This window comes from Poeciliopsis prolifica, unplaced genomic scaffold, assembly GCF_027474105.1.
Source record: "Poeciliopsis prolifica strain line A6 unplaced genomic scaffold, Auburn_PproV2 SCAFFOLD004, whole genome shotgun sequence".
In the NCBI taxonomy this organism is placed as follows: Eukaryota; Metazoa; Chordata; class Actinopteri; order Cyprinodontiformes; family Poeciliidae; genus Poeciliopsis; species Poeciliopsis prolifica.
Genome location: NW_026562379.1, coordinates 2975093 through 3263450, shown reverse-complemented (window position 1 = coordinate 3263450; position 288358 = coordinate 2975093). Strand labels below are relative to the sequence as shown.

General features: G+C 36.5%; 1 protein-coding gene across 4 annotated transcripts; it reads right to left on the bottom strand.

Moving 5' to 3' along the window:
- Window positions 1-96707: 96707 nt before the first annotated feature.
- On the bottom strand, window positions 96708-263712 carry zgc:172282 (leucine-rich repeat and fibronectin type III domain-containing protein 1-like protein). Of its 4 annotated transcripts, none has more exons than XM_055028631.1 (12): window positions 263287-263712; window positions 188125-188237; window positions 157649-157865; window positions 153952-154103; window positions 153599-153852; window positions 153273-153516; window positions 153010-153167; window positions 152463-152843; window positions 113295-113941; window positions 106689-106790; window positions 104715-105684; window positions 96708-97527 (listed from the first exon to the last, which is right to left on the bottom strand). In XM_055028631.1, the coding sequence occupies exons 3-10, from the start codon at window positions 157839-157841 to the stop codon at window positions 106738-106740; spliced, it is 2082 nt and encodes a 693-aa protein (XP_054884606.1). In that variant the 5' UTR covers window positions 157842-157865; window positions 188125-188237; window positions 263287-263712; the 3' UTR covers window positions 96708-97527; window positions 104715-105684; window positions 106689-106737. The 4 variants fall into 4 exon arrangements, with proteins under 4 accessions (XP_054884606.1, XP_054884608.1, XP_054884609.1 ...); XM_055028633.1 differs by having other exon boundaries at window positions 106689-106787; XM_055028634.1 differs by lacking the exon at window positions 106689-106790.
- Between the last annotated feature and the right edge of the window lie 24646 nt (window positions 263713-288358).

The window sequence follows — 288358 nt, the reverse complement described above, 5'->3', positions numbered from 1 at the left end:
TTGTGTTTGTTTATTAAGCCTAGAAACATGTTCCAGGGTGTGACCTAAGATTGCTTAAGTTTGAAAAAAGGTGAGGTCGAATGACATAAGCAGGTGAAACAGGTTTTCTGTTGCTGTCGGGAAGTGATGCAGGTACAGGCATTGTGTTTGTTATGTGGGCACAGAGTCAAAACAATCCCTTTTATGTACATGCAAGCTATGCAGGATAAAACAGGGAACCTACTAGCTGACATACACTGCATTTCACAACAATAATAATCATAATGAAAAATAGTCAATTTGATTGCCGGGCTAAACTGAGTGACACTGTCTTTTCCACTTTAGAGACACCAGAGGTGTTTTGACTGGCAGTTGGAGATCAGGTCATCCTTATATAACACTGAGTCAGTCACTTGTTTATAACGCAGGCAACGCACAATTGTGCTTGCCCACACTGCGAGAGCCAGCGAGAGTAAGGGAGCTAGACCAGAAGTTGTGAAGATACACATAATACACAAACACACATGCACACACAAGCGCACTCTCTCAAAGCTGGTGAGTCAGTGAGGAATGTGAGCTATGTGGGCCAGAGCAGAGCGGGGAGCATGCAGACAGCTGTTGGGACCCTTCAAGCTGGTGCTTGACAAGCTGTAAAGAATCTTCAATTCCTCACCAATGGAAACTTGAATTCAAACCCTTTCATACGTAATGAGGAGCTAACGGGGAATTAACCAATTTTGTTTTAGCTTTAAAATTTCCCCTCTGATATAATCAACATGACACTTGCACATGTCAAATTGAATGATTTTATGAGTTTGGCTTATTAATAGTTTAACAGACAGTAATTCTAATCACAAGCCAGCTGAATTTATTTGAATGAAATCTTGGTTATTGAAGAGGTGAGGAACATAACAAAAGAAAATCATAAAAACCCCTATGTACAGAACAAACCAAGCATTTTAGGGCAACATTTTACTGGAAAATGCCACGTGACATTTCTTACTTTTCATGTCTTTTTATTGACACAATTTCCTTACGTTTCAGTGTTTGAATGGATTCAGTTTTGTTCAGAAAAAGCTGTGATATTCAAACTGCCCAGGATCATTATTTGTGTTTATACACCACAGATGGTACTGATTTCCAGATATTAATGAAGAGTTTATGAATTGATTTGAACATATAAGTTAAATATGACAATCTTCATCAAATTATTTGTGTGTGCGTGTGAGCAGGGGTGTGCATGTGTGTGTGTGTGTGTGGTTGTGGGAAGTTTTTTTTTTTTAATTTCCTAAACACCATTTTGCAGTATCTTACACATATTGCTTCCATTTCACATTATGTTATATCACAACTACAAAATTTAGAAATATTTGTAGGGATTTAATGTCATACAAAAAGATGTGAATTATCAGGCAGTGAACGTATAAGGAATGTTAAGTCTTTTCTTTTTATTTATTTTTATATACATTGCGAATAATGTGGTTCTACCCCCTTTTTAGAACCACATTTTGCAGCATGAACATGAAGAGCTTGCTACTTAGGTGACTTTTGAAGGCAGATGAATCCCTGTATGGTACTTTTAATGGTTTATTTTAAATTTTTTTGTTTTAAAATTGCATTAGAAGGACAATAATTTTTATGGGTAAAGCACAGACAACCTTTACATTTTCTTCAACATTTAGGACCTTCTAATGGAACAGGAGATCATGGCCTGAAATGGTGGTGCAGGAAAAGTGAGCCACGCCATGGAAATGTTTGTCGACGCATCTCATTGAGAGCTGATTATCTGACCGTGAGCAAAATTACCAATTTTGTTCACAGGTCAACTTTTATGAAGTTTCTGATTTTAAGCAGCTTTCCAGCCATCACAAATTCTTCTTTGTTGGTGTTTTCTGTCATTTCCTGTAATGCTACACAATAAAACATATTTAATTTTTGAATTTTGATAGCTGAAGCAAAAATCAAACTTCATTTGACAGACTTTATTGATTTAGTTACAGATTAATTAGATTTAACATTTTCAAAAAACATGTTTATTTAGACTTTGCAATTTTGTTTTGAAATGGAAGTCAGAGAACAAACTGCAAGGATTCATGATGTTGCAATTGTATTGTTTACTTTCCGTTTTGCATTTTTTATTCTGTGAAAAATATAAAAAGCTACATACTTTTATACTTTTGATTTTGCTCACATTTATGCTTTGCTTTGTATTGGTTTATCAATGATAAAAGAAAAATAATGCTTTTGAAACTGAAAAAAAAAGAAAAATGTGAAAGAATTCAAAAGTTATTGCATTTCGTAGCAAGTCAAGTTACCCATCACAGTATTCTATAAATAAGACAAAACCTTGTGACATACTGGTGACTGAACCTTACTGACAGAAATAAGACTTATTCATAATGTTATTAGAGTTTAAACCCAGAAGTTGAGTACTTCGTCAGAATTAACCCATGGTGAGTAATTTTCTCAAACTGCTGCCTGGACCAGTTTGTAGAACTTGTTGACAAATCTGCAGAGGAGAAAATAGCTAATCTCTGACTCAAGCTTTCTTGAATGCAATGTCCTTGCAGATGGTGAATCATCAAAAGCTATGACAGATAATCAGATAAACCTGAGTAAAAAATGAGTACTTGTCATTAGTTTCAGCAAATTACCTCCTGAGTTAAAAAACAAACAAACAATAGAACACGGTGACTATTAACTGCTCCCTTTGCTGTTCTGCATCTGTTTCTGTATATGTTTGGGGAACATGTTATGTCACACTTCATTACCGCCTCAGTGGAAATATCTAAGTTTGAGTCTTCAAAGAGGAAAGAGTCACAAATACTTCAGAATAAAAACGCAGCCCAACCAATTAATTGTTTTCCTTTCCTTTTCTATTCTATTCTATTCTATTTCAAATACATTTCAAACATACAGTGGATTAAGTGCCTGATTGTGGCCACGCAAGCGACAATTGCAGTCAGTCTCTTGCATCGCAGTGGAGAAATTTTGAACAACTATTTTTGCTGAATATTTAAATTGAGGCAAAATGACAACTACATTCAGCACTGCTAACTCCGCCAAGTCTTAAAGCATATGCAGTGTTTTGAAAATATATAAAAAATAGATTACCAAGAAATTCAGTCGCTAAGAATTTACAGCCTTTGCAGATTTACCTCATAACTGAACTGTTGCGATTGATCAATCTTGTGACGTTTCCTCAGCTTAACAGGATGTTCATCATTAAAGAGGAAGATCAATATAATTATCTACAATTCAAAGATCTCAAAGGAGTGGCTTCAGACAAACTATCTACCGAATGAAAGTCCTGGAGTGACCACGCCGGAGTCCAGACTTGATTCTGGTTGATTTCTGAGGAGCTCTGAAAATGGTTGCACAGATGACTCCCATCCAACCTGATGTAGCTTGAGACTTTCTGCAAAGAAGAGTGGGTCAAACTGCCCAGAGACAGGATCTCTAAACTGGTGTCATTATATTCATAAAGACTTAAGGCTATAATTACTGCCAAGAGTGAATCAACAAAGACTTAAGCAAAGCAAAGTACTTTCATAAATCTGATTTCTTGGTTTTCTATTTTTCATAAATATGCATAAATCTCCAGACAAATTTCCACATTGTCACAATGAGGTCGTTGTATGTAGAATTTTGAAGAACAAGGTTAAAATTGAATGCAATCTGGAAATGTCAAAATGTGAAAAAGGTGAAGTGCTGGAAATACTTTTCAGATGTAGCCATTATGACATGGCTTTTGAAGGAGCAAAAATGTTTGCTACATTGTGACTGTGAAATGATGTCTTAATGACATGTTGTTTTGGAGCCCCCCTAAAAACCTTCTCAGTTAATTTGACGTCACAAGCACCAGTTTCCACCCTGACTTTCTTCTTTCATGTCATAATAGCACCCATCTTAGACGTACATTGTTACCCGCTTAATTCCAGCTCAAACTCTATATAACAAGCTAGGAAATTACAGAAAAGTTTCCCACCACTTCATGGTTTATTTCCCCCCCACACTTGTTGTGATTATACAAAGAGGCAGTGCGCAAACTCTAAAGCGACAAACCACAGCGAAACAGGCTCACATGACGGGTGCCATCAAAGAACTAAGTACAATGAGTCATAACCACGAACTTTTCATTTGAGTCTTAATCACATGAGACGGTGTAGCTTCTCACGTATTCTTCAGCAAATGTGTATTCATTAAAAAAGGTAACAGTAAGAGTTTACTGTAAGTCACAGTTACTTATTGTCTTTTCTTAAATATACTGTCTGTTAGAGAACATAAAACACTCTATGTACAATATAAGGTAATTGGTTGGAAAAAAACCCATAAGTTGGACATTTTTTAAGCTAAGAAAAAATACTGTAGCTCAAGAAAGCAGGCAAAACATTTGTATCAAATCACTCATAATAATAGCTAAGTCACACTAATCTTCTAAAATAGATTGAAAATATGTTATGTAAGGAAAGAAGCTGCAGGTGGTAGGAGGAGTTCAGAGAGAATTGGAGGGGGTGTGATGGGCACCAAGAAAAAAAAAATCCAGATTTACAGAACCATGCACACACATCAGAAAGATTTTGTATTTACCAGCATTCTGCATGCATAATGGAAGGAACATCCCCAAACAAGATAGCAGTAAATTACTGCGTTAACTGTATGCAAAGACACAAAACCAAACTATTCCTACATGTGCACTCCCAAAGTTTAACTTTACCACCCCTAGTTAGGTATCTGTTTAGCCACCTTGTGTGAAAATCCCTTGACTTCCCAGTATCAAAACACCTTAGAGAATCAGAATTGGAAATCAGGAAGTCAGCAAGTTGTTTGTGTACATACTTGTATCGTTATTTTCTGTTTTAGGACTGATGCCATCACCTGACTCAGCCTCACATGACCACACGCTCATGGAAAAGATGACAGGACAGATTTTAATAAAAACAATACCACAGATTAGAACAGTAAAATGCACACTAATGTAAGTCACGATGACTTTGTCTATAAACTGACTAGTATTGTTTTTCTTTTTCCATTATGGAAACAATGTGATTAGTTCTTTCTTGATTTGTACCTTTATTAGCAAGTGATGTGTTTTATGATGTTTGACATCTTTCTGAGCCCTTTCCATTAGCCCTTGCCAAGGATAGTGTTATTGTAACAGTAAAAACTAACTTTATATTCTGACTTCAACAAGATGACCTCATACCAACCTTAACAAACTTCAGTCAGTGGCTGAATGTAGCTCAGGTTCATAAGGATTTCAAAGTAATGACAGTGAAACAAAAAAAATATATATATATTTTTTTATTATTGAAAAGTATGTTTTCTAAATATTTATCAAAATTATCATTATGTTGTGACAATATGTAAGACAAACTGAAAAAATTGAGCTCTCCTGCCTGCTTCCAGTACTCTCTGCACTAACTTCCTGTTTCTGACCACTCAGTCAGAAACAACCGATCAGAGCCAGGAGGTTGGTTTTAGTGATGACAATCATCCTCATGCTCACCCCTCCTGTTTGCTCTTTGCTAAGCTACAGCTGGTTCACCACAACACAGCACCGCACCAATGCTAAGGCTAGTAAGCAGAGTCACAAGTTGTTTTTCTACCATTGGCATATTGAGCAGCATAAAGTAGACTGACTGACAGCACTGAGACGTTCCTCCTGGCTCTGATTGCAAGCACCGGTGCATCTTTGCAAACAGTACTGGAAGGAGGTGGAGGAGCTTGATTTTTTTTTCACAGGACATTTTGTCTGTTAACACACAGTCACAACATGGTTTCACTTTTAACAAATATGGAAAACACATATTTTTGTAAATCTGACACACTACTGCTTTAAGTGTGTATTCACAAAGTCCTTTGGTCCACTTGTTTGGGCCGGACCAAAAGCCTTTTTTTTCTTTGGTGCAGTTTACTTTAACAAAGTTTTTTTTTTTTTTTTTTTTTTTTTTTGCAAGCGGAGGATAATAATTTATAAGCAAACTTGTTCCTATTTGACATGAATAATGGCATCAGGAGAGAACATAGACAAAGAAAAAACAAACCTTGAAAACCCTACTGACTGCATTTCTGTTGTGCACATTTGTGCTTTTACCGCATCTCCAGCTTCATTTTAAATGTCAAGAGCAGCTAGTTCAATGCTGGCTTCCCATTGGGAGTTCTAATTTTGGAACAGTGCAAATGGGTGTTGCAAGCTGAATGAGATGCTCTTTGTATCCTGACCAACAGCAACATTGCTAAACCAAACATTTCCATATTTCCAAGCAACAGTGGTATGTGAAATCCAAAAAGACATATATTTTCTGCAGTTGGTTTGGACTGTATGCATACCAAAAACAAATCGCACAACAGTTAGTTTGGAAGGAGTGTGAGACCACCTCAAAAAGTGGGTTTCGGTCTGATGTTTTGGTCCGCACCAGGGTTCAGCTGAATGTATTCTCGCCTGCACAAAAGGCCTGGAGCAACGAGGAAAACCAACTCTAGTCAATTTACTGGCTACGTAATTTTTGTTATTTTGAGCAGTGTTTTTCAAAGTGAGGGTTGTAGCCCTCTGGAGTGCCGACAGGGGGAGCTGTGGAGGCCTAAGAAAGTTGGAGGAAACATTAGAAAAAAGAGAAAAATAAAGAAAAATAAAAGAATCCAAAACATTTTTAATCTTGAATTTTTCTTCTTTTTTTTTCCAAATTTTTTTTTTCAAAACTTAAAATCTCATTGAAAATAGATCTCTTAACATTTAGGTGGAAAACAAAATGTTATTCATTTACTTTAATTTTCTGATTGGCTGCCAGTCAACTTTGTCAAGTTGCTTTTCTCCTCAATTTAGCTGAGCTAACAAAAAGTTTATGAGCAGAAAAAGAGCAAAGAACCATCCAGCAGCCCTGCTGTAGAGGACACTGCTACACACACGCACACGCATGACAAACTGTGGGATTAAAAAACAATATTTGATATATATTGTTGTATATTACATACATCTACGTAATGTAATACATGTACATGATAATATTTGTCATCAGTAAATAAAGTCACTTCATATGATAATAACATTTTTCACCACAAAGCTAAACTAAAATTCAAAGACATGAGGCAGCATTTATGCTAAATAGATGCAATAATTATAGACTGGTGAATATAAAACATTCTAAAAGTTGATGTTTCTTTGCATATTTTGTATGTATGTATGTATGTATGTATGTATGGATGGATGGATGGATGGATGGATGGATAGATAGATAATATAATAAAAAAACTAACTAATGATAAAACAAAGATAAAAAGATGAAACAATCCAAACAAGACGCCTTTTGTGATAAAATATCATTATAATATTAGTAGCACCAAAAAACTGATGAGCAGAAGGGTTTTGCTGTAATGCTAAACCATTGATTATTCAGAAGGACATAGACTATTTTCAATTTGCTCCTTTTTGCTTTAACATTAATAAAACTGATACTCCATTTGCATGGTTTTATTTATTTATTTTTTGTTAGAAACTTTTCTCTTGATTCCTCTCTAATGCTTTGTAGCATGAAAATAATTTTAAAACAAAAGGTTCCAGAGACATGGATAATTTTGCACTTGACTGGAAGACATTTTCAACCCCAATTTTCTGAGTCACTAAGAACCAACAGGACATGTATCGTATATGAAATGATTACAACCGAACTGGCTGAGGCTGATCAATATGCTGTACGCTTTAAGTGGATGATTACAAAAAGAAAAAAAAAAAAAAACATCACATCATTCTGTAGAATAAAAGACCAAGTAGTAAGTTTTAAATGGTTGGTGTAAATGATGTAAATGCAAGTCAAAAGTTAAATTCTTTGCCCTTCAGCAATGACAGGTAATACTTTGGCCGTTGGAAATGCTCTCAAAAATGAGGTTTTATGCATCTTTAAAAAAAGAAAACACACTGTAACTAGAAAAAGTGTGGGTGTGAGAGCCAACGTGTGGTCCTGTTCCGTGTTTGAAAGGAACATTTTTACAGTCGAATAGCAGAACTGCTGTAATGGAAGCTTGGTAAAAGGTTAACTTCCTCCTGGCTGTATTCATTTTTAACCCATTGGTCAAGGTCATGCTGTGTGTGCAATTCAGTGTTGAAATGTCTGTTCAAGTGTCATGTGTAGGAAACAAGGAAGCAAATTTATTTTAATCTTGCACATACAGCTTGTTAGAATCGTCTTTGAAAATGTTGTTATAGCTATGAGCAGCAGCGAAAATAATGTAATTGTATTAGCATGTCACTGTCACATCAGATTTCCTTGTTGTGTTTGAATTTAACTTTGTTTTTTGATCAAACAACTACTTTACTAATTTATGAGCTTCAGCTGATTCCTCTTAGCACATACAGTACCTAATAATTACATTTGAATATTTTTAAAAAACATACTCATGTGGAACCGGAAGAGGCTGCGTGGGTGGAAACAATCATCTAGCTTCTTTTTGATAATTATAGGTCACAAGCTGTTCCTCTGTTCTCTGGAAATAAATGACATTAACAACCTGCCGTCAAAGAGAAAAATAAAAATGATTTTTTTTTTTTTTTGCACAGATAATCCATTAAAACATTAAAAGGTTATTATAAGAATATGTAAATTTAAAACAGAGATATGACATACAGTAGTTCTCATATGTGCACACACAGCTGTTAAATCTGTTTATGTGATGTAAAAAATAGACCAATATAGATTATATTAAAATCTATATTGGTCATTTTTCTCTATAATGCAGAAAACAATATATATCTGCTGAAGCTCATCTCTGAATGCTTGCATGTTCACTCCAAAACATTTAGTCTCATCAAGCAATTCCCTTCTTGATTTGGATGTAACGTTTGGGTCACGCTGCTGCTGACTAGCACAACCCTTTTTCATCCTCGTCTATTTTGGTAATAGAAGATTTAATTCCATCCACTTTGATGTAACACATTTCTGTCTGAAGGAGCCCAAGAGCATGATGCTCTCTCCATATGTCATGGGAGGTACTATGTTTTTTTTTTTCTATGACGTACAGTGAACTTTTCTGAGCCAAACTTATCTTACAGAACAGAGGCCCAAAGGTTCAAGCTGGTTTCAGGTAATTCTTCCATGACATTTTCTGAGGCCTGGATGTTTTTCTGGAAGAAAATATTGTTTTTAATCCTACTTCTTATCTCGCTCTGTCCCTGTTGCCATTTTGCTTTCCAATCTGACAGGTTTTTGTGGGCACCTTCACTGGTACAAATATAATTACCACAACTATAAAAAGCAACATTTCAAGCTGAATTAAAAGCCAGTGAGAAAAATTGAGCTATAAGAGAAGCTTACACGTGACAAAGGTTTGAAATTATTGTTTAAAAAGAGTCTCCTGTTTTAAATCACAGGGTGTGAGATCCACTGTATGTTGTTAACCAATTACTTAAACAAAGAAAAGAAAAAATCTTTTTTGTCAATAATTATTGCAACAACATGTTAGCGATTTTTTACCCTACAGGTTTTATCTTCATGAAACTGGTTGAGGATGTGCAGTAAATGTCAGCTGACGTAAGTGTCTTTCATGAGCTGTGTGCATGTGCGTGCGTGTGCATGTGTATGTCTGTGTTCATGAGTGGGTAAAGTCCATAGGGTTTATTGCTTTCTTCCATCCACGTTAAACTGTTTTATGATCTGAAAAGTCAGACAGAGATGTCTGACGAAGCCTGAATCACCTCTTAATTTATAACCATTTGTCTGAAGAGATTAGGTCAAAATAGGAGTGGTAAAGCACACAGAAGCTTTATTTTAAACAAAACTCTTGCCTTTATAAAATGCTTTTAGCAGATTTAGCTATAAAAATATTTACTGCCACAGGGATGGGACATCTTTAAATGTTCAGACAATAGTCAGTATTTTCAGCATTTGTCCTCTAACGTGTTGTGTGGATGATCTTTATTTTTTACATTCTACTTGACATACTTGTCAAGGTATGCTTGACAAGTGTCAAGTATGTCGTATGTCTTGATATACTTGTACAAGACATACTTGTACATGTCTTAAAGTACAATACTTTTCCTGCTTATTAATGTCAGCATTGGGAAATCTGATCCCACTTCTCAGTCCTCATCAGATTTCCCACTGAAGAGTGCAGACTACGACATGAGGGGATTAAAATTTGATGAAGATGTTTGTAAAGACAGAGCAGGTGTCCTAACTGTATCTTGTAAAAAAGTCAGATTGAAAACACCTACTCAGATAAGTAGTAGGAAGGTGGCATGGGTTGAACCTGGTTTTTCACTATGAATCACTATGATTAGTTTTCTATTCATCTGTTGACTGCATCTGTTTTAGTGTAAAAGAATGATTAATGTAAAGTTATTCACTTATTCATATCTTTGCTCATTGAGGTATTCTCTACATAGCTGTTACATCTTTTTCACACACCCTTTGCAGCATGACGTACTCGGATGGGTCTTTTGGGCTTACAAAACAGCGTGATGTTTGAATTTGACCAAGAAAATGAGGAAAGATCTGAGTGTAAAAACTCAAACTCTCATCTGGTTGGTTAGTGTTGATAAGAAGCCAGGTGTCTATTTAATACCGTTGGCTACCTGTTGGCTATTACCAACATATAGCCTTCTTCTCAAATAATCAGTGAACAAGTACCACTACCAAAGTACTGTATGTAAAGCTGTTTTGGAGGTATCCACACATATTAAGATGTATTTTCTTACCTTGTTCTCCAGGTTTTCAACATATTAGCTGAACTTTAAATTAAGTTAATTTAAATTCTTATTTGAGTTCTTGAGCAGTACTTATTACTTTTATGAGAAAGTAAAGTTTTAGCCTCACATATTTTGGAAGCTACAGTCGCTTAAGTTGTCCACACAGCTCCACAGTCTAATTTACCCAACTTTACGGAGGCATTAGATGCTGATCAGTTATTTTTACCACGGCACAGAAACCCTCTAAGATGGGTTCACTCTTATTTTCTCAAATCACTTTATGGTTAAAACAATAACTTGTGTAAATTACTGCAAATAATCAACTGTATCTGTCTATCGACTTGCTTACAATCAGGCCTACACAGTTAAAATAATAGTAAAGTTCTGATTCCATCAGAGTGCTTAGTCTGGCTTGAGTATGGATCCTGCAGCTCATGACATTATCTTAATATTTCTGAAAAAATAATGTCCATTGTGCATTGCAAATGTGATTAAGACCCTTGTAAGTGCTCTGCTTTTACTTTTGTTTGGCATATCACGCACTGAAATACCACAGCAAGAGGACTTTTTTTGTTTACTGATAACATCACAGAAAAAGGAAGTCTGCCAAATAAGGAGGAAGTGTTCCCATCAAAGTGGCAAATTCAAGGTGCTTTGTAATTTATACCACATTTTCCAGACTGGTCACTTTTGGCCTTTCTATCCTGATTAGTCATGAACAAAAAAAAATGTGTTTCATGGTGATTAGGACATAAATTATAGTCTCCAAGGTCAAAGTCCTGCAGTATGGTTAAGCTCAGAAGGCACCACAAATTGTTGAGCTGAATGTATTTTCCTAAACGCAACCAGCTTTCCTCATGACTAATAGTGAGATGGCCATGGTGTTCATCTTCAAGATCGTACTGTAAAACTATTTGCAATCATTTTCTCGAACTAAAAATATAAATAGGAGACAGACATATCCAAAACCAGAAAATGTAAAAAAACAACAACACAACAAAATTACCAGTTCTTATTTATATTTTAAAAAGGTTTTTTATGTTTTAATTTTTATTTTGACAATTTATCTCTGAAATGCCTTCTTGATATCACCCCAACATTTTAGCTTTCTCGCAGATTCACGTCATTACTTGCAGTCACAACACACATTTTGGTAGAACTAAAATCTTCTTAAAGTTGAATTTCCCAGCAGTGTGAGTAATTTTGCGCTTAACCACAAACTCTTTAAGATTTGGCTTTGAGACCTACAATATGTCAGTCACATCCAGGGAATAATTGTAACACATTATTTATAAAGTTTTTGATATCCTATAAAGGCATTTTCACAAATGTCTCAAATTCTTTAATGCATATTTGAGATTTATGTAAATTCAAGTTTTTCTTTTCTTCTTTTTTCTTCTGATAGGAAATGAGAAAACTATTTCTCAAAAGACAAACGTGGAGTCTCAACTAAGAACTCACAGTTGACTCATCCTTCAAAAATGTGTGTGGAAGTCCAGTTCTCAGAGAAACAGTATTACTTTACATCTCCACAAAACACAACAATGTGGTTTCAGAATAATTCAGTGAAGAGTTACAGTGCTGGTCACATTTTTTGGGAGTCTGGGGGTGGGAGTAATGTGTTCTAAAAAATAGTCAGTTTTTAAAGGTTGTGCATGATAGGAGTCAGCCATCTGTTTGTGTTTAAGTATTTAAATATATTTATTGCTGCTGTAAAAGCAAGTTTAGTGTTTGTAGGTTTTTTTCACAGGAATTTAGAGGGTTTCTTCTTAAACTGGCCTCCAAGTGTCATTAAATTTTGTTTATTAGTTTTTATATAATCTTGCAAAGAGCAAGGCAAGCAGACCAAGAAAGATGAAATAATTCCAAGTTGACGTTTGACTAAAAAAATGGAGCAAAGGTGTCACGCACAAATTAGTACAAAAAAATAAAACAAAATCCTAGGACAGAAGGTTTGACATGAGCAAATATGGGTGGTATTATTCTGACATTAAATTTTCATCTACTTAACTGTCACAATATTTTGTGAGACAGAGTTTCACTATATTAAGAATATTATAAAAATCTCTCAGAAAACAATGAATGGTAAGTTTGGGTTCAAAAACAAAACTGTCAACTTTAATCTTAATACTCTAAATTTTACTTTTCTTTTCAAAACCTTTTCACTTTGTATCATCTTGCTGTAAGGCCAGATCTCAGCAGCTAAAGCACAACTTTAAGGTCTGGGCAGGGTAAGGCCACATTTTGAAAGCTGATTACATTGCAGCAATGTGACAATGACTATCAATGACATGGCCTCTCCAAATGCAACAGACTGGGTTTGAAGGACAATGGTGAACAAAGTGAAAGACAAAGCAGGTATAATGACTGGTGGAACAAAAGATAAAAGGTAGAAGATAAAAGAGAGTGTGTTATTTGGCATTTGTCTTTTGTGTAGATAAGTTCTTGAATTAACTTATTAAAGATAATAAAGTTAATTACTAATGTTAATAAGTCAGCTTATTAAAGTGAACTTAACTTTAATAAGTATTTAAGGCATTTACTTAATTACATTAATTAAAAACTTAATTAATGTAATTCATAGCCATTCACTTTCAGTATTCGAAGTCGATGAAGGACCTACGTTGACTGGGTAGGCCAGTTCCTTTAAAAGATATAGACACACCCAACATTTATTCTATTAGACATATTTTCTTCAGTATTTTACAAATGAACAGTTCCCTTCCCTGTCCCAGAGACAGAGGAATCCAGCTGGAATCAAACGCCAAACAGCAGTGCCACGGACTGATAGCCTTCGTTCATGGCGCACCATGTTCCAACCCCAACAAATACTTAACTAAACAAGCTAGTTAGTAAATACACAAAAGAAAGGAAGTGAGTACAAAATCATTAGAAAAGATTCCTCATTGTTCCAATAGGGACAGCATACTCAGTGAGTGAATGTGTGACAGCGGCCATGTGTAACATTGATATGATGGGTATTGGAAAATATACGGAGCTGTCACAAAAACAAGAAAAAAAAAAAGACACCATCTCCATCAAATCACTTTTAACCAAAGAAAATGTAAAGAGAATCAATGACAACATCTTTTATAGCTCCTGACATCCGTTCTTACTATTTTAAACATGTTCCCATCTAGTCACACAGACCATTCGGATTGCCTTACACTCCAACCACATTCACCGAAACACAAGTGTGCATTGAACAATATGTAAATTGGTAGACAGCTTAAAGTTAAGTACCTTGCTCAGGGTCACAACAACTTGTGACAGGAGGAAGCTGGAATCAAATCCAACTACTCTTCTGCAAGTACTCTTCTGAGCAACAGTCACCCCACGTAGGTTTAAGTAAGTAACAAGTAACTGACAATGAAAAAAAGTAAGCAAGCAAGAAACTAGGTAAACAAGTGAATAAGTATCAAATTGAGTAACTAAGTAGGTAACGTAGTACATTTATGAGTCACTACGCAAGCAAGTACATAAATCAGTAGGCAAGAAAGTGAGTTGTAAATGAGTGACTAAAATAATCTTAAGTAAGTGAATAATCAAAGACTTGAAGTCCAAGGTCAGTAAAGTAAGTAACGACTACTGGACAAAATTGTTGATCATGTTTTACTATTGACAGAAAATCCCACAAAGGTTATAAATAACTTGAAACTAACAAAAGTTAAAATAATTAATGAAAACCCACCAATCTGAAATAGATTTAATTCAGAATCATTTCAAAATAAACAAACTAATAAAACAAACCCCTTCAAAAAGGATTCAACCATTTTGTTGTGCAACCTTTTGAGGCAATCAGTGCAATCAAACTATTTCTGTACCTCTCCATGAGACTTTTGCACTTGTCCACAGGTATTGTGGTGTACTCTTTTTGAAGAAGCTGCTCAGGTGCGAAGGATACCTTTTCTAGATGGCTTGTTTCAGCTTCTTCCCCAGAAGAACAGGAATTAGATGAGGGCTCATTGAAAGTCACATCAGAATAGTCCAACGTTTTGCTCTTGAGTGTTTTTATCTCTGTGTTTGGCTATTTATCTTGTTGGAAGACTAATGACCTCTGACTGAATCCAAGTTTTCTAACATTAGGCAGCACATTTCTCTCCAGAATGGCTGGATACTCATGAGATTTCATTGAACCCTGCAAAGATTCAACACACGCTAAGCAAGATGCAACAAAGCAGCTCCATGATATGACTGGATATTCTTTATGTTTTACAGTGTTCTTTCCTTGGTATAATTCATTTTTGTATGTGAACATAAATGTGATGAGCCTATCTAAAAAGTTCCAATTTTATTTCCTCTGTCATTCCTTCCAGAAACCTTTCAATTTGTCAAGGTACATTGTGGCAAATTCAAATTTCCCTTTGTATGCTTGGCTTTCCAACTGGGTCATCTCCCATGGAGTCATCTTTGGCTCTGACAATGACGGGCGGCGCTATGTGATATTGATGTACCTTGAACTTAGAGTTCATTTTTTATTTCTTTTGAGGTTGTTGTAGGCTCTTTGGTTACCAGTCATATTATAATTTTCTTCAATTTGTCATTAGTTTTCCTCCTGTGACCATCGCAGTGGAGGTTAGCTGAAGTCCAAACCAGGAAAAAATGTAAGCAAGTAACCTACTATGACTCATAGTGTCCAAGTAGGTAGATAAATAAGTAAGCAATTAAGTTAGTATGTAATAAAAAAGTAATCTAGTACAAAACAAAGTGGTATAATAATAAAGTATACAAGCAGAAAACTATATTGCATTTGCAGTTGTGATTGGTTGATTTTTACTGATATACTTCTGTAATTGTTTTTAATTATAAAACAGAAATATTAATCTAATACAGTTTTCTAGAAATAAATGGCTACTGACTCCAATTAAAACTCCTATAATGTAAAGCACAACTATTTCTAATGACAGTACAACAAATAACAGCATCTTTCAGGGTTGGAGGTAGATCAGTAAAGAAAACAGTTTCTCAGCTTGTTGGCTCAGAAAGGGAGCGAGGGAGGGTGTGGGAGCTTAACTGTCTTAATGTACAGTACGCTATGTACCAGACGGGCTTTTGCTTTCATTTGAACAGCATTCTTCACCCCCACTGGAACGTCTCCTAAGCAGTAAGAGGCCTCCCTTCCTTTTTCTTAAAGCTTTTCCATTTCCTCTGTCTGAGGCGGAGTTCTGCCTTTAAAGAAAAAAACTTGTTCCACTTGTCTTAACTAAGAGTGCTCAGAGCGTAGTCGAAGCAGTTCTCCGTCCCTGTCATTTATTAATGCTGATTAAAATCATACAGTCTTTAAGGGTGATTATTTTAATTAACAACACTTTTTTTTTCTTTTTTGAAACAGAGCATTGTGGAAAAATACAACTAAAAAGCCGCATATTAATACAGTTAATGACCTTTAATAAGCATGTACATTCTAATTTCAGTGGACTGTAAATGTCCTAAATTGTCTAGAAGGCCACCATACACAAGTACGACTTTGCACAAACTGACTTCGTGGAAATATTTTCTCTCAAAATGGGCTTTAATGTCAGCTGAGTTTACCTCATAACACTTCTCAATTCACAGTCACTCGCCCACAACAACTCAGGCTTGTGTGGAGGGAAAACAAGATCACGTGAGGCAAAGCAGAAGTCCTTGCCATCTTAATCAAGTATAATCTAATTATATTTGATTAAGATGGTATGGCAAATAATACATATTTCAAGAAGGGTGAGTGATAAAGCAGAAATGCAGAAACTTCTGACATTTATGGCCTCAAAATATTTCCTGTTATGCTTAAATTTTATCTGTCACATCTACAGAATCTCTACAAAAGCTGCTTAATCATCACATAATTGTTCTCTCAATAATGTGGGTCTAACTATGTATAAGTCACCTGTCATCAGGAAATTCTGGATACTACAACACTCAGGATTCACTCATTTACAACTCACTTTCTTGACCAGCTTCAGCTCTACGTGAATCTACACAGTGTTTACTATTCATAATTTCTTGCCACAGTGCAGATTGTTTTTACTGTTATCAAAACATACTTTAAGAAATGCTTGTATTGAGATTAAATTGATGCTTCGCTACTTGCATGTAATGTCTTGTTTGCTAATGCACTGCTGCCCCCTGCTGCCTGAAAGCGATCAAGCAGCAGCTGGAGGAGTGGAGTGACTCACACTACTTTGAGCATTCATCAAATCAAAAAATCAAATCAAATTTTATTTGTATAGCCCATTTCAGCACCAAGGCATTTCAAAGTGCTTTACATCATGAACACAAAAACACAAAGTCATGCATCATGGAATAAAATGCAATTCTAAAAATCATGCAGCCCATAATGATAACACGCCATTTACAAACTCTGCATTTAGTCATGTATGTGAAGGTTTCAGAAATTTCTCTCTTATTTGTGATTTCTGAAATCTTCATCACATATTTGTAAGTCATGAACACAAAACTCCACTAAGAACTTCAAAGACAGAGAATTAAATGTTTGATGTATCAAAAAAACAAAACAAAAAACAAACAAAAGACCTGCAAATAAGGATATACCTTTAATTTTCAGATGTACAAGGTTGGTAATTTTTTATGTGTCCTGTCTCTGGTATTTCAGAAATACCACATAGAGAAGATGTTTATTTACAGATGCCAAAGCAAATTTACTCAACAAACTTATATCTAAAATTGGTAATCAAATGACTGATTTTATTAAATTAAGACAGCATCCTTCATCAAAGTAGTCAGGGTACATTGAAGTAATAACTTGACCTTCCAACATTTTGATTATATATGTGTTGATATGAACGTATTTAAAAATATATATATAATTAGTTTTGTGTCTCATTAATTTACACAGTAGAATCCTTTTACTTCAGGTTTAAGAAACACCCATATTGATGTCTGCCACATCTCCAGGAATACCTGCATTTTTTGAAACTGTGACAGTTTACTGTAAACTTGTGACATCGTTTTGGTCAGTGGAAACAAAAACAACTTTTCCCAGTTCCTCTTGAACACATGCATTTGCGCAGAAGAACAACCACTGAAATACAAAAAAAGGAATGATTTCTTTGTAGGTCCATCAGAGTGTCAGCTCAAAAAAAATGCATTTAGGTATTATTTTTTAAAAATCAGTTTTGCTTTGCATGAATATATCACCCGTCTTGACTATTAAAAATATAATTTTCTATTTTAAACCAATATTTTATCCGAAGGGCAAATGATGGTACATGTCAAACTATCATTGGGCTTTAGTACCATGCATATGTCAACTTTTTGACTTAACTTAATATTAGCATCCATGTTTACTTGTCCAAACTATTTCTTTCACCCAATATTGGAATACACTTTTCCATGTGTATGACATTTAGGGTTACCAGAGTTATTTTTCTTTCTTGAATAGCAAGTCAATACATTCAACAGAAATTTATTGTCAAACTCAGCCCAGTCTTTATGATTTAGTTACTATTGCGTCCATTGGGACTACTATGATGAGCTCTTCTGGCTCAGTATGAACTGAAGTCAAATGAAGAACTCAGACCTCACTTCATCTGTCAGCTAACTTCTTAGAATAGTTTAGTTTGTTTGCTTCTACTAAAAATATATTTATTCAGCTAAAAGAAAAAAAAAACTGAAGTAGAATGATGGCAGCTGGACAGAGGGTAACCTGAGTGTGTGTTCAGAATGGCAATTAGCTCCCCTACATAAAGGGTTTGAAAGGCAAATGTGTTTCCTTACGTTGGGGAACTGAGTCATTTCTACAACACGCACGTCTGTGTTCTGACCTTCTTAGTGAAACTGAAATGGCTCATACAGTTCTGCAGGTGTGGATGTGCATGTGGCTCTGTGGGTGTGCAGTTCTCAGGCTTCACATCCTGCCCACTCTCTTGGCCTCGCCACTGTTTCTCCAAGACTTTGATTGTTGGCGGTGTGTGTATTTGTGCTGGGGGGCACAGAGAGGTGTCTCAACTCCACATGGTGCACCTCCCCTTTCTGAGTGAGCTCACCAAAAACACCCAGGAACATCTGAGAACACATGAATCAGATGTGAGAGATGCTCTTACAAAACCTCCTCACCACATATTGACTTATGAACTGTTACACAATCTCGTCCGTGTACTCTAAAAGAAAAGGAAAAATCCTGGACCCAATTGGAAACCTCCTGAGTCTGTTTCCTGTAATCAGTTATTTGGTAGTGGGCCAGTGTGTAAATAAGGGCCGAAAACAGAGAAGAAATTACTTGTGTCAAGAATCATGGCCTTATTTGACACTGAAACACAGAAACTTTTACAGAATGATTTGGAATAAGTGTTATCTTGAGGAAAATGAAGTTAAATGTTCAATTCAAAGAGAATCTGAATATTACTAGGCACAAAAAAGAAAAAAAAAATCACTTTTCTTGACTGCAATTAAGCTTTTGAACAATTAAACCCCAAATTAAATGATGCTTTACAGAAGTATTAATAAGCTTTAAGCCCAGTCAGACTGTCTATGTAATGTCTGTGAGGAGCCATTTTATCACATATATGTGATTTAATCTAAATCATTCTATTGTTGCTCTGGATGTAGTTGCTTAAGAGTTGTTTATCAGCTCAAGTCTCTTTCAGCTTCTTACATGGATACCTGTAACAAGACATGGCTGGACTTAGAGCGGATAAGATCAATGGACACAGAATATATAACTGGCATGTATAATCAATTTTTTTGCACTCACTTTTACCTTCAGATTTTACACACACATTTACCTAAGTGTTATTACACAGTTTAACTTATTTGCTCGAAGTAGCAATTCTTATCACCCGTCTTAATGAGAAGCAGTAGTGGAGGGCCTGGAACAAAAGGTTATATGCTAAATATTAAATACTCCTTAAACAACAAATGGCTAAAACTTATAATAGGCTTGTAATACCTTTCAGGAATTTATTTGTAAGAATTTCATTAGCATTGTAATGTGGTATTAAGCTCTTCTTAGTATTGGTCTATTCCATAAAATCCCCAAACTACATGGCTATCACATGACAAAATACTTTTACAAGGTACTGTAATCAAATTTCATGTAGAGCTTTGCATCTTTGTTCAACCATATCAGTCATCTTTCATTTTTAGTCCATGATATAAAGACTGTTGTGAAAAACTAGCAAAGAGATCAAATACAAACTTTGTCTTTGTATGTAAAAATAATTCCACACCTTCAACTTCTGATCATTTCCATAAAGAAATTATCTACTCTGTTCTTGATCTCTTTGTTGAATCATGTTTGTGGCTTTGTTAGGGAAATTCTTTCATTCAGACATCCATGCTGTGCTGGATGACTGCACTTAACAAAATAGATCCCAAGAGAGTTTAGAAGCATGAAGCAGGATGGTTGTGATCATGAATAAATAAATTCATCAAGGGAACCTGAGCGCTTTGCTTGTTTGGCTGCTCAGCAGGGAGCTGTGTAGCAGAGCTGAGCAGCTCACTCTCAGGAGTTCGGAGTGGTTCGTCCAGTCAAGAGTTATACATAATTGACGTCACCTTTCATGTATCTGTGTTGCAGAAACTGAACAAAGAGAAGAAGCTCTTACCATGAAGTGACAGGCAATCAAGTTCTATAAAGATGAGAAGGGACACTTTCTGTTAAAATGCGTTAACTTGTACTTCACCACAGGCATGACCTCACACCATCCTTCTAGCTCTGATGAGCTACACTGTTGTTGCACCTTCTTTTAAGCTCCTCCAGCTGAAATCACCTGTCATTCTTACAGGTTCTGTTTGAGTCAGAGTTTTAGATGTTTTGGGCCATTATTACACTATTCACCTCTGTCATATTCAATAACTATTAAAAGACAAACATAAATGAAAAACCCAGAAGAAATTGTGGAATAATCTGATTTGAAGGGAATTTAGTACAATTAGCACTGGAGTATGAATGATTCAATTTGAAAGGTGCTGACATCTGTAAAACAAACACCAGAGGACATATTGTGGTGCCATCACCAGCAGGGAGAGTTTGCAATTAGGCAGTTGCCAAAATCCCTAACAGTCAGTCAAAATAGTGAGAAAAATATGTCTGGCTGGGGGCATTATGCAATCCTTCTGCACATGTTCATCCCACTTCCCTGGCCGATGCACAACAAAGTCTCATGGAAAAACAAATAACACTACATTACATAGTGGTAATGTGTTTACAAGGCATCCTATGGGTGAGATTCACATACTGTTTTGATTGAGTTTAGGATGCTCTTGCTACTTTCTGAAAGCCCAGCTCATGGTGCCCGACTTAGATGCGATTATGCTAGTTTCAGACATGCCAGACTTATACTAGATGTGCATGTGCATCAGTTATTCCATGTTAAGTATGTGTAAATGCTCAGAAGAGTCAGATTTGGAAAAAAGTTCAATTTAACAGTTGCACTAGACAAAACACTGGTACATAATGTTTTGCAAAAAAAGGAAAACATGAAGTATCTTTTTTTATATTTGAAAAGAAAGTTCTAATTATAAATGATTAAATAGAAAGGTTTGCTTACCTTTGCTAATATTCCAAATTTCACAAGATTGCACAAAAAGAATATGTGATCTACCAATAACTTGTTTGTCTGTGAACAGCCAAAAAGTTTAAAAAGATTCATGATTAGTTGAACATGTTGAACAAAATATGTTGTGATTTTCCTACTAGGCAAAATGTCAACACACAGAGGTTGACATGTTTTCACCTGGGACGATGATGCGGCTGAGTCAGTTCTATACTGGGATCTACAAAATAAATGCAAAACAGCTAACATTACTAGAGTTGTTTATTCTATCTGACCGGTATAAATTTAAGTAATGGCACACTATACTGCTGTTGACTGTAATTTAAACAAAGTCTGGATCATTTCCCACATGAAAAAAAGAAGACTGCAGTGGGAAAGAGTTGACCACAACTTCTGAAGAACCCATGTTTGAACTCTCAACATTTATCTCCAGCAGTCATTTGTACAAGCAAAACTGATGAAGGCTCTAACTGGTGGACATTACCTATTAGAGGTGGCTAAAACAAAATGCTGTACTGACAAAGTGCCTAAACCCCACTGCTGGTTAGTGAGCAAAAATAAAACACTAGAAAAACATCAGAGACAAGCAACGCTGCAAGCTCTTCTTAATGATAACAGAGCTATTGCTATTGCTATTGTTACTGCCACTGGAAAGTGAAACCACAGTCCCAACACTGGGCCGAAGACCGGATCCTCAAAGGGTGTTACCGGACCAAAGACAGAAACAGAAACAGAGCATGTCAGCTACTTACTGGATCCCTTTAAGGTTTTACCAGCCTCAGAACCACAAGTATGTAAGACATCAACATTTATCAACCAATAGAACTTAGGTTGTCCCCTAAACACAGCTACTTCTATTTTCAATTCACTGGAAGACAAAGGTGTGTTGTAGTGGTTCAAGATAAAAGCTTTGAGATGGCAAGATTTTGTGTTAAAAAAGAAAAAAGGAATACAGTGTTTTACATTTCTAAATGTGTCCAATTAGGCATCATATGAATTGTATTTATTTTCAAGTTATGTTGTTTTAAATCAGTTTCTATAGAGAGGTTATGACCATTTCGTATTTTCTCTGCAGGTATTATTGATCTTAAACATCTTCAATCTTCTCTCAGTTATGCTCAATGCAATGTTCATATGTGCTGGGGTAAAACAAAAGCAAAGCATTTCTTGTAAATCCTCCTTTACTGACACAATAAAGGTATGCAATTGAAACAAAATGACACCAAAAAAAAAAATTTATTTGCAATTGTGGTTCATGTTTTTGTTTTTTCTCATTTTCACTATTGTAATAAACTTTTTACATCTTAGTAAGGGTGCTTTAGATTGTCTTCAAACTCTACAAAATGCAGTGGGAAGACTCTTGAGGGAAAAAAAGAGAGCAGGTTCTCGCCTCCTTCCACCGGCTCCTTGTACAATAGAGGAAACAATTAGAATATTGATCCTGATGATCAGCACTCTCACCCGACAGAGTGTGAGAAATGTTATAATGTTCTTAGAAGACACAAGGCAATATAAAATGAAAAAAATAAAACTGAAGGTAATGCAGTTACATGATTGTGTTATGAAATGGTACTATGAGCCTTGAAAATACATAACACAGCCCTTCCACTTTTGCAAAACAACTGTTCTTCTGCAAAAGTGGAAGGGCCACAGTGGAAAAGTGGAAGACTGGTTACAGTTTCTGTCTTCCAACAACAAATTCAGAGCTTCTACCCTATCATCAAAAATCACTTATTTTTAAAATTGGCAGCCTCAGTTCCGAATATGCTTTCATTGCGTTTGTCGCTTATTTAATAAAAGAGATGATGCAATGTCTAACTGTCTCTTTCCTCAGCTTACTTAGAAAGTGCTTCATGCGTTGTGGAACAGCTAATTCAAAATATTTTTTTTTTTTTTTTGTTTTTTTTTTTTACATTGAAAGTTTACCTTCCTGTTTCCAGGAAGGTAAACTGAAAGAGCAAAACAAAAGATTTTCAAGTTGTTTTGGGTTGAACTTGTTACACTGAACAAGCTGAACATAAATTTGTCATACTCTGAAACACCACTGGGCACCATGACATGATGTGTGACTGAAAAAGCAGCATGCTCCAGAACCAAGAAGAAATAAAAGTTGTTCACACCTGTCTGAGTCTACGTGCCTTAATTGGTATGCAAGCACAGCTTACACAAACTGACATGGCTAAACCCTCTGAAATGCCTTGATCTCTCCAACACAGACACGCTGAGAGGCAGCAGCATGTGCTCTGAATTCTGTTATTTGTTCTGCTTTCATGTCAGCAAGGTTTAAAAGACAACTTTTCTGAAATTGTCAAACCCTTTTTGATTCACTGTTGTAAAGAATATATTGTTTTTGATCATACTGTACTCCTTCCAGAGTAAACTCTGGTAGCTATTGCTTTAGTCCTAATCAAAAGAATTTACATTGAAGAAAAGGTTTAACTGCAGACACAGGAGAACTGCAAACACACTACTCAACAGAAACATAGTATTATGTTTACAAATAAACATAATATTTATATACTATATACTAATGCTCTTGCTTTAAATAAAAACAAAAAATCATTAGAATTTTGTGGTCATGATTTGAGATATTTTTCCCCATTTCCAGGCTTATACACACCACTTTATGAAGTACACCTGGGCTGAATCGCTCTTTTTCTTCCATAACTGCCCACATTTTTGATAATATGGACTCAAGATGGCATCAGAAATATTTAAGACATTTTGGTCCATAGACCTATTGACATGACAGTATCTCACATTTGCAAACTATAGATATGCCAAGCCATACATCTCTGGTATGAATCTTTCATTCCACCATGTCACAAATGTGCTCTAATGGAATAGGATCCGGTGAATGTCATTGCAGTCAACTGATCTCTTTGTTCAATAAACCAGTTTGAGATGATTTAAGCTATATGACATGGTGCATTATCCTGCTAGAAGCAGCCATTAGAAAATGGGTCCACTGTGGTCACAAAGGATGGACACACTCAGTCGAAATACCTGATTTGGACTGTGAAGCTTAAAAAGTGCTCTATTGGTACTAATGAATATTTTCCACACCATTACCCTACTATCTATGATCACTAGGCTGAATCACTGATACTACCATTTATCTGGCTCTAGTGGCTTTTATTTGATAGTGGTCAGACAGGAAAGTTTGTTCTGAGAGAGGAGGAAAGACATGCAGCAAAGACTGAACCTGGCCAAGGACTCAGGCCTCCATATGTGGGTCACACATTTTACTCCTGCACCAGTGCAGCACCCAGGAGCTGTTAAATTTGACACCTTTTCCAAAAGTGTTTAAAACATTACTCTTCAAACACCTAATGTAAATTGCAAGGGAAAAAATATGGTTCAAAACAAACCTAATGTCTAAAACTGAAAGAGCCTTGTCATAGTTCACCATCCATCTGAACCTGCATTCTGCTCATTAAGAATCTCTGTTTCATCTTTCTCAAAGTTTTATGACAAACCTGAGGGGCTTTTCTGAGTTGTTCCTCCCTGAATTCCTTCAGGTCAACTCTGTAATATCCTCCTACTCGTGGCTCCCTATGGCCACTACTTAAAAATCCCTGATTCTTGTAGCTCCACACCTTCAGACTGACAAATGAATCCACCTTCACTCACTTTTCCCTCATGAGATCAATCTCCCCCCCCCCCCCCCACCTCTCTGGCGATCAATGCACCAGAAATCTCTCCTACAGTGGAATAATCTTCCTAATTCATTTAGATAAAGAGAGCTCATAAATAAAATCAAATTGATCCTCAAGCACTCTCTTCTGAAGTCTTTCTGTTTTGTTAGTTACATCTGCAATCCAGAAGCCATTTAAACTGGTATTTTGTGAAGAGGATATGTTTTGCAATTTTGTGTTATCCTAAGTAGGTGTAAATTGAAAAGTCTCAGGAATTACTAAGTGAAACAATTCCTTAGCTTAAATAATAATAATAATAATAATAAAAAAAACACACAAATAGCTGTGAAATGTTTGAGGTGTTGCACAAATCCAACAAGATTGTTATTTTAACAAAATGTACAATTGGTTGGCTGTGTGTTGGCCAGAACAGAGTGTTCAGACATATTTCCGTTCAACGTCATCAGGACATGCCTGGAGCAAAAACACACACACAAAAAAAACCCTGGAAAAAAAACTAAACTGGAATGATTAAGAAGTTTGGCTGGAAAATATGTCATAATATTACATCCATCATGTTTGTTTTTTTCAGGTATGGGAACAGATGTGTAGAACTAGGTGCAGCCGAGGGTTAACTGTTGACTCGTAAAACATTTGCTTGCAGTTTTGGATGACTGATTATTCTATGGTTTTCTAGGAGTTGACTTTTCCAAAACAACGCTTACGTGAAGCCAACACGTAATAAAAAAAATAATTGATGTTAGCAGAGGAATATATACTATCTTATTGCAGTGTGACGGAGCCCCTGTTTCTAATTAAACATATTCACAACTTGAACTGTTTTGCGTTTTGCTAGGTTACAACCTCTAAATTATTGGGACTGCTAGCATAATTTTGGTGGATTTTATGAGATGGACCGACCTCAAGCATTTTGAAATCTGTTACCAGTTTTGTTATCGGTTTTTGCAGTAAATCTCAACTGGACTCACACTATCTCTGATCAACAATTTAAGTATTTCCACATTTTGTTTTTTTTCTTTTATATTACTTGAAAACCATTTTAGGATCACTTTTTCTTTATCTCTAGTCATAATTTTATATGAATATTTTTTCCAAGTCCCTTTTAAATATGTTTTGGAGACAACATCAGATGTTCCCAGAAAAGTCCTAAGATTGCCAGTTATAGAAAAAAATAACTATAATCGTACAGCTTTTGAAAACAGCCTATGTAGAAATAATTTATAAAAATAAAGTGCCTTACTTTTTTTCTACTAAAACCCAGAGTTCATTGATGATGTTCATTTTTTCAACAATAGAGGGCAGTAATACATTTCAAAGAGTAAGATGAAATGCAGAAACCAGCCACTAGGAAAGATGGCTAAAGAAACAGGGACAAGGTAGCAAATTAGAAAAAGTGAGATTTGAAGAAACCAAAGTTTTAAACAGTGGTCAAAAATAGCAATGGTGACAGAAAGGAGAGCAGAAAACTGAAGATTAAAGGCAACACAGAAGACTGACAAGAAGACAAGGAGGGGGAAAAAAAAAAGCAAACTGAAGGGAGAATCAAGTAAGATCAGAGACACAGAGAGGGGTGGATAAGAAACAATCTGTGTGGGATGTTAAAAAAAAAAAAACTTAGCAGATTGGGAGATAAATGAATGCAGAGACATAAGGGGATGTCCATGGCAAGGGCAGAGATAGGGAACATATCTGATTTGAAAGTGTTTCTTTTTTAAAATCAAAATCTGGGTGTTATGCTGTCAGCAAAGAAATAAATTATCTTCAGTCCCCCTCTGATCTGATTCATTTTTAGTTTTTCATGTTTGCCGTTCCCCCTTTTTGCTTCCCTCCCTTTGGTAATCTTTCTGCAATGCCTTTATCTTTTTTTCTCTTACAGGAAGAATTTTTAGGAAATTACAGTCATTCTTTAAAACACTGCTCATAAATCAAAGCTATAATCTCAAAATTGGAAAAATAAGGCATTGGTATGCAGGGAAGTTTTAGGCATCCCCAAAAAGGTTTAAGGCTTTGTTTCACCATATCTGGGATGCTCAGGAGTTAAACAACCAGGAGCTGACACTGCAACACCTGTCAGGGCTTTAACAGAGACTGACACATCATGCAGCCCCACAAGGTTAAGTCGAGCAGAAGTTTTCCACCATGCTTTTCTGCTAAAAAAATATATTTCAAAATTTTGCAAAGTGTACATAAAATGCAAAGATGTTCCATGCATTTTCTAACAACTTGGTCTCTAGTGGAGTTGGGATGGGTGCTGGTGCCTATCTCCGGCTAACATTCTGGGCGAGAGGCAGGGTACACCCAGTCTGTCGCAGGGCAACACAGACAACAACCATGCACACATACACTCACATCAATGGATAATTTAGAGAGACCAATGAATAACACTGTGCGAGGAAGCCAGAACCCGGAGAGAACCCAAACATGCAGAGGGAGAGCATGCAAACTTTGTGCAGAATGACGCTGCACAAGGTAACAGTGCTACTAACTGCGTCACTGTGCAGCCTGAAGCAAAGAATATGTTCCAAAGAGCAAAACAGTATGTCCTTCTGACTTTGTTTACTTTATTTAACTTCATTTACCAAGAATACCAACATCTCTTTTCTGTTTCAAAATTGAGGAGCTATTCTTAAAACCAATTTTGTAAATGTGGCAGGCTATACTTTTCACTTCTTTACTGTTACACTGACATAAAACATGTGTAAGATGTTGGTGTAACAACAGGTACTGTTCTGCATACATTTTGACCTGAAATCAATCATATTCCTGTCGTAAATGATGTTTATTGGAAAAATCCTGAAACTACAGGCTCGTAATAAACAAATCAAACTGTAACTTTCTACACACATATTTAGTCCTCCAAATTAAACAAAAAAGTCACTGCTGTTATTGAATTATTTAACTCCATTCAACTGCAGTAGTTATTATAGTTGTCTGCTTAGACAATTCATAGCCAAACATCAACTTTTGCCAGCATTCTTAAAGGGATATTAGCCCACCCCTCATAGGCAAAGGCCTCCAGCTTTTAATATCCTCAGGGCTCCCTTTTTAAATCACAGCAAACACAGTTAATAAAGCTCAAATCAGAGAACTAAGATGGCCACTATGGTATCTTCTAGGATTTTGTCTGAAAACAAGCCTCGGTGGACTTTGAGATTTGCTTGATATTACTGTTCTGTTATAATTAATTGCACCCTTTAGATGATTTGTACAAGAAATCATGTAAGCTCATGTTAGCTCCTACAAAACATTTTCTTTTTCCAGAGGCACATCGCCCAACACCTGGAGGTGGAATTCCTCATCCATTTTTCGGAAAGGAGGGGATGTGTCTCTTAAAAAGGCAGTGAGATGTCCCAAAGCCAACTGGCCTCAAAACTGCTGCCAGTGCTCATCAGACCTGAGGTGAGGCAGTGCCACACTTCGCTTTACCTCCAGCACGCCAGCAAGTAATATTAAACCCTGCTGATCATTTATCTCCACAGAAAAAAGGCTGATGGGACAATTGACCTTGCTGATAGTCATCTGACAACTTGGCTGTCCATCAAGTGATGTCAGCTTGTTTGAGGGAAATGCAATACAAGCCTCGACTTGAACGATTTTTGATGTGAGAATTGTGGGAACAGAACCACCAAGCACATGCTCAGCATGCTGTCACCGACACACGGTGTGTCAGTGACACTATGTTTGACCTTTTTTAAAATCTACATCTTTACTCACTAGTATATTGTAAACACTATGTGGAGTGATCATTTTGAAGGTGTAATAACAGGTCACTGCATGGTGACCCATTAGCTTTGAATATTTACCCAAATGTGTTCACCTTGGTCACAAAATAGCAATGTAAAAATACTCTAGAATGAAAACTTAGCTGACAAAAAGCTATATAATTTCAAAATTAATGACTTACTTTTACAAAAACATAATTTCCTCTAAATTTAATGTGTGTGTTAACTTTCAGCAACTCCTAAGTCGAAAAATCCCTTCCTGTTTTGATTGTCAGTTATTAAAAATACATTTTATGTGTATCAAACCTGTCAGAACCACAAATTGCATTTAAGAAATGAGAAAGAAGAATGACCCTGCCTTCATTATGGTATTACTGTCTGTCTAATATGTCAAATACTGCTTATTTGTTAGTAAGGATTGGAAACCTGTCTCAACTTTCGTAGCTCATTTGATTCGTGATTAATTTGTAACTCCAAAGTGACAAAAAATATTTCTATGTGATTGAGCTGGGGAGACAACCGTTATGGTTTCAGCAAGTTTTCTGACCCAGAATGGAGGGAGAGGTGGATTCATGGAGGTAACTGACTGTGATTTGATGGATGGTTGAATGAGTGAGTTTCTTTCATCCTGAACAGAGTGGCTGGAGAGCGGGCTGGCTGATGAGAGCTGAGGATGGTGGAGCTGCAGGGGACAACCATAGATGATGCAGGATTGGAGCAAGGTGAGGATTGAAAAGAGGAGTGAGTGGAGCGAGGACCACCAATAAACCAACCTAGGAGGGACAGAGAGCACAAATATAAGGCTGTGCCAGGAAGGCATGAAGCCCAGGAGGATTGATTTCTACAAACACCAAATGGTTGTCTCACAGCTCCTTAAAACACACATGAAGGAGTTGATTATATGCAGCTGCAGCAGGATTTGCACAGTTTATCTGGCCAGGAGAGAATTATTGATCTGACAGAATATCATAAACAATAAATGCTAGAAATAACATTTATAATAAAAGACAAAGAGCAGATTTTAATTATGCTCAGGAAGCCCTGAAAGTTATCCTAAAGAAATAGACAATGTTAAGTTGAACTGCACACAATTATTACTTATAGTAGGAAATTATGTCATCCTTGTGTGATTTCTTTTTTTCTCATCGTGTTTTATTTCTGATTATAAACACAACCACATCGGTTGATTTGACCATGTTTTGCAGTTGTCACAATGGTTATTCAAACACACTAATCTGAACTACAGCGTTCTTTCTCCCTTTATGGATTTCCACATTATTTAAAGCAAATCAAATAGTTCACTTTGCCTCAGAGACGTCTGCCACATCAAATGAATCAGAATGATTTGATCCATATTTTTGAAAAAAGCAGTTAAAATAGCAGATAAAGGCTCAGTCATCCTTTGAAAAACAGCCAAGGAATTTATGTTTTCCCATGTTCACAGTGCATATTAGAACATATGAAAAATATTTTTCAGCACCAGCTTGATCTCTCTGGTGGAATATTCTGAGTCTCTATGGTGGACCACAGTAGCTGACATTATACACACAGATTATAGGATTTGTATGGTTCTCTCAGTGTTTGTGAACACTTTGTACAAGGCCAACATTTCCAGCCTCTGATTTATATTCATATTTGTCTTGCTTCCCTCAGGATACTGAAATGTCAGCCTGGATAGACAGTTAAGTTGAAAGTCATTCAAATCCCTGGTCAATTTAGGTTTAAAGTAATCATTTAATTTAATCCAATATGTTTCTTCTGACTGGAAGTGATAACATTTTTTGGAATAATAACTTATTAGTCCAATAATCTAATGAAAAATTTAAGATTAAGGTGAAGTGTCAAATTGAACACAAAGGTTTTCACTCAGTTTATATTGCCATTAACATTATTTAATTTTCCTTCTGGATCAATAAAGTATGTTTGTTCACAGATTCATGAGCTTCTGATGCTCATGATGTGTCAATATATTGCTGATAGTCATCAAGTTGTCAGATGACTATCAGCAATATATTGACACATCATGAGCATCAGAAGCTCATGAATTTGTGAAGATCGTAAATGTCGTATTTCTTAAACTGCTTACAGAAATGGTCATCTTGGAATATATAATCTTCTGAATTTGAAGGAAAAAAATACCTCATTGTTTTGGTATTTAGCTAATCAAATTATAGAAAAATTGTAGTTTGAATTAATGTTACCCAGTAAGAATGAATATGTTTTCCCCTGTATCAAACTGAAAGCTATATAAAGCTTTCTAAAGTGAGACATTGCCATGTCATAAAATAACCAGAGCATGGGAAAAAAGAATAAAGCCAACTCTGCTATGAAATCTATTATGTGGACCACATGTTTGGAGCACTTTGCTCAGTTGATGTTGATGCCAAAAACATATAGATTTATGAATAACATTTATTTTGCAGAGCTTCACAACACACATCATGTGGAATATGGGAATCTGGAGAAACATGTCCACAAAAATACCCTGTGTGATCATTCATGGTCAGTCTGCCCTGCCCACGCTAAACATCAGCTTCCAGCAGCAAAATGGGTCTAAATTGTTTGCTGCATGATCACTTTATGCTATGTCTTATGCTAAGCTTGTTTTGTGATGATGTCTTTCATAGCTCATTTTATTGGTTATGACTAAGATCAGGTTCTGCATATCGTATTGTTTAGTAATCCTCCTAATCCCACCCTGTAGTATACAATTATACAAGTTACTGCAGGAAGCAAAACTACAAAATTAGGTGATGCAGGGTTGGATTAGTGATCATTTTCTCCTTAAAATTATCATATGCCGGCTGGCATGTATTAATTTATTTATCTTCTTCCTTGCTGTTAATGTTCACAAATACAAGTTATTGTTCCGTGTGTGTTTATTTGATAGATGACCTTTCATCATGATGAAACATGAGGCAGGATGCACACAAGCATGCTCATACAGTTGTTCTTTATGAGCCGCATAATTTTTAATAACTATTTGAAAAGAATTTGCTTGTTCTTTTATACAAATCTTGAAGTGCTTATGCAAATATATGCAGCCCAACAACTTTCTTCCAGGGACAGAATTTATTTAATTCACTCTAATAAGTGCTTTTAAATGAAGGCATTAAAAAAAGTGAAGATAAAATTAAGAAAGTGTTTTATGCCTCATCTCGCCTTTCATCACCGGCAGCAGCATTTCAACCAACTCTGACTTTCAACCACTCATGTTATTTTGTTTAATTCTTATGGCTTAAACAAACAAATGTTTTTTATAATGGAAGTAGCAATGGAAGGTGGATGTATCAGGCTAAAAAAGCAGACTGGTGTAATTATCTATCTGAGTTTGTCAATCCAATCCTATTGGGATTTAATTGGCAGAGACTGTTCCCTTTCATACTAAATTATCTAATATTTATTATAATGACTGTCATGATTCTAACCCAGGACATTTTGCAGCAAGGCAGCACTGCCATCAGCTGCTCCACCATACAACACATGCTGGCATTAATAAAAATGCAATAATTTAATAAACCTAACCTAAATCAGAAAAATTTTAATGCTGTATACCAAAAAATGTTTGATGTATACAAAGACATAATTAATTAAATTTAGAGTGTGTGTGCGTGTGTGTGATGGGTTTTCTAGAAGTTTCTGGCAGTCCCCCAAGCTGCAGGGCATATGTGAGACTAAGACACTGCATGGACCAAGGGCAGATAAGGGCCTTCCCTTTTGTGTCCCCACAGCGTATGGCATATTGACAACTCAAACAACCGCCATGCCCAACTGACTGCAGCCAAACAAAGTATCCCGTCACCACCTGTCAGCTAACTCAGCGCCTGCCACCCAAAATCCCCCCACAAGCTCCAGAGCACAACCTCAACCAAATAACACAAACATCATCTGCCAACTACACCCTTGCAGGTCCTGCTGCAGCAAGTGATTGGGTGACCCATTCTGAACTCATGCCTTGTAGAGACCCACAAGCAGCTGACATTCTAACCCAAAACACGAGACAACCCATCCCTCCACCACTTTCATCACAAATCCCACAACTCTGCAAGGCTGGCACCCACCAGGCATTACCTCAAGACTCAGGACTTTTTGTGGGATTTAAGGGAAACATCCAATTTCAAAAGACAAAAGAGAAACTGTTGAGTAGGCAAATATAATGTCAAAGGGACAACCCCTATAATCAAATAAATAACCCGGAAGAACCAGGTCAATTTCACATTTTACAATGACATCTTGGAACACACCGGGGAAATTATGATTACTTCTCAACGTAACCATAATTACTTCAAAGAATCATATTTGAAGAGTGATCACATTTTTCTTTTTTAAACAAAAAAAAATGGTTCACCCAAATTTGTTGTGAAGTTAAGATGAATTGCTTGCTAATGCATTTATAGCAAAATCTGCCTAAATAATTATTGCACCTACATACTTTTTTACATTGTTCATCTTTCTAAAAGACTGTGCTTCAATGGAGGTATTTACGTTTGAACCAAAATCCTCTGTGGGTGGTTGATGCTATAAGAAACAAATAAAGACAGAAGGGAAAAAAAAGAGCTTTTTTAAAGCTTTAAAATGGATGGCAGCCGGACAAAAGCCATGTTTAGGTATAAGCAAACAGAGAAAAGCTGCATGTGAAATGAAAGGAGGCTCGTTTTAGGAGAAAAAAATGCAAGAACAACATAGAAAAGAAACATGGAAAAAATAGATAATCTGAGAGAATGTGAGATCAGAAATCCAAAGGACATGCTGAAAGCTAGATCTGAAGTAAAACAAGAATAACGGATACACAACATGTCCCAATGTAGTCTACAAATGGCTTTGTGGGTTTGCATGTCTGTATTTGTAAGTTTGTGACATATTCTTGTGATAACTTTTGTCCCTCTGCCAGAATGTTTCCCCCCCCCCCCAAGGAAAAGGCAGAGGTGTTAGTAGAGGTGTTGGTGACAAAGGGAAGTGGGAAAAATGTTTGAAAATGGAAAATAGAAGGCAAAAAGTCACTCCAGTGTCCGGCTTTAGAATGTCACTGTATCGGTGTCTCCAACTGCTCCAATCTGCGCCTGCTTGCCCACATTATGATAAGTGATATTATTGTTGAGCATATACCCAGTTGAGACACAGCTCTACATTACGATGTCACCAGGAGACCTATCCAAACACAAAACAGATGCTTGGAACAAATCAATGTGTCTTAACTTTCTCCAGCGGAACAGAAACAAAACTGAAGTTATTATTGGTCTTCTATCCCCTAAGAACAGTTCCACGATTAAAGGATTAATGTCCGATCAGGATCTAGAGAAACTTCATGAATTTGTCTTTGGTCACATTGATTAGTGCAACAGTGTCTTCACAGGTCTGGCTAAAAAAAAACAATCAGACAGCAGCAGTTGATCCATATATTTATCTATCAATATATATATATATATATATATATATATATATATATATATATATATATATATATATATATATATATATATATATATATACCTATCTATATATCTAGATATATAGATAGATAGATAGATAGATAGATAGATAGATAGATAGATAGATAGATAGATAGATAGATAGATAGATAGATAGATAGATAGATAGATAGATAGATTCAAACATACTTATCTTAATTTTCTCTCTTCACTTTTTATTTTACCTTCTGCACTCCAGTTAACTTATTTCAGTTTATTCGCTTTCTGTCAGCTTCATTTTCTCAAAAAAAGGCATTAAGAATGATTGTTAGGCGTTTACTCATAAATGATGACCAACAATGTCAATATATAAATGGAGAAAGATTTAGTTGATTTAGATCTCTAGAAGCCTCTTTTCAGAAATGCATGCATTAATTAGTCTAGATCAAGTCATGCCTCACATCATCTTTTTCCTTGTCTACATTTCCACCCCACTAAGCAAATCTAGTTGCCTCAACCTGCACTTCCCCACCTTTCAATTATTCACTGTTTGCATCAATAATATAAAAGTTCTGTACTTTGTGACCCGACATCTTGGGTTATTCACCTGCAATTCCAATTTGCTTGGGGAGAAACCTCTACTTCTTCTATGCAGAATAAAGATGCATTCCAAGAAAAGAAGTCAAATATCTAAACATGTTTGGTTTGGAAGACCAATGTAAGTAATCTCAAATAATATCAGCACACAATTCGTTTTGATGGAAAACCAAAATAAACTTAAAAACAATTTAATCTGGAGAGAAGTGAAAATTTATGCCAACTAATTATCTTACACAAATCCCTAGTGATGTTGCAAGGGGTGCAGGCACCTATCTCTGGTGGTCCAACCATCTTTACATCTTATTTAAATCTTTAAATTAAAATGTTATCTTTTCATTTAAAATTTGTGGACATAATCAAGCTCTAAAGTCATGGAGAGTCCTTAGCATATATAATTTTAAAATAGGGATTTTAGATATATTTCAGATTCAAACAATACCAAGGCTTTAATTAATCCTTTGAAAATATTTACACCACAGTCATCACATTATGCATTGCACTTGCATGTAGTCCTTTTTGTCTGCTTTGTAAAAACTTGTTAAAATAGGAATTTAAATGAGCAGTTCTTTATTAATGATTGCTGTAAAGGAGGGGTGGGAAACTCCAGGCCTTGAGGGCCGGTCTCCTGCAACTTTTAGATGTATCTCTACTTCAACACACCGGAGTCAAATGATGAGATCATTAGCAGGACTCTGGAGAACTTGACTTCAGTAGGAGGGGATTCAGCTATTGGATTCAAGTGTGTTGGACAGGGGAGATATCTAAGAGTTGCAGGACAGCAGCCCTCGAGGACCAGGATTGCCCACCCCTGCTAAAGAATGTTGAAAGCCTAGTCAGTGTATTCTAACCAGGTATTAAATGACTAAAGCCCAATGCAGTCAAAGCTCTTTCTAATTTTCTAACTTCTAACTCTAACTTTCCTCTAAGAGTTTTAGAGGATAAAATATTTTCCATCTGCTAATGCCAAGCCTTTGACATAGCATAACAGATGAAAAGCATCTGAAAATCACATCCTTTAATGAAAAGAATAAATCTAGAGTAAATTTGACCCAAAGGATGAAACATCCTTCAACTGACCCGTCAACTCTACCACATACCAGATGTTGAGCGACTGTGCTTTTGGTCCTTTGACTGCTAATAAAAACACTGCTTTGGGCCTGAAAAATCTTATAATTTTTGCATTTTGCATAATATTGCTTTAGAAAAGAACAGTTACAATTTCATTTGAAAAGAGATTAGCCAATCAGAATGTTGTAACTTTTTTACAGGTTTTTGTTCAACTTTGACTACCAAAACCAACTTTGGCTAATTTAGATTCTTGTCAAGAGCTTCAGTCCAAGAAGATACAAAAGCACTTTTCAAAACATATTTTTCTGTCATGTCTGCAGGTTTATGTTTAATAATTGTTTATGTTGTAAGCAGAGGTGGCATGAAGTCACATTTTCTGCAGTTTAGTTTAGTAATGAATGCACTTAATATTTCTCAGTGCAACTTCCAGTTATTTGCTTTCAGTGTCATTTCATCTGCTAGAAAGAACTGCAGATATGTTTTGACATATTGTAAAATCTTATTTTGAAACAAGCTTCTCTGTGGTCTATTAAATGTCACCTAATTCAGAAAATACCTAATGTTGTGTGAAGAAAATTCACTCAGTAACTGTGTTAAAATTACCTCACATATGATAAGTTTGGTTTTTATGACTAGTCACAGTCAATCGTGCTAAAAATTTTATTTTTGTGAAAGTCATTGGCACGTATAATCACCAGTCACTGAAGTCGACTGAACGTTACTTTATTAAAATGCTTGCATGTTTTTGTACTGAACATTCTACCAAATACTATGTGCCACACATTATCTGCTTAACAACAACAAGGGAGCATCTTTATAGCTTAAACCTTTTAGAATGATTTTAGTGATATGGCAGAATATTTTTCAACTGCTGTGAACAATTTTATAAAAGAAAAAAAAATTCCCTTCTCACCCACCGCAGGTGGTTCTTATCCTCTGAGCTCGGGTCCTCTACCAGAGGCCTGGGAGCTTGAGGGTCCTGCGCAGTATCTTGGAAAGCCAAGAGGATAAGAACCACTCGCGGTGGGTGAGAAGGGAATTATATATATATATATATATATGAATAAAATGCTATAATGGAAACTTTTCACATCAATCCTTCTGATCAATTTTTTCCAACTATAAGCTAATGAATCACTTTGGCATTTATACTTTAAACCTTTGGTTCAGGTACAGTGCCCTAAAAGTCAAAGTTAAATGCAGCATAATGGCAAAAAAAACATATTTGCTACAAAAGTCCAAAAAGCATGAGAGATACACAAGTAAATGCTTTAAGGTAAGATGACATTTTCTTGTTATTTTACAGGGTTCATGTCAAGTCAACGAGCTGTTGACCTCCATCTGATTAAGTCAGACTACAACTAAAGTACTGTGCAGAAACCAGAAAGGACTTATTGATTTACTATTGACTGAGCTGGCAGAACATACAAATATGAAAGGGAGACTTAATAGAAATGGATAAAATCAACAAACTGTATTAGAATGAAAGCTCAACATGTTTTGTTTCTAAAGGTTTTGGCTTTGATTTCACACAGACACATATGATATTCCTACTTTGCATTCACAAATCGTGTGAACCAACATCTGAGTAAATGTCACCATGTGCCAGTTATATGGTTCAGTCTAAACAGATACTAGATTATTAAAATGACATCTGGGATAATGTGTATTTGCATTTTAGACATTTTTTTATAAAGTGACCTTTTCTCACTGTCAAAACATCCTCTCTTAGTTTGACATGGATGAATAAAACAGGTTGGAAGTTATTAGACCAATAACACAAGACGTTAATGATGTTTCTTTACTCTACACATATAGAGGAACAAATGGGAGGTTTTTAATTGACCCTCTGGAAGAAGAAAAAAACCTTCATAATCAGGTGAATGTTCATGTTTGGTCTGATAATGTTCTTTTTGTCCCCTGTGCCACTAAGGTCTTAAATTTCTTATTAAGAGGAGGAGCAAGTGAAGCACAAAGAGCCAGAGGTCTCTGTCTGTCTAAGTTTTTTAGGCCTTTAAGTGTTATTCTGCCCTTTTTTATTTTTGTACATGAATGTCTAACAGTGTTATGTGTGATAGAGGTGTCAATTTTCCTGAGGGAACATCACAAGGGGTTGATAACGTCATCCCTTTCTCTGTGTTTATTATACCTATGGTGCTATTTCAAGGCTTTTTTAAAATGAATATAAACAATGGAAAAAATATATAAAAAAGACAAATAAAAAACAACAGCACAAGCACACCTTCTTCAGGACAAAAGACGTCAGCAAGGGAAGAAGTGAGAGAATGACAAAAAATAGAAGCCAGAAAAAAGGACAGTATGAGCAAGCATCACATAGAACGGATAGCCGGTGGCCTTAAGAGGAGAATGTAGGGAACACTTTGCCACAACAGCAGCCAAAGGTGCATGACTGCTGAACAAATACCAAGCTGTAAGACGGCGAGAGAATATCATGTGAGAAAGGGGTGAAAAGATAAGAGACAATGAAGATAAGGTAGGCACATTTTGATATGTGACACTGAGAAAGAGAAAACCCGAAAGACTCTGTGAGGCAAATGTGTTGGCAGTGGCCAACCAGTTTCCAGACCACAAAGAGGTGTATAAAAATATCTGAGTGAAACTCACGCAAAGTCCACAGTGAGACAAGAGACAAGGATCTTGCTGTTTCAGAAACAAACTGTCTATAGATTTTGTTCAAATTATGTGACAGACAAAAAAACTCAGTGTTAAATAAAAAATGCATTAAAAATAACTATGATGTTCCTTATTGTATCAAATACTATAAGTTCAAATTCAACAAACAATACATTTGTGCATAAAATTCTGTAACTTAAATAACTGGGTTAGTATTAGTTGCCTGGCTTTTTTGTAAATAAAACAAAATCTTAAAGAATTACCAAAAATATTCTTTTATAGAACTGGCAATTGCAATTCTTCATGCAATCAATTTTTACTGCATCACTAACAGTAATGAGCACATAGTGAGAATAAAAATAATCAGTACATACATACTCATTATTTTTCTCAAGTTAATTAAAGAGTAGCTTGAACAAGCATTTTTCATTCTCAGAATGAGAACATAAATAATAGCTGCTAACCCTTCAAAGTCAGCAATGCAAAAAAGAGTTAATTCTCTTCTTCTTGTCTTTTCTTTGTATCGTTAGTATGACAATCAAAATAAAGGCTTAAATCTTGAAAGATTAAAGCAAAAATCATGATAATTTTAAGAAGCTGTGTTTTATTCATGTGGAGATGAAAATTATCACCAGAGAGGGCAGCACTAATGAGGCAGTCTGTCCATCAACAGCAGTCTTGCTAAAATGACATCATTATATTTAAAAACACCTATTGAAATTGTCTATAGTTTGAATTTATGTTTTATTTATGTAAGTAATATTTTTTAAACAGAGGATTAAACTCCTAGATTAAAAATAGACAAAGTCTGACTTCGAGCAGCAAGGGGCCATGCTGTCTGCACCTGTGGATGTGAAAGTGGTCTCTAAATGTTTCACAATCCTAGAAATACATCTGTGTTGGAATTAAAAAGGTCCCATCTCTGAAAAAAAGGCTAAAAAAAAGAGCAGAACCAAAATTAGAATTATTAATTCAAATTTATATTGCTAATCTATTTTTAAACAAAGCTTAGAAATTTTTTTATGACCTTCATATATTAAAGAGCTGGGTATGTCCTTTTCCCTGTCAGTCTAGAAATATAAATTCCTTTATTGTCACACAACTTGGAAATTCTGGTGCAACAGCTGCAAAGTGACAGACAATCAAAGCAATAGGTTCACACAGATTTGTAACCCAGTGGAAGAAATGCTGACATTTTAATAACATATTGTTCTTTTTAGGTAACAAATCTGTCAGTAAAACTTTTTTTTTTACCAAGGTTTTTTTCTGTTGTCTTAATAATGTGTCCTTCAGTCATTTAGCATTGATATTGTAAAAAAAAAAAAAAAAAAACAACTGTCCCATGTGGAGCACTCGATGTCATGAGAACAAGATTGTTTACACCACCACATTGGCAGGAAACGGAGTTTGGGATGCAAAAAACTCACTGGGATGAAACGGTCACAAAAATTAAATAACCCTTCCCTGAAATCATGGGCAGAGGTGTGTATTGTAATTGCACAGCTGGACTAGGGGAGTGCTGTGCTCATGTGAGTGCCGTGCTGTTCAGATTACGATAGCTTGACCAAGACAAGAAGGAAGGGACGAGATTTAATTTCCCTCTGGGATTAATAAAGTACTTTTGAATTTACTAATAAAAGCAAGAGAAGTAGATGTACAAAAACTGGATGACGAAATGAGGTAAAAACCTGTTGCGGGTTACATCAAATTTACCACTTGAGGGAACAGTAATCTCAGTGTCTAAAGTGATAAATCCCACATCAGAAACATCTAATTAACTGTTCAATGACTTCATCAGACAAGGTTTTAATAGAGCATCCGTGTTGGCATTATGTGAGAGGAGTAATAAGGAACTGTTATCTTTAATAAATTGTGCAGTATGAAGATAAGGTTGAGATGCAGGAGCTTTTTTATGATTACATTTATTTAATTAACTGTGAAGTAGCCTATTCTCTTGAATGTTGCTGCGAGTGCTGTGAAAGAACAATTTGCCTCATTAGAACATTCCTCTGTTTTTAATTTTTGCCACTCTTAAATGTTTCAAGATATCAAGTGAGTTTTAATATCTGAGAAATATAACCAGAGTAAATACAAAAAGCTAAATGTTTTAATTTATTGATTTAATGTGTCAAGGGAAAAAAAAAAAACTCTCAAAATCAACCTAGCCCCATTTGAAAATGTGATTAACACTCATGTCAAATTCATGAGTTTATGTACTCTAGCAGTCAGAAGTTTAAACAGATTCCCACTGATTTGAATAGATGAATCCAAACTTTTGACTGGTTGAACATAAGGACAGTGTTTAAAATAAACTTTTTAAATAGTTTTTAATTATTTTTAACATAGTTCACATTACTGAATTTACAAACTGAATGAGTTTAGGCAATATTTCTTATTTCACAACCAAGAGTAAAACACTTTGGCATTGAGCTTCTTCATTATGATCCCTTAGTAAAGGTATTAAAACACCTGTTGAGTAAAAGGCTGCTGTGCCTCGGGGCCTCTTCGCTTGCAAGTCACATGTAATTGACACTTTGACCAAACTATTGTTTTATCAAAAGAGGAAAAAAGGTAGTTTTTTTTTGTAATGACAGCATTGCAGAAGGCAATCTGTATCACAAGGACAATGTGACCTTTGTGTCCTCAAAATTGCACAGCTCAAGAAAGAGATAAGAGGTTTCTGAGTTTTAGGCTCTTTGACATGTACAGATTCAACACAACTTTTGAAAACACACTTAGGAAGTCACAGCAAGTCTGCTGTGACTGCACTGCACAGCACTCCACACCTTTAAATTTGCACATTCATTGACGTCAGGAGGTCAGCATTTTTTTGAGGGGGCCATAGCCCCCCTTATCCACCCCATGAGAGTTCGTCATGTGATTCATGCAGATCTCAGTCATGTGCAGCCCGGTTTAGTAGGACCTGTGCCACGGCATGCTCAGCAAGTCAATAATGATGCAATTCTTACACTTTTAAAAGATTCAGCTTCTACTTAGATACATATGCAGTTCTCACAGCAGATCTTCAATCTTACATTAATAAATAAGGGAAGAGCTGAACCACTTATGTTATGATGAGAATGAAACATGAATTGAAAACTTGCTTCCCACAGCTCTTCCTCCAGTAGTTTGTGTTGCTTGTCCTGCTTCTGCAAAAGATTCTGTACCAATGATAATGCATACTGTTTCCTGTCTGAAAAGATGTGCACCACATTCATTCTGGCTAAATTAAATGCATCAGTAAGCAAAATTATGAAAGCAACATCTTAATTTGGAGGGCAATGTGAAGAAATGTACTTGCATGCAAGCAGTGGACCGTATTATGCAGAGAAAAACATAAATGGTGTTAATTAATTCTTAATTATTTGGGTTAGAGTCACCATATACTGCTTTATGGCTTATCACTTGATGTGAGGATCAACTGTGAAGAAGCAGTTTCTCTCTTAGGCACTGCTGCTGGAGGAAGACCTGTGGGAAGCAAGTTTTTGATTCATGTTTCATTGAAGTGTGAAGACACAAGTACCATGTTTCTTACATGGCACTCCTTTATGAATGTGAGCTAGCATAAATTGAATCTGTTCTTTTTCCCAAGGTAATTTCTGTTAACTTAGACGTGATGTTTGACTTTATTGCAACAGGAGAATATAGCTTTGGATCGTTGTCAGCAAAATTCAGCCCAATGTGCAGCTAAAAACCACAATTGCTTTGAAATTTTGGGGCTCTGGGGGACAAGACGCAGAGCATATATGTATAAAACAAAAATAAACATGCTACAGCTGAAAACTCTAATAATGCCAGATTCTAAGTTTATTCGACAGAATATTGTAGTTACGTCTGGTAGGATTTACGGTTATCAGGGTTATTGTATTGTAATTGTTTCATGCTCTCTTAAGTAACATTACAGTAAGCACCAATTTAATTGTTAAAGGAGAACCTCAGTTAGAATGTATTAAGTTCTAACGTGTATAGTATGTACTCTCCAAACAATTTCAAAAGCCCAGAAAAATAATGCAACTTCTAGGTAGCACACATAAAACTTTACCATCAGGTTAATTAATCTCCCATTCGCCGATATATCCAAGAATGTCATCCAAATGTTTTCAGCTCACTGGCCTTCATCAGAGCATGAACCAAGTTATTGGAGACCAACTTACTTCATTTAGTCAGAAATGCCAGATATTAAAAACTAAAAATAAATAAAAAAGATAAGGTTAGATAAACATACAGAGCAGTGCAGTGTGGAGACCTGCATCTATTTTTATTATCCAAAATAAACTCAAGACGAAAAATAACAATTTTTTTTGTTTGTTTTTTTTTGTAATCAGAATCTCCCTGATAACATTTGTTTTAAATATTTTTGTTCAAGTTTCTGAACTTAGGAAAATAAATAACTAGCTGATTTTTAGTAACATCAGGAAGGCAAATGTTACATGACCTATTGGTGTTTACTGTAATCTTTTTCATTACTGTGACAGATTTCTGTCATAATAAGAATTTTGAGTTATTGTGATGATAAACTGAAATGAAGTTTGAAAACTCCTAAAGCTCACTGTGTAATCTATTTTTTTTTCTATTTCCTCCACCGTTTATGAGAGGGTCAAGAAATATCAATTGGCAATAATTGCCAATCATTTCTGTCAATAATTAATGCGAATGATTATTGATCATTTATGATTGTGCATTTAATCATAAATATGTTTATGATTATGTATTTGATTATAAAGTCAACATTATGATTAAATTCAGGTGCAGTTTATTGATACAAATCACACTTGTTTATGGAAATGGTGTCTTCAAGAAATCAATTTCAAATTAATACGTATTTCAAGAGCAATATTTGTGTTTTTGGGCTATGATTACTGTGCAATCAATCATACAGCTATGTAAAAGACTGCAAAGTAGTAATATTTTAACATCACTTTTATTTTTGTCACAGCAGTAACACTTCTAATGTGACTTTTGTCAATCACTTAACCCCATTTGTTTTTAATATGAACTCATCTGAAATTTTGTTCCTGCTCTAATGAAGTTAATTAAATAACATATTTAACTGATACATTATGTATGAAACATTGATACTTTGAATGGAACGGGAGAGCTGTTTCTGTTTTTTGGCTTTGCTAAGTTTCATCATATTTTCAATGAAGTTAATGTGGGCACCAGAAACACTGCTGCTGTTTGCCTTGGGGACCAATGCAAGGATTTAAGACCACATACAGGATTTAACATATTGCCCAGCACCAAGAACAGAGTGCCTCAAGAAACAGCTAAGCGAGCTCAGAGAAGATAAATAACAAAGTGAAGCTTAAGAATCTTTTAGTTAAAGGCAACAAACTAAATTTACTTGAATTTAATTATATGAGCTACAAATAAAAAATAACCCAAACTATTTTTTACTTTATGTCCTCTGCAGAAGAAAGACTAATCTTTCTTAAACCTCATGGGTCATGCAACTCGAAGGTGTACAAAAAGTGATTTACTCTTATTTAGGTGTACAAGCTTCCTTTGTGTTACTGTACCTGTTCAACCTAAAGTTGCACTTTTAGTTTGTGTGTTTTATTAACAAGGCAGCTTATTGTTATATTTTTTTCTATTAGATGCTTTACAATTTTAGGACAGTACATGAAAGTTCAAAATATTCAACTCTTATTGCTGTCACTTGTCACTTAACTAGTAGTATTTTTAGTAATCGCTGTTATGTTAATGCATTAAAATGTTCAGATTAATAACATGCTTTAATAAGTTAATGTTGACAGCACTAATGAAAAGTAACTATTTTAACTGTAAACTATTTTGAATTGTTTTATTGTTGTGTTACAGAAGTACATCTGTTAAGTTATGGGTTGGATTTGTTTCGTATGTAAAGTCATAAAATTCTTCTGTTGCTCATGCAGGGCTAAAGATTTTATTTTTATTGTTTTGGTGGGTCAGGAGGCTATCAAAAAAGTCAAAATTAGAATTACAAAAATTTGTAGCAAAAATCAGAAAACAGATTGAATACAATTAAAGCACAACCAAACTGAGGCTGACATTAGTATGTCTTGTGAAATGGCAGTATGTGTCTCGCACCATGTTTGAGATACATGGATGTCTTTGGTAATGAGCACTAACCACAGGAACCCTGCTGTGTTTGAAGTGATTCATGCTGAGATTAAAGATGTTTTTGACTGAGCTTTTAAACCCCCTTTCGGTTACAAGATTACATCACTAATCTAAAGATAACCCTGTAAAGTAGAAAATGTTTTGTCATGGTTAGAGACCAAAGCATGTACATTTTAATGCCACAAATGGGCATGTCTTCTACTCTAACACAGTAGATATCAATTGCATAATCCCAGGCTACACCATCAAGGATGGAGACAATTAAAGAATGTTGTTATTGGTTTTTCATTATAGACAGAAGAAAGTTTAAAAACAGAGTAATGAAAAAGTTAAGTTGGTTTTATTGTCATATCAGCATAGATGGGTGAAGCTCTAAACATTATATGCAGGCAAACAAGCAATCTATGGAGCATCTTGACTCCTTATAGGAGTTTTTTAGTAAATGTTATTCAGTTACGGAGAAACAATGACAGTGGGCAGAAAGAGAAACAAAGCGCCTTTTATCCAGTAGAATGAAGACGAACAAAAAAGTAATAAATCACAATGAGTAAAATAAATATAAAATAAAATGCACTTGGGATTGTCAACTAGTTTACACTTTTCAGCAAGATGTACATGTTGCCAGGACAGTTATTTATTCTGCACTCTAAACTCAGTGCAAGAGGCACAGGAAAAATACATTCGTGAAAGAAATGTTAAGTCTAAAACTAAACAAATATTAAGCATTGTTTTCATGCCGTGTTACATGCGACAGAAACCAAACATTGCACATCACCCGGAGCATGCTATGATTATGAGACATGGCCGGGAGGAGACACTTTTCAGCAGGGATAGAAAAACCAGTTAAAACGGTGCTGATCTAACACATAAAATTCCATTAAATCCTAAAAATACATTGAGGTTGTTCCATGACAAACTGTGAAAAGTTTCACACTCTTAAAAGCCACTGTGGAAATCCCCTCAGGCCTGGGAATGCCTCTGAATTCCCCAATAGAAATTCAAGTGGGACACTATCAGATCCAGAAAGTGATTGAGTTTACTTTCTGGATCCATTATTTCTGGAAGTCAACCTCATATTAATGGGTTGTTTAAGACACCAAAGAGGAGGAATTTAGAAGACTATGAATGGCATCCAGACATGGTTTTTATTCTATGAATGAGCAGAAATTAAGGCATAAATAAATTTCTCACAAAAAAGGAATACTTATTTGATGCAATTGTATTATGAACCATGCTAAGCAAGTGGCAACCTCAAAGAACATCATTAGTAGACTTATCTACATCTAAGAACTTGCTGACTATGCTCCAAATCTAAAAGAATAAATAAATCTCATAAAATTTGTTGAAATAATTATGCAAACTGGGAACCCTTACGAGTTGTATAAAATAAAGGGATTGCAGATTGTCAAAACCTTCTCACTCTTGCATAAAATTTTGCTTAATAGAAACAGCTATAATTGGACTCAACAAGCACATCAAAGTACAGGCAATGGTCTTAAAAAGTCTAAAGGAGTTGCCATTACACACGATTTGTGGGCTTAGTCACATCTTGTGCTTTACTCAGGATGTTCTGTACTCAGATAGCTCACTCACACACTGTAGTAAAATAATGCAGTTTTTTGATTGTACTAAAATGTCAGTCACATTATTCTGATTTTAATTCAATATAAAACAGTCTATTATTTGATTGATTAGCTGACTGATTGTATAACCTCAGAAAAAGTCCCATTTGCACTCCTTCCCCAAAACTGTACTTAAGGAGAAATTACTTTGAAGATGCTAATAATGGATGGTGAAATTTTGGACTCAGGTACTAGGTTCTCTTTTAATAAAGTGAACTTAGTGATATTTGATACGTGCATGTTGCTAATGTTCTGTTTCAGCTTCATGTATCTCCCTAAGTATGTTGGTTTAGTGCCACATAACATTTTGGATTTTAAAACCTCCAAACACTCAAACTGTTTGGAATCGAGTGTGCTATGTGTGTTGTGAGCCGCCCCTGAAGAGAGGCTCTTCAGGATGGTGTGATCCACTAGAGGCAGCAACTGCTCCTGGTAGAAATTTAACCTTTTGTTGCTGTGTCTTCTTAAGCTTCTGAAGGAGTGTCTGCACAACCAACCAGTACCTGATGATTGCTATGCCTGGTAGAGTCAAGTCACTGAAATCTGAAGTAGTATCGAGATTTGTCTTCCTTGTTCTCTCAACTCACCTCTTTGCTTTTTTTTGGTGTCAGATCTAATAATACACACCGGTTTTCAAACTTGATTTCAAAATCCCTTTTCGTTATCTAGGTTGTCTTTCATTGTTGTCTCCTGTGACATTTATATCTTATTTGTTAAAGATATAGAAAGATAAATGACTCTTTTATGCTAATTTAAAAATTAGCAGATAGCATAATCAGGTATAAGTGAAAGGTGACCAAATGAATGTAGTGTGAAGGTCAACGGAGACTAGATAAAGTGTTGTACACGTACAGGTCATTTACCATCTCGGTTCAATCTGCTGTTCACTATTTCCTTTGATCCCCCACAAAAAATAACAACCTGCCCTGGAATGTCTCATTTCTCCAGTCATTTTTTGTTGTCCAGTTATGTCTCTGTTTCGTTTCCAATCCCCGGAGCTAACTCCATATGCCAGTTTGCATCTGAGTTTCTGCAAATTTTGATGCATTGGTGTGTGGACTTCCAACCTCTATACACCGCTTGACCTTGTCCAATCATCTGTATCCCATTATTTTCCCACAGGTGGATTGTTTTTGGTGTTTTTATGCAGCTATATGTTGGTAACCATGTTAACATGCAGCACTTGTCCTTGTGCATTCAAGCAGATGAGCTCTTTTTGTAGTCTTTTCACAGGTGTGTGTGTGTGTGTGTGTGTGCGGGCATTTGATAACTTGCACGTGTTTAAGCCAACATGGCACCTGCAGGCACAGTCTATTCAATTTAGCAGGTTTAGGAGAGGAGTGGGTCACCAGTCAGACATTGTTTAGTCAACACACATCAGATTTACACAGCTACACACACATCCTTGAAAACAAGGAACAATCCTGCAATTGGATAACACAAACTGTTGGCAAAATGAAAACATCCCTAAAGTTACTATTTTAGTGTAGGCTCTCTTTTTATAGCTTTAAAATAGGGCCTCTAAAAACACTGCTGGGATTCCACCTCATTTTTGGTGTCCTAATCCAAACTCCAACCCGAGTTGTTAACTGTAAAAAATGTATTTCTATTCCTAAATTAAATCATTAAATCATTAAGTCACACTGCATGCCTAAAAATAATCAAGGTACTGGAGGTTCATCCTCACGTTAGCTAAACTTTGACTCTGTCAGGTTATGTCTTACTTGACCTTGTACAAACCTGCCCTTGCTTTGTACAGAGAGTCTGGGCTCATATATTGAAAGACAATTGCTTCCTGGATGTGTAGACTTTGTTTGCCCATATTACACCATTCTTGACGTCACAAAGCTTACTGGAAATTGACTTAAATTTGAATTAAGGGGAGTAGCATAGGAAGGCAAAGGTCAGGTTTCTCCTTTCCGGGGACAGAATAAAGTATATTCATTAATTCATTCAAGACCCTCTTCCTGGATCTGATTGGCTGTTTCTAGTTAGAACTGCAAGCACTGGGAGAAAACAGAAGTGCTAGGTTTTTTTTTCACAGATTATCTGTCTCATACCATATTGTTACAGCATTCTGACAGTGTCGACAAATTTTTGTGCATTAAAGACCAATCAAACCTAGGCCTGGAAGAAGCTGTGAACTACAATGTATTCATCCAAGCTCTCAAACCTGTGATGCAGAGCTCGCATGCCAAAATATCTAAGCCAACCCAGCGAAAGGTCTAAGCTGATTGTCATAATAGTGGCCATAGCTTGTACCCTTTGAGTGTTGGTCCGAAAGCAGACCAACACTAAAGAAGCGGGCTTTTGCCCATACAGGCAGCTGTATGGCAACTGGATGTCTGGGTTGGGGAGGAGCATTGGGGAGGAGCTTTGGCTTTCTCGTCCCTGACGAGAAAGCCAAAGCAAAAGACAAAGCCACTTCTGTCAAAAGTTGTTTTTTCCCTTAACTTCCCTGTGGACACCAAGTGTCCAAGGAACTGCAGAGGAATTGCAGAAAAATTGGAATGCACCATCTAGGGCATGAAAAGATCTGGTGATCACAGAAAGCAGAAAGAAAGGACCTGGCCAGGCCCAGATTGGGAAGAGCAGTCTTCATCACTAAAGCCTTCAAAAGGGTTCAGTTTCCTGTGACTTCAACGGTAAAGTGGAGGTAAGGGTACACAACTGATAGTCGCTTATACATGGGGGTGTGGTTGTTTCATATACTTCTTTGAGGCTTTGCAGCAGGATTGCTGCATCAGCCTCCAGACTCACTCATGAAAGTGTCACCTACAGTTGGCCACATTTGGGAGGACGTTCAATCATTCTTCAAAGAAGGACAATGTGAGGGGTATGGTGTGCAGTAAGCACATCAAAGGTATGACCCAGCCCGTTCTTGGGCCCCAGCTATGAAGGACTGAACTGCATACAAAGAACAAAGAGACTGTTATATATCAAACTGAGTTCCTGAGTGGACTACATACATCTTTTGCGTATGGCCTCCAGGAGGAGGAGCTTCACAGCAAGGTCACATCGAGACACAGTTTAGCAAAACCAAGAGACAGAAGGTCTTCATCTTTCTGTCAAAAGACTGCATGATGGGGGTGAAGGGGCGGAGACACTCGGATGAATCCTTTTTCTCGCTGCCCGAGAAAGGTGACTGCATCTCTGAAGCTGCCTTGAATCCAAAGCAAATATTCAGTGTACTGTTTGGGCAACTGTTGACTGTACTGCGACCAAAACAAGCCTTGAGCTTTGTTTTTCTGACCTTCTGCAAAAGAACTTAAAATTATTATTGATTCCTCAAGAAAAGTTGTTGTGCCTGACCACATCAATGAAGCAGCTTTCTCTTCCTTGTCCTCAAAGATGAATTACATCAACATGCTGCCTGGCTAAATAAGTTTAAATACTGACCAGATGCATTACTGTAGGTCATTATTCTCTCTTCCTGCCTGTTTTCACTCTCTAGAAATTGATATAACATGTATAAATATCCCCTATTGTCATAAAATAAGAAAACATAGGCACAGAAGATTCAAACATGTTTCAAGATACTAATGTCAAGTCCATATCAATTCATGTTTACAAGTGTTTGTACATTATACCCCACTATTTATTGTGGTGCAACTAAAGATCTGCCTATATTTGACAACACAATTTGAGATTTTTATGTACTTAAAATGAGTCTAGTTTAAAGTGAAATGTAAGAACAACAATGCTTGTTGTTGAGCCAGTGTGTGTCTGTGTGCATGTTTTAGAATACAAGAAGGTGATGTAATCTTAGGAAGTTGTGGGTGTGTGTAGGCATCCAGTGTATTGGTAACGCAACACACACACAAAAGAAAAAGCGTGTTCGCACTGTTTATGTTTGGAACCTTTTTGCCTGGCTCTTGAACATGTTTTCACTTTAAGTTTGGTTCAGATGGAAGGCGAGAACAGACCCAGAGGAACACAGCACACCCCCTTGCAAAGCTCCACGTGAGAATGAAAGTCTCAGGTAAGGGATCAGGAGGGAGAACTCAAGCATGGCTGCAATCAGTCTTTCACCAGAACATAACAACATGGTCTCCATCTGCTCTGATATCAATAAATTTACATAATCTTCTAAAAAGGGGCACAAGCATATCTCCACATACACACAAGACATAAATCCAGTACAAATTGAAAGCTATGCCTTTAAAATGGATACTTTCAAAATGAGTACTCACTACCTCTGCAAGGAAATGCTTATATAATGTGGAACATTTTTATGGTCTGAAACTTGATTCTTTGTGCTTTTGAGAAGCACAACAATTTTTGTCCTGAATGTTCAGCTGAAGCTAGACCCATCTTCAAGCTAGTTTGTTCTGATCTGAATTTAAATATTTTTCAACAATAGAACTTCTGATGTTAGTGTTTTCCTCAAACCCAGTCTTAACAAAAGGCTTTTGTTTTAAATGTCAACCTTCTCATTCAGTAATTCAATCTGAGAGCCAGTTTCTATGCAAAGTAGGGGACTGCCTCACACATACAATTTTTACATCTAATAAAGAAAATTTTGTTACAGTGCTACCTATTTTGTTTTGTATAAATTATCTTAACAAAAGGAATTGTAGCTAACTGAAAATTAATTTAGCAACCGAGAGTGACAAAAGACAAAACAGAACATGGACTTGATAAAGAACGCCATCTACCATTTAATATAATTAGGACAATATTTATTAAATATTTTGGCATAGAATAGCAACTACAATCTCTTAGAGCATCTGTTAGAAGGACAAGCATATGGTTAACTATTCTAATTAGGTAACAACTTAATTCAGCAAATTTAGCAACAATAAGGACAGCCAATAACTTTCTTGCTTCCTGACACTGTGAGGCAGAATTTTATCTTACAATCTTCGCAAGTTTAAAACTCTTGCTTTTGCATCTCTATTTCCTTTCTAATTTGTTGGCTTTGATTTGGACTGCCCTTAGTATACCTACCCACTGAATGCTGGGAGAGTCTGTAGATTCTTTATAAGACACCTTACTGATTCTGACCATCGTAGTCAATACACGCTAGACACCAACAGTTTAACTATCCACAGTAAACTTCACAGCAGTCGGTCAGCATCCAAAAAGAAATAAATTCTGCTAATGATTTGCACTGCCATAAAACCTTAAAATGCATCACACCTGTGGAGTCACTGCCACACATAAAAAAGAAACCCACTAGCAGAAAAGAGTGAAAATCTGCAGCTTCCAGTTTCCATGTCTCTGTTTGACTAAGTAACTACTGTGGAGAGAAAATAATGAAACAAGCAGCAGTTTTGGTTCCACACAGCTGGATCTTCACTTCCCTTATAACTAAATGAACCTCTTAGGGTGTTCAGATCTTGGTAAGAAAGAAAACAGCAGCATAAAAATCAAACTCACAGTTTATAAATATCACACGTGGTGAATCGAAGCCACCTCAGTGATCTAAGAGTAACATTAACACCCCAATAAAGCCATGGAAAGATATTGTTATGACGCTATTTTACTTCTAGTGCTCACTTATTGTATTCTCTTGCTCCATTTGTGTGTTTACGATAATTAGGTCATTCTTTTAGGCAAGAGAAGCACATACTGCTGATGAAGCATACATGTTCATGAATTTCTTACATGTATTCTATCCAGACAAGCTCATAAAGATTGTCTCATATCCCAAGCAGAAATAGTTCAATGTTAATGAACCCCTTGGCACGCAAACACAACATGCCCAGATGTAGGAAGAGATTACTCCTTATAATAAAGTCCTAATGAAGCTCCTCTGCTGAGTCGCAGATTTCAGGGCTAGGATGATGCTTCTTGCATTGGCTTATACTAAAGAGAGCCATGATCTCAACAGCCAATTAAAAGGAATTTCTACACAGACCCCACATGTACAATCATCCAAAAAACAAAAAAGGAAATTTATTCCTCCAATTTCTGTACGTAGGAATAAGATGTGAGATCATCTGTATTCTCCAGTGTCTGGGGGTGAGCTGTATTGCTGTGGCATAAAAGAAATGATAAAATAATTAATGCAATAGTTCCATGTGCATTAAATGGGTATTTATGTATTTTGCATGTGCAGCCAAAGGTCTCCTACATTATCATGCATTTTCTATCTGTCGGTGCTTTCTTATACGCCAATATGCCAACTTTGATCCGTGATTGCCACAAATCACAGATGAAATGTGTGTTCAGAGAGAAAAAAGCTTTTTTTTGTGTGTAATTCGTCTTCACTGAAATTAAGACAGCATAATAAGAACCCCTGTCATTGTGTCTTCTGAGGCTAATCATTTTCAAGGCTACAAGTTGTTTGGGTTAGGTTTTTCTCAGGTAGCTCTTTCATGGTAGGTGCAACCTTGGTGTGATCGGACTATCTTTAGTTATATACTATGAAATAATCAGATTTCAAAATGCCTCAAAGCAATAATGTAATAATAACAAGGCATCACAATACGGCAAAGCTTCCATATCTGCTGCCTTCACAAAACTAACACATGCACACATCATGTTTTGTTTTAAATATTATGCAGATATTTATGTAAGTATCATCTATTAAATGTGCATTTTTTTTACGGGTAGGACTGGGAAAACAGTTTGCCAAGCTATAAGTGAAAAAGCTAACTAGTTCATACACAATAACTACCTAATTAACAGCAGAAGCACTTTTTTCAATATGGCACCCTGCTGGTTAAAGTGAAAAATAATTTGATCATCCTATGAATAACATGCACTTTAAAGCTCATCATAGAGAAGTGCAGGCTCAAGCAGATCTTTTTTTATCACAACTCAAATCCAAGCATGCTGTTTCCTCAGTCTTGTGATTGACACAAGGCAAACTTTGATAAAAGCGACAGACAAAAATTCTTTGTGACCATACGTTTTATAAGTAAATATAGAAAGAAAATGTTCTTCATCCAACATTTTGAAAAAGCATTTTACAAGGGTCAGGTGCAAGACCATTAATCACCCTGCGCCATAAAAAGTTCCAGGAGTTTTAATTGACTGGATCTGACCTGCAGATATATAAATTCATTTTGTCTTTTGAACCTGGTTGTGGGCAGTTTAAAAATAAAATCAATGAATCAATTGCATTTTTTTTTCCTTTGAGGCTCAACAGTGACCAAAACATATTCCACTCTTTGAGACAGAATATCTGAAACAATGCTTAAAAAAAATAAAAAAAATAGTGACCACAATCTACTACAGAAACAAATTACCTTTAAACTAATGTGAATAACACTCTAAGAATTGCTAGTAATCTCCTGTGGTGGACAGTGCAACTTTGGGTGCCTAGTAGTTTGACACCTGGGTCTCTGAAAAGCTGTGTCATCTCTCTGCTTGGAAAATGAATGCCGAGATAAAATATCTTGCAGAGATCAAAGCAGAGATTCTTTCAGCTCTGCTCTTGTAAAGGTCACCTCAATAGATAATAGAATGGGATGTCTTTGAGCAAAAGGAGTGAGATGAGGATATGGCTGAAGATAGGGTTCAACGGTGTTATAAAAAATAGGGTAAGGGGCTTACAAAACAGATTGAGAGAGATAAGTGGAGAGGGGATAGACAGTGAAAGGTGTTGGTCTGAGAACATGTACTGCAAAGGGAAACTATTTTTTTGAGGCTCTATATAAAAACATGAGAATATGGGGAACAACTAATGAGCTGGCATCATCATTGGTAGATTACCTAAGCCATTACATAACAGAGATGTTGGGGTAATATACTGTAATAACAGGTTGTGGTGATATGGATTACAGTCATGGTGATTTTGTGTATATTATCAATAAAGTATAAAATTTACTTTATACTTTGCAAAGTATAAAGTATAAATGCAACCCTATAAGCTACAAATAGACAAGATGATAGAAAACAGAAAAAAAAGGTGATTTCAGACGTCGGTTTTGTGACTCCATTTCTGCAGAGTTGGCCATACAGTAAAGTACAGCAATATATTTGTTTTCTCCTCTCTTCCGACATCAACATGGATGACTACATTTTCTACACTTGAACAGTTTTCTAAAGTGGACTTTCAATTGAAGTATTAGATAATAACTAAAAGAAGATCCAAAGGTTTGCTTCGAGACAGTTTGATGATTCTCAAATGAAGTTGTATACAAGAAAACATGCTGAGGACAGATTTGGCTTTAGATGAACGGATATTTTTGTGCAGAATTGGCAGTGCATGGATTTCATTTATAAGTAAAGGTACGATATAAAATGTTTTTGTTTAGTTGTTTTAATGAAACTTGTGGGCCACAGTTTGTATGTCTAAAGAATCTCAGCAATTGCTGATTTTGTGACCTGCGCTGTTCGGGCTTTAAGAGATGTGACTGGTCCTACTCCCTTTCCAAGTTGTTTTTTTTTTCTCCTTTAATTTAAAGGAACTCCCTCCATCTGCCCCAGACAAGAGCTGGCAACAACACACACACACAAAAGAAAAGAAAAAAAATTGCACATGGGGTCACTATGACCCTGCTGGACCACACACAGGGTAAAAAAAAACACTAAATCTTCCTGTCTCTTAAGACCATGGGAGGGTTAAATAGGTTAAAAATAAAATAAATGAATTCCCAGCTGCTTAAGGTTCAGGATGTGTTAAAGGGAAGCTCCTATTAATGGTAGTCCATTATTTCCTAATTGTTATTCTTATTAGAGTTGTCATGTTTAATCTGCAGTGCCTTAATTTGATGCCTTCAAACAAAATCTGCAGCGGAGGACTCAAGCTTTTAACCATCGCTGCCACATGTTTGTTCGTGTGCCAACTATAATGTTTGTTTCTCAGAGGGAAACTTGGATAATCACTGGCTAATGTGTGAAACTCCACCTTCTCCTCTCTTAGCTCTTATAAAACTCCCCCTAATTATGTTAAAAATAAATATCATTTCTTTGTGCCACATGTCGAATGAAAGGAGTGAGCAAGCCAACAGCCTATACTCCTTTTTCCTGGAAATATTGCTTTTACATTGATTGAGTGTAAATGACTTTGCATTTATTTCAACTACTTTTTGTCAAGCACAGTTTTAACTGATCACCAAGGACAAGGACAGCCAATAAAAAAGATGTAGCATTGCTGATAGTGTAGAAAACCCTTTCACTCCTTACACCATTGCATCTAGTTCCTTTTCCGAGCTAAAAGGAGCGCCCTACATTTAGAAATGCCACCTTAGCTCAATTGTTGTTTTGCAAATTCCATTTCAAATTCAGTGGAAGCCAACCCACCCACATCCCAAACCCTCCTTTTTGTGCTCAGTTACCATAAGCATTATAACGCAGCCTCATCTGGAGGGAAAAACTGTGTTTTGAAGTTGTTTTTTTTCCCCCTTCAATTCATTCCTTTTACATGGAACTGCATTGACAACATAAATGCTGGAAAGCTCAACATCCTCAGTTGCAGCCTTACACCTCACATTCTGGGTTTTACTGTGCTCTAAATACACAACATTGTGGACAATTTCAGTTATGAATGAATGCACATACAAAGCACAACATTTTAGTGTCATTCAACATGGTTGAAAACAGGCATAGAAAATGTATATTAAATAAAGTGACTGAATTTGAAAACAGTAGTGAATACAACTTACTTGGTTAAACATATGAATACATCTCAAAAATAGAAAGTGCATTTTTTATACTTTATCAGTTATGTAACGAGAATTTAACTGCACTCTGGGCCTTTCTTAATTTCTCTTGAACTTTCATTCTTAGTTAATTTAAATAATATTTGGAACAATGTTTTTATTTCAAAGCTGAAGGATGGAACACTAAGCTTTGTTCTTGTCAGCTGAAAAAGCACAATCTCTTTTTTCATAGGCAAATTCAAGGAAAGATACACAGACGTCAGTCGACAAAGAGAAGATGGGGGCAGGAGAGCAGGAAAATTAGGGCAACTATTTGAAATTCCATCTATGAATAAAATGAAGGTTAGAAAGTTTTGCATAGGCATAAAGCATTCTAAGTGTGTGGGGTTTTTTGCACTGCTGGATCAAAGGATGTATGAATGAAATGTTCCTCCTCCATAAATCTGTGTCAGTTTAGGTCAGGGGTCTTCAACTCCTGGCCTCCAGGTCTGGTGTGGTTACTTTTAGATGTCTCTCTGCTTCAACACACTTGAGTCAAATAATGAGGTCTTTAGCAGGACTCTGGAGAATTTAACTGCATAGCGAGGAGGTAATTCAGGCATTAGATTCAGCTGTGTTGGAGCAGGGACAAATCTAAAATAGGCTGGGCACCAGGCCTTGAGGCCTGGATTTGAGGACCTCTTATCTAGGTGGTGACCATACTTTTTGTATCTTTCCTTATAGAAACACTTGTCAGTGTTTATTAAAACATTTTACACTCTGTGGTACAAAATTCAGAACGTATATTCAAATATATGCTTGCAAATGAGTTCTCACAATGTGCCGGCATGATGTTAACACCTAGATGACTGATAGCTAACAACAATTTTCGGCCCCCACACATGCAGTGTGCATGGATAAATTGTAAACAATAATACAATGTTGCAGTTTGATGTTTTACTGTGACTGGAGTCTCAATAACGTGTTCATTATTAATTACACGGGCCATTATCATTCTTGTGTTACTCCAGAGTTTTTCTGACTACCTGCAGCTTAGTGTTAGCTTCCCCCTCACACACCTGCCTTCCTGCCTGCCTGCCCAGTGGTTGGTGCCCTGACCACTAGGCAGGCAGGAAAGCAGGGGGAGAAACATTCCCGGAGAAAACCTGGAAACATTACAATTTTAGGCAAAATGATTCAAACAAAGATTTTTGCTGCACAAACGTTTGACACCAATTTTGTCTGATTTGAAGAAGTTGGGGGGCTCAACTTCACTCAGGTGTTAGTTTGTTACTCACAACCTCCAGGAGAGTGGAAAAAACCTTGCGTAGCGAGGAAAACATTGAGAGAGTTGAAACTCACTCGTCCTTTCACTGAACGCAGCAGTGGGCTGAAGCGGCGAGCTAACAACTCAGCTCAAAGTTCGTCATGACTACTTGCGTCTGTCTCCTCTTGTCCCATCACTTTCGCCTCGATCGCTCTCCAAGCTCGTCCAACTTCTCCCGAATTTCATCCTCTCCCATACTTTGTTCGGTTTTCTCTCCCTCTAGTCCGTGTTTCTTCACTTTTTGTCCACTCGTCTTCCCTACATCCTCCACCATGTCGCTCCTCTCCTTCTCCACCAATCACGAGTCACGCACCAAATGGACTGTCTCAGTGATCAATCAAATGGCAAAGCCAAATAAAATACACAGAGCATCGTATGTCACACTAATACTTCTTTAAATTGCAATATTTACATAAATGCTCTGCTACTGATTTACAAACAATACAGTTTTAATTATTGAGTAAGCAAATTACTTAATTGCTGCCTTTACCTTTTATATTATTTAGAGATTAAAAAGATTAAATTCTATTGTATTTTTCTCAGAAATAAGAATATGAAATCCATAGCTATGCAATAGTAAATAAATGTTTGCTTTTAATATATTTGTGTTCTGTCTTGAACTATCTAAGATTTCTATTAACCTTAACATGCAGGAGCAAATTACAGTAATCTCAGTTTGCCACAGGGCTACACTGTCACAGTGGACAGAAAGTGTAAGGGGACAGTATTATGTATTTTTCAGCAGCATAGTTTCATTTTATAGCACAATCGAGAAGCCATGTTACCTTCAGTTTTTATATATCAAACATAAGTTCCGATTACGAATTTGACACCTTGATATTGCCCTCTGCCTTTTTAAGCGTGCCTGGGCCATGTACAGGGTAAAGAGTGTGAGCTGCCCTGCATGGACCAGGCAGGGTTGCCCTGACCCTGCATGCGCTTTTACAAGTTTTTTCTTTTTCTTTTTCTCTTTTTGGCAGTTTTGTTAACTGACCTCTATTGCTGTTCTGCAGGAGACGAACGGGAGAGTTGCAGGGGAAGGATGCTCTGTAAGGCACAAGTTCAGCAAGGAAACTGCAGCTCTGAGGAGGAGCTGTGTGGGAAAAAGCAGCACTCAGTGAAAACAAGCCTTTTGGACCCCCGAGTTGTTTCATTTAATTTAGCAGATGTTTAAAATATTGAAGCAAAGCAATACTACTGAATGTGGACTTTCTCTTTCAAAACAAAGAAGACAGAAAGTTTAAAAAATAATCACAGAGCTAAATTAACTAAGCAGTGTTCTGCCTGCTCGAGTAATATTTGCCACCAGAGGGGAAAAATAAGTTGCTACCAGGAGCAAAACAGCTTTGAAGGGAAAACATTATTGATTTGTGTAAACATAGTTAGAATGGATAAAAAAAATTATATAAAATTGCTGTTAAATTAAGTGTACATTGTTGTTCATATTCTTCATTTTAATTTTTTTATTGTTTTGTTGATGCTTAGGTTGTATCGTACACACACTTGCTCCAAGTGGGAGATACCAAATTGTGAGATTGTAGGGTACACAGAGATGCAACGCAGGTTTTTATGTTTTCGGATTAATAGTCGCTTACAGGAATCCCTGAGGCTGATAAATGAGTTTATGCCGACATAAAGCTTTTATTTGATCCACCTCACATTTTCCGCTGTTACTGTGGTTGATTCAGAAACAAATGGAAGCAAATTACAGTAAGCAGTTCTCAAGCTCTGTATGCCATTTTGTTTTGCTATCAGTTTATGTGCAACATTTTTAAAGTTGTCTGAGAAATCACGTCCATTTTCATATCCATCTAAAATCTTTCAGCATGACTAAGTTTAAAACATTCGATTTGTTTGTTGAATGTGCTTCCATACCAAGAACCGCTGGTATGAATGTATATACTGTTACATCACTAATATTTTCAGTACATATTTTGGTGGAAAAGCACATTGTTACTAAGCAGTCACACACACTTCAAGTTTTGTGCTGTGTATCAACCATTATTAGGCTGCATTATTTAAAAGATGAGATTATGTAAGATAATAAAAATGTGTCACTGGTTGTCCTAAACAATTTATTGAATGCTGCCAAACATAAAATTGAATTGTGCTTGCATTTAACTGTCGATTTAATACATTTTAAAGTGATCAAAAGAAAAAAAAAACTAGGGCAAACCTTATTAATCCTTTTCTTTTCCTCACTCTTGTGCAACAAACATGCGCACACCAAGCAGAATAAATTTGTGAATCACAAAGAGGAAAAAAGGAAGAGCTCAAAAGGGTTATCAAACAGAACAGGCATGTCTATCCCATTATCTCATCCCTTGCAGCTCACCCTTAACCCTCTTCACAGCCTCCTCAAAAAACCTTTTTAGAAATGAGAAGATTCTCAGAAATGGCTGCATTGCCAACAGCACAGCTTCAATGCATGGATGGTGGGTTTTAACCAGTGATCTCACAGATCGACAAACAAACAGCATGCTATTACAAGATATTCTGGCAGGAACAGGAAGACCATTTTACAGGATCTGGAGCCTGTCCAATGTAAGAAATACATAAGTTTTGACAGCTACATACGTTTGGTCAGTTTTAAGTGTATAGATAATAAACAAAATGTAATGTGTGGGTGTGTTTTTGCCTGAATGAATCTGCAACATTAACAAGAAAGTTGTTCAAAATTATTTGTTTTGGTATTTGTCTCTATGTTTCTTGTACATAAGTCTTAGCTTTAAACATGCTTTCATGTATCTTCTTCACCCAAATTAATGCAATGGTATTTTGTGTTCTCATTCAGTTTTTGTTTTTTGTTTTTTTGTTTATTTTTTATTTCCTCTGACTTTTATCTCAGGTGTCTTGCTTTGCTCTCATTGTGTTTGAAAAGGCTTTTAAACAAAGACAGGCTGATTGTTCTTGCAAGCATTAATTCTCCCTTACATAAAATTTCTATAATAAAAGGTTTGATTTCTTTTCATCTTCATTTAATTATTTAAATTGAGAAAACATATTGAGATTTAGATGTTAGGTTTGTGAGGGAAAAGCACAACCCACATACAAAAGCCATAGTCCCTGATGTTGATGTCACAGGTGCAAGTCCCGACCTGATGACGTTTGGCACACGTCTTTCCCATCTTCTGTTGCCCACTTTCCTGTGTGATTATTTTCAAATAAAGGCTACCTGAGCCAAAATAAACAAATAAATTGCATTAAATAAATCTTAAATCTTTACCAGGTAATTTTTTTTTAAACTTCCAAATGCAGTGAAAATGAAGGAGAGTACTAATGGCTCCAGAATCTATCCTGCTGAAAAATGCAGAAAATTGTCTTTCTCAACACACCTTGAAAAGCATTTAAATGTCTCTTACAACAAATAGATTTTGCTTTTAATTAGTTTGAAATCAAGCTAAATACATTCATCACAATTAGACAGAAACAGTGATGCTATTTGTGTTTTTACATTGCTTCAAGTTAAAAGGCCATACCTTGTTCTCTTTTTTGTAATATAGAATTTAATCCATCATTTTGAATTTGAATTATATTAAACTATAGGCTAGCGTGAGTTTTTTTTAACTGAAGGTTTTATTTGCTAATGATTTCAAAGTTGGCTGTTTTAATTAGACCTGAAATGGCAGTAATTATATATTATGTTTAAACCTGACATGAGCCTCAAAAAACACAACTGTCATGTTGCCTTTGTCCTTTGTGTGTATATGAATATGTATTGTTACACTAGTTGAAAATTTGTTGCACAGCAGGATATGTCTTGCTTTCTGGATATGTCATTAAAACTGTATGAACTGGAGTTTTGTTTAAATGTCAGGAGGTGCTACCATAAAAAGTTAATCGATCAAACCTGTCATCTGCCTGCTGCTGCTTCATTTTGGGCTGCTTGCTTTAGCTTGTGCAAGAAACTTGCCCTAGAAGAAAAAATGGAAACTTGTACACTTTGCTGCAGTGTGTGGTTGATTTATGCTTTTCGTTTTTACATTAGGGATAATAAACCAAACATACAGTCTATATAGATGATATGGAGTACTGCAATAACACACTTCAGATAATGTGTCAAATTATTATTATTTTTTTTCTTGCAGAATATCTGATAAGATACTGGAAAACTCTTCCTCCTGGTATCCGTTGAAAAAGTGCTTAAAATATCAAGTATATCTAGTCACGACAGGCACACCTAAATGTTGCCTTATGCGAAGAACATTGCTTTCTTATTTGCTTTGTATTTATGCTTATGGCCACAAACTATAGATTTTTTTGCCATTTTTCAACCCAAACAAGTTATCACAGTAAGACATAAAATTTGGGTTTACAAAACCAAGTGCTGTGGGCCCATGTTTTACAGTAACTTCTCAAATTGTCAGAGCAGATCTTTAATCCACTGACATTTCTACATTTATTTTACAAATGGAAAAGTCTTGTGCAGACGGTATGTGTTTATATTCTAGCTATTATGAAGTTCACTCCAGAAACTGTTTGAAATTTAGATACACTGTGCTGAATTTTAAATAAATACATATGACTCATAAATCAATGTTTTTGAAAAAGTAAATGTTGGCTTGCTTTTTGGTATCTTTTTGGTATCCCCAAAAAGAAAAAAAAAAAAAACAGAGGGGAAGGAATCCTGTTCTGATCCATCCCTGTTCACATCCTGAAAGATGAGAGCATACCGTCAAGACTAATGCTTTTAACAGATAACACTCAAGTTTTTTGTGGTGCTGCAGCAAATAAATTTTAATAGCTTTCATTTGTAAATACTTCAAATTGTGCTGTCAACACTTTGGGTTATACAGTGTCTGCATGCTAGATGTTCATTTTGAGTTCACAATCTTGATCGTGACCAATTCTTGTTATGAAAGATTCCAGCTAATTTCAGGCTGCTTGCCTTTTCTTACCCAACCACAGAATTGATCACACAAATACCCATTGCATTCTGGGTAGCTTGGTTAATAAGTCCAGAAGGAAGTCCAGGTTTACTCTCTCCGACAACACTCGGCAGCTGTGGGAGATCCCAAGACATTCCCTTGCCAGATGGCCAGAGGCGGTTAGACCATCTGATCAGGATCTGTGCCCATAGCACTAATAGATCACCACTTCAGCTGACTCGTTTCTGTTTGTTCTTTTTAATATATGTTTATGTTTAATCTCAAAGCATTCAGATCCAGGGAAACATTTTAAGAACTGTTTCTCATTTACAAACATGATCTGGCCATAGAGGAAGCGCTATAGCTCTTCTGAGCCATCCCTGTTCATAGTTTTGAGAAATTACCAAACTGCTATAACATTTCAAAACCTTCATTGCCAAATGGATGCAAGGATAATACTAGGATGATTGTCAAATTGTTTCTGGACAGTTGGAAAAGCAGCTGTCCAAGGATTTTACCCCACTTTCTTTGCAGATGCAGTCACAGTCACTTATTGCCAGTGATGAGTAAGCTCTGCACTGATGGCAAGATGATGCTGAAGTGCATTCATTCGTAGGACACAGTTCTGACACCTTGAGGTCTTCTTCATTGCAACAGAACCTTTCATTTTGAAGTGACTGAAGACAAAACTGTTATATGTTTTAGAAACTTCCTTACATGCTATGCTGAATTAATGTAAAGTCTTTAAACTGCCATTCATTCAACATCATCAGTGTTTAATGAAAGGCATTTTTCTCATTTATCTGTTCAAGCTAATAAGTCCCTTGGAAACAAACTAGACTTATAACTAACAACATATAATCTGATGTTGGAAATACTGGAAAAATACATTTCTGTTATTGCAAACACATTAAAGCACCATAGTAGATTTCACTGCCACTTTAGTGTTTGGTTAGTTTGTGTCTAGTTACACATTATGTTGTGATTTAATTATCCCCATCAGGGGAACATTTTTCTTGCTTCAGCTGGTATTGTTTTATTTGCTGGTTTGATAAATTACACTGTTTTTGTTTTTACATTGTTACTGATTTTATTCCCCATATTTTATAGTACTATTTGACACACTCTGGGTTTTGTGTGGAAAACAAGCACATTCACATTTAAAAAAAGCATTTGACATAATTGCACCAAATATAAAACAATTTCCATTCATCCATCTATTGTTAGTCTCAGGTCTGTCATTCAAGGGGAGCTTAAAGTAGAGCTGATGGTTCTTTTTTTAAGGTATTTGTGTCACTAGTGACCTTTATTCAACAGTAGCTAGACAGGAAAAAAGGGCAAAGAGAACATGAGGACATGCAACAAATATTCCTTGGCCAGGAATCAAACTGGGGGAACCTGTATTGAGGACAGTGGTCTCTGTGTATGGTGCACCTTCTCTACCACTGAGCCATGTGGCACCCCTTAGCTACTGGTCCTGTGACAAATCTGAAAATAAGGATGGTTGTTATATTCCTGAAATAAACTATGTTAAATTATAGACTACAGTAAGCTTACCTTTTATAGTATCCTTAAACTGTCCCAACAAGCTAAATTTAGAAATCCTTATCACACAAAACAGAAAGTTGCACATATACACATTTGCTGTGTACATTTCTTTTAATGCACACATTAAAAGACACAAAGCGTGTGCTCTCTTCCATTTCCATCAAATATTTTATCAGTGTCAAGAGTCAAAGTCAGCCTCATTAAACATTTATTCTCTTGGAGCAGGAAGGGCACAATTTTTCCAGCTTCACTCACTTAGCAGCAGGCTAATGTCTCCACATTTGTGATGTGAAGCGTCTTCCCCATCCCCCTGTCTAAGCATAAGCACAGAAGAAAACCTGGAAAACACACTCGTTTTAGACGCATGTTGAAGTAATGTATAGCACTGCACTGCAGGACGGCATAAATATTTCAATAAAAGTGAAAGAAAAACGTCTGAAGCACATGCACAAAGCTCTAACTGAATGGTCACGTTAGGGACGCGTCCCACAACATCTGGCTCGAGGGAAGATTATGGCAGCAGCCTCATGAATGCACAGAACTACAGAGAGACAATAGTGGTGATATGTGTTAAAGCTCTTCATGTGCAGGTGTATTGTTTTCCTCCACATTGTATGTTACTTTCTCTCAACATGGTATCTGAAAGCAGGTTTGTGCGCTATTAGAACATAATAATGCAACACGCAGATTCTTTGCATTCTTTTGTTTTCTCTTTAATTTGGTTTTTAGGTTGATCTTGTTAGAGTATCTCAGTTAAGAAAACAAACATATAAAGGCTCTAAAGATATGAGATATGAGAAATTATTCAAAACATTAGTAGAGCATAAACAGAGCAAAATCAAATAAGTAACATGAATGCATGTTTTTTCCCCCCAGAATCTCTTATCTAATGTTCTGTGTATCCACAAAACAAACACTGACATGGCAGCCTTTAGTGTTAGATAATACAAGAGAATAATCAGCAGGTATCTGCCTCCTCTCTCTGGCCTCTGGATAAGAATAAAACAACACATGCCGTGCTCTTCCTCCTCCATTCTTCCCACTGTTGCCCCCCCTCCCTCTCCCTCACTCCCTCTTCCTTTACTCTATTTTTCCACCCTCCATCTAATATTCCTCTGTCTCTCTCTCTCCATCTTTCCCGGGCACCACCCTCGCCTCCTTCAGACTTTCATATGTCCTCCATCTCTCTGTCACTCAGCCTGTCACTCTCCGCTCCTTACCTCCATCACTGTCTTCACATCCATATTTTATTTATTTATTTTTGCTGTCATACAGCTTTCCGTCTCCACATTTGTCAGTGATCTGACCTTTTCCTTGTGATTGGAAATATTACCAAACCATTTGTTCACAGACTGTAAACACACTCCCACAGCAGTCAGGCAGAAGAAAAAACAAAACACCTTCCCACAGAGGAGTTAATGTTATATAATGGTTTACCAACATTTTCTGACATTTGCTATTTATTTTGGTGATTGTTTTGTGCTTATGTGATTAAGCACTATCTCACACTGATTCTTTACAGAATGCCATTATTGTTTTTTGTTGTTTTTTTTCCCCCAAAATTAAGGTTTTTGAAACTGAAAATGTTCTCAATATCTGACACAAAACAACAATTACAATTCCATTTTGAGGTTTTATTATTTTGTTGACATCTTCTATTCTACCATAAGAAATGAGTCATGACCACAAATGGCTAAAACAGTTGCCTTTACAAGCTATCTCTATGAAGTCATGTATCAGGTTTGTTATTTTTTGATTGTCTTGTCAGATTTCACTTAGTTTGTATTTTTTGTATATAAATTCAATTAATAAACATTTTTGAAACAAATATCTTCAACTTAAATGTGGTGTGATGAAAAATAAGTCTATCAACCTCAAAGACTTGGAGCTCATCACCAAAGATAAATTGTACAAATGCCAGGGAAACATTGGAAAAGCACTTATAGGAATAATGTCACCATTTCCAGGATTTTGAGTTTAGATTGATAATTTTGGTCTTTTTTTAGCACCATGCAATACATGGTGCTATCCTTTATTTGGCATGTTTACTGCTGTTTACTACTGTTACCCCTTCTCTCAGTGTCATAACGTTTCGTAGTGATGTTTTGCTTATAGCTAGTAGTTTTAGTTAACGCTGTGAATGAAAATACCTATTTGTGTTTAAGGACACGGGGTCAGCACTGAGGCACAGTCACATGTCTTTCTATCTTCACAAAGTCTTTGCATTTCCTTCCATTTTTTTTACAGTCATTTCTATAGTCTAACCCTATCTGACTGTCAACCTAACCTTTACCAGTATGTGCCCAACCCCAGACTTTAATTACTGACTTTTCAATTACTTCCTTTTGTTTTTCACTCATTTCCATCACCTAACTTTCACATTGCGATTACATGCCTAACCCTAAACCCTAGGATCTGGGGTTTTGCCCCATACGGAACAGTGAAGTATTTGTTGGAAAAATGGCCTTACAATATATCAAATAAAACAACACACACATACTCATCAGTCAGCCAGCTTGCCTTGAGGGGAAATATGATTCTTTTCTTCATTATATGCCCAAGCTTTACCCCTGAAAACCAAAATGCTAATATTTTGTTCATTCCCAGACAGTGTGGTTAAATATAAATAGAAACCATATTTTTTGTTCAGTTCACAGATATGTTTTATGCATCTTCATACATGCAGTCATATTCAATAAATTGGAATATGTTATTAGATCTAAGGCTTATTTGTGAGGTGAAAAGTTTTATTTGAATATAAAATATACTTAAAGCAGGTAGTAAACATACTTCTTGATAAGTACACATTTCTGTAAAATAGCTTTGTTCTCATGTACTATTCTATTATGAACTGTTGTATTTTTATTAGCTTTAAGGAGAAAATAATCATAATTTACTCACAGACTTGAAAACACCAGTCTGTGTGAAATTACCATGGAATAAAACAACTTCAAGAGTTCAGTTATATTCTAATTTGTTGAATGTGACTACATCCATATATTAAAGCTTGTGTGTAAATGCTGATGGACAGTTAATACATTTGCAAATCGCTGTATTTAGCTGCTCAATCTTTTTTTATTTTCATACCAAAACCAAAGTTATTCAACCGTTTGTAAGAAAATAGGCCCCATCATTTAGGAATCCTCAATGATAAAATCCCATAACTCTGAAATTTTAGCACTTACCTTGCTTGTAAAACAGTTTTATTACTCTCAGCCATTTATTATTCACTAAATTAAACCACCTCGCTGCTCCACAGTAAAACAAGGCCTATGTTGTTTATGATGCACCCTTCTGCTTATTCAGCTAAGAACTGTCAAATATATGTCTTTGTTGTAACTCTACGTCAGCTGTCACTGCACCGGTATCCTTGACTTTATAGAGAATCACGTTTTCATGTTCTGGAAGAAAAGATTTCTCTTTCACTAATTTGTCATGTTATGTTACAATGGAGAGAAAATGCTACAAACTGTTACAGCAAACAATGGTCCAACTGTCAAAGGGCTAAGTGAATAAAGTTTTCTAAGTGAATGAATGAATGCATGCATGCATGCATGAATGAATGAATGAATGAATGAATGAATAAATAAATTTCTATAAACCCAAAATTTTTGTCTCTAAATATTTTTTTCATACTGTTTCTCAATTTTATATTTTAGAAGTTTATTTTGTTCTTACTTTTTTCATAATCCAAAGCCAAAAATAGGGACTAGATCTGAAAATTTAAAACCCCCGGTACATGGGAATTTAAATGCAAAGGCTGGCAAGGTGTGATAGGTAACTTCGCTCATGCAATTATTTGTTCAGTGTATATGTTCATGTTTTCCTCTTCAGACTCATGAGTCAGAAGGTTTTCCAAGTCTAACTAAAGAAAAAAAAGAAAATCTCTTGGTTTAATCACTACAAGCCTTTGGACAAGAGTTTTTTTCTTTTTTACCTATGGGCCAAGTGGTGATTATACCGTTAGGTTTTTTTTTTCTCTCTCTTTTGACTTTTCAGCAAAACCCAAACCCAGGACAGATAATAATGATAGATTGATGATCGCTCACAGCAGGGTTGTAAAACTAATTGAAATAACTACATATTAAATTTCTCAGACTAAATCAAGTTTTATTATAAACTTGATTTATTATTACAGCTTAATATGTTGAGAAGCTCTCTCTGTTGCACTTGGCATTAATTGTCTGTTTGCCCTTGAATTAAAATCTCACTCCATTCTAAAGCCGGCGGCACATCAGCCAAGGCTTACCTCTGCCGTGGAGTAATTACAAACTAAAAGATAAAAACCACAGAACTGTGCAGGCCTCCAATTGCTACTGATAAAAAGTTGTAAGTGTGGCAGGGGTATGTGACACCATTATATAAAAGGAACAATTACATTGTTAGATTTTTTATGAATCCCATAGAGGAATATTGTTCTGAAATGTTGTACTGTATTTGTTTTAAGAGCAGTAAAGACAGAAATTTAAAAGAGCAAGGGGACAATGAGAACGAGCACACTACTTACAAAGCATGTTTCACTGAAACATATGTAAAGATGACGATGTGGTACCAGTACAGAAATTATAAAGTAATTCTGAGATTAAGAGTTACATTTTTAGACCATTGATGATTGTTTTATAACTGTACAACTTGTGACTGAGCACATTAAAAAGATACTGTGAACACGCCATAATCCAAGCAAGTTGATAAGAAATATAACAATCACGACAACACATCATTATTTTTATATTTTTAAATTATAATAACTGAATATTATATCATAAAACAATATGGTTTTACTGACTTTATGTATTGTAAAATATACTGTATGTTTAGATGAATTTGACTATTCTTTACATGGTTAGTGTTATAGAAGAGGCTCCCAACCCTAAAGGGGAAAGTATAGATCAAAGGTGATGCTCAATATATGTTGTGTGATCGTCTAAATTAATTTAGATAATACTACATATTAGGGTTGTTTTTTTACAAACTTTAATCTTTGTCATGGGTTGTGGGTGTGAAGGACCAAAGGGGTAAAATGACACTGGCAGGGAGATCTGAGAAGAGTTCATATTCATATTCAGGGAAGACAAACAAAGGATAATAGACAACCCGACAAGAGAACACACTTAAATAGCATAGGGGATCAACTGAAAAATATAAGTGCAATTTACAAACATGTGTGTCTCATGACAGTCTTAAAATAAGTACAAGCATGGAAGTGCAAAAGTGGATTGGCCGCTGTGTGGACAAGTGTGCAGGGAGATAAAAAAATTAATAAATATAAAATGCATGTGAACCAATGTTGAATACATTCTTTAATAGCATACAAATGTAGTTGCAACATTTTCTTCCTATGATGAGTTTGATAAGTACAGGGTCCTCCATCAAAATTCAAGTGAGACATTTTTGCATTCCTGGTCAGACAAGTGATGTACTGAAAACATTGCAAAGTTAGAAGCATCTGGCACAGTGCTATGTAACCTATGCATCAGAGCACAAGTTGCATTCACTCTGGTGAGACTCCAGTCAAAAGAGAAAAATATCTGTCGGAACCTATGATATAAAACAAGTGCAAAAGACAGAAAGTAGCTCAATGTCAGGAGTACACTTTGTTTCCCTAACCACTGTTATACTGCAACAGCATTTATTGCCACAGAGACAGAGCCTTTCACCCAGTGCTTTCCCTGTTACCAAGGGGTCTCCGTCAAGATGCACTGTATTCCCAAAGCCATCTATTTCCAATTCAGTTGTAAATCCTGCGTGCTATACAATATATCCGTCAGGACAATCGGCAGGCATTTCCATATTTTGTAAGAAATTTGACATTTGCGTATATAATAGATGTTAACACTCTCACACAAGTTCACAGACACAATATTGGTGCTGCAGTGTGTTGCCCTGACCAGTTCCAATACCTGCTCCAGATTATGGAGTTCTGCGTCATCTCTCTCCATTCTAGAGGTTAAGTTTTGCTATTCAAGAAAGACCATGCAGAATAATTAAGGAATTTCAAACCCAAATCATTCTATACAGTGTAACTTCATCTAAATTTAAACCTTAAAAGGAGTAAAGGCTATTTGCAGATTAATGGACATAAACAATGATATTATGGAAAAGTACAAAACAGATTAGACGACAGAAGGAAATACACAACATGGTTATGTTCTGATGCTGTGCTAATAAGCTTCAAGAGTGACTGGATCACGGCTGGTTTGGACATGTGCGACCTTTTTAAAACTGAGTCAATGCAAATGATATTTTTTCCTTTCAAAACCAACATTCAAGTTTAATTACATGGCTAAAATATATTCCATAAAAAATTTTAACAACTGAGTTAAAGAATGTCAGGATGCAGAAAGTTCTGTGCTACACTCCAAGTATTGGAAGAAGCACTCCTCTTAAAAATTGTTTTTGTTTATTCAGAATATTCAGTCAATAGAAAATAGAAAGTATAGAAAGTAATTTAATGATATGCTGAAGTGGTACCAATATTTTTTGATCGTCACAGCACTTAAGCATAAAGTTGCATGCAGTTTTCACATCAAGAACGGGAAGAATATCAGTTCAACTGAAAAACTCTCAGATCTGCACTGTACTGTCTTAATGGTCTGGTCTTCTTCTCAGTCAATACTCAGATGATCTTATAGAGAAGAAGCATTATTTTATGTTCCAATTAAAGATCATACACAATAATTTGCTGTAACCATGTTTGTCTCGTGATTTTTGGTATCGTTAAAAGAACTGTGCTTTAAAACATACAGTCTTATAGTTTATTTATATGTGATTTTACAGTATACAGAGTGGAGCCATGTAAGGAGCTGGAACAAGCTTTTATATGTTAATAAAACGAAAAAGTAAATAGTGGTCACGGGGACAATGCAATACAACTGTTGTGGTTTTGAAGATGCATTTTATGCATAACAAACAAGCAATGGCTATCAGAAAATAACACGTCTCTGACCTTTTGGCGATGAGACACTTCAGGTGGCCATAAAGCACTACACAATTTGTATATTGCTCTGTAAAAACAATTACTGTCTCATTAAGCACATCAGCTGTAAATCTTACTGTATGGTTAGTCAAAACATCATCTAAAAATCTGCTGTGATTTCAACATTTCTTTTTTCCACAGAATGTGGCTTATACATGCCAATTGTTACAGTTGTTAGATCAGACTGGCGAAGATTTAACATAAAAAACAACAAAAGCACAACTGTGTTTTATTAGAAACTGAAGTTATGTGTGTTCTCCTCCAGGTTTAGGTGGACTGATATTGGGAAGGACTGGCAGGAAAGGAGGCTGGAAGCTCTGAGGGCATCTCTGGTGCTTAGTACAGAGGAGTCCAGCCGGGGGTTTCATGCTCTTCCTGACTTGGCCTGCACGTTGGCAGGTAATGACATGGCTTAGCCTACTTCTGTTTGGGAGTTGTGTCTGTTTGCTCTCAGGTGGGGCCTTATATCTGTCTGTTTTGGGCTGATGTGGCTTTCCAGAGCCGTCTCCATCTGCCTTTTGCTACTCTTGTTGCTCAGTGTTGCAGGCTTTCTACCGTTCTCACCACTTTAACAACTTTGCATTTCCAGGTGGCACATTTGCTCACATAGACCCACTCAAAGCAAACACACTTACTTCTATACGTACATGCACCCACACAAAAGCATTGTGAATACACAGGAATCAATCTACATAGACGTGACTTGGTGAATGATCAAATCACCATAGTACAAATCCTTTTAAAGTTAAACTGCAGGATAAGATCCATTCAAATTTGGTCACTTTTTAGGTTATTACTGAAAAGGTTTAGCTCATCTTTCTTGTGATGTTTTAAGACTTATTTAAAACTTAACAGAGAGAGACTGGATTTCTCTACTAAATCCTTACAAAGTGGCCACATAAATAACTAAAAATATCACAAATAGCACCACACCAATCTGGGATATCAAATAGCTCAATCCTTTCATTGCTCTGTCTAATACTTTTTCTGCTTTTTTTCCTTTACAGACAACTGTTTACATGCTCTCAATGGCCTTTTGGTCTCTCTGAAGAAGGTCTTCACTTACATCGACTGCAATTCTCCTCGCTATTATCATAGGAAACTATTTTGCTACTCTATTTACAGCTGAACCGTCTTACCTGTCTACATTGCCCTCGTCGGAAACTTTAGGTGAAGGTATCTGGAATTATTACACCGATTTCAGAGTAAAAGAGGCAAAACCAAGGAGTTTAAAGTGTAGCTTAGAGAAAATATTGATCGAAGAATACATTGCAACTGGCTTGGTGGATTTTCTAACTTTATTCCAGTACCAGAAAAACACTAAGTCAATGCTGAATGATGGAAACTACTGTCAGGTGGTAAAAGACAAGACTCAAACTCAACCCACTGTAAAGGTGGGTGAGTCTAGTACAGCTTCAATAATGATGGGTGAAATAGTTAATCTCTTCATCGCAGTCCTCCCAACAAACAGTCTTTTTTCTGACTGCCAATCAATGTTTGCTTCTTTTTTTTTTTGCTCTGTCCTCATTTGTTTCATCTTTCACCATCCTTCTTTTTCTTTTATCTTACAGTCTAGCTACATTATTTTTTAGTCTTTCCTTATGTTATGTCTGGTCTTCCAAGCTTCTTTGCTTTCTTTGCTTTTGGTTGAGACCAAAGTACTTGGTAAGCATTGTTTTACCTGTTACAACAACATCAAAATGCTTTTGTTATGAGGAAAGAGAAAAAAACAAAAAATGAAAGGTGGCTTTGGGCTTTCGTTTTTCTCACGGATTGATTGAATCAAATTATTTCTTCATTCATTCACTGGAGACACCAGAAATAAAAACTCACCCCTGCAACAAAACCTGGAACTGGATTTCTGGGTTTTGTAAGTGCATTAGCAAATGTGAGCTAATGCACTTACACTTGCATTAGCTGTAAGTGCTAATGTAAAAACTCAGGAACCTGGTTGTAGTTATACTGCATGTCAGTAGTTTAAGAGGTTATTGATGGGATACCAAATCCTACCAATGCAAATCCTCGGTGCCCTGTGAGTCATGCACAAGAGTATCATTTCTAAGAGCTGATGCTTGTTTATTTTTGCGTTAATGTAACTTAATATTTAAGTTACATTTAAATATTACACCAAAGAATTCCTGTTTTGATAACAAAGCACATACACACAAGTGCAAAACTTTCATATTTGCTAAAAGTTTTAAGCGAAAATATGAGGTTACAAATGATGATGAATTAAGAATGTTTTGGGAGCCAAAAAAAGCCGTCTCCTCTTTGAGAGTAGCACATCTTTGAAAAGATCTAATTTTTATTCTTAAACTAAAAAATTATCTCTTCTGAGAATGTTTTCTCACCTCATGTTTCACTGTTAATAAGAGAATGGAGCTACTGACAGTACAAAGATATCTGCATGTATTTAGCAATTCAAGCATGACATTCTGAATGCTAGAAAGTGTTACCACATGAATTGACAGTACTAACAATCCAAAGCAACTGATGAGTTATTGTCACTAAAAGTAAATTAGAATGATTCCTACACAATGATCCAAATGTTGTAAATCCAAACCAGTGGCTTGTTGCTTGTCAAGAAGTGCATTAGTCATGTCTTTGCACTCCTATCACATCATTAGTCATATCTCCTCTGGTGTTCTTATATAATTATCTTCAAGCTACCACCCATTCTCACAGCCGTGCAGCTTCTTGGCCGACAGTGGAAAAATATCTATGCATCATACTTTAATAGCTTTTTATACTTACTCAGATATTCAGACATGTGTCTTTACGTGTTTCTGTTGTTTACTGATCTTTTTCCAGCAGCCATTGTTCAATGTACCTCACCAAAACCAGCAGAGTCAACTGTGCTGAAGCTCTTCTTTGGTTGCTGTATGAGGGACTTAAATCAAGGGTTGCTTAGTAATGGGGCAGTGCCCGCTAATTATTACCTAGCAATCAGGAGGTTTTTGAAATTATTTGTTTTAGAGACACCAAAAAACATATTCTCACAATTGGTATTTTTTCCCCCTTTTTTAAGTACCTGAGCTGTTTCAGCTGCTTAAACACCTGGAACAGTGTAGGTGTTTGTATTTTCATGTGGATCAGGTGTTTTCTCCTGGTCCACATAGAAATACAAAAACAAGTAAAAAAATTATTTTGAAGCAATCTAAACTCTGACGATGTCTTCCTTTCTTACAAACTCAGGGGAGTAGCCTGTTAGAGCTGTTAAAAGCAACAAGGGAATTAGGGAAAATACAGAGGCAGAATATTTCATTAAAAGGTTACCCATCAATGTTTTATGTATTTGATTTTTTTTCCATTCTTGAGCTTAACTTAATGGTGGTTAAGAAATCCAATTCATGCTGCAAAGTGGATGTTGCAAACAAGGTTTTGATTTCTCTTTAGCATTTAAGAAATCAAGTTAAAGAGAAGGTATCAATAATGTGGTTAAATAAAAGGAAGCAAATACGGACTCTAAAAGATAATTGTTTCTAGCACATTTATTGGCATTAAGTTAATTTCTTTACTAGGCAAAATTTTGATTTTGAAAACGTGAGAGAAAATATCCCAGGATTTAAACCATAAGAGAGAACATTTACTACCAATACTTGGCTGGACAATGACAGTGTTTAAAATTCATAATAATTTATTAGTTGTTGAAAGGAAAAAGCTCCTGATAACATTGGACTGCTGGAGAACTCTTACTTTATGAGTATACTTCTCAAACATTAAGATACCAGCGTAGAATAACAGAAATGTGTTAGTGACTGCAGTGCGTTTGTGATCTCTTGCTTGCAGCTGTTAATCTGGAAACCATGCCACCTCGGGGTGCCTGCCTCCGTCTTTCAGGTGGGCTCTCTGTAAATAGCTTTCGAAACTACCAATAAAAAGGCCCCATATCTGTGGTGCTTCAATTTGTCTATTATATTTATTGTCGGGCCTTAACCTGAATCTTTGGATGAGAGGAAAAAAGGCTGACACTGGTTGTGGGCTGTAATGCTCAAATCCTAAAACCAAAAGCCGGTTCCAAGTACATTTATCTAGATTTATCACGACCCATTAAGCCTTCGATAAGAATGGCAATGCATTCTTCTTAAATATACGAGGATTAAACATTGTTGAGTTTTTTCTTTTTTCTGTGTTGCAGTGATGCACATCCACATACAAACAAATTTATTTGTCAAAAATAATCTTGAATACTTCTGGGCTCCATGTGTGCTTATCTCTATATGATAATAGGTAGCCTTAAGAGGATTTTGTACATGCATCAGGCAAATTACAAAAAAAATATTTCAAAATACCATAAAGAACTTGTCTTTCTGTCTCTCATTGCCTAAATGCATTTGGTTTTCACAAGAATACAAAATAGTGCTGAATGTATTCCTTAATGTGCGGTGTATGTTTTCAAATATTATCTAAAAAAGCCATTTCAAATGTGTAGTTTAGAAGTGGAGTAGTGTTCAACATTAGCAGTAACAAGCAACAAGTATTTTTTTAAAATATACATTTAGCTTAAGTATGTTTTCCTCTCCACAGGACATCAATGAAGCAGTGCCTTTCTTTACTTATGTGAGGTTATAAGGCTCACATAAGTAGCCATAATTGTAGGGATTATTACAACATGGATACCCAAGCAACAAGGTCCTTGCCAAAGAAATCAGCATAACTTCTTGTCAGCATTGTCCAGCAGCAGTATTCAGTGTCCATGGTAATAACTCTGAATCAGTTTTCACTTCTAGAGACTTTAAAAACTGTAAAACACTATTGAAGTTAGGACCATGTTAGGATTTGAAAAAAAAATGCAGAGGATATTTTCTATCAGCTTTTTGATTTTACAATTTACAGATGAAACTTGGATTTTCTATGAGGTTGTAAATTTGCAAGGGAAAAAAAAATCCCAATGCACAGACATATATTTACATTATAACAAGATAGTCTCTAACATTGTGAAATCAGATTTGAATGAAAAAAAATATGAGAATGCTAGACATCCTCCGACATTAAAAATGGTAAAACATGTTTTTTTATTGAAATATGTTAAAATCGCAACCCGAGATATTTCTGGGATTTTTTTTTTTGCACAAATCTACTTCTCTGTGGCCACATTGTTTTTTCTGTGACCTTCAATGACCCTAAAACTCTCTTGTAATCACGACCCCTATTTAGTCCAGTGTTGCTGTTTTTTTCTCTCCTAAGTCATTCGGACCAGGCGCACTAATGTTTTTCTTTTCTGTCTTCTCTCATCTTCAAAAGCAAGATTGATGGATGTAACACATCATTCTTCTCATTCCCCTGAAATCCATCCCAGCATTTCTCTTTCTGTGGGGAGGCTTCAAGATGTCTTCATTTATTATTTACTTCGACTTCTTTTTCAGCTGCTCTCTGTTGGATATTCACACGGATCTGAATGTATCTGGAACTGATTTGCTCTTTTATCCTCTTGCCATGGCTTTGCTTTAGTAAAGGCAGTAGAAGTAGTGAATTGGATTATATCTGGGTGAACCCCACCAAAAACATAAGTCACATCTCAATTACTGCAAAAAACGTGCTTTAACTTGCTCTAACTCAAGAGAAAACAAGGACTAAAAATAATAAAGAAGAGATTTAAAGATAAAAGAAGAAAGAAGAAATTATTGTTAAGAAAACAACAGAAGGGATTCAGGTGGAGAAAATGATAGATGGAAGGCAGAGCAAAGTAAAATGGCAACAAACTGGAAAACTGACAGAGTCATTTGTACTATTGTTCCAGATCTTTGGGGGGAAACTGGAACTCTCAAAGTAAGAGGCCTTAGATTTCAAGATTCTGAGTTAAACCTGAGTTTTCCTAATAAAACTACATTAAACCAGAGACATGGTGATTCTAAAAATTACTCTTGTGGTTTAGCTTTTGAAATGCATTTAAAACATTAAAACATGCTTTCTTATTACATGTGTCATTGTGTTTCCAAAAAGGTTTCACACCTACAGTTGGTTTTTACATAAGAAAAATTATTTTTCCAGATGAAAAGATCAAAAGGCGGTGTGTACAAGTCTTTTATGTGCATTACAATTTAGAACCTTAAAAAGCAATAATCCACTTGAAGCAGCACTAAAGTGATTTTAGAAAATAAGGATTTGTAAATGTGGTCTATGAACAGCTCAAAGCAAACACTCTAAAATACCAAGACTCCAATTTTGCCAAGCTTTAGTTGTGTAAATGTCAATTTAGGGATTCATGCTGTTGTATTTTGTCAATGAATTATACTGAGCAGTTGAAGTAAATCTGTTGCTGTTATTTTCATTCCAGCTCCTTCTCTGAGGCAAAATTCTGTTAAATGAAAAGAAAGAGAAGCATCAATCTGGAAGTCATGCTACAAGGCAGTCATTTAGGAGCATGGGCAATAAAGGAGACCCATATGTACGGAGTGTATAAAATCCGACTGCTGGTTGTTATCTAACTATACTTTTAAAGTCGTGTTTCGTACATTAATACTGGGACTAATCCTGCAAGGAGGAAAAGGGCTTGAGAGAATAGGAGAAAAATGTCTCTTAAAAATGTCAAATGGATAAAAAAAAAGACTGAATCATTTAAGATTTTGTGTGCTTCTCAAAAGTGGTGTCAAGATTAATGCTATCACTGATCCAATTATTTTGAATAGTTGGACAGAAAACTCTGTGTACTAACAGCTGCGACTGCTAATATCGCCTTTTCACATGCTGCATGGAGCTGGAAGGCTATGGTGTGTTCTTCAACTCTGTCTTTCATTTGCTGAGTTTCCTGCTGCTTCTCCTTTTGGGCACGGCTTTCTTCCACTGATCTATCATGGCATGTAGAACTCATCAACAGACTCATGCCTATCTGCTAACGACCGGTGGACCCTGCAATCACTACCAGTCTACCCATCTACAGTTGAGGTAACTTGGCCGAGTCTATTTTTATTTTCCAATTACACAGAGAACTTGTTTGCCTCATTGTCTCTCTGTGAAGAATATTTGTTTAAAGAACCCTACAGAGAAATTTATAAATAAGCTCCTGTCATGCCATTTCTTTTCTTGCTATGTATGTTGGTGGCCCAGGTGACAAAATCACACTAATCAGAAGGGATTAATAAGAGAGTGCATGTTCTTTCATTTTGCTGTTCGTATTGGTTGCATTTTAAATGTCCCAGCGTCTTACCTCGCTGATCCAATTATTTTGAATACTTGGGACAGAAAACTCTGTGTAACACTCATTTTATTCTAGTGAAGCACTACTCTGAATATTTAATTTCTTTAAAAATAGCAATGTTAAAGTATTTATTTGAGGAACTTTTCTGAATAGCTTGAGTAGCCAGTTCTTTCTAAATATCTACCACCTTTTGCTCGTCTTACTGGAAGTGAGCCAGAGAAGATACCTTGAAAAAAATGGTTTTTATCTGTTTTTTATCCCCACCAACCCCTATTATGTTGATTTTAACCAGGTCCCATTGTTGGAATGAGGTAGCTATAATCTGCAGGGTGAGAAAAAAACTGACATCATGTATATCTGTAGGTTGGCAACAACAGTCATTTCACAGGATGAAATTAACTTTCTTCTTTTTTTTTTTGTTCGCTTAGTTTCTTTTTGCCTTGAACAAAATCAGAGAACATAGAGTTTCCACAAACTGTGTGCCGTCCAAGCTGGTTTCCATGTGACTGTTTGCGTTTTGAGTCAAACAGATTACTCATCTATTTTCATTTACCTGGAACTCAAACCACCGGCCAGGAGTTGACACCACCAGGACTGGAATAGCCAAAACGACTCCACAAAAGATAGCACAACCACTGTACATTTTTTTCTTGTGACTTCATGACTAAAAATGGCCAGTGTGAATTCTCAAAAAAGAATGAAGAAAGGAAAGCTCGCCAGGTGGAACATCCAGGCAGAAGAAAAGAGTGTGAGGAGAGTTAATTTTGCTCTGGCATACAGTCAGAGAAAGGAGTAAGAAAAATACAAAAGGAAAAAAAAATGAAGTTGACACCAGTTCCTCTGCGCATTTTTGTACACTGTAACTGAAGGTACAGTCATCCATGATTTAAGACAAGATGTTTTTATAGAAAAGGTTAGACGACGATGTCTTGAAATTGTACATTTGGGCACCTTTCACCTTATAAAATGGATTGTAGATAGCTTTTGCAGTCTTGGTGAAAATATGGCCAGGTCCAAGAAGAAATAAAAAAAGACGTTGCACATTGAGGATTAAACGGCCTTAAAAATAGCTGACAAGCAGAAATTTAACCTCGTTTTAAAGTAAGGTCAAAACAGATGCAGAAAGTTAAGACAACACTATGCTTACAACTAAAATACTCTGCTCCTCAAGACTAGTGGCAGCAACAATTAGCAAACAGCCAGTGTAACTGCACATCAACTGAGCTTATGATTTGAACTACTTCTCAGTGCAACACTCCTAAGAATGATGTGAAGTGATTAATGGAGAAATGTTGATGACTTTCCAAAGGAAGAGCAGGACCTTAGTGAAGAAACTGAGGCCCAATTTCAAAGCTTTAAATTGCAAAGTGAAATTACTTTTATGTCATATCTGAGATCTACAGCATTTTTATAACAACTGAAGGCAACATATTTGCTTATTTGTGCTACAAAATAGCACCATGTGTCTGGAAAATACACAACTCTGCCTCTAAAAAATGAATTTATTTTGTAATCTGAGAAACAGATTTGAAGTTTTTCACCAACAAAAAGACAATAAAAAGAAAGGAAGACTTTATGTTAATCCCTCTGTGTCTAATTATTCTAAACACAAATTTGAAAACTGAAATACATCGACATTTTAATCAGATTCTAATATAGGCAAATACATTTTACTTATACAAGAGCTAGAATCTCCTTGCTCAAAGATAAATAAATGAATTTGACAAGAGGATATTTTAAGAAACTGAAACATCTACATGGGTTGTTTATTACAGCCATGCATAGCGTCAACATCTGACAAAATCACTTTTTGCTTAGTTTGGTTCAACCAGACGAGGCTCCAACTGGTAGACAAACCAGTAGATGGAAATGCCTGATTTGCTTTTTTTTTTCTTTTTTTCTTTCTTGTACTTTAAAAGTTTGGTCAAAATTTGTCTGGCAATAACATGGATCCCTCTTTCAATGAACACATTTACACCTTAAAGTTCATATAAAATGACAATTCCACTTAAACATTGTTTATTTTTATGAGATGTAATCCCAATTAAGTCATGGATAAGTTCAATACAATAGAAGTTTTAAATAGATATTTTTCCCTTTGAAAGCTTCATCTTATAGATTATGGCTATATTTTTAATATGGCATTTTCAATGGGGTTATATATTCGGCATGCGTTATTATAATACCAGGCACAGCAGCTATCTAGGGTATGCAAAAGCAGAAATAAATCTGTGCAAATAGGCACATACTGTAGAGCAGAAAAAAAAAAAAAAAAAGCAAGTGGGCACACAGATGCAAGAAGACCTAGAGCTTGTGTAAACTGGATCCAGTCAGTCTGAGTGCTGATCAGTGCTCCACTAATAGAGTTCCATGGAGTCATAGCTCTATGGTCTCCTAATTGACTCCTTGTCATCTACATATCATTTGCATACTGTTACCCAGGGCAACAAGGTGCAGGAGGGGTGGCATCTGTGTGTTGCGTGCTCCTGAGCGTATTAAGCGGAGATGAGTGCTGTATAAACACCGATGGATGAACCCATTAATCATGTCCTTAACCTCATCAGGAACAACACACGCACACACACGCACGCACACGCCGTGTTGACAGTGTGGGGGAGTTATGGAGTAAGAGATACCAAGAGGACAGGGTATAAAGGGATAAAGAAACTAAATGAGAAAAAACATCCACAACAGCTGGTAGTAGTTGGTGTGTAAATTGGTGAATCAAACAGTTGGCTGGTTGTTCAATCCCCCAGTACTTCCTGGCTGAATGTCAGAATAAATATGGAGCTTAGTGTCCTGCCCACATAATGATTATATGGCCTATGCCAAGAGCTGGCTATTGGTATAAGCATTTTCGACTGGCACCCTTACTCATACTCTGTATTAAAAGTCAAAAATGTACAGATTAGAAAAATGCTCACTGTCATCACACAGTATAGTGCTTATCATATGATAGGATGGGTTCTTAACCTGTCTTGCACTGTGGAAATCCGGGTTGCTAGATGTGGGCTTGGAGACCCTATTTCACCAAAATGGTTTAACCTACCTCTGTGGCTTTGGTTTTGACAAAAAGAAAAAAAAATCAGAATTGAAATGAATGAAAGACAAATTTATTTACTCGATAAGTTGCTTTAACACCAAATCTGGGACTCGCTCTGCTTTCAGTGTGCAAAACAGTGAAGCAAAACTGAAAACAATACTGCTTGTGGATTATGGTTATCTGCAGAGTTGCATTTTTTCTTGAGCTAAAACTAACAATAGAACTAAACAATCTATAGTGTAACAGTGAGAAAGACAAAAAGAGGGAAAAGGAAATCCTGAGGCCAAACAGAGTGGAGCTTGTCAAAATGTTCCGCTTCCAAATCAACTGGATGCTCTCTGCCTGAAAGAAGGCTGTGGAAAACCATTAAAAGCACTTTGTGGATCTCTTCAATCTGGTCTATAAATTCTCAAAAAAGGAGGCAAAGTCTGAAGATTTCAGGAAGTTTCCACAAATGATAGTCTGGTGGACTGAGGACATTGCAACATTTGTTATATTTTCAGCAGGAGGGATTCACTTCCAAAATGCACTCTCTTAAACAAATAAACCATTGAGCAACCTGTTTTACCCCCTCATATGTGGTTGTGCTGTACCAAAAACCATTGAAGGAAACAACACACAAAAAAACTCCCTCTGGAGAAGACACCGAAAGCAGCTTCATTCTTCACAAAATGTAAGCATGTAATTTAAGAGAGTCTTAGGCCTGGTATTCCTTGAAAATTAACAGCAAAAACTTTGATTTGATGAAAAATTATTTTTTAAAATCATATTTTAAAATTTTAGGTTTAAGTTCACATTTAAGTATTAAGCTTACATGCTAAATATTTAGCGGAACACAAAATATTTAGTTCACTAATTATAAGGTAAGGTTGCTGTCAAAAAAAGTGTATCCAGAAGAGTCCAAAATACCTCATTTTAAATCAATAAATTCAAAGATAAACTTAAAATTTTGTAATTGTTCTTTGTTTTTCAGTTCATACATACCTGTAAAATGAATGGGTTAATTAAAAAAATGTGCATTGATCAGTATGATGGATCCAAGCTTGAGCTTTGCTGAAAATGGGAATGAAGCACAAGAATGTACCCTGACAGTAAGATAACTGCAATAAATTAGTTTAGAAAGTATAAAATGAAACAGTTACAAACAGAAACTCCTCTGTGGCTCCAATATTGTGAGCAGATCCTAAGAGACCTGTGTTGAAGAAATGCTTGCAAGTCTTAGAAAACTAGAGCACCTTTGCAAAGGAGAATCAGACACAGCTCCTCTACTATGATGTGAGACACTGGTAGGTCATATGGGACACTTACTTGAAGTTACTATAAAATAACTACATGTTATCAAATACTGGTAGGAGGTGCTTTCATTTGGATGAAGCATGTTCATCAATAAAAATGCAAATGAAATGATCTTGTAAAATTACATGAAACTGACATAAAACCTACAATATTATATCATGTCTTTTGATGATTTAAGAAAACATGAAAAAAGGTTGTCTCAAAACATATAACAAAATCTTTTTGCACAATCCAGATTTTATCTGTTAAAATTATTTTAATAGCCATCCTTGATTTATATTACATTTTTCTAGTCATGCTTACCACTCAAAACACTTTTCACTAGTTACACCCACCTCATTAATACACACATTTGTACCTCTGATACAGCAGAAAGTTGTTTAAGAGTTTTAAAAAAATTTGCATTTATTTGCTCTTGTCTGTACTTCAAAAACTAAATAAAATTTTTTAGTTAACAAACTTGTTTGCCTGCTTTATGTGCATGAAGGCCAAAAACAGTCATTATGTGGTGACTACTCAGTGCACATTGCAGCGGATCATTCTGTTTTTTTTTTTCAAACTTTCATACATACAAATGTAGAGGGTAATGGTTATTAAAATGCTTTTCTATCACGACCTCACAGCTCTCATACTTCAAAGACGAGGAGTGCCCCAAGGTACAGAGCGCAAAGTGAAATTAACTCTCTTAGCTAAAACACATGTAATAAATACATATGCACCCATTTGAGAGAACTTGAATATAACTTTAGCACACCAAAACACACAAAATACTCATAGCAAAATGTTTCTCAGCCCTCTAAAAGTAATTGTACTTTTAGAGGTTGACAAAAGGTCTAAAAGTTTTGTTTTTGGTCGTTTCTCTTTCTCTCTAATGGAAGCCAAGCAAGCAATTTTCCCAACCTCATACATTTGAAGTACCAAAACACTTGCAAAGCTAAACAAAATGTAATTCATAACAAGTATGATTGACATCTTGTGATTTGTTAAACTGGAGTATAAGTCAGTTTCTGATCAACCAGTCAAACTCTGCAGTGTTAGCTTCATTCACTGACAGGTAAGACTGTCATAAAATTATGTCATGATCTGTCAAGGTCGGGACTCTGAAATGATAATTACATTTTTTTATTATTTTTTTTTTAATTTATTTCAGTCATCTTTAAATGCATTTTGACCTGCGTAATAACCATAATATGGGGACAGTTTTTGCTCTGCACATGTGGTGTAAAAAGAAGAATCTGCAATGAGCACATTGCAGATTTGACCTAAAATAAAATCCTGAGCACAGAGCACACATGTGACTAATTTGACCTTTACAAAATCTGAAGTAATCTTTAAATGTCCTATCAAAATTAGACTTATCTGTTTATTGATCTGTTAGTTTGATTGTAATTACAATATGCACCATTCATATGAGAGGTTACCAAAAGTTCTGAAGGCATTATAAAGCCTTGCTCGCAATAGAAAACAGATGCTACACTTTTTATATACAGATGCAGTGTCACACACATGCACACAGCAAAGGCTGTAAACACTCTAATTGGAGTGGTAACAAGCTGCCTGCCAATCAAAATTTCTTCCTTCAGTTTATGTGTCTGTGTTGCTCATTTTGGTCCAAGTCTGCTGCATTTTAATCAGGTAGGACTGGCATAAGAGCTTCCTTACTGGTAAATTTGTCTGCCTTCCCTCAATATAAAAAGAAAGTGACACTAACTGTTGCAATGGAGAATTTAGATTTTAACACTTCATTCACTAAATGCTGCAACGTATAAAGTTTGGTTTATGTCTTTTTGTTATCTGTTATGTAGCTTTCATTTATTGCTTTAAATTCAGATGAGAGAGACTGTCTTTTTCATCAGAATCTTTCAAGAACAAATTATTTTGTCAGTGAGTGAGAATCACTGACTGATGTAAACAATCAAATGAAGAAGTGGGTGCTGGTACGTGTCACAAAGTGGTATAAGATGTTTTCTTTCTCATTATTTGAAAAAAAAATTTGACTCAAAAGATGTCAAATTGCTATCTGACAAATAATTTTAAAATAATTTACGTTTAAAGGCAATACATTGTCAGTTTTAGGTGTCTCGTTCTATACTTGAAATTTGCGAAACACATTTAATTAAATGTGAGTGTAGAATCAGGCTGATATTGACAGAAGAACCTCACAAATAACTTGTCCTTCCCAAAACCACTTGATTGAGACATCTAACAGGAGAATCTCCCTGTTTCGCAGCATATTTTATAAAATCCTAAGCATAGAGAAATAACCATTTGCATCAGTTTAAATACTAATTTGAACAACCTTCAAAATGTCAGCTTGGCAACAAAAATCAGATTGCATCTCAGATTTAAAAGCTTTGTTGTGCATGCCTTTGTGATATTCTGTGAGTTAATTGATGTAATAACGTGAAAGCTCAGCCTCAATGTGTCATGGTACCACATAGCTGCTCAGATGAGGCGGAAAATTAGAGATTAGCTACTCTAATTTGAAAACAATACATCTGTCTTTAAGTTCTCACGGGGTGACTGCACCGGCACTATGGGCAGCCAGCAGTTGCTCTCTCAATTGTTCCTTAGTCTGTCGCATTCCACATTTTTATGTTTTTCTGAGTTCAAAACAAGTTTGTCAGCATTTTACCTTAGCAAAATGATTTATTGACGCACTGACCTGAGTGTTAGCTTTCCTGAAAAAAAGTGTACTGTGCTTAAGCAATGTAACAGAGAAGACAGCTTTCTAAGCTTATGTTATCCTATGCACATGCCCTTGTGAACCCCACGGTCATCACTGTGGTAATTAAAAGTAATTTGTGTCCAGATCACTGACACTCATTCTAAAAAAAAATGCCTTAAGTTGATCTTTTATTGCAGTAGCATTATTGTGTGAGGATTGAGACAAAGAACATTTCTGTATGCTTTTAAATGTTTCAATAAATTATTTTGAAGGGAAACAGTAAGTATTAGTGTTCTGCATATTAAAGTCTGAGTAAAGAAACAAACTAAAAGCAGGAGCTAGGAACAACTTCAATCTTTTTATTGAAGTTGTTTCAAGTCAAAAATACTTTTATTTATTTTGCTAACACTAAAATTGCACACGTGGATATTACTCAATAACTTAATTTAATGATCACTAAACAATTTTGAGGTAACAAGTTTGGATATATTTCTTGATATATAAGAAAAATATATATTTGACAGTATAGGTCCACTCCCTGGGTACCACTGGAATCCAGTGTCTGCCACAACACCTGATAGGAGGTTTTCTTTTCATACTGCAATTCCTGAGGAGAAGAACTCAGTAATAGGTGTCTGTCTGATCTGGGGAAATTTTGAGCTATCGGAACATCATCAACCCTGACGGTGATGTGTGTGAGTAGTTAGCAGTTGGGAACAACTGGTGCCTTGCTAAGTGTCAAGACTAATACAGAAGCTAGTGACGTTATGCAGGAGCAAGAAGAAGAAAGGTTTTGCAGGGTGAGACAGACTTCAGTGTCAGTTCTTTAGCAGAAACAGTGGGAGGCATTGTCCAAGTACAGAGGGAGATAAACTCCAGCAGCAATACAGCACACTTATTTGTGACCTCACTTTTTTCCAGCCCTCTATATTTAATGGGGAAACTCACCCAATATAAAAAACTATGATTGTTGTTAGTATGCCATATAAGCATATTAACAACAATTAAATTAAATAAATGTTCTGTAGATTCAGCGATTTAAACAGCCTGAGTAGCTGAGTTTGATTTTTTTTTTTTGTACTTCAGGATATATTTTTGTATTTTATTATGTATTGATCAGATAAATCAAACTAGTCTGTTAAATTATATTCAGCAAATGAAACTTGGCAGTAATTGATACCCCTTCATTTAAGGCAGAGCATCATTTGAAATAGGATAAGACAATAGATAAAAGGATAAAATACCAGGTTAGCTCAGAATGAAAAGGGAAATTAAATAATTTTGTTCTCTTCTTTGAGCTTGTATTTTTAGTCTTAGAAGAGACAAACAATGATGTTAGATTGCAGCATATAAGATCTTTTTCAAACCACATCACAGGAGCAGCATAAAGAAACTAATCCAATTTCATTTGAACATATTGTAATTTGTTTATTTAAAAAAAATCAGAAGCTTCCTAATCTAAAAAAAAATATATACATGCTATTAGACAGCTAAATGGGTTCAATTGTACATGATATAGAACTGATGAAAACTGTAATCACAAGGCATTTTACAAGACAGTTTGGTCCAATTCATTTTCAGAAATGCTTAACCAAATTGGACCTAATCATTCCAATCCTATAGACAGATTAGAAATCTTATTACATTCCAATCTAGTTTAATCATGACAAAAGGCAGTCACATTTAGTTTACAATGCAAATAGGTACATCTAATTGAATTGACTTGACTAGTTGATAAGGACTTTCTATAGTAAGGATTATCTTACTTTCAGTTGATGTGAGCAGCTGCTTAATTAGTGTCATTTAGAGTGAAACGCGTATGCACAGAGCCAGTAGTCAGCAGCTATTTATGGAATAAAAAAGAGCCTATATGTAACCTGCTGCTGTAGCTCTTCAACGTCTTACACCAGTAGGACGTCAGGAAACAAACAGAAGACTGCATTATCTATGAAGAGAGAATAAGAGGTTATTGGCAGCAGTAGTTTAACTGATGGCCTCCTCCAAGAAGGTGATATGTTAAACATGGAAAACTGGCATAGAGAGAGTAAGTAATTGCAGCAACACTTGCTAAAAATACATTTTGTTTTTGTACAATCCTGTGGAATTTAGAACAGTGAAACATGAAACCAGTTTTTTCATACAGTTCAATTGTGCTGAGCACATTCTAATTAGGGGATTTTTAATATAATCCATTTATTATTAAAATCAAACTAAAAACAGTTAAGCCAAGTGAGGGGGAAATTAAGAAATAGGGAGAAAGATGCTTGGTCCATTTTCTAATTCAGTTCCTCATTCAGAACTTTTATGGGATGTGTCCTTAAAGGAAACCTATCATGCAATATTTAGTCTCTGCAGGTTTTTGTTCTTCCATTTCGGTCTCCAGTGCTTCTAAAAACAGTCCAAGCACTTAAAAAATACATCCATATATTTTCAGGCAAAAAGTTAATGTTCTGGAAAACTAATCGTTTCCAAAACCTCATAATTATTAAGTCACAATTGGACAGTGCCCCGATAATTAACAACCCTTAACCTACCAAGGCAAGTGGCACGTTTGGTCAGCTGGTTTTATTGCTGTATGCTCTGCAAAATGGCTGCTGTAAAGATGAGACATTTGTTGTCCAGGATCCACTTGCTGTGTTCCTGATGGTTGTGCAGGAGGCTCCACAACCATCTATCTGTTTTCTCTCTAACATTTCTGTTAGAGAGAAAATGTTAGAATCAGAGATGTAACATTGTGTAACAGTGAGTCTATTTGCAGCTGTTGTGACATGTACAAAGTGAAAGTGTAAATGTTGAGTTAGGAAGTGTGGCCAGCAAGAATATTTGGATTTAAAGTAACTAGAGGCCCTAAAATTGCTCAAAATAAGTGAACCAGTTTTCTTTTCAGATCTATGTAACAGAAAAATGAAGGCATTTCTGCTCTTTTATTCCTAATCTTTAAAGTGAGGGGCTGACTAGTATATTGGCTGATACCAACATGGGAGATGGTTCTTGCAGTGGTTGATTGTCAGGATATCAGTACAACATAATGATAGCATAATCATAGTCACATGTTACAGCAGCATATTTCATAAAGTCTATTAATATGTATTTTCACACACGGCAGCAAAGACAGGTGTAATATCAGATTACCACCCTTTTTGTCATCCGCATCTCCCTAATCTTATCTCTTTTCTGCTGATATTTCTTTTTTCTCTTTTATTTACTTTGAGTTTCACACATTCAGAAAAGGCGATGTTGCTCTTTGAAACAACCTCAGTTCTAACAAGAGTTGATTATATGTCTGGCTCTGTCTGCGTTGTATTGTATAAAAAGTCTACCATACTATCAGGTGTGAAAACAACCTTTGTGGCATGTGAGGAAACAAACAATCTGGACATTATAGGCAAACAAACTAGACTTTGATTAAAGTGACTAACAGGGCTAGTATAAATGCTCTTTCAATTAATGTTCACATTTGGACAAGAAATACACTTTTCCTACCCTGGGAAACTATATGGACATTATTTGTGTCTAAGAAATTATACTTGGGAAAGAACGCTTTTATTAGAAATTTGGCCATTGTTTAAGAAGCTTACTTGTGACATAAGACACATGAGATCATTTTAAAAGTCCTTTCTCATTGTCTCCTCTCAAGTAAATCCCAAAGTTGATCTCTTGGATGCGATCACTCTACATGAGCGATTGCAATAACATTACAGTCTGAATGCATTTAAGTGTCCACATGCTTTTTCAGCAGCAGGGATTGGATGCAATATCAGTGTTTTAATGCAATTGGTTGGGTTCATGTTGTTGGCAAGTTTTTTTTTTTTTTTACAAACTGGAAAAGTGGATGAAGAATTGCACATCTGAACTCAATCAACTATGTATTTCAAAATTTAAATGGGTTGTTTTTGTTTTGTAAAGTGCCTTTACAAAACATTCCTAAAAAATTTGTTTTGAATTCTTGCTAAATAAAAGTTAATTACAAATATTTGTCTATATGTGCTCACTAAAAAGAGAGTTCACTCAAAACCAACATTGAGTTCTTGTTGGTATAAACCTTCACCATCAACATTCAGCCTGCTTTACCACTTAGTTTTGAAGTACATCACTAAGGAACAGGAAAGACATTTACAGAGTCTGACAGGAAAAAGAAACCCCATGCATGATTTCAAAACTAATCATTTAAAAGTTAAACATCTTTTTTATTTAAAAGTCTGGAGACTTTTCTTTCAGAGTTCTAAGAAATTTCAAAGACCCTGCAAGGGATAAAAGCTGTGTGATGATTTGAGATTGTTATGCAGACTGAAGCCTGCAGATATTCACACTGATCTTCTGACAGAAAGATCAGACTGAGCCCAGATGCCAAATAAGAGATAACGGTTTTGTGATACATACACATCCACACATGTTCAGTGCACTGTGATTACTTTTCAACTTGAGGAAGTAACATCTCCATCAGGGCCCATCACTGACTCCAATATCAGTTTTGATAGGATGGCCAGATTATGCTAGATTGAATCATTTTGATGTAGCTGTCCTCCAACAAGTCACTAATGACTCATGGAAACTTTCACTGCTCTGCTTTTTTCATAGACTTTTAGGAATGTTAGCTTCGACATGTTAATCATTCCCTAAAATATAGTAATTTACTGGATATCAAAAAAAGTTAATCTGAGCAAAAACGATCTACCTTAATCATAAGTGTACAGAGCCATTCTATTTGACAGCATTTCCAATCTTTTCCAGCAAAAACAATCAGTCTTTATCTTTTGCCATATTTTCTCACCTGCTATTAAAAAAAATAAACAATTAAGTTCCTGTCCAAACCATTGCAGTCCACATGTGGCATTATTATTTCTTGTTATTGTTTCTTTGATTCACTCAGCATACTTGAAGCATTTGACTATATCCTGATATGTAAACTGTATCTCTAAAGTTCAAAAAAGATGGGACTATTCCATAAATATTTATCTAAACCTTTTTTTTTCAGAGGGCAGCATCAAAACTAAAGAAACATTATCTAAATAGAACTTTTTGAAACAATTTTAATGACATTTTTAGAAGGAAAATAATAAAATACATTGACTTGAAGTTCATTCACTGAGGCTGAAACACCTTCTTCCACTATTTTTCCTTCTTACTCTTTCCAGGATTATGAGACAATAAAGTTTTATAAATATCTCGTGAGGCAGTTGGAGGGCCAGTATTTGTCCAGACTGGGGTGCCTCAGTTTATTTTCTGGACTTTTTGAGTTTTTTTTTGGACTTCTTCAAAAATGTTGATGTCACAAATATAGTTCCATTGACGGCCATGGTTTCCAGAGAAGAAACTGCTAAATTAACCATCCCACATGTCCATGAAAGAGAAGAATGGAAGTGGTATGCATAGTGGTGTGATTGAATTCATTTCTGGCAAAGGAATTTTCTTCTTTAGGTTTTAAAACTAGAGGTTCTTTTTTTTTCTTGTATATATGATGTACTAAAACTTGGCACTTGGTGTGGGTGTTTTCTATTCCCAGATGTCTTATTAATGCAAGTATCTGAAGCATTTTAAATTACTTGACAGCCATTTAATATCTCTTAGAAGTTTAAAGTCTTGTTGTTGCAGGATATTAGTCTGTCTTGAAAATAAAACTTGTAAATTTTACCAACAAAACTGAAACCAGTAACACTGCAACTGTATAGGCCTATCCCAGACAGACACAAACTTTATCCTCTTTGGGGTGATAAGAAAAGATTTTAATCTCTGGACAAGATTAAAATCTGCAGTTCTATTTCTAAAGCTTACAACCTGCAATGGAAATGCAGGTGGGTAAAGTGGGCCTCATAAAACTACCCTGATTGCTGGATGCTGTAAAAACACTTAAATTTCTTGATTAAGTCTTCTGCTTGTTATTTCAATTTTCTCCTTGCAGTTTTTCCATTCTCCTGACTACTAGTTTGGTTTAATTAAATTACTGTAAGACTCTCAAAATGGGAACATAATCCAGCATATTTCAAAATCTTGTTCCATTAATGCAGAATTTGAAGAACAATTATTGAATAAAATGTGCTGATTTTGAGATAATAACAATTAGTATTACATGTTCATAACTGATATTGCTTTGACAATTTATAAAAAAACAGAAGAAAAAAAACTCTACCCGTGACTTTAAAATCAAAGAGAAACTCAAATATAATAAAAGATTTAAATTAATGTCAAACCCATAAATGCCATATTTATTATGTATGGTATTTTAGACAGTGTATTGCTGTCGTCATGGAATCAGATGGTGCATGTAAAGTCTACAGCAGGACATTTGGCATTTATCTACAAGGCTTTTCATTCGCACACATACACATACACATTTAGATCATGCCAGCCCCTTGGTATTTTCTGTCAAACGTGGACAAACAGCACACGCTTTGACAAGACTTCGCCCCAATTACTGTCGGCACTTCTGAACATGCACATTTGAAAAAAAAAAAAAAAAAAAAAAGATTCCTTCGTGCCTTCCCACAGCAGTTCCTTCATATTTAAAATTTGGGCTATGAAAGGACAGTAACTTTGTGCTTTAATTAGTTGAACTAAACTTGATGAGATCTTGCGGTGTGTATCCAACCTAAGATAAAATCTAAGGGAGAACTGGGACTTCAGTTATCTCTCACTGTGAGCCGTCTTCATTAAAACACATCTGATAGTTGGGCTGCAGAAGCTTACACAGAAAACACTGCAAGGTGCTCCTATTATAAATTCAGAGTTCTGGTGATTACAAACTACTGCACTCATCACCTCACTCCCTATGCTTAGTAAGTAGGCTGTTTCTTAATGACATGCCATTGTACAGTTTATTGGTACAATGAAGAGTTGTTTGCTTGGTAAGTATTTTTTTAGTCTGAGTTGGAATGAAACACAAAAACACCTGGTCGCCCAGCTGATTTGGACAGTAAATGATATTAGTCTCATTTTAGAACCATGTTAGCATCAGCCCACTATGACAGGGGAGTCACTGTGATGTGTGACAGACGTCATGCAGAGGGGCACTGGCATAGAAGGGCAAAGAGGAGGTGTGAAATGGTATAAAAACAGAAATGGAACAATGTCAAGCCCTCACCATTATATCTTTGGTTTCTATGGAGACACTGTAGAGGAGCCCCGTTTTATTCAATCACAGGCTGCTGCCTGAGTTCATCTGTTTTGTGGGAAAATTTCAAATTAAAACACTGAAATAGGCAGTTTAAATAAAAAAAAACAAAACAGAAATAACACCTAAGAAGTTCTAATCTGAATTAATTATGATGTGGCTCTGGTTATTTTGCCATAAAATTGTATGATGGGGAACAAGAGATAAAACACATGCAAGATGGACGGACATACGATTGTCATTTTTTAATTGTGATTTTAACTAGAAAAATAAGACAAATGTCTAAATTATCTAACCAACACATTTAGTTACTTTACCAGAAAAAAAAAATTATCATTGTGATGATTAATAAGACATATATGTTCATAAACTGGTAGGAAACCCAGAAAACTTTGATTGTAAAGACATGCCACTGGTAAAAAATAGTCAAAGTCAGAGGCTAAAGATTGAAATAATGATGAGCAGGCAAACCTTTTCAGAAATGGCTATGTATGCAGACTATGGTGGTGGAGAAAATGTGTCATTATAAGTAAACAGAAGCTATTGCATCAATTAAGCAAGGCAATTGTTCAATGCAATGTGGTGATTAAAGGAGAAAGTTGTATTGAACACGAGTCCACCACTGAAATAATCTACATCTATTGACTTAATTTAGGTGTTTCTTTTTAAGTTTAGCCTATTTTTTAACCTGTGCAGATTGAGAGCATTCATAATATTTCTCGACTTGTTCATCTACGTGTTTTTGAAAATCAGTGAAGTTGTACAATCACTTCTTCTTCTTTAAAAAGGCTCCCAAATGATATGAAATTGATGTCCATTAAAAAGTGACCTCTGGTCACGAGTGCACGTTCAAGGACGAGCTTTTACTGTCCAGAACTGATTTTAAAGATAATTATATCAAAAATATGACACTGACACCATTTTCAAAACCTCATGACTTTCATAACTTTTCATGATGTCATTTGTCCATTAGCAAGGACAAATGGGTACAGTGAGAAGAATTTTGAAATCGCTCAATTGAAGGTTGGAGATTTATGGAAAGAATAATTCAGCCTTCAATTCTGTTTGAAGTGTAATTTCTTTGCACCTTTCAAGGATGTTTTTATAAAGAATCCCCAATGGATTAAAAAAAGAAAACTACTACTGAATCAAACTACTAGCTGCTAACAACACCGGGAAATATGCATTTGCTCTTTGTAATTGTTTCAGCTTTGTCTCCCTTAGCAGACAATCAACCACATTTTCCCTGTAAGACTTTTTTAATAATTTGCAAATGATGTTGACATAAGTCTGTCTTAATGAATGAATTCAGCAACACAACTGATTATTTTTGAAATGCATAATTATGTTAATTTGAAGACAGTGTTATCGACTCTGATGCCTACTGTTTTATTCAAACTCCCTTGAGGTAAACTTTAAAACATGTTGAAATGCAAAGGTTACTATTTAATTCACAAGAAAACTAATCACTCATCAAGGTGTTATGGACTGTTTTATCCCCTCCACACTGCCATGCTTTCCCGTGGCTGGCAAGCTTATTCAACATGAAAACACAACTCTAAAAAAAACAAATATGAATCACATTGTTATATTAGAATCTGTTTTTGAAAGTGAGACCTCGCATGCCATATTTTTCCAGAGCTGTAGCTCATAGGATGATTTTTTTTTCCGTTCTCCATCCAGCTTGCATTTCTTTTTCTGGCTTTGATGGTGCAGCCGTGATTTTATAACAGTCAATCCACCTTTTTGCTTCCATTAGCAGAAATATATTTTACCATCCCTTTCTTTATACCACAGTCATTCTTACTCTCTTATGTTATGTGTCCTATAAGGGCAAAAAACGGAAATCTAAAAGAAACGGGTTGTACAGGTGGGGATGAGACGAAAAAGCAAAAAATAAAACAAGCCATAAATGAGCAGAGATGATCTTTTAAACTCTCCCTGAGAAAATGGGTGTGCAGAGAGAGTAAGAGGGGATATGGGATATGAAATATGAATTGAACACCATAACCAAAGAGAAATAAAGGATAAAATGTTTAAGACAAGGTAAAAGAAGAATATGGAGTTGACAAATGGATTCGGAGCAGTTTTTCTGAAAAAGAATAAGGAACATGAAGAATCTACAATTACTGAAATTATAAACTGTGAGGATTTTTTTTCTCTGTGTTAATTTAAGTTTCTGTGTCGTTTTCAGTTAATTTAGTCTTCCTGTTGTCCTGCCTACCCTTTGATTGTTCCCAGCTTTGTCTTGTTTCCCTAATTACCCTCTGTGTATTTAATCCCACCTAAGTTCCTTGCGGGGTCCTTGTCTCTTGTGTCAAGTTGTCTTGCTGTCATGTCTTTGTCAGATGTCCACAGTCAGTCACTACCAGTTTTGAGCCTTAGCCTTTCATTCATTGGATTATGGTGCTTTTGGAATTTATTTTATCTTTAAGCAACCATCATTCACTCCAACCTGGGTCCTCTTTTACTTTGTGTAAACGTTAATCACCAGGGCTTGTGGTTGAAAAGGTCAGCACTTGCTATTGTGTCATCTGAGCTGTAGTAATGCCTTCCTTGTTCTGATGGTAATTGCAAAATAAAAAGCCTAGAGTTGCTTGCTCCTCGTGTTATTTTCATTACATATTTCTAAATGATCAGTACCTCCATCCAATTTTTATGTTGCTCAGCAAGGGGCAAAATTGTTTTCTTCTGGCCTTAGGGAACAATTAAAACCTTTGGTGTAACATGTATATAAATAATCTACACTTAGCAGCCATTTTATCTCCCTGCTATTAGTTTAGACTCATTTTTGCCTTCATAACTGCCTAAATTTTTAATGGTACAGAATAATCAAGGCATTAAGAACATTCCTTAGAGTCTTTGGTCCATAATGAAATTAATGATGGCATTGCATTGGATTAGCTGCATATTTATAATGTAAATCTTTTGTTATACCACATCCTGAAACTGCTCTGGATTAACATTTGGTGACTGTAGAGACCATTGAAGTACAATAGATATATTGTCATATTCAAGAAATCAATTTGTGATCTTCAGAGCTTTGTAACATGATGCACTATATTGTGAATGTGCATACACTGTGCTTATAAGGGAAGAGACATGATCAGCAAAATACTGAGAACAAGCTGGGGCATGTACAATATGCTCATTTGATCCTGAGAGGCTCAAAGGGCCCAGACCAGCTGGAATCACTGATACAGGCCTTTAGTGTTCAACAATTCCAAAATCCAAATTGACCATAATTGCCCATCTAATAATGTCGTTTTATTTTGTTTTCTTGTAATTCCACATAAGAAATTAGCACATTTGAGGTTTTGCTTGAAATTCGCTCAAAGGTCTACCTCAATTTAATTTATATGTTGTGACAGAACCAAAACAGAGATGTGCATTACACTGGGCTTTTTTGTTGGTTTAAAATTATTGTAGTCTTCAGTGCATTTAACTTATGATTTGGTTGGTATACATCGTAAAAGTTTACTTTTACTGAGTATAACAAAGCTAAGAAAAAAGGAGCCCATGTGACACTTCAGAGAGTGAATCTAAAGTATTGATTTATGTATATCATCAGTGTTCATTTACAAGTGTATCTTGATTTATTGCTTTAATAACACCTTCTCAGTTGGGTGGATATTTAATATATAATTTGTTGTTGCAGTTTATTGTAATTTCTTATCATGATTCAGTTTTATTTTTTGCATTGAATTAATGCTAAAATTCCCCAAAACTGGATGCACTGTTGGGTTTGTTACTTTTACTATTTTCCTCACTGTTAGTTCAATAACAATGTCATCAAAAATATAAATATATTTGAAAACAAAATTAAATGCAACTACTCTGTGCAATTTAGTGATACAAATCACACTTCTTTATGACTGGTGGCCTCAAGAAGCATAATGTAAGTGGCAGGTTTGTGTTTTGGGGGCTAGTTTCAAACAAACAGTTATCTGAACTCATTTTAAATAGTCCTAATTGTCACTTTTATTGTTATTATAATAGTGCTACAAAATAGTTAGTGTATCATGTTTCATTTTTCACAAAATCTCATTTGACATGGTTGGAATATTTTACCTCTCTCTAAGTGAATATTTGAATTTCCCTCATGGGAAATGAATAAATTCTATTCTAAGCATCCCTAAAATTTAATTTGACTTTGCTTTTCAAAGCAAATGAAATATAAACTTTTTTTAAAGTTTGATTTGCATTCTTCTTGTCAAAATCAGCCATCTATCTAGACTTAATCCATTTACTTTTATTAATATAATAATCATATCTCTTTCCCTTCGAGCTACTTGAAATTTGGCTGCGCCACACGCAGCAGTAGATGACAGTTTACCACCTGTATGTGTCTCACAGTGCTAATAAAACTAGCATTAACAACCTGCAGATAAAAAGAGACAAGACTGATCAATCTTACCTACCTGAAGGACATCTGGTAGCTCCACTCCCAGCCCTGCTGTGTGGCGATGATCTGCATGGAGCAATTTAAAAGTAATAAACTAGTCTAATTTTCTCAGGAAGCTGTTCCAGTCAAAAAATGTAGTCTGCTCCAGCCTCCAGAATGTCAGTGTAGAACCATCAATTCACCTAGGGCCTAGAAGAACGGCATTACAATTTTCTAAAGAATGGAGTAAATAATGTGTGAGTATTAAAACTAGTGGTCCTTGTTGTAAAATTGTAATAGATTACAACAAGTAATTCACAAATTTCTTGTTTTTATCTGCCAATAAGCAACCAGCCTCCACTACAATATAAAAGTCAATTGAACTATCATTTTAAAACTACCATTTACAAATAGTTTCACTTTCCTGATGTTTAACAAGGTTTACAGCAAAAGGTGTGTGAGTTAACTTACCCCTTCAGTTGATCAATTTACATCTCTACTCTTGGCAATCACTTCAATATAAAAAAAAATCAATGTTTTCAGTTGGTAGCATGACGTATAAAAACAAGTTTAATCAGTTTCAGACTAAAACCTCTATCTGTCATGCATTTATTACTCTCACAAACGCTGAACTTGGGAAATCCCCTCACAAGTGTTGTGTCTACATAGATATAATCAACGTTAACTGTTTGTAAACTGTTGCTGTATCTAGCAATTACCCAGAGTTTTACAACACTGTAATTATATCTTTGCATGCTTTTGTATCAAACTAGGCTATAACGCACTGAAACACAAAAACAGTGATTAAAGGAAAACAGGAAAAATCAGCCACTCACAGGAGTAATTCATTTTGTTTCATTTTATTAGAAAATATCCACACACCATAAAAATTACATGTACAAAACTATAGATTTTGAATCGCTTTATGTACACATAGAAAATATAAAGCCCCCCCAGAAAAGTGAGAGGAACACATGAGGGGAGAAGTGGGGACTAGGAATTTATGTTTTGTTGTTTTTTCCTTCTTTGTTCTGCTGTGCATGTTCTAGTGTCTTGGGTCTTTTATGGTTCTCCACCCATTTCCTGGTCTACTTGTGACCTTGTGACAGGGAACTGTGTAAACACCAATATGACCAAATATATAGTGACACGGTGAAACAAAAACTAGTGCAAATAGGTGCACACACAAGGTTGGTATATATCTGATTTGGCCAATAATCTAATTTCGTCTTATAAAATTATCAAAGATTAGGGAGAAAGTCTAACAGAAAAGCCTTGAAAATACGGATTATTGGTTCACAGCAATACTTAAAAGACATATTCAGAGGTGAAGTTATCAAAATAAAATGGAGATGTGTGTGGCTATCACCAGTGTTGTGTGCACATAAATGTACTCAGATGTAATAATGAAGACAAATTGTACCTGAATGACAGAAGTCATGATGTTAATAACACAGCTTGTAGAGTACTTTATGGTCATACTGCAATTTTGTTCTTCACATTAAACCATTTTGTGACATGTAGTGAAGGACAATATGATAAAGTGATATATGATATCAATAATGACTGATGTGCTCTGGTATCCTGCTACTAAAGATTATTTCCAAAACCTTCATTTGTAATTCTCGGCTCTCAGCAAGTGGCTTTCTATCTGAGGACTGGATCTGAAACAAAGAGAAAAGGGTTAAAATTACTTATCATGCACATAAGAATTTCAATTTCATCACGGAAGACACAAATCAAAACCAAGTGATCTTTTACTATCAGTTCGTAATTTTGATCCATGTCAATTATCTAAATAATACAGATACTTTGTCAGTTTTAATATGTGTAGTTGTGAATGTCCCTGACATCAAAAAGAACAAATTAGTACTTTGTTTTTTTCCTTTCTGAACAGGCATACCTGTGTGTCAATAATTTTGTTCAGTGATACAAATAAATACATTTCAAATTGTAAAGAACACTTCAGAGCTCTTCACAACAGTGAAAAAACTAAAATACAGCCAAACTCATCCTATTTTAAATTTAATGACAAAATGAAATAAACTGTCATATACCGGTCAAAGTAGTTATGTTTTTTTTTTTTTTAAGTCACACCTTACTCATCTTTAGTACTTCAGTGTTGAATTTGTAAAGACTTTACAAATCTATGCAACCTTTAATTACTTGGTAACAATAAGGTTTTGTTGGCAAAGCGCTGAATCCATGAATGTATCTCAAAAACTACATGAAAAACCAATTTCTTAAATTATTTTTTAATTTTATTACTTGAGCACTGATTTATAGGGGATCTTCACAGAAGTCAGTTGGTTAACCTTGAATAAATCTTGTCTTTTGGTGTCATTACTGCTGCAAAGAAAACATTCTAATGATTAAAGGTCAAGTAGTGATTGGTCCTTCTCTGGAAAACGAAGCGCTATTAAGTAGCTTCACAGTTAGTGGCTGACAGAAGCTGAGTGTAGTCAACCTCGGCGATAATGGCTAAAATAGCATAAACTGGTCAGGTTTAGTAAGGAATTATGTTTTTTGGTTTGTAATTGGTCAGAAAAGGGTGTATGCATAGGAGAATATCAGTGAACAAGATAAAGTTCTTTTTTTCCCAAACAGATAATGGGAACAATAAAATTGTATAAGAATAAACTGATTTTTGATGACAATACAGATACCAGTTACTCCTTAACCTTTGTTTATTTGAAAAATATGAAACCCTAAAAGTATCCACGGAAAAAAAAAAGAAGAAATTATATTTCTCAACCAGTTCAAATGCCTAATCTGTGTATGCTTGTTTGCAAACCCAACAGGATGCTTTGCAAATCTAAAAGCAGTTTTTAACATTTTTAAATAAAAGAAAAGGGGGTTGCATAATTTATGTCAGTTAATACAATGCAATATATTTCCTGTTAGATGTGTTATGTTTTCTTGGCATTGTGGAGAGGGAGGAAAGAATAGCTTGGGATTAAAGTTATATTTTGCAAAACACAAATGCAGGTTTGTCTCTTATTTTAGAGCATGGACATTACTGACTTTCAATTCTACCGTTCAAGAAAATGAAGCGACATGGGCTTTTGTTCCTCAGTTTTTTCTGCCATGTTGCCTTCATGTCTAAAATATTAGATCTGTTTAATCTCTCTCCAATATTTTAGCCTCATTTTTAAGAAACATAAATCCTGCTCTTTTGTGAGCATTCCAAATGATTTTTTCACAAAGAAAAAGTGACCAAAAGATACAAAACTATAATTACACTTTTTTCTACTGCATTACATTGATTAGTATGATTATGTGCAATTAAGACCTGTGGCACATTAATTTAACCAACAAGTTTGTACAACATACAATTTCATTCTAGTATAATTACATGCTTGGAGTCTTTTATTCAGTTTAAATCTAAATTTATTTGAATAGATTTTTATTTTATTTTCATCAATTTTGATGATAGCTTGACATAAAAGTTGTTGCAGTTGATCCCTAAGCCAGACCTTTTGAGAACCATTGAACTAAAACTGGACTTATACCACAGGAACCTTTTTAAGAACCAGGGTAGATTTTGCGGGATGGGCTTCTCCCCTTAGCACTTACACTGCAGGAACAAGGTCCAAAACAGAGCAAGGTAAGTAGAAGTCTACTCTGAAAATGGACCTGAAAGAAGTGGAGGTTAAAGGTAGGCATTTACAATGGGATGGTGCCCAGCATTTTTACTGGTAACATATCCTATTCATTTTGTTTCCACATTTCCTATTTTGTACTCCACCTCAGGTTGTTTTGTTTTACTCTAAATAACATGGTAGGAGTTCTTGTGCTCTCAGTTTTGCTTGCAAATGCAACAATTAACTGTCCAGTATTCTTGAACATTCACAGACTAAGTTTAAATGAAGCAGACATATGGTCACTGCTGTTTGTCTGTTGGTCTGATGTAATTATGACATTTAATTACTGACTACCTGAGTATTATTGCAAACTTCTTCTCATTAAGCCAAGAGTTTTGAAACTGTTATTTATTTCAGAGTTTAACCACTTTGAAATTGTCATAACGTAATCTGTCTGTAAATAGCCGCCTATACTCTAGATTGAAACTCTGCTTATTGACTTTCTCCTGGAAACAACGAGAGAATAATGGAGTTTTAGTCTGATTTCACTCTTAACTGCATTCTATACTCCACGGTTGGAGCTGGGTGGAGGTTAATTTCCTCATATCACAGCAAACTCTTGCAGGAGGAGGAACTGTTTGGTGCCAGGGTTCTTCATCTATGTAAACAGACCAATTTTCACAAGAAACAATGGTAATTTCTGCAAAAACAGGTTTATTGTCAATAAACCTATTTGAGAACTCTCCTTCTAAAATGCATCTTACACTATTGAAAGCTAAAACCCTTAAAGCTTAAAGACAATGCTGTCTACATCGGGCCCCTGCAGAAAATGTATTATACTGCATGAGACACTGATTTATACGCCAAATTATGAAGGCATTTTTTTTAACAAGTTTTTGCATGCTGCCATGTAATCTTCTTCTTTGTTGTTGTTTTTTTTTTTCTTTTCTTTTTTTTTTTTGCATTTTTACGTTGATGTTGCACAAAACATCAGGCAGTTTCAATTTGGTCTGAGTGATGAGAGGTATTTAAAGCTTTTGTGCAGAAGCAGAGAAAAGATTGTACAGATCATATTTCAACTAATGCTGAGCTGTCCAAATTTTCAGCATTCAATTATATTTTTGTTTTTGCAGAGGCTAATGCTGTTCTGTCTCTTTCCCTTCATTACATGCATACTTCTCTGGCTTGATAATGTTTTACATGTTATTAAAATAATTGTGGCTTCCTCATCATAATCTCAAGCTACAAGTACAAATTAATGATAATGTAGCTGTTCTGGGCCAATTCAACCATCTAAACCCAAGCTTGTCCCCCTACTAAGCAATAAATAAATTATTATGTTTTAAGCATTAACTCCAATTCTTGCCCCAAGTGGTTCCATCCTGTCTGGACATAGACACAGGATGTCTAAGAGTAAGAGGTAGTGGTATACGTCAGCCAGGTCCTGAATGCCAGTGTGTGCTACTGTCTCCAGTGATCTGTGCTACAGCTGTACCTGCTGTAACAGGTTGGGATCTCTGTGAAAAGCGAGAGGAGAAAGAAAGGAATTTCATGACCTTGCTCCTCCTTCACCAGGTCTACTATTGGGGTCAGCAGCCGAAACATGTTGAGGACTTCTGTCACAGGTGTGATTCCTCTTTCTTTTACAGGGGCCACTGGTCCAGTTCTGTTTTCAACTTCTCCAGCATCCAGAAAGATTCCAAACAGAATAAGGTAGCTGTAGACATCATGGGGCCTTGTCTCTGTACTTATTGGGAAAACTGTGACTGGGATGCCATTAACTATTTTGAGATTAAATTTGTGTTAAACTAATAGGCCTATTTGTTTAACATGTTTTGGACCTGAAATGTTGGATGGGCATCTGCGACTTCTTTCCAGTTTTCTGTGGATAAATGAGGTAGCAGATGCTGACATGACTGATTATGTCACCAATATCTGGTATGATAGCAACTGCTCAAGCTACATACTTTGTTTTGCTGTGTTGGAGCTGCATTTTTCAAGTAACTGGTTTGAAGTTTAGAATTATTAGTTTTTTTGTTACAATAATATCACACCCATCCAATGTCCCTTTAAAGCTGAGATATAACAAAATATGTTTCTGAAACCAAGTAGGATGAAACTCCACTGCTTGCACTACAACTGACCACAAAAGCAGAAATATTGGTGCCAATAATCTATGAATAATCTATGAATGAGAATATTCAATGTTGCTGCTACATTTGACCTTGTCATCATTGGTAAGCAAACATTTTAAATTGTGTTTAATACTTTCCATTATATCTTAGTGCAGCTATAAATCTAAAGCTACATTACAAAATAAAAATTAAATTTCACAAATTCAGAGCTAAGACAATACTGGTCAGAATTTTAAATCTTTTTTAAGATATAAAAATGTTGCATTGACAATTAACGAAGAAATTATTCAATTTTACCATGAATTATATATTCTGTAATCAATCCATGTGCTATCAAAACTAACATGATTCTTGTAATGGGGTTGCATGTTGTTATAAATTACTCAAAGGGTTAATACTGCAAAGGGTTAATCAGAATATTGTCTCATCGTTCAAACCCACATTTCATCGCCACCTCATCAACAGATTGGAATATAAAAACTATCATTCTGCATATCTGTTCATCTGAGCTGGCAAGATCTTTTTTAGACATTTAGGAGAGGAAAGAGGGTCACAAAATAAACACTTTCAAAAATAAACATGCCATGTGTGCATCCATTGTCATCTATTATTCATAGTACCATGTTTTCTCTCAGAGGAACCAAAGGCACCTCACAGTACAATACAGCTGGAGCTCGATACACACTGAGCAATTCTCCACGCATCCCACTCACTGTTCTCCTTCTGTTTCCCCCTCTGTTCCTATTTCTGCCACCTCTCCTCCTCATCTTCCCTTAGCTGTCATCTTCACACTTCTTTTCTTTATAGCCCACCTCCTTCCATTTCATTTCTTACCTTTCCTATCTAAACGCTGAAACTATTGGGTTTTTTTTCTTTTCATAATTCAAGCTGATTGAGACGTACAACACTAGCATGGCCATTGTCTTCCCATGCAGTTCAGCTCATGTCATTAATAAAACATCAGTAGTTTTAAACACAGTAGATACAAATTTTAGGTTTTCACATATATTCAAAAACAACTTGGCAATCATACTGAACAAAAGTCCTCTTTTTGAATTATCTCTCTGTTACTGTTCCCTATGCACATATTTCTTTTAGAGTAATTTTATAAAACAGAATTCAATTAAATGCCAGGTCTGTTGTTTCTGCCTGAGGCATGGCCTAATCAGCTCAACTACAATGAACAGAAACAAATACATGGAATCATAGCTGTTGGAGCATGTTTGGTCTATGCAGTAAGAAAGAAGACGGATATGTATTTGTGTATCTCTAAGTACAATTTTGTACATAATTTTTTTTATTAAATACCTGTGCAAGTGTCATTGTGCTAAAATAAATTTTGTAATAATCTACCACCATTTAGACTCTTTCTCTGCTCTTTATGCTACTTTTACTTGCTGATAATTTCCCAGATTTCAGACCTTGACACTTCCCTTTCATATATTGCCCATTCTATATTTAATTTCTGCTCTTCACACACTCTGCATCCATCATCCCCTGATTTGATTGATGATTGATTGATTGATTTCTGACAGCTAAATCATTTATAACTACTCGGAAAGAAAGTTGACTGAAATGACTTTACCATCTGTCACTGAAGTTGATACAAAGTGTCATTTCTAACATGAGTGTGTTTGACAGCAATCTCAAACACTTTTAATTCAAATGCACTAGCATGTGCCCGTCCACATCTAGTCATGTCTATGCCACATCAGTGACCAGATGGGACATGCATCTTAAACTGAAGTCGCAGCATGGTCCATTAATTTTTATGGTTGGACTGAGATCTCACTCTTGCGTTTCATCTTTAAATACAGCAAAGTGGCAGCAGAGGAGCGGCACTTGCATCTGTACAATGGTCACAGATGGCTGCTGTCAAATTAAAAACCATGGGCCTGCTTACACTTCATTAGTTAACTGATAATCAGATCACTCCTTTTTGTGATGGGAAGCTTAAAGATAAAATAATTGCAAATAAGCACTTTTAGACAAATGAATGAATCTTAAACAGCAAGATCAAAATGTCATGCAAACTGTAGCAGCAGTGGCACATGAGTGTAGTCTTAATGCAATCAGATAAGACATATGTTCAGTAATTATTAGATATTAGATGAATCAGAGTATGAGCCAGTAAGAGGACATTGCAAAATCCTAAATACATAAGACGGTGGTTGAAAAAAATCTTCTCTTCTATGCTCAGCAGAGAATACAGAAATTGTTATATTAATACCCATTAAAACTACAGGGGTGCTAGTGACACAACATGGGAATTGGCAATTCTCAACTGTAAATTGTTTGAGAGGAGTTCTTTAATTCGATGAAAAATGGAGAAGCGTGGGCCGTTTAAACCTCACTTCACATTTCACTTGTTTTACATTTTCTAAACCGACACTTATAAGCATTTATGATTTAATGTCTAATGAATATCAAGAGGTGTTTGCCCAGTAAGAAAAAAGAAAAGCACTGAATACGCTGTTGATTATCTAAAATTAAAGTAATTTCAAATTGAAAGTTAATGTGCATCTGTAACCTACAGAAGAAACACTGAATTCTGCAGAACGTGACACCCACCTTTGTTGAATCTGGCTAAATAGATATCAATGACCCTCTCTTGTACAGAACTCCCCTTTAGGCTCTACTTTGCTTAAAACCATATCTTCTTCCAGCATATTAAATTTTCCACCAGTGTTCAATCACTGCCTCAGGTAGGCAGGATAAAAGAAGAAACCGGACAGCAAAATGGAAGAGAGGTGCATGAGGAATTAAGCTGCTTAGACACTCAGAGCAAGCAGCAGACTGGAGTGGGGTTGCAATTCCTAATGCCTGTGGTGACATTGTCGCCGGGAAATCCTAATGAAACAGATTGTTTAGCCGAGGTGGTTCTCTAATTTACTAGCTGACAGCAATTAGAAAGAGGTTTGTTAAACTGTTGCCCTCATTAGTTTACAAAGAGGGGAGATTGCAGAATCTAAATATTTTCAAAACTATCAGACAAGACCCAATACTGATGAATGCCCATGGTGGGTGGTGATGTGTCATATGTTACACTAATTACTGGAGCTGGCTATTTCGATGTGGATACTTTGATTGCTCTTTTGGTTAGGTTAATTGCATAAACAATTGACTACTCACCTGCTTAAAGGCTTCTGAAGAGATGTGAGAGAAGTCGATCACAGTCCTTAAGGTCTTTACCCCGTCCAGTGATCAACGATGCATACAGGACTTGAGCAGTAGCACACTGAGAACTGTGTAGTTTAGCACAGATCATCCCTTATTGATTCAACATAGATTTCCAGAGAAAGGCTCCAGTGTGTCCAGATTTGTCCCATTCTCTCCATAGGAGTCTTGATCAGTTTGTGCCTACTTTGTCATTTCCAGAGGATGGATTCTAATTAGGAGATAGTATGGCCCAGTCATGGTACAGATCCACTTCCAGCTCAGGAGCCAGTGGAACAGCTTAGTTTATCGACATTTAACAGAACTGTATTATTCAGTATTGATTAATAAAATAGAGCTTCATGGAGTCATCATCTGCATATGTCCCATGTGTGTCAGGTTAGGGTGTGTTTATATAAAACATCAGACTTGAAATGTACAGCCTGCCAGTATATGTTTACCATTAAATCCATGTTCTGTTTAATGATGATGAATTTATTTTCTGTGCCTTTGAACCATCCGCTGTAGTGATGCTGTTCCTGATAGTGGTTGTTACTTTATATTTTCTATCCTCTTTATTGTTAAAAATTATCATAGGCCCGTGTTGTTTTTCAGCTGATTTTTTCCCCCTCAGCGTTCCACTTTCCCCGCTGATACTGATCGAAAAATGCCCATAGATTACAAGTAATTTTGATGATCCCACCATCACCATGTCTTCACCGGTAGTCCAATCCAGATGCAATAACTAGTAAAAGCACTTGAAAGCAAATCGGACTGTAAAGGTCTATAACACCATGATATTCATAGAAAGAAAGATATAGATGCAGGGAACGGGAGATGCAGGGAGATGGGCTTCAGGGCCTTTTTATCTTGAGAGTTTTCACCACTTTCTTCTGTCTGGTGATGTTTGTTTTCCCACATCTGCCAGAATAGCAACTTCAGGGTTCTAGAAAACAGGAGTGAGACAAAGTCTGTAAGTAGATGTTTAAGGTGTTAAATGGTATAACTCAGAAGGTTACAATCAGAGTAAAAGTATTGGATTTGTTTTAAAGTGCAATAAAAAAAATCACATTGGGTCTGAACGTGGGTAAGATAAAGAAGGGGTTCAGGGTAAAACAACAGCAGTAACAGAAAGGAATACAAATCTGCAAGATCAGTAAACCAGCATTTTGGACAGAATAAGAGTTTATGTACTAAAATGAATTCATTTCCCACTGTTTATGTCTATTTAATGGAATGGAATGGAAGATAATATTGCAACACTACTTTTCAACCTGCTCTGCTAAATTCCTCAAACATTGCTTAAAGCAATACATTTGAAAAAGACAAAGCTGACAGTTCAGTGTTTTGAATGTTAGCAATTTTAAAGGACATCCTGTCTACATTTTCAAAGGTCAAAGACTGTGTCGCACTGAATGTATATGCTAGGTTTTATAAAACAACTTTTTTTTCTTTATAACTCACCAAACTCTTACTTTTAATAGGAACAATTTGTTTCTTTTTATGAAAATTATAGGCCGCTGTCTGCTATCTAAGATCAATACAACAATAAAGGAATGTATGCTGGAAACTGAAAACTTTCCTTTAATTGTTTTATAAGGTGCTTTGTCAGGGGAATTGTTTTCTGTTCCAGTTATGGCACAGTAAATTTTTTTTTAAGTGAACGACGTCTTATTCTGAAACATCTTCTGTTTAATCATCCATCACACAATGACATTGAATTAAAAGAGGAAGTGACTGCAGTGTGCAATGATTTGTGAGTGGATCGAAAAGGCAGAAGAAAAGAAGATCCTATCAGACCTCACTAAAACAAAAAAGGAAAAGGGTTGGATGGCAGCAAGCTGCAACCAAGGCCTCAAGTGCAGGGTGGGAGCAGCGAACTAGGTACAACAGAGGGCAATGTAGGAATATAGGGGAAACAAAAAAAATCTATGGTGCAAAGGTCATTACTCTTTGAGGGTCGTGTTGGCGCCATATCTTCCTGAGGTCAAGAGACCTATCAGATCTTAACGTTTCTCCATTCGACACTGTGAGGCCTTCTGCGATCTGCTACTAGAGGCATCAAACATTGAAAGATACAAGAGAAGTGGAGAGGGAAACAGCTCAGAGACATTGAAATAAATAGCAAGTAGCAGTGAAAAACAATGGTTTGAATGCAAGTGAACAGTGTAAAAAAACATGTGGGGGAATATTGGGGAAATCAAAAAGTCAAAACAGAAAAGGCGGAGGCAGAGAAAGCAAAGACAAGTGCTTGGGAAAGAAATGAAGGGGAGAAGACATTAGCAATGGGAGAGCAGAATTTACAGAGACAGGTGGCAGTGAAGAATGAGGTCGGGCATATGGGATGACAATGAGGGGAGTGATGATAGATTAAAATACAAGGAGAACAGACAGGCTACAGGGTCATGGAGGGGCCAGAGGAAGAACACACAATTGCACTGTTAGAATAATTATGTTTTCTTATTCTTACATAAGTAGTTACCAGTTTGATCTTCCTATAAAGGTTAGTTTAGTTTTTTCTCACCCCAGCGAGAAAAGGAATTTGCTAAAGTGTGTAACCTTTCTTTAACCTCCAGCATGTTTTTGCAGCTGGTCTTAGGACAACTTCTGAGATACTTCTCAGTCGTAAAACTGGGTTGCATCCTATGCTTCCCCCCTGTTTTTCCTTCAATAAAAGACCAGTTCTGAAGACAAAGGGCAGAACACCTGGAAGAGCTGCTGGAAGAAGTAGCTCTTCTGTGTCTTCTCCTTCTGCAGAAGAATTTATTAAAATTAACGTTGTCTGTGGTTCTCTTTTTATGTAGGTTGAGAAAATACCTATCATGCCCTTCATACAGACTCACTCACATCTTTGTGTTATGCTGTTTTTCAATAACATCTGACCATGTGGTAACATCTGCATTGGCTCAAGGAAGTTAAAATGGTTTCACTATTTGGACCTACCAGTAGACTTGGTGGGAGAAAAAAATCTAAATGTAAGCAATAAGCTACAGAGTTATACCTTACCCTCCTGTCAGTGCTGGACTGTAAGGTATAACTTAAGGTTTTCTCTTCCATAACAATCCTGCTTTTGACGTGAGACAAACATATTGTCTGTCGCTTGCACTTTGACTGGGACTTCAGAGAGGTGGTCTTTGAGTTGATGTGTTAAGGTAGAATTTTTTAAAATGAATGTGAAATGAAAACATTTAGCATTCACGACTATTTTGGAATACTGACTCCTACAGGAGATCCTGCCCACAGTCATCAGCATCTACAACTATGCTTAAAAAGTCTGTATAATATTAATTACAGCAGCATTCAGTTTCCTTTCTGGATATCCAAATGTTAGTACAACAATAATTTACAGCACCACTCATATTCAGACATGTTAATTGCTCTATCAGGCAGTATGACGGTCAGCTAAAATAGTTAAGTTGTTGGTTGAAATATACAAAGCAGTAAGGTGGCAATTTATCTTCAGAATTGATATGTTAAGCAAGCAAAATGTTCAAGGATGTTGGCCAATTTTACAAGGGCTGACGAGTGTCGGTCTTAAGGGTATCAGAATACATCATTTGTCACAATTTGATGGGTTTGGGGCCAAAGTTTCTGATAATTCAAATCTATTAATAATCCAACTAATTATCTAGATAATATATTAATAGACACAAATGGTAATTTTTTAAAAATATATAAACTGCATGTTGGAGGTTTTATATTATGTAATTATTTATTTTTCACTCCACTTTGCTCCTCTATTTTATAATTTAATCAGGTCGTCGATGCAGACTCCTAATCACAGCTGATGGAGCCAAGTGTCGACGTGGCTTTCAAATTCCCCAAGTCCTAAACCGAAGCAGAATATGTGAGATTTGCTGCACAAACAAGGTTGATCCATGAAAGCCCCACTTTGTAAATTAAAAGATTTTAAGGAAGGTTAAACTTTATTAGACTCCAAGCTTGGTTTTGTATGTTTCATTTTAGTTTTCTGAGCCAAAGATAGATCAGTGAATGCAACACAGCTCTGGAGACGAGGCTAGTACCATGAGATTTGTTGTTCATGCTCTGTTGTTGGTTACGGGTCTCACTGCCCGGACGTGGCTAAATGATGTCTGTGACAGAGCGAGAGGCTGGAAACCACACAGTTCTTACGTTAGAACAACTCAGTTGGCATTGTAACTCATCTGTTGCTGGAAGAAGTAAAGTTCATTGAAGAGACCCCTCTTTCTTGACATGTATCTTCACCTACCCACAGATCTCCCTCACACAGGAAACCAAGAGTACGACACATTTATGGCAAACATATTGTGCAGATTTCTGAGCATGCCATCAGTGGTCAAAGGAAATCTATACCTTGATATGTGCCGGCAATGCAGAAACCAATACACTATTAAGCAGGTGATCATAATGTTAAGCCTGATCAATTTCAGTAAGAAATAACTAACTTGTTTTATCAGAGTAGTCATTAGAATCTACAACTCTCCTTGTATGTAAACAAAAAGCTTAAGGAGCACAGATTTCTTCATTTCTTCTGAGATAGCAGGTTGAACATGACTTTTAAAAATAACATATGACCAGCAAATGTAACAATTCATATTCATACATAGAAACGTAAGCGTACTCTTGGAAGTAGCTTGAGTGTGTGTGTTGGCGTGTATGTGTGTGTTTGACAGATGGGTGTCTCTAGTTATCTGTCAATTGTTCTTTTCCTCAGGCTCCCTGACTCACTGCAGCTCTTTCTCTGATCAGATCAATGTTGCCGTTCTCTGCATTGCAGCAACCCGAGCAACACATCACAAACACAGTTACACCCAGAGAAACCCAAAGAGCCTGTGCACCCCCGCAGGAGTATTGTCCCTCGCTGTAGGTTGCCCTCTAAGTGCCAGTGATGCTGGAATCAAAGGAAGAAAACAAAGACCACAAAAAGGCCAGCGCTTTTTGTTCCAGACTAATGCCTCAAGATGAAAACTACTGTAATTGGTTTGCTGTCTGTCCTATTTTTGGACACTCTCTGACTTTTGAAATTCTTTTAGTTAGGGAAAATAAAAGAACAGAAAGGTCAATAGGGCCAGTATATGTAATATTTAAGTTCATATCAATAATTATAATAAAATCTATGATTCCCAGCTATAATTAGGTTGTCCCAACTTTTCTTATTTGCAACCTTACTTTTGCCTTCAGTCTTTTTGCACCAATTATGTTTTTGGTGTCTGTACATATCACACATCACCAAAAACCCTCCAAGACAGTTACTCTCCACTGTAGTCTCTTGGACACCTGAGGGAGTCAAACATGTTTGTAATTCCACCTTTCTATAACGCTTACCACCTGTGATGTTGAGTGAATTTAATTGAGTTATATACAGCGGAACTACTGCAAAATCAGCAAAGTTCATAGCAGTGAAACCTTTCCCTGAACCCTCAGGCTAAGCTTCTTCATGCTGCACATATCTCTTGTTCTCCTGCTGCTATCACCATGAGGCTCAGTATCGTCTCTCATAAATTCATTCACAAAGGCCAATTGAATGACATATCAACAACTGATAAAGTATTTCAACTCAGCTGTTTAAGCCACTCATGTGAAAAGGTGTCTCCATTTATTCATCCCATTAAACCCCCCGCTTTCCTGAAAGGATTAGAGTTGAGGGAGAATTGCTTTGGTGTAGGTTTAGTACGCAGAGCATATGCCCCAAAAAGATTTCAGGCACTCATGTGGATTTATATTATTATAACACTCGTTAGCATTTCAAATGAACTTTGAGAGTATATGAGGTCACTTGAGCAGTGAGAAATAGGGGAAGTGGGTCTGATTACATAATACAAAGGCTGCATCCAACAGTTTTTGCTTTCAATTAAATTATTACATAAATAACTGTTAGTTTGGAATGTTGTCTGCTACAAAAGAAATATGCATTATGATCATGATTTGCTGTTTGTTTGATGCTGTTTTTAATTCAGGATTATCTTAACACAGAAAATGCAGCAGTTATAGCTTGTAACCTGGATTGAGAATCTCCACCAAACTCTTAAAAGTTCTTTCTTTCACAATTCTCTTAAGTTTTTAGCTATTCCTGCTGTAAACTGCAAACTGCAACATTTTTCCTTCCACTCAACTTTCAGTAATAAACTTGGATACAGAACTCTGTGAATGACCAGTACCTTTAGCAATAACCTTTTCTGTCTTGTTCTTTTTATGGTGTTTATCAATGACTCCTAAATTGTTAACTGCCTTCCACATTATTATACATGCCACAACATGGTGAAAGCACATTTATCTATTGAAAGTCTCCCTTATTCATCTTATATTCTTTTTTTTTTTGTATTGTAAAATTTTGTTTTTCAGTAACTGTTGTTATTTGTGAAATTACCAGAAATAAATAAATGAACTACACCACTTTGTATTAAGTTTTTATGAGTGAATAGCAGACTGAATCAGTATTATTCAGAGTATTGTGTTGACATCTACAATAACTGAACCATCTTCAATTTGTTTTTGGTAACAACAAATTTATAGGTGCCAGAGAGGCATGTTTTCATTTTCTATCATGGTCCCTCTGTCCAAGGTCATATAAATCTTTTGTGTATTTTTCTAGTTACATTTGTTTAGCTCAGAATTTCAATTATAAATCACTAGATACAAACTTTGACAAACAGTGCTGTATAATTTAACTGAAGGTTTTGTGGTTTGCAGCTGTGGTCTTCATTTTTTTAATACATGTCCAAAACAAACTGTTTTCTTTGAAATGCCTTCGAGTTACCGTTATATTCAACTGTAGCTGCTTTCCAGAAAAGTTGAACAAAGCAAAGCTCTTTCTGTAGGAGAGGCATATTTGTGACAATACTGCCTTGTAAGTCAAATGTTATTGTGTACTTAATTTTGGCAGTCAGCTGGATGACCACTAAATTTGCAAGACTGTGATCACAAAAGAGATCTTAAAGATAGCATCTAGCTGCCACCTTAACAGGAGCTAGATGAAAGATTTTGTGGGGCTGACAATTTACATAGAAGTGTACCCAAATTGTAGAATGCTTTGTTTAGTCTCAGTATCTATGTTCTAATTTTATTTTTAAGATTTCTTAAATGTTCTATATCTGTCAACATCCAAATATAAGGTATTCATAACATTTTTTCTTTAATTTTTCATGTTGAACATTGCTTAATGATGTAAATATTCTGTTCCAAAAGATCTCAAAGGTTTTCTACTGAATTGGACTTTGGAAACGCTGGAGTATAGTGAATTATTTGCCATGTTCATTTAACCATTTCAAGTTTAACTCAGTTTTATGACATGGTGCATTATTCTGTCGTAAGTAGCCTTACTGGCTTGTCACAGTGGTAAGATTATGGTTGAACACGGTCGGCAACAATAATCAGAGACTATGAGACCTGTCAGTGTTGGTCTAGGCTGTTACTCTGTAGTTGTAGTGAGCGTCATTTTCTGATATTTGGCATTGATAATTACGTTTGGCCAGCACATTTGCATCTTACTGGATAATTTGTCTTTTTTGGACCATTCACATAGAGACCCTTCTGAGAGATTGTGCATGTAAATCTTAGAGGGTCAGCATTTTCTACTATTCAAACTACCATGCATGTTTAATGTCACTTAAATCATCTCTGTATGTCTTGTCTGAACCTCAGCAAGTTGTCTTTGCCAAATTCTGGTAAATAAATGTGTTGAGTTGCTGCTCTGAGTGTAGCTATTTGCCATTTGTTTTTGTAAACAACTGAACAAGTTTCCTGCTGTCACTATCATGCATGTTAGCTTGGAAATGTGACCAAGGAAGGTTGATTTTAAGACCTGATTCTAAGACCTGTCCTAAAATGAATTGTCTGACAGGCAGACTTTTGCTTTTGTCCCTCTTTCCTTCAGACTGATCTCAGTCATTTCTGCTTCACCTGACTATAGTATTAGTATTGTCTGACGAACTGCTTGTGGCAAATACATCACATTATCACATACATGTAATTTGAGTAAGTGAAGTAAATTCAACAAAATTATATACATAGCAGCTTAAGAATATATAAAATTATCTTTCTCCCTTAGGAGTCAATAAACAAAATCCAAAAAGCAAGTTAGCAAAACAGAGATGACAAAGCTTGGAGAAGACTCACCAGAGATCTTTTTTTGTTATGAGATTGACTTTAAATGTTAAGTTAATCTTTCTTGAATAGAGTGGTATTTCAAAGAGAATGTGTTAAGTAGGACTTAAAATCCAACTGTAGCACTAAAAACAAAAGGTTGTCTCACCTTCTGTCTCATATTTAGTACGTGCACAAGAATGGTGTCTCTCATTTCCATCCTCACAAACACTCACCCAGTTTCTTGCATTTTTCTCTGTTATTATCTTGCTCAATTTCACTGTCTGAATTGCACATTGTCTATTTGTCTTCCCACATCACTCTCTGTTTGACGTTATTTGTGTTCCTTCTTTGTATTTTCCCACCCACCTTTACTCTCTCAACTTATTTTTTTTTTTTCACTCCTCTTAAGCACTTTCTTCTGTGCTCTGTTGGTTGGTACTTTCTATGTCTATTTAGTTTTATCTTTCTGTCTTCCTATGGTTCTACTACCTGCTAGTTCCATGGGAGATGAGGGATCTTTGGTGACAGATGGTGGTCTGATTTTCATCTCAATGGAAACCCTGGAAGAGAAGCGGGCCTTGGTTGGGGAGAGCAACTCCTCATTAGCCAAAGAGTCCGTCTTTGCCATGACGCTCTGTTCGCTGCTCTCCTCCTCGACCAATGCCGAAGTGTCTTTCGCAGTGTTGCTAGGTGACATAGCCCTAGATTGCAACAGCAGCTGTTCGTCCTGACTGACTGTCATCTTTGAGGCAGAGTGAGGAAGGACTTGAACCTGGCTGCCTCCTTGTCCATTGCTCTGTGGCCTTGGCACTGTCCCTGCAATGGCTGCTTTTCCATGGCCAGTCCCTTGATGACTGTAAACCTTGTATCGTATCATTAAAATAATGATGAAAACCAGAACAGATGCAACTATAATTCCTCCAATGATGATGATCATAGTGCCACCCAAGAAGTGGCTATGAAGTGCTTGACACTGACTGAACTCAGTGTCTGTGGTAAATGAGAGGCAGCCCAAAGGTCGCGTTGCAGTCAGTGATGTGATGATGTCATCAAATACAGCCAGGACACAGAGATCGTAGCTGCGTCCTGCAGCAAGGTCCCGGACAAGAAAATCATTGGTGGTGGATGGAATCATCCTGCAGAAGACAAAGGCAAAAGATTATGTCAGTGAGATGATAGAACCACCATACATACTGTAGGGAAGAATAATATTTAAAACAGTGCATCTAAAAATAGACGCTTTGCATGTTCACATCTTATCAAAGAAAGCAGGCAAATAAGATGAGTGTTTATTTATAACCAATATGAATTTAAAAAAATGTGTTGGGTTTTAACCTTGAAACACATTCCCATACAACCAAATAATTAATTTACAAAAATATATATACATGCAGGTAACAGCAATACTGCTGCGTTTGTTTGAGGTAAACAAAGAACTCAGTTTATATTGATGAAGTTTAGAATTTAAACCTTAGACAAGTAATTCCATCTTGTTATAAGAAAATGTAGTGCTGAAAAAGCCAAGAGCATTTGCATGGATGTATCTTTGAGTCTTGTCATCTCATTAAATGACTTTAACTCCCTGAAATCACCCCGAATGGTAGTTATGGGCTCTGTAAATCCTGCTTCGTAATGGTTAAGAAAGTATCTCCAAACACAGAGTATCAATGCTTCCCAAACCTAGTCTTCAAGTTTTTGATGTTTTAGATGTCTCTTTGCTTCCAAACACTTGACCATAATGAATGAGTGATTAACAGGCTTCTGCAGCATTTGGTGGCTGCAATTCCTTGAATCCACAGTAATTGCTGGAACAGCACACCTGACTGTTCAGGTGTGATGGAACAGAGTCACATCTAAACTACGAAGGCCATGGATACTTGAGAATCAGCTGAATGGATCTTCTGTGGGAAGCAAACCACACAAACAAAAACAACGCATAACACCCAAAGGAATGCTTTGTAATGTCCGGTACACAGACACCAGAGGACACCTCCACTTAGGATTTGAGCATGCTCTGATGAGTCACAGCTCTTTTGGCAGCGTGAAGAACACCTACACAATGAGCAGTTAGTTTTATTGTTGAGGCTAATCTGTTTAACTGCATCTGAGCCAGCAGAAGGTGGTGCTAGCAAAGGCATTACTGACCTGTTGAAGCCATTGCCATGATTCAGACTGAAACCCTTATCATCCCTGCCCCTCTTTTTTAGCCCTAACCTTATTTTCTGAAGAGTATTTCAATTGTTTTTACTTTGTTAGGGCCAAAGATGAAAGCTCATGGAGTCTTAAAAGCAAACAAAATAAATAAATAAAAGTCTTCAGTCGTTTTTGCAAATTTAAGTATAAGTGTACATATTTCTGTAACTACTAAACTACTACAATGTCTAAACAGTGTCCCAAGATATGACATTTAATACAAGTATTAATATATTCAATAAGGAATATATACAAAAATATATACATACATACATCAACTATTTCAACCATTTTGGTTGTTCATAATCCAAGTTTATATAAAATCTAACATGTCTATTTGCTGCTGCATTACACCGGCGAGCTTAATAAGCCTGGGTTACTGAAATAAGCACCTTAAGACATCAGATGTTTGAAGAAGCTATGGTTTTATTATCTGTGATAAAATATAAAAGATAGATAAAGTGTCATTACATGTTTCATGCACTACTGCCTGAGGCACAACAGCCACCGCACTGGCCTTATTTCCCCACTGAGTTGGAATTCATCATTCTGTGATCTGACAAACACTTGCAAAAATCTAACCCTCACGAATGTAGAAACAATCAGTGTTTGATTAAACCATCCTGATTCTTCCCTTTGTTAATGTTTTCCTCCGCATCTCTTGAAGTAAACAATTCAGATCCACTTTTATTGAACATTTTTGCTGGTGGAATCCACCAGAGAAATCATCATGATACTGTATAGCAGGACTATTTTGTGCGTACCTTTTCTCTTCATACTCATTTTATCTGCATTTCCTCTGGGGGTGTTACATACAGAATAACTAGGAGAAGTGTCAAACACCCATATGTCACTGTTACATTTCCCTTATGCCTCAGTAGCATGTTCCTCATAGTGTCATAAATCTTCTTTAATATCTTTCTCATGATCATGCTGTAAATGTATTTTCCCCTCTCAGTGGAGACAGTCAGGCTTTACAACATAGTACAGAGCAAAAAACGTTGGATGGAAAGTCAGTGAGTGCATTTATGTTTGTGCTTGTGAAAGCCTGTGGGCAGCGTGGAATTGCCTGGCCCAGTCTCAGTGCCAAGAGTAGTGATGGCACCAAACCACAATTCAGGAAGTATACGTTGGCAGAAGGCTTTGTGTGTTTTTCTGAATGTGTGTCTGTGTGTGACCTTGTGTGATTGTGAACTGATGTGAAATAATCCCTGCACTTATTTCCTGATCAAAATTGGGCCAAAAATGTTTTGCTATTTCTTGCTGGAGGGCAACAAAATGATGTGATAGGAGATTTGGGCAGGAATTATCAGGAAAACTAAATAAGAACAGAAGAAGAAAAAAAAAAACACCTCTGTTTAAATTCCCAGACATGGGAAATTGTGGTTTTCCCTACAATGTTTGATGAAAAAATATTATTAGAGGATTTTAACTAAATATAAGCCACTATCCTGTGGTGAAGTCCAAAAACATCAATTCTCATTTGAGATCTTCAAACTGCTGTGCTTCTTTTAATTCTTTGACAATTTCTTTTTTGATTAAACTTGAAAGTTGTGATGTTGTGAAGACTCTTTCTTTGTTTCTCACAATGCAAGGCGAGGTGTGTATAGGTGCCCTCAGGAGCTGAACAGTCTGACTCAAAACACATTATGTAAAAGTCGTGACAGATTATAATTAAATTTCTATGGAGATAAGAGTGAGTTTCAATATTTGTTACAAAACCAACTTCTGGGCTTGCTTTGAAAGTGACTGGAGAGCTGTTTATGCAAATGAGGTTAAAATAAAAGTAATGCATGGAAAAATGAGCCTAAATGTAAGCTTATTTGAAAGCATATAGTACATCAGTAAATGTCAGAGAAAAACCATAACGCTTTGGAGGTAATCCTCCGAAATAAGAAGTAGACATTTAAATATCACTTCTGTTACTTTAAAAGTCTTCAATCTGCTTTGTGGGTTAGTAAGAGAGAAAATGTATAATATGTAACTGCTGTTAGTTACTATCTCTTCAGCATGTCAGTGTTGTGCAGAGGGTCTGCGAACTAGCCATCATTTAATCCAGGTGTGTTGATCCAGGGAGCAAATTAAACCAGACAGGACACCAGCCCTTAAGGACTGACGTTGGACATTCCTAATATAAAGAACCTCTGAGTTTTTAGCATTTTTGGAAGTTTGTTTCAGATTAAAGGAGCATAAAAAATACTGGTGCTTCTCCATGTTTGGTTCTGATTCTGGGGATGCAGAGAAGACTTGAACTAGAAGACTCGAGTGAAATGATAAATAGTGTGTGTATGTATTTGCATAGTGCTTTATTTAGTTCAGAGGACTCTAAAGGACTTTACACTACATTCAGCTATTCAACCATTCATCTGAGCTACGTTGTAAATTAATTATTTTTCTCCACAGTCCACACATGGTATTTGTTATTTATTGATAAAGTAAAGAAAATAAATGAACAAAGAATGCCTATCAAGCAAAATAGGACAGTGATCATTAATAGAGAAAGCAAAACAAGTAAAGGGAACAATCAGAACAGAAGACATTTAAAATAACTATTTGTAAATAATAATAATTTAGAAATTTAAATATACATTTTTTGGGGGGGTTCCTTAAAAAACTATCATGCAAATACAGGCTCAAGTTCAGGAAGTAGTTCTGCAATATACTATGTTGTCCTCTTAACAATTTGCTGTTTATTCCTGGTGATAATGAAATTTAATAATGCAAACTCCAGCACAGCATCAGGAGACCATTTATAATCCCTGCAGAGAGTCCAAGGAGATTTCACTGTGGTCAGTTGGAACTGGGGAGCAAAACAGCTTCCCCATGGGCTGAGACATGGAGCAATCTGTCACAGCACATGCATCATCCAGAATACAGAACAGCCGTAGTAATGGCCCCATCTCTGCATATTCTCCGCTCTTTAAACGGTTCCAGAGCCCTTATCCTTCTTCTTGTATGGTTTGAAATGAATGATCAGTCTGTAAAATTTAGGACATTCTAATGGCAGGTTAACCTTAAGAACGTAACTGCTTCTAATACAGCAACATTAGGATACTATTATTTAGTATAATTGACTGAAATTATCTAATTAACTAGGCGATGAGTCAACTATCTCTTTAGAACAGAAGTATAATACAGTGGGCATAAAAAGATATTCACCAACTTGGACATTTTACCCTTTTGTTGCTTTTACAAAACTGTCAGACAATTCTTTCACTATGTATTGTCAAAAGTCAAAACTGAATTTTACAAATGACAAAAATAACTAATATGATTGCATAAATTTTCATCCCCTTTAAATGACCTAATTCAACAGAAGTCCAACTAATTGGTGATAGTAGTCTCAAAAGGAGTGGAATGGAGATCACCTAAGTGCAGTGATTGTGTCTCCAATGAAATAAAGACACCCATGTTTGGAAGGTCCATTAACTGATAAATAAGTATTCCTGTATATCATTGCAGCATAAACACTAAAGAAAACTTCAACAAATCAGAGAAGAGATAACTGAGAGCATAGATTACGGATGGAAACAAAAACACCTCTAACGCCCAGACTATCCCCTGAAGTTCTGTTAAGTTCACTATGAAGAAATGGAAATATGGCCCTTGAGCAAATCTGCCTAGATCAGGTCATCCTCAAACAAATACATGCCAACAATTCTCACACTGAAAAACAGAACATTCAGTCAGTTTTATGTTTCCATTTTCCCTTGAGGTGAGCGCCAAGGGAAAATGGAAACATAAAACTGACCGAATCCTCACAACTATCTGGGTAATAGATAGTTGCAACAACTATTACCCATTTTTTCATCAGTCAATGTTAAAGAAGAGTCATAGAAAGACTGTGATCAAATCAAAGAAAGTTCTTTGATCTGATGAGATCAAAATGGAGATTTTTGGCCATCAGACAAGACGTTATATTTGGCGGACACATCATTATGTTGTGAAGATACTTCTTTGCAGCAGGTCCTGGAAGGCATGCAAAGTCAGAATAAAATAAATGCAGCAAAATGTCAGAAAATTCTGGAGGAAAGTTTGTTAGTGTCTGAAAGATAAGTATGACTTTGGAGAATATTTATTTTCCAGCAAGACAACAAATTGAAGCATCAGACTGAAGCTACAGAGAAGTGGTCTTAACATAACAAGGTGGATGGTCTGGAGTGGCCAAGTCAAAGGCAAGATCTCAATACCATAGTGAATTTGTGGCTGAACTTGAAAATGACTGTTCCCAGTCAATCTCCATGAATACTTTTATAGGCATTATATCTGAAGACAAATTAAGCATTCAGAAGGCCACATTTTGACACCTCACTGCCTCCATCTATTGTATGCAGTTCAGCAAATATTTACGCAGAAGTAGGACTACACTATAATTACTGATCCTGAACCACTCAGTTTAAAACATGACGTTTATTGCACAGTATAGAGAAATTTGTACATTCTGAAGTCTGTTGGAATGTTCCATGCTTGTGCTCATGTGACACAAATTGTAGAGTGTGAGATTCTCCCAGAAAGCTCTTGGAGCCCAAAGCTGTTGCCCTTTAGTTATAACATGGAAGAATTCCCATGCACTCTTGTGATCCAGGCAGATAGACTACACTTTTGTGTTTTAGTTTTAATTGGCTGGCCTGCTTTCATTGTATGGGTCAACTGAGCCCTTACCATTTTGGGTTTATGATGAACATAAATAGGAAGGCACTGGGCATTCAAGTTAAACATTGTCAAAAGAAGTTGGAGGAGTTTATTGGGCTGTCACATTAATAAGTTAAATATGAAAATGATATAATTTGTGACAGTCACGAGCTGTGTCTGTGTACAATGTAGCTGTCTTCCTTGTCTGTTTATTCTTGTTGTTACAGTAGGAATCATATGTCATCAGATATATTTTAATTGATTTAATTATTTAAGCATTTTATGATTGTTTTAGACTAGGACAGTGACGACTGACCTTGGTCCTCAAGGCCCACTGCCCTGCTTGTTTTAGATGGTTCCTTACTTTATCACAACTGATTATTATGTTTTGCAGTTGAACATACACCTATTAATCATCATTATCATCATCATCATCATTTGATATCAGGTGCTGAAACAAAGAAATAGCTAAAACATGTAGGGCAGTGTGTCTTGAGAACCAGAGTTGGGAAATACTGTATTAGAGGCACTTGTTCACTTGCTCTAAATAGTAAGGAAACGAGGGGTGGTGCACTGCTGACTGCTGCATCTATATATGTTCAAGAGGGACAGAATGCACCTGTTTTGAGTGCAGCTGCTATTTCCATACCCTGCAAATATACTCTGTGTGCACTATTAAAAAGTTAGTATTTTGGTCATGTAATCTTTTTCATGCATATTTTCTAATTCCAGGCTGGATAAACCTGAATGCATAAAGGATTTAAGCATAACAGGTGTGTGTAATGAGAGAGGGCAACACCCTATATTAGGGTGTGCATAGTTATTTGGCAGCTTCTTGTCTTTAGGTATAACTAACTCTGGAAATAGAAAAATGACCAAATTATTGAAATTAATAAGATATCGGGGCGTGATCACAGAATCATCAAACACTTATTGTTGCAAATAGTCAAGAGGGCCACCGGAAACCTGGTGGGCCCAATTAGGAGCAGGTAGTCCTCAATAAATAGTGTCTGTTGGAAAAATTACCCTAACAGTGCATCAAATACAAGGCCACACAAACACGCACGCATACACTCCCATCAGTGTGCTTCCTCCAGCCTGACGTTTTTATGTCTGAATTTTACTGGCTTGAATGAGAGGAAGATGGTTTTTTTAATACTATCCATCAATCAGGCCTCAAGCAGCTAGAATGCATACAACAGTACACAAACAGTCACTCTTTCACTTCCACACATGCTGTCACAGAGTCACATCCTGAGATTTGGGCTGTGACTGTTGATCTAAGCAAAAATGCTGAGTGCATATTGATGAGAATGTGCCCTGGGTGTTTTTAAATGGTTTAATGTGCCAATTATTCCACCAGAGCAGGTGGTCCCGAGACGAGAAGGGCAAAGGTTTGACAGCACAGCTCCAGCGGCATGCACACCAGGTCCATTTTTATGGATATATTGCAATAAAAAATGTGAACTCAACATGAATAAATGTTAAGTTATTTGCTGAATTGCAATAAACACTGAAAAATTATATTCAAGCACATGTCATTGAACTGACTATTCTTTAAATTACACAATGCAACATAAAAATGTCAATCAAAATAGTGTCAGCGTATGCCATTTTTGGAAGAACAAAGCAGTCATTAGGTAATTTACAAGTCAGGAGGCGAGATTTGATGTCTTCGGCTTTAGCAATAAACACACCTACAACACTGTTAATTATTCTATGGGGACTTTTCCTTCTGAAGCTCAGGTGCTGCATGCCCTGTCATGTTGACCTTTCTGAAGACATCAGCCTCTCCCTGAGAATCTGAGTCAGTAGATTTGGGGTCACTCTGATTGGCTACACCTGTGACATGACCCTTCTCATTCACTGTTATCATAATCTCATGGTGCATAATTTTGTCCCATCTCATCAGTCCTCTCCAGTCTCTTGTCTTTAGCCCTTGTAAGTATCTCTCTCCTGAAGGCATAACTCCACACAACTAGACAATTTGCTTTGTCGTGCTCTATTGGAACATGACTTTTAGTCATTTACAGTGTTTTTCAAAAATCAGAGCACCATACATATTTAAAAGGTAGTTTTGGGAGCTCATTATCTTGATAAACATTTTCTCATAGCTCAGAGCAGATGCAGCGAGACATATTATTCAAGTCTACAGAAAGACATCAAAGCTTCCCTCTAAGCTCTTATTTGGCAAAGCTGCAACAACATCTCTCTTAAAAACATCCAAAATAACGTAACTTCACGACCTTAAACATCTTCACAAGAAGTGATTACATTGTTATTATTGCAATTAAGAAGGAAAGCTCTTGGCTTAAATAGGAAGTCTATTATGTGCAGAGTCATCGGCCACTTTCCAGGTACGCACAATTTTGACCCATTCTGCCTTCAAAATGGCTTTAACCCTATATCCAACAAGTTCATCGAAGATGTCAAAAGTGTTCCTGAGATTTTAGTTCATATTGACATGCTAACATCATATAGTGGCAGATTTGTCAACTCCATATTCTTGATTTGATAATTTGTTTTAATCACTTTCAGTGAACCTATGCAAACTATAGCTTGAGTTTTCTTTGTTTGATGACATGAATTTTTTTGCTTTTATATTTCCTCAAAATATCTTTCCCAAATTCTGCCTCTGACATTGAGCCATTTTCCTTCACTGCTGAATTTTCTATTTTTTTATTTTTTAATCATTCTCTTTAACTGGAGACATTTGTTTATAAAATTCCAGTGCAGTCCTTTGCAAATTGTAATAGTTTAAAACTAATTTTAATTACATGTGTTCCTGATTTCTATGCTCTGATTATACTTCAACAAGTTACACATCATATATTGGTGCACTCAGTTGCTTCCATGTAACCAGCTGATTGGCTCTTTGGGCCAATAACAAATTTAACAGGTGTAACCAATAAAGAAGCCAGTAAAAGTAATTATATAAATAATAGCATGTCAACAACACAAATTTAAATATTATAGAAGCCCTCATAAAAGCGTTCTGCCATTAAGCCATAAAACCGACCCCTGCTCTCAACTGCAGCTGGCTGTCTACTGATACAAAATAAGGCTTTGGTGTTCAAAGTTAGAAACCGTCCAAAAATCCTGCCACCCTCATGAAACTAAATGAGGGGTGCAATTTAGTCAGGCATAAATAGAGGGCTATGCATAAAACGAGTACTGGACATCTTCCTTTATGGGGAAGCTAAACACATTGGTGATGTACGACATGTTCTGTTTTCCACTAGAATTGCACCTGAAGACAATACCCTGGGCTGCAGTCCTATACTTTGTGCCATCTCAGCAGACAATCTGTGTTTTGTGCATCATCATCAGGATGGACCTAGCTGCCCAGATCCTGATGGGATTTTGCTGTAAATTTGTCATACAGACCATCTAATTGTTGCAGCTCAACACAGTAAGTTGCCCTATAGCAGGCTGTGACTGCCTTACTTTATGGCAGAGAGGGGTAAAAGCAGTATAGTAATGTCAGTAGGCTGGCTGTTTGGTTGCACTCTTACAACTGCTATTGGTATTACAACTGTGACCTGTATTCTGCGTGCACCTTCATGTATGCCTGTTTGTTTGTTTCATAATTGTAGAATTTCATTTATGGGTCAGGTAGAAAGACTGAGCTATATAGGAATGAGATTGAAAATAAAAGTAAAACATCAAGATTTTAATTCTAGCTCAGCCATTAATTCATATTTAGGGCAACTGAACACAAGGTGTCACTGGAACCTTTCATCAGCATGCACAAGGTCCCTTTCACGTTAGACTTTCACTGCCCCTTATACTCCGGAGCGACTTATGCATGATTTCCTCTTCATGTGACATTTTTGGACTTGTGCTGCTTATACTCAGGTATGATACCTAGTCTTGAAAATATGGTAGATGAGCTGTATGGTTGATCACACCAACACAAATTTTAATCTTTCTGTATTAACAAGGAAGTTTTCAAAAACCTCGTCTTACTGACACTTGTTTTTGAGACTCCAAAATTCTTAGAACATTATAGATGAGTTATTTATTTATAAGAAGTGTTCATTTATACAGGCTTGTTTGAAGCAGTTACTGCAGTTATATGTTCTTTGACAAAATAAAGTTTCAGAAAATAGGCCTGAAATGAATAATATTATTTCCACCCAACGGTTACAGAAAAGCAATTTTTTACAGATATATTTTGAGTGGGCAATTCAACATGTTATCTGGAAAGATGTTGGAGAATGAGTAAAAGGCTTATTCATACTGCCTTCTCAGAATTTGTTCAATAATAGTTAAATATTTAATAGTTAAAAATCAAACAACTTTTCCTCCTCATCTTCATAGAGTTTTAAGTCATTCTTCCCCGTAAGTGGTAATTGCTTTTTGTTGTTGTTTTTTATCATTTTCAAAATGTTTCTAACATCATCTACCTTTGTTCAATCATCTGTCCTGCCTTGACTTTACAGAAAGCCATACACTGAACAGAGTTTTAATTGCTGTTTGGAAACGGCCACAAATACTGACAACTTGCTGTTACAAGATCCACTGACCAGAATCTAAAAAAAAACAGAGCCAAAATCAGCTTAGCTGCAGCTAGTACCTTTTTTGGTGCAATTTGCAAAATAATTTGCAAATTCAATATAATTGTTACTGCTCGGGCTTCCTTTCAGAAAGAGGACATATATTCAGACACAGTACTAGGCCAAGGCAAGAGACTGTGACTGGGACCGTAAATTAATGAATTTGTCACCTTGATTAGATGCAGCTTTGTCAGCTAAACAGATTTCATCCACATGTTAACTGAAATTGTTATCCATGACACTGTGGGATCAAGACCGTCCAATGGGTTTTAGAGTTAAGCTTGCTACTCTCCATTCAGAGAAGCCAGATTATGTTGTTTGGCATCAGGAGGGTGTGCCAAGCCTTCATATACCTCTATCTGAATGTACGCCATCTACGGATGACTGAGACAACAATGCACCGCAGACCGCAGACCGAGGATGTGCTGCTGAAGCAGCCTGGAAGAGTTTCCAACTGGCAGGAGAGCACAGCAGGATTCCCAACAGGTACAGTGGATATAGAGCTGCTTCTCTTATTTCCACTTTAATCGTGGAGTGTAGAACACAGACTAATTTGTAGTATTATCCCCTGTCTGTGTTCATAAATTTCACATAAGCAAAACTGCATGTGTCAGAAATAAATCTTACTAATTATTCACGGTATGTCTGAAAACTGTGATAATGATTTATTTTCAGCTGAACATTAAATTTCATTCAGAGGGGACAGTTTTCCTGTTGCTGAAGGATAGAAAAATATTCAAAGCTAAATGTTAAGGAAGGCTGAGGTGTAGGGAACGGTTTGTGCTTTATATCATGTAATAATGTGTCTCCCTCATCAAAACATACCTGAAGCGCTGCTGTGATTCTTTCATACATGTTTGAGGATTCCTTGAATCTGCTGTGGCAGTCATTCGAGGGTACCTAAAACACTTGCTCTCACAACACGCTTACATAAAGCATGTCCTTGTAGTTGCAGTCACAAGCCTAGTATCTGCCCACCATTTTACCCCTCCCTTGCCCCTTCCACACACAGCTCCTCCAGACTAGCAGCAGCAGCAATTGACATAAAGCCACCTGTGAATCAGTCCAATTTGTTTGTCAACAACTGACCAATGGGCGGTCTCAATTTGTTCCATGGTGAAGCTCCCCTTCCTAGTGAAACTGAACCCACTTTACCTTCGAGGTAAAGTGGAGATTATTGTTACAAGTGCACTGTGTTTTCTTTTATAATTGAATATAACATAGTTACTTAATTTTGCTATAAAAAGGCACTTTTTTATGGAAAATACATAATATGCTTCTCCCTCCCTTTAAAATTGTCCGACATAGCTGGAAAATTTAACTGGAGCGTTGGGCATGCCTGGTGTGAAATATAATGGCAAGACAAAATAAAATATTACACTTCCTGACCCCCTTTTTCAACCTATTGTGTTAAGTCATTAAATAATAAATATACTGTAGGTTCCAGGTTGCTGCCCTGAAATGGCTCCCATAAAATGTTAACAGTTGCAGCAATAAGCAAGGTTCTTTGTTCACTGAGCATGGACATTTAAAGTGGAGATTTGGCATTTGAAATGTGCATAGTCTGCGGGAAAGAAAGGCCTCTGTGTCATTATTTGTGGCTTTTGCTATAACAACAAATCATCCTCCAACTGTTTGCATTTAAAATGTAAAAAAGTCACAATCTGATATCTTGATTTTTGTTTAAAGGGGTTTAAATTTAAACTCCTATTCTGTCTGCACTTCTTTCACGTAGAAGTCCCAGGAGCCCAATTTTACTGCTTAAATTGCTGCACTGAAAATAGATCTAAAAGCTCCATAATACCAAAATGGTGATTATAAACCTCATTATCATTATTAAGAGCATGTTAGAAGACTTAATTAATTCATTGCAAGGTAATCCACAGATACTGCATCAGTCCTGGAGTGGCATTGCTTTCTTCTATGGCAGACAGGCTGGAAGTGACATCCATCTGCTTGATGTGGAAAAGACCTTGGGGGCTAAGATGTCATTTGGATGCACAATGTAGCTTTCTAGTTGCTGATGTACATTTATTACAGCCAGTAGTGGCACAGGAACTTGGATGGGCTCTACAAATGGCATTTGGGCACAGTTATAAGTAGGTCACTTGGTGCACCTGCATTTTACATATAAGCTCCAAAAGCTGTCTGCAACCCTTCCTAATGCTTACTGTTGGACAGGTACTTTTACTGTATTTTGAAAGACTAAATCTAATCCTTTTCCTCAAAATAACTAACCAAAGATAGAATTTGTAAATAAAAAAGATTTGCAGCCACACTTGTTAAACTTCGGATCAGAGAGAAACGATCACTAAGTCAAAAAAAAAAGGTTAATCCGCTAGTTTTTATTAGCAATAAAAGTCACTATATACATAGTATAAAATTTCTTAGTTTGCTACTTATTACATGCTCTGCAAAAGATAATTATAAAAGTAATCAGTTTTGACCTAAAACATGACAGATGAACAGTACAGAATTTGTTACCGTCACAGTGAAACTAAGGACAGACATTTCCTTTGTCTCATAGTACAAAAGTAATTTACAGAGTCAAAGTTCTGGATTTGGACACATTACCCTGAGCTAAATATGTTTCATGTTGAGTGTGGTGAAATTATGCTTCTTTTTTGTACTTCCTTTTGTGGATCTGTCAATTTCTATGCCAAATATTCCATTGACTCAAACAGACTGTGTTGTGTTGTGCCAAATAAATGCTACACAGTATGTGGCAAGGTGGATAACACAATTATTGCATGGTCTTTCTTTCTATCTCGTGTCCTCTTTGTCACTTTTTTACTATCTGTATATTTTCACAGTTCAAACAGATGATAAATCAGTGATACCAAGTTCGCCTTAGGTTTTGGTTTGCGGGCTACATTAGCAATCAGCCCAAGGTTTTCCAGTATTTCTTGCTGTGTGAAGACTTGGATAGACTATAACTCTGCAGGAAAAAGCTGGTAGAGTTGATGGATTAATGTACACAGTGACCACACTTTAAGGCTATGTATTGCAGTAGGTCTTTCACCGCACAGTTGATGTTTTATTGATCTCTCCCCGGGAAATGAGCTCTCCACAAATCTTCCCACCATGGAAAGACATCAGAATTCATGGTCATCCACAGTAATATTTGATACATTGGAATATGTGTTCCAACTAGTCATGTCCGTCAGATTAAAAATACGACAGGAAAATAATCCTTAAGCAGATAAATACAATACCTTCTATTAAACTCAGCTCTTATGTATTAAAAAAAGTTTTTTGTGATCTAATGTAATAACATAGTGTAATCTAATAATATTCCAATTTTAAATGACATTTTTATTGCATGCAAGTGGTAAATCATCTGACAAAATAAAGGCTTGAAATTATCAGCATCATGGTGTACTTCACAAAGTAAATAAGATCATGAGGAAGGAAAATTTTGTAGGGGCCGACATCTCAAGACATTCTGCTGGAAGTAATAGCCTGGCAGCAAATGGGTCCTCAATATGAAAAATGAGCCAAAGCTTACAACCAGATTAGTTACTAAATGGCTTAAGGACAAGAAAGTCAGTGTTTTGGAGTGGCCCTGATCTTATCCAAGTAAGCAATTTTTGTGCAGATCTAAAAAGTTGTGAGGAAGCAGGGCTGCCTAGAGGGTATTAGAAACAATTCATCTGAAAAAAATATGTACACACAATTTACAGAAAAAAATAAACATTTTCTAAACAATTTATTCAGCTGTTTATATTTGTTAGATACCATTGTTCTGCCATCTAACAAACACAAATCATTGTGGTAATTCTCCCTGGTTACTCTTAGGTTGGTCATTTATGCCTCTTCAGAGCGTTGTATGAGCTTGTGGATGGTGCCACTTTTGATCTTGTCTCTGAGGTCCAGATCCTTCATTTATATCAAGCTACATCTGGACAACAGTTGGAATACCAATAGTGGAAAAATCTGATATTTATCAAGTAATTAAAGAATCCAGAATTTTTCAATATATACTTGCCTGATAATAAATGTTTATCAAATGTGGCCCGTAGAAGAAGTACACAAATATATAAAGGTAACAAAGGACAAATATATATTTATCGGTGATAAATATATCTATGTGATATACTTGCTTTTTCTAAATAATATAAGTTATTTCTCTTACAATAAATGCACTATTTTAGTCACAAAACCACAGTTCAGAATACAATAAACTAAAAGTATTTAGATTCCAAGAATTCTATACAAATCCTGGTTACCGGCTTAGTAATCACCAGAGCTAAACATTTGGTACTGAGCTTTAATCTACTTTCCAAACAGATCACAGTTGTACAATTTACTACTCATTCTCAGTTTTTTGTTTTTGTTTGTTTTGTTTTCAATTTGCCAAATAGGTGAGGAATCAAGGATATGAATCAACAGTGGTGGGGTATTAAATTTGTGCAACTTTTTGAAAGTGTCTGAGGGAGCACAGTGAAACAACCTGAAAACCTTGTCCAGTGTTTGGTTAAACTAGATAAGCTAGTGACCCTAAACTCTAATCTTTCTTCTTTTCTCCTCACTGCCTTATAGTCCATCACCCTGGCAAACAGAAAAGGATAATCTGAGTGGAGATTAATATGAGATTATCTGTGCATCCTGTATGCTGTGTGCATAAAGTGTGGAGGAAAAGCGAAATTCAACAACCACAAAGTCCAATGATGACTGAAAGCAGAACAAAAGGGGATGCAAGGACAAAATTGAGGGACATGTAGTAATGAAACAGGTGGACAGGCACACAATCGAAATGACAACTTGCTTCCAAGAAAAAAAAAAAAAAAAAGAGGAAGACAGAGACTGACAAGTGGGCTGCCCAAAATGTTTTTTTTTTTTTTTTCATCACTGACCATCATTTTAATATGAGGACAAGCAGTTACTTCTCAGACAGGTATAATCTTCATGTGTCCCTAAATAAGCTATTACGTTTTCCATTTTTTTATTATTGTTATTTTTTTCTTTTTTTACAATCTACACAAGTCTCGTAACAAGTCATTCATTTGATTCAGGTGTGGAGAAGCATGGATGCATCGAAATGTTGGAATATAGTGGATCTCAAGGACTGGACTCAGGCACCTTTTTGCCAAGACATCGGTTGCTGACTTGAAGTAACATAATCGAACCACTACAACATTTTAAACAACCCTTAATCAAAAGCCCTTCAAGGCATATGAAACTGATGAGTTTGCATCTTTTCAAATGCAGTTTCTGTCTCCTTGGTTTTAAACAACCTCACTTTTTCTGGTTTGCATTATTTAAGGACCATGGGAAATCCAGCAAACATTGACACACAAATGTCTGGCTTACCTTAAACTCACAATTAAATTCTAGACATGGGTACCTAGTTGGAAAACAGGATTTATGTTGATGGGGTCTTTAAACAAGCTGATTCTGGTTTTGATGGGAAGTAAATTACAATTGCCTGATTTTGTTCTGAAAGATAAGTTCACAACCAAACAAAATTAAATATCAAAATGTACTTTGTGGTAGTGGCAAAGTGTTTAGCATTGCTGCCTTTTAGCAAATAAAGTCTTAATTTGAAACCTGACCGAATTTTTTTACATCATTTTTGCATGTCCTTTCTATGAATACTTAAGTTTTCTCCAGGGATACCTGCTTCCTTCCACAATTCATTTAGACAGATCTTAAGCTAAGTTTACTGGTCTTGCCAAATTGCTCTTAGGTTGGATCACAATCCAACCACAATCCAACCTTGCAGAGTTATGTGTTGCTGTACTGTCTTGATGGACTTATGATCTGTTTAGAGACCAGAATCTCCAGACAGGTATCTTGCAAGGTTACCTTAATTTTAAGAAAAGACATAATGTTTTCTGTTTCTTGGTGTTACAGCCTAATCTTAGCAACATAATTGAGACATGGGTAACTCTTTCTTCTAAGGTCGCTTGTCTTCAGAATTTTAGAAAAATAAGTTCTGAAACACCACACAAGAAAAAGATATATTCTGGAATATTCTGAAAACACACAACGAAACAATGACACAGTTGGGTTGAGAGCACAAAATAAATGCCAGGACAAAAATTAGTATGTCAACAATTTAAAGAAACACACCAACAAGCACACACAGTCCCTTGCTGTGTGACAGTCATGGCCATGCAGGGGAAAATGTCAGTCTCTTTGTCAAGCAGACAAGCCTGACAGAATCAATTAGCAGGCAGGGAGAATAGAGAATACTGGATTCAATTAAACTGACAGCTTTCCTCGTAGGCGCCCTACACACTGGGGCCATTATTCAACCTGAGTGTGTGTTTGAAAAAAAAAAAAGTGTAAAAAGTCAATCTATTAGTGCATCTATGTGTGCGCTCGCGAAGAAAAGAGTGTGAGGCTGTCTGTATTTATCTTGAGGATGAACTGCTTGGTGTCAGTCCACCCTCATGCTGCTGAGCTCTGTTAGGGATTTAGACCTTCGCAAATATTGTGAAAATGAAATGCCTCCTTCAGCTCTCCCCTCTAAACTGGCATGTTCGCAACTCGGGCAGCAGCTTTAGTCTCTGTACAGTGTAATAACAGGTTGTGTTAGCATTAGCGCGATGAAGGTTGTTTGACACTTCTGAGACAGAGATAGATCAGAGTAAATGTTTCCATCAGTCTTGGTTGGATTTACAATACATGATAGAGAGAGGGAGTTTTTGGGAACATTTATGGCCTCATTCAGAAGCAACTGCTATTATATGAGGACAATCTATCAGAAAAGTATTCACAATAAATAGAACATTTAACATGTAAATGTTAATAAGAAATACTGCAATGGATAATGTATGTATAAATGAAACAGCAAAGCAGCTAACCTGGGTGGGTGAGTGGGAGTTGTATTTATTATTGGGGCCTGCCATTGCATTACATAAGGAAGGGAAGCTTACTGTGAGTGAGCAACAGATATGATTCACGGTACTATTGGAGACGACAAATAGCCCGCTCATGCGCTTCAAACGGTTTTCGAATACGTCTCTCGGTTCCTCAATGGGAAGGAGTTGTTCGGACTGCTTTTTTCTTCATATAAACTGACTGGGTGTCTCACAAAGATACAATTCTTTCTCCTCTTCTTTCTCTCACACACGACAGTTACCAGATGATTAATCACTATAGCAACAGAACACAGAGAAGGGCAGAGCTGCTGGTTTGGACTACAAAGACGCCATATTTGTAGTTCTCACTGGAACGCTTAGTTAATACAGAGGGCTGACCAGAATGAAAGAACTACAGACATAGCAGAATGTTTTTGACTTTATGTAAATGATTTAACTCAACCACTGTTACACATGGGTTTAGTGTGGCCATTTAAAGTGAAGCTTACTGAAAATTTCAAATTAAAAGCCTCAATATACCTCTTAGAGTAGTGCACCACCTCCGGGGGACTTGTTCGGACTGCTTGTTTTTATCTTTATATATTCCATTCTTCGAGGATTGTGGACCTTGAGGAGGTCCACAGTTTGAGGCCACTGGTTTAAATTAAGCCATTTTGTTTTAAACATTCATTTAGAAATGCCCCTCTCCATTCATTTCCCATGGAACCTGTGCAACGAGGCGACAGTCGCTTGTCCTCATCCAGTCAAGCAACTGGAATAATTTGTGCATGTGAAATTTCGTGTTCATACACAAACATGTGCACACAAGATGCAACATAAGAAAGCTGAAAAATGATAAACTTTTGTTGCTGTCTGCTCTTGCGGAAAACTTTCACCTTACGCTGTCGTTCATCGGTTGTGTGTTGAACCCATAATGTGCTGCTGTGAATCTGGTAACCCTAAGCAAGAATAAGCTTTTCAGTCAAAATAGGTAGTTCGATTAACCTGTGTGCATGTGGATTTTGTTCGATCTGAAAGTCTCAGGTTGTTTTGTGTGTGTTTATTACATCATGTGTTCATTCCTTGTCTATTCAGTTTAGAATGATGGTGGCACATCTCACGTGTCTGTCTTTGCTACCCTTATCCTCAGAAATCTTTGGGTCCATATTTTTTGCCTGCCTCTTGTTTTGTATCCACTTTCTGTGAGATATCTCGGATCAGTGAGCTTTGACACCCCAGTTATTTTTTGTTTTGTTTTGTTTTTTTAGAATAACAATGAAACACTTCATATAAGAAAGCAGTTATTCGATGCAATCTGGCACTGTAAAGACATTATTTTCAAAACAAAAATCAACTTTAAGTGTAGTTTTATTTAGATTATATTTATTTGTTAAACTAAGGAAAATATTACAGACTAATAAAGACTAACAAAGAGGCTTTCTTTAAAAGCTTTCCTGTTGTGTGCCCCTTTGGCTAATGAGTCACCACATTTATGTTCAATGCAGAATGTTTGTAAACCAATGCTGAACTGAAGCCTGTCTTTAACAATCAATATTCATGTATTCCTTTTTCAGCTAACACATTTCTTTTAAATGCATACTTTCACTAATGCATCTGTATGATACAGTATGCACAAAACAAAGTGATGCTTTTCTTATTCATGCAGATACAGGGCGAATACTACAAAATAACCACCCATATGTGCAACTTCAAAACCCCTCATTCACAGTGCTTAAAATTACAAGCTCTCATCTGCAAAGCTGAACCCCTTATGTAACAGTATGGAAGGTTTTCTTCAGTCTGTGTACACTCCAAGTTATACAGTTACACATGCATGTGTTCATGTATTCAGCTCTGCCTGTTGCCTACAAACAAAAAGAAGTATACATGAAGACAATTTCACAACTCCAAATATTCGTACGAGTAAATGGTGAGCAGTGGCAGAGCAGAAAATAGTTAGTAGTTTGGAATTATTCTCCTTTGCTGAGAACTGTTTTTCATAAATCACACCCTTGCTTTCTCCATATCCAATTCATGTACCTGTTGATGAAGTGTTCACACCGCACTGTTTGATGTGTGTAACCATATCAGTGTGTAGGTGTGTGAGCGTGTGTACAGGGAAGTTGGTCATATAACTGAACCAGAGCACTGGGTAATTATTGAAGAGCAGAATATTACTGTAGCTTCATGTTGGCACAGATGAGAAGGGAGGAATGGAGAGTAATAGACAGATTAAAGCCTGTGTGACAAAGAATGGAAAATGAAGAAGAAATAGACCAAAATCATAAGAGCAAATGCAAAATAGCTGAGAAGCAAATGTTTTATTAGCAAGTTGGGAACTAATTTGCTCACAGCTTAGAGCTTGTCCAGCTTTTTAATCATGTTTTTTTTTGTTTGTTTTTTTTTGCCAAAAAAGGACATGATCTACAACTGTAACTAATTTATGAGTATATTTTGGTTCCAAGTAATAAAAATCTGGCACAAGGCTCATTAATTTTGTTTTGAATTATCTTCTGCAATTCCATCTCAAATATTAAGAACCAACTCTGTCTTCTGTCTGTACTATGTAGAACGGGCTGCTTTTCTCACTCTTTGCTTCTTTCCATTAAAAATCCATGTAATGTAAAGCAAATACATTATTGGTGAGGACAGAGTAATCTAGAATTGTGATCCAAAACAAACTAAGCAAAAGTCTTAAAAATTCATTGAACTATCGTTAAAGAACAAGATCTAACATTTTTAAGAGCTGAGTGATGCAATAAAAACAGCTTTCTATTGGATGGTATTGCTCTGGAAAAAGTATATTTTGTTTACACAGCCTTATCAAAATGATTCAAACCCTAAATAATGTTGTTCCCATTATACCTTTGACTGTAAGCATGAAGAAGCAGCTTCCAGGATCTATGCACCTCAAATCTGGAACAAACTTCCAAAAACTGCAAAATAGCTGAAATACTGAGATCCTTTAAAATAAGGCTAAAAACTCACCTGTTCATAGTTAATTTTTAACCTCAATATGTTTAATGTGTATTGATATGTTACTGTTTTCTCAATTGTCGACTCTGTGTTATTTTTATAATGTGTTTTTGTTTGTGTGTTTTTATGATTTAGAGCATTTTGAACAGCCTTGTTGCTGAAATGTGCTGTACAAATAAACTTAATTGACTCATTGTTTGATTGATTAGTTGACAATTTATATGGCTTAAGGGAAACAAAAAAAATAAGCCTCCGGGAACATTTCTTGATTTGATTCAAATGTGATTTGTATCTGGAATCCACCCACACAGGGACTCAAGGTGAGATCCATTCAAAGGAAAGAAAAAATAATCCACAAAATCTGACAAAAAAGATTATTTCATCACACCTGAAGAGCCTAAGGTAAGCCTAAGGAAGAATCCCCCCGCAACCAAAAAAATAGAACAATTCAGGAGACACCATTGGGGACATATTAATAAAGTTAGAAACTTGGAACAGGCTGCACACCTGCCTGGCTGAGGTAAAAAGTTAAAAATTTCATGAAAGGCCCTGAGCCATTTACTCATTGCTACTAAAAGAAACCCCTGTGTGTGCAAAGCATCTTCGGGATGACATGATGAAGTTCTTCTGTGATAACTATAAGACATGCACTGAATAAAAATAGACTTTGGCCACAGAGGTTTTTGAAGCAGTTCTACAGATCAATTAACTGAATCTGGCACTTTTTAAACATAAATAAACGGAATTAATTCTGGTAAAGCTGCAGAACATTAAGATAAACGTCATACACTGTCATTGTTTTTGTTTTTACTGAAGTTTTTTGACATTCAATTCACTAAGTTTCATTTTTTTACAATGGATTTTGAGGGGGGAAAAATTACACAGTGATTTTAGTTGCATTTAAAAAAAATAAGAATGGATTCAAAAACAAAGCATAACACTGCAATTATTTGTTGCAATTTGTACACATAATTTAAGCATAAATGAGCTTGTGCAGGTTTATTTCAATAATGCAACATAATGCAAATAAACACTGGACTATCAAATAGCCTTTCAACTGTCTGAAAGAGCTGTGAGACAGTAAGCATGGTGTAATTTACAGGAAATATACTCTGTCTCTGAGCCAGCTTTTAAGCAATTTTGTCTGGGCTGTGCTTCTTTTCCCGTCTGTCTTTGCCTTTCTCTAAGTGATTTTGGTTCTGACACAGGGGGACAGATTGGGATGCTGATCCGGCTAGCCTGAAAAAGCCGAATGTAATAGGTTACATTTTTAACAGCCATAGGCAAATCTCCTCTCATTTATCAAAAGTATTGATTTGCAAACCGCCTGTGGCCCATCAGTCCACACGAGAGGTGGGTGAAATAGGGGCAGCAAGGAGAAAGAGATACAAAGGAAACAAGATAGGGTGGGGAGATTAAATTTAGTTAAAGTGCAGTGTTGACTGTGGAGGTCATGTACTCAATTTAGCACATCGGTCACAAATGAAATCCAGACAGGAAGAGAAGGAATGCGGAAGAAAATCACAAAGAGAGTGCGGTTTGGAGAAACTGAAATGGAATATGGAAAAAAAGCAATGTTGACACTAGGGAGCATGTATTTAGTTCAGCTGGTGGATTAGGGACTAATTTTACATTTGTCAAAGTGAGCCATGGGGTGACAGAGTATCAGTGGGGCTGATGCTGGGTGACGGATTAGACGTCTTGTAAAGGCTGAGACACACTGAAAACTCGTGCATGCTCCACAGACACAAGTTTTAAAAGGCCTTAAATCCTCTTTTTTTTTTTTTTTTTTTTTTTTACAAAAATTATAATAAAAAGATTTTCTTTCATGTTATACTCTGAGGGTAGGCCTTTATTTTGAGTCTGCAGTTCAGACTCAAAATATTGCAGCATCTAAAAAAATTTGAATATTATTGAAAAATAATGAACTTCCATGGCATTCCGTCCCCTTTAAGTGGAAGGATATGTCCATTATTTTGTTGTTTGTTTTTTTATTCCGAGGCAAAAGAAGTAACGGCACAAAGTGTGTATGGCTCCAGAAGCAGCTGAGCTCCTGTGTGTTGGTAGTTGAGTGAGTTGGCGGCTCAGCTCTGCAGCTCTGCTCCTGGGCAGCTGGCCTGGCTCTTGCATGGACCACCCCGGATTTCTTTTGCAGCATTCTCAACTCCTTCCACTTGATTTTGGCAGCAGCTATGGGAGCTGCCTTGGGGTTGTTGTCCTTTTGATTTTATTTTTTTTTAAATTTTGCTGAATAAAGAGCTTATTTCAAGTTTGCGTCATCCAGTCTTTTGGTTTGACAAGTTGGGTAATAACGACTCAATTAATTCAAATCAAAAAGTGAAACTGATAAATTAATATGTTACACTTAATTAACATACACAGATTAAACACATACAATACATTTTATTTATCTTTGTTAATTTTGATGAAAATTACAGATTTTTTTGACTGAGTGGTAAAAGAAACCCAGAATATATTGATGACCCTCCTGTGTAGCCCCCAATTTGATTTATAATAAATTAACCTAGAATGGCCCTGCAATAGTCAAAAAACATAATAACTGCTTAACAGCAACACTACATTCTGGTTTTCTGTCACTAAATATAAATAGCCCTAATGCTGGGAATACATTACATTTTTATTTTGAGCTGTCAAGGATTTTTCTGCTCTGATCTTAAATCCAAGTTCCAGAGCATTGATTTTAAATAATTGAAAACATAGAAAACTGCACAGAGTGGAAAAGAGAGCAAACACAGCAAATGCAGAAAAGAGGAGCTGTAGTGGGAAAGAATAGGCACACAAGTTTTTGTGAAGGAAAAATGGAGAGACCGAGTTGAATAATTCAAGCATGAAGACGCACTAACACTGATGTTCTGCTCTGATGGGAGCTGGATTAGCTACATGTTTACCCCCTTACACACACAGTCTTTGCTGATGATTTACTGGGCTTATGTAAATGCACTGTCAGCAAAAGCTTTTACCCTATTACCATACATCAAAATGGACATCAAGGACCCTTACACATAGCACGCTCTGTCACGCTAAATACTGCCTTTACATAATTGATATAACATTTCATCCATCGTTACATGCATGCTCTCACATGTATACATTTCATGCTCACAGAACAATCCATTGAAGCAGTATGGCTCTTTACTCCACACACATAATCAAAAATGTGCACACACACACGCACACACACACCCACACACGCATTGACCCTGGCACTTTATAAGCAGCTACTGGCAGAGGAACAGAGTGGGGAGGTTTTGATTATTCTCATATGTTGACTTAAAGCCTCTCTTAGTCTGTCATATACATTTACCCTACCTCTGTGTATCTCTTTGTATAAGACCCTGAAAAGACTGGGTTCCATTCCTGTTGCACCTTTTATGCAATATATGTCTGTGAACGAGTGTGAGATAAAGTCTTGGTCATTGTGTACTGCAGACGCGTATGAGTTGGTTATTATTGTAGGTTTATGTTGACAGGGAGGCGATAAAGAGAACATAACAGACATGCAAATGAGAGGGTGTTTGATGAGGGAACAGAGATAAAGAATAAATATAAACAGAAACATCAGCTTGGTGCATGACAAATAGAATAAAGATGAGCCATAGGAAGATCTGGGAGTAAATGTCAGATCACTGACAAGAGGATGTATTGAGTTTTACATGAACAGATGTTATACAGTATCATTAAGGATAACAGAGGTCAAACATGTTCAATCAAAGAGGCAAATACTAAGACATTATTGTTTCTTTAATGGTTCAGGAATTTGTTGTTGTTTCTGCTTTGGGAGACACAAGGTCTCAATGCCAAACAGAGAAAACAAATATTTGATTAGAGACAATGCAATCTACCTGCCTTGTTGGTATGGTATGTTTATTTGAGTGAAACAAACTGCCAGTTTCTAAACATACATTGATCTGCCTCTCTAATAGATACACCACTTGAGTTATTTCTTAACACCAAAAGTGAATTAGAAAATCACATGACACCAACTCAATATATTAAAGTCTCCAGACATAAAGAAGATGACAAGACAAAGTTAAAATTGAGCTTCAGAACAGGAAGCTGTCTGTGAATGTGGTAAAGTTGTTATCAGATGGGATAGTCTGAGGATTTCAGAAACTGCTAATCTAGTGGAATTTTCACACACAGCCATCTCTCAGGTTTACAAAAATGACCAAAGAAAAGGAGAAAATATCTAGGGCTGGGAGCTATGTAGGTAAAAATGCTTTCATTATGTCGGAATCCAAGGCAGAACAGACAGACTTGTTAGAGATGATACAAGTTTCAGCAGCTGATATAACACTTCATTCAGGTATTTGGAACACCAAACAACTGAGGCCAGAATTCACAAAGGCTTGTCAAATTGTTAAAATAACAGTTTACACTGATGGTTGTGTTGTGGGAGGGTCATTCTTGGCACAGTTTGGGTCCCTTGATACTAACTGAGCCTCCTTCAAATGCCACAATCTACCTGGCTACTGCTGATGAACGTGTCCATCCCTAAATGGATTTTCCTGCAGCCACATAGCTTGCTCCAGAGCTCAAATCATCTTAATTTGGTTTCTTTAACATGATGATGTACTGGAGAGAGGGGTTGTGGTGGCTTTGGAGACTGTGGCTGAACATCAAAGCATTTTTCTGCAACAATATAACATTTGTCCCAGTGATAACGTGATGCATCATTCACAGCTGCAAGTATGCAGATTGTTTTTTGGACCCTTTCTATAAGAATGAATTTTCCACAGAGTAAGTAGCTAAGTAAGTAAATAATGTTTATTTATGTTGCACCACTCTCAGACAATAATCACAAAGTGCTTCACTGAAAAAAACAAAAAAAAACCCATTAAAAACAATAAAAATACAAAGAAAGAGATAATTAAGAAATACAATTTAACAACATAAAATTGTCATAGCAGCCCAGTGAGGCTAAAAATAATGTGTTAAGCTTCATTTTAAAAAAGTAACTTATCTTACTCAATAAAAGAGGGAAAGTTTTTCTGTTTGCGTATCTTCAATCATCTATTTCTTTACCAGCAAAACCTTGGAAAGGCAATACATCTGTTTGAGTATTTAGAGAAAATCCAAAACTGTGAATTACTGTGCATATCTCTGCTCTCAGTCTGCAAAACAAATTTTCAGGCAGGAATGTAATTTTAGCTTTCCCAAAACATTCAGACTGTTTCAATGTTTGTCACTCTGCAAAGCAAAATCCTTAATATTGACACTTATTATATTCAATACAACTATCTATAGCGGGAAGGAAACAAAAAAAGGAGAAAACCGAGGACCACAATCCACTTTAAATCCCTCTGCTGGAAAAAAAATGAATGGGATTTCAGTAACCTCACACCTTCCACTGGCAGAGCTTTGTTGTTTTATCTTTTATCTGTCTGACTGAATCAGATTGTTATTATTTATTTCTTATTCAGCATGAATTATACTGGGACATTGGGGCATGTTTTCTGGAGTATGGTGACTCAGTTGTAGCCTAATGCCTGTTCAGTGAGACACCAAAATCAGGTCCTGTGTGTGGAGCTAAGCCAGGTCTTCTCCCCTAATGAGGCTTCCCTCCTACGCTTATTTCATTTCTCTTTTCTTCCACGTTCCCTCAATCCTCTCATTTTCACCTTTCACAACCCCTTCATTTAATCCCCCTCATTGTCCTTCCTCAATGTTTTGTTTTTGTTATTCCTCCAGTCTTCTCCTCTTCCCTTTTCTCCCTCTAGCCCACCTGCCTTCGCTTTCATCTGTCCCCATTTCTAACCCATGCCTCCTCCCTGCCTCTTTCCTGCTTCCTCCTCAGGTCTCACTGTAGACTCTGCCCTATTTCTCTCTTGCTCCCCCGCATTTTAATAATATGAAAATTAATAACTAGACGTGAAATGAAAATGAGTTTATGCATCTCTTTGAAGTTATTGTAAGTCACTTTAGATATTAGCATCAGCCCAATTCTTAAGAAATGTATATGTGAACAATGATAATGACAAAAAAATATATATATTACAATGGAAGCAACTTTTTCCACCCTATTATTGTTAGTTGGAGACAAAAAGAAGAATGTTTGTGGAAAGGCATTTTTACAACTACCTCATTTGTCAAGCAGGAGAAGTTTGGCAGCGCAATTAAAACTATCATTCTATTTTTGACTAACATGAAAGATACAATTAAATAAAATTTCTTCAAAATATAGCTCCCTCTCATCTGAGTGGTGAGTTCCTAGGTTGTCATAATGGCTGGTTTAAGTTTGTATGGAAAAATATGAAATTAGAGTTTAACATGCTGCTGAAAAAACAAACAAGAGTAAGGTGTCTAGCTGTGCAAATTTAATCGCAAAAGTATAACAGAAAAATGCATAACTTAATTTGGGGCAGAAAATGGATCTCAGATGTGCAAATTACATGTCACAGAAGTTGAGAGCTTTGGGGAGCAGGCCTGAAAATTGAGATTTTCTGTTTGTTTCAATGCTAACCAGTTATCAATACTGGTTAGCATTTTATGTTGTTAAGTTGACAGCAATACAGGTCTGTCCATTTAATGTTTTCAAACACAAAAATAATGCAGGTACTATATAGCATTCTTGCAATCTGTTTAAGGAAATGAAAATCATCAGTATATGAACAGTTTATAATTAGTAACGTCCATTAAAGTCAACATGTGTGCAGCTATATACCAAAACATGGGGTACTTCATTGAGCTCCAACTTTCCAGTCAGGACTCCGACTAAATGAGCAACGTTGTTGTTTTTTAAATTAGAAACTCAGAAAATATGACTTGCAAGTACAAACAAAACACACACATAGGTTTTATCCTCACTCAGTGTAACTAGCGGTTAGCACAAAGTCCTATCTACCTTGGGGGCTTATAGAGGTTATCTTGGTAACTGTGCATGTCTCCATCTTAGCTAATCCTGTAGTAGCCTGCAAAGTCCTCTATAAAACAAAAACAAAAACAAACAAACAAGCATCCAAATACATCATACCCTTTGAAAATTAAATCTAAAAACTACAAACCAACACTGAAGAAATCTAAAAATGAAAAGAGAAGGAAGCAGGCAGAGAAAGAGAGATAGTCGGTGTAATATTTCAAGTCTTTACCAGCAGGAAAAGAACAATATCCAACAAGGAACATTACGTCAATCAATACATTTGTTGTAAAACATGTTTCACATGACCTGCAAATTGACATGCTCCTCATTATAAATTCAAATGTCCTTGTTCCAAATAAAACACTGGCAAAGGAATGCATACATACAAATCCAATTGTAATAATAATGCTAAAACTTGCAATACAAAACAGCTTTTCCACTAATCGAGTTATTGAACTTCAAAACTCTGAAAAGCTCTTTTGCAAGCATTTTTAGTTCAGCAAATTTATCGTAGGGAGGAATGCTTCAAGGTTGAAATGATTTCCCTGTTGCAGTTCAGATACATTTATCAAAAGAGAATTAAATAATGGAATTTTAATAAGGAACGACAAGAAAATAATGACTAAGTCTCACAATTAATTATTACGATACAATAATACAAAGCACTAAGAAGCTTTTGTTAAAAATGTTTCCAGGTTTTATATATTATATATATATTATAAGTATTTTTAATAGCCTCTAGTTTTTAATCAACCTAAAATCTGTTGTATTTATTTGTAGTCAGATTGAATGTACATTTTTAATATGTAGTTTTTGGTAAAATTTAGAAATTATCAAGAGCAAAAGAGAAAAAAAAAAAAATACCCCAGATACATTGTTCTTACTATTATGCAATGAGTACAGTTAAATATTTTTATCAATACCGACAGTGAATGGCCACATTTCATCACCCTATTATTACACTGTTTACTGTACAATCGATTAGATATTCATGAATTTCCTGATTTTTACCCTCGTGCCCAACCCATGTGATAACCATTACATAAGTTTACCTAGACTAGGAATGACAAGTAATCTGCACCAGTTAATAGGATAATAAAAAACAATGTATTTGATAACGCAATTATAATTGTTGCAGAATGACAAGAGGTAAAACACTTAAGTCACATTTTGTGTTAAGTATTTTGAACCACATTAAATAAACATTGTGAGTTATATTGTTGTAACTCAAGCTTTAGTAAAGTTGTGCACTCCTAAGACTTGTTCTAATGAGGCTCCAATGCCTGGTAAACTCTTACAGTAAATGCAATAAATTTTAATATCTTTAGCCTCATCAGTATTAAAGATTTATGTTACTTGGCTACTCATTTAATCATCAAAGACAGGGCAAAACTGGTCTGACACAGGGATTTTACAGACCAGGGTCCACATTATAGAAAATGACTGATAGGGGATGTAAATTTTAAATGAAAAGGAAGCACTTGTTACAGTTTGTGGGAGGAAACCTTAAACCAATAATGTACGATGCATTATTAACCCGTTTGCTTGTCACAACACCAATATGCAGTGCGTAAATTAAAAGCTGTACTTCTTAGATGTCAGCACACCTTTTCCAAGTTCAAACATTCATGGTCCTCACCTCACATCTTCATCAAAAAATTGAAAACAGATTTAAGAATGACAATGAATGTATGAGGTTAAATATAAATAGCAGCAGCTGGTTATTTTCCTCAGAGGTTGTGCAATGTTCAAAGACTTTATTGCCAGCATGCTGTATCAGACTTATCAAACGACTGTAAACAAATGCAGGCCAGAGATTATGTGGCTTTTCATTGACTTTATGTTCCCAATGATTGAAAACAATAAAAGTGAAGAGATTTTGAAATGCACCGAGTATCATTTAGATAACCAAATGGATTTATCTCTGTTATGTGATGACATTGTACCTGACATATTCTAAATAAAATAAACCTTAGCAATGAGTTGATCTTTTGACTGTGATATCTTTAGAAACAAACAAAAGTCCACTTTACCTTATTTAAAAATTTAAAACTGTCATGACCTTATCAGGTAAACACCCATACCACGGATATGAATCATAATAAAATGATTTTTGCCAAAAAGAAAAGAGAAGCTCAAGCAAGTTAAGCAGTGTCTGATAAAACTACACATATTACGAAAGTGTGTTTTTATTCAGGACATCAAACAAGGTTTTTCCACCAAAGTGGATCCAGAGCTTAACCAAACTGTTAATAGAGCCAGTTCTTAAGCAGTTCTGTAAAAGAACCCACTTAATATTCTGCAACATGAGGGTTGATCTTATGCAGCAAGAGAACAATGACCTACTTAAGCTCTTTGAGGAGTGACATCTAAATAAACAAGAAGATCAGAGACAGTGATCTTGTAGTATTCTGATATCAATCTGAGTTGTTAATGCCAAAGCTCATTATTTGAAAGGTTTTTGTCTTAACAGTTTCCTATGTGCCTCCTTTTAAACAGGTCATAAATTGTGTGTATGAAATTTTTCTCACATAGACATTTCATCTGCTCTCTTCTATTTTAAGTTCCTTTCAGAATTAACCGTGTTAGGTCTCTGTCACGTTTATGCTAGTAAGCTGACTACGCCTCTCACCTCAATGTTTACATCTGCATTTACGCATCAAAATGGCCGTAAAAAAATGCACAATTGAACAAAGGTACATCTTTGACCCTGAGTCAGAACTTGTAGCAGAGGAATAAGGAGAACTGCTGATCAACTGCTAGCATTAATTTGCCACTGGAACCAGTTTGATGGAAAAATAATCACCAAACAGCTGGAAAGCCACTTCTAAGCTTTACTCCCTCTTACTACGGTCTGTTTTCGAATATAATAACATCTGGGCTGACTACAATCTGTTCTCTGGCATTTCTTGCGCCCCTGAGACTCATTTTATATCACAAAGTCATTGTCAGTAACGTATGTATTATGACAAGTAATGGATAGTAATGGCAAGAGTAAACTGTAAATATAAAAAAATAAAAATGCAGTTTAATTCTTACTTACTGAGTAGCCAGTTAATATTTCCTTATTGGTATGTATAAATAATCATAGTCACCATGCAAAAGGTTAATGCAGATAAAGAGACTCTTTAATAAAGATTAGGTGTTGTATAAAATGCCTACATTAAAATATGTACTCGATACTTAAAACTAGGACAGAAAATTGTACAACTGCAAGCAAGCCAAATCCCAACTGGACAGAAATAGTTAAAAGTTTGCTAAATGACTTTAGATGTTCATAAAATGCAGTCAAAATATTAATGATTAGTTTAATGAAAAGTGAACAATCCATAGGAACATTGTTGCATCCTGTTTTCTAACTGCCACTGTGCCATGAAGTGGGTTAAGTTCACCGCCACAAGGAAGCCTTAAAAAAACAAACTTAAGCTTAATCGTTGATGAAGAATTTGTTTGCTCATACTGGAATCCATCCACCAGCCCTCGTCTCTTATCCCCATCTACCAAAGCAAATCCCTTCTTATCTGTTTTCCTTATCCTCTTCAGTGTCTCGTTTGCTCTGCTCCTCCCCTCTTCTTCCCCACAGTCTCCTCCTCTAATGCCTCAATCCTTCCTTACTCACCCTTCTCTTCCTGTGGTGCCTTTTTTACTCTTCTCTCTCTCTTTTCCCATCATCACCACCATCATCATCCTCCTACACTCACATTCCCTGGCTAACTGGGTGTCACAAATCTTTTTAAATTACTTTTTTTTCTGTGTCCAACATCTGAAGCTCAGGGGGAGGGGGCGGTATGGGAAAAGAGGTTGAGCATGCAGAGACTTGGGACGGGGGCAGTTGTCACATTATAATTAGGCACTGATTTGGGACACTGATGAAAATGCCAACAAGAAACCAAGCAAGTGGATTATAGGCCAGGCAGCAAAAAAGCATTCTAACAAGAACGACAAATTCCCAGCAGTGGAAGGAAAGGATATGGTGATGATATAGTATAGAAATATAAGAAAACATAAACAAAATAATAAGTAGTAATCCAAATAAATAACACAAGTAGCTTTTTATTATGTGCAATAAAATATAAAGCAGGATAGACATTGGATGAAAAGATAGGAATTCTACATAAAGAAAAAAGAACCAGTCTGCAGATGTGAAAAAGAGACATGATTAAACAGATTGCATCTTCACTGTCTTTGAACTAAACTTCCCTGATTTGACTCATTAGTTATGCATCTAATTGGCACAAAGACAGCAGGTGCCAGAAACAGAAATGCATGTGAGTGTGCGTGCATGTGTGTGTGTGTGAATGTGATTGTGTGCATGCATGGGCAGCCATTTGTCTTTAGCTCTTTAAGCTCATTAGTGCATACCCAGTGAATCATTTAATTAAATGACAATGACCTACAGCAAACTGACTACTCATCGTCGCCAGTGGGTGTGGAGCAGTTCACACAAGCATGCATGACCGTAGGTGTGTTATTATTGGACCGATACATCAACTACCATGATGTACACAATCGGTAGTTATCCTGTTTGATAACTACTGCATTACATAATTTTGCATTCAACACAGGAAAGTTATTTTTGGTTTGCTTTTTTATGTTATTTATTCTTTGTTTTCTGTCTATTTTTGTTATGTATTTTGTTTCATCAGTTTTAGCATAGCTGTGTAGGTTTTTATGTTTCGGGAGTTTGTCTTAGTACTTTCCTTCCTTGGTTTTTCTTCACTTCAGTTAGAATTATATTTTGCCAGTTCGTTTCTTCTCCTTCTCTGCCCCTCCTCCATGCCATCACTCCCCCTTTCTCTCTCAGATGCACACTGTCAGTAATCAGCCACTGGTTTTCTATCCAGTAATCAACTCCCTTAGTATTTAAGCTCCTCATTTTTCAGTCACTAAATCCTGGAATTTACTGTTCTCTCCCTTGTGCTTCTTCCACATTTATTTGCCCAGTCATGTATTTGATTCTGCAATTCTAAGTCTCTTTTTTTTTTTTTCATTAAACACCTTTACAATTTTATTCAGTTGGGTCCTTACCGAGTCACGACACAAAGTGGCAATTGTGAAGAAAGTGGCCCTGTCATGAATGGAGTTCTGACAGTATAATAATTCACACAGACTGGTGTAGATGATGAGTGTCAAATAACGAACACAATAATCAGCCACCCTGTCTGTAAAAAAAAAAAATAAAAAGAATAAAAACACCCAGTGTTATTGGGACTGGTGGTGAGTAAATCCTAAATTTGCTGTTTTAGTAGAATCCTAAGGAGGTGAAAAGTAAAGCTGCGGTTGCCAATTTAGATGCCTAAGGCGAAGCAAAAACTACTCAAAATTAAGTGACAACATACAGAGGTAAATGTTGAGTTCCAAAGTCAATGTCCTAGAAGTCCACTTTGCAGCATGTCCTTTTGCCTTATTAGAACTTCAATGCTTGTTAATGAAGCCATGTTCCTTCGAGCCACTGACTGTCATGTCCACTGTGTCATGGTTATAATACCAAAAGACTTCCTTGCACATATCTAAGAGATGGCCTTTAGTTTCCCAAACAGTTCTGTCTGACGATGTTATGCAAGAGAAAATCTCTCCCTCCCATCCATCTCTCTCCACTCACTATTTAGCATTTTTAGTTACAGTTGAAACCAGACATTTATTTACATATATATTATAGTGTTAACATATTATAGTGTTAACATAATTTTAAATCAGACCAAACTTCTCTTGTTTTAGGCGAATTAGAATTACCACAAATAATTATTTTATCAAATGCCAGCAACAACGCAATAAATACATAAATGAATCAAAAACAGAACCTTAGGAGATCAATAAAGTATATTATCTTATGTTAAATTCTGAAGCAAATGTACATTTGTGTATCATTGACATACCTTGGAATCTGTGACAACCAGCCTAAGGTTTAATTGTGTGAGCTACCATATAACATCTGCATGAATGTAATGCTGGAATTTTGCTGACCAAACATGCTATTACCTTCATTTGCCATTGAAAAGCAAGACAGATACATAGTATTGTGGTATGGCTAATAACTGAGCCAAAATGTCTTCACAATGATCAAAGACACTGGTAAGTACAGAAACGATTACTTCATGTAAGTGCTGTGAAAGGTGATTTTACCTGCAATTAAATTGCGTAAGGTTCTCCTGTTTTTCTATCAGACTTTTTTTTATCTACATTCTTGTGTGATTTGCAAAATATAGTTGTACATGATAAAAGTAGAAAAATCCAGATGATTTTTGCCATGCATTCTGATACATGAAACCCAATACTGTAATTTTAGTCCTGAAACAGGATGTCCAGTTGGCAGATCTCTACATTGTAATGTTGAAATATTCTCACACTGCACTGTGCTGAGGCAGACTATGCCCATTAAGCCACCAAGTCAGCATTTCAACAGTAACTTGGCTGACCTTGCACATCCCATAAGTATAACAAGCATGCAAATCTCAGATGCAATACACGGCATGATCACCGTTTGCTGAAGTTATTCTCTTCTTTCTTAAAGTCCAAAAAAAAAAATTCTACTTTGCTCTCTAGACTCTCCAGGGATGCATAAACAGAACCTGCAAGATAAGAGTTGTGTGCTTAAATATATATTCAGTTTCAAGAAGCACTCGTTGAATGCAGACACAGTAACTTATTAGTATTTTAAAAGTTTGGTTAGGGGTTTTATCAATGCATTCTGCCACAATCAAACATTTAAGGACATTGATAATCTTTATATGGCCCACAATAAAAATGAGTTTCAAACCCTGCCATAGAGAATTTGTGGCTGATGGAGCTTAAACAGCTTTGCAGAGCAGAATGGAGCCAGTAAGACAAATAGTGACTTTAAAATTGTGAATATTCATCTATGTTATTTTATATTTATTTATTTATTTATTTATTTTGGGGGTGGAGGGGGTAAAAAAGCCTTATTTGGTTGACCATGATAAATTTGTTAAAGTAAAGGGTAAAACATTCAAGGAATAAGTACTATTTACATGCTCTATTTTATTTATATATTTTTTCTTCTCATTTACAGTTGCTCTGGATGTTTTACCCAATTTAAAACCTGCCATTTTAACAAAAACTATCAAATATGACAAGATATATGCAAAACATATGAAAATTACAAACTACAAGCTTCTCTAAGTCTTAAAAAAATGCATTTTTTTAAGACTTTTTCATAAAAGTTAAATTAGAGGGCCATAAAGGGTAATAAATTATGGATTATAAAATGTTGTGATTTAGCACCTATTGGACTAATTTTGTTCAACTTGTCAGCAATTGTGTTGCAAATGAGTCACAATTTGAAAATATTTCAACTGATCTCCACGGAAAACATGCAAGCAGAATCAATGTACTTTCTTGTACATTGATTGAATGAACACAGTGTGTTATTACTCTGTTTTTTTCCATATAATTTTAAATCCTCTATCTTTATTAAAGCTATACAAAAGTGGCTTAAAAATAAAAACTTGAAAAATGTAACAAATAACTAATGCATAACTAAATAAATATGTTGACCCCAAAAAGTCTACCCTTTCAACATCACTGCTTATTTCCTATGTTTTCTCAGCTGTGGTCCTCCTCCTAACATATGAGTCACAGATCTTCAACTCAGTGCTGCTACATTATCTTATAACTCTACCTTTCACCTCACTCCTTTTAATGGATATTGAGTAAAGCTAGTTGGATGGGAGGAAGTGGGCACATATACACATTCTCAGAACCATTTATTTATTTTTTTTCTTTTTCTGAGAATGAGCTAGTGCAGTGTTAATGCCCTCTAATGGATGTTAATACTATTTGATCTGTCTTTTAAGGTAATCGTCATGAATTGGCCATGATATTATTTGATAAAGTATGATCAGAAGAGTATATTTAACCCAGATAGTTTACAATTACTCAACATTCATAGCAAATCCAGTCTCATCTCTGTTGATCAGAACCTGTATTAAAAAAAATATGCTAAATGCTTTCTTTTAAAAATCTAATTTTACTGTAGTTTAATCTCACACAGTGAAAACACATGCAGTAGGCTAGCCTTAACACAATGAATAATTTAGGCTTTTATATTGCAATGAAATATGCTTCACAATTGCAAATTCATACTGAGTACAATACTTAAATCTCTAATTTGTCATATTCACCATCTCAACATGTTTTCTGTGATTTTTATGTTTGGATGACGAATCAGACGCACACCACTGAGTCTTTATCTTTGTGTGATTAGTTTTGGTGTTGCTCTATTGCACAGATGCCACTTTCTACTCTGTATTTATATGGCGTTGTTTTCAAGTCTTCTTTTCTTGTTAATATGTTTTGTATATTTAATATTTATCATATTGTAAAGACAGTAGTTATGTTGTGTACCTCCAATACTTATGCCTGAGACTGATTATTAATACATTTGTAAGTCCATATTACTCCATATTCAGTCATTCACCCATTCACCCTCTGACGGAGGTGAGCAATGTTGCATTTTAGCACATTGTAGTCACAGCATAAAGAAGCAAGGCTGCCATACAAGTGGTGCCAGCTGGCCGTCTGCTCAACTCTGACCGTGTGACGTTTGCCCAGGGACAAGACCACTGGGATGAACAGAGCGGGCGTTTTAACTGGCGACCTATTTGTAAAGTCCAAACAGGCAAGTTTGTGGCTTTAGAGAAAATATGGCCTTTAAAGGCACTTTTTGTTTTTTATAACCTCCAGGGTATTTTAAGACATTTAAAATGTCTAAAACTTAGCAGCAGACACAGAAGGCTGTTTTTTTTTTAATTTTTTTTGTTTGTTTTTTTGTTTTTTTGTGAATGAAAGATGCTAAAACATTTAACAACAGAAAGGCTTTTTGTCTTTTCCAGCCAGGTCATTAAAAACTAAATGCCTGACAGAAATTCCCCCATCAGCTCGATTTGTTCTACAGAGTTAGACCTTTGTTCAGCTGATGAACAGCCATTTTGAATTCAATTGCACTGTTAAACCATTTGCCTACTCATTCTTTTTGTCTGTTGCTCCTGTTTATTACTTCTGCAGTTTAAATTTTTACTTACATCCAGGGGTCTGATTTCTCAAACACAATGTAGGTTTCACACTACACATGTACGCACACCCAAAAGCCCAAATTGGATAAGGGGAAAAAAAATCCAGACTACAAAAATGCGCACGCATAAAAATGCCAGAAAGTAATTTCCCCTTTATTGGTCACAGCTGCACTTCAATGTTTGTGTACAAGATTCCACCTCATGTTCTGCCCTGTACTCACCCACATTCAACCATAAATGACCAATGTAAGCCCCTCATGAAAATTAAGGTGACTTCAAATAAACCCGGTAATCAATGTTATTTAATGGTCAACAATGGCAACCACAGAAAGGGAATACAATTGAAAATTGAAAATCAAGGCAGAAACCACTGTGCTGGTGAATGAATTCAAGAGTCAAAAAAATACATAATTTCTGGTAGGCACAGAAGTGACATGACAAGTAAAAGTTACACACCGCCATTGGCATTTTATGAGGCCGATGGCACACTCCACAGTTGAGTGCTCATGGGTGTGAGCGATTTTAAAGCGTGCCTCCTCTGCTCTCTGGGGGTCTGGAAAAGAGGGTAAGAGCCAACGTCTAAGTGGGAAACCTCTGTTCCCTGCAGGTTATAGTGGAATACTGTGTTTGTAAATCAGGCCCGAATAAATTTTCTGTTGACGTACCAAGAAGCCAGCCATCTGCAGTCTATTCCCTACTTTCCACCAAGATGAAGGAGTCGTGTATGCCAGGGCGTCGTGTCACTAAATTTTTCAGGTATGTGTTGAAGTCATATGTGACTTGCACATCAGTAGTTAGAAAATTTTGGTGGTTTCTTCAGCGATGCCAATGCATCCATCATTGCTCATGAGTGTCACCTGAGTATTTCAATGTTTACAATAATTAGTACAATTGCCTTTGACCTTGTCAACTTTTTGTGCTACTCTGTGGTACACATCACACCCATGATCATTTGGTGAGAGGAATTTGATGGTGGGAAAACTTTGATAAAATATTGTGCAGATTTTGATGTCACACTTAAGTTGGCTTAGAGATTCTTTTTTTTTATTATTTAAAAACAACTTTTGAGCAAAATCATGGCTCACCAGCAAAAGCATAACTATCACTGCTGTACTGAATGCTTACAATAAAGTTGATCTATGATTAAAGTTTAATATTGAATAAAATTAAATGTCTGTGAAGAACCATGGTGCAATGTAGGCTCAGTTCCCCACCTCACCATCTCCAAACATATGGGCCAGCTTTCAGATTTCCAAACTTAACATTTTCCTGTCCAGTTTGTTTTTGGTAGATTACAGCCTTTGCATATAAAGTGATATGTGGCAGTGGAAGACACAGGAATCTTTGTTGCTGTTTTTTTTATTTTTTATTATTGTTTATGGGACACAGCTGGGCTTTCTCCTCACTCTGTTACCATTTTTACTGTGGTGACACCCCTCCATTTGGCTGACTTGGAATAGCCAGTAAGGTCAATGAATCTTATGGGCTCTCTACAATAGATTTTTTTTTTTTTTTTTTTAGCTTACCCAGGCTTTGTTTTGTGTATGCACTTTGTTTATAAATGAGACCATTGGGTATAAAATGCATCACTATAAACTCCAAATGTTTAATATCCAATGTATGGGGTTTTGAAATAGAAAAAAAGCTTAAATCCACTGATGGAAAAATCTGTGAAACTGTGATATTTTGCAAAGACGCAACGTCATGGTCATAAATCCACAGACATTTTAACTTGTATGACTTACAAATGTTGTTCAATCCAAATTGGTCACTTATTAACAGATCTGATCAATAAAATTCACACATAATGATGATATATTGAGCAAATTGATTTGCACCTCACAAACAAACTGACACATTATACAGTATCTCAACAGATTTGTGTGTGACGTGCTCAGGGAGATCTTCCTCTCATATTGCCATGACAACATCTGACAGCTCTTCAGCAAGGGTTTCCCGCAGTCGCCAGAGTGATTCTCAGTCAGTATTGCACAAAGGTTTGCACAAAGAGAACATTTTAGGATTATATTTTTTCAAGAAAAAACTAGAAACGCTTAATAGTTATGTTTAATTCATCATCAGATGAAGAAAAGAAATATGAAAAAAAAAAGTTTTTATGGGGAAAATGCTAACATTTCATACCACATAGCAAACTAGATATGAATACATCTTTCGTGCAGGTCTCAAGTCACTAGAAGCAGTGAGTAAAAACTATCTTTTTCTAATTAGGAAGAAATCCAGAGGAACCAATCACGTGAGATGTCGAGATAATGCCTCTCTAAACTCAACAATGAATCTGTTCTACTCCAGATGTTGCCATCATTTCAGTTGGCTTGTTCGCACTCATCTCCATTTGCATTAATTGTCATCTGCTCTCATCCTCAGAGCAACAGCTAAAGCTGGGAAAGGATAGCGAATACTCAGCTGCGTTCACACGTTCTGAAACATGCATGCACATACAAGCATCCGCATGTCTTTCACAAATAACCTTTCCAAAAAGGCACACTAAACATACAGCATGATATGAATCTTGGGAGCAGCAAAAAAACATGAGTAGTCAGTGTGAATAAACATACCTGTAAACCAGCGTGTCATCCCCGGAGCTGTTGTACTGGACCTGGAACATTCTCACTCCAGTTGTAGGAGTTTGGCTGCTCCATCTAATGAGGGCAGAATTTCCTGTGAGCTCCACCAATGATACCCTCCTGTCACCCCCTCTTGTTTCGTTGTTAAGCATTGCAACTTTGGAGGAGGTCAGGATGTCAGAGGGCGCTGGATCAGAAGAAGGATCTCGGCTGCGGCTTGTGCTGTTTGCAAGATGAGGCACTGCTGTGACGACTAACTCCACCCTTCCTGTGGATTCACCTGCAGCGTTTGAGGCGATACAGGTGAAGTTTCCTGAATCCTTCAGGGACGTTACGTTGATTTCCAGGCTTCCATTGGGGAAAACTAAAGTTCTGTAAAAAAATAAAAATAAAAGTAGGATACAGGAAGTACATTCCACTAAACATTTTCTGTTTTCATCAGCTATGATTAATACAAGTATTTCTGAAAATGGACATTTATTATTGCAAGATTGTTGAAACTACAGACACAGCATAAATTGTAATGTCATGGTAATACCTGGAGCCATTGGATATAAGTCTGCCTTCAGGGCTGATCCAGTGGACCTCAGGCTCTGGGTCTCCATTTGCTTTACATTTTAGACTTGCAGGATGGCCTTCCATAGCAACAGTATGAGGTGACTTTCGAGTCAAAACTGGTGGGTCACAAATAAATTCCTAAAAGGAACATCAGAGAAGTAGATTAAGAGATCTATCTCCTATTTGTGTGTCTGTGTTTTTTTTCTCTTTGAAATTCAAAAGTGAAAGGTGAAATCCTCCAACCTCTTCCGGTATCGTCCAAAAGTATTTGGCACTGAGATCTGAAGGGGAGGCACACGTCTCTAGGTCATCTTCTCTGGTCAGTCTCCTTAACCACAAAAGCTCACAGTTGCAATGAAGTGGATTTCCACCAAAACTCAACACAAGAGAAGAGAGTGGGGAGCCTTTAGACTTGGCATATACTGGGATTCTCAGGAACAACGGATCTGGGGGAATCTTCTTCAGCTTGTTAGAAGTCATATCCAACCTAATCATGAACAGGACAGTTGAAATTAGTTTTTATTTTTTATTTTTCAGTTCAGTTTGTTTGTTAGTTTTCACGTTCTTACCTGGCCAGTTTGTGGAGATTGGTAAAAACTCCCTGGGGAACATTCTCGATGAGGTTATGATCCATATTCAGGGTATTGACATTGGTGAGACGCCCAATCGTGTCCCACGGCACCTGGTCAAGGTTGTTGTAACTGAGGTCTAGATCTTCGAGAGTAGTCACAAAGTCATCAAAGGCGTGAGGAGATATGGAGTGGAGCTGGTTATTGGCCAATATCAGATGGCGAAGATTGGTAAGACCTTTGAAGTGATCATCCTGGTGATCGGAAATGTAAAAACATAAGATCCTGAAACGCTGTCATGTAGTTAAACATTAGTTATTGTGAATCATAATTGATCAATCTATGAATCTTACTTTTATCACAGTTAATCTGTTGGAGTCTAGATGGAGCGCTCTCAGTCGTCGCAGATCACTGAATGCTGAAGGAAGAATCTGACTTATGGTGTTTCTGGACAGCGTCAGATGTAACAAGCTGGTCATGTTAGCAAAGTCTTTTCTTCGGACCGCTGCAAATTAGCAGAATAAGCAAAAAAAAACAAAAAAAAAAAACAGATTTTATAAAAAGGAATGCCAGTAACTATGGCATTTAACAAAGACAGTCAGAAATTACAATTAAAAAAGTGCTAGAGCAGTAAGTCCCATGTGGTTGGTTTATCAAGCTTAGTTATTCCTCACCTTGCTGTCAGCTGTTACCAAAACCCATAGCTCAGCTTATCTATGACTGCAGTCAATTAAGACAAACTGTCCCTGAATGAGGGTAAATCATCACTGAAACAGCGGCTGTCATTCTAATGAAAGAAAGCCAGAAAGGAAAAACTCATGTATTCCAAATGAGCTCACAACCAAATTAGAAACTTCTGAGCAAATAATATTAATATATTCAAGTTGTCTCATACAGAGCAGGAAAGGTAAAAGGAACACCAGTGAGCATCTGTAAAACAGAATATATGCTCCGTCATAACTTCCAGCTGCATTTTAGCTCCTGGAGTGATGGGGTTTGTTTAATACGTTTTAATTCACTGTATAATGTGTAGCCTGGAAGTTTTTGTGATTTGCCCAGGCTTTACTTTCTGCACATCAAACATCCTCCCACAGCAGTAAAAGCATACCTGAAGGGAACATTGTAAAGCAATGTATTTGCATCCTGAGAGACCAGACCTTGAAATAATCAAAGCAGTGCAGGGACATCTTGACAGAACTAACAGCAGCCAACATCCAAAGTAGAGCTTTGAAATGTCCTTCACGAAGTAGAACTGTCTCTTCAAGCTATTACAAGAAAGAATCCCCAAGAGAATCTAGACTAATAAAGAATAGCTTTTAAAGTTTATTTTTTTATTTTTCAAAATCCCAATTTTGTATTATATAACATGTATTTATTGTGATGTTTTAACATTTTAATCATTCTTGCATTCACATTGAAATGGGGATGTGCACAAACAACAAAGACTCATTTGTTTAGATCGGGGATTAACTGTCATTGTACATTATTTTCTTTATTTTATATTAGCTTTTTGTTTTATTTTTAAGTTAGTATGTCTAATATTTTATGTTTTGGTATGAAGCAAACTATTTTTCTATAGATTGAGATTTGTTGAACCAAAAAAAAATAAATAAAATAAATAAATAAATACATGTTAACATGGAATGACCATCTTACAGAGCTTCATTAAGATAACAAAAAAATGTACAGGGCTTGAAGAAGGAGAAAAGTATATAAAATATGTGTAAAATAAGGAGAGGAACCAGCAATGAACAATGAAAACCAAAAGAGTAGAAAGAAGAAAGAGCGAAGGATGACGCTGGGTGAAACTGCCGGTGGACAGGAACTGATCCTCGATAAATTCAATCCACATAGCGACATTATTCTAGATACTGGCTATTCAGAGTATTGTATTCAACCCAATTGTTCAAAAAGTTAAGAAGTCAAAAATACATTGTAGATCAAATTATTCAAGAAACAGAGATAACCACTACACTTTAGATCTATAGCTCAAACCCGACTCAAAATCTGGGCTTGGTTGGGCCACAATTATATGGTTGATGGCTGGGTTGGGGTCAGGTGTTTGTGAGGTGCATTTTTAAAAAGCCTACAATACATACATCACAGAGAAAACTAAACAAAAATGCATGATATAAAGTTGTTTTAATCTATTTTTTCTAGTAAATAGAGGAGGAAATACTTTACCCTGTTGAGGAAAGAAAGGAAATAAGGTGCACATGTTCCATTCTGCTGGGCATCAAACAATTATACATCCCGGAAGATTTGCAAGCAGAGTGCAGAGTGAGGTCTGCAAATATTTTAAACTGGTGAAAGTTTAAAATATGTCAGATTCACAATGAGCTCAGGCCTTTAATTACAGTTAATTAGTCAGGTTGGATTGAGGATTGACTGGAGTTTTTAGGCCTGGTTTTAATTCTAATAACTGCAGCTTTTAAAAAGGAAAGCACATTTAACAGTTTGGCAGAAATTCAAAGCATGGACTGCTGCTGGACTGGAGAGAGGATACTGCTTCTGCATCACTTGTGTCAAGCCACTCCTGAACCAAAAACAACTTCAGAAGCATCTTCCCCAGAAAGAAAAGCTTTGGACTGTTGCTCAGTGGTCATACGTTCTTCTTTTATTGCAAACCAAATTGTATTTTTTATCTTGACATAAAAAGTCTGGAGAGCGAGAAAAGGAGAGAGGTGAGGAGAAATGTACAAAATTGAAGCTTCTTGAGGTGTAGTCTGAAGTTACAGTCAGAAAGTATTTTGAAAGCTGTTATTGTTCCATTGCATTTTACAAAGTCCAAAGACAGCACTTATTTCGTGGGAAACTCTAAGAAGTGCTTTTCTCTGCTCATAAGGTTGATGGGGATTTTGATTTCATTTCCCAGCAGAACATGGCAAAAGTACCAATACATGGTTTATTGACAACAGTATTTCTCTGTTTCATTGGCAGCAAACCAGCTTTACCTACATCCAACAGAAAATCCATGTGGTGTTTTTCAAAAGGAAGATGAGGGACATCAGCTGAACGAAAGGATCCTCTGCTTCCTTAATGACTCCCTGCAATGCTTCACTGATTGTAGGATCAGTGTAGAGCTCCAAAGTAGAGCTCTGACCAAGTACAAAAAGCTGTACTGACCACACACTGAGTCCATGTTTTGTATAAATGGATATACTTTTTATTAGGGTATTTCAGTGTTAAGAATTGGTTTCACAGAAATACATTTTCAGATTTTTATTTCCAATTAGCCATAGTTTTTTGAGGTTTTTTTAATTATTATTATTTTATTTCCTTTATTTAACCAGGTAAACCCTGTTGTGATCTGAATTTCATTTCTAAGAGGGACCTTATTTATCCTAATTTAGTCATCAAAATTAGAATAAATAAATGTTTAACACATGTCCTTCTGTATGTAATGAATCTGCACGAGTTAAATTTTTTATACTAATATATATTAACTTTTAGGTGATATTCTAATATATTCTAATACATTTAGGTGATATTCTAATATAGATTCAACTTTTTAGGTTTTAGTTAATTTAACAAAGTTAAATTAACTCAACTTTGTTAATTAAACTGTGTGTATCTTTTGTTTTAATGGACTACAGATTACAGACTCAACGTGACTACAGATTAGAAATAAACCAATCATGGAATAAGCATGTTTCAAAGTAACACAAAAAGGTTTTTGATGTCAGAGCTAAAAGAAACAAATGAGATTAACTCAGCCAAACAAAATAATATAAAAAGGTAGTTAAATTTAAAAGGACAATTATGAGTACAGCAAAACATTCCTTTTCAAGCAACAGAATAAAGAGTACCTTGTATTTGTATTCACGGTAAGCACATTTTTTCAATGAGCTGCTGAAACTATTTGAGATAAAGTCAGTATGCACCCAGTTATTAATAAAACACAGAATTTATTATAATTTAAAATAAACAATATACCCAAAGGGAAAATAAGGAGATATGCAAGTACGTCATTTGAATTTTAGCAGTTAATCTGTAAAAATAACACACAGTCATTTAAACAGATCCAGTTGGTATCAGTAGGTGTGATACCTGTGATGAAGTTTTCTTGAAGACGTAGCTCCACTGTGCGTCGATCAATGGCAGTGGGAACAAAGAGCAGACCTGTTTTGGAGCAGAGGATAGCGAGTGATGGAGAGAGGCTCTGGCACATGCAGCGTTTTGGACACGACTGTCCTCTGCATGCTGCTGCCAGCAACAGAAAAGAGAACCACAGCCGTTCCATTATCCTCCCCAGGAAACAGGGCGACTGCAAGACACAAAAAACGAAGGAGTGAATTAAAGTGGAGAATGAGAATGGTACTGCTACAGCTAAGGCCCCCAGGAAGTGACAAACCAGGGTGAATCACTGCACTCTGAGATTCTTTGTTCAGGTAAACAAGCATACAGGTTATCTCCAGTAGTTTGGTAAATCTGCCAGCTTATGAACATCATGCAGTTAAGCTACTATTTACTACAGGGCTTTCACTGCAAGTTCTCTGTTGCTTGGGGGGGCATTCTGCTTTGAATCTTCAAATGTCAATAATAGTAGAATATAATGGAATAGTTTTCTCTTGCTGTGCAACACATTGTTTCATTGCATTATTTTTCCAAGCCACATATGCTATGATACATCTGGCAGGCATGAAAATGTGTTATTTTTCCCAGAACAGAAACAGAAAGTTATGGACATTTTGATTCTGCTGAAAAGGTTATTAAACATTTGGTGCAAATATGAAGTTTAAAGGCCATGTTTCTTAGCAGCAGCATTTTCTTCAGAATAACTTCGCATGTTGCATTGAAGCACATCATAAGATGAAGATGTTTCTGTGTACAAGTGCATTGCATTTTCTTAACTTTCTCTGAAATAAAAACTTCAATATATATTCATGCTTTTTTGTAAAAGACCAACACAAACTAATGCACGATTGTAATGGAGGGGAATTAGTAATTTTCATTTTAAGTTAATAAATAGATGAAATTTTGAAAAATGTTATGTGCATTTATATTGCGAACCCTTTACTTAATACTTTGTGGAAGCGCCTATGGTGGCTATTTCAGTCTCTTGAGGTCTGTCTCTATTGACAAAGTGGAATGTTCGTCCATTCTTCCTAGGAGTCTCTGAGGCCCAGCGTCTCCCGAGTATAAAAGCAGCTGTGCGCCAGTGTGCCATGGCAGCTCTTGCGTGACCCAATCTGGCTTTTTGTTGGCATAAGCCTTGCTAATTCCACCTGCTTTGGATGAAGCTATGCCAGCTGCCTTAGGGTTGCCTTCCTGTTTATTCAGTTTATTTTAATTATTGTACTTTTAGTAAAATTGTCATTTGTTCCGGCTCAATGAGCCACATCGTAACACTTGAAAGCAACATTGTGTTCAGGGTGTATATTTTCTGTTGCACTGAGACATCGCATGTGTGTCAAGAAGTTAAATTCTGGTCTCATTTTACCAGAGCACCTTCGTTTACATGCTTGCCGTGTCCATTACATGTCAAGAGAAACCTCAGATGGGATTTGTGGCTTACTTGCAACAACTCCACAGTCTTGCCTCTGTCCCATAGATTAATGATGCCTTGCTCAGCGTTTCAGTTAAGGCGGATAATCAGACTGATTGAATAAAATGGGTCTTAAAATAATTTCTTAATTTAAGAATAAGTGCCAAACAATTTCCTCAGATACCACTTAGTGAAGATGTGTTTCTGATCTTTTTTTTTCTTATTAAATGTTTTATAAATTTGTTTTATATATATAACTTTTATTTTTTTGTTACTTTTTTATGTTTTCTGGTATAACAATTACTTAATTTTACACACATTCCAAAACATTTCTATCATTAATTCCCAGGGCCACAATCATGACTTTTTTTCTGACTGTGTCTATATATATAAACACGACTCCCTACTCGTCATTCTCTTTATTCCTATGCCGTCAGTTTCCGACGCTTAGGGAGCTCTACAACATTCAATGAGAGCACCCTGCACATCAATTAATGACAAGAAAGGTCTAACCAACGCGTCAACATGTGACTCAGAGGGAAGCTGACCAAGGATCCATATATGACAAGTAGGGAGTGAGAATGTGTTTGTGTGCCAGCTAACATGCAGGCTTCTCCCCTCATATATGTACACAGATGCTCACACGGCTGCCCTCCTTCCAACATTCAGCTGCTTCTCACTGGGCTGACAGTAGGTAATTTGACCTCTTTCCCAATCTGTCCCTGAGTTACATCTCACTCCCAATGATGAATCCCTCTGAATCACGAATTCCCCTTACGTCTCCAGACCTCAACCTGCTGGAACTTTGTGTGGCAAATGTGTATCAACAAGATTTTTTTTTGTGTGTGTTAACTCAGATGTTTTTAGGCTTTTTTTCTCAAAACTCAAAAGACAAAAAAAAAAAAAAAAAACAGTGTTGGTCAGAGAAGAGTGGTGAGGCAAGCCAAAGAGGAATCAGAGATTTTATTGGGTTGGCCTGCTGTCCTTCAAGAAAATCAATGGACTGTTGCGGTTGGACCAGCATAAAATGTTGGTTGGCTTTTTATGTGTACAAAATTTAGAAACCATGAGGTGTGGGAGTAAAAACTTTGGAGTTTTATAGAAAAACACAAACAAACAATATTGCAGTGCATTAGACGGGCACATAAGCAATGTGCTATTAATGGTGAATTATTTTCTTAAGATATACAGGAGACTTTTTTTTTTTTTTTTTTTTAAGAGCACCAAATAGTTGGAATGGTTCAGAAATAACAAATGCATTTAAGTTTAGCTGTAGTTCACAGTTTGGTAATTTCTTTCTGTCTTAGTTAATAGCATGACATTAAAGCCATTATAATAATACCAGTAGTTCTGAGTAAGGCTTGACAAAGCACTGAAGACGCTTCTACAATACCTGTTAAATGTCAAATGATTCATCACTGCATTACCTAGAGAACGACTATCTCTAATTTGATAGAATCTTAGTAAGGCAGAGTACATAACTGGAACTCAGCTGATAGGTTTAACATATTTGAATGCTTTCTGTGTTTTAGAGAAAAATATTAAAGAACTAGTAAATACTATAATAGTTTAAACAATAAAAAATGCACCACCTTTTGTGTTAAATTTCTCAAACAGTTAAATATCATATTTAGAAAAAAATAACAGGATGAATACAGGCCGACAAAAATTTTTAGCAAATTTGATTCAAACAAAATCACAATTGACAAGACATGTTGCATATGGAAGCCCTTCACAGCTTATACAGACAGAGAAATGTGTGCAATTAATGAGAAATGGGAAAAGTGACAATGAAATGGTATAAGAATTTAAGTGGGGCACTGCATGTTGTAGTTCAAGCATTTAGGTGATAAGAAACAGGTTAAGGTTAAGGTTCAGGAGAAGTAAAATAAATAGCAAAACACTTTGATTGTGACTTTGAGAATCTATCATCCTTGCTTTCCATCGTAGAGCATTTTCCCCTGGGCCCATTAGCCAACATAATGTCCACACCTTTATGTCAGCTCTGGCATCTTATACAAAGGTCCACATAGGTGTTGAGAGCCCTCTCGTCTGTTTCTCTGCAGGAACAGAGACAGAAACAATCTAAGACACTTGCTTCTGTCTGCGTATAGAATCTTACTGTAAGTGCCTGAATGTTGTGGTGCTAAGCTAACCTGTATGGTAGTCTACCCATTGTTTGTGCAGCACTTTTTTTCCACCTTTGCATACACTATCCTGCTAGATGAAAGAGCCTCTCTACCACCATCAGACTCTTTGCTGTCATCAAAGGACTCAGAAGAAAAGCAGGTAAACAGCACAGTAGATGGAGCATGCTTGTGGAAGCAACAAGAGGGGGGAAATTGGCAAGTAGTGGGGGGTAAACAGCAGGCTGGATTCCACACCTGGAATGGTTCCACGATTCCATGGCAAATGGTTTTCTTTGCGTTATGCACTTTCTGCTTGATAAAAGATATCTAGACAGGTCAAAGGGTTTAAGTCAAAGTGAAGTCATTAGTGATTACTGTAAAAATTCAAGTCTAGTCTAAAGTCATTAAATTTGTGACTTGAATCTCAGGACACTAACATTTTGGGACATACTAAATCATTTCGACACATCTGATAGTGTAGCATAAATTATGTAATCTTCAAATAAGCCAGATTTTTTGGGCATGCTGAAAACTTCCCAGGCATGAATAACTTGGAGACACAATATACACACCCAACACTTCTCTTTTATTGATCAAACCCGTTCACTTCAGCATGCTAAACGTTTAAAAGTTTCTCCTTCCACCAAGCCTACCGCATCTCAATTCTCTCCAATAACGTCATACTCAGCATTCACACTGCCACATATCCATATTTCTCTCATTTTAATACATTTGCTCATCAGTTAAAACTTTTTTCTGATCAATTGCATGTTAACTATTTATCATGGACTCTGTATAAAGTGTTGAACTTTATGTCTAAAGCTATCCAAAAAAAAAGAAAAAATTGAACAAATAAAAAAAGACACTAGACAAAAAGAAGTAACCTATGTATAGCATCAAAGCAACATCACCCAATGATAATTTATAAAGTAAGCTTCATGTCTTCATATCTACATATGTTTTTAGATATGTCACATACTTTGCAAGATAAAAAGCTGTGCCACAGCAATTTAAGAATTTATCAATCTGTCCAGGTTATGCATGCTTTTAAACAAAAACAAGGTAATCTTCTCTTTGCAGTCTGAGCCATAAGTAAGTGCTTCGCTTTGCAAATCAGTCTGACGCAATATGTCAACATCAAAATGTCAAAACGTAAGCTCTATCTTTGCCTAAGCAAGCAGCCACAGAGGCACAGTTGCATTTTTGATCACTGTATATGAAACAAAACCTGTTGTGTGATATGTGTGCTTTGGTGGACAACAGTACATTAGCCTCACCAGTAAGGCTTACAAGTGAATCAATAGCATTGAACTTTAATCCAGCAGTGGGTCCTGTGTAGTTCCATTAAAACCTGCCCCTCTCTTGGCACTCATAAAATCCTCAACAGAACCTTCTCATTAAGAAACAACAATGCTCCACAGCCTCGCAAGATTAAAAATAGGCAGTGCTGCAACAACTTCTGCTCATGTATGATTTCCCAGTGCATCATCTAGGAAACAAAGTAAAGTGTGTGCAGCTTCATGATCCTAGTGAAAAATTGATTTTATGCTGTAATTTGATAGTTCATGATTTCCACTATCTCACAATACAACTGGGATTCTGAATAAATAACAAGACGCATGGGCTATTTTGACAGCCCTTCCAGTTTCACCTGCTCCGTGTTTTCTGCATGTGTGTTAGATTAAATATAACTTCCCATTATTTGTGATTACATCCTCCACTAAACCTACCTCATCTCAAATCCCTCCAGCAGCATCATATTCGGCATCCAGGCATCCGCATATCCATATTTTTCTCATTTTCATATATTTCCGGCTATATTATACCTATTTTAGACCCGTGAATGTAACCTACACAAACAATACAATGTAAGAGCACTTCAACTTTGTGCAAAAAAGGATTAAGCACTTCACTTATTCAGATTCTTATCTCATCACCCCCACAGCCTTCTTTGCGGTTTCTGTTGCTCTGCAGCAACTCTTGTTACTGTATTTTTATTTTTATCGTCCATGCATCTTCTTGTCCTGGTTTATACTTCCTGTTTTTTTTTTCTCTTCTCCAAATAAAACCGCATTTATGAAGAATGTCTGTTACAGAACACGGTTTTTATTGTTTCCATGCTTTTCAAAGCATTGCTTTGTTACAACTAATAACAATAATAATACATAAGAAGCCACCATACATAAATAAAAAAAACCTATCCTTGCTCTCCAAAACCAGACTATTCAACTATGGACAAATTGGTTTGACATGAAAGTTGGTGGTGATCATTCAGCAGGCTTTGTTTGTTGTAGGGTGTTCAACTTCTGAGAATTGATGACAAGACATAGATCTGAGTTGCTTTTTTTCAAGCTGTAAGACGAGCCGTGAAAGTAGTTGCAACAGTTTAAATGCCAAGTTAATGCATGTCATTGGTCATTATTTCAAGACATTTGATGCAAGATACAGCTTGACATTTTTCCAAACTAATTTTAAGCCGTTGCAATGGTGACTGCATATTTCAGACTCCCTCGGCACATTATAGTTTGAGCAGAGCGAAAATAATGAACTGAGATCCCAAATGTAGCTTCTAACCCACTTTTTCAGAAACACCCAAACAAAGAACATCAAAGGTTTTATAGAAGTGCATAAGATTCCAGGGTTGACTGTGGAGGAGAAAAGACAGAAAAGTGCAGTCATTGACATATTTCATGGTGGATTCAGTACATTTTGCTCATCTAAATTTGTTGGCTGCTTAAATCTCTGCAGTATTGTTTTAAGCATCACATTTGGCTCTGACTAGTCATTCATGAACCTTGTGCTTTAATGCTAACAAAATTTTATAGTGATGTGTACTGTATATATAATTTTAGAGTTTTATATCATAACAAGCACAAGTAGCTACACCCAAACTTCAAGGTACCACAGAGTGATTCGTAAACACTGCAAACAGCCGACTGGTCAAAAAAAAAAAAAAAAAAAAAATCCCCACCTGTGGGCATGAATATCAGCATCACTGCAGCAGCATGCACACATGCACATTGCCTTGTTTTATGAGGTTGTTTATTTGAAGTCAGCTGCACATAAATCCCAGTTGTGGGATGGATTGTTTATTATGAGCCTGACTAATAAATTCAAGCGTATGTTTATTAACCATGTGTATGGATTCACAGACTGATCAGATTTTTTTCTCAGAAGACCAGAGTGAACACTGTCCTCAATCATTTTGATAGCTATAACTGCTTTAATCTAATTTAAAATTGAACTGTGCTCTTCTTTTAAAATCTCTGTGCATGTCTATTACAATGCCTTGTGACCATATTTTTTTTATTTTGTCACTTTACAATGACAAACATCAGAGCAGTTTATTGGTAATTTGGGAACAGGCCCACAGAAACTAGTTTTTAAAATATATTTTATAACCAATAACAATATTAAATGTGTGGAATACCTCTCCATGGCAAACAGCAAATGTTTTGGGGTATGTCTATGCAAAATAGCTCAAGCTCAGTGAGATTGTGAGGGAGAAATAACATCGTTTTTAAGTCTCAATTGGATTAAGGTCTGTCATTTTGACACGTAATTATGTGCTTTCATCTAAACAATTCCATTGCCTCACTGGAAAATGGCCTCCGGCCTGAGTTTAAACTGTTTACCAGACTCTACTGCAACAGAATTTCTTCTAGGATATCCCCGCATGCACATCCATTTATCCGTCTTCCCATCTACTCTGACCAACTTTCTCTGTCTCTACCTAAATCTAGGTAGAGACAGAGAAAGGCACATAGCTTTCATAAAATGTTTTTTTTTCTACATATTTCTTAAAACCGTCACTATAAGCCCTGAAAGTATAATGTGATCCAGATAATCTGTGAAAAGATTGAACTCTTCCACCACCTCCCAGTGCTACTATTGCAAACTGGAGAAATAATACACCACTCTCAGTCATAAATAAACAATAAGAGCCAGGAGGAGGATCTTAGCACTGTCAATTATCCTCACATACATACTTTTCAACATGCAACATGGAGAAATGCTAACTAGATTGAGCATGGAAAAGTTCAAGGGAAAGAAATACATTTGCCAAGCTCTGGGAATTTTTGCAATGTAGTCAAGTACACAGTCACACAGGTAAGTTGCATGTTTGCTGAAAAAGCAGCTTTGAGCATGCTGCTGTGATAAATAGCTGGTTCCACCCATATTGAGTGAAGCGTCATAAATGAAAAATAAAAGCAGAGTCGAGCTGTACTGAGCAGAACCATTCCATATCGGTACATATTTAAGAAAAAAGGTGTGACAGACTCTAGCTTACAAGTGAACAACTGTGGTTTTAAAGGATTGGCGTCTTCCAAAATCTGACTGAATTCTTCTCACAACCTGTTGAAAGCATATGCAATAGGGACTCCACCCCTTGGGGGCCATACTGTTATATTTTATTGCTCCAATAAAAGTAATTATTTTCTGTGTGGCACAAAAATAGAAAACTCCTGATTGAGGGCACAAAGTAGACTGAGGCATAATAGAACAATGAGTGAGGACAGATTATCACCAGACTATCAAAGAAAACCACAGGACTCCAGCTCTTGAAGGCCTGTGCACTGAAAATTTTAAATGTGCTCCTTGTCCAACATACGTGGATGCAATAACTCATGAATGCTGAATTAACTAATCAGCATGCAAATTCTTCAGAATCCTGCTAATTACCTAATTATGTGATTCAGGTGTGTTGAAGCAGAGACGCATCTAAAAGTTGCAGGACACCAATCCTCATGTTTTGATTACCCATACTGGTAACACTGCAAAGTTTTTGTAACATCTCGAAAACACATTCAAATAATGTAGAAACCCTAATTGCTACTCACAACTTTAGAAACATTTCATTTTCACACCCTAATCCTGTTTTGTTTTAATTTTAACCTTGATTTTCCATAGGGGTGCAAAACCCCTGAAACCTCAGCAATTCCCCTGATGCACAATTACTGAAACGCTTGATCAGTTCCTGTTCTGTTTTCCGGTGTAGAGCAATATAGGCTGCTTCCAGGAACTGCAGGATACTGGAGCCACAAACCGCAAGAAACCAGATATTCAGTTATTTTCCAGTTGTTTTTTTTTTCCCATTAGGTGTAAGGGTGAAATAAATGTCTACCACAGCTCTAAAGGAAAACAAATCACAAATGTGAAATTATCTAATTTATGTATCGCCTAACATTTAGAATGACACTGTTAAATATATTCATGGGTAATTTAAAAATGAAAACTTTGTTGAATTACAATTAAAACGCTGTTGAATTAAAACATTAATTTATATTCAGTTGTAGCTGCAGTATGTTATGCTTGAATACAAAATATATATTTTTAGATATTTGCTAAATTATGATTAAATTGTGACAATATAATATAAAAATCAGGCTCTTCTGCCTTCTCCCACTACACCCAGTACCAACTGCAGAAATACATCAATCAGTGAAAAAACAACAAATTGGAGCCAAAAGTTTTCTTACCACAGCATAGCCTGCCACAAATGCTGAAGCTAGTTAGCATAGCCGCCGATGATGACGGATAAGCTTTTTTTCCTGTAATGGAAAGCTGTTTTTCCATCAGTAGCACATGAATCAGTGCATACACAAGGGTGATTGACAGCGCTAAGACACTCTACATGGCTCTGATTGGTTGTTTTTGACTGCAGGATACTTATGTTTCTTACTGAAGCGATGCATTTTTGTAGAATGCAATAAAAGCTCAAGGAGGAGATGTAGGAGCCTGATTATTTTACAGATCAAACTAACGACATGTTGAAGGTTTTAATAAGTATGGAAAAAACATGTTTAATGAAAGTTACATTTTGTAGTTTTAATAAAGTAAATCAGTTGCAAAATAAATTCAAAAGGTGTATGCCAGTAACCTAACAAAAAATCATGACATGTAGACAAAGACACCTTTCAGTGGTCTAGTTATGGGTAAGTGAGTGCAATAAGGTAAAAGTGAGACTATCTCTCACTTTTAGTTAGTCCTGCCCCCAGTCAATATGAATTCGGGAAAAGTGTAATCACCCAATAGTAACTGACCTTAAGCAGAAAAACCAAAAAAACTTATGCACAGCACTCTAGTCTTTCACACCTTGTGTTGAGATGTACTTTACATACAAACTACACAATATTGTTTGTTCTTAAAGTGACAGAACACAATATTTTAATAGACTGTTTACTTCAACTGTTTATTTTCTTTTAATGAACTCTTGCTCATTTCAAACTCCTACCAAAAGACTTACAAATTATTAGGCCCGAGCAGCTAAGCGCTGCGAAGGCCTATTGTTTTCCTACTGTTTCTTATTAGGCCCGAGCAGCTAAGCGCTGCGAAGGCCTATTGTTTTTCTATTGTTTCTTATTAGGCCCGAGCAGCTAAGCGCTGCGAAGGCCTATTGTTTTCCTATTGTTTATTATTATTATTATTAGGCCCGAGCAGCTAAGCGCTGCGAAGGCCTATTGTTTTCCTACTGTTTCTTATTATTATTCTGCCCCCCTAAAGAGGGGCCTTTTTGGGGGCTTTATCATATTCAAAAACTCACCAAACTTGGCGGACGCGTAAAGGGAGTTTCAAAATTTTGTATTTTAAGGTCATCGCAAAAATCCCATAAGAAATGGCTCAATAGCGCCACCTACAAATTTTCAAAGGACCCTTTGCTATTCACTTACTTTATCCTAGAGACATGACATTTGGTACACTTGTAGAGCTCCCCAAGATGCTCAAAATTTACAATTAATGTCATAGTGCAAGTATCACAGGAAGTCGGCCATTTTGGATTGAAGGTCCAATTTTGAGGCCATTTTTGCCGTTTACAGCCTTCGTATTTGTTCGAACTCCTCCTAGGGATTCGATTGATCGGCTTCAAACTGGGTCAGTCTTTCAGAAGGCATGTCCCATCTAAAGTTATCAAAACGGTGAGTTTTTGAGTATGCTGAAGGGGGGTTAGCAGGGGTCAAAGTTCACCTACTCGCCATAAAAACATAAACTGCTATATCTCCTACACAGAAATTCACAGAGGCACCAAAGTTTCTGTGATTTATCATTATCGGGTGTCCTACAATACCTAATGGTCGAATGATGACATCACTTAGGCCACGCCCCTGAGAACAGGAAGTGTAATGTTTTACTGTGAAAGGTCGCTATCTGACCCCTTTGACCTCATCAACATGAAACTGTGCCAAGACACAGAAGACATGTTGGTGTATTGAGGATTCCAACCCCGACCAGCTTTGATGGAGCAGGTGGGCGTGGCGGCGTGGCGAAGTGACCTGTAACGCCATCGCCATACGTTTGGCTCTCAATTCCACATTTTCAGGCCCAGCTGCTCCAAACTCACAAGGATGGATCTTCATCCACTCCCCGACAGGAATCCACACAATATTTGGTGGGCGTGGCCTAATTTCTTTATAGCGCCCCCTAGAAAATTTTAAATGATCAGCCCCAAGCCATGCTTTTACCTACAATTACGAAACTTTGTACACATTTGTATCATGTCAGGACTTAAAAGAAAGTCTCTTGGAGCCATGGTCTAAACCCCACAGGAAGTCGGCCATTTTGGATTGAAGTTCAGATTTTGACCCCATTTTTGCCGTTTACAGCCTTCCTATTTGATCGAACTCCTCCTAGGGATTTCGATTGATCGGCTTCAAACTCGGTCAGTCAGCTCATAAGGCATGTCCCATCTAAAGTTATCTAAACGGTGAGTTTTTGAGAATGCTGAAGGGGGGTTAGCAGGGGTCAAAGTTCACCTACTCGCCGTAAAAAATAAACTGCTATATCTCCTACACAGAAACTCACAGAGGCACCAAAGTTTCTGTGATTGATCATCATCGGGTGTCCTACAATACCCTATGGTCGAATGATGACATCACTTAGGCCACGCCCCCTGAGAAAAGGAAGTGTCATGTTTTACTTTGAACGGTCGCTATCTGACCCCTTTGACCACATCAACATGAAACTGTGCCAGACACAGAAGACATGTTGGTGTGTTGAGGATTCCAACCCCGACCAGCTTCGATGGAGCAGGTGGGCGTGGCGGCGTGGCGAAGTGCCTGTAACGCCATCGCCATACGTTTGGCTCTCAATTCCACATTTTTGGGCGCAGCTGCTCCAAACTCACAAGGATGGATCTTCATCCACTCCCCGACAGGAATCCATCACAATATTTGTAGGGTGTGGCCTAATTTCTCTATAGCGCCCCTAGAAAATTTTAAATGATCAGCCCCAAGCCATGCTTTAACCTACAATTACGAAACTTTGTACACATGTGTACCATGTCAGGACTTACAAAAAAGTCTCTTGGAGCCATGGTCTAAACCCCAGAGGAAGTCGGCCATTTTAGATTGAAGTTCAGATTTTGATCCCATTTTTGGCGTTTATAAACCATTTCAGTAATTCGCCACTTGGGGTCAGTATTGCTCCACAAATGAAACAGCAGATAAACAGGATGAAGAACAATATCAGTATTTCGCCAGTAGGTGTCAGTGTTCCTCCACCAATGACAAACAGATCCACGGGCGGATGGGCGCGAAAACTTTGTGAGAGCGTTGCCATGAAATTTCTAAAAGGATAGAAATGTCTCAGATAATTTTTGTTGAATTAAATCATGCAGTAAATGTAGCGTTTTCTTACTTCTTCCAAACCATTTCAGTAATTCGCCACTCTGAGTAAGTATTACTCCAACAATGAAATAGAGTGCTTTAGAAACACAGCTGAAAATGATGAAAAATGACGATCTGCAGTACTTCGCCTGTGCATATGTTCGGCTGTAAATGACACGTGGATCTTCCGACTGACGCCAAATTGGATACGTATGACCTTTGTTGACCTCGAAAGAGAAAAACAGCATTGAAATATATTTTGACTCCACTGCGCGACCTACATTAATCCGCCAGCTATATTTCTTCACTAAACCAATGAATCTGCACCACATTTTTTTGCATCGTCAAGGAGCGCCGCCGAACGCATCGATGCGTACCGCCTGGTGGACGGGCGTGGAAACTGCGGAACAACTTCTGTGTTGGAACGTGGGAAGCGTTGATGGAAACTCAGCAACAGCTTCTGCAATGCGGCCGGAGGTGCTGAAACTGCGTGAGAGCTTCTGTGGTGGCTGGCGTGAGGCGGCGGTTGCTCGTACCCCGCGGTGGACAATAGGCCGGAGCGGCGCTTGGCTGCGAGGGCCGTTCGAGGCTGCTTGCAGCTTTAATTATTATTATTATTCTGCCCCCCTAAAGAGGGGCCTTTTTGGGGGCTTTATCATTTTCAAAAACTCACCAAACTTGGCGGACGCGTAAAGGGAGTTTCAAAATTTTGTATTTTAAGGTCATTGCAAAAATCCCATAAGAAATGGCTCAATAGCGCCACCTACAAATTTTCAAAGGACCCTTTGCTATTCACTTACTTTATTCTAGAGACATGAAATTTGGTACACTTGTAGAGCTCCCCAAGATGCTCAAAATTTACAATTAATGTCATAGTGCAAGTATCACAGGAAGTCAGCCATTTTGGATTGAAGGTCCAATTTTGACCCCATTTTTGCCGTTTACAGCCTTCGTATTTGATCGAACTCCTCCTAGGGATTTCGATTGATCGGCTTGAAACTCGGTCAGTCTGTTCATAAGGCATGTCCCATCTAAAGTTATCAAAACGGTGAGTTTTTGAGTATGCTGAAGGGGGTTGGCAGGGGTCAAAGTTCACCTACTCGCCATAAAAAACTAAACTGCTATATCTCCTACACAGAAACTCACAGAGGCACCAAAGTTACTGTGATTGATCATCATCGGGTGTCCTACAATACCCTATGGTCGAATGATGACATCACTTAGGCCACGCCCCATGAGAACAGGAAGTGTCATGTTTTACTGTCAACGGTCGCTATCTGACCCCTTTGACCTCATCAACGTGAAACTGTGCCCAGACACAGAAGACATGTTGGTGTATTGAGGATTCCAACCCCGACCAGATTCGATGGAGCAGGTGGGTGTGGCGGCGTGGCGAAGTGACCTCTAACGCCATCGCCATACGTTTGGCTTTCAATTCCACATTTTCGGGCCCAGCTGCTCCAAACTCACAAGGATGGATCGCCATCAACTCCCCGACAGGAATCCATCACAATATTTGTGGGCATGGCCTAATTTCTCTATAGCGCCCCCTAGAAAACTTTAAATGATCAGCCCCAAGCCATGCTTTAACCTACAATTACGAAACTTTGTACACGTGTGTACCTTGTCAGGACTTACAAAAAAGTCTCTTGGAGCCATGGTCTAAACCCCACAGGAAGTCGGCCATTTTGGATTGAAGTTCGGATTTTGACCCATTTTTGCAGTTTGCAGCCTTCGTATTTGATCGAACTCCTCCCAGGGATTTCGATTGATCGGCTTCAAACTCAGTCAGTCTGTTCATAAGGCATGTCCCATCTAAAGTTATCAAAACGGTGAGTTTTTGAGTATGCTGAAGGGGGGTTGGCAGGGGTCAAAGTTCACCTACTCCCCATAAAAAATAAACTGCTATATCTCCTACACAGAAACTCACAAAGGCACCAAAGTTTCAGTGATTGATCATCATCGGGTGTCCTACAACATCCTATGGTCGAATGATGACATCACTTAGGCCACGACCCCTGAGAACAGGAAGTGTCATGTTTTACTGTGAACGGTCGCTATCTGAACCTTTTGACCTCATCAACATGAAACTGTGACCAGACACCGAAGACATGTTGGTGTATTGAGGATTTCAACCCCGACCAGCTACGATGGAGCAGGTGGGCGTGGCGGCGTGGCGAAGTTACCTGTAACGCCATCGCCATACGTTTGGCTCTCAATTCCACATTTTTGGGCCCAGCTGCTCCAAACTCACAAGGATGGATTCCCATCAACTCCCCGACAGTAATCCATCACAATATTTGGTGGGCGTGGCCTAATTTCTCTATAGCGCCCCCTAGAAAACAGCAGCCCATAGGTTATGTTGTTATTAATTATTTAAATATACATTATTATAACTTTTTATATATATATAAGTTTATTTTGTGGGTTAAAGTACAAACATTCATTCATTTTTGCTAGAAATAATACAAACAAAGTCATTCAGCAAAACTTATGACACAGCGAAGTAAGAACACATTGGGGTCAGTGTTGATGGAGTACCACTGGCACCTTGTGGCGATATACTGGTACTGCTAGTGCAATACCAGTATTGCCCCAGCAAGAGGCAGTGGTACTCCATCAATGAGAAAACAGATCGACGCTACGTTATAACAGTCAGCCGGCGACAGCTGGAGCTGCGAAGTTTTCTTGAACATTTTGCCTGCTTTTTGGAGCCACAGAACTGGACTACGCTCAACATTTTGCTTGGATTTTGGAGTTGCAAATCCGAACCACGCTTTTGAGCAAGAAGGCTCTGTTGGACCGGAGTTGGAGAAGTTTAAACTGAGCAACAGCTTCCGCGGTGCGGGCGGAGGCGCTGAAAACTGCGTGAGAGCTTCTGTGGTGGCTGGCGTGAGGCGGCGGTTGCTCGTACCCCGCGGTGGCAATAGGCCGGAGCGGCGCTTGGCTGCGAGGGCCGTTCGAGGCTGCTTGCAGCTTTAATTATTATTATTCTCCCTCCAAATGAATTGGCTTTTTGGGGGCTTTATCATATTCAAAAACTCACCAAACTTGGCGGAGGCCTTAAGCCTGTTTCAAATTTACGTATTTTAAAGTCGTCGCAAAAATTCCACAAGAAATGGCTCTACGGCGCCACCTAGAAATTTTCAAAGGACCCTTTGCTATTCACTTACTTCATCGTAGAGACATGAAATTTGGTACACTTATAGAGCTCCCCAAGATGCTCAAAATTTACAATTAATGTCATAGTGCAAGTATCACAGGAAGTCGGCCATTTTGGATTGAAGGTCCAATTTTGAGCCCATTTTTGCCGTTTACAGCCTCCGTATTTGATCGAACTCCTCCTAGGGATTTCCATTGACCGGCTTCAAACTCGGTCAGTCTGTTCATAAGGCATGTCCCATCTAAAGTTATCAAAACGGTGAGTTTTTGAGTATGCTGAAGGGGGGCTAGCAGGGGTCAAAGTTCACCTACTCGCCTTAACAAAATAAATTGCTATATCTCCTACACAGAAACTCACAGAGGCACCAAAGTTACTGTAATTAATCATCATTAGCTGCCCTACAATACCCTATGGTCGAATGATGACATCACTTAGGCCACGCCCCCTTAGAACAGGAAGTGTCATGTTTTACTGTGAACTGTCGCTATCTGACCCCTTTGACCTCATCAACATGAAACTGTGCCCAGACACAGAAAACATGTTGGTGTATTGAGGATTCCAACCCCGACCAGCTTCGATGGAGCAGGTGGGCGTGGCGGCGTGGCGAAGTGACCTGTAACGCCATCGCCATACGTTTGGCTCTCAATTCCACATTTTTGGGCCCTGCTGTTCCAATTTCACAAAGATGGATCCTCATCCACTCCCCGACAGGAATCCATCACAATATTTGGTGGGTGTGGCCTAATTTCTCTATAGCGCCCCCTAGAACACTTTAAATGATCAGCCCCAAGCCATGCTTTAACCTACAATTACGAAACTTTGTACACGTGTGTACCATGTCAGGACTTACAAAAAAGTCTCTTGGAGCCATTGTCTAAACCCCACAGGAAGTCAGCCATTTTGGATTGAAGTTTGGATTTTGACCCATTTTTGCCGTTTACAGCCTTCGTATTTGATCGAACTCCTCCTAGGGATTTCGATTGATCGGCTTCAAACTCGGTCAGTCTGTTCATAAGGCATGTCCCATCTAAAGTTATCAAAACGGTGAGTTTTTGAGTATGCTGAAGGGGGGTTAGAAGGGGTCAAAGTTCACCTACTCGCCATAAAAAAATAAACTGCTATATCTCCTACACAGAAACTCACAGAGGCACCAAGGTTTCTGTGATTGATCATCATCGGGTGTTCTACAATTCCCTATGGTCGAATGATGACATCACTTAGGCCACGCCCCATGAGAACAGGAAGTCTAATGTTTTACTGTGGACAGTCGCTATCTGACCCCTTTGACCTCATCAACATCAAACTGTGCCCAGACACAGAAGACATGTTGGTGTATTGAGGATTCTAATCCCCACCAGCTACGATGGGGTAGGTGGGCGTGGCGGCGTGGCGAAGTGACCTCTAACGCCATCGCCATACGTTTGGCTCTCAATTCCACATTTTCGGGCCCAATTGCTCCAAACTCACAAGGATGGATCCTCATCCACTCCCGACAGGAATCCATCACAATATTTGGTGGGCGTGGCCTAATTTCTCTATAGCGCCCCCTAGAAATCTTTAAATGATCAGCCCCAAGCCATGCTTTAACCTACAATTACGAAACGTTGTACACATGTGTACCTTGTCAGGACTTACAAAAAAGTCTCTTGGAGCCATGGTCTAAACCCCACAGGAAGTCGGCCATTTTAGATTGAAGTTCAAATTTTGACCCCATTTTTGGCGTTTATAAACCATTTCAGTAATTCGCCACTTGGGGTCAGTATTGCTCCACAAATGAAACAGCAGATAAACAGGATGAAGAACAATATCAATATTTCGCCAGTAGGTGTCAGTGTTCCTCCACCAATCCACGGGCGGATGAGCGTGAAAACTTTTGTGAGAGCGTTGCCGTGACATTTCTAAAAGGATATAAATGTCTCAGATAATTTTTGTTGAATTAAATCATGCAGTAAATGTAGCGTTTTCTTACTTCTTACAAACCATTTCAGTAATTCGCCACTCTGAGTAAGTATTACTCCAACAATGAAATAGAGTGCTTTAGAAACACAGCTGAAAATGATGAAAAATGACGAACTGTAGTACTTCGCCATGTGCATATGATCGGCTGTAAATGACACGTGGATCATCCGACTGACGCCAAATTGGATACGTATGACCTTTGTTGACCTCTAAAGAGAACAACAGCATTGAAATATATTTTGACTCCACTGCGCGTCCTACATTAATCCGCCAGCTATATTTCCTCGCTAAACCAATGAATCTGCACCACATTTTTTGCATCGTCAAGGAGCGCCTCCGAACGCATCAGTGCGTACCGCCTGGTGGACGGGCGCGGAAACTGCGCAACAACTTCTGTGTTAGCACGTGGCCAGCGTTGATGGAATCTGAGAAACAGCTTCCGCGGTGCGGGCGGAGGAGCTGAAAACTGCGTGAGAGCTTCTGTGGTGGCTGGCGTGAGGCGGCGGTTGCTCGTACCCCGCGGTGGCAATAGGCCGGAGCGGCGCTTGGCAGGGCCGTTCGAGGCTGCTTGCAGCTTTAATTATATCTTATTTTATTTTCAAAAAAACAGTAATATATATATATATATTTACTTGTCATGCATTCACTTGTAAAATATAACCGGCTATCAGTCCATTCATCCAGCTATGAGACTGGTCATAATTTCACAAAATGGCAACATACGGGACATAAGGTATGCAATCATGCATGCATACCCTGATATTTAAAAGAAATTTAGGAGCTCAATTTAAACTAAACTGTATGTTTTTTGTTTTTTTAAGTTAATTTAATAAAACATGGTTAATTGGAATATTGTCTATGGATGTACTCCAATAGGTGTAATTTAATATGATAGCACATTTTAAAGCTTTTCTTCCCCGTGAGACATTTCATTGAGAATCATTGAAGATTATTAAAATATGGTGAAGTTGTTATGACTGAAAGTCAGACAAATATGCCCATCATCATTCTACAACAATTACAATAAGAATCTCTCAGTTGTTTATCAGTCTCTACAAGTGATTGTAAAAGCTGTCACAAGAAAAGTGAAGAAGTCTCCAGGAGTGACAGATGTTTTTGTTTTTGTAAATAAAAAGTCAAAAACATACAGACAGACTTTGTTATGTTTGACAGCATGATGCCCGATTTGCATGTCTAAATTGCTTAGCTGCTCCGAGACAGGGTACCTTTGTTTATTTATTTTGTTCAGGCCCGATACAGTGATGGAGTAGCTGTTTCGTTTTGCACAGATTTATATTTTTTCTTATGAAAGTGTTTGATCGCTTGGAAGAGAGAAAAGAAATCTGGGGATTTTCTAACCAATTTAAACACATGCACTCAACATTGCAGCAGAAGGTTTTGAGTTCAGATGGTGGCAATAATTACTCACTGCTTCTTTTTCTAAGGAAAATAAAATGTCCTTCACAGGTCATATCGACCCTATCTGTGAAAACAGTCTGTTGTGCTCCAATCTATTTTTCTCCACCATTTCTCATCAAATCAATGGAAACGTGGAGGTGTCTTGTAGGTGTGGAGGTGAAATGTTTATTGAAAATATAGCAAACTGCAGTGCTACAGTGTTTAACCTATTTCAAGAATTGTTGAGTTTAAATGCGGTTATGATCAAAGAGAGCTTCTTCTGATTAGGAGCAGGCTCTCTGGTAAGAAAGAACAAGGCACGATCAAAGCACCTTAAATCCAACTAAATCTTGTTAATTTTAATGCATAAATGATGCAGTTATAGGGTTACGGAAAAACAAAGGACCCAGATTGTAATTGTCCAGAATTTGCAGCAGTCACCAAGATGAACACAACATGAATTAGGAGATCTTAAAAAGTGGGTAATTATAGGAAAGCATCAAGTAATTACCAAAACAAATCAGTGAAATATCAAGACAGAAATAGTGTTAAGCAGACATCAGCAGTAAAAAAACAAATTATCAGAAAACACTGCAAATCAGAAAATTCATACAAAGGTAGAAAAAGAATCATAAAACAGAAGCTAAAAATATGCAAAGATTAAGATCAAATTTACAAACTGTGGTTGTAGTGAAATGAGTTAAGAAATTGCTTCTATAAAACTGTTAACACAAACCAGCAAAAACAAACTTTAGCACATGCTTATTTTGTTTTATTTATTTTGATATGGCAGGGATATGACACAACATGCATGTGGAAATTAAATCTATTCACAAAGTGAAATGTCTATTTTTCACTGAAAATGAAAATATACAGCCAAGTTGTTAAATCTTTAACAACCACAATCGTGAGGAGAAGGCCAATAGGGAAAAAAAAAAATTCTTCATAATCTTCTATATAATTTGAAATTCAAAAGTTCTTCCACACAATGGACTCTGTAGAAATTTTTTTTAAAGAATCATTGTCAAAATACAGTCTAGCAATAAAGTAATTGCTGAAAAATAAGACATTATTGTAAGTTCTGAATGAATGAAATGTCAGCAGTCTTTCCCACTGAAGGGCACCTTCACATTCAATGCATATACCACCAATGGAAACCTGGCTAGGTGATCTTCCTTCTTTAAAAATACAATTTACTGTGAGGGGCTCTGGTGCTAAATTTTCACCAAGAATGGCAGTCTTTGGTCTCGCTCTCAGTCAGACCCATTCCCACTTAAGTAAATCTTTCACTGCATGAAAATAGCAAAGTGAACATTTCCACAAGAAGCCAAGGGAATGGAATGGAAAGACAGTATCATTACTTTGTAATCTGCAAATCAATGAAAATTAGCTTGAGCAAGCTTTTGCTTAAAGACAAGTGGAAACACAAAGAAACTGTAAAAAATGTTGCAGGAAAAAGGAAATGTAATGTAGCAATGTTGCAGCAATAGATGAACAGCTTTTATAATGTGCAATTTATCCTGAGTACACCTGATGTTACAGCTGTAAACATTGGTTCACCGACTTGACTTCACAACAATCTTTTACAACATTATCCATCCAAATTTGACCAAAAATCATTAAATAAAACTGGAGTTATTCCCCAATGTTCATACCTGCAATTCATCATTGCCTTTAACAGATACGTGCTGGTTGGTATGTATGAGCATATAATTTTGGCTCATCGCACACTGTCCAGCTTGCAACCTTATTGTACTCCTTCACTGTGCAAAGAAGATGGATTATCCTGTCAGCTCTCTTGCAGAGGCACTGGAAAATATTGTGTGCATAAAGAAGCACAAACATATGTGCATATGCATTTTCACTGAATCCTACACCTTTAAAATAAACTGGGGGAGGTATTGTATTCTAGGGCATATCCCAAAGCCTATAATAAGAATGAATACATGCTTCTTGCTCTTTTTGGAGCAATCATACATTGTTAAGTACTCAACTGTTTGCCTGTGTGTCTTAGCTTTTAAATGCACACAAGGTACTGTTTGTGTGTTCTACGTATTTCTGCAGCGTATGCTCTAGTAAGAACACTAGGTTGTTAGCGACCTTGAAAGCAGCAACCTCCATCTGCCGCATTCACTCGCACACATGCTTCTTCTGTGACACATCACTGGTTATCTTATATAGTACACCGTGTTTGGTAGAGGATGTGAGTACAGGTAATCTCACATTTTGTGAGCTAAGTCAGTGGGTCACCTTTGTTCGGTTAGCTGCATTTGCGTGTAATGATGAAAGATGATGGTGAAATACATTTATACAGTCTACTGAACAAAATCTTTGTGTCATTTAAAAAAAATCTGTTTAATTTGATGAATGAAATGGGTGAACAAACTTGATGAGTTAACTCAAAGCTAAAAAGAAATAGTAATGTTTTAAAATGTGTGCAAGCCTCACAACTAGGGAAAGACAAACTGTTGGAAGAACTGAGCATAGATGAGGCTGAAGAAACAACAGAGCGCCGTCACAGAATTCAACATTGGTGGAAACCGCCGGTGAAGGAAAAGCTTCTATTGGCTGCAAAAGACAAACTTGATGCGGGCCTGTAGCTTAGCAACCTCCAATTGCAGAAGGTTGGTAACAGTGAGGAGATAGAAAGCCTGCATCTGTGCGTGAGAGAGTGTGGGTAGGGGGCTGCAAGAAAGTGCAAGATTGGTCCAGTGATTTCACAAGTAATGAATCTGGATGCTTGCCTTCAGAGGGGGTGAGCATGGGAGAGTTCCAATGAACGCAAGAGGAAGAGACACTTTACTGGTGTAATAATTATGAAGTAAGAAGCTGATTTTCCAGACACTAACAGCATCAAGCCTTTTTTAGAATGTGAGCTAATGAAGCTCATTTTTATCACATGTACTTAAGATTTATCTAATTTTAACCTTCTCATCACATGGCAAACCTTCCTTTCTCCTACAAAAGCACATCCAAACTCTCCCTCGAGTCTTTCCACACATGGTTGGAAAGCTTGTTTGTTTTCAAATCGTGCCAAATCTCACCTCTGTGGGAATTGTGCAGCTGCCTGTTTACATCCTCATGGAGAAGGATTTCATTACAGAAATTACTGAAAAAACAAGGTGAATGAGATTAATTGGTGCTTTAAAACAGAAACGGAGCATGAGATTCCCACAACCTCTGTGCCACTGAGAAAACACTCGAATACAATAACTAATAAATAGGAAACAAGTTACAGCCTGGCTTTAAAGGAAATGGTAGAACTTTAAAACATCTGTTATGACAAAAATGAGAAAGCAATGCCCAATAATGTGACCCACAATAACCTTCTATTGTGAAATGGCACCAACCATAATTTGATGCCTACCTAGAACTTTTGTATCATAGGGCAAGGTTTGTTACAACCTGGAAAGGTCAACTGTCAAAGGGCAAAACTGAGACACATGGAAGAAATAAACATGCACACACATACACACATATTTGTAAATTATTTAAAGTCAATAAACTTAACTTTCTTGTTACGGGACAGTAGAAGGAAGTTTGAATACCCTGAGAGGGGTCTTGCGTGGATGGAAAGAACATATAAACTCCATGCAGAAAAAGCCTGGGCTGGGATTTGGACATAGGACCTTCTTGCTGCAAGGCAACTAAGAACTTCACCAGTTTAAGAAAATGCTGTTTATGCAAGATAGCAAGCAGGAATCTAACAGGACAACACTTCAGTATTCAACACTTTACAAGATTGGGGATGCAGGGAAATCAATCATCGCACAGTCCTCTCTATTAGTAAGGTAGTTTTATTTATGTAGCACATTTTCAGCAACAAGGCAGTTCAAAGTGCTATATTTTCCAGATTACTGATTACTCTGATGTGGTATGTTCTGCTATAGCCAGACATATTTAATAGGACTTAGATTGAGACTTTTTTGCATCTTTATCCTATCACCAAACTCACTGAGTTTTCAGTTTATTGGCAGAGTCCAAGTGCCATGGAGTAACCCATGATGTTAGATAAGTGACTTGGACGCTTGTGGACAAACAACCAATGGTTGCACAGTTTTGTTTGTTTTGTTGCATCAGGTTGGCTTACAGAGCTATGCTGCTTGGTTTGTGTGGTACTCCACGGTGAGTGTGGTGATGATCACCTGTTGGCTGATGGGAAAACTACCAGATAATGTTGGTTCCATTTAACCTTCATGTGTCTTCCAAGCCGCTCTGTCCAAACACTGCAGAAAGCATTCAAAGCTTTTCATGGAGAGGCTGTTTGTGGGATATTACATTTCTAATGCACCAGGGACATTTGTGTTTGTCAGACCATTTTTGAGAAGATAACAAAAACAGATATATGTAACATTGTTTATTTGACATAATTTGATTATGTCAATAATCAAATTATTATTACCAATACCCTAATGTCAGTAGATCAGGGTACTGGGAAATATGAGCATTTTTTTTTTATTTGTATCTTGCTGTAATGATTTCATTCTATTAAATGGTGTTTTTTTCTTGTGGAAGGAACTTTTAGTATAAAGTCTGGAGTAAGAGCTTCCTCATGAGGTTTGTGCCATGGCAGGCACAGAGTGCAAGAGTTCTACAGCAAGGGGCCCAATGGTGCATTATATGTTGTTATAAGTTCTGTTTTATTACTTAGAAAATATTGGATTTTTTTTTTCTTTTTTAGTTTTGACATTTTTTTTCTGCAATCACTTGCACAACACACTTTTACTTGCTGGGGAATTAAAATAGAAATCATGGCACCTGCTGAGAGCTTGACGTTCTGAGTCCTACTTCCAATATTTGGTTAAAACCTACACTAATAGTACTTTTTATTTAAAATCTCCAGGTATTTAAGAAACTGAAAGATGTCATGCATTCTAAAATGATTGCCAGGGCCTTTGGAAGATAAACAGGCACATGGCATCACAGATCCTTCAGTAGACTTTGCAGCAGACAGTGGACAAACTCCCCTGAAGGGATCAGTTCGTAATAACGCCATCACAAACCTACAGTCTGAAATAAGGTGACGTGAGTTACTTCTATGAGAACATGACAAAAAAAAAAAAAAACCTGATGAGATTTCTGGATTGGTCATTTCCAATTTGAACTGATGGGTTAGCACATGGGAAGCACACCGGGTTAGCACACTGAAACCCATTTATGAAATTGGTGTCGGGTCCTGTGCTTTTTCAAAATAATCATTTTTTTCTTTGAAGCTGGTCAGAGTAAGGATGTAAAGTGGCTCAAATGCCTATATTTACAGGTACACATGTGCTAACCCACAACAGTTACCCTGGGCAACTAGTGTCTCCAATCTGGGAAGTTTACACTGCTGTGATCTGAAACATACTTCTAACAAACAGGCACAGATGGGTTCTTTCATGAATCTGGGTGAGGGTACATTTAGAAAAAAGCTCCTTTGATCCTTTTTTTTCTAATTTTTCTTGCTCTATCATACTTTGTTTCTGGGTCTTTTTTTCTTTCAACTTGTTAATCTTGTTCTTCTTTTGTCATCTTACTCTGTGCCATCCCGCCCACCCATTTGTGTCCCTCTGCTGTAAGTTATAATGCCCTGTCTTCCTCCTGTCGCTGCATCGGATAATGAGGTGATTGTGGCTGCCAGGACACTGCATCACTGTGTTGTGGGATGTAATAATGCTCCAATACAAGGTACCCCTAGCCGGACACACACTGAAAATCACAAGTCAACCACAACGTTTCTTTGATACTTAAAATTTATAGCAGCTTTTGACCTCCTTCCAGAGAAACAATCACAATTTTATTATAGCTCTTTCCAATATTGGGCATATATTCCATGTTGACAAAATGTCTTCATAATGACCCTTCAGTGATCCTGAAATGGTGCTGAAAATATTCATGTTACACCCATAAGCTTGAGATGCAGGCATAGAAATGGCAATAAACCTGTTTGATATTTAACTTTCTTTAAATTTTATGTCGTGTTTTGTCAAAGAGCAAATAGTATTGAGTGACAACTTTGTTAAAAAGAACACAAAAGATCAAACTGCAGGTGATGGTGTTAATACATATCTTTTTAATATTCTAATTCAAGAAAAACATTTACCCTCAACTTCTTTGTCTTTGATTTGAAAGGTGTTATAACTGTCGCCATTAATACAACAAAGTACACACTTACTAAATAAAATTTTCCTTACATTAATGTGTATTCATTTGCACATTTGTCTGCTTTATTGTTTGTCTTCACAGTTCTTATAATGATTGGCCTCGTTATTCCAACTTCGCTTGTTTTCCCTGAACAAGGACATATCCAAGGATATAAAATCCAGTAAGCACAAAGTTGTTCAGACTGCTTTTTCAAATATCTGTAAAAGAATTGTTTGCTCCCAGGAGATCAGTGAACTCCAGAGTGGCACCGTGTTTGCACAGTCGACTGTTAGTGGCATTATAACAAAGTGAAAGCAATTGAGAACAACAGCAACTCAGCCATCAAATCGTAGATCATGTAAAATCACGTGGCAGAGTAAGCAAATGCTAAGGGAAGAGTGTGCAGAGGTCACCAGCTTTTTGCCAAATCAATAGCTACAGACCTCTAAGCTTCATGTGGAATTCATATTAATGTAAGGACATTGCATAGAGACTTTCATGGATTGAGTTTCCAAGTCCAAGCAGCCAGATCCAGACTTTAAATCAGTAAGTGCAGTGGGAAGACTTTAATACAGTGGTGTAAAGCACAGTGACTGGACTCTGGAGCAGCAGAGACAAGTTCTCTGGAGTGATGAATCATGCTTCTGTCTGACAGTCCAATAGATGAATCCTGGTTTGACAGTTGTCAGGAGAATGACATTTGCCTGATTGCCTTGTGACAAGTGTAAAGTTTGGTGCAGAGGATTTTGTAATGCTGGGGAAGCTTTTTGGGAGTTGGACTCATTCCTTAGTTGAAGTAAAAATAAACAAACAAACAAAAAATAAATAAATAAAATGCTTTATGCTTATGAATACTAAAATATTTTAGACAATTTTGTTATTCTATTGCTGTTGGAATAACATGATGATTATGATGTGAATTTGAATGGTCCACACATTCAACAACCAGACAGAACAGCTTAGGATTGAAGTAGAGTGGAGACTGAGAGTCAGACATCAGTATCTGACTCCACAAATGATCTTCTGGAATAGATAAATATTCCCTCAAAAACGCATTTCTAGACCTGGTAGACATGCTTTCCAAAGCAAGTGAACTTGTAAAGGTTGGGTCAACTCTGTATGAAAGCATTTGCATTAAAACGTGTTTAAATTTAAATACAAACAAAAAGTTGTTCTTCTTGTCTCTCATTTTTGAGCTTTACTGTTCAAATATTAAAGGCCATCACTACCCGTAACACATTAATTAACGTTCTTGGCTTGAATATTAAAGATTACAACAAGGAATCTTTAATATTCCTTGTTGTAATCTTACAGTATGTGACAACAACATTGTAAAAAGTGAAACATAAACAGTTTTAACATAACTTGAATTTAAATCCACCACACTATTAAAAGGGAATGTGAACATCTAGAAACTGTTTGATATGCTGGAGCAAACGCAGGCCAAGCTGACCTTGGAAAACTTTAAGGACTCGACAAGATGTTTCCATCAATGTTTTACCGAGCCAGAAAAACTGGTGAATGAAAACAACTGCAATCCCTTAAAGCTTTCACCTCTGTACGTGACGGTTTTATGGTTGAACCATCCATTAGCATTTTGCCCTCACTGTGATTTACAGCTATAGACAGTTAAATCTATTATTCCAAGTTCATTTTTTTCACTCTGGCTTTTGACTGTCTATCTTTGTCCTGCTTATGTGTATTCTATAGCAAGACCTCTCAAAACCTCATGAGATTAGATAATAGATTTTTACATCAAACACAGCCCATCCTTAAATATTAACTAAAATAGATCTTTTCTATGTTTAGGATTTTCTTGATTCTTACTTGTTGTTTTTTGCTTTCGGTGTCTTTATTCATTACTCTTCTGTTTATTATTCTTGGCTGCTTTGATTTGTTTTATACTTTTATCCAACTTCCTATCGATTGAGTTTTTTGTTGTCTTTCCCTTTTTCACAGGTTTTCTTTGACAAATGTGTCTTGTTTTCAGAGAGCTGTAGCTCACACTTCTCATTATGCGATTAGTTATTTGGAAATAATAATTTGCTGGAAAAGGGAAAAAAAGACAAAGTTGGAGTGAGAGGGCTAGAAATGAGCAGAGGAGTTGAAATGCTAGGTGGGAAGATAGAAACACAAGAAAGCAAGAGGAAGAACTGACCTACCAGCGGAAATGCAAACACACACACAACATGATAAAGTAGAAAGTAAAAATATAATTTTGTGTTGTTCGCCAGTCATTTCTGTGCAGCTTTTACCATGCAGGTGTTTGGAGTAGAGGTATCACCCACCAAAGTCACACACATACACTATTTTTCTTTCTCACGCATTGTCACCAATGTTCAGGGTTCTGTTTTAAATTGATCCCTGTTAATGGACATACATACAGAGACATGCATGATGTGAAAAAAAAATAAAAAATACTTTTCTGGCTTTTAGTGGCAGAATTCCAAATATTTATATGGCTGCTACAGGTCTCACCTTAAATGACATATTGGGAATCTTTAAGTATTCAATGTTTTGCAAGAAAATCTAATAGCTTCTTTATCTATGCAGAAGGCATCTACTTTGACAGTGTGAAATAATAATACCTTTGGGTATTTACAAGGATAAGAGATCTTGTCATTGAATGCAGATGTAATGATGCAACAGAACAAATGAAACTCTTCCTTCCATGAAGGAAGAATTTAAGGACGAAATTAAACTCTTTTTTTCTCATATTTTGGTGGAGTTTTTGCTTCTACTCTTCACTGATCAAGTTTCTTTCAAATCTTGTTTGCTTTTTAAGAACTGTGTAGATAAAAATAAATAAACAAATGGAATTGATGTATTGATTGCCCTAATGAAAGTTTTTTTTTTTCATCCCTCAATGATTTAATATGACTCCCAGTCCAAAAACAGCAGACTCCTCCCCTCTTTTTCCATTCAAGAAAATATATTTAGGCCAAACCATATTTTAATGCAGGTCAGCTTATATAAATACAAGTTTATATTGTTGATGTGTAGCAGATGCTTATACTGTAATTAATTTAAAAATGATTTAACCAAAAACTATACATAGAAAGGAAAGAATGAACAGGCAATTGAGTGATTTAGAAATAATCACTGAATGAATTTTAACATTGTGTCTGTTGTTTCAGGTGTTCTAGATGACTGACCACATCATTGTTGTATGGGTGTATCGGGTCTAATCTACAAGAGACTGTAGATTGACATTGTTAAAACCCGGACAGTTACAGACAGGAGTAACAAGATAATCATGCCTTATGCATTGTGTGCACACAGAGTATATGCAATTAATATCTGATTCGCTGAGACAGCACCTTATCTGTATAATCATGTTTCACTGCAGCTGTTAGGGTGTGGAATTTCGCCTGAGCATCAAACCACTTCTCGAGCTGTCACCTTTCAGATGAAATACATTTCTACAAATAGCTTTGGGAAATCATGAAAGTACGACAACACTCTGTCTCTGCACATATCTACTGGTGCTAAGTCACCAACATAAGCTCCAATGTAACTAAATCTTGACTTCTCCAATGTCTTTTCTGTTTGATGAACATTATTACTGGCACATCCATACCACCACTATATGTGCAATTAAATAATTTTCTGGACTAACTTTGTCAAAGAGGGAAGAGGAAGGAGATGACCTGCACAGATCATCAGAGAAACAAATTTGCTTATTCAAAATCACTCCTGATATCAGCTTCTAACAGCTAATTACCTTAATGCGTTTTCCTTCAGCTTTCTATAAACACAAAGTTTCCCATCAAATACATGCATGCACAAGACAAAATGGTGACAGTGGTGACCCTTGGTCATGTTATCTTGTTTAGTGTTTCTTTTTCTTTCTTTTTTTGTGGGAGCACCCCTTTTTGCTTTTGGTTGCTGTGTTTTTGTAATGTCTAGGGTGATTATCCCTTTCTTTCATTGGACGTTGTCCCACTGTCCCTCACAACTTCCTTACTGGTAAACATCAGTATTCCTTTATTTTTTAAATATATTTTAACCTCAACCAAAGTCTCAATTGTTTAAAATTTAATATAAGTTCAAACAATGTTGTTTATTTATTTTTTTTTTTTCATGTGGATATTGACAATTAAATCATATTTTTTTAAGCCTTAATTTGTGTTTATTCTGCTATCCTCTCTTTCCAGTATATTTTCAGGTGGCGCTGCTGTTTTTTGTTCTTTACTCGTTTTAGCAAATTTATCATACTTAATATCATCCATTATAACAATTTCTTATCTTTAAAGAAAACAGAAAACCATAGTGTCTCTCTGCTTCAACTAAATATGCAAAACTGGCTTCTCAGCAACACTTTGGTCGGCAGCACAATAACTGCATCCTGTTAATATTTCCAACAGACAGGTAAATTACTGTAGCTCACAGTGCAGAGTGAACATATTTAGGACATCTGAAGCTCTCTAATTATCGTAATCACTTTTCTTATCAAACTGGATTAATCTGCCTCATGCTGGTTTCTGCAGCAGCACCAAACAACATTATAAAGATCTCAATTTTCCCTGACTTAGTGTCACAGCCGCCGGCCAAAGCATCCCTGTGTATATTTAACCTGGGCTAATGTGTTTATGCAGTTTGCCATGTTTAATGCCTTGAACGACATCGTTTCTGGTTTCTAAACCATGCCTTGTTAATAAGGATTGTTGTTTGCCTATTAAAATGCAGTTAAATTCTCACTCGACACGTTTATAGTTTTAAAGCGAGCTCTGTAACATCGAGCTTTTTTTTATTGTACGAGCCACCGGAAAATAGCTTTGGTTGAGAACTGCAATGATAATTTTGTTACATGTAAGTTAGTATGCCAGCACCTGCACCTGTTCAGCACCAGTTTGTTCTGTGCTGAATCTGTAAAAACCTGCACACAAATGCTACACCTGAAGTAAGTTATTCATGTAGCTGCAGATAAACTGGGCCAGTTACTTTAGTGTGTATTGTTCAGAGTATTTTGTATTGTACAGTGACTTTTATATTTGAGGGACATCATTTTAACCTTCTCAGGCTCAAATTATTTGAAAAGACTGTTTAAATTGTTGCAAATCTGCAACCCCTGCCTGGAGAGGGTTAATGATAGCACCGATACTGGAGAAATTGATCAGATGATTATTAAAACATATATTTTCTGTTTTACAGATGACCGTAAACATACTTTTGTTTGAAGTAACTAATTATGTACACAATCAGAGGTAAATGTCAAAGCACAGATTCAAGAACTTCAAGAGATACAATAATCTTTACAAAAATTTGTAATTTCTTAGATGAGCAACACATCACCAATGAATAATTTTACAAGGTATTGTAAATGTGTGCATTGTAATGTATATGAAAAGAGAGGATAGTGTATAATTATAAAGTATGTGTACCATACAGAAGACACTAAATTCCAGAGGTAAATTGAAGTTTAAATAGACAAAATTGTAATAATGATGAAGCTTTAATAAAGATTTAACTTTTAATATTGTGACAAAGAAAATTATGCATGTGAGCATGTACAGAAGTATATTTTATACCTACATTTTCCAAAGGGGGTTCATTGAACTGTTAATTAGCAATAAGAACCCCACAGTTTCCTACAGAGTCCATTTTGCAGTAGCACACTCTTGGATTCATAAAACACAAGAAAAAACATAAACATTGCCTACCTCTATCTGATACGGTGTGTTAGATTAGGACTCAACATGAAGATAAATTGCAGTCACAGTGACAGGTAGATGGACAGAAAAGAGGAGGGACCAAGGGAAATGGATCCAAACCCCTTCAAGAAAGAACAGAGAAACAAGAACATGGTTAGAGCTAATAAAACCCAAACATCCCAGTGGCTTTGTAAAACTACCTCAGAGTGGGCCTCTCTCTTTGCCCCCCCACCTATTTGTGGGACCTGCAATGCATCACTGGTAAACTCTGACATAAAGATTTGCTGTTTGGGTCACAAAAGGTAAAACATTACTGCACCTGCTTCTTTCTTACATTGGCGCTGATGTTCAAAGCACAAGCATATCAGCTATTTCAACACAATGTTTTGCATTTTGTGATCTGCATAAAGTCCAGATGTATTGCAGTAATTTAAGAACTACTTCAATCATCATAAATTTCAGTCAGGACAAAGCTAATTTCTCCTTATTGTTTATTTATGGTTATCTGAACAGAACTCTACACATACTAAGAGCTAAGATACGACTACGACTTCAATTATGTTCACAGAAGGAAGAACCCAGAACATTAAATGAATCTTTTACCATCAACATTAAAAATATTTTTGAGCACCTTAAAAATTGTGGGCAGTGATGCGAAGAAATGTGTCCCTCTTTTAAACCATCCATCCAATATTGATCAAAGCACTATTAAAAGGAAACTGACAGTGTGTGCTTTTTGAGTTTTAGTGGAGTGCACACAATGGATTACACATCAAACAGGATGAAGGCATTATGGCATTCAGTTTCCAAGCTGTCTGAGCTAACAAGCCAAAAACTATTAGAAAATTATTATTACTCCTATCAGGGATCTAAAGTAGCCTCATTGCCGATTCATGTTGTAAAAAGGTGACACAGCAAAAGGACAGCTGACATCCTCACATTCGATGTGGCAGTCAGCACATAAGTAACAGATGGCCCCTGGCTAATAGAGTTTATTAACTTTACATAAAGAGGAGGTAGATAATTGCACATCATAAAGAAAAGGTTAGGGTGGTAAATATATGAGCAAGTGTGGAAGAAAGTTGTGTCTGCACACTAATTAAAGGGAGCATAGATAATTTAATAATTGATCGTTCCATCAAATCTAGATCAACAACAGTTTGTTTCTGAGAGAACAAGAGTGTGGGTCTATGTTTTAGTAGTGATTTTCTATACAAAAATTTTAAACACATTTTTTTTCCTGGCATAACCTGAAAATGTGCCTTATTGAGAAGTAGAAACAAAATGAACACTTCTGTCAAAGTCTGCTAAAAAACAGAGGCTGTTTTAAAAGTATAAAGTACTAATTATCTTTCATTAAAGGCATCTTCCCCCTTTAACAGTCTCTTCTTCTATTTATGTGCGCTTTTTGCCTCAACTCTTTGTTCTATCGAAACAATACCCAAGAGGATACTTGGCAGTATGCTATCCTGCTGCAGTTAAGTCCCTGGTGGCAGGTGCTTCTGGCTTCAATAAGGTACATAAAATTATTGTACTCTATTGCATGATGACTTTCAGAAGCCCTAGAGTTTCATTACAAAAAACTACATGTCTGTTTTAATAGGGGAAATAATCCCATCGGCAAATTATAATCTTAAAATCTCCTTTTAGTAAAAAAAAGCCTTTCGTACTAATTTATAGTAGGAGGAAAAGAATCAAAATCACACCACAGAAGGTACTTAATGGCATTTGTCACCATGCGGACCATGTGCAATGTTTATAATACTAATGTTATTAATGTGAGTTGGATGGAGTCTTACTGCAATAGATGGTCACACCTCACACACAAGGTAGTAGTCTAACAGCACTGTATACATTTTGCTTACCCCTGTATATGGAACATCAAAAGCAAAAAATGGCATGGGGAAAATAGAGATTTGTTGTCGCTGATATGCAATCTTTAAAGAGATGCAATAAAAAAGTCTGATTTTCAGCTGTGACTGTAGAAAATCCTCTTGGAAACTCTTCTTCAAAGCAATAAACTTGTCATGTCTTATTGCTGCAATATTTAGATTAGAAGTGGCTAAAATGAGTTGGTCAAAGCTATGCAAAAATATTCTTCCCAGTTTGTCAATGCACTTTCCCAGTCATTAAAAGCAGGTAGCTGCAACTACGTTGACACAAAGCAAGAGCTGCTGCGGTTAGAAGCAAAAGTAAATATTAATAGACAAACATTAATTTCCAATGTCCTCTTTGTCCTTTTTGTGGTCATGAAGAAACGGGAGCTCATCCCAGTTCAGAGACTGCCAGTCCATCACAGAGGCTGGCCAAGACAAACAACCCTATGCTTGTTAAACAAAAGTCAGGGGAAATACTAATAAATTACAGGTTGACAACTCTGATCTGGTGCATTTGTCAAAGTAATCAGTTTATCTGCTGAGTACATTTATTTTTACTGCCTTTGGGCTTTGAACATGTCTTTGAAAAATGGATTATTGTCTCATTTGAAACATACACTACAGTATGATCTCGAAAAAGGTATTGATATTCCGCATAGACCCCTGCTATTTTTAGCGACTGCCCCTCTGCACAAGATATGTTATGTGTTGCATGCTGACCTGCCGGGGAGCTTGGAAGTATTCAGGCACGAAGGAATGTGTGAAAAAAAAGAAAATATGGAAAACTGTATATGCTGTATGTATATGTTGAGGAGAGGGACAGAAATACTTGTCTACATGATGGATTACGATCCTCAGATATTTCTAACTTTAATCATGAAACCTAAAAGAAGAAACAACAAACGGTTTTATATAAACAAAAGGAGTGATATATAAAGTGAAACCTATATCTCCTATTTTACCAAATACATTCAAATACAAAACAGTGAATTGCCATGAATGCTCTTTTTTTTCTTCAAGTATGTTTCGCCCTTCCTTTTGAAGTCCTTTAACATAATACAATACCTTAATTTGTTCTATTTGTCACTGTCAAGCAGGTTTTTAGTTCCTGATTTGATATCTACTAACCTTCTGGTGTATGTTTGTTAGCACCTCAGTGACACTCTTGTGGTAGCTCCGAATTACATACAATGTAAGATGTCTGACCAGGTTGTAAATACTGTACAAAGAAAGTTAATGCATCAGGAATGAGTGTCACCCGTTGATGAATGAGGTGCAGCTGTTGCAGCGCATTAGTGAGAGTACGAAAAACAATTACACAAAAAGAGAACGCCAGTTAGACAAGAGATTAACTTAATAAAACTCAAAGTATCAAGAAAAAATGTAACCTTTAAATAATAAAGCATCTGATTTTTTTCTCCTCCAAATATCCCAAGTACAAATTTTACTATTACATTACATATATTTGCTGCGCAAGACAGATCACTGTATCTTACCTTGGCTTTGTTTTAACTGTGTATGATTCCTGTGTTAAAGATAAAAGATGGATTACATTGTTGGGATGCTTTCAATGCTTCTTTTGAGGTGCTCACTTTCAAAGCCATCAAAGTGGATTGTGCAATGTGGGAAAAAGAGCAAAGCTTCTGTTTCCAGCATCATTCACAGTTCTTCACAGCTCCATGATCCATGCTTGTCTACAATTATAATGCTATGGTACTTTTTCTAATATTTTGAAGTGCAGACAGAAGTCAGTATCTACGAGCCAATTACTTTTTAATTGCGAGTCTGGAGACGCTGACACAGGTGCAGCCAGAGCTTGTAGGGAGTTATATATTGGATCCCAGTGCTGTAATCTGTGCCCAATGAGTTGGATTATGAGCCAAGTGAAAAATGTCCTTGGCATAGAGAGGACTTAGTGATGTCTTACCTAAAGTAATATTATAAGAGGCTTCCTCATTCTCATAGATCTCTAGCTTGTCAAATAGGTTTCTGTCCTAAATGCCATTGTTTCATTTTCATATCTCTGGACAGTATTTTCAGTAACAGCATTACATTGAATTAATAATAATTAATGCAATATTGCATGTTTCAGAGAGGGAATGTAGATAGAAAATGGATATAAATTATTTTCATTTTTTCAATGGGGAGTCTTGTTTCCAGACAAATTTGCAGTGTACAAATTCACAGTTCGAAGAAATATATATAATTAACTCGATGTGCATGATTAAAAGCAACAAACTCGGGAAACGTTTTTGGACTGAAAACAAGAAGTGTATATATTGCAGTGCAGAAGAGAAAACAGATGACCAAAATAGCTACCGTCTATAAAAAGAAACAGTATGTGAGACTAAAACTGTGCTTCCCAAGCACATTTGTCTTTCACTTGGACTCACATAATTTATTATCCATTAAATCAACCATACAACATCTCCACTATAACCTTTCTTCTTCAGATATAGCTTAATGACTATATCATTAAACTATAATTATTATTAATCAGATTAATTTTAGTTCCTTATTACAAGGACAACTGTTTTGCATCCAACCAATGCAGCACCAGCATGTCGAGTTAGAGATACTGCAGCGAAGAAAAGCTCTTGTTTCAGCCTCACCCCATTTACTTATTAGAGTCACATCACTTGACCTGTTTTAGTGACTGAGAAAATTGGCGTGACTGGTCCAAGGTAATTATACAGCGAGTCGGGTAAAGATGCTACTCTAATTTACTGAGCCCCACAGTGGAATGGAAAAGGTGGTCAGCAATCTTTTCCATCTTTCCATGTTATCGTCAGTACACTCAGATAAATTGCTTTGTCTATTAAACCTCCGCCATAAAAATGCATCAATTTGTAACTCATTAAAACTTTCAAGAAACAGGAAGCGATGCTGATACATTTGAGGAAGACAAATCTGATTCACTTGAAGTCAGCAAACCAGATTAAACCATTCATTCTGCATGACAATGAAAACAAGGGCAATCCAGATTAGTGGGACATAAAGACAGAATGCTGATCTTCCATGTTTAGTTTTGGTTGCAGGATAGACAAGAAGATTGATGCAATAAGATTTATGTCCCAGCGAGATCTAAAGAAGCTCATCCATGTATGTTTTTTTAGTCGCTTTGATTACTGGAAAAGTGTCTTCACAGGTCTGCATAAAAAGTTAATCAAATAGCTGCAAATGACCCAGAACAGTGCCGCTTGCATTTTCACTCAAACTCGGAACAAAGAGCAAATCATCTCAGTTTTAAAGCCCTTGCATTGTGTCCATGTAACTCAGAAAAAAGATTGAATGGCTAAGGACCAAGATACATTACTCCTGGAAATATTCTCTAAGTGGTAGAAGACCGACTTTATGTATCTTTGATGGGTTATGTCTGACTCCATCACTACATCTATATTTCAGGCCTGATCACTAGTTTATAGCTATAGTATCTGTCATAGCTGTCATGTTTTGGTCCAAACATGACAACTTTGACTTTTGTTTCTGTTCAGTTGGGGAAAGTTATGACACATTAATGCATTGATTTGTTCTAAGCTTTTGTTCAGTGCCTGGATGGGTTTGGTGTCAGCTGGCGACATTTTTATGTAGAGCAGTGTATCATCTGTGTAGTTATGTTAACTTTTTTATTCTTACTATTCGTTATAACCTCAGCTAGCAATAGCATGTAGATATTAGATAGCACGGGGCCCAGGATTGAACCTTGGGGTACCCCTCAAGTGATGTCTGTCCACTCCAATAAGAAGTTACCTTTTGATACAAAGAAGCCCCTGATTTTAGGTAAGATTCAAATTTGTCAAGAAGAGTATCAGAGTCCAACCCAGCCTGTGGTTGTTCCAATAGCATGGGATCAGCAATGGAGTCAAGAGCTGCATTTTTGTGGACGTCATTGAACACTTTGACAAGGGCAGTCTCTGCATCTTGATGAGCAGGAAAACCAGACTGAATCTGAACGTATGAAATCTGTTCTGTATTTGTTTTCTTGTTGCCATGGCATGTTTGAATTGCTTATAACCTTGACTGGCAAAGATTAATGTTCATATTTACTGTAGTTCCCTTAGTGCAGAAAATAAAGACCAACGAGAACTATGAAAAAATGTGATACTTTAGAAAATATGAAGAAAAAAGTTGCCATGGTGACTGCCACTTAACCTTACACATTGCAAATATTGAAACAGAGGCAGATTTTCACAGCAGAAACGAGACTAAAAAAAATCCTGATTATGATTACTTTGGTGTTACACAACAAAACACAAATGCATTTTAGTGGAATTTTAAAATTATAAAATTATGGATAGGTGTCAAATGAAAGGTAAGGACGCATGTTTTTGGATTTTTTATGAACAATTTCTTAAAAGTATTTTGTCCCATTTTATCTCATGTCCATTAAATAAAATCCAGTGGAACCAATTGCCTTCACAAGGCAGCAGGTGGCTATAGGAAAGCCACTGTCAACAGAAGAGAAAGCTGTAAGATGTCCTTTTAAAAAGCTTCCAAAGGAAGAACAGCAAACATGTGGAAGAATGTGCTGTGATTAGATGAAATATTGATTAGATAACTAATAACACATAAAAATGGTTGTGATTGTACTGTGAGAATTTTTTATTTGTAGCAGAAACATGAAAATTTGTTCCTAATGACAATAACATGGAGAAAGCTAAATATGCCAAAAGACTCAGGTTCACTCTCTGGTGACCTGGAGAGCCAGAAAAACTATGAATTTGTTGAAATTAAAGCGTATTCGTGCGTCACAACAACCTGGTCAAAATCCATGCCTAATTATAATTCAAGACATGTTAGTAGAGTTAAAAAAAAAAACAACACAGAAAATCTTCATTCAGTTTAATTTAGTTGAAGTCTCTTGCATTAAGAGTACACACACTTTTTGGTATCTAAATGTGCAAACCTGCTGGAGACATATTCCAAATAGTTTCCCCTGAGGGTCTTTACACCAACACACCCTATTCTTTTCAGATAAATATTGTGTATTTTCCTTTCACTTCACCAATAAGACAAATTATTGCATTGATTTGTGGCCATTACCTCTCGTCCTATTGAATAATGACCATGAGAAAAATACACATGCAGATGATAAAATATATATTTAGGGAAAAGAAAGCAGCTGATGCCTGAGAGAACAAAAAAACAGTGTGATTATTTGAATTAACAAAAACTAGTCCAAAAGCACTGAATGTATGCTCGCTGGTGAAAAGTCACACATTACACTTAGGTCTCTGCTTTTGTGTTAGATAAAGTGTTGTGAACAAAGTGTGGAGTGGGTATGTGTAGGTATATGTGTAAATGTGTGAATGCAGGCTGTGTTGGGGATGTTAGGCATGTTCACTGGAACTCACAAAGATCAGAAAAGAGTGCAGCATTTGATCACTTTATGGTTTTTGGTTTGTCATTATTTTTTCCACACATGGCCCCAGTGTGGTTCAGAACAGTAAATTTAATCCACGTGCAATGTGGTACATTATATGTGGCATTCACTGCAGAAGAGATGCACTCAAGAGACGTCATATTAATTTGCCTGTTATGCTCATTATTGTTGCTGAAATAATGAGGCACAGTAAGCAAACAGGCATAAATGAAAAGCATGTGAACTAAGAAGAGGCATTAAAAACACCTACGTTAAAACAGTTAAATGGAATTTAAATAGCTTTAATGCTGAGAAATAGTCATGCAGATATAGGAATGTCCATCTGTTTCAATGCTACATTGACACCGCAGAAGGCATTACCATACTTATCTCAACCCTGATGATTTATCAACTTTTACAAAACTCCTTATGGCACACAATGTATGAAATAAATTAGTTCAACTTGTATTTTGGAAACTCTTTTGTATTGTTTTTTTATGACATATCTGTTCTCATACTCTTTTGCCATATCAAAAAGGAGAATTAACTTTTTGAAGACAATGCTGATATACTGAAAGAAAAAAAACAACTCTTCAATAGTGCATTGTTGAAGAAATTTCCTTTCTCTGGTGAAAAATACATTGGGTAAGCAATGCTTACCGAATGTATTTATATATATATATATATATATATATATATGAATATATAATGGCCACAAATATACAGCTGACCATAAAAGGACAACAATTTGACCTCTATTTGTTCTGTAGAGCCAAAAGCAACCCATTAACATTTTAATTATTACCATTGTGGATAGAATTCAAATCGGATCTCACAACTTCATCCTTACCCTTAACCCCAGACAAAATGTTTAGTCTCATTAAGACTGTGTTTTTGTGACAGTGAGGACTACTTTGACTCAACTTCATTAATTATGCTGAAAAAAATCCCTAAAGAGGTCAAACAAAGTGCACTCAAACATGCAAGAGGTTTAAAAAAGCCACACAGAAACAAACAAGCATCCAGAGCTCCAGCTGTCCAATGGATTAGAGATTAGAAAAGAGGAAAGGATGAATCTGTCTAAACACACCAGTTGATGAGAAATAACCACATATCACCGACATTTATTCTTCATGTCAGTTGAGATAAGACAACATTGTATATTAGGTGAGCTTAGTTGACACACAAATCCACCCTCGCGTATCACAGATGCATCATTTCCAATCTATTATGACCCTGTTGATAATGTCGCCCTTGTTTCACAAATATGTATTGTTTAATAGGATCCTTTTTTTTAATTATTTCATGTCAGAATTTGTTTTGTTTTTTTTTTTTGCTGTGAAATGTATATTTTTGTTTAAAGTTAAGGCATAAGGTGATCTGTTATGTTTTTTTTATGTTTTATATAGCCCTTACTGAAGACACCAGCATAAACAGAGTAACTTTCTGTTGACTGAAAATAATTTTCTGATTAAATAAAATCATAAATTCTATTTTTACAAGCATATACCATGTTATATGCTGGTTCAAGAATATACACTGGTAAAAGGGGAACAAAGCAACTTGCAAAGAGCTCAACAGCTGGAATAATTCACATTGTCATGCAAAGGGTGTTTTAAATTTACAACTCATTTTATTTTCATAACTAACATGAAATATTTTATTCAATGAATTAAACCTAGCCATCAGCAATTGTGTTGCAAACATGGAAAGAGTTGGGAAAAACATTAAAACTGAATTTTAATTAGCTTCTAAGAATGGAGCAGAGATAAAAGGGGGAAAAAAAAACAAAAAACAGGGCAAATAGAAACTGAGAAATCTGAAGTAGACGTAGTGGAGGGGCGAGTTGGTAAACAGGGTTGGCTTATAAATTCCAACCACATCTGTCTGTCTTTGGGGAGTTCTGTGTCAACCAAGACGAATGCCTGTATGTCAGACAGAATAAGAGAAGCAAAACTTACTAATATTCCAAATATTGTTCCCAAAAGTACATTTGAACTTGTAATGACAATTAAATACGAGACATAAATTAAGATTTGTAAGTCTCATTCACATATGACTATTATGTAAGCCAAATATAATTTTAATTTGCTGGTAATTATCAAACAAAGCCTAGAGTAAAATTCCCAACAGAGTTATGCCTGCAAACACACTTACACAGGAGTGTTTAATGTGTTTGTCTGCGTGTGCAGCTGGTTGATGATTTAGAATATAATCACTGTCCAATCTGCACATCAGCTTCCACATGACAGATGGTGACTGACAGCTGATACTTTACTCACTTTCCTTCTCATTCCCTCCTCATTTTGCACACAATATGAAGTCCACTTACTTTTAAAAGTACAGATGCAGCACCTTGAAGCATTGCTTTTTAAATACTAGATGCCTGGCAATTTATATTTTATCAGTTGTTTGTTATGATAAAGAAACAGGCTGTTCCAAACCAAAGAAAAAAAATAACATTTTTATGCACCAGAATACACCAAAGAGATACAATATCCTGCAGAACTAAACATTTCAGTGATTAGTTGGTTGGTGTAAGCAACTCCATTGAATATTTTATTACAAAACTGACCATTTTTACCAACTTCAAAATAAAATGACATGTCTCAATTACAAAATTTCTGAACTGCTGTAATGTGTATGCCAGAAAAACTATAAGACCACATATATTTCTTTCTCTTGAACACAAGCCAGTATGTCTGTCAAATATTTAGCCATCTACATTTACAATTCATTTACTTAAAATTGTCAAGCTGCCACCTTTTATTTAACCAGGATATCACAAACCATTGGGACTGCGAATCTTTTTTCCAAGAGACACCAATCAAACTAAACATATGTCACCACTGTAAGAAGAGACAGCAATTTGCTCTGTCTTTTAGCTATTAAGTTTTTCTTTTGTCAAACAATACTAAGAAGGTAATTGTAGCAAATTTCTAAATACCTTTTTGTGTGGAAGTTTGCTGCGAATGAAGACTCACTGCTTTCAGTATCATTATTATTTGAAATAAAGTCAGAGAAAGTATAAATATGTGAAAAGTTACCTAAAAGGAAACTTTGACATGGTGAGACATGCCTGCAGTCCGCTCAAGCTGTAAGGCACAGAGGGAGATTAGGACTGTCTATCATGGAAAATGCTGGATTTGGAAATGGAGGCAGCTTTTCGAAAATCTTAAAGTTAAGGTAATGATCTTCTTCCTCCGGGGCACACATGTCAACCTCTGGTTCTGTAAGGCTAGTGTCCTGCAACATTCAGATGTTTCTGTGTCTGCACACATAAATAAAATAATTAGGTAATTAGCAGGACTCTATAAAATGTGGCCAGCATTGGATGCTGGTGATACTGGTTGGACAAGGGACACATCAAATCAATGCAGCACGCCACCCACTGAGGTTTGGAGTTTGACATTAAATGGAAGTTTAAAATGCCAGCTCCACAGTAACTTTGTCTTTTTCTCAAAAAGAAAATAATGAAACCATGTCTCAGAGCATCAGTTTTTTCCACACAGAAGCAGAAGCACAGCATTCCTCGACTTCTAATATAAATAATTAATGCCTGCTCATGGCAGAGATGCAGAAGAAAATTATTTCTATCCCTCCATTTTCTTTCTTTTACTTAATAAAGACAAATCTGAATCTGCTAAAATCAAATTAACAGAAGCTATTTGGATAATTTGTAGCCAAAAGGTGGGCTGTGAGCAAACTTTTTAATTTGCACAGACATCTATTCATTTTATCTTATTTGAGGATTAAGCAAAAGCCTGTCTGTCCCATCATAATTTTAACACAGAATGCAAAACAAGGAAGCAGACCCAAAGTCCCAATATCAATTTAGAATCACCAGCCAACCAATAAAAAGTCAGAAATTTCAAAGCCTCACCTCAGGCTTTGAAAGGTCATTTAATAATCAGTAAATGACCTTGTAGAAAATAAGTTTTTGGGTTGTATTTTTTTGCTAACTGCAAGCCGTTTTCAGACCATCTGTGTTTGATTTGTTATTCTCCCAATTAGCATTAATGACTTTATCATTTTTTTGGGCTAGAAAATTAGATAAAGAGGAATTTTCTTACTAAAGAACTGTTCTGTAATCAAACATTTTGTCAACTTATTTATGCTTTCTGAGTAAACTTTGACAAGAAATGATTCCTGATGATGTCATTCTTGGTTAACATAAGTCATTTTCATTGTGCTTCTCCATCCTGCTGTGTGCATTTTCCCTTCTCCCTGTTGTTTCATGTTTATTTTTTCTACAGTCTGTCTTTGCCTCTCCCTAGGCGTGGCTGTCTGACCATGAAGTGATTGCTGAATTCACTCACCTGTGGCACATCGCCCTTCCAACAGCTTATCTATCTCAGTCTGTTCTCTTCTCTTTCCCAGTGTATTAGCTTACCTGCACCATTCGCAGCAGGCCACCAGGCTCTTTTGTGGACTGGATAATTTTAGGATGTGTCTTTGTGGTAATAAAGATTGGTACATTTGCTCTGTGTTTCTGACTTTGGAAAATGCTTACTCTCCATTGATTCCATTCTAAATATTAAAAGCATGTGCTGTCAAAACTAACATTTAACTCTTGCAATTCATCATGTGGTAACATCTACTTGAAAAAAGCTTTGATCATCAAACTTAACAGAAATACAACTCAGCATCAAACTTTTTGCTTTAGTAACAAATGTCTGACTATACATGGACAGTGGTGGCCATATTTGCGATAATCCTGATCTTGCACCAATGCCACTCATTTTAAACAATTTCTTCGTCCCCTTCATCTCCAAACCACTTACGAACCCACTATTTCTCTCTGTCTACACTGTCTACACCCCACCAGGGAGGCACTGTGTCAGAGTGTGTGCTGCCAGAGTGAGTTATTTGTTGTGATAGGTCTCAGAAAGAAAGCCAGACCATAGCAGTTAACACTGACCTCTCTATGCTTTCTCTTCACCTCCCACACAATAACACAGCCTGTCTTTCCTCTTCTCACTAGATCCATCACTCTTTTATTGTCTCCTGCACTTTCAAATATATTGTTTCTTATTCCTGCCTTGCTTACAAAAACACACAAAAAGTTGAGCATAAGTTATTGTTCTTTTTGTTTTATCAAGATACCTTTTAAAAACTTAGCTTTCATTTTAATTCTATTGTAAACAGCAATATTACTGGGTAAATTTCATTTGTGTACAATAACCTTCTGTCTTGAGTTCCTCAGGGGTTATTAAATGCTAGATACTAACAGAAGGAGAGGAAAAAGCTCTATGTGTTGACTCACTTGGTAATGAAGCTAATCACATTTTAGGTGAATATTTTCAGAATATGAGTGCACCTTAGTAGCTTTTACTAAGTAATATATAGTAGAGGCTACTACAGCTTTGGTAAACTACTAAGGTGATTTCACATATGACAGATCAGTAGACTCAGCCAAATGGCAATATTTGTTTTCTGCCAGTGTGGTTCGCTTTCACACTGCACTGTATCAAGCAAAATAAATTCTTTGAAAAACTTGCTCAACCCCTAGAAATGAGTGCAACTTCATTCTTCATAAAATCTAAACAAAAATGTAATGGCATCAGATAGGAACAGTTATAGGATTTCTCTGGTCTCACATATGCATTCGAACTGTGTCAGAGTTTATGTCAACCGAGCCGAGACCTACTGTTTCAGGTGGACCAGAGTTCAAATCAGAATGTGATTATGCATTCATATCTTCCCAAATGAACTGGACTTTTTAGGTAAATGAACAAGAGTTTGATCAAAGTGGACTAAACTGGGCTGGTGTGAATACGTTCTAAGATAACTCTGCATATTCAGGATGTCCTACACACATTATTTGTGTGACAAAAAAAACTGTTGTTCTATATATTAAGGGAAAATATAAGCAACTCCAGTGTCACTTTAGTTCCGATTAATTGTAGTGTGTCGTTTCATTGTAATTTAAAAGATGTTCTGAACATTTATACAGATCCACTAATAAGTTTGAATGTCAAAACTGAAAAATAAAATCCTCTTTTTTTGCTTTTAAATTTGTTCAGGGTGAAAAAAACATTAAAACATTAGATGATCTAATATGTCATTCCAGATAATGTAATCCATCATATATCCCCAGAATTGATTTCAATGTTCTACATGAACAAAATGATTATACATACCTAACATTAAGTAACTAATGATAATTAACTAAAGGTCACTTTATTTCAAAGAACTTCAAGGGCCTGATTACTCTGCCTTCAGTACTTCATTCTTTCCTCTCTATCAGAAAGGATAGAGGAAGGGAGGTTCATTTATCCCTCCTCCCACCTTTTTCTCTGTCACCGATTTCCTCCTTCCCTACCCCACCTCTTCCTCCTCATTGTCTTCCTCCATGGTGCAATGGTCACTGCTCACTCATTTATCTGTTTATCCTTCTCATCCCAATGTACATAGCTGAGCCTTTGCAGTGATAACGAGGTGGCTGACAGATCTAAACATTCAAAATGATCTAATAAACCCTCCCTAATAAAACAGTTCCTCAGTCCTTGTGCACACACACACAGACACACTACTGCAGTGAGCCATGGTCACTGAGACACGCTATGCATCCTGTGGTCTATTCCTAAACACTTGACTTCCCCCAGACCTCATTACTGTGCGATTTAATAGGCACATTTGGTCTTCCACCGTTTCATCTCATGTCTGGTGTTCCACCATCTGTCTCCTCACCTCCTCCTTTTTAAAGCAGGTCTACTCACATACCCTGCTGCTGCACCTCACCTTTTTTTTTTTCCACAACAAAATTTTATCAAGTTTGAAAAGATGTCAGAACAGGCAGATCAACACCACCTGAATGCATTTGTAAATCGTATGTTTACATAAATTGCTAGATTTATTGATAGTTTGTCCTTCACAGGCAGATAGAGTGTGTATGGTAAATGCTATCCTCCTGTTAGTTATAGTTCTATCATACTCAGTGGAATGACTCTGTTCAACAGAAAGCCCATCTCTGTTGCTACTTCTTCCCCTGGCACAGTGTCTCAGTGCCCCTTTCAACTTTTAATTAATTCAGTGAATGCCTTCCAGCACGACATGTAGATCCCCCTTTTTACAAGGTGCATTCACCAAGGCTTTCATTCAATGTTGTGATAAGCACACATAATGAGGATTTATCTGCAAAATTGTGCATGACGAAATTTACACAAGAACACTTGTGCAGCACCTCTGAGGGTGGTACGTGTCTTATATGGAGTTCTATGAAAAATTTATCTACAAAAAAAAAAAAAAAAAACTTCTTTGTAGATATGTCTGTGCAAAACAGACCACTAAATTTGATTGCTGCTTTAATTGATCCTTTGTTCTGCAAAAGTCAACTCAAATAATGCTTGACATAAATCACCTCCACCTTCACTCTCCAGTACAGAAAAATAGGACAGATAACACATGCTATTACAATAATAAGTGATTTGTAATCTTAGTATTTATTTGCAGTAGCAGAGAATGCCAACAGGTAAACAGTTGTTAATTGCATTATCAGGAAGACATGCAATGGGATGAATAAATAGAAAGTATGAAACATTCAGAGGTCGTTAATAGAAATGTTCTGACACTGGATTTTTATATCCACATAATTTAAGATCTGACAACAGTTTTTGCTGAACATTCTCAAAATTTTTGCTAATGAAGGGCATTGAAAAAGACACTAATGTTTTTGGTAACACGCTGCATTTCTTTTGCTGAAATTCTAGACAAATGCTAGCATGGTCATTCTCAGTTTATATATGACTAACTGATAATTTGACTTGTATTATACTTGATTCCACTTAAATGCATGATATGTTACAAAGTACAGCAAAGTGTGAACCATGAAGTCCTTTGTTCTCATGAGACAGATGAAACTGCTGCTTGGGCATTTTGTGTAATCCAACATTTTCTTCAGCTGCCTGTTCCTCAGCATCTTCTCAGTTTGACTTGCTCAACAATTAAACACCAATATGTACCACTGAGCACCCGGACATCATATACTACTTTAGAGCTTTGCCCTTTCTGTTTTTAAATGCTGTACAAGTTAAATGAACGACCCATGAGAAAGTTCTTAAGAGCTGTTTCGTTTCAGTGTTAGACTACCTCCTACTGCGCTCTGTTCACTACCCCTGAGGCTCAGCTAAATATCCAAGAAGAGAAGTTTAAATTACTTTACAGTCTACTCAGAGCTATCCTCTGAGATGCAGTGAGCGCAGACAGATAAACTCTCAAGAATAAGGGCAGAAAATGAAAATGCTTCAAAGTGTGACCAGCAGTAAGCGGTATTATTTAACACAGCCTGGGAGTGAATTCATATATTATAGAGAACGATTTCTGAAATGTGCATCTGAAACAAAAGTTTACTAAAAAATGTATGTAATGTATGAAGGTTATTATTAGGGTATTTGTTTATATGTTGCTGTTTTTGTATTTGTATTTCATCATTTTGCAAGAGTAATAGAATGCTCAGTAATATTTTTAAAAGGTTGCATGGTCTTCATTATCTGTTTTCAGATTTGTAACTTATTTTACTGGGATTTTACATTTTAAGGAAGAAAAACAAGACACATTTCCTAATAAATAATTAATACCTTAATATAAAGTATTATTTTTTTACTATCTTGCTTTTACTGAGATAAAATTATACATGCATGGAATCTATCTACCAGGGGAGGGGATTTCGGAAAACTGATTTTATTTGCGAGTATCTGAGTAAAAGACACAGAATACACATACTTCAGCACTTTTATTACAATTTATAAAACCCTTTATCGTTCTCCTCTCACTTCACAGCAGTACATTACTTTTTGTTGTTTATTACCAAAAAATTGACTGTAATGTGGCAAAGTATAGCAAAAAATTAATAAAAGTGCAAGAAACGCTTTTGTAAGGGACTGTCTGCTAGCTAGATACTATCTGTTTGCTTATACCATAGAGGCTTTGTTTTTTTTCTAAAATATTTAGTAATTTATTATTTCAAGGTCATAGCACCTTCCTGGTTTTATGGTCAACTCAAGTGGATGCTGCTCAGAGGTGCCATTGTGTCTTTATGTCAAGGAATCACATAGTGTGGTTTGTGGTAACATGATCCAAAACTTATTTATACAATCCTCTGCAGACCTCTACCTCACAAGAGCAGCTAATTGTGTTTCACAGTGTGTGTCTTTGGCTGTGTAAGTCCCTCGCTACATTTTTGTCTATCTGTCCATTACATAAAGCCTGGATATGTTCCTGTTGTTGAAGTGTTATCAGCACCTCAGCTTGTTTCTGTCTGTCACTGCTTTTTATACATAGCATTTTTTTCCAGGCCTTTTGGCTTCTATGTCTCAAAAAAGAGTTTGTTTACAAGGAAGACGGAGACTGACAGTAAAGGGCACAGCTGTTCCCAAATAGTAGAAATTCCCAACATGGCTCTCCATAGTGTCAACAAGATGATGCGGCGTCACAATTCCCAACACATTTTACCATTGCACACAAAGAAATAAAACATGATGGCTGCCCAGTATTTTTAGAATTTTATTTCATCCAGAATTTTTTTGTGATTTCTTTGTTGCTGGCACAACTAATCTGATAATACATGCAGTATGAATTTTTAGATCACATGTGTAAATTCTCTTGTGGGTCCCAAAGGATCGAACCGTGTTGGCAGTGAAGTTTTAGTTGGTAAAGATTTTATTTAGTATATTTTGGGATTAGTTTAGGCACATTAATGCACAGACCAAGAAGTTGTTTCTTTACCATATTTAATATAACAGAATCAGATTTAATTTTTATTTTCTTGTTAATAGTAATTTAAGTGATCACTCTGTGCGTTTGTTGCTCAGTTAATACAATTCCAGCAAGAGATATAAGAACAACTTTGTGCAAAATATGTGAATTAACTATTTTTTTCACTTTAATCTCTGCTCACTAAACTCAAATCCTTTTTAGCTTTTTGTATTTTTGAAGATCAAAAGTTTATTTCTAACAGTTATAGCATGTAGCTCACTAGAGCACGTCGTTTTTGTTTGGTTTTTTTGTCCAGTGTGTTAGCCCAGTGGCAGCCATATTTTAACCACATCATTTTAATCAGCATCACTTTATGACTTTTTTACACTATTGCCAACTTGTTCTGCAGAAATAATAGACCATGACACATTTGTAAAAACTGTTATTACAAAGTCAAAATTTGAGCATGCTGCTATTCTGAGGCCCTGTAGTTGCATTCGTTTATAACTGTTTTTGTCTATTAAAATTTAGAGACATAAAGGTGCACTGATTCAACAAGCGGCTAGCCACAGACAGTCGAGTGACCACTTTCAACAGGAATAGTTCAAGTGTGAGTCATCGAGTGTGGAGTGGCTGGTGGATGGAAATTCAACTAATCTGTTCAGATGCTGCATCAGATAACGGGCTTACAATGGCAGGAGTTGGTGCCTTCAGATCAAGGGGTTAGGTGGTGCCAACGCAAGCTCGGCCATGTAAGGTGAGGTTATAATAACATGCAACTCGTGTAAAATCCAAAGCATCTATGTCTTCAAACCATAGATGGCTTGAAGATATTTTTATGATGGCTTGAACAAAATTTATTTTACTTACTTCTGGCATGTTATTCTCTTGCTGTTAGCTGAATATCTTTACAAATGCATTTCTAGATTTTGTTCAGCAGAATCCAAGTTATTACTCTGTCTCTTTTTTTGTTATTTATAAGATATCTTTAAGCGTGTTTACTGTTCATAGCAAGTAGACTCGAGTTTACTTGCTATGAGAGGGACTCTCTATAAGAGGAAATGAAAACAGCTAAGGGGGAGAAAGCAGAGTAGATAGCTATGGGTATCTAAAGAAAGTGAATTTCTGAACAGAAACTACATAAATCCAAACAATCTCCAAGCAGTACAAACATAATAATGACTCAAAATACAAGAACAAAGTAGGACAATGACACTCATAAACAAGTCTGACAAAAGGCATAGGAAATAAACAGAGCATTGCTCGCAAAAATCATGCAACTGAAATGATATAAAAATAAACTCAAAAAGGGTTCTGGACCTTGACAACTTGGCAATGACTGCATAATACGAACGCAGGGACCTTCAGGGGTTAACTACATCTTTACAAAGACATTTGCAGTTCTTTGCGATACATGGTAATTCAGCAATTATATTTGTACATGATTTATAATATTTATATTAAAATATTATACCTTTATTGTTTTAAGTGATTCACAGCTACATGTTGAATTAAATGTTATGAAAAAGATAAATGTTAAATATTCATGTGGGCCTAAGGATAAAACTATACAATATTTTAATCAGGAAGCCACTGAAAGGGACTGGAGGAGAGAACGTTAATTTCAGTCATGAGAGACTTGGCACTTGACTTGAGATTTGACTTGGACTGAAACCTAAAAGAGATTTGACACTTCACTTCTTTTACATTAAACATAAATTATACGTAAACACATCTGGTTCAAAAAGGATCATTAATCGAAAGAAGACTGTAGAATTTGACGAAAATATCCTTTTTTCCAGAATTATCTGCCATTCATCAGATCAAGATACTATTAGGATTAAGCATTGGGCCAAAAACTTTGTAGATGTTACCATCTCCAGCTTAGATCAAGACAAGCACATTTTTAGTTTCTTTTCTGTTCTTTGGGTGAAGCTTTAAACAAGATTATCCAGGTCAAGAAAACCTGCATACAAACCGAGTTGCCTCACAGGCACGCTTTCAAAAGTGGCACCAGTACAAATCTATAGATCTACCAAACTGTCCTCAGTCCAGCTGCTTAACAACTCACACCTGATGTTTACTCAAGAGTTTTGTTTGCTTGTTGTTGTGGAAGTATCCATGGTTAACAATTGTACCTCAGTTAAAATGTAAAATTCTTAAGACCTTAAAAGAGTAAATTGTAAAGTTTTATCCAAAGCATCCACACACAGAACCCATAAATATGGTAATTTCTGTATGGAGTGTGTAATATCCTTGGGCTGTCATAAACACACATTCAGCCCTATTGTATTCTTTGTGTGCTTTCTTTTCTTTTTCCCCATTTTGATGCTGCATCTCCGGTTTCTTTCACACATCGTCTTCTACTGCAACTGGGTTGTCTCCTTTGTCCTGTGTATTCATCTTGATTTTTTTACACTTATTTTTTTGCACTCTTCGTCTCCCACCCCAAGCCTCCCGTTTTATTGTATCACTGACAAATTGTGACAATTTAATCCTGCAACCAGTGGCTCCTCCGTGTTGGCAGCCTCAGATATGTTTATGAGATAGAAACACACAGAGAGAGAGAGGGTCTGTGTGTTACAGATTACTTGTGTGTGTATGACTGTGTTGACTGGATGCCAGCTGGCCTGTGGTGAAGCAAGCTGTCCTAATAAAGTGATCCGATGGTTCCCCCAACCAATCTGAATTTGTTCTAAAACTGGCAGCACACAGGGGCTCGTAATAATTATGTTTTTTTCTTATATCACAAAAAAACGTGAGGAAGATTCAAATTAAACTCTTCAAAATCGACCCATTAGAATGCTATTAAAAACCAGGCACTGGACTGCACTGCAAAAAAAAAAAATCTGAAATGATATAAAAATATAGATTTTTAAGTTAAAATAGGGACATTTGATGTTGCAGTTTTTAGCTGCTACAAATTGAACTCTAAATTAACGTGAGCAGATCCCTGGATGCCCTTTGCTGTCTCAATTTTCCATTAAATCTGATAATTTGGTGGATATCAAGACCAAAATCAATAACCCAAACACTTTTTGGGGGGAGTTTTGGGCCTCCAATTTAGTTGTTCTTATCAGGAGAAATTACATCAGCAACACAAATAAGACCCTTGAAACATCAACGCAATAATCACAGGAGCTAATCTAATCTTGAGAAAGTTTCCTCAGGCCAAGTACTACCACGATCAATACTTCTCTACAGAAAGACAGCCTGATTGGATTGCATAATTGGAAAGCTGTCATTTGCGTTCTAATTAAAGCTATTTCTTTCAGCTTGTTTATAACTATCCCTATGAGGGAAAAAAAGAAAAAAAAAAGAAAAAGAAATCTCCGATACTTGTAATGCCTGTCAACATTTTTGGACAGATTTAAATAACTATTAGAATATATTGGTATTAACTTTAATAAAAAATATTTCAGTGTCCATAGAAATTTTTAAGACTTTCTATAATCCCTTGTCTCTTTTCTATTTTTTATTTTTTTTTCTTCCCAAGCCCTGTGGTTATGTTCATAAGCCTTGTAAAATCTGCCAAATGCATATTTTGTGACAGAAGCCATGAATATTTTCTCTGTCTTGATGTTGGGTACAATTCTTTCCCAATAAACTGTCACATCAGGCACATTTAAGATTCAAACATGTCAGGCCTGTGTGAGCGTTTTAGCTTAAGGGAGCTTTTTTTCCACATGAGAATGTCTGAAACTATGCAGTCAGCTTGCATATTAAATTAGTTGTAATAGCAAGGGACCTGTGATTAGGCGGACTAATGTCACAAGCTTTGAAACCTTGTGGTAAGTATTCTAATGAGGACACTGAGCCTAACTAAGCATATAAACACATGGAAAAACATTGGCATTAGTCATGATTTAGCTGCAATCAGGCCAATTCTAGCACACAAGATGTAGGCAAATGCTCAACATTTCATTTAAAACAGGCAATAAATACACTTTTGAGCCCTGTTAGGGAAGTGATATGCACCAAGAGTAAGAAAAGTAAACAGAGTGTCTTCTATTATTTGAGCTGAACTTCCTGCATTTTTTGTTGTATAAATGCATCCGAAACATTTTATGCTGTTGAGTTACTGAGTCCACTGATGATACACAGCCATTCACATACCGTGTCAGCTGAATAGTCAATGACTGTTTTTTAAGGTTTGTGTCGACTGCTTAACAAGCTAAGCCTCAACCTCAGAATTGCAAACAGCTGATTTACTCTGAGCACCACTGTTGGTGGAGGCCACACCTGGCTGTGGGAAACAAGGAGAAAAAGCAAGTACAGCCTAGGAAGCGAGAGAAAAATCATTAGAAAGACAACCGAGCTGTCAGCTCTCCCGCTGAGCCTCCACAGCTTCTCCTGCATGCGCGTGTCGGTGTGTGTGTATATGTGTGTGAGTTTTTGAGAATGAATACAGCCGCATGTAAGGGATGAAGCAGCTTTACTAGGCAAGAGTCATGGTCCACTCTGCTCTGCACACAGACACCATCCACATGCTGGCTCAATAATAGATGGGCTTTACATGATACATTCACGATGCAACCTTCTTTCCAGTTCCCTGGGACTGTGATGTAGCTGTGTGTGATCCGTTCACTGCCTACCACCAAACGACTATTGTGAATTCATTCACCTGCTGTTTGGAAGATAATAAGCTTCTATGGATTTATAAAGTTGTATTTCACCACTTTGAAGGAGAAAGACAATAATATCAAATCTCCTTATACTTTAAGATGTGTCCTTAAATTTCATGCTTAAACGTTGAGCTCCTCAGCAAAGAAATGTACTGAAAAATTGCTTTGGGCCAAGTTGACACACTTGCTCCTATTAATTCCATTTCTATTTGAGTTGTACTTTTCATATATAGAATTTGCGGTATAATTTACTATACACTATTACAGTCTTTATTTGGTAAAAATTCTGATTAGTGGTTCCTTCAGACTAAAGCCAACACCGAGGTCTAAGAAGTGCCAAAACCAATCCAATCTCAAAAAGATCAAACCTGTATATTATGTTACAAAATTTTAAACCATCAAACGGTTTTATCATGCAGTTGTTTGCACATTAGCCAATAATTATTTATAACATAATTAAAGGCTGGAGTACCGCCAATGACCTTCCTTCCTGTGAGGGAGTGGAAAGGGAACCTGTACAGTGTCCACAGTCAAAGAATATTTCAAATATAAGAGTAAATGAGTAGTATTATGCACCAAATCTTTTCTTTATTGCACAAGCTGTTAGTTTCCACCTCCAGGAATTGAAAATACCAAAAGTCTTTAGAGCGGCACAATAAATCTCAATAGTCATTGCAACTTCCATGTGTCCAATTTTACAACTACAAAAGCCTGTTTAGAGGCAGCATACTGCTAGACAATTATGTCCAGATGGATGCCTTTGATGCTATAAACGGATTTTGATTTCAGTCAATGAGACATTTTGCATCAAGGAGAGTAGTACTGACGCCCTAATGGTGGATGAGGAAGGAAAACTATTCACAGCCGAAATCACCACTAGTCAACATTTACATAATTCTGTTTTTTTCAGATTTTTGGCAATGTAACACGCTGTTGGCCAAGTCCACTGAAATACGAACTAGGGTACAGTACTGTGAGTTCTTGTGTTGCGTTAACAAAATGCCTGTAATTAATTTAACTGTTATTTTTCCATCATAAACTCATACAGATGCAGTTGTAGACAGCCCTATAGCTGACACGAAAGAATGTTTTATTCCCTGTCTTATGTCAGGGACTCCATGAAATCAGATTTTAAGACAATTCTTAGTATAATACCCTTCTTGGGCTTTTTTTCTCTTAACATATAGAAAAGCAACTCAAATAGGATTAATCAGCTTGTACTCAAACCTTGTATTGATTACTGCAATATCCTATGACACTAGGATATAATAAATAATCGATTACTTTGCAGTTTCAAAAATTAATACACGTTTTCTAAATGACATAGAATACAAAAAGTAGACCAAAAACAATGTGTTCTCTTTGATTCCCCATCTTTTCTTTCTGGTTATCTCTCTTGTCTGTCCTCTGCTATTCTCTCCCTCCTATTTACTGTCACCCACACAAAAGGCCATCTCATTTATTCAGAGAAAATATCAAATAACATGAATTTAATCTGCAAAAACAGTTGCAAATGACTTATCGACTAACACTTCTTCTCTGACTACAAGAAAATGACTGCAATCCATGACCTCACTCTTTTTGCTTGTTTGAGCTAAATCGAGTTATCCATCTTGTAATATTGCTGAACTTCCAGCCATGAATGACTGAGTACAGGAGGCTGGTATAATTATTTGATCCAACAGGTCTCTGAATTTAACACACTTGGGTCCCAGACAAAGAGGAGATTTAGGAATGAAAACTCTGGTGTCGTGACAACTCTTAAAACTCCATAACTAGGAAAAAGACGTCTTCCACAGGTTTCTTGTTTTTTTATTTTTTTTTTATTTATTTAACTAGGTAAACCCTGTTGAGATCTAAGTCTCATTTTCAAGAGGGACCTGGGCAGAAGTCTGCAACACACAACCACCTAGTTACTAAATAAAACTAATTAATACATATGCACAAGGGTAAAACAATAGAAAGTAATCTATTGCTTTCTATTGACGCTGTTTAACACGCTGACCTGTCAGTAGCTTGACAGGACAGTGTATTCATCCAGTGACAGAGAGAAGACCTGCTCCATCTTCCTGGAGTTCTGGATCCAAAATACAGATGACACGATTGCATCCATTAGACCAGGCCAAGGAATAAACCTTAATAATGGCTTTATTCAAAATTCTGCAGAAGTACCTTTGAATTACAGTTGTCAGCAATCGATGCTGATTGCTTGCAGTTTTGAGCATACAAATAAAACTGAAGGCTGCTATTTCCATGTATTAATCTTTATCATATTCTCACTTTAACAATAGCAAAGTTTTGAGTGATTTTATAAAATTCTATATGTCCAAAACATAGATAACCTTCATCAATAAACTGTTTAATTCCATTCAAACCATATCTATTCACAGCCAAAATCTCCACTATTTATAGGTGTTACCTTTTTACAAGCAAGGGTAAGCTTTAATGATGACCAATTACAATGCTGTTATTGCCAAAACAGTCTGATACAAGAATTGGTGTCATATATATCCAAAAGTTTAACACTTACAATACATTGTGGTTGGAATTTTTACATTTGTTTTCTGAGTCATTGCAATGTACCATTTATTCTATCAGTGCACAATTAAGAGCAACAACCTGGTATTATTGTATTCTATTCAGTGATATACTTGCATCATGTGACAATGTAAAAATTTGGGTTTTAAATTAGTATATGTCTTTATTGGTATTTGACTACATGCAGTAACAGATGTTTTTCCTAATAGATTATATGGATTTGTTGACAATAGTTAAATGACAGTGGATTTAAATGACAGTGGATTTTTTTCTCATCGCAATAAATCCTTCAACTGTCATTACATTTTAAGCCTGACTCACCCATTCCCAGAAAGCTCTATCATATCAATTGATGATTACATCTTGCTGTCGTATATTAAAATTAAATGCTCCAGAATATCAAGCATGAAAAACTGATGCTTAGATTTTGTAAGATTTTGAATCATTACTGGATTTTATCTGACATTTGTCAGATGGGTACGAGGCCAGAACCAGAACCAGAGCTCACCCAGACGTGGCATCGGACCTAAAGTTCCTTTTAGATGTGACAACCTTACTAAAAGGCAGGGTTATCAGAATAATCCACATTTTGATATAATCAATTCTAGAAAAATGAATTATTAAAGAATCTAACTGGCATTAAAATTGATATTTCTCCCAAATTGTCACACTTATTTATTCAGCAATATCATTTATTCAGAAATGCTGAACATTATTAGACACATTCTGCCTTGCTGCTTCCTGCAGACTGACCAAAACAATAAATCACTTCTAGAAAACTTTCAGAAAAAGTTACTGATAGAATAAGTTACTTTATGTTAGTAGAGCTTTTAACTCTTCTAACATGGTGAGTACATCCATTAAGAAAAAAAAAGCAAAAAACAATATTTGACCTTATTTCACCAACAGGGCAAGCACTGAAGTGTTGTTCGGAGGTAATTTCCCTACGAGGCCAACAGACAGGGGAAAAAATTAATGTCAAAGGGTGCCACAGACTGGCTGTGCTAACACTAAAAGCCCTGTTTTACTGTGGTACAAATTAATGCAGTGACATGTTAAACAGCTGACATCTTGGTTGGCCACTGGGTAGTGAAGCAACAAAACAAATCCATGTAACCTGGCCTGCTGTTGTAGTTGATCACAAAATAAACATTTTAAATTACACAAAAAACTGCTGGCTGCTGCTGAAAACACTTGCATAGACTAGATCCGTATTTACACTGTAAAAATGTACTTTTTATTTACCAAATTTATTTTTGTATACAATTATCCTTTTATCCCTGAGCAGTAAAATTTATTTGCGTCTACAGAAAATTGACAGGCAAATGGAAGGACGCGCTAAACATAGAAAATTAAATAATACAATAAAAATAATTGCAGCCTTCAGTCTTTCTGAATGGAGTTTGCATACTCTTCTTGTGCAAGGTGTGAGTGTGAATTGTTTACTTTAATGGTCAGATTGAAAGGAAGACATTTGGTTATCCCTCCACAATGGACTTCCAACATAAAGGCAACATCTGCTCTGTGTGGCACTATCTTTTACTGAACAATCGTATTTTACTGAACAATCGTATTGACTGGTGTTGAATTACAAGATCACTTTGTCCTTGTAAGTGATGTATTTTAAGCTTTTCAATATATCCTTGATACGGGAAATAGGTTGCAGGTACAGGAAAAAAATGTGCAAGGATAACACCTAAAGCAGAGCTGTTTATATTTGACACTGCTATCTAATCGCACTGCAAATAGACATTGATTTTAAATGTTCCAAGATTTTGAATAAATGAACTAGATAAAGCTCCAAGACAACCGAGAATGACTGTGATAAACCTCCACCTGTAAGATAGATTAATATATTGGAGAGACAGCTGAATTTCTATCCTGCAGACCATGGGTAGATTATGTTTAACTTCAAATCATTCTCTGTTCAAGTGGCCAAGAAGAGAACCCATGGTCTGTACAAGAAGACTCATAAAAGACATTAAGACACTAAAACTGGAAAACAAAAAATTGCAAAGGTGAGGTAACAACTCTATAAGAATTACAGCAAATGTAATTACATATTACATTTGCTGTGCATGAAATGGAAACATGTCTAACACATGCATGCAAATGCACTTTAACACATACATAGATATAGATCTATATATCGTATGACTTCCTATCCTGGCAAAGACTTCTACCAAATGTATTTTTGTATAGAATTATCCTTTTATCCTTCGCCATTTATTTTTATTCATTCTAGATCCTAACTCATTTGTGGGAAAAATGGGCCTTAAGAGGTAAGTAAAGCTAAAACACACTCACACATATTCAAGAGCACATCACACATCCCTCTCACTTGCATCCACAAACCCTTTCACAACCCTGTTCAGCATGCAACATGAGTGACTTCCTCGGCTCAAGAAAACACACAGCTTTAATTTTAATTCCAGGGACTTTTAGTGTTCAAGAGAGTGGGTTTGTTTTTATGTTTTCTGCTTGCATGACTCTGGTTCAATCACAAGACCATGTAGAAACATGGTTCTTGTGGTTATGTATGGTTATGTTTTGTCTTCATTAATTTCTCCCTCTTTCTATTTTGCTGTCTGATGGCCTGCTTTAGCAATGCAATAAAGTTGACACATTTAACCGTTTTTCCTATATCATAAACTGAAGATAAAGCAATGTAGTTTATGTAGGAGATAACATTAGATCAGAACGAGATCTGACCTAAGTTTTAATCCATTGTCCAGAATTCATATCTGCTCTTACAAAACTCCAAAGAGGTGGAGATGACTGTCATGACTGATTTATTATTTGCTTCTTTATTTTTTCCACACAAAAAAATGCACAAGCCCTCGCAGAGATTGATGTCATCTTAAGGTTTTTTATTTGCCAATAAGTTTTTGCTTTTGCAAGTTTGTTTTTAATAGCATCTTCTTCTGGAGCATCTGAACGTAACCTCCAGATAAAAACCCACCGAGATTCTGTGTCTACCATTCTCAACCACTGAGTAGAACTATTGAGTGCTGGAGGGCACCCATTTAAAGCATCGTAGCATCTCAGACTTAAGAAAATGAATGCTATCACACTTCCCTCTGTACCAGAAGGGGGAATCCAACACTTAGAAAAAATGGATGAAAAAAGGAGGAGGATGGTAAAATATGTTGCTACTGAGTGCAGGGTAGAAACTGGAAATACTAGAGGGCAAATTTTCTGTAACAGCATCCCAGTGAAAATCACCCCCAGTTCGTGCTCTCAGGCCTTCCACCCCCTCATTTATATTCCTCAAATCCTGGTTTTGCTGATCAGTTCCCGCTGGATATCGATTACTGCTATGACTGCACACTGCTCATCACATGCCCTGTGGGATCATTCTCACTCTGTCCGTTTCTAACTTGTACTGATTTCCTCTGTTCTGATGTTTTTCTTTTGAGCTTGCTTACAGTCTTTTCCCCCCTATTATCATTATTGTGAATTGAGAAAAAAATACTTGAGACAATAATGTGGCCACACAGTCTAGAGTGTTTAAACCTTTAAAATGTATTCACAAGTAACACAATGTTATTTTTTTCACCAATTACTTAGTAGTATCATCATTAGTTTCTCGGGGGCCAAGCTAAGAGTAAATCTCTGTTTACTTATTGCTGTCATGTTTAATGGTTTTTACACTGTGACTGGTGAGGGATTTATGAAAGGAGCTATTACAGAGAAGCACTGTTGTGGAGCCCTAATGGGAGAGAGGAGCTATTTCACAATAATTCACATAAGCAATAAGAGACACTGCAGGGATGTATTGTGGATGTGTATTTCCAAACACATTCTGATAAAAAAGGAGTCTAAAATCCTGGCTAAATGTTGCTTTAAAATCAAACTGCGGATATATGGATATGGCTCGTACTTTATAAATCAGAAGGGTACATAAAAGTGTTCTTCGATGCGGCTCATGTAAGATTTATGTGTATTTTGTTTTTCAGTCGGAACCATCTTTGAGAACATTGTGTAGAGATACGATTGTTTGACAACAGCCAAAGACAAATAAAAAACACAAACAACCCAGCTCTACCCCGGCTGTGGTGGCGCAGGGGTAGAGCACAACCCACTAAGGAGGCCTTAATCCTTGATGCGGCTGTCACAGGTTCAATTCCCGGCCTGATGTCCTTTGCTGCATGTATTACCCCTCTTTCATTTCCCACTTTCCTGTCTAACTACTCTCAAATAAAAGCCGCCTGAGTCAAAAATAAATAAATACATGAACGTGTTTTGTATAGAAGATCAGGATAGTCTGAAACTTCCAAATTTTCCACAACAAAGTATGACAAAACCTCCTGTGACCTTAAAAAAGTGCTGCATCATCCACAATGACAAGGCTGCAATGCACTGGTCAGGGAATGATTACAGAGTGAACTCCTACCATCGACACCACCAACGCCCACATGATCTGACGTACATGAATAATTCCAACAGACTGAGGTACATTGTGAAAAGTCAATAGGGGAACATTAAGCCATATGTAATTTAAGTGTCACAAAAGTAGGTCCTCTATTCTTCTAGAGCACTTTGTAAATTAACTATAATGCATACTCACTGGTCAGATATTCAAGGTATCTGGTATACCTTGTGAATACGAAGTTGGACACCTTTTCCTGCAGAATTGCTAATTATAGATTCAAAGACTGAACAAGGTGTCAAAAACATTTGCTGGAGCTCTTTAGCTATACTGATGTAGCAACACAAAGTTTCTACAGATTTGTCATCTACGTATTCCGTATGCTAATCTCATCTTTCAGTGCTCTGTACCTTTTTCTCAAAAATATGTCTAGCAACAACCACGCCACATTCAGACACTTAAATCTTATTTTATCTTCTTTACAAAGCTTAGTTTTACCTGCACCAAGCTGACTAATGCATTCAGTTACTGCAGTGTGATTGACTTATTCATAATACCTTTTAGCAAGTACTTGAACAAATGTTCCTCGAAAGTGGCTATAAATGTATTCTATGGTATATCATATCATTTGAGTGACTGCTGTAAAGTCTTACAACTAGCTGAGGTAATATTAGCAGACAATGTCATTTATAAATGTAAAATAGTTTTTATTTGATTGCATGTTGAGCCTAAGTTGAACATAAACATGCTCAGCTTATGTGTCAGCTTATATTGTGGAAACAATCATTTTCCTCACAATCGGCTTCAGGCTTGGCAAACAGGTTAGCATTCATTCTGGTCTGGGCACTGTCATATTCTAGCTCAAACATGCAAGACCTAATTTGTTTTTGTTTTATTTTTTTACAATTGCAGACATACCAAAATAACACCCACGACTTACAAAGCCTAATAGTCAAGGAACAAAAAAAAAATCAGCAAAAATTTGAATAGCTATACACATAATAACAGCTTCAAATTTTTGAAAAAATACTAGACAGTGATTTGAAACACTATTTTATAACTTTCACATTGAAATCGATCAATGTTACGTCCTTGTCAATAGACAGTCAAACACCACATCAGGATATGCACATATTAAAAGGGACTAGCTGAGACATCCTGTCTTCTAAAATGATGTCGCTATGCTGAGGTCCATAACTAGATTCAGCAACCACAATTTACTGTTCTACACCTTCCACAAAAAACCCCTTTATAGACCTTATCAAGGACTTCTTCCCAGTATGATAGTGCTTGATCTGATGCCGTGTGTCCAAGCGCTGCTCACCAAGGCCATGGAGGAAGCTTGGAACAGTCACTAAGTTGACGTGACATCAATATAGGCATGGTTTCGTCACTCCAGGAAAATCTTCCCACGTCGCCTTGCTAATGAGAACAGGAGTTAAAGAGGACAGACCTGGAGTTAAAGAGGACAGACCTGGCTGGCAGAGAGATGTGGATCATGTTTGGTGTGATCTTTTTCCCCCCCTTTCTTTTCTGGACTTGGGCCATTACAAAATACTGTGACTTGAGGAGGAATAAATAAATCCATTGGTCTGCACAACCACTGTTATGTAGTGCTGGTGAATAGTTTTTTTTTTTGTTTGTTTGTTTGTTTGTTTGTATAAAGGCTGTAATTGTTTTAAAATAAACATAGGTGTGTTTAATTGAGTATAACAAAATCAAACCATATAACTGACATGTTGAATATTTTGATGAGAAAAAAGGTTTTTGTAGTAAGTTGTAGATTTAATTTTTTCAAGTTCTTTAAGTTTTGTTGGCTCTAGTGGTCTTTATTTGAAAGAAGATCGACAGGAAACGGGGTAATGAGAGAGGGGGAAGACATTTGGCAAACGTCGCCAGGCCGGGAATCGAACCCGCGACCACCGCCACGAGACCTGAGGCCTCAATATGTTTGTTGTGTTTTTCCCCAACATCACCACAGCCCCCCGTAAGTTGTAGAATTAAGTGTTCAATGTACCAAATAATATAAGCTGTTGTACTAATTATTTGAAGTGTTGTGTACATCGTATGAAGTGCTGTAAAACTGGGCCTGAGCAACTGAAAAAAACCCTGTAATCTTCATCTGAGTTGCATTTCTTCATGAAAAAGTTCATCTTAACGAAATAAATGCCTCAAACCACATCATAATATGTTGAAAGTGTTTTCCAGCATTTTGTTTACTACAGTCCACAAATTGAAAACTTGTGTACCTCCTGGTCAAATGGTTGTTCTCATGGTTTACTGACGATGTCTACAACCCTTTCTGGCATCAGGTAGATCCTCATATTCCAACGCTGTTCACTTTCTAAGCAAAAAAAAAACAAACAAAAAAAACTAGCCATTTACAAAGAGCTTATTGAAAAGTCTTACTTTTGTAAAATCCTGCAATCAAAATTTGCGGATATACATAATTTGAAATAAAAAAGGAAACCATTCATCCCATCAAAATTCATCTACGTATACTTGATTATGCCCTACATTTTACCTCAATATCCTCTGTATCTCAGGAAGGACTCTTTCCCTCTTGCTGTTTTCCATTTCTCCCTCTTTCTGCATGTTCTGTCTCTCAGCTAAGTGCGTTGACTTTCTCGTCCATCAGAGCGTCTCATCCCCAGAGTGCTGCTTTTTTTTTTTTTCCGTCTCTGCCATCTATGGTTACTCTTACTACTTCTGTCTCTTTTTTTCCATCTCATGCCTCTCTGTTTGTGCCAAAGTACTACAGTTCTTCCTGCCGGCAATGGTTTCCAACTTAAATATAAGATGCTTACAAACTGATAAAACTTGCTAAAGGAGCCATCACTGCTATGGAAATACACCAAAACATAAATTCCTGAGATGAAGTGAACTGAGAAAAAGAGGATGAAGAGAAATATTGCACATAGTAGAGAAGAGCAGGAGTTAAAAGTTAAACATGTGAGGAAGAAGAAAATAAGGGAAAAGGTAAAAAGACTGATGGGGTTGAGATGGATGAAAGTTGTGTTCTCCCAGGTGTGTATCTGCATGAGTGTGAAAGTAAACACCTGTCAGTGTGAGGTAGAAATCTTGTGTATGCGTGTGTTTGTGTGTGTATATACGGAGGTTTATGGCAGTTGTACAGTATCTGTCATCTGATCCAGTAAATCTTTCAATTCCTCTAAGACAAGCTGTCACCACCTCTGTACATAAGCTCTCTCTTCCACACAGACACACACACAAGCTTTGCGATCTTTGAAAGCATTGGCCACACACATCGAGAAAGCCAAGTTCAATTTAAACCTGGCAAGATATACAAATGTAGGTGATGGTGTCACGGAAAATAAATCAATAAACTCTCCATACATCATGTCATCCAGCTACATAGTCCTGAAAATGTAAGCAAAAGTTTGGGTGTAAATGGAGATGCTGAAAGAAAGAAATCTGATTCAGCTAAGGTTATAATGTAAAAGACAAAAAAGAAAAAAATAAAGTGAGTGAAAGGGTGCGCTCCAGGTTTAAGATATCACAAAAACAAGGCAGAGGACTTCAGCTGTCCCTATTCTTTTTCTCCATTGGGTCTCCACAGGGAACCTGATCCAGAACAAAAAAAAAAAATCAGCCAGCCTCCCAATGTGAACTGGGTGGGGGTAAGTGCATCAAATATCTTTGCACCTGGGGCCTCTGCCGTCTAACTGAAACTAAAACAGGCACTGAGCCTCTCAGATTTGTACAACATGGTCAGCTTGTATTCTGACTGATGAAAAAGGTAAGAGACAAAGAGCTATGAACTCATAATAAAACCTCACCAATAAAAATGATTTTAGGAAAGAAAGACAATGACAAGCTTCAAGTTCTGGGGAGAAAGCATGAGTGAGTTTCCTTTTTTTTTTTTAACAATAACAGATCACCAGATCTTATCTCTGGTGTTTTTTTGTTTTCTTTTCTTGATAGTAATTGTATTCGGAAAATGGTTTTATCCAAATACAATTACACTTGAAATTATTTCTGCCATCCACAGCGGGTGGAGCTAGCCTGGTAAAAAAAAAAAAAAACAGCTCTTCACTCTTTGGTACAGAGGGTCTGGACCCTTGGCTATTGAGAACCGACTGCTGCATGTACTCTTAACCTTATCAGCTCAGTGTTGCATACAAAACAGTTTGATGTCAACACCTTTTTTTTTTCCGGCGAACAGTTTACTGCGAGATACGGAGAAACCAGGTGGTAAAACTTTACATGATGTGACAGCAATCAATATGCTAACTGGAACGTCACTTCAACTGCTATAGTTTTAAAAAGGGATTTGACAGAGTAAGACATTAATGAATTACAACCGGTTAATTTTGGGGCAGTAAATTTCATTGAGACTTTTAAGGTGGACTGCATTTAGAGCTAGTTTTTTACGTGTGATATTGCACAAGACTGCCGGTATCAGCTTACATACTTGACAATATTTTATTGCACTTCATCCATGCTTCATTTGCATTCTCAAGATCTCGAAAGCTTAAAAGATCTTGGTTACATGATAATTCATCTTGCAAGGCTAAGCGGGTCACATCAATCAGTTACTCTGGCTGCCACTGTGACATCTGCAATATCAGAACCAGAGACCTTCTAGTCATACACAGCAAAGTTCATTGCTCAAAGCTTTTAGCAGTTCATTTTTCAAGCTCAGCAAGGCTTGCAAGTCATAGATGTCAACAGATCCACAGATGGCTAATCCAGTGTCCTGACATTATTGTTTAACAAAAGACCAATAAGATATTTTCTTATTCTATTTAGATATTTCTTTTATTTGTAGTTATGCTAGAAATTATTTAAAAATATTTAAAGTCTGTATATTTAACGAGATACAAGGTTAGTCTGCACATAGACTAGGACTTTGTTATTTCTCATTAGGGTTTTGATATCTTCAAAATTATTCATTTACCAATGAATAAAAACATAACTTGACATCTGGGCTATCTGGACATAGATTAAACTGAAGCTTGGGTTAAGACACATAACCCATTTGGTCATTGTATTCATTCTAAGCAAGATTTTTGTAGTTATAACAAATTTATCAAATAGAGTGGAAGATAACATCTGGCAGTCAATTTTCCAGAGAAATAAAATATTCTCATTAGATCCATTATAAAATATTTTAGCTGTACTAATGCCATTGAGAGTTTTATTACAGCTTTTGCAGAATGACTAATTGGTAAGGAATTAGCTTCTCAGGTTCAAGTTGGATAAAAGATTAGTGACTCATAATCTTAACATGGGTGATATGTGGAGGTGTAATTAAAGCATCAATGCAAACTGGCAGTCAGTAATAACTCTTGTGTGGTTGACAACTAGCATTACTGGATTCGATACATTTGTACCCATTAATGACTGCATTAAATACATTCTTATTGTATGTTTGTAAAAGTAAAACAGAGAAACAAGAATTCTCATTTCTGCAGCTTGTGTAACATCTGGGTTTTTATGAATGGATTAGGTTTAGAACAAATTGCTCCAAAACTACCAGAATCACTGTAGATCCAACAGTAATTATTACTCAACTGAGAAAAATGAATGTGCACCTGGATAGTGGAAGCACTTCTTCACCTTCACATGAAAAGACTGAATATCAAAAGCAGCTATAAACACATTTCCTGTGGGGAATATGGGAAAGAATGATTAAGAGTCACCGCAGACCTCTCCCACATACCAAGTCCCAGTGCACTACCTCCTAATAGCAACTCCTTTGCATCACTGCTCTCTTGTTAAATAAACCACCGCTAAGCAACACGTGAATTTTCTAGGTCGTTTAAATGGAGGTACAAATAAAAATCACACACACACGCACACACACTTTCTATCAAACACATCCACGGTACAGAATTTTCCTCAGAAATGTACATTGGACGTATAAATTGATGTAGCTAGACAATTCAATAAATCTTAAGCCATTGGACTCAGTAGTCCAGAGAACTCACACAAATTGTCCATAGGTTTATTGTTGAAATGATCTTTAAATTTATGTCTATGGCATAATTGAAATATTTCCATGCAAAGTTAAACAATTCTAATTTATTTACACTGTTAAATATCTACTGCAAATGCAAGCGTGCGCAAAAAAACAAAAAACAAAAAAAGAAAGAAAATGCATAAAAGACGCAATGATACTCAGATAGCAAACATTTCACTGCTGTGAAAGAGTTACTAAACCCATGTGGAACTCATTACCTACAGAGTGACATGACATCTTTCTGGAGTTTTCCAGACATGCCAATTAGGTTTATTGATGTAGAGCATAAGGCTCTGGAGGAAATGTTTTCATTTTTTGCATTTGCAAATGCTTCTTGACTTATGGTCAACATTTCTTTTAAAACTTAGTTTATAATAATTAGTTAAAAAGGAAAATGGCAAAATTCTCACAAGAAAAAGTAACTTCTCCCTCAGCATTCGGTTAAAGCAGGCAGGAGGCATTATGTAAAATTCCCTCATTCTCTCATCCTATGCTTTCTGTGAGAAAGCTTGAAATGCCGTTTACACAGCTATCCCTACTTTACATGTTTTTGTTTATGCCGTTTCTTGGTCAGCATCGTGCTAATATTCTCTGAGAAGCCTCTGATGCCTTTACATAAAAACTCTGTGTATGGAGATTAAATCCATCACATGTTGACTCAATTTGCTAAAAGATTACTTCTAAAGGCAACTGGTTGTACGTGATTTTAGTTAGGGGTATGGGCATGAAGAAGGCTGACAAGGAAATGTATCTAATCACACTTATTGAATTAACTGGCATGCAGAAAAAATAAACTGAAAACTTGATGTTTAATGTGATTATCCAGCAGACCACAATGTAATCAAGAAAAATCACCTATCAGAAACCATGTTTGCCACTCACAAACACATACAGATTATGGGTTAAAGGTGAAGCCATCAGATGGAAGCAGACCGTGTCAGCTCACTTAGCTTACTAGCAAAGTCAGTCAGTGTCACTGCTTACATAAGCCTAGAGCTGTAGCTCCTGCGCAGTTTGACTAAGATCCAAACGCACAAGGTTAGGCTGGAGTTGATGGGCTGCTTACTCAAGCAATCAGTTCTTTTTACCCATCTTCTATGTAAAATCTTTTAGGTGGTTATATAACTGTGCCTGGGCATGAAGAAGCCAAAAAATGACACTGGGAGATGTGAAAAAATCTAGGATTGAGAGCAAAACCTTATGTTTTTATGTAGAAAACACATAGGCTGCATATTTCCACTTATTTTTTCAAACTTTCTAGAGTAACACCTTTGTGAGATATACTTTACTTTTGATCAAAGCAAAACATAGGTTTCAAATGTACTCACATTTTATCTGTTTGAGATGAAGCTTCTCAAAATGCAGCAGCAGAGCTCTTCAGCCTCACTACCTCAAACCTGCTAACTTTGATCAATTATTTGTTACACTGATAGAGGCCTGTGTCTTTTAGAAAATACATTAGACTCAAAGCCCTTGCTGCTTGGGTTTTGCCAGAAGCAGTAAACTTCTTAAGTTTTCCTCATTGTTAAATAATCACTGCTAACAGCATGCAGGCTCCTGCAGAAGCTGCTGGCCAAGAAATTCTGATACATAACCTCCCCTGATTAAGGTAAATTTAATGTTTACTTTAAAAAGCTCCTCTATAAAAAAAAAAAAAAAACATACACACAATTAAAACCACATAATTAACACTTAGCACTATATAAATGCAAGTAATGTGATTGATTGATAAACAGAAAAAAATAAATAGATGAGGGAATCACAAAAGAGATTTTCTTTTCTTTTGCACTGTAGCAGTTGATACTGTTGTCTTGCATCAGCTGGAATAGAATGAGTTTGTGCTTGTGAGTGTATGCTCTGTTGCTGATTGTAGAAATGGGTTATGCAGACGTTTCGACAGCATTATGACTAGCCACATAAGCAGTAATACACAAATGTGTTATGAGAGAAAAGAGCACCACAGACAGACAGATAAACAAATGCTTAAAAGCCCACTTAAATTCATCCCTCATCAGTGCTCTTTTTTGTATGCGTGTGTGTGTCTGTCTGTTTGGGTGGATGCTTATGTGCGAGTACATCTGCATTTTTCTCGATAACCAATAAATCCACTTACAATTGGACAGCAATATGGCACTTGATAAGATTGTGTGCCTGCTCGTGTGAGAGGCTCTGCACAAAGTTAGAGTCCTACAGTAATGAAGGGTCACCATTTTGGATAAATCGCATATACAGTAACTCACAATACAGAGACAAAAAAAGGTCAGACAGAAAGAATGACAAAGCATATATATGGTTAACATAATTTGCCAGTATGTAGGCCATTTCAGGATAAATATATGTAAGTACACTGAGATACTGTCACTATGCATTAGGTTAAAGTGAAATAAGTGCCGAGCCTACACTCTTGCAAAAGCTCATGTGGTTTCTGATGAATCCATTGATATAAAAGCCTTTGAAGCTCATAAAGACCATGTGACAAAGTATCAGTTTCATCCAGCTTCTTACTTCAAAATATTTATTGTATGTAAGCAACACTTCAAAAGCAAGTATAAAATGAAAGTAAATTCAGGTTCTGTTAAAAAACAAACATTAAAAGTCTTTTTTGTGTCATCCAATTCGTTCATGCATTAATTTAGACCTAAGATCATAGTGACACAATATATACTTACTTCACACCAGCAGACAATAATTCAAAAATATTGTTGAAATGCTAAATGAGCATCAATCAACGCAGCATTTATTCATGCTCTAAATAAAGGAACAACCCAAAAATAAAAAAAATTACAAAAATCAAGCCGTAAATATTACAGTGTCAAACTGTTAGTTTAGGAGATTATGAATGTTATCAGTTCAATTTAAAGCAGCTTATGAAATGTATCTTATTAGCAGTCTCCTTGATAGAGACAAAAAGTAAATTTACAATGTAAATAACTACGTCTTTTAAATATTGTTTACGGTTTAAACTCATGACAACAGAAGTTATTCAACATTGTAAATGATATTTTAAGTTTAGTTAAATTTAATCAGTGATGTATGTAATTTATGGTATGCCTAATATGGCTTGACTTGTTTGCAATACCTCTGTGTCTTTATGACCCATATGTCTGCAATTGTCTATTTAAGGCCTTTCTGTCAAACATAAAACAATGATCTTCAGGAATACAATCAAACAGTAAAATGGTCTGTATGGATCATTTTAAATTTGGCATTTTCTACCATCATAATTTTAAAATAACAGCACTTGATTGAATATCAAAAAGGAATCAGGTGGTATTTTAATGCAGAGTGTTAAAAATGGCAAAATAACTTAAAAAGTAACTTAAAACCAAACAACTCCTCTTCTATAATGTGCTGACGCTATCTGTCTGTGCTGTAATCTATAGCTCTGCTAAATTTTTCTGTGTGCCCAAGGATGTTGTTGACAGGCCCCTGTCGACTCTGATACACATCACCAGCTGCTTCTTTTCACCTGTCAGTAAGAAGCTTGACTAGAACAGTGTAGCACATGTCTAGGATCAAGCTGTCCTTCCAGATCCCACTCACTTCATACTTCTGATTCTTCTATGTAGTCTTTAGGAACATTTTTGGACTTTTTTTGGTACACTGCACCATGAATGTATCTGGGGAGACAGAGCCCCAGTGGCTGCCCAACAAAAAAAAAAAAAAACATTTTCTGTTAAAAGTAAGAAAGACAAATAACTATACTGTACATCTTAAATAAAGCCAATTTTAACTCACAAACCAATGGCAATTTTTGCGCTGCAGGACAAATTTGAGACACTGGGGACGGGGGCAGTGCATTATTTTTCCTGCACTGTTTATCCAAGGTTCAAACTGAAGGAAAGACAGTTTTGATTGAATTTTGGACCTATTGAATTTTGGTCCTATCCCAGGGTTTCCTTCCAGTGGTAATCATTATCATTCACAAAGCAAAAAAACCCTGAAGTTCAAGAACCAGGCCCATATTCATAGAGAAGGGAATTAATTTATCAGTGTGTTGAGAAGGATTGCACCTGAAAGTTGCGGGATGATAGCCATCCCCGCTTTATTCCTTTTCCAGAACACATGATTCTGCAAAATTCTCAGCAAAATACCTCTGGTGTTGTTTTTTTCCAGATCAATAAGATGTTGGAAAACTAGATTTTAGGGCGTTTTAAAGCAGGAGCACACGGAAAACATGTAGTACACTGGACATTGCTGTTACTATGTACATTTCTGAATTTCCTTTGTCTTTGTACATTGATCATTCAAATGAAATGCTAGGATAACCATTAGCATTTGAACACCAAGGCGTCTGTCATATTAATGAGACACCCACTACTGAAAAACTTCACACCAACTGATGTGTTTCATTGCTCATCCAGTGAGACTATGGGCAGATTCCTTCAGGGTTTAATGTGTGTTTTAACACTGCGCAGCGAGAACATTTTCCTGATGCAAATAATATCTCCGGTCTTGAAAATATGCAGACAAGTTGCTTATGTCTTTTCATAACAGTTACAAGAAGCACAGGCCTGTTCCTTTCCTTTTCCATGCACTCCCTGCCTACTTTGCCCAATAGAAATGGGAAGTCTCCACATGAGCTTCACACTACAGCTGTTAAAAACAGGTGAGGCTTGTGATAAAATTGACCTGTTTCCCCACAAATATAAAAAACATATTCTTCACATTGTCATTGAAACAGCAGTTATCTCAGAACGTTACAAAGCTGTGGAAATACTGCTGGAGAAGCTTCTATAGGGGAATACATTGATTACATTTTGTATGCAGTAAGTAAGAAAATAGTTACAGGAAAGGAGGAAAACAAAATTGAGGATGCAGGGCACACAGAGAAGTATCTAAGATGCTGCAAGACACAAAGACATAGATGAGGTATTGTGCAGGTGAGAGTTGCAAGCAAGTCCTGACAGGTGCAACAGACAATACGAAACTTGGGGTTTTGTGCTGTATTTGTGTACATGTGATGAGGTATTTATATATCCACTGTCACTTTTGAGTAGGTAGAGAGTCCTCTCTCTTTCTCGCTTTGTCTCTCTCTCTCTTAGAGTCAATTTATCTATCTCTCTTTGAATCGCTCCCTCCAACACAGACTGGAGAAGATGGAAATGTCACTGCTGCCTAGCAACCGGTGAGGCTATGGCAAGAGGACTTTTTTTTTGTATTTATCTTTGGTGAATTTCACACTTCCTCCTGATTCAAATGCATGATTTAACTAATACAACTGGCTGTTCAGAAGCCTGTGAATATCTGTCCGACAGACATGTCTGTGCAGCACCTCAATTAGAGACAGTTCAGTCAAGAACAGTGTCATAATACAGCCTACCATTGCTCGAAACTCAAAATACCTGACTATTAAAAAGAAAAGTAGAAGAGTTTACCACAATTTTGTATCATTCTGTCTTTCAATAACACTGAAAGCATTAATATTCATAAGACATTCTCCTTTTTAAAATAAAACTTTCTCATCCTTGCTTGTTTCGGTGTTTGGATTGTGCACATGTATCTATTTTATTTAATATTGAGCTGAGGATATTGAAAGCTCACTGCAGATGAATCTAATAAAATTCAGGTAATACGGCTGAAAAGTAAAATTGTATATAGATTTATTATGCACAAAGTTAGTATTCCAAGAGTTTTTTTTTTATGCAAATACTGCATAATGCTAAGAAAAAAATATAATAATGATAATAATAATAATAGCTATTATTATTATTGCAGAATAGCTATGTCCACGATATGACCCACACAATCATGGGAAAGATTGCTATTTGACAATTGTCCAGCAGACATGTTATAACACTCTGAACAAGTAGGGTAAACCACAAGATGTCAATGCCAAAGAAGGTAGTTGTTCCCATCGTACTGTTTGCAAGCATAATTAATGAAAAGTTGAAAGGGTGCAACAGGGATAACTGTATCTGTAAGAGATGAAGCAAAGCCCTTTCAATAGTGTGGGAGAGATTCATAAGGGTAGAAATGTAAGTCACAGCTTGTAAAAGTTAAAACATCAAGAGCCACTGGGCACAGACATATTCAGGCCACAGGATGCAATGGCTGGGATCCTTCTGTTGTGCCTCTCCTGAATAAGAGAAAACTTCAGGGGATATCTTACCTGGGCCCCCATAACCTCCCATATCATATCAAATATGAAACATGTGTCAATTTCCAATTTCACTGACTCTGTTCTAAATGAGCAGCGATCCGAAAGAAAACAAGTTGTGTCATGGAGGAGAAACTGCATGATGAGTCTGCTTGATGACTCAACCGATGGTGTGGTGTGCTTGGAGATGAAAGCTGGGTACTAGAATTGAAAACTGGACCTGGTGTATAGCTAAGTTGCATGAAACAACTGAGTAGCTCAAACATCTCACAAAATGCAATATCTGGACACACAACATGTTGAAACTTGAAGCAAATTGGCAGCAGCAACAGAAACACACATTCAGTTTCACAGTTTGACACACAACATATTTTTGGAACACCAAGGGTCCCCAAGAAGCAACTGAATATTATTACTATTCACATCCACCTCTTTTGTGAGTAAGTGCACTTATCTTCAAAGGGCTACTACCAGCATAATAATAAACCATGTCACATAAATCATCTCAAACTGTTAAAGATTGACCATTGAAATAGACACTGACTGGAGAGTTCTTAAGGTAATGTGAATGTGGGCAAGTGTGTCTAGTTCTGTGTCAATATGAACGACATCATGTTTAATTCATCATTCCTATTGTCAGTCTTAACTTTGAATATTTTTTTCTTATTCAGACTTTTCAAAGGATTGCAGGTGTGATTTAGCTCAACACTATTTACTATAAGTGATTAATACTAATATGTAGCTTACGTCATCTGTATTTGAATTCAAGAAAGAAAAAGTAAACTGAAAAATAACTCTGAAAATCTATTCTCAAGCTAACAAAAGCAACTAAGTAATTGCTTTGGGGAAAAAAAATTAAACAACATTGATGTACACAGGATTCATTTAAATGATTCCTAAATTATTGTGATAGTCAATATTGCCATATAATTTTTAGGGAAGGTTTCAAAGAAAACTTTTCTTTCCAAAGGCTTCTGTATCTACTCCTACTCATACACTTAAATTTTCAGCACATTGCAGCACTCCAGTTATACAAACATCCAGAGCTTTCTAAGACAGTTACATGTACAAAAAAGGAATAAGTGTGACATATGCAGAAAGAAAACAGCTGCCATTTGACTAAATATTAACACTGCTGATAGTTGAAAGAAAACGATCAATTCTTCTGAGAGTTTTATAAAACTCTTTAGATATTTTGAGAACTTTCTGAGTGTTGACAAATAATACAATTAAAGCACATTTAAGTACAATTTGTCAAATCTTAATGCAACAGTTTTAAGAAAATCGGATCGCTGTGCGAAGAAATGTAGCAATGTTTTCAGATGTTTAAGATGGTTAATTATGCAAAACCAGTACACTGACCAGGACTTGCATATAAAAATTATTAGTTGGTCTTCCATATTTTCTTTATGATTTTGATGAAAATCCTTTGAGTTGGAAATTTTCAAAGACATTACTTTAACATGTATCATGTTTATTATGTATTGCTGGTGAACTGATCCCCTGGTGGAACGATTTGATCCAACACTGCAAAAATTGATCTGAAATGCATCAGTAGCAAATCAAGTAATCCTATTTAAATATACACAGAGTGTGCCAGAGCATATCATATTAACAAAACCGTACCTTGGGGGACATTCACGATATAGCGTATTGAATATTTTCTTTATTTAGTTACAATTTTATTGATTAAAATACACAGCACTCATGACATCTTATTAGTTTATGAAAATACTAGCATGGCATTTATATGATCTTTTTTCTAAATTAACAAAGAAAGAATGCTACAGATGAATTATTCCAGTAAAGAAAAAAAAATGTTATGTGCCAATCAGTCGACCAGTGACAGAAACCTGACAGATTGATTTTGGATGACTTGAGCCCATCATCCAAAAAGAAAGTGTAATATATATATATATATATATATATATATATATATATATATATATATATATATATATATATATATATATATATATATATATTTAATGCATTTTGTTCTGAATTTAGAAAATTGATTGAAAGATAATAGTCTTGAATGTGTAAAGTGAGAAAATCTGCAGAATCATCTTGCACCTTTTGAGATTCAGAAAATGTTTCTTTACACTTAATTGCTTAGTTTTCAAAACATTTACAAAAATGTGAACCTCGATCTTCAATCTCACCATGATATCTTCCATGATTATATCTTCAAAACATATCTTATCCTACTGATATTACTCACTCAAAAAGGTAAGACATGTTTGAAACACATCCCATAAGTTCTTTTGCACAAAGGGACTATTCTTAGTGCAAAAACGTAATCAAACAGGCACAGTGTAATTTCTAAATATATTTTCACTCTGCTTTAATACTATGCTACTTTTTAAGTAATAATTTCATTTTGAGAAAGACATCAGAGAATGCCTCCAGTGAAAAATTCAATTAAGGGCTTTAGATTCTTGCTGTGAAAACAAGGTTCATTAAAGCATATTGCTTTTCTGGTCATGTGGAGAACCAAAAGAGATAAGTGCATAACCTATTTGGGTTTTGACCTAAGTGAAAGAATAAAGAAGAAATTCAGTCTGTGTATGGTGAAAACTATGTCAGTGTTTTTCCCCATACGGTATGACTCTAACAACAACATTAAGCACCACGGAGACACAAAGAAATAGAGCAGAACCAGACAAATTAGACCTTTTTCCAGGTTCAATCCAAACTGCTTCCTTCCTTGAGAAAAAAATAAAAAGGTGACAGATGCAACACACTTGAAAGGAGTCTCACAGAAAAGGTTATCACAAAAAAGTAAGTTTGTGCGTTTCTGACGTACAGTGTGGAAATATCTTCTTGATTTACTCTTACTGGTCATTTTATTAGTTACACTATGGTATTACAAAGTTAGATTCCCGTTTTACCTTCAGAAATGCCTAATTCTTCACAGTAAGGTTTCACCAAAGTTTTAAAATGACTCCTATGAAGATTAGTCCACATTGACATGACAGCTTCAGATAGTTCTTGAACTTTTGTCAGCTGCACATCTATTATGCAAATCTCCTTTCCATCTCATTGCAAAGGTGTATTGTTGAATTGAAATCTGGTGACAGTGGAGGCCAGAGGAGACCACTGAACTAAAAAAAACCCAGAAATGATAAGAGGTTTGTGACTTAGTGCATCATCCTGCTGGAAGTAACTATAGCATGATTCTATATAAAAAGTGACTGTCTGATTTACTATTTGTACAAACCAGTATCATGTGTGGCTAACACAATAAGCAATGCTTATAGTTTGCATTCAATTGTTAACCACACTGTGTGACAAACTATCATTCTTGCATGACAAAAATCACTCTTAGTAGGACTAGATCTTACTTTGTGGTTATATAAAAACTTTACTTTGGGATTTAATAACTATTATCAATTACTTTAGGAAGTGATGATACTTATTAGGTCAGTCGATTTTTGCAAGATTAGATACTTGGTGCCCTGGTTTGTGCACAACCCCCAAAAACCACAAATGTTACTGTTTGTAATTCAAGCTGTTTAACTTCATGAAACTTTGCTATTGTGCTATAAAGCACTGTTACAAACTTTTGTGAACTTGAGTGACATCCATGGATGCTGATATTACACACAACAAATTATGAATTATTTTGATAGAATTTGTTTGTGGCTGATACAAAACACATTAATTATTCAGAAAACTATCAAATGATATTATGCAAAAATCCTAATATCTGGTGTTGTCTGGATTTGAGACTGTAATTGCATCACTGCTACATATTTACTGAATTACATGGTGTTTATTCTCAGTATAAATTTGATAGCACAATGTCAAAACCATGAGGAATAAAATCTATATCTCTATCTTGATAGGGAGACTCCTCTTTCAGAACTAAAATTAGAAGCACTTTTGGTTTCTCGTGTAGAGATTTAAAATGTAATACAGTTCCCGGTACAATCACAGGGAAGCTTGATCTGGATTAGTTGTAGAACGAAGGTTAGTGTGTCAAAGAATGTGATGAACACAGGATCACTGTATAATGCGCTCACACACACAAAAACCCACTTACACAAAATAGCCATAGCAGGTGAAGTGGATGAGGGAATGGGCTGAATAGGGGGGAAGGAAAAGAAATCAAAGATGGTGTGATTATCCTTTGGGATTAAACCAGCCACAGTCTGGACCTTTTTTCTCCCCATTGATCCAACTATTCAACCGTTCGTTCATTATTTCAGCTGCTTTCCCGACCTTGCTGACTGGTTCCATTTTTGTTAAATGCAAAATTTATCAAGTGTGTGTAGCAATTTCTATTACGCTGGAGTCAATGAAAATTGCATGGAAGGTATGACTAATTCCCGTTTTGCTCACTTCATTTTCCTTTTTATTACATTCTTATAGAAAAGATATGAATCATATGGAAAGTAATATGAGATAAAATATGTCAAAAGAAAGAGGACTGATTTGTCTAATTGGGTGTCCTTGACACCAGCACTTAAAAAAAAAAACTAAATTGAAAGACTGCTACCAAAGATAATAAAACAAGCAGAGTTTAAGTAAGAGCAGGTGAAGAAGCAGAAGAAATGGAAAAGGGTCAACCCAAGATATTGGTTTGGGTCTGATTAGGACAGTAATAAGATGTATTACTGTGTGAAGTACAGAGTAGATGATTGATGATTTATATCTGTGTCTTCTGAAGTGCCTTTCAGAATTATTTTTACTACTTGAAATTGTTCCCACTTCGTCACATTAAAATGTCAGTGTCACATATAATATATTACTTAATGAATAAAAATTTTAAAAAATTGTGCAAAGCACATGTATTCGGGCCTACTGAGTCAGGATGTTTTATATTTGACTGTCTTTCAATTTATTTTCACCTTTTTTATCTGTTAAAACTTCAATATCTGTGATGATACAAGCAAATCATCCAATTTTAATCATATGTCCTTTTCTCTTAAAGGTGCATTTGAGGTGTTTCTGAGAATAATCCAGTCCTCTGGCTTTTAAGAAGGCTATCAGCACTGTTTCTGTATGTTTAGGTTCTTTGTTTAAAAGCACAACTCATTAGAGCCCATTTCTTCTCATGTCTTGTGAAGAGCCAAAGGAATAAGTATGCAGCCTATTTTGAGTCCCAATTTAAACTGGTAAAAATCCTCTCACTGAATATGCTGGAAATGTCTCTGCTCCTTCTCTCCAGCAGACCTCCCAAGACAACATTAAACCCTATAGAGTTATGAATAAATAGAGCAGAACTGGCAAAATTGGATATGTCTTCAGGCTCAGCTATTACAAACCATTTCTTTGAGAACATAAAGTCTTATCTCCTTTGTAAATGGAGCAAGACAGCTTCATTCCATCGCAACAAGTGATCCTGGACACTAAAAACTGTAAGGTTGCTGCAGGGCAACTGGGCAAAGGACAGCTAAGCAAGGCGAGGCAGGGCAGCAGAGGTATGTTATTATGATTCTAAAGTTTGTGCCACCAGCCAGCTGGCTTGACACTATTGCTGCTTTACAGAGGCCACAGTAACATGATATCTGAGCCAACAGGCTGTCATCTTTCCCAGAAGTCACACGGACTAGCGAATACAGAGGTGAGCAGCCTTTATGTAGCCAGATGGTGACACAGAAGAGCTATTTATAGCCTCTTAGGGAAAAAAAGTGCAAAGAAAAGGCAGTGAAAGAAAAGCAAAACGAAGCAATAAAGAGCAGAGTTACACAGTCACGAGCATTGATGTCTCAGTTCGTGACGCTTGTCTATCTGAGATATTGATTCACCGGTTTAAAAAAGCACCATTCAAAAACTCTGCAGCTAATCGACTGCAGAGCGAAACCTCAAACACATTCACACCAGAAATTTCTTAACTGAGCTGTGACAGGACCAAATTCTATAAAGCCAATATGTCTGACATGATGGTAATGATTTATTAACTGAGCCAATGTGAAAAAAATGTTTTGGGTTCACTGACATATTACATCTACTTTGAACCAGTTATTATTGAATTATAGCTCCAAATCTAATGAACCATTTTAATACAGTGCTACCTGTCAGGGTGGCAAAGGTACTTAGAAAGATTTAGATAACATTAAGTAAAGCAGTCACATTTAATTTTGCGGTTGCATAATCTGTTCCTAAATTTACTTATCTGAACCCATTATTAGAGAGCACTCTATTAATCTCAGTTATGCTTTATTTTATGCAGTTTTTACTATATTTCCTTGCATATTGTGTCTTGACACTTTGTCCTCAAAATGCAACAATGGCCATTACTGTCTAGTCATTTTTTCATTTTATCAGACGACATGACCTGCCTCCTAAGTTAAGGATTTGTCTCTCTGTGAATTTGCTAATTGAATCTGGAGTAATTAGTTTTTCATCTTTGTTTAACATCTGCAAAAGACTTGTTTCATTGTGGACACACTCACCAGCTTAAACCAAAATATTTACAGTCATTTACTTTTGTTCTGTAAAAAAGTAACAGAACTTTTTTACAGAAAAAGTCAGATCAGAGAAATTTGAAATTTCTCTGATTTCAAATCAGAGAGATTTGAAATGGACATTGACATTGATTTCGCTCACAGACTTGTTTATCTTTGGGACAAAAAAACTTATTTGCATCATAAAAAATATGATGGCACGACATTCTCATATAATTTAACATGTTGTGTAATCATTTGCAATGAGAGCCAGGTGCATAATAGTCATAATATTGCATCTGACATAAAGCAAGAGTTGTGGAAGTGCACAATTTCTTTTAGCGTATGTTGCTTGATTTCTTTTGATTTTCCCAAGGTTTCAGACATCGGCGGCAACAAATCAGAGAGGTGCATTTATTTACCTAAATTGTTGTGAATTAAAGTATTGAAAGCTTACAAAGACATGCCCTGTTTATCTATGGTTTCTAACATCTTTAATATGAACAGAGTATGTAAACTTACGTAAAATTTGAAGCTTTGAAGTTAAAAAAAAAAGCATTCTGAAAGTTCTGGCATTTAGCAAACAGATAAGAAATTCTAGCTGACTTCAAACAAGAATACCTTGGTGTTAATGTCACACACTAGAAAAATGTTTTTTTTTTGGCATTTTTCGAAAGGGTGTGTTCAGCTGTGTATGTTGACAGTGCTTTAAGCTCTAAATTTGATCAGATGTATCTGAATTACAATTTTTGTCTGAAGAAATGTTAGTAAGTTCTATTTCAGAGCAACATTTGAAATTATGTGTTTGTTGTGAAACCCACTGGTTATGATGGCTCTACTACTGCGTGTTGTTTGATTACATAATCATCATCAAGGGGTCATACTAAGAGCTACAAAACAGACTCCAGACAGTCATGCTGCGCCCATATTTGTGCCCAATTCAACAACCAGCTGCTGGGAAGATGGAAAGCAGAAAAGGATTTGTTTTAAATTTTCAGTGTTTTGCAAAGGTATTACTAATAGTATATTTAGCAAAAAAAATAATATGTAACATTACCTATAAACAGCATCATTACAACGATGAACTTCAACAAATTTCCTTAGGATTTTATCTGATAAATGTTGCATGTTGTATTCGTATGTTGTCCTCTGTTGGCAAATTCTTTGCAGAACCAATCTTAAGAATGACATATTTGCTCAGTTTCATTTCTTCTGTTTTCAAGTCACTAATTCTCTGTTAGATTTGAAATGGACATTGACTATACCATTTTACGACTTTATATAATTTACTTTGATCTAAATAATTTCATTGTAGCTCAAACTGTATGTTTCTGATTAGAGGCTAAACATCTTCACCAGCCTCAAACAAGTTTGCTTTCAGGATTAAGCTTGACCTATCCGCTCATAACCTTTCCCAGTTTCTGAGGATGAATTGCATTCCCTCTTTCTTCTCATGGCTTTAAATTTGCACATAATAGTTGTAATATTATGGCTGGTAGCAAATCATAAACAGGGTAATTCAATGTTCAATAAAAGATAATTGACTTATGTCAAAATAAAAAAACAAAGAACATGCTTTTCTATTGCATACAACCCTAATAATTAAGTGGTGGTTGTAGTGTTGTACTGCAGTTGTATTACAGTACAGTAGTATTGACATCAATACTACTGTAGGGCACTGTAAGTAACAAAAGAGGCTCCCGTTACTTTTGCCAGTGTAAGGTTACAATCAAAATGCACAATATGACTAACAAGCTTACAAAGCACTGTGGTCTTCAATGTCCTTGTATTGGTAGATTACTGACCCAGAGTCAAACACAATTAGAGTTGTTTTACATGCTTCTGATCTGTGCTTGGCATATTTTGGGACTGCATACAGCAAGAAATAGCTTATTTTCTAGATATGAAAATTTTCAAATGTAGAAAATATCAGTTAGGGTTGCTGTCTTGGTTCTTAGTTATTTTCAGGTGTGATTAAAAAATTTACAGTCAGGCAGTTAGTATTACAGCAGCTGCAACTCTGCTGTTATAAATATGCAGGAACTGTGCAATGTAGTCCCAACACAAATATTGACAAATCCAGCTACAATATCTAGTAACAACATACTTTCTAAATTTTTGAAACCTTGTGTACATTAAAGACAAAGGTATGCTTGAATTAAGAATTGTTTAAAAGTACAGAAAATATAAAAAAATGAAATAAACAACATGCTGGCATGTGTTTGATTAAAATGGTAATTTACCCCAAACAGTCACAGCTTCAAGAAGATACAGGCTACTGAATTAAATACCATGCAGAAACTGGATGTGCAACAACATGGAATCATAGAATCTTGTGGTATTGGTCTGTATATTTTTATGGCTCAGTATGATCACTTGCTGTACTTTGGGAAAAATAACATATTATGACCAATAAAAGGTTTGTCTTACCAGATAAGTAGTTAATTTATTGGCCTAAGACTGAAAATTAATTAACAACCTTTTTAATTTTCCATTTAAAGATCTAAACTTTCAGAGCATCATTCAACAGCAGACAGATAAATTGATTCTTTGAAGAGAACATGTCATGCAAAATCCACCTTTTTAGCCCTGAAACACATTTTTCGTGTACTTTGAATGTCTAGGACAGCAAATAAATATAAATGTATTCTCTCCTGGTGCTACATAGATATTATATTCCTTTGGGCTTATATTTTTCAGTCTGTTCATTTCTTTCTGTTGCCTATAATGTTTTCTCATCGAAGTTGCAAGTAGACAAGTCAAAGTATATGGTTCTAGTGACTCCTTAAATCAAGGCATCACTGCCTCTTCAAAGTGCCTTATTTTTTATGGAAATGTACCCACATTTATCTCCAAATTGTTAATGTATGAAAGAAATTGCCTAATGTCTTTACATTGAGACCCACATGACAAACCTTTTGTGATACAGAAACACAAGTTGGTTTGTAAGTAAATCAAAAAATCAGCAGCAGCTGAAGTCAAAGCCAGCATGTTTTGCAGGATGTACAAAATTAACTGATTCTGTAAAAATCTTTGTCTTTATTCTTACACTGAAATTGTTAAATTAGGTATGGTTACATTTTTGTATTTCCTGATTAAATCATTGACAACCTAAAGTTTCTTGTATAGTTACGGCATCAGGATAGTCATCCAAAACTAGAACAAACTCTGCACCAGGAAGTGTGGTACTGCTTGTGGTTGTATCACTTCTGACAAAGGATTAAATCACTTGAAGACTTGACTATTTACTGCCATTGGCTTCATGATTAATTATTCTAAGGAACCTAGAGCTTTAAAGACAGGAATAAAAAAATCAAGTTGCAATATTTATTTAAACTTAAATTCTTAGTTAGTTATTAAGAGTGTTTCCTTTATTGTTAGAGCTTAATGTGAGTCAAGAGAAGTTGTACTGTGCACAGACTGTCAATATTGAGCCAGTCCTTTAACACTTAGCCTCCAAGACTGCTGCAATAGGAAACCACAAGCTGCTCTCCAGTATGCTGGACTGTTAACAGTGCTTCACAATAAAAGGTTAGGGTCAGGCATCTTCTAATTTTACTTAAAGAAATAGATTTCTTTTTTTAAGCGATTATTTGCATAAGAGCATATGATGAAGCAGATGCTCCACTTGTAAAGATTGGATTCGGTAAAATGAAACACATGGTTTTAATCATGCATTACAGCAAACCATAATGCATGATTAGTATAATTTGTCACTATCTGCGAACTGTGTTAAATCCTCTGGTAGCCATTTTTTTAATCTCATGTGCCCCAGAGCATCCTAAAAATGCATGGTTAGCCTAAGGTGAGGTGAACTCCATCGTTAATTAAATTTCCAGCGCCTTCACTCAAACAACACAAGAACGGCTTGAGGAGAGAAGGCAAACAAAAGCTAAGGAAGAATGAAGAGATATAGGAAAAGACAAAGAGAAAGGGAAAAGTAAAGAACAATAAAGAAAAATATGAGGGGGAGAGATAAGAGGAGAAATAAGCTGTTTATGAGCTGCCTAGGGAGAGGCCAGCTCTGGCCGTTAGGCATTAGTTAATCTGTCATTACTCTCATCAGGCCTCTGGCACCATCACACTGGTGCTGCATGTCCTTGAGTGTGTGTTTATGAGGCAAGGGAGCAGGATTGGGATTTGTGTTTCTGGATGGGAAAAGGCTGAGTCACTATGGTGACCAGAAGGACAGTTGTAAAGAATTGAAGAATTGACAGAAAAGGAGGAGGAGTTGAAGGAATGCAAAAACTATGCAATGTGATTTTATATAGCTCAAGAAATTTGTTTGACCTCATAGCTTAGCCTATACTAAGCAGTTCTTGACATCCAACATTATTTCTTAATGTTTTGAACCCATTTGACTCTCTTGCAAATCATCATAGATGAAAGTGACCATCTAGCTGAGAACAAAAGCAAATTTAGTTCGAATCAACTTCACAGGCCAGGATTGTACCAAAGAAGGATTTTGTGAAAATTATGCTGTTTTTGTCACACAACTGGAACAATGAGAACTGGTTTCCCCAGGTAAGTTCAACCATGCAAAAACCTGTAGAGCCTGATCTACAACAATTCAAATAAAGAGACTTAAATAGTGTGCAAAAAAAAAAGTCACATGTGCAGTAAATTGGTATATTGCATGCAATCTACAAAGATTGAGTACAACTGAATTCACACGCAAGAGTGGTGCAGACTGTCTTCTGCCATCATTCGGGAGTGTTGGAGAGTGGAGTGGCCATTAAAAAAATTAAAGTCATTCCGCTGGAGATATAGTAACAATAATAAAAAATAATATTACATATTTTAAAAAATACGTATGCAATGTGGTACCCAATGTGTCAACTAAAAACATTTAAAGTAAAAAAAAAAATTTGCACCTGCTAATCTAATTTTTCTCTTGAAATCATTTGTGCACCTTATTTGTAGATTATGTTTGTGTTTGCTAACATGATTGCACATGTTTTTATATGTGCACACCTTAAAGATCGAATTGGTTTAACCCTCCCGTGATCTCGGCATGAGGTTCAGGAGGAACCTGGAAAATGTCACAGTCAGAAAGCAGGACGTTTGTCCCATCAGACCATTTTCTAAACCACACAGATACAAAAAACGACCACATCTCTCAAGACCACAGTGCGGTAAAGGACTTTTTTCTTTCATAAACTACCATGTGCCAGTATGCATAACTTGCAACTAAACATTTGCCTTCAAACATACAAATATACCTATACATTTAATGAAGAAAAAAGTGACTGAGATACACAGCTACATCTCCACATCACCAGAAAAAATTAAAAATGGCGAAAACAACACACAGAGATCATTCATGACTAATATCAGCAAATAAGCTATGTTTCATACAGCACATTTTAAGCACCGTTAAAATAATCATGAGGGGTTTGACTCTAATTGGGAACAGCTGAAGATAAGCCTCGTTCTTCTAAAATAGCAAAATTAAGAACAATAGCCATTATCATTTTGCAGCAGAAAACAGAGGCACCAGAAGGTGACTTTCTTCATTGTGCTCTGAGTGAATGATTACACATCTTAAGTTGATGCTGGCAAAACCCCGCAGCATAACGATTATTTGATGCTGACGCTGCTCTAAATTCCTCCTGCACTCTGTCTGCTCTGAAGTTTGGTTTTGTCATTTTAACCTGCCTCTTACAGCGCTGGAGTAATAGCACTTCCAATCCGGCTATGGTTGCAAAACCTCTAAGACTCAGCAGAATGTCAGTATGTCAGCAGCCTAAAGTCAACTCTTATTCCTCCACTAAGCCAGAGAACACACACACATATGCAAATAGTTGTGAAGTAGTTTGCTGACTATACCCCCTTTGTATCACTAACAACTAAAATTACCATTAGGCTTACATTTAGGCAAACAATTGGTCAGCAACACAAGAAATTTTTATTGGAAAAAAGATCACCACATGCTTTGAAACTGCTGAATGCATGTTCTACATGTCAACAGAAAATATTTTATGTGATATACTGACATAACAAAACTGACATCCTAGAAGAGAAAATATAGATTTCATATCAAAGAGTTAAGTCATTAGCTCTGCTTTGATCACACAGTCCGAGGTATTTCACTGGTTTAATATCATAAGAGGCGGCAGCCCTGAACTTGAAAGGTAATTTCTTCCCTCATATCTGGCAGACATTAGGGACACTCAAGCAGACAAGAAGCCAGACACACTCTCTCAGCTCTGGGTAGGTGAAAAACATTACGCGCCTGCACAAATTGGTGTGCCAATCATTGGCTCTAATTGATTTTCTTTTAGGGCGTAAAAAGGGTTCCTAACTCTGCTATTGACGTAACCTCTATGTAACAAGATGAGCCAGTGTGTGGATGTTCATACAAGGAGAAATATGGAGACTCTGAGACTAAGTGCGCTGAAGTGTCTGAGAGTGAAAGGGAAAGATGGACAAATACAGTGAATACATATTGTATATTGTAGGGAAGGACTGTGTCCTGCACTACTTGATAATAGGGGTTGATAGTTTAATTAAATTACATGTCACTCTGATTGCCAATCCATCAAGTGAGTGCTCTTACAGTTCACAATGCCACACAAACTGTATCAGTAGAGATGTTTCCGCAGAAAGAACAAACACACATCTAAAACTATATGAAGCTGGGGGAATTTAAAGTAACCTTTTGTCATACAGGGAAATTAGACTGTTTATGGCTCTGTCAGCAGGACTAAATTAGAGGACACGCAGATTGTTTCAGCCTAAAATAGAACACCTGAAGTGAAAAAAATATGCTTTATACATTTCCCCTGTTACACATCAACATGCTCATGTGGTGTAGACTTGATTTAATTTATGGAGGAGCTCCTGAGGCGGATCGTATTTTGATGCTTATAAAACAGTTATGCTTATGTGCTGAAGTTTTTCTAAGCTTATTTTAAATTAGTTTGTTTTGGAGCAACAGCAACTTATGATTGATGAAAAAAGGGGAAAAGTGCAAGAAAGAGGGATTTGCTTTTACCACACTGCATGTAAGCTTTAATCCTTTTCAGATAGATAACTCTTGTTTAGCAAGGCCTGATAAGGAATAGTTTATCTTACTTGACAGCAGTTTCTTAATTAATTAAATGGCAAACAATAATATACTCTTACAACTTCTGTATCCAAGCAATCCAAAAGAGGGAGAATAAGATAATGTTAATTACTGCATCATTTACTCTATGTTGATCACTGATGTCTTTCAGGGTAACAAATCTAGTCCCCGAAGATTCTAACTAGTATCTGCAGCAGAATTAGACCATGAAAATGTTTTTTTCGTGAGTTTGCATGAATAACTCTTTGGACGACTTTATCTCTAGGAGGAGTTTGCAAAATTAAAATTATTCTGCTCTCTTTGTATGTCTAACAATTCAGCAGGAAGTCTCACTCCAGTCAATTCCCAGTATAACAACATAAAACTATAGGCATAACACAGTATGTAATACACACATTTACTGTAAACTGTCCCCACAAATAAGACATAAATAATATTCAACTCCAAAATATTAATCAAAACTTATAAAAAGATGGCTATAGTTGCATAGCACTTTATCAGGACTCCAAGGCGCATCAGTCATTCACCTATTCATTCACTGGCTTATAGTAGCAAGCTACTGGATAGTAGCCACAGTCTGACTGAAGTGAGGCAGCCATGAACCAGTACCACTAGACTCTCTGACCACCACCTGCACGCAAGGAAGGTGAAGTGCCTTGCCCAAGGACACAACAGAGGCAGACGCAGCAGGAATCGAACTGGCAATCTACAGACTACAGAAAACAAAACGAAATGAGCAGCAGCTGTTTTGTCACATTTGCCCAAACCTAACAGCCAGTATATAAAAGAAATTTAGGATTTTGTCATTTGACTGCAAACAGGCAATCTGCAAGCTGGCAAAAATGATTCTGTGAATGTGATCTCACAAATGTCTTAAAAATGAGCTCAAGAGAACTTCTTTAAGCTGCACTTTGTTTTCTATTATTTTGACCTATTTGTTATATAACATGTTCTCTTCATGACTAAATGTCCGCAGGGGAAAGAGCCAATTAAATGATAATTCTTCTGACTATAATTAACATTACGTCTCAGAACTGTCGCAGGTCTTGAGACAGAAACCACAGCAGACTAGCAAGGTGTAGAACCAGCAGCCATAACACATTTTAGAGTCGGATTTGAGATATGAGTGATCAAAACAGCTCAAAATTTCCTCTGGATAACTAAAATGAAATGGAGAGTGCACAGCAAGTTGCACTGTAACAGCTGCCAGCTCAATGAGTTGGCTGCAAAGCACAACAGCTGGGACAAGGATTTCTCCAGCTGTCACAGACGCATACAGATTTACACAGAGGGTTCCACTTGTAAATAGTAGAAATATTAAATATCATTTATAAATGTCATATAAGCAGCTACCACATGAGAAATTATTTTAAGCTCACCCTGAGTAGAACCACTTAAGGGATTTTAGAATAAGTCTGGCAAAACGAGGTTTGATGGAAAAAATATATTATGGCAGCCATGCTTCTGTACAGTCAAACCCTGGAGCCATTGCAGAGTAATCTGTGTTCGAGTTTGACCTTATTCAATGAATATTTAGCACACTAAAAACAAATAAATCCTAGTTCTCTAAAGGAGTATCGTCCTTAGTTGATCTGCAACAGAAGCATCAGCCAGATGTTTCAGTTCATCCGACCCCCTCAAGTGCAGTTAGACAGCAGATCATTATTTCTGAAAACAAGTCTAATTTATGTGCACACACAGCAATGCTGAGTTTGTCAAGATGCACAAAGTGTTTCTAAAGTTAACTCTTAAGGAAGGTAAAATGCTAAAGCTGGGTATAATGCTGCCTTGCCATGCAAAAGATTGATGACTATTGCAGTGCTAAATCAGGGTTAGGTTTCAAAAACAATAATAATGACATTTGCATATGTCACTTTTCATGCAACAGTTGTGAAACATAAAACACTAAATGGGAGACTGCGATCAGTCACACAAACTCTGATTCATACATTAGTTTACTTTGAATACAGAAAACTGGAGGCTCAGAGGGTGAAATGGGATATTGGAGTCACTTCACAATTCATCCCAGACATTAATTTTCCATCCATGATCAAATTTAAATTGATTTCATCATAAGCATTCAATACAGCAGTGTTTTTTTTTTATTTTTTTTTATGTGCATCAGTTTCTCTTCTCAAACAAAGAGAAACTGATAAGCCAAATTAAATCAATATCCACGCAATGTTTCAAAGTTTTTTCATCATCACTTTCCTCTTCCTGGTAGATCACCTGTGTGATATGGACCACAAATTAATACAAAATCTGACAAGGAGAGCAGCAACCAGAGTGATTGCTGTAAACAGATAAATACTGTAGTAAATACTGTATGTCTAATGTTGCGGTAATGGTTGCATTGGCATTGCTGCAAGATCTAACAAATTGGATTTGCATTGCAGACATCTTGCAGACTAATATATTAGTTTCTCTCGAATCACAATCAACTGAACGTGCCAGTCAAGACATATTTGCAAACATTTTGTAATATAAGTAGGACCTCATTCTGCTGCACTGTTTGTATGTGACAAACGCATATATTAAGCACTCCAACGTTCCACTGCCTCTACAAGCTCACAAGAAAACCAGCAAGATAGAAACAAATAATGAAAAAGACATACAGAATAAAGCATCTTTAGGTCATTTTGTGGATCCTTCTGATGTGCAGAAGGTGCAGACTGTGCAAGTTTTGTAAAAGGAAACCAAATTGAAAATTGTTTTAGTAAAAGTGGAAAAAAAAAAAGCATAATACAAATACTCGTTCTCGAAAGTCAGAAGATGTGTCCCAAGTGAGACACTTGATAAAGCATTAATTGGTTAAAAATGAATAATGGCTTTTGATTTCCTGAGAGAATGATGTTCATTTGTCATAAACTCTCAGAGCACTTACAGAGTTCCCTTCCTTTCAGAAATTGAGAGAAATAAATTTTTGAACACAACCAAGCTTCCCAGAAAGACTAATTGTTACCAGCTAAGCACTGAATGCATGCAGTTAATATCATAAGTGGCGAGCCAGAATGTACAGGCAATTAAAATGTCACACAAAGCCTTTCAAACTATGCAATATTACAGATTATAATCAGCACACAGATGCAAGGAATAATAAGTAATGAGTTTTGGAAGTTTTTTTGGTTCACAACATTCTCTATGGAGAATGGATTTTCACTCAGTTTTAGAAACTACCTTCTACGTTCCCAAGAGCTTCTTACCTGCAACAGATGGTGCTCTAAACTGCAATTATGTATCTGACTGTCATGTCGACTATCAGACTCACAGTGTCAGGAAGAACATTTCAGCCCAGCATCATCCGTTTCAAAACAATTTTTTGAACTACTAAGGTGGTTAGATGTCTTGCTACTGATAAATCTAATGATTTTAATGAAACTTCTATTAAAATGAGTTCAGACATCCATTGTTTACACTGGTATTTGAAAAGAATATAAACCTAAGATGCCTTAAGAAATGCAAAATCCATAAATATCAATTGAATTTTTTTTCCCTTGTAACCAATTAAGCATTTAAACTAATACCAATAAGATCTTAGTGTTGTTAATCATGTTTTTTGTATGCAGTGCTTGATGTGCTAATGGTGAAGAAACAACTTATCATTATAGAAAACTGCTAATTTACAATTTTGGTGGCCATGCTGCCTCCCCTGAGCATTCATGACAGGCTCTTCTGTTGGGGAAAAGCTTTAGCGTAGAAGAGAGCAACTGGGAGAGTGTGAGCATTGTGTACACACATATGACTGTGTGTTCAGACCCTCCTGGTACTGACTGATTGTATCTGATCAGGCAGTGTACTAGTTCTACCAAAAAGGTGAAAAAAGAAAAACTTTTTTTTATTAATATTATTAAAGTTATATACTGCAGCTCCACATATATTAAGTATTTAAAAGAAGAATGCAGAGTTTTTAACTAAGCATGGACTATTTTTCTGCTGAAGTCGACCGTAAAGTTGTGTGCTTACTGTGTGGAGAACGCAGTAATGCTTAAACTGAAACTCTCCCCTAAATAGAGAAACACTTTGTTAAAAGTTTTCAAATTTTTTCACAATTGGAATTTGAATTTCAGAGGGGGGCTGGTTTCGCTTTAAGGATCACAATTTTACCTGCCATTATAAAATGAACAAGAATTTGACTGATCAAGAACAGGATGAGCATCATAGAAAGCAACGAATTGCTGATGGAGCGATTCTGCAGAAGAGACGGGGTTTTGTCTCAGTCTTTTGTTATGATTTCTGATTTATCGTCCAGCAAAATTTGTTGTTGTCACTGGCCTAGTTGGAAGATCAGTAATCCTTTAAGTATTCTTGGTAGGGCTCAGGTGAAGTACACATGGACAGGTCAGCAGTCATGACAACACAGGGGGGAAAGAACAATTCACCATCCGTGCACACATTCATACCCAACAGCTTTTTGGAGAGAACAATCAGTCATGCATATGTTTTATTTCAATTAAACAGGGCTAACAGATGTGTTAGTATTGTTGTGAGTCATGCTTCCCAGATTTACACATCCAATTTTGAAACTTGAAAAATTAAAAAGTTTTGACTAACCACAGAGTCAAATGAATAAGATAAAGCCTGAAAAAGGATGTGATTATTTATTTTTTTTAACCAAAGCCATTGTTTTTAGTGAGGGTTTCAATTAGTAAATTTCAAAATTTGGGAGTAGAATATTTTTTTATTCTATAAAATGTATACTTTCTTCTGATCCATATTCAATTCTTCCACAAATTCTGGCAATTTGATTTGAGGTTCAATCTCATAGAAACTGTAGTTCACACTTGTAAAATCTGAACTTTCTCTATGAACATTAATGTTCATAAACTTACCCGGTATGAGAGAATAATTAAATCTAGTGTGTAATTAGTTGTGATCAACCTTCAAAGTGAGAGGTTAATCTATTTCTTTCAGAAGCTGTTCTCTCCAACAGCAAATGAAAAAACATTAGCAAATTCCACGAAACAAATCTGTGGCTTTCAACGTGACGATTGTTGTCTTTATTCAGGTTATCCTTTATGTCTAGATCCATCTGAGAAAAGAAGGTATTTCTTAAGGTTACATCCTTTTGTCGATATTCTGAGTGGTTCCTTTTATATTTTCTGATGAAGGTGGATGGGTCAACAACAGTGGTCTGGGATCTTGTATAGAAAAGGTCCAGTACAGCTTCTGGTCAGCAGGTGAAAATTTAGCTGGATTTCCAATGGGTTATTTTTTGTTATGTAGTAAAGCACAAAATAGAAAGGTCACCTTAAAGACATAGTTTTTTTTTTTTTTTACCACATTTGTTTGTGTATTATCGGATTTTGTTGTATTTGCAGTAAGTTATGTTTTGGTGTTTTACTGAAGGGAAAAACTACTTTTAAGAGGTATGTTATTTGTGGTGGACAAAAACATTCGACATGCTCTCCATTTTGCAGGAGAAAGCTGTTTACTACTTTTTCAACCAAAGCACATACAACTTTTGTGTCCCTTTGTGTTGTAAGTCCTGCAGAATCAAGAAGTGGTCTAAAAACTTGACAGACGGCAATTACGTTTGACGGGACTTTAGAAATTTTTTTGGTGGCTGTCTTCACTACTTCCTGTGTAAAACATAGTAATGCCTTTACTATGTGAGTCCAATACACTCTTTTATTCAATTTAATTACAGGCTTCTATGCCTCCAGTAGAAAGCGTAAACTTTTATATGAAACATGTAGGCCACTGAATGAATGCAAATAAATAAATGTCAAAAATACAGAGTGATAAATGACTGCACTCTACAAATCCGAATCTCTATTTTTGTACGCGATAAGCCTGTCATTTAAATCCTAGCATATAAATCCAGCAACACACATCCTGCCATGTAAGTTAAGAGAATGGATCACAGAGTGAAGAAAACAGATGGAAAATAAATGAAATATGGCCAAAGAGAGACAAATTACAAAAAAATGAAAGAACTGAGTAATGTGAACATGAAGAGAAACCAAGTGGTGAAAAATGAGTCAGTCAGAGTGATCAGAGTAAATGGAGTGAGAAGCAGACAGAGTTAAAGCGAGGGATCCATCCATCATGTGCTCCTGCCTCCGTCAGACACAAGTAATAGATGGGGAGATATAGAGGAGAGAGCTCACACTCCTCTTCTATCTGCCACCAGTCACTATCTGAGTTTGCTTGTCAGGTCTGCTCCATTACCACAGACCCAGACAATTACTGAGATGGGGGGATACAGTTAAAGACAAATACATGAACCCAGGCATAAAAGAATGGAGTTCTTTTCACACTTCGTATCTGGTTACAAACAAGAGCTACTGGAATGTTTTAGTCACTTTACATAAATGCATCATGCTATTTAAAGTGTAACAAACCCTGTGAAAGCATAAGCTCACTCCTGACCAGTGTGAAAAATTATTCCAGCAAAGTAGGAGGAGCCAAAAGACACAGAGGTGTGTGTGGATGAGCAGAGTGGGTAAACAGGGATGTGGACAGAACCAAGGAAGCACTTTTGCCAAATTAGAAATGTCTCTACATTTAGTGCATACATAAATATATCAATTTATGGAATTTTTGTGTGACTGAAGTTAAATTATTTCTTTTTTTAAAGTCTCTTGAGACATTATTTCATGTGAATTGAAATGTACTGAATACATTTCCTTGACTTATAAAGTTGTCACTATTTATGTTGTGCTTCACCCGAATTTCTTGGATCTTCTCTCGCAGATTACCATTGTATAACGACATATTTGTGTTGAGTGTTTAAGGAATGTCATGATTAACTTCTGTAGTAAAGATGCAAAACAGTCATGGCAAAACTGGTAGAGTTGTGCATTCAAAAAGTTAATTTTGAATGGGAATCAAGGGGAAAAAGAATATAGTAAAGGCAGAGATTGTACGTTTACTGTATTTTTGTTTTTTGTTTAAAAAGTGGACGACTGAAAGAAGAAAAACAGAAATTCAAGAAAAATGTACAATTCACAACACATTACAGAGCCTGACCAAATTTTACACCATTTGCAACGATGCAGCTAAAGTTATTCAAAACTAAAATGAGCATATCACAAATCTATAAAAAACCTAAAGGAACCTCATGTTTTTAATAAAATATATTTAGCTTTTATGCTTCATCTCAAACTATGTTGTAGCAGACTGTGGTCCAGCGCGCCCAAGTCCAGACCTCCAGGGCTACCATCCACCGATTTTTAGATGCATCCTTTCTCTGGCACACCTGAATCAAGTTGCTCATTAACAGGTCTCTACAGAACGAAATTAATCCTGGTGAGGGAATTCAGCTGTGTGACTTACAAGTGTAGGAGTAGAGATCCATCTAAATGTGGCAGGATGGCAGCTCTTGAGGACTGGGCTTGGGCACCCCTGCTGTACACCATTTTTCAAATGGCAAATGATAAATGGTCTGTATCTGTACAGCGCTTTATCACGTCCAGAGGACCCCAAAGTGATTCACTCTACATTGTCATTCACACATTAATGCTCACATCCACACACTGGTGAATGTAAGCTACATGGTAGCCACAACTGCCCTGGGGCAGTCTGACAGAAGCAACGCTGCCGCCGGGCCCTCTGAAGCACATCGCACAGACACAACGGCAGAAACAAATGAAGCAGGTATTCAAATCAGCAACCCACAGGTTTCAGGACAAACTACCACCATGGTTGCTCCTTTTCAAAAAAAAATTTCCCCAAGTCTATGATGTTTAGTGTGACTGTAAAGCTTTTATTGTTTATTTTAAAATTCACACTAAAATAGATCCTCCATCTTCTCAACAGCAGTAAGTTCAATTGCTTCTTATAAGTTATCTAAACTGAGATTACTCTATTTGTATTTCACTAAAAGAATGCCACTTCAAAAATCTGATAAATGCCTTTAAGACAGCGGTGTACTGCAGATGAAAAGATTAAAAAATATCTGACCAAGAGCAATGTTTGGTTTTCCTCAATGTAAAACCTGCCATTCTGATTTTTGGTTTATTCGGGAGTTAAACTTACTTGTCTAAACTTTGCTTTAATTAAAATTTACGATGTGTTGCAGATTGACTGATAGAGTTAATCATTTTAAATAAAACACCATAAAATCAAGGGATTACAAGAATACCTCCATTTTATATGATGACTCAAACTTTTAACTCAGAACAAAACGCATTAATGCAATATTTTTAAAAATATCTTAAGTCGTTTGGCTTTCCTTATCCTATTATGTTTACTGATTTAGGAAATCATTATATTATCACCATAGCACAAACAAGATCTAATGCCTGACTAAAATAAAAGATAACAGACAAAGATTAATGTCAAGGATGTTTTGCATCTGTGTAATGGCACAGATTGGAGCAAGATGTACCTTGTTGTAAGGCCACTTTAATATTCCTCATAAGGATTTAATCCTGTAAGTAATCACAGTGTAAAGCTCAACTCAAAGTGTCCTGTAACAGGAACAGACTAACAGCAATGGGAATAAAGAAAACCCAACAGTGCAGAGTGATGCCTTCTCTTTTCCCTGTGAGTGTCCTTCATTGTGCTGCAAAGTTATCAGTTATGAATCTGTTTTCACTGCATGAGGAAATGGATGGCTGGTGTGGGAGTTGGAGGAAAGTGTCAAATGTGTGAGTATCACACACTCTATGCATGGGACTCGGCAGCCCTGAAGCATAAGTTACTGTATTCCCACATGTTTATTTAAAGACTCTGCAAGAAGAGGCATCCTTCATCTGACACCATCCATCTGTTTTGGTATACACTAAATCAGCCACAGAACTTTAAACAACTGGCATTTGGAAAATGTCTGTACAGACAAATCTAGAATCTTGGAGTAGCAGAAACCATTAGTTGAACAGCAATTTAGGTCTGGCATAATGTGATCTGTTAACACTAACCTTAATCCAATATTTTTGTCTGGACAGAAATATTTTCGCAAATAAATATTGGGTAAAACAGAAGTGTCCCCAAAGCCAATCTTCTCTGTACAGATGCACATCTGCCCACCATCCATCCATCTGCTGCAACTTAAGGCTGCATTTGTCATTATCAAAACACTGCATTGATAACATTTGTGTCTGTCAAATACTTTCAGTGCATCACACTGTACCCTGACTCAGTTAATCAAAATTATAATGTTATTCTAAAGCAAACACCATACTCATTTCTGTCAATGCATATGTCATATTTCCAGTTTGAGTAGAATATTTTCTTATTGTGTCGGAGAAGCTGGTGTACACAGAAATATGGTAAAACCATAATACTTCAATGTAAACACAACAACCAGCAACCCTATCTCCACTGCCTTCTGTACAACTGCCTTGTACACTCAAAATAAATTTAATTTACTGATAGGTCACTGCAAAATATGCAAATGTAATAGTTTAATCATTGTGTTTGATTCAGAGTAATTCTTGGATTCAGCAGAGTGTTAAAATGGACTCAGGCCAATGGTTCTCCCTTTCATGGCTAATCAAATCAGCTCTTTCCATCCCCTTTCTGACCAGTTTTAGTTTGTAGCCATCTGCCTTTACTTTCCCAAGTATGAAAAAGTAGAGGCAGCTGCTTGAGTATGCACTTTTCTTCTGTAATTGACAAAACATTTGAAATGAAAATTTAACTGAACAAAATCATTATGCATGTTTATATATTTAATTTTTTCATTACACATTTTCAAGGGAATCCTGAGGCAGCAATAAATACATGCATGCTTTCACTGCAAGTTGGTAGGACATTTTCAAACAAAATCACACATACCACTTTTGATTGAACAAAAGTCTTCCTCTAATTTGATGAATATAAAATTACATTACATTATTAAAGTGTGTGAAAAGTGATTTTGAAAAAAGTATTATTCATAGATAATTCAGTTGGTCTGGATTTTACTTTCACCTTTTATACATTCACTTCATTCAATAGGTTAAGAATTTGTTTTTAGTAGAGAACATAAAAAAACAAGGTCAGTTCAAGAGTGAAAGTCAAATTCAATGTTGACTGATGCAAAATATTGATTAGTCAGATCTTTAAAATGAATTGCACATTACATAAATAACTGACTATCTTCCCACACTCATACTAATTGTACATATTTCAATAACGTGGAGCTAGCATGTCATTACCAGTAATTTTGCCATGCAAGATTCTTCTCAGCAAGCATATCTAACAATTTACCATTTTATGTATTTTGCAGAGTTAAAGGAGACCCACTGACCACTGGTAGACTGGAGACTCCTCCATCGGACACCTACCAGTGGTCAGTGTGTGAGAGGTGAGGTATATCCAGTACAGATTTTCAGTCCATCACAAGACATCACAGAGACTCTCATGAAAAACAACTGTGCATGCACACACTCTGATCTAAAGGCACAGAAGAATGGCTAAGTTAACCCTCCCGTGGTCTTAAGAGAATCCATATGATGGGTGTCATTTAGACCATCTTAATTCGCAGTGACCCCATGTGTGTTTTTAGGAGTTTTTGTGTGTATATGTGTGTGTGGTTTCGGAAACGGACTTTATGATGAGATAACTCCCCAACTTCCCTGCTGTCCAACCATGGCATTTGTCACGCTCCTCCTGAATGTCACTCTAAGATCATGCAAAGGTTAATCTGAATGTTTTTCGACTGAGTATAAAAGTTGTAGAGACATACCGCTGTGGTACACTGTGTTTTAATAAGTCAGTCATCTCTCAGGAAATTTTGGGAACCTTCATGCCTCCCTCTTCTGACTAAATTTGTAGCGATATTGATTTAAAATTTGAACAGGATAAGGGATCTGCCCACTGCCAAATGTGCAAATACCAGTTGTACTTAATTACTGTACAGAACTGTTTGATTGGCCAACCTTCTGGTTTTGAGGCAAAACAATGGTTTTAAGGTGCTGATCTGCTGTTGAAACATCTCTGATGATGAACTGAATAATTTGAATCCAATTAAGTCAGAACTCTTCATGCACCATCAGGGCAATCTCAGTCTAGCAGCCTTCATTGTTTGGTTTAGGAACATAAATGAACTATGTACTATGGCGAGAATTTTATGCAAAACACCATAATAGAGTGTGAAGGTTATTATCTGCTTTATTTGATTTAAAAAAGTCATAATGCATGTGGGAAATATGTTGCAAATTGTGAAATCAATATCATATAAATGGATGATGCAACTAGTTGAGAAAATGTCAATACACAAGTTCCAGACGCTACATGATGGTGTGGCTTTGGCAAAGCAACTGATATGTCTTTCTGTCTGCTCAACACAGCACCCTTCTAATACCGGGGTGCTTGGCATTCAGCACACCACTCACTATCTATCTCCCAGCTTCCCCCCAGCCCTCCTCCTCTTCACCTCTCACTCTTTTTCAGCAGCATCTCTTACACGTTCTCCCTCGGTGCTGAGGCACTGCACCACTGAACCAGCATCTGCTCACATGTACAAACTGGGCTGATGTTAAAATGCCACACTGAAGAAGATGTCATGCTTCTGTTGAAACCATCGCAAATCCATTCTTTTGATATTTAAACGAAAAATCAGGCAAACTATTAAATTACAAAATGGCTACATTTTTCTTGTTAACTTAAACTGACTTTCTCCAAAAAGAAAGAAAAAAAAAACTGCCCCTTTTTTGTTTTCCATTGCCATATTTCTCATCACAACTGTTTCTTTAAACATATCTTTGTCTCATTCACCTAAACCAGGGTTTCTCAATTCTGGTCCTTGGGGACCAGAGCCCCACATATTTTAAATGTGCCTCTGTTCCATAATACCTGGTTTAAATGATATCATGACCTCCTCTGCATGCCATCAAGTACTGCAGAAGCCTGTTAATGACCTTCTTATTAAAATCAGGTGTGTGGCAGAAGAGGAACTCCAATACTGATCTAAACACATGATTTGCTCATAACTTAGCTTTAATCCTTGTGACAAAGTGTTTCGATGTGTTTACCATTTGTCCCTTATTCTTATTTCTGGTTCATTTACTCATTCTGAAGTTAGTCATAGTGCTTACATTTAAACATTACTTGTAACTTTACCTCATTCACTATCACAGGTTTATTTGTGGTAACACTATGTTGCAGTTTCCATCTATGTATGTGTTTTGGTTAAAGCTAACACTACTGGACCATCAAATGAATTTGTTTCTTTTGTTTCATGGAATATTTATGGTAAATTTCTTGTTTTCCTTTTTTTTTCACTCACCATTGTTTGTCCCTTGTAGGTTTTGCAGCAGGGCAAATGTTTGGGTTTGGGCAGTCATTGGTTATATCACTGGATTCTACCAATTAGAGGGTTTTCTTTTGTGTATTGTAGCATTTTTTTTTAAAGTAACAGTTTGAGTTGTCCTATATTACATGCTTTATTTTGTAGAGCAGTTAATTATGTAGATGAGTTCGTAAATTAGATTGTCTTATTCTTGTTTCTGTTTATATTTCATTTCGTTTGACCTGTTCCAATGTGGTCTAGTCCAATCAAGTGCAGGTGTGTTGCCAATTTCCTATAAGAACAGTGAGTTCTCAAATGCTCAGGATCCATTTCAGATCCCAAAAAATTTATAAAATCCATCAGAGGAAGCTGGAACTGATGGTGGCTTCTGTCTTTTGTTCCTGTTTTTGACCCTTTGATCATACTACTTTACAATTCTAATTCTGCAACACTCCCCCCAGCATTTTTTTTTTTTACACTTTGTCAAGTATAACCTCAAATTACAATGTTTTTTTTTTATTAGAAGGTTAAGTGTTTAAATACATGTTGTCCACAGTTCTGAGGTGGAAGGAAATTATTACATTTCAATTTATTTCTATTCATAAAAATCTGAAAACTGTGCTATGCATATGTATTTAGTTGGCTTAGGTCCATTTTGTATAAACATCTAATGCAGTAATTTTGGCTGAAAGTCTTTTGGGGTGTGTTCCTAACAGCTTTGCACATCCAGTCTTGGACTACAGCCAATTTCAATTTGCAAAATAACTCCAATTCAGTCTGATTAGACAGGAAGCATCTGGCAAGGGCAATTACGAACACTTTTCAACAGGTCATACCACCCATTATGTTTTGCAGGTGGGGCAAAAAGTTAAATGTTTTTCTCATCTAAACAGAGCAAATTTTCCACATGCTGGATGTTTGTCTGATCTGGAAGACTTCTGGCAAAATGTCAAACTGACTGTATTTTAACATGACATTTCTATAAAGGTGTTTCTATCTACAGGTTCATTAATCTGATTTCTGTAACTTTGCAGTTAATTCAGAGTTACCATGGATCTCTTGAACGTGTCTCTGATTACTGTTCACTTTGCCTATCCAGGTGATGGAAGGCTTGCATTTATGCAATGAACAGGATTTCAGGTAATCCTACATGAACAGGATTACTTCTCACCAACTTTATTTACAACATGATGTTTTTTCAGTCTTCCTTATTCCATTTTCTCATTAATCTTCTCTTACAAACTTCTGACTTTTAAGGAAATTTGGTTGCACTTTTTATAAAGAGAAATTTGACTGGATACAAATGCATATGAGAACATGTGAAAAAGTTTAAAGTAGTATGAATACTTTTACAAGACACTGTATAATTTACAGTGCCTTGTAATGACATAATTAATTGATGTATATATACATCATAGAAATCTTAATTTTCAGAACTATAAATTTCTAGCTAGCCTTCCAATAGTAATAAAATAAAACTCTTTTTCCTCAAAAAGAAAAAATAGCTTCACTTTCTCCTTCACTCTGTCTCACACAGCCACATCAATCAATTAGACTTTTCACTCCTCAAGAATTTAAAGTTTTCTTTAGTATCATTATTCAGTTTAATAATGGTGATAAATATTTTACATTATGCCAAAAATAGATAACTATATTGTATATAAGTTGGCTCAGATTGCTTTTAGATTGTTTGTCTATGCCTCTTCAAAAACCACAAACAAAAGACTGAACCTGTGCATTTAAACAATTATACTCTGAGAACATTGTATGAGAAAAGTAGCCTTGATTTCAGCTTTGCACAGTGAAAATATAGAAACACAGAAAAAGTAAGCAACACTATAAACACACTACAGATCTTTCTGAGATAAAACCCCTAGGTGTTTATAATAGTCTCCCTTTAAAGCTAAATTAAAAATGCATAAAGAAAAAAAGTAAACAGATTCTGCAACACACTTAAACACTTGCCCAATAGGCTGTAGAAAATAAAATAATTTTAAAGGTTTAAATGCAGGAAAGTATAAAACTATGTTCACATTTATATAATAATTGCAAACCAGGCATCCACAAAAAACATCACCTCCTACAATTAAGTTTTTCTTTTTCAGAAATTTTAGGGATGTACTACATTAAAATTTAAATACAGCTGTTGTATAATTATGCACCTGATTATGCAAGTAATTTTAGTCAAAAGTTCAGTCAATTTCATTTTGATTGCGTACATTATTATAACTCTAGAAAAAAAAGGCTTACAAGTAGCTAAAGATACAGCCACCCAATCAGGAATTGAAAACATTATGTAAATATCTTTTTTACATATCGAGGATCTCAATGAGACAGAAGGTGCTGAATTAGCAAATAAACAATAAAAAAATATTTCACTCCATAGGTTATTTTATTTATAAAATTATGAGCTGCTTCAGAAAATGACTTTTTTTCCCTTTTCTAACATGTAACACATTCCCATCACTTAAGAAAATCCTTCCTACTCCATGTTTAATACAGTGAATCAATATATTGGAATCACAATAAAGTGCTTCACGTTGTCAACTGTTCCACTAGCAGGGGATTTGAAAGACTTTGACTCTTAAATGCCACACAATACCTACCCTACAATTTCCAAATTATGCTGCTCTATGTTTTACAGGAGAAAAAAAAACTTAGCTGCTCCAACAAAGAAACTGAACTCCTCAGAGATTACAAGGTTTGACAGCAGTTGTGACTGGTTGCTCTTATCCCTTGCGTAGATTTTCAGACATCTTCAGACTAAACCCTCAATAAGTGAGAGGGATAGTAAAGCATCACCTCTGCAGCCTGTTTAAACTGGAAATCAAGGTCAAACAATGGCATAAACCAACATAAATTTCATCCCATCTGTGCACGAGGCTCCATTTTGCTGGATTATGTTTGATTATGTATTTGAACCAGCCAATCCAGTGTATCCTTAAATGCAAATGAGAGATCAAATCCACAATAAAGGAGCTATTGTCAGCAGCTGGCATTCTTTTAAGTACTGTCACCATGAGAACTAGTGATCCCTCTTTTATAAAAACTGACATGTCAAGTTTGAACTCCTATAAAAGACGAGCTGCACTAAAATGAGGTCCCTCACTTGTCTACATCAAAGTTGTTCAGCTACATATATGAACTCAAAACTGGGCCAACAGAGCATGCACTTCACCATCAATCAAGGCAGCTGGAAGGGTGGCCAAGGGTTCTTGTGGGCTCCCAGCAGACATTAATGGGATAAAATAAAACTAGAAGGGCACTTAGAGATTACATCCTCCACTAAGGCCAGTGCCCCAGTTTTCAGTTTTATAGAGAGTGATCTGGATCCAATTAAATATAATGGATTCTTATTTCGCCCATGTTACAAATTTCCTCTAAGTCTAATCAAATACAGCGAGCAGTTTTTTCCTCTGTAATCTCACTGACAGACAAAAAACACAGTTGTATTACCGGGCTGTTAAATCTCAAGGATTCAGATGTAGGGTCATGTGACTGATATTAGACATCTCCAAACCAAAAGTAAGTTTTGCAAGTGCAAAACAAAGTTTTACCTGATTTCCACACAGAGTCTACTCACAGTTCAGGAATTGGCAGGAAAAAGAAGAAAGCACCTGCAGCAGCTTCCTGTTGGCTCATGCTTTCACATTCTTGCAGGTTAATAGCCGTAGCCTCCAGGATGTCTTAATTTATCAAAATATTATTACAAAAAATCTTGTAAACACATCACAAAAAATGCCAACTTTAACAAGCCAAACAGCAACAATCACACAACTTGTCAATACAATAAGTTCTTAAATTACTTAATGACACAGCATATTCAGAAAAAAAAGTTTTAATTGATCTAATAACTCATTTAAATGTATGATCAGTTGATTTCCTTAATTCTCAAAACCAAACATTTTAGCATCCAGGGTTCAATGGGGAATTTAAAAAAGCCATATTTATCCTATCAAACACCTCTAATACTTTCTTCAAATGGTAATCTAAATATATTTTGAAGTATTACCTTTAGATCAAGTTGTTTTCTTATTTATGATAATTCTTTAACTTTCAGGTTCTGACCTACAAAATAATAGCAACACAATAATGCTCTGTTGGAGCAGAGAGAAAATGGCATGATAATTAGAATTATGGACAAATTGAATGTGATCCTAAATATTTGATCAGCTCATAAACACCCAGTTTGAGTTAAAGTTCAGTTTTAACTGTGGGTTGATTCAGTTTCTTTTTTAAAATGTAGAAGATTTCTTCACAACCTACCATGATCCACCAACATAAAATTTGAGTGTTAATAATTTCTTCCTTGGTTTTAAGATTTTATTAGGGGTCTAGATGTTATCAGCAAGAACGTAAATTTTTGTTGAACATCTCACGATCCCACCAGTGGTGTTTTATGATGCCCAATTTTGAGAAACACTGCTTTAGGAAAGGGATCTGAAACTGCAGACAGCAAGAGCTGGCGACCTGCAATTTTTAGATGCCTCTCTGCTTCAGCCCACCTGACTCTATCCAGCATGACTGCAAGATAGTGACACAGTTCCACCGTTTAGCATATAGGCCAAGGGACACATGGAAATGTTGAAAGCTCTAGTCCCTCACCGCTCTAAGCTAATCAGGTGAATCCTAAACAGGATGTGTAAATAATCTCTGTGACATGCACTTGTTTTAGGCCAAATGCATGGAAACTATGAAGTTAGGAATACTTATAGAACTTCTTCAAAGTTGTATCACTATTAGTTGAATATGGTGTCAGATTGGGAAAAGTTATCTTTATGCCTCATTCTCATTAGATGTTTGTCAGAGAGCCTTATAAACAATCAGAAAGGATTGTTATAAGAATCACACAGTATCACCTCAACAGATAAAAACTACCACTTCTACACTTTAAGGTAATAACACATTGCTTTCATATTTCCAAAATTGGACAAATAGTCCTGGAGTTTCTTTCTACTTAGCCATCAAGTTTATTCAACATGTGCAAGAACACAACTACTATAACTACTATCAAGCTTTAGAAAAAAGATATATAGATAGATAGATAGATAGATAGATAGATAGATAGATAGATAGATAGATAGATAGATAGATAGATAGATAGATAGATAGATAGATAGATAGATATAGATAGATAGATAGATAGATAGATAGATAGATAGATAGATAGATAGATAGATAGATAGATAGATAGATAGATAGATAGATAGATAGATAGATAGATAGATAGATAGATAGATAGATAGATAGATAGATAGATAGATAGATAGAGAGAGAGAGAGAGAGAGAGAGAGAGAGAGAGACTGACAATAGGGAATGGAAAATTTCTAATCTAAGCTGGGACAACAAGAAGCAGCACACCTCAAACATCGAATACCCTTTTTGTAAAAATTGTAAGAAGAAACAAAAATAGCAGTAATTAATGAAAAAGTAAATGGCACGTAATGTTACAGAGTCACTCCAATACCACTTTGCCAGCTGCAAGTGGAATATTATATTTACCATAAAGAAGCCAGATAGATATTGATCGTCTCAGCAAGCGAACGTATGTCTTAAATACTGCATCTTGAAAGCACCTATAATGTAGTTTTAGTGCTCAGATTTTACATCAAACTGCTGCCCTACAAGCAGTTCCATCCATCTTTTCATCCATCTATTGTCTATTCAGGGGTCTTCAAATCCAGACTTCGAAGGCCAGTGTCTTGTAACTTTTCGATGCCTGCCTGATTCAACACACCTGAGTCAAATAATGAGGTCGTTAGCAGGACACCTGATAACTTCATTGCATAATGAGGAGGTAATTACGCCATTTGATTACGGTGGGTTGGACCAGGCACACATCTAAATGCCATCGATGTACACCTATTCTTACAGGAAACTGGGAAGATAGAGGATTGTTACGGGGTGGCTACGTCCCGTAGTCACTGGACGGGGAACTCAGAAAAACTACATGCACAAACTCATACATAAAAGCAATTGAGAGAAATGAATTCACCCATCAGGCATGTTTCAGTGTTATTATGAGGTGCTAGGAAGCTGCAGTACCTAAAGAAAATGCTCTCATATATAGAGAGAAATAATATAAAAAAGTAACTTTGCTTTTCTTAGTTTCCTATTTTGAGGTATTGATAATTTAAAAAGTTTGCTTTCATTACTTCCTATAGAGATAAAGCTATTTTTGAGAAATAATGTTTTTTTTTTTTTCTTTTAATAACATTAGAAAGTCTACTAGTGGTTATTAAGGTATTTGTATCTAGTCATCCTATACAAAATATCTGTTTTCAGCTTAACATAAAACAATCAAGTGTTCTTATTTAACTGCTCCTGCCAAAGAAATTAAAAGACAGATATGATACACCGTAGTTATTTAGTACCTAACTGTGAGTGTGTCTTCTTGTTTCCATGGCAGTGGAAAATTGTTCTGTTCATGAACTGTACGTATTGCTATTTCTGAGGGGGACATGGAAACGTATCAATGGTGCATTTTCCAAAAAAAGAAAAATCACCAGAAAACGAGTGTGTTGTGTGCTGACTATAGCACATGTGTCAGGTTCACAGATAATCTAATGAATCGAGGTCATTAAAAATAACGGTAAACAAGGATTGTGCTAACTTGCTTCCTAATTATACAAAAGCATGATAAGCATAAGTCTTTTTTCTCATGTCTTAGCACATATCCAATCTCTCCAGGGACTGTAAACTTGCTTGAGCCATCAGATTTAGTTTACATTAGCAAGGATTTCATTAGGTATGCAAACAAAAATTTATGAATGCCATGTTTATGTATTTATTTATTTTTTTAAAGAAAAGTGAAGCATGGCCTTGACAATATTTTCCTTCATATAACAGTCTGAACGTGGTGCATGCATTTGTATTCAGCTCTCTTGAGTCCATATTTTGTTGAAACATCTTTTGCTTTGACCTGGTAAAATCCAGCTCCATTTTTTTACGCTTTGCTTTGCAAACAGGGTCTAGAGAACCTTGACTATTGAGATACAATCACTTACTGGCGGGATGGACTCTGTCAAAATTTCACATTTTACCCAATCACTAACGTTTGACCATGATGTCTGTCATGTTTCAGTTCAATAAAGTTCACTGGGAATCGCCTGTGCAGTAAACATGGGGATTATGAACACGGCATCTTTGCCAGCAACAAAATGTCTTTTATGTTCCTCTTACTCAAGTGTAATTGCTCAATATTTGGAAGTGTGGCTAGAAAGCATACCATGGTTTTGTTCACTTCATCTGGTTCCATTGAAAACTACAAATCTACATTAGCAAACTACAAATCCAAAATAGAGCAGAACGTCAACGTCAAAAGCTTAATTGAAATTCAGCTGATGAAATCAAACTAAATTTGAGAAATCCAACAGCGCACTGAAATGTGATGAGAATCGAGTGACAAAGCAATGACCAAAACTAACTTTGCTGCAATTATGGGATGATATTTGGGGAGTCTACCTACCGATTCTGACAGACTGATATCTTTGCACATTTGTCCTTGTCTGGACTTTGACTGGGACATTCCAAACAAGAATTTTATCTAAAAATAGTTCTATTGACGGTATTAAAGCTGCAACTCCTCCAGAGTAACCATAGGGTGCTCCACTGATTGTTGCTTCCCTTGGCCATCTGTCAGTTTATCTAGATGATCATGGTATGGAAATTGACAGCTATGCCATAATCTTTCCTTCTCAGATGATTGATTGAAGGCTGTCGGTTGAATTTTATTTTATGTGGTCAGAGATAATCCAGCTGAAGACAAAGGTCTTCCATACCATTTTAATGTCTTTTTTTTAAATAATTTTTGAAAACCAGGTATCTTTTTTTCTTTCACTTCACAATTATGTGCTACTTTCCCTTGATTTGACAAAATGTGGAAAAACTCAGATGCAAATCCCTGTATATATGAGCAAATGACGGTATTTCAAAACTGTGTTCAGCAGCACTACAGAAGCACAGCTGAGTCACAGGTCTGCCGATCCTGGAACAAAAATTAGGAAACTAGTTTGTATCTGTGATTATATGTGTTTTAAATGGTGCTACAAGCCCATGCAAAACCCAATCAAAATGCAAATGGGGCAGTGAGCAATGAGGAAAATGTACCTGATAAAGAGGAGCTGACACAGCAACCGAAACTGTTACCTGAATAGTGTTTCTGGCCTCTATGTGTTCATGTCTCCATTGTGAAGCAAACAGACAGTGAACGTGCACTGGATTGTCCCAAATAGTGCATATAACTACAGTAGAGACTTTTTTTTTACACATGCTTTTAGAACTTATCCTCAGGGATTATTTCACAACACTGCAACACCTCTTTTCTGCATGATTTTTCATTCATTACTGTCCCTTTCCCCACCAACCTCCCTCTCCAACTGTTCAACTCTGCCCTCCCAATCTATTTTATTCCATTTCCTCCTGTTGTCCTCCCATATTTTCTCCACTTACCTTTTCAGTAGACCACCTTCTCTGCTGCTATCACACTCTCCCCCCATCATCTAGCTCATCTCCTCTTCCTACACCCTCTCTGTATTCCATCTGAGCATCCACCCCCCACACACACACACCACCCATCCTAACAACTCCCTCTTAGCCTCTCCAGTCTTACTACCCCCGACGCCCCCTCCCCTTGTGCTCAGTTCAACCTTCCTCACCCAGCCATCTGCCACCCACCCCTGACAAAACTCTCACTTCTCTGTCTGTAATTCTTATTTCGGCCGTTTCAGACCCCCTTAAACCACCATGACGCCCCTCTCCTTTCCCCGTGTCTTTAATCAAACGAGAGGATATCAATTTCTCTCTGAGTCGTGTGGGAGAGAAAACACCAGCGCCATTATCTCCTTCATCTGCCTGCTCTTCCATGGACTTAACTTCCAACATTAGAAGAAAAATACATTCATGACAAATTTCTTCCATGTAATAGAGCGATTTAAACTAAAAGGGTGATGAGGAGAAACCAAGGGAAGAGAAAATGAAATTAGAGCCTACCTGTGCGTCTCCTGGTGTAATCTCTCTTCGCTTGATAAACCAGGTGAATACCCCTCCTCAGAAAAGAGCCTCTTAAATAATCCTCCTCCTGATCTCGCGCGCGTCTTTAAGCCATATAAGCCATCATATCCACTTTTCTCCGTGTTTTGTCGCCGCGAACCGTGGTCCTTAAGGATGGTGAGGGGGAATCAAGGCGTTTCAGTTTAGTTCCCGCTGAGCCTGCACCAAAAAAAGACCCCTAAACCGCCCGGTGGCAGCCGCTCTCACCCACAGCGCTCCACAAATCAGCTGGGACAGGAATGAAAGAAAAGATGGATGTGACGCTCCAGTTAAACCGGCGCACAGCCACTCTTCACTGAGATATTTCCTTTTTTGTTTGTTTGTTTGTTTGTTTGTTTTTTTGTTTTTGTCCACACGATCGATTAATCAGCAGCGAAAACTAAAAAAACAAAAAAAAAAAAAAAATAAAAAAAACACCCAACTATCGAGGGCTGATACTGCTGGAATCCGGTGTCTGAAAGGTGCTGAGCGGAACTCAGAAACCACACTGCGCTCTGATTTTCGACCCGCTCTCTGTGCAAGATGCTCCGCGCGTCTCCATTCAGCTGTCACTGCTGCACATTTTACTCATCTCTGCATGCAGTGGGTCCACATTTGTCTTTAGGAAAGATAATCCCAGCCGGCTGATGGAGGCTGATATATTACGTCCTAACCGGTTTATCTTGTATTTTAAAACAAATATATAGAAAGCAAGAGTTCACTTTTTTAAATAAAATAAATTATAGGATCACTCCGTTATTAGCGGGTTTTCACCTCTCTTTCGGTGCCAGAAGTGACTTTGTCTTGACCTCTCTCCTCTCTCCGCATTGCTTCCTCCAAGGAAAGATGCCGGACACCAACAGCGTGGGCAAGCTTTAAAAAGCGCACCAAGCTCAAGACAGAAAACAGCCTCCGTCCCCTATTTCGTTAAGAAAAAAACAAAAAAAATCCGCTCCAACGACGCTTCCCTCTTCCTGCAGTTACTTTCACACTGTGCGGCGGTTTGTCCCGGGAGGCGCTACGCCCACCAGCTCCTTCTCAGGTCTCTCCCTCTCCCTCCCTCCCCGTGTCGGCGTGCAGCCCTGTCTGTAGACGAGTTGCTGCTCCAGGATTAGGCTGCAAGCTGCTAATAACAGATGGATGCGATATGACGCCGGTGGGTGATGCGATCACCGAGGCGTTCGCCCGGCAGAAGTGGGTGATACAGATTGGGGGTCTGCCTGCAAGACTCTCCGGTCCACCCGGCTGGAGGTACTTGAAGCGCGGAGCGGGGACTTCAAGGTGGGCCCATTTAAAGTTACTGGTATTTTAGTCATTGGTTAATGTATCCAAACTACCCGAACATTTTTTTATCACATTGTGGCCCTAGACAAGAACAGTGGAGTACTGCTTAAAGTTACACAGTGAAAAGATAGCAGTAAAAAAAAATTTATTAGGCCTGCCATAGGAAAAAGAATGGGATTTCATATTTTCATTATGCTATTCATTCAATAAGACATGTTAGAAGTATTTGTATTGAAGATAAATATTTAGTTAGTAATATAAATATTTAGTTAACTAATAAAGTATTTAGTTAACAAGCCAAATATTTAACTCGCAAACTAAATATTTAGTTCAGAACTAAATATTTAGTTTGCTTATTAAATATTTACTAAATGATGTATTCTCTTTAACGGGTCCAATGATTAAACAAACTTTATTTAAGAAACATTTATTTTAGATGTAAAAACAAAACAGCAAAATGAAGGAAATTTCGTTTTCTTATAAATTTTCATAAAATATTGCCGTACCATGTTGTCATGTTGTTTACACAGCAATGCATTCTGGGTAAATGAGGTATGCGTGGTCTAATTGCGCTCGCTCCATCCAGTCAAAACAGCAATGATGTCATTAGCCTTTTCCATTTGAACCAAAGAGTAATAAGCATGAAGCAGACCAAACGGGGAAGATGAAAGAGTTGGCCAAAGAAGCTGGTGTTTGTCCTGCTGCTGCCACTTTCAACTTCATTAATAAAACAGTTAATGATACATCTGGTCAGACTGTGTGATTCGGTAAGTATCACTTGTTTAGGGTCTGGTGATGGGTTCTGGTTTCACATTCAGTATCAGCAGCAGCATTTAAAAGAGCCTCCAGAATAGCCTGTCTCTAATATTTCTCCCAAATATAAAAGTAGTTGCAGCTTAATGTAAATGTATCAAGATATAGAGAAATTTGTAGACTTGTAGTCTTCTTTGGACTTTGGCATCTTCATTTTCTTCAGTGTTCCTTGCACCACTTGCACCTCACCACAATTTTCTTTCGTGTTCTGCATGCTTAAATATTAGGACAATTGGAGGACAAAGGAAATTCCACATCTATAAGAAACATTTTAATTCCAGTCATTACTATTTGAAAGTCTTTGAAAAGTAGCAAAAACCCAGTAAAGATCTAATTCAGGATATTAGATGAATTGAATGCCATGTTTCCATCTAAAAGTCTTTACAAAATAGCTTGCATATTGCACTATACTCTTTCATGTTTTCTTTTGTATTATTTCACACTCAGCACATAACTAATTCTGGATTCAATTGTTAAGTTCTGTGTTGTTTTATGTGTTTCTACTGGTTTATCCTCTTGTTTTTGGAGCCTTTTAGCCAGAATAAGCCATTGGTCAAATTTAAGGACCCGATGAAGCAAGCAATCCTCTGAAATTTCTTGAAGTATATGGGTAAACCGAAAACACGTAAAAAAATAGTTTTAAGAGCCCAAAAAGAAATCCTTTGACAGACTTTTTGAAAGCCTTTCAGAAAGAGTGATAATTGCCAATTTACAAAAATCTGCTTCCTTGCAAGCAAAACATAGCAATGAGGATTGGCTAAAGAAATGTGCACCACACTGTGTTACATCTGTTGTGAGTCTTTGCATTTGAGATTTTACATACCAAATAGATACTATAAATTTGTGATTGATCAGAAGTTCCATGTTTCCATGGCCCTTCATGTTACATGGCAGAGTAATCTCTTCTAACACAAAATATTGCTTTTACACTCCCTCCTTAGTTCATATCGAGCAAACAAGATGTAACATGTTACACGCTTCAGAGAGGCTGCCACAGTAAAGGAATTTGTTGGCGGGATGCAGCGGCTGTGTCGACCCGACTAACTTAGCCTGATGCCAGCAGCACAGATGACTTTGATATTTATTTATCATCAAGAAGACAATTAAACCAACATCCCAATGATGACAAAGACTGTTTGTGCAAGTACTGTTTAAGTTTTAAGTAAAGCAAGCTTTACTTAAAACTTAAAAGTTTTCCTTCCTGTCTGTGTTATTTACAACAGGGAGAGACATCATGCCTCTTTTTTACTGATTAGGAGGAGAAATTAGTTGGCAGCAACAATTTGTTAAACAATGATATGTTTTCAAAGAAATAGCCAACACAATAGGCAGATTATTCGGCTCACTTTCTAGGTTCTGCAGGGTTTCATAGATAATAAAGGGTGAGTGTTCTATCTCATTAGCAGGAGATGAGATAAATTACATGGTGCACTGCTGGCAGAGCAGAAAATAGTTCTAGATTTTAGCTGGTTGTGAGCTCAAGCCTGTGAGCATGGAAAGATACTGAGGGTAAAAGAAGAAATCTAAAATAACTAGACAAACAGATCATGATGGAACCTCTGACTGTCTCATACCTGGAACAAACATTTCAGCTGAACAACAAGAAATGAGGGAGCTTGACATATTGTGTCAGAAAGCATATTTTGAGGAGGATTTTTACTAAAATGCATTATTTCTAGAGATTTTGAGAAGCCTGGAGTAAAGCTGTTTTATGTTCTAAATGCCTATGAATTTAGAACATAGCAATTTTGTAAATATTCAATGATTGAATTAAAGTACACACGTCTCATCCAAAAAATCTGACATCTCATAAATATCCTTTTCTAGAATGGTTTTAGTATAGCTAATAGCTCATTTCAGTCCCCGTTACAAGACGGTACTCCTGGAAATGGCAGGAGTTCATGACTGATATACAGGAGGACAGGTAAATCCTTGGGGTCTTCATGTGAGAAGCCTCGCTTATTAATATTTTGTTAAGCGCCCACAGGATGTTTGGTGTTTCAGATATAACTCACAAAGTTTTATCCCATCCTGTTACTTTTTACAACCTGGGTGATGTTCTTTCATTGTTATCCATAGTGAATAGCTGCTTCTTTTCATTGTATTGAACAAGGACTTGATGGTTCACATGAGGATGCAACTTCTCTCTACCATTTTTTGGAAATAGTGCATCCTAAAAGGTAGAATAAATTAGAATCAGAATATTTTAGTTTTGTGTTGACCATAAAAAGAAATACAATGTAGAACTAAGAAAAATAACTTATCACATAGCAAAAAAATGCATATATGACATTGCACAAGTCCATATGAAGTGATAACTTCACAATATGTACCAAAGCGATATACACCATACGCAAAATTCTAATAAAAGCTGAAATTTCATGTTACTGTACATATCTCAATTGTGCACAAATAATTTAATTTGTAAAAATTACACAGATCCAACACAGCAGGTGTCAGACAGGAAGAGTTATACAGTCCAACTGCCTCAGTTTGGAAGGACTTTCTGAGGGTATATGGTACATGTATTGGTGGAATCAGTCTTCCACTAAATGTGCTCTGGTGTTTGACCGGTCCGTCTGTGTGTCATGGAATGGGTGGGTGACATTGTCCAGAAGGGCATACAGCATCCTCCTCTGTGGCACTGCATCCAACTCCACTCACCCCTCTGGCCTTACAGATCAGTTTGTTGAGTCATTTGGCATCCATTTCCCTCAACCTGCTGGCCCAGCAGGCAACAGCAAAGAGGACCGTGCTAGCCTCAACAGACTCATAAAAAATCATGAGCAAAGCCTGGCAGATGTTAAAGGACCTCAGGTGCCTCAGAAAGTAGAGACGGCAAGAGCTATTCCTGTAATTCTTGTTCTTTGAACAGTCGCGTTTATTGTTGGTGTGTAGTCCCATGTATTTGTAGTCTTCTACAATGTCCCTCTGGAGAGAGACAGGGATCACTGCTCTCTTGTTCCTCCTCACATCCAAAATCAGTTCCTTTATCTTAAATCTCCTTCTTTCCATTTCTAGAGACGATATATCAAACCTTTAGCAGTTTTGACATGCTTGCAATGTTAGTTGGGATTTCTCTCCTTGCAAAGTGCTCGTACAATTTAACGTTTTCCATATTTTGTCACATTACAAGCACAGACTTCACTATATTTGGTTAAAAATGGATGTGACAGAAGTAAAAAGGATTGATCTTTTTTAGCTTTAATAGCTTTCTTCTAATATTGCCCATCAGTTTACTTAATCTATCTTTCCACCATAATGCCTGCTTCCCTGTCTGGTGGTCAGATCTGTACACCATGTTGTCACTTCCACTTTATGTGGTGGTGATGGTGTGTTCATGGTGACGTCTCATGTGATCAGAGTACCTTTTACCAGGTTTGCTCTGTGCTCTAGATTTCCAAACAAGACTTTTTATGACTTGTTTGAAGACTCTGATAACAGATGGATGAGGTTTTTTAGTGAGGAAAAACATCAGAATTGGATTACTTAATTCAGTGTGATTTAAAGAACAATTTAAAGAGACTGCTTCCACCTTCTTTTTCAGTATGGAAATTGTTACTCTAGCGGAGTGTTTCTCAATTCCTCAGGCCTCCCTGCCCTGCATGTTTTATGTGTGTCCCTTCTGCAACAAACCTGGTTTGAATCTGTGGGTGATTAACAGGCTTCTGCAGTACTTGACGGGCATGCGATCATTTCAACCAGCTGTTGTGAAATAGAGGCATATCTAAAACATGCAGAGCAAGGGGGCTGAGGACTAGAATGGAGAAGCACTGCTCTAGTGCTACAATTGCAATTTTACTTTACATGGGATGCTAGAGAAAATTCCAGATTTATATCTAATAATGGATTTACAGAAACATTTGCCAAACAAACCCAGCAATGCAACAGAGCAGCTGGATACATATGCAAAGAACATATTTAATTTGTTCCAGCATTTCTTGTGACATAATAACAAAGGTTTGAGCATTTGAATAAAAAAACATGGAACAAGTGTCACATTTTAACTAATTAAAGCTGTCTTGCATTCAGCTGTAGTGTTTCTTGATGAAACCAGTAGTCAGTGGTCCTATTGATTATTAACGTGTAGCTCTCCAATTTCAAAATGTAGTCAAATTCAGTCAAACATAATATTTATTATTTTCATTCACCATAACAGGGCATGTGCGATCAAAAGAGTGAAAACTTCAGGTGAACTGAAGAGGAATATTGAGAGCAGAATGAGACAGAGGGAATATAAGGAGGTTTTGAGAGAAAGAGACTATAAAAAAGGAGCTGAAGACCTTCCAGCTGATTCAGCACCATGGACAGTGCCGCCGAAGGATTCAGCTGCACAAGGCCGGAACAAGCTTTATCCTCAGAGAGAAAAGCCAAAAGCTCCTCTCAACATGCTCTGATCTCTCACTGTAACACACACAGAGAGAGGGAGTGAGAGAGTAAATGGGAGGGAAAGAGAAGGGGAGTGGTGGAGACGTCCTTGCATCTTCTAGACCTATATCTCTCCTGCCTGCCACCCTCCTGAACCCTCTGTGTGGATTTTTGTCTTATCATTTCTCTGCATGGATGCACTCTTTGTGGCTCAAAAAATAGTTCACAATAAGTCAAGTTTGCGTGTGCCACTCGTTCTGTGTGTGCATATGTCATTGTGTCTCATTGTAAAAGGTTTCTATGTTTGCTGTTTTCTTTGTTTGTATAGATTTTAGGGGGTGATATGTTTTTTTTTCCCAGAAGTCTCTAAATTTAGAGAGAAAACATGAGTGGAAAGTTCAAAAGGACAATGTGCACTGAAGCATCTGAGTGATTTACAAACAGCATAGGAGTGTTTGATCCTCAGAGAGAGTCTCACAGACAAGAATGAAAAAGAGAAAGAAAACTTTAAAAAGTAAAAAAAAAATAAAGTGAGGTAAGCAAGAACAGAGGCTACAATTCCCCTGTGAACCTTTTTGTTGTAGACCATCAGTTTTCCCCTGGTCCATTTTGTTGTTCTATTCATGTTTTATAGGCAGCTACAATCTGCTTTGAGTCTCCCATATTTATTTTTCACAATCACAGATTAAACCTTTTAAATTGTGAGACATGATCTGTCTAAAAGTATTCTACTGCATTATATATTTTTCTCATGCTATGACATGACAAGAAATTCCCAAGGATTTTATTCATGAGTGAAAGTAATACTCTTTTATTTGCATTGTTTTATCAGTATGTTTTGAGTGTCAAACTGCAAAACTCGCAGGTGGTTTTTACTTTTATTTAAATAATAAAAGTAAAATCCCCAAATATTTAATTTACACACATCCCAACATTCATCTAGCATTCACCAAGCCAGAATGATTCAACATCCTCGCTTTTATGTCTCCAGGAGAAAATCCACATCTGGATATCTGCAATGGTAGGTGACCAGAGATGTGACAGTTTGTCCTTCAGGGAAGCAAGGTTGCAGTTTAATTGAGCTGACATGAATTGATCTCCTGACACATCCACCACTCCATGACCATCTATTAGTGGGGACAAAGAACAGGGGACAGAGTCAGGCAAGGCATCGTAGAGCATGAGACAAGCGGACAGACAGAGGGAGACCAGGCATTAATGGCCATCTGTCACAACACTGATGCAGATGTAGAAACAGAGCAATAGCACAGACTTAGAAAGATAGAGATCCTGAAATTACTCCAACAATTTCAGTCACACATTTACTCACAAAAACAAGAAAGCAGAGGCAGAGAATGCAAACTATATAAGACATTGAAATCACTTCCCTGTGTTTTTTTTTTGTTTGTTTGTTTTTCACACAGCACTTTCTCAAAGCATACTAACAGCATGAGATATGTCTGAGAAATGCAAATATAATCGGAAGCATTTTATTTGCCAGCTGTTCAGTCTTGCAGGTTTACATTTTTGGGGGTTAGGATGACCCATCCTCTGCCAAGTAAAGATGGCAAAGGTTCTTAATATGACCAGACAGTCTTGAAACCATACATCACCTGTTTAAAGGCTTTTCTGCTTCTTTATGAAGCATAAGCAAACCACCTTACAGATGGAGGATAATACTTCATCAGGCTATTTTAAAAAAGCAGTGAAGCAACAAGAACAATACAAAAAAGGAAAGTTTAGTTGCTTGTTGCTTTTCTGATGTTACTAGAAGCATGTGTGCATAAAAAAAGTGCTTAAACAAGGAATATTTGTTTATTTTAGATAAAATAATTTACAGCAAAAAGTAGAAGAGGTTGTTGCTGAACAGGGAAACTATCTACACATTGTTTAATTTCACTAAAATGTTGAGCTACTAGTCTTAAATTAATATAGGACACAAGTAAAATTTGGAAGTTTAAAAGCATACTCATTGAAATCATAGTTAATTGATAGTCTTTTGACGAGATAATAGATTTTACTTAAGAGAAGTCACAATAAGTTACTGTGGGATCCTGTGCTGATCTTCAGAAACTGAATAGCTAAAGGTATAAAGTCACATCTACACACTAAAGACATCTACAACAAGATGACATTACAGAAAAGTATTACACAATTTTTGATTCCACTGAAACCAAATTTTAGCCCTCATTTGACTGAATCGGCTTTGCTTTGCAGTTCCTGAAATGGCTTTCATTATCGTCTTAACGATTCACCATTTTGGGGGTTCAACTCTTTCTAGACTCAATAGATATTGAGGTTCCCTTTCATCAATAAATAACTAACCATCTGAAATCTAATAAAGGCAAAACTTTAATTAATGCTTCATCTTAATGTTTAATAATATAACAGATAATGTGAGGGTAAAAAATGGATGACAAATGTGAAGGTGCCAAAGATCACAATTAAATATCTGACATTCAGGTTGCAAGTCAAATTGGGTCAGGCTTAGGGTTTTTGCTGAAGACAGTGGCTAGAGAAGATCAAACAGAGGGGAAGGAAGATGGAGGAAGAAGATAAAGAGCTGTTGTATGTCTCCATCTCCCAGGGATTTGGTTTAGAAAACGTGATGGGAGAAAGATAAGGAGGACAGGAAAGGTCAATAGAGCTGCCACAAGCAACAGACGTGAGAAGCATCTTTGGGAGCTCTGCAGCACTGGTCAATGTACTGACAGTTAATGAAGGTTTCCGTGCACGAAATGGGGCAAATGAGAAATTTCTTCAATACAAAGGCAGAGATACTTTATTGCTGTCAGTATGTTATTTCTGGTAACCTACTCACATCCTAAAAGGTGTGAACAGATATCACCCTAGTCAGACCCCAGAAATGGAGGTAAAATTTAATATCCTCCGTTTCGTCTCTTATTTATCTCTACAGATTCTCAGAGTGGAGAAGGTTTTAGGTTTCACTCCTTGACCTTTAAAAATGTAATTGAATTTATACAACTTTCCGGTTAGTTCAGTTTGAAGAAATTTCTTAAAGATGCAGCAATGATACAAGAAAATGAGAATTAGTTTAAAAAAGCTCTTCTCTATGGAAGCACAGCAGAGTCATCGACTTACAGCATTCACTCCTCCTGTATGAGCACATAGTGACAGCAGAAAAACTACTTGCATTGTCTTATTGACTTTACAGCAATCCATCATTTTGAGCATAGGGAAAACAACCCTTTAACCTCCAGCAGAACCGGGCTCAGTACGAGTCACCATCTGCCATGAGCAACCAAGCAGAATGCACAAAAAAAGGGAAGAATTTAATATGTTTCCATTTTAAAAAGATCTAGACTCTATCTATATAGCAAGCTAGTTCATGCTAAATCAGTGATTTCCCCTCAAGAGATGTAGTTTTTGAACTCTGAAAATTATTTTATTAAGTTTTAAACTGTGTGACCTGAACTTAAAACACGTTTTTTTATAAGGGTCAATTTTCACAACCCTGGGGGCTGAATCGTCCTAGACTACCTCTATGTGAAGACAAACAGAGTAAATTTTAAAAGATTTAGAAAAAAATCATATCCAGCTCGACAGAAAGGTGTGCTGGGTCAATCAAGGGCATTGTGACACTGCCACAGATTGATGCAAAATACACTGGGTGTGTAAAGAAATTATGTCAGCGATGTGGTTCTCCTTGGAAAGTTAGAGTTCATAGTTGAAGAAGACCAACAACAAAGTTTATACTGGTCTTAGCATGAATGCAACACCGAATGGCACCATGTTAATTTGTGAGAGTGAGGCATAAGTGGGTGAGAGCTGCAGCAGTTTCAAAATGGTTTAGAAAAAGAAGCAGAAACAAAAATAATCATTTCTGTTTTCCCAAAATGCTGAATTTGGGAGAATGACAAAATACCTTTGCAGATACACCTAATATTGCCTCTTTGTGGACGAGCCCTTAATCACCACCTTTGTAAAGCGGGACACACTAATAGTTAAATAAATGGCTTTCAAACCACCAATACATATGAGGCTACTCAGCGTAAATCAATCTGATTTAAACGGCATGCATTACAAAGATATATTGTAAAGACACTATTGTCTAGTGTCTTTATAATAATGCAACTGTGTTGTTAGTGTTGTTGACTAATGGCACCAATAAATGACAGACCAAACACACTGTTTTTAGATAGCTATAACTAAATCACAAACAGAAAATTAAAACTTTCCATTTTACAAGCTCGTCTGTTTCTAAAACCAAGTCTTCTTGAGATTTATTTCTTCTCAAAGACACAAGATCACATGGACATTTAATATTTGAGATCAGTGCATTGACTGAGCCTCAAGTGGTTTTGAAATGAGTGAAAAGCTGTGCTGGAGACCTGCTATAGAAGAGTCCCACTGCTTTTTTATTCTCATGGTTGAGATGGATTGATTTCTATAAATCCTACAAAATAAACAGCAGAAAAGGGAACAATGAATTGTGGTTTTAAAAACCACAATTCGTAACTTTTGTTCGTAACAGTTGCTATAATATACAGCAGGCTTGATGATGGACTTCCTAAGCTAGATCCTCTTCCCTTCAGAGTTAAGTCACTTTGACATCTGGGGTGGTGCCCTCCAATCGGCTCTATATAAACACCTGTGACCATCTCCCACCTGGAAATTGTGTTCATTTCAAGACCCCGATGGAGCATGCACAAAGTGTAATAACTATGCACGATTTCCCAAGGCTAGCTCAAATTAGCGTCCAATACACACTCAGAATCTTAAGTTAGTTCTAATTTTTAAAGAGAAAAAAAGTTGGTTTATTATTCTGGTTAGTGAAATATGTAAAATATTTAGTCAAATGTAGCAGTTTGATAATAAGAGAGAAAATAAAACTTAAATTGACCACTACATAACAGTTCACTAGTTTCATTATTTGCTGCCAAAACAAGCTTCTCCCCTCAAGATATGATTTCCACAAGATTCCTGAAGGTGAGCTGTGTATGTGGCACCAAGATGCTAGCAGCAGATTTTAAAAATGATGTACAAAGGACTTGTTGATCAAGCAGATCCTACAAATGCTCAATTGATCTGAGGAATCTTAAGCTTTTTGTTACTCTCCTCCGATTTTTCCTATTTTTTTTTTTAATTTGGGCTATGATTATGCTCAAAGTAGCCATAGCCAATTTGAAATTCCCTGCAGATGGTCTCCAGCAAGGCTTAGGTGGGCAATTTATGTCAGTACAATCCAGATATATGGCAGGACCAAAGGTTTCTCTTTGGCAGCTCCAAGACTTTATTGTCCTCCACTTTGCCTTTATCAAACTCACTGAAATACTTAAGTTTGACGATTTTTCTTCCTGCTTTTGATACATCAACACCAAGGACAAATGTGCAAGTGCTTTCTGTTATGTATTATACCCACTAACAAGTCCTACAGGGAAGAGATAATCAGTGTGATTTGTTTCATCTGTCAGCTTATTGTACAGTACAGATTGAAACTGCAACATTAACACTTCACCACAGGATAAAGTGGAATAATGCAAATAGTGATTTGAAAACATGCAGTATGAATGTAAATTTGCAACACTGCTTGAAAAAAGGTTTTAAGCCCAATGTAAAACTAGAAACAGTTGAGCATAAAGATATGCAGGTGAAAAAAAAACCCATTAAAAATGAGATGAAAACAAGATTTTTGTATTTGAAATATGGAATACAAACATAACTATACTGTTTTCATACAACAGCAGCATATTTTGGCATAGAAACATCGTCTCAACAGAGGTATTCATAAAGCTTTCAGCACAAGTAACAGATTATCCTCGTTGGTAAGTCAAAAACTTTGAAGGCACACAAAATAGTATCTATATAGCTTTTTGTTATATGGGCAGCTGTAGCTTCAAGTGGAACAGACCTTAGGCAGACCTTTGAGAGACGGCTCCTACATCGGACAATGAAGTCTTGTAGGTTAATGATGAAGTGACATTTTAATTCAGCTGCATGGCAGAGGGTTGGGCCTGCAGTTCAGATATCAGTGCCAGGAGAGTCCTATTAGTGCAGATGTGAAGCATAATCGATTTGCCTCTCTCACTTTGTCCACAAAAGCTGACTGAAGTCCTGGAAAGCCAAACCACCACTAATAAGACAACTGGCAAAACGGGAGTAAAAGGCATGGCCCATTAGTTGATCATCATTGCATCAAATTTGCTCTGTATGTCTATTAGAAGTCAAACTGGAGGGTAGTTTTCAAGAGACATAAAGCTAATATGTGTAATAAGCTTTATGTATGTGCAGAGGAGCGACCAGGTGGAGGTTTCATCCATTCAGATTTGTGTTAGCCAAAGCTATGCCATGGTTCTATGATTTTTATTTGCAATTGTCCCTTTAGTTAAGAGTTCTCAGCTTGTGTTAAGTGTGCAGTTATGGTGGCTCCGCGTTTTATTTGTCCCCTTGTCTACTGCATATTTATTCTGTTTTGTGATTTTCCCCAAGTACTGATTTAAAAACAAAAATACTAACTGCACATTTCGACTGAAAATTGAGTTTAACCATACAAGATCACTACTAAAATACAGATAACAGCAAGAAGGAAAGATAATAACAATGTCAAAAACGAAGAATCTAAATTATAAATAATTATTTTTGAGGAACAGGTTCAAAAGTCAGTATTTACATCTTGAAAAATTACTTTCTAATTGAAATCCTGAAATTTGTCACAAGCCCAAATGTAACCTTTTTTTTCCATCTCTTACCTTTCTTAGTTATTCTTCATCCCACCTTGATAAGTTGCAAACCAATAATAGTGCAGATCGCTTTGGACGTTTTGTATCACTCAGTTGCATGAGCAAATATATGTAAGACTCCTGATTTCACATAGTTTACTCTGGGGAGGTTCTTGTTTATCTGTTTGTTTGGGAAAGGTGTACACAATTTTGTGGAAGATAGTCAACATCAAAGCAGTGAAAGCACTCAGGAAGATAACAAGATGTGCGAGTAAGTGTTTTTTTTTTTCTTCCAGACTGTTAGTATCAAGATTAAGTTCTCATTTAGAACAAAAACCCAAGGGTGTGTATGTGTGTTTCAGATAAGACCAGAAGAGACAACATAGACATAAGCCGAGCACCAGCAACAGATAAGGGTTGTGCTAAACTGACTCTGTATGCTTGAAACTCGAAAGTTTCTTCTAGGGTGAAATCTGAGTTCACAAAAGTAAAAGGTGAAACACTAAACTTACAGCATATGGAAGCCAATGAAAAATTTCAACATGTATGTTATTAATTTGCCTACTTCACCTGAAATATACTAACTGTAAATGAAAAGTAATCAACATGCCTGTTGTCATCGTATACTTCCACAGCCTCACAGGCTAAACCAACTCTCTGTTCGAACAGAGAGTTGGACAGACCAGCTTATTTTTAAGCTGGTATGTCAAGAACTCATCCATCAATAAATGGTTCCTGTCCAAATGCCACACCCTGTTTCAGCTAATGCTCTGACTTAACCTAATAGCCTGGAGCCGATCAGAAACCCCCATGCAAGGCAGCATCCTCTCTAAATGACAACTTGCACTTACAGGCTGGATTCATTTCAGAAACTTGGACAGAGTTTTTAAGAATTCTGGCCAAAAGAAACCAATTAAAATCTTCCACAAAAGTCAAATACAAACATAAAAGGAGGCAGAAAGAAGGATTCATGCCATTTTGGCAAACCTGTCCTGTGATAACCCATTTGAGCACTGGATGTAAATCTTGTTAATCTCCTGACCAGTAGGTGTTATCCCTATAATCCAGCGTGAGTCCTTGAACTTGTCCTCCACATGACCCATGGAAGTTATTAGATCCAGCAAGAAGAGTTATCCCAGTGTGAACACCAGTCTTGAGAATAAATCCAAATTCAGAAGCCTCAACCCCTGACCCACGGATTGACCCCACAAAGATGCAGAACTGCTGTCCAGCTGAGGCTTCTTCTTCTCTCAAAACCCTGCTGTGTTCTTGCTTGCAAGACCTTTTACAAACTCAGCTTCTGATGTACAAATGAAGATTCTTCGAGGGAACAACAATAAATAGTCCCATATATATTTCTTTAAGTCTATCACAATTCTGTGTGTATGTGGCTGTTCTTCTACTGGAATCTTAACTCATTCTTGGTAATTTTGTGGAGATTCACATTCCTGTCTCTTTATAAATAGTATAGATCTTTAATTATGGGCCTGTTGCCTGGAAAATTAACTTGCTTCCCCATTTTACCTCATCCTGAGTTCCTGTTTGTCTCATAACAGAACAGCTCTGTACATCTTTGCAAGATCTTCACGTTGCCATCTAGTCCATAATCCCTAACGTCCTTACAACATTTTAAACTATTTCATTTTGATCAAATCATTATTTAAATCATAGAGACTTAATTCAGAAATCCCCTTATTCCTTAACACTGCTCAAATACATTTACATAACTAACATTATGCACTCCTACTTCTTTCAACTGTATTATTTCACTGTTGAACTATAATCTTCATTATGTGACAAATGGCATGACCTTATATTATTTTGACACTAACTTTTAGCAGTGTCAAAAAATTTTAAAATAACTTTGGAGCAGAGCAAATAAAAACATTTCATTAAAAAGCATAGGAAACAAAAAAACAGAATCAATTCTGAACTGTGATGGACTTTATGATGAACTTTAACTTAATAAATTGCATTATTTGCCTTTTGTCTCAGTGTTATCATTTTATTTAATGAAACTCTATTGGTATAAACACATGTGAAAGTCCAAATAACCTTCAACACTGGAAAAAAGGAAAACATCTGTTTTCACACTAAAACTCTAAAATGTGAGTGTGCTGTTTTCGTGGACGCTTTATGTTCCTGCTAAACCCAAATTCAATCAGTCCCGCTAATTGGTAGCAGATGTGTTGCGTCCTAAATTAGAAAGTGATGATTCAGTGAAAGATTGCCAGCATGCTGTGACAAAAGACTTTAGAAAAACACTGCAACTAAAAATATGTTGACTGGTTAATGCAGTGATATTTTCTTCATGTCAGAAGTGGGTTGGAGGAGAATTTGTTTTTGTGTGTGAGTGTGTGTGTTTTGCATGAGCACAGCAACTCATTGAAGGACATGAGTATTATGAATTACTTGCATTCAGAATAGTTGACCAAACCTGAGTTTATGTTTTTTTTAAACTCTTTACTACTGACTGTAAGCTTCCAGATTTGTTAGTGATTTAGTCAATTCAATTCTGTTTATTTATATAGCACAAATTCTCAACAAATGTTGTTTTAATGGCACTTTAACACACAAATAGGTCCAATTTTACAGAAATATGTAATTAATTAAGTCCAATAATTAAGACAGATTTGTATCGAAATGCATACATTCCTATTCAACCTAAGTTAGAAATTCAGTTCATTATTCGAGATGGTAAAAAAGAACTTTGCTACCAAAGACAACCCAACTGTTTGCTCTGAGTCAATAACTTCAGAGCGAAACCGGTTCTGGCAACAATGGAAAGATTAGAAACCTCAACATATCCCCCCTCAGTGTAAGAGGCCAACTGTTGTCAGTGACTGAAAATTAAAGAAGACAACCTAATTAAGGAAGAACCTTGACAGAAAAGGTGGACCAAAATCACTGCTACAACTAGCAGGTGCAGCTGCTAGCTATGACTGCTAGCATGTAATAACTGCTGTTATAACGTGTTAATAACATGTATGTGTTTATCACACGTACAAGAGCATGACTGACGGCATTGATGTCTTACTTCTGGCTTTGATTGGTTGTTTTTGACAGAGTGGTGTATTTCTGCAGATGGCAGTAAGACCACAGGGAGCAGACAGAACAGCATCATTTTTTTCCCAGATTAATCGCCTCTTATACTATTATGATATAGTGATGGTTTTAATATGCGTAAAAAAACATGTTTTTTGTAGAAGTTATATACTGTAGCTTTAATAGCTTACACATTTTTAATGCATTAAAATTCAAGTAATTAATGGAAATTAATGCATTAAAATCCCAGCCCCACATTCAACATAACAAGCGTGTGAGACGCCCCTTCTGCTCAACAAAGCCCTCAACCTTGCTGTGCTCTGTTGGGCTCTGTGTTGAGGCATTCTGTTTCATGCCAAGCAAGACTAACTACGCTGTTATGCTCCGCTGGTGCAGAACGTCAACTGCATCTGCTATACTGCCCTGTTTGACCATGTGTGTGTGTTTTTATGTGAAGGTGAGGATGAATAAGTATGAGGATAAAATAAGCAGGCGTTCAGAACAAATGAGGGCTCAGAAGTAAACACCAATAACTTGAATTAAGAAAAAGAGGAAAAGATGGATTGCATGAAATTGATAATGAATCAAAATTAAAGCAAATCTGAATCAACAGTATTTTATGTTTTTACGTTTGTCAGCAGATTGTTGTAAGATAATATTTTAACATCATTTCAGCATTTCTTTCTGGTTTTCTTCTTTTTTTCTCTTTATTGTTTTCATCCACACATAATTTACCCTTCAATGAATGCTGCGCCTTTCTGAATCTTTTTGGTCCCATTGCTGGACTGTTCAGAAAAAAGCTTAAGTTGGAAGTTGAGTCCTACAAGTAAACACTTAAAATAGAATTGGTTTATTGATTTACAAGTTATAAGGAAGGTGCCATTGCAGATATTCAAATAATATATTCAGTGCTCACCTTCCAGAAGAACTAAGTTAATCAGTGTAATTCAAGAGCCTGTTTTTCTTATGTGTTAATGAACCATAAACTCTCTGCACTGCTCTTCCTTGCTTTTTTCTCCTTTTACTTTATTCTCTCAGTCCAGGTGGGATCCACATAATGTACAGATCTTGTTTGATCCCACACCATGTCATGAGGTTTAACCCCCTCTGTGTAGTTTTTCTTGGACAACCAGAATCTTCATTACATGTTTGGATAGCTTAAATTTCGACTGTTTCAAGAATGCTCCTCCTCTCACTCATCATGCCATAAGTGAGGAACTTCACAATATTGTATTATTTTTTAGGCCAGTGCTTTAGCCCTCTGGTAGCTGTTCCTGCTGTCTCAGCTCATTGCAAATTAAATATTTTTGCTTTGCTGAAATATTTTATGCTCTGGGGAAACTCTTTACAGAACTGAGAGTTTAAACACTTCTCAATGCGTGCTCCAACGCTCTCTATCACAGTGAATATAATGTACATTGTTATTTACATAAATGATGTAGTCAAATCAAAATTGTTCCTTTCATGTGCTCAACTGTTTTTGATCATTAAGATAAATAATACAATTTGAATTGCTGAATGAATCTCCTCAGAATGACAGAATTTTGAAATAGTGGCAGGAAAAAGGTCCTGCTGAACAATCTTAGAATTGACTTTAGTGCCGACTTTTGTATTCTAAAACTTTTACAAAACACATGTTAAACCGCTTACATGGCAGTAAGAAAAAAATAGTTATTAGCCTATATAACGATATTTTCAAGATCTTAGATAATTTTCTTGGGTGCATCAATAATACAGATATGATGGTTAAGCACCATGATTTCACTGAAAGCTTTCAAAATGGCTGTTCTTCATAATTTACAATAGACTGCACAGTGGCACAATATCTGAAACAGCTCTGACATCATATGTGGCCTGAGTACACCTGCAGTTATTGCAGCAACATTGTCCACAACAACAGTGAAATCAGTTTACGCTGAGCTGCCAACTGTGGAGAAATGCACACAGGAAGTTGAGGATTAACATTAGACACCACATGCATAAACTAATTGCTGAGGGAGCAAAAGAAGCTGAGCATTTTTAAAGCAAAATTTATGCTATAAAATATAATAATGAGCAAGAAAAGGAGGATCAAATTGTGTAGGCTGTGAGGAAACCTCAGAGGCCAGAGGGGATGCCACTGGTGGTAGCTCTGTTGCAGGAAGGTTGGGAAAGCAGATTTGCCAAACACCAAGAGGGAAGCACGGTCATGCTTTCTTGCACACTAAATTGTGGTTTTCCAAATTTGTCACAATCCAGTACTGCTTGAATGGCAGTGGAGAGCCTTGAGATCATCTGACAATATTTAGCAGGTCTATGGAGGGTGCTAGACATTACATTTCTAATAGCCTTAAAGGATATTCTGTTTAAAAAAAAAGGTTTTGTCAACTACAGTGGCCTTTATTTGACAGTTGTCAGAAAGGAAATAGGGTTGTGAGACAGGAAAGGACACTTGACAAGGGTCCTCCAGCCGGGACTTTGGATCACCACTATGCTTAACCACTTGTATTCCATTATAACATTTGTAAGTGCACTTAAATTGCAACACTGTTTCAGAGACACATCAACTTAATTTCATTTGGTAATCTAAATTATAACATGAAAGCATTTTTTAGCAGTTTTCAAAGTAATACACTGCAAGTTCCTGGCCACTAAGTCACAGAGATCAACTCTGTTCCTGCAGAGGCATATTGTTCTGTCAGTGTGGACATTTGCCTATTATGAAGCTGTTCGCCTTCAAAAAAGTGGAAAACTAACTTTGAAAAATATTATTTTTTTCAACTAAGCCTTTGAAAATATGAAGTCAACAAGCACTTAAACTCTCTTCAGAAAGATTTTCTGAGTTATGCATTCTGGACCTTTGCCAGCACACAGGCATGCATAGTTTTTAAATCCATCCCTCTGTCTGTCCATCTGTCATTTCTATTTCAAAGCATACCCAAAAACAGACTTGCATACCAAATAGTGCTACATTTGATGGCTGTTTAATATATATTATAGTCGACATACTATGCACCTACATACATAATTTTTTCATTCTGTTTACTTTATGTTGTTTTTTTACTTGCCTTCATATTTATTAGAGCTTGTATCTGCCATGTGTGATTCACAATGTTTTGCCAAGTCATGGTAGAGAATGCGACTTTTCTGTCAAATTCAGTCGCATTTGCTTTATCTATACAATACGTTATAATGCTTATAAAGAATCAACTGATTGTCTGGAAATTAAACATACATTGCTCTCTGAGTATCCTCAAGTGGTACGTTCATTATTAGTCAAAGTAATCAACAATTTCCCTTTCAGTTTTAAGGGTTATGTGAAAGTAGTGAGTCAATAACGTGCCTCGTCTCAACATTTGAGTCACAATCACTTTGATTCGATAGTTTGCTGCACATTTTTGGCATACATGCCTGGATATTAGCACAATCTTTATGTACATTGCAGAGAAAATAGTTTCAATATTTCCTTGTAAAGGCAAGAGCTTGATAAGTATTTATGTGTATGTGGAGGGTGTGGGGGGAGATTCAATATACATTAATCAACCTTATTTTTTTATGTGTAAATAAACATTAGTGTGTACATATATTATGTGTAGGGGTAAGTGGCATACTGCCACATGCCTTTTATGTTGTTGGTGAGCCTTTTTATATATGTTGAATGCCTTAATATAAAGCTGTTAATCCTCATTACAAAGCCTAAATGAAAAAAAGATAAGCCGAAAACAAACAGGCGATATGCTAATGGTACTACATCCCAGCAACTGCAACTAAACCAGCTGTAGACAAAATAAATATGTTATGAGGATTAATCAACATATTACAAGTAGAAGAACAATTTAAACTTGTGTTGTTCCCTTGTGCAAATTTTTTGTTCTTGCTGGGTGCGAAGTATGTTTTTTGACTTAGCTTTTAGACATGATTTAGATTATTAGACATGAAAACAAACAAAAAAATCACAATTTAAATTCTTTACAGCTCAGCTATAAAAAGCTCCAGCGGAAAAAGCTAGAGGTCATAACCTGATGACCTGCTGAAGACAGAGAGTCAGAAAGGTTAACGCAAGAGCTCCTTAAAAGGCCAACTCCAATGTGTCAAATTGTAAAATCAAATTTCTTTTACGTTATCCTGGACATGTACAACATTTTTGCTTACTGATGTACGATAAAATGGCACTATGAGCATAATACCATAAGTACAACACACACATACTTGAACTTAAAGGTAGTTTGAAAAGACCAATTTATTGAACATGGTACTGGAAATTATTACACTGACTGGTTGAATCTCCAGATGTAGAATTTCAGACATAACAGTCTATTATACTACAGTCTATATAACTTCAGTCATGATCTGCTGACACCCTAAAAACTAGTTTAAGATTTGAATGCAAAAGAAATACATAAAATAAAATAAAATGATAATTATAATAATAACTTGACTTAGCTGTTCATAGTTTGGTTGGATGTCTGTAACTCTGCAGCACTGCTAAACTAGTGAGTGGAACCTCCAGCTCAGTTTCATCAGTTTTGTTATCTTGATGATTGCAGGCAATATTATTTGAATAAAAAAAGTTAAACTGTAAATGTTAAGCTGTGTCATTTTATCGAGTGAGGAAAGAAAAGCTTTTGTTCATGCAAAATGAGTGTAGCTTCACCTTGTTGACACTGAAATTTATTCATTTTGACAGGTAAGCACTGCGGTAAAGTCAGAACATTGCAGATCTTGTTGTCTAGTTTTGTTTTGGGAATGTGTCAAGCATTCGGGTGAGTGTGACCCAACAGGTTCTGCAAAAAGCCTCACTTGGGATTTGAACAGGTTGTACTTCACTTTTTACCTTTGGAAACAGACCTTGCCTCACACCACCACCACCATCACCTCCCCACAGCAGCTCTGCAAAGATTAAGCAGAATAGATGGAGATATGAGAGTTAGGCTCATTTACAGGTCATACCTGTCATGCAGACGTTTCATGTATACGCTCAAAACCGAAAGCTTAGGAGCTGCGCGCTTTGTGTGCCAGGCTCAGTCTCAAAAAACACCTTGATATGGTGCCAGGCAACCATGGGGGGTTGAATAGATTTTAGTGTGCATGCACAATAGAGAAAAGGAAATGGAACATCAGGTGGGATAAAATGTCTTGCAGATTCACTCGCTTCTGACTTTATTTTTTCTTGATCATTATGCTTTGCAAAGTACCTGATATCACAGCACAGGTGTCATCTTTGATTTAAGCTATTGATCAGATCCCAACATCACAGCAACAAAACATTTGTCCAAATGAAAAGCTCTTCCTTCCCTAATTCACAGAACAGAATGCTATTTTAAATGTAAAATATAGAGCTCATGTAAAAAAAAGCTCATTGAACAATGCAAACGAGATACCCAAAGTAGAAGACTAAATGAAAAGGTTTTTAAAGCAGCTCATTTCATGTATCTCAGTACTTAAAACCTCTTATTTACATTTCCTCTGGGAGAACATGAAAAAACGGAAGACAGAAAAATTTCTCAAATGTGAGAGATGCCAGGGACAAAAAAACATACAAAGCACACATGCTATGAGGTTCATTTCTCAGGCCAGGATTCTGGTAGACGTCTGTATGCTTGTACATATCAAGAAGAGCCAGAGGTATATAGTTTTAAGATCTGCACGCTTCCTCGGGTCATTTGAAGAAGCGCCTACTCTCCCTCCATTCTACACCCAAGAGAAATCTTACTCTGTCCTGGTGATCTGTTGGATTTCATCCTCAGAAAATGGACAGCATAATAATTTCTTAGCTATGAATGTTGTGTGACCTGGCTCAGTGCTTGAAACCTTGCTTAAGAAAACTGCTGGTCTTTTAAATATCTAGAAAAAAAGGACTACTGCCATTAAGCTACTGTGTAGCCGTCAGCTAATGATAATAACAGCTAAAGCCACTCGTCTTTAACCTATGCTGTTAAAGGCTTTTGTTACTTGAGCTTGGGGCTACTTGGTACCTATTTAATATGCTGGCTGGTGGCATTTTAGGGTATGGCTTCTGGCACTATTGTTAATATGCAGCATAAGGCTGGTGGTGCAGAGTGCTAAAGCTGCTAGCTGTGATGCCCAGGGAAATCCCTGCTGCTGACCTTTCACTGACAGGATGAAACCTGACACAGACACACAAATGATAATGAGTGCTGGGGGGAGAAGGGTGAGATGGAAGGGACTTAGTGAGGAGAATCATGATGAGAAACATAGGAGAGAGACTGAATGGAGAATTAGGGAAATAAAAAAGATGGGTTTGGGAAAAAGAGAATGGGAACTGGAAAAAAAAGGAGAGGTATGATTATCAGAGGCAGTATGGAAAGAGTATTGATAGGAATGAGCATAGCTACACGGTCCGTTTTCTTGTCATCAAAGACGAAAAGGAGAAAAAAAATGAAAAGGGGGCGGGGACTCGCAATAATGAGAAGAAGCAGGGCAGACATGTTGTGCAAAGTCAACAAGTAGAGCAAAACATGTAGATTAAAAAATTACAAGAAGAGGCGCACAATGATAAAAACAGAATTTATTTTTATAAGGAAGTAATTATAAAGCAGAAAACAACAGGTGAGAGAAAAGTGGGTGTTAGAGTGGAGAGAATGATCAGTGAAGATAGAGAAGTGGAAGAAGGGAAAACAAGGAGTGAAGGAGAAAAAGGATAAGAAACGGCAAGCAGAACACAGAGAGATTCCCTCACAGCAGTGTTGGTGAGGCTGTAATTTAACGCTCCGCCAGGTCGCAATCAGAGCTTGTGTGTGCTTAAATGGGTGTGTGTTGGCAAGAAAGCTTGGGTTGGATGAGTGGGTTAGACACTAAGCAAAGTTGAAAAAATGGAGGAATGCAAAGTATGGTGAAAGGGGGCATAAGCAAATGAATAAATTAGCAGAGAGGTTGGATAAACAGGGCAGATTCTATTGCTTTGGTAGGGTTTAGCTGTTCAACTTAGAAACATGACACCCTGGCAAAGTGAGTTGGATGAGAGGAACTCTAGGAGTAATGGTCAAAATGGGAGAAAATATCAAGGAGAGTTGTAGCAAGTGGAAAGGAAGGGCAGAAATGAAAAAATATATATTACTAGCTGTGGAGAAAACTGTAGTAGTGGATGAAGTTAAATGCAGCAAAGGTGGGGAGCTGCAGATAGAAAACAGAGACTAAAGGCTAGAGAGCAAATAACAGGAGACACAGATGGAAAGAAGAAGAGCTGAGGAAGGAAGATACAGGGAGACGAAAAATAATCAAGCAGAAAAGGGGATAAGAGGGAGGTGAGGACTGCAGAAATAGAGGATGGGATGGGAAAGTAATGAAGAAGAAGGGGAAAAAAAGGGAGAGGGTAGAATCGGAGGAAAGTGAGAGAGCGGATGAGATTAGAAGGTTGGAAATAGAGGAGGGAATGTAGACCCATCGGGGAGGGGTGAGGGGAGAAGAATGATTCCCTCTTTCATCCAGAGTTGAATAATCCCCCCAAACTGTACAAATAAAAGGAGTTCAAAGAAGTAGTTAGAGCATAAAAAAGGAAAGAAGACATTTTCTTGAATCTGGGCCAAGATGTTATTCACACATCAATTCCAAAATGTGCCACAAATGGTCAATGTTTTGTCTATTAAGACAAAATGGCGAAGGTCAGTTTTTAGGAGTTCTTGCTTTCACACTAGAGAGCAAAAATGTGAATCTCTGACTCAAATATGAAGAAACAAATGTGCTTGAGGAATATATTTTCTGCACACAATTCAAATATGACAGAAGGCCTCTTTTGAGCAATTGAAAGTGCTTTACATGATTAAAAGGCCTCAATCCAACAACTCAACTTCAAACACAAGTGTTTATGTTCCTTAAAATGTTGTAGGAAGAAATATTTTCATCTCTGACCTTTTTCTGAAAATGTACTTCTAGTTTGTGATGCAAAAACATGTTTTATTTGTTTGTTTTTTTTTGTCTGAACTCAAGCATGTTTGATAGAGTAACAAGCACAGTGGTTATTTTTTGACCTCTTGCAGCAGTGGCATTTTGCCTTTTTTACATGCACTAATAAAGCCATTAGTAGAAGAACAACCCCATAACATTAGTGACCCTCCATTGTTTTGACATATTAATTTTCAGTACAGAGTACGGAGCTTTTTTTTTCTTAGGTTTGGACTCATCTTACAAAAGCACATCATTCCAGTTCTGTATGTAGATAACACAACATGTTTACATTTCTGATGGGAGAATAAAAGGGAACAATACAAATGCAAGTGTTTTATGTCTATCATAATGAACATGTCCATCTGTGAATAACGAGTAATGAGCAACCATACACCACTACAATTTTCAACCTGTCATTGCTTCCTTTTACTTTACCACTACGATGTATTTTTTTTTTTACTTATTTGTTGTTTCCCCTCCCCCTTTTAATCATGTAAAGCACTTTCAATTGCTCTGCTGTTGAAAACATTATTTTCCTATAAAATTACTTTGCCTTGCCTCACATTGCCTTGCAATTTTAACTTGTCTAAAAGATTTCTTGCTTTGCACTGTCAGGTGTTTCTCTTACTTTCCTCTCTGTTTTTCTTTTCCTTCTATCTCTTTGTCTCCCTTGTCTAACTTTCTACCTCAGTGGTCTTCCAAGCATGAATTTCCGATCCATGGCAACCTTTATGTCACAGCTGCTTCTCCTCAAATAATCTTCTCAGAGCTTCACTCCATACTCTCACCAGTCAGGCACTGCAACAAAGCAGGACAAAGAATTCTCACATTTGTTTTCTCTCAAGTTTTGTAGTCAGCATTTTCTCTACATTTATTATGCTTCAGTATAACAATGGTGCTTGATTTGATGTTGATTTGCTAAATAACCTACTCTTTTTTTTAAAATTCCCTTTAAAGAA

Bases quoted from the DNA above. Each gene is read 5' to 3' on its own strand.
- zgc:172282 (XM_055028631.1), bottom strand. From the start codon at position 157,841: ATGGAACGGCTGTGGTTCTCTTTTCTGTTGCTGGCAGCAGCATGCAGA. The intron at 153,168-153,272 runs GTTGGAGGATTT...TGTTCCTTTTAG, and splicing joins TTTGGACGATACCGGAAGAG to GAATTTATTTGTGACCCACC. The intron at 152,844-153,009 runs GTATTACCATGA...ATTTTTTTACAG, and splicing joins CTTATATCCAATGGCTCCAG to AACTTTAGTTTTCCCCAATG.